Source organism: Coregonus lavaretus (genome assembly GCF_964263955.1).
Source record: "Coregonus lavaretus genome assembly, chromosome: 3".
NCBI classification, from domain to species: domain Eukaryota; kingdom Metazoa; phylum Chordata; class Actinopteri; order Salmoniformes; family Salmonidae; genus Coregonus; species Coregonus lavaretus.
In genome coordinates, this window is record NC_139990.1 from 36,661,206 (window position 1) to 36,927,486 (window position 266,281).

Below are 266,281 nucleotides of genomic sequence, written 5' to 3' on the forward strand. Positions count from 1 at the left end.
TCAAACCAAGATGCTTACCTATTGCAGATTCAGTCTTCCCAGCCTGGTGCAGGTCTACAATTTTGTTTCTGGTGTCCTTTGACAGCTCTTTGGTCTTGGCCATAGTGGAGTTTGGAGTGTGACTGTTTGAGGTTGTGGACAGGTGTCTTTTATACTGATAACAAGTTCAAACAGGTGCCATTAATACAGGTAACGAGTGGAGGACAGGGGAGCCTCTTAAAGAAGACGTTACAGGTCTGTGAGAGCCAGAAATCTTGCTTGTTTGTAGGTGACCAAATACTTATTTTCCACCATAATTTGCAAATAAATTCATTAAAAATCCTACAATGTGATTTTCTGGAAAAAAAATTCTCAATTTGTCTGTCATAGTTGACGTGTACCTATGATGAAAATTACAAGCCTCTCTCATCTTTTTAAGTGGGAGAACTTGCACAATTGGTGGCTGACTAAATTCTTTTTTTCCCCACTGTACATGCAGTTTTGATTAACGTTACCCAAAGCAATAATGTTCTAGTCCAAATGCTGCACACCAAAGACGATCAGTTAATGAACACAATGACCAAGTTGGATGAGAAATCAGTGAAACTCATTGAAGTCGCTGACCAAATGAATGATGTGAGAACTCAGGTGATGAAGATGGAAATATAGATTTCTAAGCAAGCGGAGTCTCTGAATCTCTCGCTCCGTACTCAAGACCTCTACCTGCAAACCATGTCAGATAAGTATGTGGCAACCGCAGCTCGGTACACAAAGGAGTGAAGACGACAGAAGGTTTCAGACTTTGCCTCTCGCAAATGTCCCTCAGTCTTCCCCTCTTGGTCATTCGGCACAGGGTAATATGGTGCCTCCTCTTGGCCCTTCGTCCCACAATTCCCCACAGGATGAAGCCAACCCTCCCTGCGCACTTGACACGGAACGCCTTGACAAACTCTTCAAAAACATTTGCAAACGACACTGAGACGTTCCTTGCAGACATAGAGGACGCCTTGAATGGCTACCCGAACAGTACGGGTGCTGACAGGCTTGATTGACCAGTCCTTTCATGATTTCAAGCCAGCAGTCTCTGTGAATGTCATGCGATACTGTAGCTGAGATTAACTTATCCACAAGCACTGCAGCCGTCTCAGGAATAAAAGCATCGATGTGCAGAGTGTACTCTGCTTCCGATGTTACATTTTCCGCTTTGAGGGGGACTGAAACCCCTTACAATGAAACTAACGACGTCAGTCCTGCTACTGACCCGATGATTCCCACTGGTGAAATACTGTGCCATATCGCAGAAAATATCCTTGTCTCAGTTCGCAGGTACTGGAACGGTCGCCACACACAGACGCTGTGGTGACTGACAGGCCACGACAGCCACTGAGCGTTTTCAAGCACAAACACCAGGAGATTTGGTTGAATGGTTACAGACAATCTACTAACTACGTGGCTGCTGACAACTCGTACAAGGGGTCAGATTTTTTCGTTTTGTACCTCGGACACCAACACCCACCGCTGGAGCGGGGGTCCCAAAACACAAAGGGGGGGAATACAAGCCCAGACCCATGATGAGCCTCGTCGAGGCCGGTGGGGGGGTCGAGACTACGTGTAACACTGTACGAGACCGCCAGAGCAGGAAACAAATCTAGTTGTAAACTTCCCCATGACAACAAAGAGCGGACAAGCCCCTCAACGGGGATAACCTTAGAACACATCTGAGATATCACTGAGGTGTACCACACTGGTCGTAAAATAACTCCAGTGGACTTTCCACCTCCAAAACAAATGGCAACAATAATAATTCCTTGCCATGTGTAGTTTCAACTACAATGCAACTAGTAAAATACTCTAATCATGTTTTCCGGTAGGATAACATTTCAGAATAAATTGGTAGGATAGCTGGTCCCCTTGAGTACCAGTACCAACGCCAGGAACAGTCAGTCCAGCCACAATCAGTAAGAATGTTAGAGACCTAACAAGTCAAATGGCCCTTGACAACAGCAACAGAGGAGTTAGTAATATAATGGCGCCGGAGAAGATGGCTGCCATTTTACAGCCCTCTAACCAATTGTACTATTATGTGTGTTTTTCCGCGTTATTTGTAATTTATTTTGTACATAATGTTTCTGCCATCGCTACGTTCCTGCACCCAATCCAACCAAAGTGTCAGAGCACAAGGGTAACAAGGGTGAAAGCAGGTTCAATGACGACAGAAGCATATGCCAATACTCACTAAAAGCTCTGCTAAGAGAAATAAAGAACCGGAAAGAATTTGATAAACGAACAAAAAAAAAAGACAAGTCACTATGACTAGATGTGGAATTGCTGGACAACAGGTCCGCCAGAGTTAACACCCTTAGCAAGGACGTTAACAATAAAATTACTCCCGCTCTCACTCGAGACCCTATCCAAGACCCGCTCGATCAAGACAAAATGTCACGGCTGTCGGTGAGATGCGGTTGAAGAAGTCAGGTGCAGGACACAGAACTCTCGGACACGTACTTTAATCCGATAATGACCATATGAACTCAGAAATAACTCCACGCAGGGAGGAAATAACCCGCTCACAAATGACATACGTGAAGGGAAAACAATCACACACAATGTTCTGAAGAGGGACAGGGGTAATATAAAGGAAACAATCAAACATAATGACGAACAGGTGTAAACAATACAGACAAAACTAAACAGACACCGATAACATCGAACGGCAGTAACTAGTACTCCGGGGACGACGAACGCCGAAGCCTGCCAGAGCAAGGAGGAGGAGCAGCCTCGGCAGAATCCGTGACAGTACCCCCCCCTTGACGCGCGGCTCCAGCCGTGCGCCGACCCCGGCCTCGGGGACGGCCAGGAGGACGCAGAGCAGGGCGTGTCGGATGACTCCGGTGGAACTCTTTCAACAGGGAGGGATCTAGGATGTCCCTCCTGGGGACCCAGGACCGTTCCTCCGGACCGTACCCCTCCCACTCCACGAGATACTGCAGACCCCCCATCCGACGCCTCGAATCCACGATGGAATGGACTGAGTACGCCGGAGCCCCTTCGATGTCTAGTGGGGGCGGAGGGGCCTCTCGTACCTCATTCTCCTGGAGTGGACCAGCTACCACCGGCCTGAGGAGAGACACATGGAACGAGGGGTTAATGCGATAATTAATAGGCAGCTTTAACCTATAACATACCTCGTTCAATCTCCTCAGGACTTTAAATGGCCCCACAAACCGCCGGCCCAGCTTCCGGCAGGGCAGGTGAAGGGGCAGGTTTCTGGTCGAGAGCCAGACCCGATCTCCCGGTGCATAAACCCTACCCTCACTGCGGTGGCGATCGGCGCTCGCCTTTTGCCGTCAGGCGGCCCGCTGCAGACGGACGTGCGCAGCGTTCCATGTCTCCTCCGAGCGCCGAAACCATTCATCCACCGCAGGAGCCTTGATCTGGCTCTGATGCCAGGGTGCCAGAACCGGCTGATAGCCCAATACACACCGGAAAGGAGTAAGATTAGTGGAGGAGTGACGGAGTTAGTTTTGGGCTATCTCTGCACAGGGAATATACCCCGACCACTCCTCCTGCCGGTCCTGGCAGTAGGACCTCAGAAACCTACCCACATCTTGGTTTACTCTCTCCACCTGCCCATTACTCTCAGGGTGAAAACCCGAGGTAAGGCTGATCGAGGCCCCCAAACGTTCCATAAACGCCCTCCACACTCTAGAGGTGAACTGGGGACCCCGATCAGACACTATATCCTCAGGCACCCCGTAGTGCCGGAAAACGTGAGTAAACAGGGCTTCGGCCGTTTGTAGGGCTGTAGGAAGACCTGGCATAGGGATGAGACGGCAGGCCTTAGAAAACCGATCCACAACGACCAAGATCGTGGTATTCCCCTGGGAGGGGGGAAGGTCCGTGACAAAATCCACCGACAGGTGAGACCACGGCCATTGTGGAACAGGGAGAGGTTGTAACTTCCCTCTGGGCAGGTGTCTAGGCGCCTTACACTGGGCGCACACCGAGCAGGAAGAAACGTAAACCCTCACGTCCCTGGCTAAGGTGGGCCACCAGTACTTCCAACTAAGACAGTGCACCGTCCGACCAATACCAGGATGACCAGAGGAGGGTGACGTGTGAGCCCAATAAATCAGTCGGTCATGGACCTCGAGCGGTACGTACCTCTGTCCCTCTGGACACTCTGGGGGAGAAGGGTCGGTACATAACGCCCGCTCGATTTCCGTGTCGACCTCCCACACCACCGGTGCCACGAGACAAGACTCCGGTAGTATGGGAGTGGGCTCAATGGACCTCTCCTCTGTGTCATATCGTCGGGACAGGGCGTCTGCCTTAACGTTCTGTGACCCTGGGATATACGTGATCTTAAATACAAACCGGGCAAGAAACATGGCCCACCTAGCCTGACGAGGGTTCAGTCTCTTCGCTGCCCGGATGTACTCCAGGTTACGATGGTCAGTCAGAATGAGAAAAGGGTGGTTAGCCCCCTCAAGCCAATGTCTCCACACCTTCAGGGCTTGGACCACAGCTAGCAGCTCCCTGTCCCCCACGTCATAATTGCGTTCCGCCGGACTGAGCTTCTTGGAATAGAAAGCACAGGGGCAGAGTTTTGGAGGCGTGCCCGAGCGCTGAGACAGTATAGCACCGATCCCCGCCTCGGACGCATCCACCTCGACTTGGAACGCCAAAGAGGGATCCGGATGTGCCAGCACCGGAGCTGAGGTGAACAGGTCCTTCAAATGACTAAACGCCCTGTTGGCTGAGATGCTGTCGGTGAGATGCGGTTGAAGAAGTCAGGCGCAGGACACAAAACTCTCGGACACGTACTTTAATCCGATAATGACCATATGAACACAGAAATAACTCCACGCAGGGAGGAAATAACCCGCTCACAAATGACATACGTGAAGGGAAAACAATCACACACAATGTTCTGAAGAGGGACAGGGGTAATATAAGGGAAACAATCAAACATAATGACGAACAGGTGTAAACAATACAGACAAAACTAAACAGACACCGATAACATCGAACGGCAGTAGCTAGTACTCCGGGGACGACGAACGCCGAAGCCTTCCCGAGCAAGGAGGAGGAGCAGCCTCGGCAGAATCCGTGACACACAAGCCCACAAGCTTTGTCTATAGTCTCTGATACAAATGTTGCGTAGAAAAAGGTCAAACACATCGCAAGAGCCAATTCCACTCGAAACCCGATAAGTCAATCTGTTTTCACCATGAACAGAAATGAGACATCACGTCGTTACGAACGACCACTCCACTTTGTGGGGAATATGACCACACAATATCGCTCATCTCTCAAATGTTGTTCAGTGATCTCAAAAGGGCTTTGAACCCAGCTAAACGTTTGTTGAAAACGGATCGATGCGATACACTTCGAGGTTTCACCCAGACTACCTCGCCTCAATGCGACTCATGCTGAAACTACACTTCCAAGACGTATCGCTTGTTCACCCTGTGTATGTTACCAGCCTCGAAAGTGAACCCCTGCTACTCGGCAGGGGCGGTGTGTTCATTAGGGCGATATGGGCGACGCACTGCCAAACGGGAAAAGGAAGGGATTTTTTTTCTAATCAATTATATCACGGCAACAGTAGTTATCAGTGTTCTAATCTAGACGTCTGATCTGCCACTAAATGTCCAATCAGGCTAAAGTCGTGCTTCAAATGGCCCCGCCCCTTTTGGGGCGATTTCAGTCAGGTTGAAAATCACCCAGAAGTGTCTCATAGCCTCTCATGTAAAATCTTTTTTTTTCAAATATCAGAGCTTTCAATACAATCTCTATGGGTTTCTGAGGGCTTGCACTTACGCGCTTTCGTCATACGTAACATAACCATGAACGTAACTAAGAAAAGAGCGGGTAGCAGCGTCAATCAATTCACGTACTACTATCAAGATGGCTAGCGTTCAGTGCAACTCGATTGTCTCTTTGAAAGAAGTTCACATCAAAGACCATTCAAAACGAGCTACTGGAGTGTATGCTAGCGGTCATGAGGGAACATATTGTGGAGGAGGTGAAGTCGGCGAACTTCGTAGCTATCCAAGCTGACGAGACCACGGACGTTTCTACACAGACACAGCTGGTGCTTGTGCTGAGGTACATAGATAGCAACCACAAAATGCAGGAGCGCTTTTTTGAGTTCCTTCCCATCTCGGAATCAACCTCAGTCTCAATCGCCAGTGTGCTTTTGGAGAGACTGAACGGTCTTTTTGCCGACGACGAGAAAGTCAAACTGTGGTGCACTGGCACTGTACCAGGTTCTCATGAGCTACAACCTCCAGGAGACGTTCTCTGAGACTGTGACTCTGTTGAACATCCTCATAACTACTCCCATGACAACAGCTGAAGCTGAGAGATGTTTCTCAACTTTGACACGAGTTAAGACATTCCTGCGAAATTCAATGGGCCAGGAACGTCTGAATGCACTGGCCATGCTTTCCATGGAGAGGGAACTAGTCCTCAGCATGCCTGATTTCAATGAGAAAGTCATTGACCGCTTTGCTGCATTGAAAGAGAGAAGAGAACAGTTTCAGTACAAGTAATGTAGCCTCTCTCTCTCTTTGTCCCTCCCTGTCTGTCTCTTTAACACACACACGCCCAAATCAGTTCACAGTTGATGTTGTTTAAAATAGTTATTTTTCATTTAAAAAAAAGTTTTTTAAAAAAAATAATCTGTTCATGTTCATTTTTACAAATCTATACAATTGGCCAGAATATGGTTGTTCATATTTACAAATCTATACAATTGGCCAGAATATGGTTGTTCATTTTTACAAAGCCATACAGATAACTGTGTTTACCTTTTCTATAAATTATTTTCAAATTCTGTTTTCAGGCAAAATGTCTATCACTGTTCATTTTCACAAATCTATACAAGAGGGCAGAATATGGAAGTCTATAAAAATGTATTATTACCAATAACTTGCATCAATGTTTTCAGTAGCCTCTATCAAAAGCTCCTGCTTGCTTGTTGTGAATTATGCTCAGGTGCACATATTTCCAATTCAACCATGAGGCAAAAAATGTGGTAAAAGCTCTTGTTGATCCTGCAATCTGAACAAATACCAAGATGCTGTATTTTCAGCTGATATTTCATTTGTTTATGGAAATGCATATTGTTTATGCAGTGTTGAGGAATGTGAAAGAACACCCTTGATTATTTTTACTGTGATAACTTATTTTGCTTTTGTAAGCCAACACTTTTGAGATCAGTCAATAAATGCTTCTGGCATTGACTTATATGCTGCCCCTGTCTTCATGTTGTTGCTGGACATATCTTTTTTAAAATGTGTGTAGGTCACCTAAATCATCAGAAAAATTGCCCCCCCTGAGAATTTTTTCAGGAGCCGCCACTGCTACTCGGAGTAGACTTGACAGATCGGTTGATCCCACTGATGGTTTGGAAGACCAACCAAGTGTGGTCACAGGCAACCGTGCCTTCTCCACTGATCATACTGTTGTCTCCTACCGCTGACTGCGACACAGTCATCCACAAAGAGCATCTATCAAAATAACCCTTTTGAAAAAGATGTCTCTAAACTTCTCTGTGAAGCATCTGACCCAAGGAGATATTACGATATCTCGTCACATTCAATCAGCAAACCTGATTGACCAGTCCTTTCATGATTTCAAGCCAGCAGTCTCTGTGAATGTCATGCGATACTGTAGCTGAGATTAACTTATCCACAAGCACTGCAGCCGTCTCAGGAATAAAAGCATCGACGTGCAGAGTGTACTCTGCTTCCGATGTTACATTTTCCGCTTTGAGGGGGACTGAAACCCCTTACAATGAAACTAACGACGTCAGTCCTGCAACTGACCCGATGATTCCCACTGGTGAAATACTGTGCCATATCGCAGAAAATATCCTTGTCTCAGTTCGCAGGTACTGGAACGGTCGCCACACACAGACGCTGTGGTGACTGACAGGCCACGACAGCCACTGAGCGTTTTCAAGCACAAACACCAGGAGATTTGGTTGAATGGTTACAGACAATCTACTAACTACGTGGCTGCTGACAACTCGTACAAAGGGTCAGATCTTTTCGTTTTGTACCTCGGACACCAACACCCACCGTTGGAGCGGGGGTCCCAAAACACAAAGAGGGGGAATATTAGCCCAGACCCATGATGAGCCTCGTCGAGGCCGGTGGGGGGGTCGAGACTACGTGCAACACTGTACGAGACCGCCAGAGCAGGAAACATATCTAGTTGTAAACTTCCCCATGACAACAAAGAGCGGACAAGCCCCTCAACGGGGATAACCTTAGAACACATCTGAGATATCACTGAGGTGTACCACACTGGTCGTAAAATAACTCCAGTGGACTTTCCACCTCCAAAACAAATGGCAACAATAATAATTCCTTGCCATGTGTAGTGCAACTAGTAAAAACTAGTACAATGCAACTAGTAAAATTCTCTAATCATGTTTTCCGGTAGGATAACATTTCAGAATAAATTGGTAGGATAGCTGGTCCCCTTGAGTACCAGTACCAATGCCAGGAACAGTCAGTCCAGCCACAATCAGTAAGAAGGTTAGAGACCTAACAAGTCAAATGGCCCTTGACAACAGCGACAGAGGAGTTAGTAATATAATGGCGCCGGAGAAGATGGCTGCCGTTTTACAGCCCTCTAACCAATTGTACTATTATGTGTGTTTTTCCACGTTATTTGTAATTTATTTTGTACATAATGTTTCTGCCATCGTCTCTTATAACCAAAAAGAGCTTCTGGATATCAGGACAGCGATTACTCACCTCGTATTGGACGAAGATTTTTTCTTCAACGAGGCGGCCGCAAAGGATATCCTACAGACACCCGACAAGGCTCAAATCCCTGTCATTCGCATGAGGAAGAGACATAGATATTGTGGACGTAGGTCGGGGTGCCTTGTAACGATCCGACGGCGAGCGAGTAAACTGCCGCTCCCATCAATCCTATTAGCCAATCTTCAATCATTTGAGAATAAATTGGATGACCTAAGATTACGGTTATCCTACCAATGGGACATTAAAAACTGTAATATCTTATGTTTCACCGAGTCGCAGCTGAATGACGACATGGACAACATACAGCTAGCGGGCTATACTCTACATCGGCAGGATAGAACGGCTGACTCCAGTAAGACAAGGGGTGGCGGTCTGTGTATATTTGTAAACAACAGCTGGTGCACAAAATCAAATACTAAGGAAGTCTCTAGGTTTTGCTCGCCTGAGGTAGAGTATCTTATGATAAGCTGTAGACCACACTATTTACCAAGAGAGTTTTCATCTATATTTTCCATAGCTGTCTATTTACCACCACAAACCAATGCTGGCATTAAGATTGCACTGAATGAGCTGTATAAGGCCATAAGTCAACAGGAAAATGCTCATCCAGAGGCAGCGCTCCTAGTGGCCGGGGACATTAATGCAGGGAAACTTAAATCCATTCTACCTAATTTCTACCAGCATGTTAAATGTGCAACCAGAGGAAAATAAACTTTAGACCACCTTTACTCCACACACAGAGACGCATACAAAGCTCTCCCTCGCCCTCCATTTGGCAAATCTGACCATAACTCTATCCTCCTGATTCCTGCTTATAAGCAAAAACTAAAGCAGGAAGCACCAGTGACTCGGTTAATAAAAAAGTGGTCAGATGACGCAGATGCTAAGCTACAGGACTGTTTTGCTAGCACAGAATGGAACATGTTCCGGGATTCTTCAGATAGCATTGAGGAGTACACCACATCAGTCACTGGCTTCATCAATAAGTGCAACGATGATGTCGTCCCCACAGTGACCATACGTACATACCCCAACCAGAAGCCATGGATTACAGGAAACATCCACACTGAGCTAAAGGGTAGAGCTGCCGCTTTCAAGGAGCGGGACTCTAACCCGGACGCTTATAAGAGATCCCGCTATGCCCTCCGATGAACCATCAAACAGGCAAAGAGTCAAAACAGGACTAAGATTGAATCGTACTACACTGGCTCTGACGCTCGTCGTATGTGGCAGGGCTTGAAAACTATTACAGACTACAAAGGGAAGCACAGCCGCGAGCTGCCCAGTGACACAAGACATCCAGACGAGCTAAACCACTTCTATGCTCGCGTCGAGGCAAGCAACACTGAAGCATGCATGAGAGCACCAGCTGTTCTGGATGACTATGTGATCACGCTCTCCGTAGCCGATGTGAGTAAGACTTTTAAGCAGGTCAACATTCAGAAGGCCGCAGGGCCAGACGATTACCAAGACGTGTACTCCGAGCATGTGCTGACCAACTGGCAAGTGTCTTCACTGACATTTTCAACATGTCCCTGACTGAGTCTGTAATACCAACATGTTTGCTGGGCTCCCTGCCTGTGTCATTAAACCCCTACAACTCATCCAGAATGCCGCAGCCCGTCTGGTGTTCAACCTTCCCAAGTTCTCTCACGTCACCCCCCTCCTCCGCACACTCCACTGGCTTCCAGTTGAAGCTCGCATCTGTTACAAGACCATGGTGCTTGCCTATGGAGCTGTGAGGGGAACGGCACCTCCGTACCTTCAGGCTCTGATCAGTCCCTACACCCAAACGAGGGCATTGCGTTCATCCACCTCTGGCCTGCTGGCTCCCCTTCCTCTGCGGAAGCATAGTTCCCGCTCAGCCCAGTCAAAACTGTCCGTTGCTCTGGCACCCCAATGGTGGAACAAGCTCCCTCACGACGCCAGGACAGCGGAGTCACTCACCACCTTCCGGAGACATTTGAAACCCCACCTCTTTAAGGAATACCTGGGATAGGATAAAGTAATCCTTCTACCCCTCCCTTACCCAAACCCAACCCCCCCCCCAAAAAAAATAATAATAAAATAAATCATTGTAAAGTGTTATCCCACTGGCTATAAGGTGAATGCACCAATTTGTAAGTCGCTCTGGATAAGAGCGTCTGCTAAATGACGTAAATGTAAATGTAATGTTTCAAGCAGACCACCATAGTCCCCGTGCCCAAGGACTCTAAGATAACCTGCCTAAATGACTACCGACCCGTAGCACTGACGTCTGTAGCCATGAAGTGCTTTGAAAGGCTGGTCATGGCTCACATCAACACCATTATCCCAGAAACCCTAGACCCACTCCAATTTGCATACCGCCCCATCAGATCCACAGATGATGCAATCTCTATTGCACTCCACACTGCCCTTTCCCACCTGGACAAGAGGAACACCTACGTGAGAATGCTATTCATTGACTACAGCTCAGCATTCAACACCATAGTGCCCTCAAAGCTCATCACTAAGCTAAGGATCCTGGGACTAAACACCTCCCTTTGCAACTGGATCCTGGACTTCCTGACAGGCCGCCCCCAGGTGGTAAGGATAGTTAACAACACATCTGCCACACTGATCCTCAACACGGGGGCCCCTCAGAGGTGCGTGCTCAGTCCCCTCCTGTACTCCATGTTCAGGCATGACTCCAACACCATCATTAAGTTTGCCAACGACACAACAGTGGTAGGCCTGATCACCAACAACGATGAGACAGCCTATTGGGAGGAGGTCAGAGACCTGGCCATGTGGTGCCAGGATAACAACCTCTCCCTCAACGTGACCAAGACAAAGGAGATGATTGTGGACTACAGGGAAAAAAGGCTGCAGTGGAACAGGTTGAGAGCTTCAAGTTCCTTGGTGTCCACATCACCAACAAACTATCATGGTCCAAACACACCAAGACAGTCGTGAAGAGGGCACGACAAAGCCTATTCCCCCTCAGGAGACTGAAAAGATTTGGCATGGGTCCTCAGATCCTCAAAAAAATTATACAGCTGCACCATCGAGAGCATCCTGACTGGTTGCATCACCGCCTGGTATGGCAACTGCTTGGCCTCCGACCGCAAGGCACTACAGAGGGTAGTGCGTACGGCCCAGTACATCACTGGGGCCAAGCTTCCTGCCATCCAGGACCTCTATACCAGGTGTCAGAGGAAGGCCCTCAAAATTGTCAAAGACTCCAGCCACCCTAGTCATAGACTGTTCTCTCTGCTACCGCACGGCAAGCGGTACCGGAGTGCCAAGTCTAGGTCCAAAAGACCTCAACAGCTTCTACCCCCAAGCCATAAGACTCCTGAACAGCTAATCATGGCTACCCGAACTATTTGCACTGCCCCCCCACCCCATCTTTTTACGCTGCTGCTACTCTGTTAATTATTTATCCATAGTCACTTTAACTCTACCCACATGTACATATTACTTCAACTACCTCAACTAGCCGCTGCCCCCGCACATTGACTCTGCAACGGTACCCCCCTGTATATATAGCCTCCCTACTGTTATTTTATTTTACTTCTGCTTTTTTTTTCTCAACACTTTGTTCTTTTATTCTACTTTTTTATTAAAAATAAATGCACTGTTGGTTAAGGGCTGTAAGTAAGCATTTCACTGTAATGTCTGCACCTGTTGTATTCGGCGCATGTGGCCAATAACATTTGATTTGATTTGATTAGTAGTCACAGATTGTAGTCAAACAGACGCCTCAGAGGTCCTCAACTGGCAGCTTCATTAAATAGTACCCGTAAAACACCAGTCTCAACGTCAACAGTGAAGAGGCGAATCCGGGATGTTGACCTTCTAGGCAGAGTTGCAAAGAAAAAGCCATATCTGAGGTGATCACCTGAACCAAATCTTATTTAACGAGGAAAAGTATAAAAACCACTGCTGTGGTAATCACTATCCTCTTGCAAAAGGACCAGCTGGATGGCAAAAACAGTGCTAATAGTACCTCAAAAGTAATATTAATCAAAAAATAACTATTGACCATGCCAAAAGAGTTGAAAAGGAACATTTTGAGTGAGGAAAATAAGGGTTCAATTCTGGCTTTACTGGCAGAGGGATACAGTGAGCGTCAGGTTGCTTCCATCCTTAAAATTTCAAAGACGGCGGTTCATAAGAACAAGGTCAAGCAGCAGACATTGGGGACAACAAAGCTACAGACCGGCAGAGGGCGAAAATGACTCTACTGACCAGGATGACCACAAACTCATTCGAATGTCACTCAACAACCATAGGATGACATCAAGTGACCTACAAAAAGAATGGCAAACGGCAGCTGGGGTGAAGTGCACGGCGAGGATGGTTCGAAACAGGCTCCTAGGGACAGGGCTGAAGTCGTGCAAAGCTAGAAAAAAGCCCTTCATCAATGAGAAGCAAAGAAAAGCCAGGCTGAGGTTTGCAAAAGACCATAAGGATTGGACCGTAGAGGACTGGAGTAAGGTCATCTTCTCTGATGAGTCCAATTTTCAGCTTTGCCCAACACCTGGTCGTCTAATGGTTAGACGGACACCTGGAGAGGCCTACAAGCCAAGAGGAAGATGGATGGTGACAAGCCATCAAACAAAGCCGAGCTGCTTGAATGTTTGCGCCAGGAGTGGCAGAAAGTCACCCAACATCAATGTGAAAGACTGGTGGAGAGCATGCCAAGACGCACGAAAGCTGTGATTAAAAATCAGGGTTATTCCACCAAATATTGATTTTTGAACTCTTCCTTAGTTAAAACATTAGTATTGTGTTGTTTAAAAATGAACATTATTTTCTTTGCATTATTCGAGGTCTGACAACACTGCATCTTTTTTGTTATTTTGACCAGTTGTCATTTTCTGCAAATAAATGCTCAAAATTACAATATTTTTATTTGGAATTTGGGAGAAATGTTGTCAGTAGTTTTTAGAATAAAACAAAAATGTTATTTTTCCCAAACACATACCTATAAATAGTAAAACCAGAGAAACTGATAATTTTGCAGTGGTCTCTTAAGTTTTTCCACAGCTGTATATATTCTTACAATAATTTTGTTTAGTAATTTAAATTGAACAATTCTAAGTTTTGAATCTGGCATCATTTTGTGTATAAGTTCATAAACCATGTGCCATGGAATCGGAAATCTTTTCCCAACTATTTTGCAATCTACATGGCACAGCTGTCCATTTTTTGGTCCTTAAATGAAACTGGTATACTTTTTTATTAATCACAATTTTCTTAAACCAATTTTGGTCTTTAATGCAGGGCCGACAAACAAGTTCTTTACTTTTTCCCCCTTCCACTTGCTTCTTCCATTTTTGCGGTAATGCTGCCATTAGTTGGTTGTAATTTTGGGTAGAGCAGACATTTCCATATATTTCTGTTAGCTGCATGTGTGACATAACTCCACCAGTCCTATTTATGATATAATTTACAAAGATTATACCTTTTGTTTTTAATTTTATCAAAAAATAATGTTAAAAAAAAATATATATATATAGTATATTTGAGTTTAACCATGTCACGATCGTTGAGTTGACGGGTCAGACCAAGGTGCAGCGTGGTTTGCGAACATGTTTATTAACGAATAAAAACTAACGACAAAACAACAAACCAACGTAACGTGAAGTCCAAGGCTATACACAATACAAGCCTAACACAGGAACAAGATCCCACAAATAAGGTAGGCAAACAGGCTACTTAAGTATGATCCCCAACGAGCGACAGCTGCCTCTGATTGGGAATCAAACCCGGCCAAACATAGAAATACGAATACTAGAATCCTAAACATAGAAATACTAACATAGATTCTCACGCCCTGACCAAACCAACTAAAGATGACGGCCTCTCAAGGCCAGGGCGTGACAGTACCCCCCCCCCCCCCCCCCCCCCCAAAGGTGCGTACTCCGGCCGCACCAACCTGACTCATTAGGGGAGGGTCCGGGTGGGCATTCAGCTTCGGAGGCGGATCCAGCTCCGGGCGTGATGACCTCTCCCTCTCTGCCTCCCCGTTGCGCCCCTGGTCTGGTCTGGACCTCGGCGCGATGCTTCCCCTCTCCTTCCTCTCACGATGCACCAAGCCATGTCTGGACCCTGGTGTGGGAGACCCCGAACCTGGAGAAGGTCTGACGTCTGGGCCTGGATCGGTAATCCCCCCACGATGCACCAAGCCCTGTCTGGACCCCGGTGGAGCGGACTGCTCTGGCTCCGGAGTGGAACCGCTGACCGGAGCTGGACTGGAAACTGGTGGAGCGGACTGCTCTGGCTCCGGAATGGATCCGCTGACCGGGGCTGTATTGGGCACAGGTGGAGCGGACTGCTCTGGCTCCGGAGTGGAGCCGCTGACTGGAGCTGGACTGGACCCTGGTGGAGCGGACTGCTCTGGCTCCGGAGTGGAGCAGCTGACCGGTGCTGGACCAGGCACCGGTGGAACGGGCACGGGCCGTGCCGGACTGGGAACACGCACCACTGGCTTGGTGCGAGGAGCAGGCGGGGCGGGGCCGGACTGGAAACACACACCACTGGTCTGGTGCGAGGAGCAGGAACGGGCCGGGCCGGACTGGAGACACGCACCACAGGTCTGGTGCGAGGAGCAGGAAATGGCCGGGCCGGACTGGGGATGCGCACCACTGGTCTGGTGCGAGGAGCAGGCACGGGCCGTACTGGACTGGGACACGCACCAATGGCTTGGTGCGAGGTGCAGGCACGGGCCGTACTGGACTGGGAACACGCACCACTGGCATGGTGTGTGGAGCAGGGACGGGCCGGGCCGGACTGGGAACACGCACCACTGGCCTGGTGTGGGGAGCAGGTACGGGGCGTACCGGGCTGACGACACGCACCACTGGTTTGGTGCGGGGAGCAGGGATGGGCCATACTGGATTGGGAACACGCACCACTGGCTTGGTGCGGGGAGCAGGCACGGGCCGTACCTGACTGGGAACCGACACTGGAGGTCTACGACTGTACCAGTCCTTTACTCTCCGCACCCAGTCCTCCTCCAGTGAGGACTCCTCCTTGAGCCCCCACGAGTGCAGTGGTCGGGGCTCGATCCCCGACCACCATTTTAGCCCCCCAAAAAAAATGTTTTATTGGGGATGTCTCAAGGGCTTCCTCCTCGGCCAACGCCTTCTGTGTTCCTCTCCTGCCTGGGCCTCCTCCGTCGTCCAGGGTCCTTTTCCTGCCAAAATCTCCTCCCATGTCCAAAAACTCTTCTCCACCTGTGTCCAGGGTGTCTGCTGCTCCTGGGCACGCTGCTTGGTCTGTTTTTGGTGGGATCTTCTGTCACGATCGTTGAGAGACGGGTCAGACCAAGGTGCAGCGTGGTATGCGAACATGTTTATTCATGAACAGGGGCGGCCTGTTCAATAGGGCGATATGGGCGACGCACTGCCAAACGGGAAAAGGAAGGGATTTTTTTTCTAATCAATTATATCACGGCAACAGTAGTTATCAGTGTTGTAATCTATACGTCTGATCTGCCACAGTGCCACACTGCCACTAAATGTCGAATCAGGCTAAAGTCGTGCTTCAAATGGCTCCCCCCCCTTTTGGGGCGATTTCAGTCAGGTTGAAAATCGCCCAGAAGTCTCTCATAGCCTCTAATGTAAAATCTATTTTTTTCAAATTTCAGAGCCTTCAATACAATCTCTATGGGTGTCTGAGGGCTTGCACTTACGCGCTTTCGTCATACGTAACGTAACGTAACCATGAACGTAACTGAGAAAAGAGCGGATTGTGTCTTTGAAATAAGTTCCTTTTTGTCGGCGAACAAATGAAGATAAATTGGCAACGAAACAATTAGGACCTCCCAGACCAAATTTAATAATTCAACAGGTTTCTACTAAAGGCGGAAAGTCCTACACCCGAGGATTTTCCAAAAATTGGTACGAACGGAAAAGTAACATTGCCACTCAACTTGATGAGGGATACAGGCTAGCTGTCCGCCGCCACAACGATGAGGTTAGTGTTGATAATCACAAGTTTACTGGAGAACTGAGACCAAGTAGAGACTTTGGACAGGGTGGATATGGTATAATAAAGGCAGTTTATTCAGAGGTAAAGATATCTGGAATCGCGTGCACGGACCCGTTCGTCAAACTCTTAGGGAGCTATAAATTAAGCCCCATTACTTACCATATCAGATAAGAGAAATTGCTGCAGCTACATATATTTTACATCCTGGCCCTACATAGTTCACTATTTGCATCACTTACCAAAATATTACATGTGGTCATATATGCTTGGAAAGTGGAGATGCCATAGAACGTCAAAAAAGTAAACATTGCTGGAGACACATTGCCGTTTTGGAGAAGACGTCGCGTTTGCTAGCGAAGAGATTTGTTGTGGCAAATGAACTTGGGCTGGGAATTGCCAGGAACCTCACGATAAGATATATGCATCAGCATTGCGAGTCTCATGATTCTATACGTATTGTGATTCGATACTGTGATTTTATTGCGCACCATATGTCTGTTGCAGAGGGATCAGAAAGCCATGAGAACGAGTTTTGATCAGTCATGGAAATAAAAGTGCTGAAAACAAATTGGCTCCCAATGTGAAAAGATTGAGAACAAGCTATGAAGGAACAATAATGGTGTTTTGGTGCAGGTACAGCCAACTAGCGCTAAAATATTGCGATATTGTCAATACAGTATATCGTAAAGTATCACTATGTAACTCGATTTCTTTCACCCCAATCCCTCAAATTAACGGTAAATAACTGAATTGTTTGCCCCACATTTAGCTAAGATGATTAGCTAGCCAGCTAAAATGTTTTATTTAGTTAGCAGTCGCATCTACAATAGTTTACTGTCAATAACATGTCTCCAAAAATGACGTGGTGTCTCCAATTGTGTTGACATTTTACAATTGCGATGCGCATCCATGAGTATCCACTTTCTGTAGCTCAGCTGGTAGAGCATGGCGCTTGTAACGCCAAGGTAGTGGGTTCGATCCCCGGGACCACCCATACACAAAAATGTATGCACGCATGACTGTAAGTCGCTTTGGATAAAAGCGTCTGCTAAATGGCATATTATTATTATTATTATTATTATTATCTGAAGAGAGCCCCGAAACATTGTGTGCAGACATTTTATGCAATAAATGAAGTAGGTTGAATCTAGTAGTTCTGATCTTCTGATTGGTCCTGATGAGTTGGGCGAGGTCCCCTCCAGGCTACTGTCACTGTTGCATTGGCTCTGAGTCGGGTTCTCTGTCTTCAAATGTTCAGCCTAAGAGAGGGGATTTTTGTGTGTGTGTGTGTGTGTGTGTGTGTTTAACAGTGATGATGTGTGTGTGTGTGTGTGTGTGTGTGTGTTTAACAGTGATGAAGTGTGTGTGTGTGTGTTTGTGTGTGTGTGTGTGTGTGTGTCCTCAGAGCAAGAACTCGTGAGTTGGAAGAACTGAGAGGCCTATGGCGTGGGTGTTGTCCTTGGCCACCTGCTGACAAGGCTGACAAGATAGGACCCTTTTGTCCATTGTTATTGGATAGGAACAGAACTTATAACCAGCTCCTGACCTAAATAGATCTTAGCACAACATTTTACTCAACATATCATATTCCATATTCACTATAACAAATATATTTACTACGACATTAGCAAGAACCGCCACATCCTCAGCCGGCTAATCCAGTGTGTGAAGTTTTGCGGTGTGTTTGAGTTAGCTTTGCGAGGCAAAGATGAAACTGAGGGCTCCACCAACCCTGGTAAGCCAACACTTTTGAGATCAGTCAATAAATGCTTCTGGTATTGACTTATATGCTGCCCCTGTCTTCATGTTGTTGCTGGACATATCTTTTTTTTAAATGTGTGTAGGTCACCTAAATCATCAGAAAAATTGCCCCCCCTGAGAATTTTTTCAGGAGCCGCCACTGTTCATGAATAAACACTAACGACAAAACAACAAACCAACGTAACGTGAAGTCCAAGGCTATACACAATACAAGCCTAACACAGGAACAAGATCCCACAACTAAGGTAGGCAAACAGGCTACTTAAGTATGATCCCCAATCAGAGACAACGAGCGACAGCTGCCTCTTATTGGGAATCACACCCGGCCAAACATAGAAATACGAATACTAGAATCCTAAACATAGAATTACTAACAGATTATCACGCCCCTGACCAAACCAAGTAAAGACGACCGGCCTCTCAAGGCCAGGCCATGACAAACCACAATATTTGTTGTATTATTTGTCTTTTCTAGTGGAGTAAATTGGCTTGTTTTAAAAATAGCAATATTTTGGAGATTATTTCATTTTCAAACAACCGAAAGTGAGATGTTGTAATCTGAATAAAGGGAAAAGGGCAGTTCTTGAACATAGGGTGAAACATTCTTACTAGCTTGCTAGAGAACTAGTTCGGATTTAAGTATAACTTTTGTATGACTGACTCCTTTTAGTGAGAGGTCTAATGCTTTAATATTTAATAATTTCTGCTCTCAGAATTCATATTCATTATATAAATAGGCCCTTTTAATTTTGTCTGGCTTGCCATTCAAAATAAAATGCTATATATTTTGCTCATATAATTTTTAAAAACAGGTCGCTAGGTCTAGGCAAGACCATAAGCAAATAGGTAAACTGGGATATGACTAAATCAGGGTGGTTTTTCCACAAATTTTATTTTCCATGGTAGCAAGTTCTTATCTATTTTTTCTAACTTTCTATAAAAATGCATGTATACCGAGTATATCCACATCACCGTCAGACCATTTTATTGGTAAACTACAAGGTAATGTAAATATATATATTTTTTGTTATCCAATACGTAATATAGTACACTTATCATAATTTGGTTGCAATCCAGAGAGGTTAGAAAAAGTATCTAGATCCTCTATGAGGCTGTGGAGGAATCCAAATAGTGGATTTAAAAGAAAAACATGAATCATCAGCGTACAATGACACCTTCGTTTTTAAGCCCTGGTTTTCTAATCTCTTGATATTATTGTTGGATCTGATTTTAACAGCTAACATTTTGATGGCATTAATAAATAGATATGCCGGTAGTGGACAACCTTGTTTTACTCCTCTTGACAGTTTAAACTTTCTGAGAAGAGCCATTATTTACTTTTTTCCACCTAGGGTTACTGTACATACCTTTGACCCATTTTATAAGAGGTTATCCAAAATTGAAATATTCCAGGCATTTATATTTAAACTCCAGTCGTACTTTATCAAAAGCCACAGTGACTAATGAATACCAGGCCTGGTTTCCCAGATTTTTCATAGTGTTTTATTGTTTCCAGTACTTGTCTCCAATGTATCATCCATGTAAAAAAAACTGTCTGATTAGGATGAATAATATCTGACAATACCTTTTTAATTCTATGCGCTATGCATTTTGCTAGAATTTTTGCTTCACAACACTGAAGTGTAAGAGGCCTCCAATGTTTATAATGGACTGGATCTTTATATTTACCACTTGGATCCTGTTTCAGTAATAATGAAATCAGACCTTCATGTTGAGTGTCTGATAATCTACCATTTATATAGGAGTGGTTAAAACATGCTAATAACAGTCCTCTGAATATATCAAAAAAAAGGTTTGGTATACCTGCACTGGTATGGCATCCAGCCCTGGAGTTCTCCCAGACTTAAAGGCTTTAATTGCATTAAGAAGTTATGCCTCCGTAATTTGGCCATCACTTGAGTCTTTCTGTACAGATGTTAATTTTACATTATTAATAGAAAGAAATCCATACAATTAGCTTAGGTTAGAAGAGATGGAGGAGACTGAAACGAAAACATTTCCTTAAAGTACTTTATTTCCTCTTTCAAAATATTGTTTGGTGAATTATGGGTGACTCGGTCATTTGTAACAAGTTTCATTAAATCATTTCTGGTAGCATTTCTATGTTCAAGATTTAAAAAGAGTTTGGTGCATTTTCCCACATATTCCATCCATTTCAAATTATTTTTATATTAAATTAGACTTGATCTTTCTTGAATAAGTTCCTCCATTTCTTTTTGTTTTTCCTCTAACTTATTCTGAGCCTCTATGGTTAATGTTTTATTGCTATATATCTGCACTGTTAGTCTTTCCATTTCCTTTGTTAATATGGACTCTTTTGATCTAAATTGCTTTTGTTTTAGAGATGAGTACTGAATTGTATGGCTTCTAAAGGCACATTTAAAAGTGTCCGTTACAATAAGGGGATCTGCTGTACCTATGTCATGCCTGAAACAAGTTATCATCCTATAGGCTTTGATTACATTTCAATTATCCTCGCACAGGTGGAAATTCTGTAAGAGTAATATACACTACCAGTCAAAAGTTTTAGAACACCTAGTCATTCAAGGGTTTTTCTTTATTGTTACTATTTTCTACATTGTAGAATAATAGTGAAGACATCAAAACTATAAAATAACACATATGGAATCATGTAGTAACCAAAAAAGGGTTAAACAAATCAAAATATATTTGCACTCTATTGGCATTCTCTCCACCAGCTTCACCTGGAATGCTTTTCCAACAGTCTTGAAGGAGTTCCCACATATGCTGAGCACTTGTTGGTGGCTTTTCCTTCATTCTGCGGTCCGACTCATCCCAAACCATCTCAATTTGGTTGAGGTCGGGGGATTGTGGAGGCCAGGTCATCTGATGCAGCGCTCCATCACTCTCCTTCTTGGTAAAATAGCCCTTACACAGCCTGGAGGTGTGTTGGGTCATTGTCCTGTTGAAAAACAAATGATAGTCCCACTAAGCCCAAACCAGATGGTATGGCGTATCGCTGCAGAATGCTGTGGTAGCGATGCTGGTTAAGTGTGCTTTGAATTCTAAATAAATCACAGACAGTGTCACCAGCAAAGCACCCCCACACCATAACACCTCATCCTCCATGCTTTACGGATGGGAAATACACATGCAGAGATCATCCGTTCACCCACACCGCGTCTCACAAAGACACAGCGGTTGGAACCAAAAATCTCCAATTTGGACTCCAGACCAAAGGACACATTTCCTCTGGTCTAATGTCCATTGCTCGTGTTTCTTGGCCCAAGCAAGTCTCTTCTTCTATTTGGTGTCCTTTAGTAGTAGTTTCTTTGCAGCAATTCGACCATGAAGGCCTAATTCACAGAGTCTCCTCTGAACAGTTGATGCTGAGATGTGTCTGTTACTTGAACATTTATTTGGGCTGCAATTTCTGAGGCTGGTAACTCTAATGAACTTATCCTCTGCAACAGAGGTAACTCTTGGTCTTCCATTCATGTGGCGGTCCTCATGAGAGCCAGTTTCATCATAGCTCTTGATTTAAAAAAAATATGTTAAAATGTTTTTTTAAATATATTTGTATTCAAGTTTTACAAGTACAAAGATATTACCATATCCCAACCACCCTCCCTCCCTTCCTCCACACAACACATCCACCCAACCCCCCAGGCCCTTCCCTATCTCTACGCCCTACCTCAGTCCACCCAACTCGATTCCCTTCCGCACAGTTTTGTTGGTGGAGTGTTTGTCCAATGACATAATACACAGATAGATCTGAGAAATGACTGCTTTCTGTCGAGGTAATAGCGTATATGCCATCCGAGGGTTGGCAAGGGGTTGGAGCAGGGAAGCCAGAAAATTGGGAGGAGACACAATGCCTAATTTGAAGGTAACGGAAAAAGTGAGATGGAGGCAAAGTGTATTTAGAGGCCAGGTTGGGAAAACTAGAAAAAAATGCATTTACATACAAGTCTTGGAAGGACGTAATACCTTTCCTTGTACAGTGAGAGAAAGCATTATCTATTAGGGAAGCGGGGAGTAAGTGATTATTGTCAATAGGACCCATAGTAGATGCAGAGGACAATTTAAAATGCAGTCGAAACTAGCACCAAAATTTAAATGTGGAAAGCACTACAGGATTGCGAGTATAGCGAGAGGGGGATGCTGGGAGAGGAGCAGAAATACAATAATGTACCTCTAGTTGGCACCATGGGGTATCTGGAACATGTAACCAGAATGGCAATTTCTGAAAGTTGGCTGCCCAGTAAAATTATAAAAAGTTGGGAACTTACAATCTGCGTACCTTTACTCCCCAGATAAATGTGGTAACAGCCTGATTGATTAAAAAAACACATTGGTGAAAACAATGGGATAGATTGAAATAAATAAAGGAATTTGGGTAAACTGTTAATTTTTTACAAGCGATAGTGGCAAGCTACCCCATCTCTGAAAATCAGTTTTCATTTGCGCAAGAAGGGGAGCAAAGTTTGCAGAAAAAATAGCATGTAATTGATGGGAATTTTAAGTAAACTATAAGATAAACAAAGTTAATCACAACATGACGAACACGGAGCCAGGGTTAAACATGGATACATCTCTGTTGCTAGGCAAGAACTTAATTGGTTCATCTCACTGGTGTAGTTATTGTGTGTGAAATAGGATTGTTTTCTTATTTTTTCATCTGACCTGTCTTCGGGTCAAATTCCTCGCTCCTCCCTAATCCACGGCTGTCCTGCCTTATCAGTGACTGAAACCAGACTGCTGCCCTTTGCCTCTCTCCTCAGGCATAGTCCTGGAACACGGAGCCAGGGTTGAACAGAGTTCAGACTAAACATGGTTGATCACAGCATGAAGGGCGTTTACACTGGGTGAGACAGAGGGAGAAGGCTTGTATATATTTGAGAGATTGATTATGGACCTGCCATGTTTTAAGCCATGTTTAAGTATCGATTGATAGGTTTGGGAATCAATCAAAGGGTCAGAACGGAGTCAGGGAATGGCTCTGTTATTTTTGCATGACGGGGCTTGGTCCCACCACTATTATTTCCAGACATGGATCTAAAAGGGAGGGAAGTCAGATACCGCCATTAATGAAGTGGGCAGAGCGGTCAAGAAGTGAAAACTGGAGACAGTGGTGGAGGATCCAAAGAGGGAGAGATTAAGCTAAAATGTATGTAAAGTGACTATATAAACTGAGAGCTGAGAGGTGGAGAGGAAGATGCTCTGCTATATTGATTGTAATAAAGTATATCTTAATTCTACAAAAACACTTTGTTTGCTTGATAATTTTCTACAACATAATGAATGAGTTACGTTCACGCCAATGTATTTGAAACCAGAGTGGCTAAACTGAAAAGGCAAGTCTGTCTGCTGGAGCTGTAGCGCTGCTGGATTGATTGGGAAACACTCACTTTTCTGGAGATTCAGCTTGTAAACGGAGAAGGAGCCAAACTTCTCCAGAATAGAAAGGATAGAAGGTAAACAGGTTACAGGGTTATTTACATTGAGTAACAAATCATCTGCATATAATGATAACCTATGTACAACTCCTTCCCGTGTTACACCTTGGAAAGAGGAGGATGCCCGTAAAGCTACGGAAAGGGGCTAAATGGCGACGGTAAATAATAAAGGGGACAGTGGGCAGCCCTGGCGTGTCCCACGATCCAGGGAAAAATAATCAGAACGGGTGTAATTGGTACAGACACTGGCCTGCGGAGATGTATACAAGAGATGGATCCATGAGCTACGTTCAAGTGACTTATTATACATAGATAGAAGTAAAGGGGCTAACTTGGTATGGAATTTCTTAAAGAACTCAGTTGGAAACCCATCAGGACCTGGAGCCTTGCTGCTCTGCATTGACTTGATAGACTGAATAACTTCTTTTAGACTGAAATCTGCAGTTTCCGCCTCAACTGTGGGAGTCTCCAGTTCACCCAAAAATGTAGTCATATTGGCAGTATCTGATGGAAAGTCAGACGCATACAGGGAGGAATAGAAAGATTTGAAGGTGTCATTGATCCCCGTAGGGTCAGAAATCCAGCTATTAGAGGAATCTTTAATTTGGGGAATCAGACGGGTAGCAGCACTGTGTTTTAATTGGTGTGCAAGCAGCTACTTGCCATGTTCATAGTAGGTAAAACATGAATGCAATAGTAACCATTCTGCATCTGTAGTGGACAGGAGATTGAATTCAGATTGTAAGATCAAGCATTGCTTATATACAGTGGGGAGAACAAGTATTTGATACACTGCCGAATTTGTAGGTTTTCCTACTTACAAAGCATGTAGAGGTCTGTAATTTTTATCATAGGTACATTTCAACTGTGAGAGACGGAATCCAGAAAATCACATTGTATGATTTTTAAGTAATTAATTTGCATTTTATTGCATGACATAATTATTTGATACATCAGAAAAGCAGAACTTAATATTTGGTACAGAAACCTTTGTTTGCAATTACAGAGATCATACGTTTCCTTTAGGTCTTGACCAGGTTTCACACACTGCAGCAGGGATTTTGGCCCACTCCTCCATACAGACCTTCTCCAGATCCTTCAGGTTTCGGGGCTGTCGCTGGGCAATACGGACTTTCAGCTCCCTCCAAAGATTTTGTATTGGGTTCAGGTCTGGAGACTGGCTAGGCCACTCCAGGACCTTGAGATGCTTCTTACGGAGCCACTCCTTAGTTGCCCTTGCTGTGTGTTTCGGGTCGTTGTCATGCTGGAAGACCCAGCCACGACCCATCTTCAATGCTCTTACTGAGGGAAGGAGGTTGTTGGCCAAGATCTCGCGATACATGGCCCCATCCATCCTCCCCTCAATACGGTGCAGTCGTCCTGTCCCCTTTGCAGAAAAGCATCCCCAAAGAATGATGTTTCCACCTCCATGCTTCACGGTTGGTATGATGTTCTTGGGGTTGTACTCATCCTTCTTCTTCCTCCAAACACGGCGAGTGAAGTTTAGACCAAAAAGCTCGATTTTTGTCTCATCAGACCACATGACCTTCTCCCATTCCTCCTCTGGATCATCCAGATGGTCATTGGCAAACTTCAGACGGGCCTGGACATGCGCTGGCTTGAGCAGGGGGACCTTGCGTGCGCTGCAGGATTTTAATCCATGGCGGCGTAGTGTGTTACTAATAGTTTTCTTTGAGACTGTGGTCCCAGCTCTCTTCAGGTCATTGACCAGGTCCTGCCGTGTAGTTCTGGGCTGATCCCTCACCTTCCTCATGATCATTGATGCCCCACGAGGTGAGATCTTGCATGGAGCCCCAGACCGAGGGTGATTGACCGTCATCTTGAACTTCTTCCATTTTCTAATAATTGCGCCAACAGTTGTTGCCTTCTCACCAAGCTGCTTGCCTATTGTCCTGTAGTCCATCCCAGCCTTGTGCAGGTCTACAATTTTATCCCTGATGTCCTTACACAGCTCTCTGGTCTTGGCCTGTCACGCCCTGGCTCTGGGGACTCTTATATGTTGAGCCAGGGTGTTAGTTTCTATGTTTAGTTTTCCAGGTTTCTGTTCTAGTATGTTGTATGTTCTATGTTCATGGTCTAGTTCGTTGTATTTCTATGTTGGCCAGGGTGGTTCCCAATCAGAGGCAGCTGATTCTCGTTGTCTCTGATTGGGAGCCATACTTAGGCAGCCTGTTTTGCACTTGTCGTTTGTGGGATCTTGTTCCGTTTAGGTTTGTGTTGTATGACCGAGGACTTCACGTTTCGTTTTGTTGTATTGTGCAAAGTACGCATTAAAAGATGTACGCATATCACGCTGCGCCTTGGTCCGTTGCTTACGACGAACGTGACAGAAGATCCCACCATACAAGGACCAAGCAGCGTGTGCAGGAGCAAACGCCGGGTAAGGAGCTGGAGAGGTTGGCGAGCAAAGGGCCATGTTCGCGGGCAAAGGGCCATGGGCTAAAGTTAAAGCCCTGGCGAGAGAGGAGGTACGGCGCCAACAGTGTCGTCGTCGGACAGGCGAGAGGCAACCCCAATAATTTTTTGGGGAGGGGCACACGGCATGGACGACGGGGCTGCTGGAGGCAGCTACAGGGTGAGTTTGTGGACTAGGAGAGGAGGCCACCAGGTTACGGGGGCTATTGGTCAGGAGGGAGAAGGAGAGTGTAGAGGCACGGCGAGAGGAACTGAGTAGGCAACAGAGGGAGCGGAGGTTTATGAGGAAACCCAGTCCCGCTCCTCGCACCAAGCAAGTGGTGTGTGTCACCAGTCCGGTCCGGCCCGTTCCTGATTCCCACACAAGGCCAGTGGTGTGTGTTCCCAGTACGGTCAGGCCCGTTCCTGCTCCCCGCACTAAGTTAGTGGTGCGTGTTCCCAGTACGGCCCAACCCGTCCCTGCTCCCCGCACTAAGTTAGTGGTGCGTGTTCCCAGTCCGGCCCGACCCGTTTCTGCTCCCCGCACTAAGTTAGTGGTGCGTGTTCCCAGTCCGGCCACACCCGTTCTTGCTCCCCGTTCTAAGTTAGTGGTGCGTGTTCCCAGTACGGCCCAACCCATTCCTGCTCCCCGCACTAAGTTAGTGGTGCGTGTTCCCAGTCCGGCCCGACCCGTTCCCCCTCCCCGCATTAAGTTAGTAGTGCGTGTTCGCCAGCCCGGCCTGTTCCTGCCCCTCGCACCAAGCCTGTGGTGCGCGTCGCCAGCCAGGCCCGGCCTGTTCCTGCCCCTCGCACGAAGCCAGTGGTGCGCGTCGCCAGCCCGGTCCGGCCTGTTCCTGCCCCTCGCACCAAGCCTGTGGTGCGCGTCGCCAGCCCGGCCCGGCCTGTTCCTGCTCCTTGCACCAAGCCTGTGGTGCGCGTCGCCAGCCCGGCCCGGCCTGTTCCTGCCCCTCGCACCAAGCCAATGGTGCGCGTCGCCAGCCAGGTCCGGCCTGTTCCTGCTCCCCGCACCAAGCCAGTGGTGCGCGTCGCCAGCCCACTCCGGCCTGTTCCTGCTCCCCGCACCAAGCCTGTGGTGTGTGTCACCAGTCCGGTCCGGCCCGTTCCTGATTCCCACACAAGGCCAGTGGTGTGTGTTCCCAGTACGGTCAGGCCCGTTCCTGCTCCTCGCACTAATTTAGTGGTGCGTGTTCCCAATACGGCCCAACCCGTTCCTGCTCCCCGCATTAAGTTAGTGGTGCGTGGTCGCCAGCCCGGCCTGTTTCTGCCCCTCGCACCAAGCCTGTGGTGCGCGTCGCCAGCCAGGCCCGGCCTGTTCCTGCCCCTCGCACGAAGCCAGTGGTGCGCGTCGTCAGCCCGGTCCGGCCTGTTCCTGCCCCTCGCACCAAGCCTGTGGTGCGCGTCGCCAGCCCGGCCCGGCCTGTTCCTGCTCCTTGCACCAAGCCTGTGGTGCGCGTCGCCAGCCCGGCCCGGCCTGTTCCTGCCCCTCGCACCAAGCCAGTGGTGCGCGTCGCCAGCCCGGTCCGGCCTGTTCCTGCTCCCCGCACCAAGCCAGTGGTGCGCGTCGCCAGCCCACTCCGGCTTGTTCCTGCTCCCCGCACCAAGCCTGTGGTGCGCGTCGTCAGCCCGGTCCGGCCTGTTTCTGCTCCCCGCACCAAGGCAGTGGTGTGCGTCGTCAGCCCGGTCCGGCCCGTTCCTGCTCCCCGCACCAAGACAGTGGTGCGCGTCGTCAGCCCGGTCCGGCCCGTTCCTGCTCCCCCCACCAAACCAGTGGTGCGCGTCGCCAGCCCGGCCCGGCCTGTTCCTGCTCCCCGCACCAAGCCAGTGGTGCGCGTCGTCAGCCCGGTCCGGCCTGTTCCTGCTCCCCGCACCAAGCCAGTGGTGCGCGTCGTCAGTCCGGCACAGCCCGTGCCTGTCCCACCGGTGCCTGGTCAGGTACCGGTCAGCTGCTCCACACCGGAGCCTAAGCAATCCGCTCCACCGATGTCCAGTCCAGCTCCAGCCAGCGGGACCAGACCAGGGGCGCTACGGGGGGGGTAGCTAGAGAGTTGTGGTCACGCCCGGAGCCGGATCCGCCTCCGAGGCGGAATGCCCACCCGGCCCCTCCCCTGTTGGGTTTAGTTGGCGCGGTCGCAGTCTGCGCCTTTGGGGGGGGGGTACTATCACGCCCTGGCTCTGGGGACTCTTATATGTTGAGCCAGGGTGTTAGTTTCTATGTTTAGTTTTCCAGGTTTCTGTTCTAGTATGTTGTATGTTCTATGTTCATGGTCTAGTTCGTTGTATTTCTATGTTGGCCAGGGTGGTTCCCAATCAGAGGCAGCTGATTCTCGATGTCTCTGATTGGGAACCATAATTAGGCAGCCTGTTTTGCACTTGTCGTTTGTGGGATCTTGTTCCGTTTAGGTTTGTGTTGTATGACCGAGGACTTCACGTTTCGTTTTGTTGTATTGTGCAAAGTACGCATTAAAAGATGTACGCATATCACGCTGCGCCTTGGTCCGTTGCTTACGACGAACGTGACATGGCCATTGTGGAGAGGTTGGAGTCTGTTTGATTGAGTGTGTGGACAGGTGTCTTTTATACAGGTAACGAGTTCAAACAGGTGCAGTTAATACAGGTAATGAGTGGAGAACAGGAGGGCTTCTTAAAGAAAAACTAACAGGTCTGTGAGAGCCGGAATTCTTACTGGTTGGTAGGTGATCAAATACCTATGTCATGCAATAAAATGCAAATTAATTACTTAAAAATCATACAATGTGATTTTCTGTATTTTTCTGTTAGATTCCGTCTCTCACAGTTGAAGTGTACCTATGATAAAAATTACAGACCTCTACATGCTTTGTAAGTAGGAAAACCTGCAAAATTGGCAGTGTATCAAATACTTGTTCTCCCCACTGTAGCTCTGGAGATGGCGTCAGGGCATATTGATGGTCTAAGTCAAGAATGGCTTTAGAGAGTTCTTCTAGTTTAGCTTTCCGAGTTTGGTTTAAATGAGAAAAATAATAAATAATTCATCCTCTAACATAGACCTTAAGTGATTCCCATAAGAGAGAATGGGAGGTTGAGCTTGTCTGATTAGAAAAAATAAAATTATCAATAGAGCTGGAGATTCAACGTTTCAAAAGTCTGCATCAGACAGGAGAAGATAATTGAATCTCTAGAGAGGAGTACGAGTTTGTCCTGATAGGACTATGTCGAGGGCTAAAGGTCCATGGTCAGAAATTACAATGGGTAAATATTCAGAAGAGGTGACATTTGGAAGTAACGGATGATCAATAAAGAAATAGTCAATACAAGAAAAACAATGGTGTACATGTGAAAAGAATGAATACTCTCTTGCCTGGGGATTCAGAAATCTCCATGGATCTGTACACCCATTCTGAACCATAAAATCTGAGAAGGACATTGACATAGCAGAAGGAGATGTAGTTCTGGGGTTGGAGCGGTCTAAAGCTGGGCTAATAACACAATTAAGATCACCCTCCACTCCCCTCCCCTCCCACCCAAACCCAAAGTCTCCTTCCCCAGCAAATGGAGACAGCAGGTTGAAGTTTGCGCAGCTTCGGTGCATATGAACAGAAAACCTTCCTATCCTAACGAGTAGTGAAATACATTTGAAAAGGCATTCACAAAACAGTAAAGTAGGTCAACAGATAACCAAAACAATGACAGAAAACCCCATAACAGTAAAACGGAACTGTCCTGACTCAGGGAGTCTTCAATCAGTGCAACACGTACAATGTGTCTTAAGGATGGCCAAATAAGTGTCCCTCGTTATGTTCCCCTGTTGCAAAAAGGGAAAAGGGCAGAGTGTCTGCACGTGTACGAATGATCAAGAGGGCGTAATAAAGTGGTGAAAAGTCCTTCAGTAAGTATCTAGACAAAAAAACAAATAAAGGAAAACTCTGCAAAAGCCTGGAATTGTAGCCATGCATTAACGTACTACGCTAACCATCAAGCCAAAGAAAAATGACCTCCCAAACGTGTAGCTAAATAACAACCACACAAGACAGTTTTATACATTTTTATCGGAGTTCAATAGTGTACTGCTGAGTAGAAAAGGAATGGCAACAGGGGGCAAAAGGCCCTGCCGTAAAAGTCAAAACATACCTTCGACATAGAGGGTAGGCTAGGCTAGGCTATGCATGCTACCTGACAAAAGAGTAGGTCAAAGATACGGCTCAGAAGTGACTGTCGAACCAACACTGGGCGTCCTCGTGGGAGTCGAACTGTAGATTCCCCCCCGGCATGTTCAATGTGGAGACGAGCAGGGAAGCGGACTGAGAATTTCACTTTCTTCTCATGAAGGTTGCGTTTCACATCGATGAATTTAGCTCTTTTCAATGCGACATTCGAGCTGAGGTCAGGAAAGATGAACACCTTGCGTCCGAAGAAGTGTAGCTGGTCTCTGCCCTGCCTCTGGGGGATGCGCTCCTTGTCACGGTAGTAGTGAAAACGGATGATAAACACTCTATGCTTGGAGTTGTCGTCTCCGCCCGCTGGGGAGGGGCCAATGCGGTGGGATCTATCCTGCTTCGGGGGTGCGGGAACGATGGCCGGACCCAGCACCTCCACGAAGAATTCTGACACGAACTTAACTGAGACCCCTCCTTCACGTTTCTCTGGTATACCAACAACCCGAAGATTTCAATGGCGAGAACGGGATTCCAGGTCATCGGTCTTGTCAATCAGCTTTTGGTTTTCGGAGCTCAGACGGGCGACTGTTTCCTCAAGGGCTGCTATGCGGTCACTGTAGTGACACAGGTCATGTTCAAAGCCGTCAATTCGGTTGCCTTGTTCATCTGCAGCGGCTCGGACACCATCCAGGACGGCGGAGAAGGGGGCCAGAGCAGCATCGATGGCAGTTTTGAGCTGAGTGGCAATGGTAGCTGTAATTTCCGAGACCAGAACCATACAGAGGTTCTGAAGATCTGTGGGGAGTGTGACCGCATGAGGCTCTGTAACGGTTGGACTGGAGTCGGCGCCATTTCCACTCACATTTGCCATCGCGGTTGAAACGTTAGTTACAGGTCTTCTGCTCCTAATGCGTAGGAGCCTCGTCCACAAGCTTCTTCTCCACTCACATGCTAAACTGGAAGCCACGCTTGATGTTTCTGCGACTGCACTTCAAGAAACTTTCTTGAAATTTTCCATAAAGTAATGATGGACTGTTGTTTCTCTTTGCTTATTTGAGCTGTTCTTGCATAATATGGACTTGGTCTTTTACCAAATAGGGCTATCTTCCAAGATAAAAACATAATATTAAAAATCAGTAAGTTAGACTAAATATTAGCATTTCATATATTCACAGTTAATAAAATTCAATCTGGATAATAACACAAAACAAATCATAAGGCTAGAGAAATATATCGACAAATATTACAACAACACGCAACACCCAAACATGTCGGAAGATAAATGAGGAGAACCAATCTCCAAGAGAAAACGCGACTCGTCGACTGATACAGATTATTTATGCTTTTCACCACTGGGTCTGGTAAGTGTGGAAAGTGACCTGTTGAAGTCGATAAATGACAAACTGGGCATACTAGAGTTGGTCAGTAAGGATGTAAAGGAGTTGAAAGATAGTCTTGAAATGAGTACCGAAAAAGCTGTGATAATGGAGAAAGAAACCAAAAAATTAAAAGTGACAGTCACTAAGATGGAAATGGATGTTAGGGAACTTAAAAAGGAGAACAACCTTCTGAGAGAAGCCTTACTAGACATCCAAACTAGATCAATGAGAGAAAATCTAGTACTTACGGGTATTCAGGAAAAAGAGGGAGAAGTAACTGAGAATATTGTGAAGGACTTCTTTCTTACAGCGCTGCAGATTCCACTCGAGGCTGTCGATAAAATCCAACTCGAACGTGTACACCGTTTCGGACAAAGAGGACAGAAATACGAGCGTCCAATCGTTGCCAAATTTGCTTTTTTAAAGTTAAAAGCCTAGGTAAAAGACTTGCTGGCACGAAAATAGGCATGAATGATCAGTTTCCGAGGGAGATTGCAGAAAGGCGCAAAGTTCTGTTCCCAATCTTCAAGGAAAATAGATTAAAAGGGAAACGTGTTGCACTCATTGTCGATAAACTGTATATTGACAACCAAATGTTCCGAGACACAAAGATTACTCCATGGCTATTCTAGTTCTAATAGAGGAGTCGAATAATGGAACACCCAATACTAGCCATGATAGGGATTGTAATATTAAAGAACAGGTATAGTATTTTATAAAAGGATAAGACGATATAACAAGAAAAGATAACAATCGGAATAATACATCTTCAAATACAACTAATTAGAACATTGTATTTTTGGCAGGCAATTGTTGTTTTGGCGGACGGTTGTTGTGGTTGGTCCTGTGTTCTCCCTGGCGTCCTTTCCCCCTTGCGGCAGGTGAATCGCAGTGGTTGTTTGTTGAAGTGGTAGTTGCTTGTTAAATATGTAATGTAATACAATGGCAATTCGGGTTATATGTTAAAATCCTACGCATGAATGCCAACATTATTACACACATTAATTGATAATGATGGAAAATAAGATATGCAAGATATTTGAATAGATGTTTTTTAAATAGCTATATAAATATATTGAGGTGAGAGCATTGGAAATGCTTTTGGCGGTTGACCTGCTTCTGTTTTGTGGGTGGCACTATGTGATGTTTTCGATGGATGGGTCCTGGCCCCTCGGGGGCATATGGATCCGGGGGGACAGGGCTGGTATGCTGATCACTGGGATGACAGCCCAACTTGGGATGGGGAGGGGTTTTAGCGGGGGAATTAGTGGAGAACAATTGGAGGGTTATTTAGTAACATTGCAAATATCATGGTATAGCTACAGTGGGGAAAAAAAAGTATTTAGTCAGCCACCAATTGTGCAAGTATTTTCTATTGGTAAATTTACAAACATATATAATGACAAATAGATTTGAAACTTGTATCTCATTATGGTATGTGGTGAAATAAGTATAGCCAGTTATAATTGTAATGGTTTAGCAGATAATAACAAAAGAATAACAATATTTACATGGCTCAAAGAGAAGGAATATAATATCTATTGTTTACAGGAAACCCATTCAACAATTCTTGCGTGGAAAAAGGAATGGGGGGGCGAAATATACTAAGAAACTCAAAAGGGATGATGATATTAATTAACAGTAATTTCGATCGCAATGTACAAATTGTCCAAACAGATACGCAAGGTAGATGGATTATTTTAAATATGTTATTGGACCATAAACAAATATGGCTCATTAACCTTTACGGACCAAATAATGATGATCCACACTTCTTTGAAAATATATATAATAAATTATCGACCTTGCAAGCAATTCAAGACTCTATTATTATGGTGGGAGATTATAATACCGTTTTAAATAGCTCAATGGACCGTAAAGGAAATCACACTATAAACAATCACCCTCATGCGCTTAAGGAAATCGTGAATGTCATGTATACATTAGAACTAGTAGATTTGAGACACCTCCCTCTGCAACTGGATCCTGGACTTCCTGACGGGCCGCCCCCAGGTGGTAAGGGTAGGTAACAACACATCTGCCACACTGATCCTCAACACGGGGGCCCCTCCTGTACTCTCTGTTCACCCATGACTGCATGGCCAGGCACGACTCCAACACCATCATTAAGTTTGCCGACGACACAACAGTGGTAGGCCTGATCACCGACAACGATGAGACAGCCTATAGGGAGGAGGTCAGAGATCTGGCCGTGTGGTGCCAGGACAACAACCTCTCCCTCAACGTGACCAAGACAAAGGAGATGATTGTGGACTACAGGAAAAAAAAGAGGACTGAGCACGCCCCCATTCTCATCGACGGGGCTGTAGTGGAACAGGTTGAGAGCTTCAAGTTCCTTGGTGTCCACATCACCAACGAACTATCATGGTCCAAACACACCAAGACAGTCGTGAAGAGGGCACGACAAAGCCTATTCCCCCTCAGGAGACTAAAAAGATTTGGCATGGGTCCTCAGATCCTCAAAAAATTCTACAGCTGCACCATCGAGAGCATCTTGACTGGTTGCATCACCGCCTGGTATGGCAACTGCTTGGCCTCTGACCGCAAGGCACTACAGAGGGTAGTGCGTACGGCCCAGTACATCACTGGGGCAAAGCTCCCTGCCATCCAGGACCTCTATACCAGGCGGTGTCAGAGGAAGGCCCTCAAAATTGTCAAAGACTCCAGCCACCCTAGTCATAGACTGTTCTCTCTGCTACCGCACGGCAAGCGGTACCGGAGTGCCAAGTCTAGGTCCAAAAGACTTCTCAACAGCTTCTACCCCCAAGCCATAAGACTCCTGAACAGCTAATCATGGCTACCCGGACTATTTGCACTGCCCCCCCACCCCATCCTTTTTACGCTGCTGCTACTCTGTTAAGTATTTATGCATAGTCACTTTAACTCTACCCACATGTACATATTACCTCAACTACCTCAACTAGCCGGTGCCCCCGCACATTGACTATGCAACGGTACCCCCCTGTATATATAGCCTCCCTACTGTCACTTTATTTTACTGTATATATAGCCTCCCTACTGTCACTTTATTTTACTTCTGCTCTTTTTTTCTCAACACTTTTTTGTTGTTGTTTTATTCTTACTTTTTTGTTTAAAATAAATGCACTGTTGGTTAAGGGCTGTAAGTAAGCATTTCACTGTAATGTCTGCACCTGTTGTATTTCGGCGGATGTGACCAATAAAATTTGATTTGATTTGATTTGATTTATGGAGGTTTAATTATCCTGATCTAGTGAGATATACATGGCGGAGACTCAATCAAGCTAGTCGAGGATATTGGAAATTTAATCAAAGCCTATTGGATGATAACTTGTTTTTAACTAAGACAGAGGAATTTATAACAGATTTCTTCTGACATAACATAGGTACAGCAAATCCCCTTATTGTATGGGACACCTTTAAATGTGCCTTTAGAGGCCATGGAATTCAGTTCTCATCTCGAAAACAAAAGCAATTTAGGTCAAAAGAGTCCACACTAACAAAGGAAATAGAAGGTCTAACAGAACAGATAGATAGCAATAAAAACTGTAACATAGAGGCTCAGAATAAATTAGAGGAAAAACAAAAAGAAATGGAGAAACTTATTCAAGAAAGATCAAGTGTAATATATTATAAAAATAAAGCAAACAGGATGGAATATGGGGAAAAATGCACCAAATTATTTTATAATCTTCAACATAGGAATGCTACCAAAAATAATTTATTGAAACTGGTTACAAATGATGGAGTCACCCATGATTCACCAAATTATATTTTGAAGGAGGAAACAAAGTACTTTAAGCATATGTTTTCGTTTCAGTCGCCTCCATCTCCTCTAACTGAAGCAAATTGTAGATATGTTTTTCTATTGATAATGTAAAATTAACAGCCATACAGAAAGACTCATGTGAAGGTGAAATTACAGAGGAGGAACTTCTGGATGCAGTTAAAGACTTTAAGTCCGGGAAAACTCCAGGATTGGATGGAATACCAGTCGAGGTATACCAAACCTAGCGCATAGAATTAAAAAGGTATTGTCGGACATTCATTCTAATCAGACAGGTTTTTTACATGGGCGATACATTGGAGATAATACTGTATAAAGCAAGTACTGGAAACAATAGAATACTATGAAAAATCCGGGAAGCCAGGCCTACTATCAATAGCAGACTTCTAAAAGGCATTTGATAAAGTACGACTGGGGTTTATATATAAATGCCTGGAGCATTTCAAAATTACAACCAAATAATTGCAGCATTACTGCAAAAATTGAAGAGGAAAGTGGAAGGAGGAAAAAGTAAGGAACTTGTCTGTCGGCCTTGCATTAAAGAACATAATTGGTTAAATAAAGTTTACCAGTTTCATTTAAGGACCAAAAGATTGACAGCCGTCCCATATAGATTGCAAAATAGTTGGGAAGAGATTTTTGACGTACCCATTCCATGTCATAGTGTTTATGAACTGATACGCATAACGACGCCGGATTCAAAACTTAGAATTTTTCAATTTAAATTATTATATAAAATTCTTGCTACCAATAGAATGTTATTTGTATGGGGGACACAATCTTATATATATATATATACAGTGTATATATACAGTGAGGGAAAAAAGTATTTGATCCCCTGCTGATTTTGTACGTTTGCCCACTGACAAAGACATGATCAGTCTATTATTTTAATGGTAGGTTTATTTGAACAGTGAAAGACAGAATAACAACAAAAAAATCCAGCCTTGTGTAGGTCTACAATCTTGTCCCTGACATCCTTGGAGAGCTCTTTGGTCTTGGCCATGGTGGAGAGTTTGGAATCTGATTGATTGATTGCTTCTGTGGACAGGTGTCTTTTATACAGGTAACAAACTGAGATTAGGAGCACTCCCTTTAAGAGTGTGCTCCTAATCTCAGCTCGTTACCTGTATAAAAGACACCTGGGAGCCAGAAATCTTTCTGATTGAGAGGGGGTCAAATACTTATTTCCCTCATTAAAATGCAAATCAATTTATAACATTTTTGACATGCGTTTTTCTGGATTTGTTTGTTGATATTCTGTCTCTCACTGTTCAAATAAACCTACCGTTAAAATTATAGACTGATTATGTCTTTGTCAGTGGGCAAACGTACAAAATCAGCAGGGGATCAAATACTTTTTTCCCTCACTGTATATATATATATATATATATATATATATATATATATATATATATATGCGAGAAATAAATAAAAACATATGGGGGATTGGAAGTGATGCAGACAATTACATTGATGGAAGTTACAATCTATCTGCAATATTAAATCTGATCTACCCCCTAAAGAAAAGAAAAAAATAAGAAACAAATTAACTTTTAAGAAGGCACACCTGTTAATTGAAATGCATTTCAGGTGACTATCTCATGAAGCTGGCTGAGAGAATGCCAAAAGTGTGCAAAGCTGTCATCAAGGCAAAGGGTGGCTATTTGAAGAATCTCAAATATAAAATATATTTTGATTTCTTTCACACTTTTTTGGTTACTACATGATTCCATATGTGTTATTTCATAGTTTTGATGTCTTCACTATTATTTTACAATGTAGAAAATAGTACAAATAAATAAAAACACTTGAATGAGTAGGTGTTCTAAAACTTTTGACCGGTAGTGTATATGCCAATTATTTGATGGTCCGACCGCATTCTGTCCCTTATCAACACTTTAAAAAAACGTTTGGTGCCAGAGAGAATGACATAAGAAAGTAGTCACGACCACTAGCTTGATTGAGCCTCCTCCATGCATATCTCACTAGGTCGGGATATTTAAGCCTCCATATATCCACTAGATCCAGTATATCCGTGATTTCCTTAAGTGCATGAGGGTGATAGTTTGTAGTGTGATTTCCTTTACGGTCCATAAAGGTATATAAAACCGTATTATAATCTCCCACCATAATAATAGAGTCTTGTATTGCTTGTAGGGTTGCAAAATTATTATATATATTTTCAAAAAAGCGTGGATCATCATTATTTGGACCGTAAAGGTTAATGAGCCATATCTGTTTATGGTCCAATAACATATTTAAAATCATCTACCTTGAGGATCTGTTTGGACAATTTGCACATTCGGTTCAAAATTATTGTTAATTAATATCATCACCTCTTTTGAATTTCTTTGCCCATGGGATAAATATATTTAGCCCCCCCAGTCCTTTTTGCATACAACTTCATCTAAAATTGTGGAATGAGTTTCCTGTAAACAATAGATATTATTTTCCTTCTCTTTTAGCCAGGTAAATACTGATCGACTTTTTTTATTATCTGCTAAGCCATTACAATTATAACTGGCTATACTTATTTCACCATTTACCATAATGAGATACAAGTTTCAAATCTATTTATCATAATAAATGTTTGTAAAGTCACCATTAAAAAGTACCATAGTGATTGAGTGTCCATACCATGATATTTGCATTGCTACTAAGTAAACCTCCAATTGTTCCCCACTATTCCACCCGCTAAAACCCGTCCCCATCCCAAGTTGAGTTGTCATCCCAGTGAACGGCAGACCACCCCAGTCCCCCCAGATCCCAGTGCTCCTGAGAGACCGTGACCCATCCGAAAAGAGCACACAGTGCTACCCACAGAACAGAAGCAAATCAACCACCAAAAGCAGGTGATCAAAAGCAGGTTCTTTGAAAATGCATTGCATTCTACAGACAATAACACACATTACAAGTTTGAACTGTGATTTATTGGTGATGCTTATTCCTATGCTCAATGATGCAAAATAGCAAAGCCTGCTGGTGAAACACTTGACCTACATAGCCTACACAGTACAGCCGGATTGGAACAGCTCACAACCATCTGGATCATGTAGTTCCCTACCCCATCTGGAACAAGGAGTTCCCGTACCCCATCACCATTTATTGTAGTGTAGCGTCGCCTGCTGGTGAAAGTTAACATTTGTCTGTTTGTGCATAATAGTGTACTTTTAGTTACGACAAGGCTGTGGTCTAAATGATCCATTATAAGAAAAAAATATATGAAAATAGGAAGACTGAAAAATCTAGCAAAGTACCTAGACCTACTTAGGCCTGATGACAAAGTAGGGTACACAAAGTACATTTTGACTGATGCCAATGATATGTTCACCTATGGTCCCGTGTGGCTCGGTTGGTAGAGCATGGCACTTACAACGCCAGCGTTGTGGGTTTGATTCCCATGGGGGACCAGTACGAACGAATATGAAAATGTATGCACTCACTACTGTAAGTCACTCTCGATAAGAGCGTCTGCTAAATGACTAAAATGTAACTATGGCTAGAGGTTTACTTCCAAACGTTAATAAGACCTCTGTGTTGATGTATCAAATAAAACAAGTGAGGTGGGCGATATGGACATTTAATTAGTCAATCGGACAATGACAAAGCCACCTTACCAGGTGAAAACAAAAAAAACACGCCTCCCGTATTCCAAGGACCAGTGTATGAAGACCATGACCTCAACAAAACAAGATCGAGTATAGTATACATTTTTAAAAACATTCCTGTGAGATAATAAAGCCTAGGAGGATGCAAAGATGATGATGGTAAAGTCCCATGGGCCACACCCTCTCATTCAATGCCATGCTAATTGGCCACATGGTGGTGCAATAACAAACGATTGAAAATGCTAACTTTGAAAGCTCACACCCCTCGCGCTGATTTATAGCATCTATGGACCAAGGACTCTCAACGCAATATTTTTCAGGCCAGCATCTAAAAAACATGGCCGCTACTGACCAATAAACATTCACATTGACGTGGTCTGGCACATAAATTCATATTTATCAGACAAGGAGAAATATGTTTCTATTGATGTCTTCGCCCAAGATATTAGTGACCATTGCCCAGTTGTTTGTGTTGGAGATGTGAGAATACAAAAATCCATGCCTTGTGTTATCACAAAGAGGAACTTAAAAAACTTCAGTGAACAGACATGGCAGCTCTGCTTCTAGCTCCTAAGCAACTTCGCAGTACATCGTTTTTTTGTGTTATTTCTTACATTATTAGCCCAGAACGTTTTTTGTGTTATTACATACAGCCGGAAAGAATGTTTGGATATCAAAGCGGCGATAACTCTCCATCATTACAACCAGAAATACGACTTTCCTGAATTGTATACTTTGTTCGTACCCCCCAGGGCTATTGAATGGATCCCAGAGGCTGCTCCAAGATGCCGCTGGCGGAGAAGAGGTATTCGGAGTGGACTTCTAGTCCGGCTCAGGAGGCGTGCACACCATCCACCGCTTCCGAGTATACTACTCGCTAATGTTCAGTCCCTGGACAATAACGTAGATGAGCTCAGGGCGAGGATCTCCTTCTAGAAAGACATCAGGGACCGAAAAACATACTATGTTTCACGGAATCATGGCTCTCTCCGGATATACTGTCACCGTCCATACAGCCATCTGGGTTCTCAGTACATCGTGCAGACAGGAAAAAATAACTCTCCAGGAAGAAGAAAGGCGGTGGTGTATGTTTCATGATTAACTACTCATGGTGTGATTGTGATAACGTGCATTAACTAAAGTCATTTTGTTCACCCGACCTAGAATACCTCACAATCAAATGCCGACTGTATTACCTCCCAAGATAATTATCTTTGGTTATATCCACAGCCGTGTATATTCCCCCTCAAGCCGATACCACGACAGCCCTCAAGGCACATTAACATGGACTTTGTGCTCAGGATATCTGGAAACCACATATCCTGAGCCCGTATTTATTGTAGCTGGGGATTTTAACAAAGTAAATTTGAGGAAAACACTACTGAAGTTCTATCAACACATTGCATTTAGTACTCGCGCTTCAAAAACTCTCTACCATTGTTACTCCCCCTTCTGGGATGGCTACAATGCCCTCCCCCGCCCTCCCTTTGGCAAATCAGATCACAACTTTATTTTGCTCCTCCCTTCCTATAGGCAGAAACTCAAACAGGAAGTACCCGTGCTAAGGTCTATTCAACGCTGGTCTGACCAATCGGAATCCATGCTTCAAGATTGTTTTGATTACACGGACTGGGATATGTTCTGGGTTGCCTCTGAGAATAACATTGACGAATACACTGAAATGGTGACTGAGTTTATCAGGAAGTGTATAGGTGATGTTGTGCCTACTGTGACTATTAAAACCTACCCAAACCAAAAACCGTGGATAGATGGCAGCATTTCGCGCAAAACTGAAAACGTGAACCACCGCATTTAACCACGGCAAGGTGACTGGGAATATGGTCAAATACAAATAGTGTAGTGATTCCCTCCGTAAGGCAATCAAACAGGCAAAATGTCAGTACAGAGACAAAGTGGAGTCGCAATTCAAAGGCTCAGACATGAGACGTATGTGGCAGGGTCTACAGACAATCATGGATTACAAAGGGAAAACCAACCACGTCGCAGACACCGACGTCTTGATCCCGGACAAGCTAAACATCTTCTTCGCCTGCTTTGAAGATGACACAGTGCCACCGACGCGGCCCGCTCCCAAGGACTGTGGGCTCTCATTCTCTGTGGCTGACGTCAGTAAGACATTTAAGTGTGTTAACCCTCACAAGGCTGACGGCGCAGACGGCATCCCTAGCCATGTACTCTGAGCATGCACAGTATTTACAGTATTTACAGACATATTCGGTCTCTCCCTATCCCAGTCTGCTGTCCCCACATGCTTCAAGATGTCCAACATTGTTCCTGTACCCAAGAAAGCAAAGGTAACTGCAATAAATGACTATCACCCCGTAGCACTCACTTCTGTTATCATGAAGTGCTTTGAGGTCAGTACAGGTTTATCAAAGCTGTGACCAAGAGACTGAAAAACAGCTTCTATCTCAAGGTCATCAGACTGTTAAATAGCCATCACTAGCCGGCTACCACCATCACTAGCCGGCTACCCCATAATGACAAAGCAAAAACAGGTTTTTAGACATTTTTGCTAAGTTGTTAAAAATAAAAAACAGAAATATCACATTTACATAAGTATTTAGACCTTTACTAAGTACTTTGTTGAAGAACCTTCGGCAGCAATTACAGCCTTGCGTCTTCTTGGGCATGATGCTACAAGCTTGGCACACCTGTATTTGGGGAGTTTCTCCCATTCTTCTCTGCAGATCCTCTCAAGCTCTGTGAGGTTGGATGGGGAGCGTCGCTGCACAGCTATTTTCAGGTCTCTCCAGAGATGTTAGATTGGGTTCAAATCCGGGCTCTGGCTGGGCCTCTCAAGGACATCCAGAGACTTGTCCCGAAGCCACTCCTGCATTGTCTTGGCTGTGTGGTTAGGGTCGTTGTCCAGTTGGAAGGTGAACCTTGGCCCCAGTCTGAGGTCCTGAGCGCTCTGGAGCAGGTTTTCATCAAGGATCTCTCTGTACTTTGTGCCATTCATCTTTCCCTCGATCCTGACTAGTCTCCCAGTCCCTGCCGCTGAAAATCATCCCCACAGCATGATGCTGCCACCACCATCCTTCACCGTAGGGATGGTGTCAGGTTTCCTACAGACGTGACGCTTGGCATTCAGGCCAAAGTTTTCAATCTTGGTTTCATCAGACCAGACAATCTTGTTTCTCATGGTCTGAGAGTCCTTTAGGTGCCTTTAGGCAAACTCCAAGTGGGCTGTCATGTGTATTTTACTGAGGAATGGCTTCCGTCTGGCCACTCTACCATAAAGGCCTGATTGGTTGAGTGCTGCAGAGATGGTTGTCCTTCTGGAAGATTCTCCCATCTCCACAGAGGTACTCTGGAGCTCTGTCAGAGTGACCATCGGGTTCTCCCTGACCAAGGCCCTTCTCCCCCGATTGCTCATTTTGGCCAGGCGGCCATCTCAAGGAAGAGTCTTGGTGGTTCCAAACTTCTTCCATTTAAGAATAATGGAGGCCACTGTGTTCTTGGGGACCTTCAAAGCTGCAGAAATTGTTTGGTACCCTTACCCAGATTTGTGCCTCGACACAATCCTGTGTCGGAGCTCTACGGACAATTCCTTCGACCTCATGGCTTGGTTTTTTCCTCTGGTATGCACTGTCAACTGAGGGACCTTATATAGACAGGTGTCTGCCTTTCCAAATCATGTTCAATCAATTGAATTTACCACAGGTGGAGTCCAATCAAGTTGTAGAAACATCTCATGGATGACCAATAGAAACAGGATGCTCCTGTGCTCAATTTAGAGTCTCATAGCAAAGGGTCTAAATTCTTAAGTAAATAATCTATTTCTGTTTTTAATTTTTTATACATTTGCAAAGATTTCTAAAAACCTGTTTTTGCTTCGTCATTATGGGGTATTGTGTGTAGATTGATGAGAAAAAAATACTTAATCAATTTTAGAACAAGCCTGTAATATAACAAAATGTGGAAAAGGTCAAGGGGTCTGAATACTTTCCGAAAGCATAGACAAGGAATCGCTGGTCAATTTAATAATGGAACGCTGGTCACTTTAATAATGTTTATATACTGCGTTACTCATTTCATATGTATATACTGTATTCTACTGTATTTTAGTCAATGCCACTCAGGCATTGTGAATTGTTATATACTACTGCACGGTTGGAGCTAGGAACACAAGCATTTCACTACACCTGCAATAACATCTGCTAAATATGTGTATGTGACCAATACAATTTGATTTTATTTTACATTATTATAATTTTTTGTGATCTTGATTGTATTTCAGCTATCTCTGAACCTGATTCAGCTTTTAACCTTTTTTCAAATGTATTCAATACTATTGTGGATAATCATGATCCCTTAAAAAACTAAGGGTTAAAGGTAGGTCGAATGCCTTGTACACTCCGGAATTATCAGAAGTCATTCATAGAAGAGATGATGCTTGGGTAAAGGCCAGGAACACAGGCGTAGGCCAGGACTGGCAACCTTTTAAGCAACTGAGGAATCATTGTGTAAGACAAATCAGAAAGGCTAAATCTGATTATTATGTGACCTCTCTTTCGGATTGTAATGGGAACCTGGCTAAATTCTGGAAAACGGTCAAATCCCTGAAGGGTTCTACTTCCTCTTCTCTGCCACAACAAATTAATTCAGGCCTCATTACGGAAAAAAATGCCATCATTGATGAATTTAATCACCATTTTATTTCAGCAGGCTAGCTCTTTGAAATAACTTATTCACAATGATACTGGGCTGGATGCTGATAGGGGAAACTTGCTGAATAATCAGAGAAATTATAGTCAAAGCTTTTCTTTTAGCCTATTTTCAGAAAAAGAATTCCTGGATTCTTTGATAGCAATAGACAACTAGAAATACACAGGGGCAGACCAATTGGATCCCGGTCTGCTTAAGTATACAGCGGCCATCATAGTTGGCTCAATAACCCACATTTGTAATTTAACATTGTTATCAGGAAATGTTCCAAAAGTATGGAAATCATCTCTTGTGCTCTTAATAATTATCAACCCATTTCAAGGCTTCTTTGTCTAGCTAAGATTCTTGAATCCTTGGTAAATATACAACTTTGCTCTTTTTTTATCTGAGAAATGTATTTTGATTTTACACCAATTAGGGTTTAGGCCTGGGCATAGGACTGTTTTTAATTATCTTGTCAATGCTTTATACACTAAAATGGAATGTGCTGCTATGTTTGTGGACCTGTCAAAAGCTTTTGATACTGTTGATTATGCTATTTTATTGAATAAATTGCCCTCGATAGGCCTGAGGTCTGACGCCTATTCATGGTTTCATGGTGGTCCCTGCACGCACCCCACACCTGGAGTTCCAGGTCTCAGGCAGCCTCTGGAACTGCCGTTCTGCTGCCACAAAGCTGACTTCATCCCAGCCTATGCTAACCTCCAGTCCCTCGACTTCCTGGCGCTGACGGAAACATGGATTACCACTGAAAACACTGCTACTCCTACTGCTCTCTCCTCGTCTGACCATGTGTTCTCGCATACCCCGAGAGCATCTGGTCAGAGGGGTGGTGGCACAGGAATCCTCATCTCTCCCAAGTGGACATTCTCAATTATTCCCCTAACCCATCTGTCTATCTCCTCATTTGAATTCCATGCTGTCACAGTCACTAGCCCATTTAAGCTTAATATCCTTGTCATCTATCGCCCTCCAGGTTCCCTTGGAGAGTTCATCTATGAGCTTGACGCCTTGATAAGTTCCTTTCCTGAGGATGGCTCACCCCTCACAGTTTTGGGGGATTTCAACCTCCCTACGTCTACATTTGACTCATTTCTCTCTGCCTCCTTCTTTCCACTCCTCTCCTCCTTTGACCTCACCCTCTCACCGTCCCCCCCTACTCACAAGGCAGGCAATACGCTTGACCTCATCTTTACTAGATGCTGCTCTTCTACTAATCTCACTGCAACTCCCCTCCATGTCTCCGACCACTACTTTGTTTCCTTTTCTCTCTCGCTCTCCTCCAACACTACTCACTCTGCCCCTACACAGATGGTAATGCGCTGCCGCAACCTTCGCTCTCTCTCTCCCACTACTCTCTCCTCTTCCATCCTATCATCTCTTCCCTCTGCTCAATCCTTCTCCCTCCAATCTCCTGATTCTGCCTCCTCAACCCTCCTCTCCTCCCTTTCTGCATCCTTTGACTCTCTGTGTCCCCTATCCTCCCGGCCGGCTCGGTCCTCCCCTCCAGCTCCGTGGCTTGATGACTCATTGCGAGCTCACAGAACAGAGCTCCGGGCAGCGGAGCGGAAATGGAAGAAAACTAAACTCCCTGCCGACCTGGCATCTTTTCACTCCCTCCTCTCTACATTTTCTTCATCTGTTTCTGCTGCTAAGGCCACTTTCTACCACTCTAAATTCCAAGCATCTGCCTCTAACCCTAGGAAGCTCTTTGCCACATTCTCCTCCCTGCTGAATCCTCCCCCCCCCCCCCCCCCCCCTCCTCTCTCTCTGTGGATGACTTCGTCAACCACTTTGAAAAGAAGGTTGACGACATCCGATCCTCATTTGTTAAGTCTAATGACACTGCTGGTCCTACTCACACTGCCCTACCCTATGCTTTGACTTCTTTCTCCCCTCTCTCTCCAGATAAAATCCTGCGACTTGTGACTGCAGGCCGCCCAACAACCTGCCCGCTTGACCCCATACCCTCCTCTCTTCTCCAGACCATCTCCGGTGACCTTCTCCCCTACCTCACCTCGCTGATCAACTCATCCTTGACCGCTGGCTATGTCCCTTCCGTCTTCAAGAGAGCGAGAGTTGCACCCCTTCTCAAAAAACCAACACTCGATCCCACTGATGTCAACAACTACAGACCAGTATCCCTTCTTTCTTTTCTTTCCAAAACTATTGAGCGTGCCGTCTTTAGCCAACTCTCTTGCTATCTCTCTCAGAATTACCTTCTTGATCCAAACCAGTCAGGTTTCAGGACTGGTCATTCAACTGAGACTGCTCTTCTCTGTGTCACGGAGGCTCTCCGCACTGCTAAAGCTAACTCTCTCTCCTCTGCTCTTGTCCTTCTAGACCTGTCTGCTGCCTTTGATACTGTGAACCATCAGATCCTCCTCTCCACCCTCTCCGAGCTGGGCATCTCCGGCGCGGCTCACTCCTGGATTGCGTCCTACCTGACCGGTCGCTCCTACCAAGTGGCGTGGCGAGAAGCTGTCTCCGCACCACGTGCTCTCACCACTGGTGTCCCCCAGGGCTCAGTTCTAGGCCCTCTCCTATTCTCCCTATACACCAAGTCACTTGGCTCTGTCATATCCTCACATGGCCTCTCCTATCATTGCTACGCTGACGATACACAACTAATCTTCTCCTTTCCCCCTTCTGATAACCAGGTGGCGAATCGCATCTCTGCATGTCTGGCAGACATATCAGTATGGATGACGGATCACCACCTCAAGCTGAACCCTGGCAAGACGGAGCTGCTCTTCCTCCCGGGGAAGGACTGCCCGTTCCATGATCTCGCCATCACGGTTGACAACTCCGTTGTGTCCTCCTCCCAGAGTGCGAAGAGCCTTGGCGTGACCCTGGACAACACCCTGTCGTTCTCCGCTAACATCAAGGCGGTGACCCGATCCTGCAGGTTCATGCTCTACAACATTCGGAGAGTACGACCCTGCCTTACACAGGAAGCGGCACAGGTCCTAATCCAGGCACTTGTCATCTCCCGTCTGGATTACTGCAACTCGCTGTTGGCTGGCCTCCCTGCCTGTGCCATTAAACCCCTACAACTCATCCAGAATACCGCAGCCCGTCTGGTGTTCAACCTTCCCAAGTTCTCTCACGTCACCCCGCTCCTCCGCACACTCCACTGGCTTCCAGTTGAAGCTCGCATCCGTTACAAGACCATGGTGCTTGCCTATGGAGCAGTGAGGGGAACGGCACCTCCGTACCTTCAGCCTCTGATCAGTCCCTACACCCAAACGAGGGCATTGCGTTCATCCACCTCTGGCCTGCTGGCTCCCCTTCCTCTGCGGAAGCATAGTTCCCGCTCAGCCCAGTCAAAACTGTTCGCTGCTCTGGCACCCCAATGGTGGAACAAGCTCCCTCACGACGCCAGGACAGCGGAGTCACTCACCACCTTCCGGAGACATTTGAAACCCCACCTCTTTAAGGAATACCACTGGCTATAGGGTGAATGCACCAATTTGTAAGTCGCTCTGGATAAAAGCGTCTGCTAAATGACGTAAATGTGCCCTTGAGCAAGGCACTTAACCCTAATTGCTCCTGTAAGTCGCTCTGGATAAGAGCGTCTGCTAAATGACTAAAATGTAAAATGTAAATGTAATTATCTTAGTGACAGAACTCAGGCCATCGTGATTGATGGGGTTAAGTCTGAATTTCTTGAAGTGCATAAAGATGTACCACAGGGTCAATTTTGGGACCAGTTCTCTTCACTATTTATATAAACACCATTTGTCAATCTGTTAAAAATTGTCAACTTCATCTGTGGTCCTCTGTAGCTCAGCTGGTAGAGCACGGCAAATGTAACGCCAAGGTAGTGGGTTCGATCCCTGGGACCACCCATACACAAAAAAAAAAAAAAAAAAAAAATGTATGCACGCATGACTGTAAGTCGCTTTGGATAAAAGCGTCTGCTAAATGGCATATTATATTATTATTATATATATTATTATATCTATATGTGGATGATACTATTATGTATGCTATTGCCGTGACTGTAGATCTGGCTGTGTCAAAACTACAGTCAGATTTTATAGCCATGCAGGAATCCCTTGCTGATTTAAAACTTGTGCTTAACACGGGCAAAACGAAACACGTTGTTTTCAAACTCTCTTAAGAAAGTTTGTTTATGTTCAATAATTAGATGGTTCTCCAATTGAACGTGTTCCCGCATATAAATACTTGCTTTTGGATTGATCTGGATTTGACGTTTAAAAAACATATAGATGAGCTTGTTAAGAAGCTAAGATTTAAAGTTGGCTTTTTCTAAGCAGTAGGAAGCAGATTATTCAGTCAACCTTTTTATCTGTTCTTGATTATGGTGATATTATTTATCAAAGTGCAGCTGGTACTACTCTTAAACCTTTGGATGCCATCTACCATAGTACACTTCATTTAGTTACAGGTGACAGTTTTGATACTCATCACTGCATCCTGTGTCAAAAGGTTGGCTGGACTTCACTAAAGACCCGTAGAGCTCTACATTACTCTCTATTTGTTTACAAGGCCCTACTTCATAAACCTCCGTCTTATCTAACATTGCTGTTGAAATATGGACACCTAAGTTGCCTAACCCGTTCACAGGATTGGTTAACTCTTGAGGTTCCTAGGGTTTCCACCGACCTAGGTAAATCTGCTTTTAGTTTTAAAGCACCGTATTGCTGGAACAAAATGTAATGTAATCTTAATGTTCTGGTGCCATTCGGGCAGTTTAGAGTATTGATTGGGGACATATTTGTGGAGGAATGTAATTTGATTTGACATTTTACTTGTGCTTCCCATGACTGTGTTTTTGCATTTTAATGTGTATATGTGACCGACCGGCTCGATTAGGTCTTATGTAGTAACATTTGAAATTGTGTTTTTTACATTGGATAAAGTAGAGACTCAGAGCTACAAAATGGTATGTCATACACTACAGTTGAGGAACAGTGGGAAAGTTATTCTGCTTTGAAAGTTGATCAACTTGTAACCCCACTTTTGAGAAAATGGCCCTTGAATGTTTTGGTACACCTACTGGAGAGCTCTTCTTTGTCTACACCCATTCAGCATAGTTCACACCCTCTTAAGCCTTATCCCCACCCATATCTTTAAGAATTCACATGTGAAGCCATGTGCTAAACAGTGTGAGTACGGTAGTGTACTAAACAACCAAAGATTTCAAGACTATAGCTGGTTTATGCTACGTCTATCAACATGTCTGTAGACAGTTGTCGCAGTGAACATTCTATTGCCGTCCGACATCAAACTTGTCGTTGTCGTTATGAAAAAGTATAAACACAAACAAGACAGGCTGCATGACATCAGCAACCAAAATAGCATAACTGGTTTATTTTAACACCAATATACCCATCCGTTTAAAAATGAATTTAGTATATGTCTAAACTAAAAGCAACTTTCTAAACAATGTTTTGGTTCGTTTCTAGCTTGTTAGCTAGCTAGCTAATGTTAAGTTACTTGGCTAGCCAGTTCAAATAATGACCATGTCATAGCTGACAATGTCTTAACTTTAGCACATTTTATTCATTATTACAGGAAGATAAACTCACAACAAGATCATTATTTACAAGTTAATGGCAAGCTAATTACAGAAAATTGCTTACGGTTGTGAGTGTGAAAATAAAAGCAGGGCATTCTACCGGATAACTTTAGAACTTGGACACTGTCTCGTTGGCCTAACGCTATACCCTAATCTGACTTAGTTGCAGGTAATGTTGTTCTTCACATTACTGTCTCTGGTAAACACACACTATATCAAATAAAATCAAAGTTTATTTGTCACATGCACAGCATACAGAAGATTTAAATGTACGTTGAAATCGTTACTTGCATAGTGGAGTCTTTTGTTTAGACATGTAGCTAGCTAAACAATGAACCATAATCCCAACTCATACCATTACTACCATGCATGAATCTGCAGGTAGCTAAAGCTAAGCAACTAGGTTCAATGTTAGCTAGCAAGCTAACATTAGGCTATAACTAACAATGCAAATGGATTTCTGAGATACGAATAATATTACATTTTTACATTTACATTTTTAGTCATTTAGCAGACGCTCTTATCCAGAGCGACTTACAGTTAGTGAATACATTTTTTTAAATTATTTTTTTATACTGGCTCCACATGGGAAACGAACCCACAACCCTGGCGTTGCAAACGCCATGCTCTATCAACTGAGCTACATCCCTGCCGGCCATTCCCTCCCCTACCCTGGACGACGCTGGGCCAATTGTGCGCCGCCCATGAGTCTCCCGGTCGCGGCCGGCTGCGACAGAGCCTGGATTCGAACCAGGATCTCTAGTAGCACAGTTAGCACTGCGATGCAGTGCCTTAGACCACTGCGCCACTCAGGAGCGCCACCACTGCGCCATTACTACACAGATCAGACATGTAACTTTAGCTAGCGAGCCAGCCAGCTAACGTTAGCTAGCTATCTAACAGTACAATTTAACTTGCAATAAAAATGACTGTGACAAAACTAGAAACTTATAATATCTGAAAATGTAGCTAGCTAGATTATTTTACCCTTAAGAATGGATGAACGCTTCTCTCTGTCACTGATGCCATGGTTGCCCTTAGTTTGAAGATGTAATCCGGAGACTGTGTGTTCTCTTTTCGACTTCCTCTGCATTATTTGCAATCAAACGCCAGAATTTTCTCCATCTCCTTAGCTATCATACTCTGCTTCCACTGGGCATTCCACTAATTTCAAAACTCTGTCAACTTCTTCCGTGACAACAACACTGTTGATCGCCATTTCAGAATGTCTGGTTCAATTAAAATGTTTTTACATAAATCTGGGATTTCCTCATTGTCTGATTTATTTTCAGAGTCAGAGAGAGTCACCATCGCACGATTGTCCTCCAGAAAGTGGAGAGCATTAGCAATACTTTTGCAGTTCTTCGTGATATCTTTAAAAAAAAGCCACGTTGGAAAGGATTACCTACACATACTGAGCAGCTCATGTTATAAACAGAAGCATGCTACATGGCAGACCACTCCGAACTCATCTCTCGGCATGTCCAGCCCATCCATTATCTCAGCCAATCATTGCTAGCGGGAAGGTTCCTGGCTTTTTCCGTGGCTAAACCAACTAGGCTCGTAATTTAACAATTTTATTCGTATTTACAGATGGAATACAAGTTTGTTATTAAGACACATGAAAGTTCACATGTTCCAGAAGGTGTTTCTGCCAAAAAATGTGATTTTTATTTTTTTATGTTTAAGTTCAAATGCCTCTCCTGTCAAATAAAATAAAATAAAGCCATATTTTATTTGTCACATACACGTTTTTAGCAGATAGTTATAGTTATAGCGGGTGTAGCGAAATGCTTGTGCTTCTAGCTCCGACAGTGCAGTAATATCTAACAATTTCACAACATATACCCAATACACACAAAAGGAATGGGATTTAAGAATATATACATATATGGACAAGCAATGACAGAGCGGCATGGACTAAAATACAGTAGAATATTATAGAATAGAATGAGTAGTGCAAGATATGTAAACATTATTAAAGTGACTAGTGTCCATTCTTAAAGTGGCCAGTGATTTCAATAGGCATCAGCAGCCTCTAATGTGCTAGTGATGGCTATTTAACAGTCTGATGGCCTTGAGATAGAAGCTGTTTTTCATTCTCTCGGTCCCAGCTTTGATGCACCTGTACTGACCTCGCCTTCTGGATGATAGCGGGGTGAACAGGTAGTGGCTCGGGTGGTTGATGTCCTTGATGTTCTTTTTGGCCTTCCTGTGACATCGGGTGTTGTATGTGTCTTGGAGGGCGGGTAGGTTAACCCCGGTAATGCGTTCAGCAGACCTCACCACCCTCTGGGGAGCCCTGCGGTTGTGGGCGGTGCAGTTGCCGTACCAGGCGGTGATACAGCCCGACAGGATGCTCTCAATTGTGCATCTGTAAAAGTTTGTGAGGGTTTTAGGTACTAAGCCGAATTATGAAGAGGCTCTGTTGTGCCTTCTTCACCACACTGTCTGCATTGGTGGACCATTTCAGTTTGTCGGTGATGTGTACGCCAAGGAACTTGAAGCTTTCCACCTTCTCCACTGCGGTCTCGTAGATGTGGATAGGGGGGTGCACCCTCTGCTGTTTCCTGAAGTCCACGATCATCTCCTTTGTTTTGTTGATGTTGAGTGAGAGGTTATTTTCCTGGCACCACACTCCCAGAGCCCTCACCTCCTCCCTGTAGGCGGTCTCGTCATTGTTGGTAATCAAGCCTACTACTGTTGTGTCGTCTGCAAACTTGATGATTGAGTTGGAGGCGTGCTTGGCCACGCAGTCATGGGTGAACAGGGAGTACAGGAGGAGGCTGAGCATGCACCCTTGTGGATCAGCGAAGTGGAGATGTTGTTTCCTACCTTCACCACCTGGGGGAGGCCCGTCAGGAAGTCCAGGAACCAGTTGCACAGGGCGGGGTTCAGACCCAGGGCCTTGAGCTTAATGATGAGCTTGGAGGGTACTATGGTGTTGAATGCTGAGCTATAGTCAATTAACATAATTCTTACATAGGTATTCCTCTTGTCCAGATGGTATAGGGCAGTGTGCAGTGTGATGGCGATTGCATCGTCTGTGGATCTATTGGGGCGGTAAGCAAATTGAAGTGGGTCTGGGTGACAGGTAAGGTAGTAGGGTGACAGGTAAGGTAGTGATATGATCCTTGACTAGTCTCTCAAAGCACTTCATGATGACAGAGGTGAGTGCTACAGGGCGATAGTCATTTAGTTCAGTTACCTTTGCTTTCTTGGGTACAGGAACAATGGTGGCCATCTTGAAGCATGTGGGAACAGCAGACTGGGAAAGGGAGAGATTGAATATGTCCATAAACACACCAGCCAGCTGGTCTGCGCACGCTCTGAGGACGCGGCTAGGGATTCCGTCTGGGCCGGCAGCCTTGCGGGGGTTAACATGTTTAAATGTCTTAATCACGTCGGCCATGGAGAAGGAGAGTCCGCAGTCCTTGGTAGTGGGCCTCGTCAGTGGAACTGTGTTATCCTCAAAGCGGGCGAAGAAGGTGTTTAGCTTGTCTTGAAGCGAGACGTCGGTGTCCGCGACATGGTTGGTTTTCTTTTTGTAGTCCGTGATTGTCTGTAGACCCTGCCACATACGTCTCGTGTCTGAGCCGTTGAATTGCGACTCCACTTTCTCTCTATACTGATGTTTTGCCAGTTTAATTGCCTTGTGGAATGAGTAGCTACACTGTTTATATTCTGCCATATTACCAGTCACCTTGCCATGGTTGAATGCTGTGGTTCGCGCTTTTAGATTTGCGAGTTTGCTGCCATCTATCCACGGTTTCTGGTTAGGTAAGGTTTTAATGGTCACAGTGGGCACAACATCACCTATACACTTCCTGATAAACTCAGACACCGTTTCAGTGTATTCGTGTAAATTAATTTCGGAAGCTACCTGGAACATATCCCAGTCCGCGTGATCAAAACAATCTTGAAGCGTTGATTCCGAATTGTCAGACCAGCGTTGAATAGTCCTTAGCACGGGTACTTCCTGTTTGAGTTTCTGCCTATAGCAAGGGAGAAGCAAAATGGAGTCCTGGTCAGATTTGCCGAAAGGAGGGCGGGGGAGGGCCTTATAACCATCCCGGAAGTTTGAATAGCAATGGTCGAGGATTTTAGCAGCGCGAGTACAACAGTTGATATGTCAATACGGAAAATGTCAATAACATTGAACATTTCTTCAAGTGCAGTCGCAAAAACCAACAAGTGCTATGATGAAACTGGCTCTCATGAGGACCACCACAGGAATTGAAGACCTAGGGTTACCTCTGCTGCAGAGGATAAGGTCATTAGAGTTACCAGCCTCAGAAATTGCAGCCCAAATAAATGCTTCACAGAGTTCAAGTAACAGACAAATCTCAACATCAACTGTTCAGAGGGGACTGTGTGAATCAGGCCTTCATGGTCGAATTGCTGCAAAGAAACCACTACTAAAGGACACCAATAAGAAGAAGAGACCTGCTTGGGCCAAGAAACACGAGCAATGGACATTAGACAGGTGGAAATTTGTCCTCTGGTCTGGAGTCCAAATTTGAGATTTTTTGTTCCAATGGTGTGGGTGAACGGATTATCCCCGCATGTGTATTTCCCACCATAAATCATGGAGGAGGAGGTGTTATGGTGTGGGGGTGCTTTGCTGGTGACACTGTCTGTGATTTATTTAGAATTCAAGGCACACTGAACCAGCATGGCTACCACAGCATTCTACAGCGATATGCCATCCCATCTGGTTTGGGCTTAGTGGGACTATCATTTGTTTTTCAACAGGACAATAATCCAACACACCTCCAGGCTGTGTAAGGGCTATTTTACCAAGAAGGAGAGTGATGGAGTGCTGCATCAGATCACCTGGCCTCCACAATCCCATGACCTCAACCAAATTGAGATGGTTTGGGATGAGTCGGACCGCGGAGTGAAGGAAAAGCAGCCAACAAATGCTCAGCATATGTGGGAACTCCTTCAAGACTGTTGGAAAAGCATTCCAGGTGAAGCTGGTTGAGAGAATGCCAAGAGTGTGCAAAGCTGTCATCAAGGCAAAGGGTGGCTATTTGAAGAATCTCTCATCTCAAATATATTTTGATTTGTTTAACACTTTTTTGTTTACTACATGATTCCATATGTGTTATTTCATAGTTTTGATGTCTTTACTGTTATTCTACCATGTAAAAAATAGTAAAAATAAAGAAAAACCCTTGAATGAGTTGGTGTGTCTAAACTTTTGACTGGTAGTGTATGTCACAGGATGCTCCTTGCCCCCTCAAATCTCAGACAGCATGGCCCCAAGGCCCACCTGTGAGGCATCGGTATGGACCACAAAGGGCTCCTGGACGTTGGGGGTGACGAGTACCGGTTCCACCCAAAACAAATCCTGGTCCACCAATTTCTTCCAAGTGATGTTGTGGGGCAGGTGTTGTCTGGTCATGTCATGGAGAGGGGCAGCAGTCGTGAGAATCTGGGGACTAAACCGTTGATAATACCCCACCAACCCATAGAAAGTTTTTACCTGCTTCTTTATGGTGAGCTTAGGCCAGGTTGAAATAGCCTCCACCTTTAGCTGCTGAGGTTTGACACTCCCCCAGCCAATCATGTAGCCCAGATATTCAGCCTCTAGGCCTGCATTTTCTCTCGTAGGGCCCTCAAGACTGCGTCCAGCCGTGCTAATTGGGTGGTCCATTCTGAACTATGAATGACTATGTCATCCAGGTAGGCTGCTGTAAACTCACGGTGTGGTCGCAGGATCCGGTCCATCATGCGTTGGCAGGTGGCCGGAGCTCCGTGCACCCCGAACAGAAGGACCAGATAGTGGAATAGTCCCTCTGGGGTGGAGAAGGCCATTTTTCTTTGGCGGCTTCTGTCAGGGGTATGTGCCAGTACCCCTTGGTCAGATCTAATGTGGCGATAAAGCGGGCAGGCCCTAATCTCTCGGTTAGTTTGTCTACTCTGGGCACGGGGTAAGCATCAAACTTTGAAATCTCTTTTAACTTCCGGATGTCATTACAGAACCGAGTGCTACCATCGGGTTTGGGCAATAGTATAATGGGGCTAGTCCAAGAACTGTGGGATTCTTCAATGATGTCTAGTTCTAACATCATCCTCACCTCCTCTCGGATGGTCTCTCTTTTAGCCTCTGGGATGCGGTATGGCCTTAATCTCACCTTCTTACCAGGTTCCGTGACGATGTCGTGCTGGGCCACTGTGGTGCTTCCTGGTATCTCTGAGAAGACATCCAGGTTTTGGCTGATCAGCTCCTGGAGATCCTGTCGTTGGCTGGGGCCAAGCTGGGGACCCATCGGCACCTCTGGGAGCCTTGGGGAGAGGGGTACACCAGATAGGGCAGTCACTCTCTACCGGGAAGGGGCATGCCACTGCTTTAGCATGTACACGTGATATAACTGGGTAGGTTTGCGTCTCCCCAGTTGCTTTACTTTGTAGTTCACCGCATTCACAGTTCCTGTGCCTTGGCACGGGCGCTGGTGGCACGTAGTGGGATGGCATCAGAGTAGCGGGTGGCGTAGTCCATGATTACCAAGATGTACCTATGTCCTCAATTGGACTTGGGCAGAGGTCCCACTATGTACATGGCAATCCTCTGAAAAGGGGTCTCGATTATTGGTAAAGGGATTAAGGAATTTTGATAGATTACCTTTGGGGCTGTTTTCTGGCATTCCTCGCACTGCCGGCAGTAATCCTGGACAGCCCTCTTCACTTCAGGCCAGTAGAACCGAGCCAGGATCCGATCATGTGTTTTCTCCACTCCTAGGTGTGCTCCAAGCAAATGTGAGTGTGCTATGTATAGGAATTTGGAGATTTGGGCACTAAGAGTTGTTCTACCATTTCATCTCCCGCTTTCACAACCCAATAAAATAGATTATTTTTTGACCGCAAAATGTGGAAAGGAACGATCACTCACCCCCTCTACTGGTTTTCCACCGACAGCTCTTACACTCGTCCTCACCTGCTCCAGGGTGGGATCGGTGAGTTGGGCGGTGCCAAACTATCCCGGGGAGGTTCCCTTTCCCTCCTCCTCAATGGGAAACTCAGAAAATTCTTCATCTCGGTCGGTGCCTGGGGGAGCCAAGGAGGGGATCGGCTGGGGCCTCCACAGAGTCTGAGGAGGTGGGCGGGGAAGCGGCGGCACAGGCTGGTATGATGCTTCTACGTCGGGGAACCATTCTCCTTTTCCCCGAAGCTGATCTCCTAGGGGCTGTGGCCCCTCTGCTCCAGAATCTCTGGAAAATCGGGCAGTCCCGGCCCACTAGGACATCTACTGGCAATTTCTGTACTACCCCTACAATCACAAAGCTACCTTGAGGGGTTTGCACTACCACACTGCAGGTGGGGTAACTTTTCGTGTCTCCATGTATACAAGCCACTGTTATGGGCGGCCCTAAGGGGTCGGCGGCAAATTGAGTCTTGATGAGAGTGACCATACTACCTGTGTCCAACAAGGCGGCCACATCCTGACTGCCTATGTTGATGGGGATCTGGGGGGCTGCAGTTGCTTCGTGGGCCCAGCAGGTTGTGAGGTAGCCGCAACTTCTGGTGGTCTTCTCTGCGGAACTGGCCATCAGCATGGACTCATCGTTTCCTGGGCAGCTCCAGGCCAGGGGTCCCTCCTGGCCACAGGTGTAACACCTTCTCTGGTCCCCGCTAACTAGCGGCCGCTGCCTCTGGGGTGATCTGGGTTCAGTAATAGGAGGCCGTCTTGAAGCAGGGTTCAACTAGGCATATCCCTTTCCACCACGCGTTGGTTCGGCCTTGACTTAAGGCCTACTGGGCTCTGGCCTACTGCTTTGCAACATCTCTGCAGTAACCTGGTGATTTTCGAATAAAGCGATCAGGGCGTCAACTGATGGGGGTCAGCATGGCACTTTGCGTCTTTGGGGAGGCCCCGGATACATTTGTCCATTACCAGTCGATCTATTGCTGATGGCCCGTCCCCCATGGTAAGCCAACTTCTAGTTTGTCTAACCAGCTCGGCAATTTGAGGTCTTACCGGGGAGTGGCCATCACAGGCCCAGGAGTGGAACCGTTGGGCCTGGGTTGGTAGGTTGTGCCCATAATGGGCCAGATGGCAGTTTTCAGAGCAGCATAGTTGTCGACTTCCACCAGTGCAAAGTCCCTACAGGCCCTCTGGGCTTCTCCAGTCAGAAAGGGGGCCACTTTGCCAGCCCAGTTCTCCTTGGGCCCTCGCTCTCTCTCAGCGGTGTGCTCAAATATCTCTAGATAAGCTTCAATGCGGGAGACAGCGGGAGACCGTTCTGCGGTGCTCAAACAAAAGTTGTTCTTTAATAAAGGTTGTGGGGAACGGGAAGGAGAGAAATACAACTGAAAGGCCTCTCAGGTAACGGGTGGGTCACTCTGTGTCCGGCGAGGAGGCTCCTCGGACCACCTGTGTTAATGAACAAACAAAAAAGAGAGAGAGAGCGATGAGTCCGGGGTTTCAATACTTGCTCGAGTATGGGTCCTCTTCCTTTGGGGGCAAAGAAAAGGAAGAGAGAGAGACAGGTGAGTCAAACATTGCCTAGTATCTTATTTGCTGTCTGATCAAGGTGCTTATCATACTCACTCCGGTTCTTCTGAGGTCTAGGCGTACGCTCAGCCTGTCTGCTCAAGCGCCCTACTTATACCCATTTGGGATCAATTCCAGGTGCCAATTGGTTGCAGTACCTAGACTGGGTAGTATTGGTGTTGACTCACCAGCCCCAGTTGGTGCCTGTAGAGCTGTACATGGTGATGACTCACCTTGGCCTCTCTAGCCCTCTGGAGCTGACCAAGGTCCTGCTCCTTCCTTTGTAGCTCCCTGCTGGCGCCCGGGTTGCCACAACATGCATGCAAGATAGCGTAGCAGTGCGGTCGTGTTCTCTTGTGTGTCCATGTAAATAGCCAGTTTTTTGTATTTTTTTGTGTGTATTTTACGTATATATTTCCATATCACACTTTTCATCCTTCTACTAAATATACTTTCCTGCAACCAGCCTCACTCAATGTGGAACGGATTCTATTATTTACTCACCTTTATCTAGAATCTCCAGTTGAAACTAGCCAGCCAGCTAACTAGCTAACTAGCTACTTGCTATTAGCCACCGTTAGCGGTTTTCACCCAGAACATCAGATTTTCTGCCAGAATAACTGAATCACTGGATCTTAACACCAGATCTAGCTAGCTGCAACCGAATGGATGTTGCTGTAGGCTAATCACCACTGCCCCCGTAGCACCAGTTAGCCTTGAGCTAGCCCTGGCTATCTACCTCTCTGTCTACCGGACAGGAGTACATTTACATTTACATTTTAGTCATTTAGCAGACGCTCTTATCCAGAGCGACTTACAGTTAGTGCATACATTATTATTTTTCATACCCCCTGTGGGAATCGAACCCACAACCCTGGCGTTGCAAACGCCATGCTCTACCAACTGAGCTACATCCCTGCCGGCCATTCCCTCCCCTACCCTGGACGACGCTGGGCCAATTGCGCGCCGGCCCATGGGTCTCCCGGTCGCGGTCGGCTACGACAGAGCCTGGATTCGAACCAGGATCTCTAGTGGCACAGCTAGCACTGCGATGCAGTGCCTTAGACCACTGCGCCACTCGGGAGAACCAGCTAACTAGCTACTTGCTATTAGCCACCGTTAGCGGCTTTTTCTTTTTCTCCATTGTCCGTGGCCTGCACTACCTACCAGCCAGCTCTAGCCTGGACTATTATCGGCCAGTCTGCACTGTCTGCACAGCAAGTTTTTTGCCGGAATCACTGAATCACTGGACCTTTAACACTGGATAATCGCAACTAGCTAGCTGCAACCAAATTAACGTTGTTGTTGACTAATCAGCCTTGAGCTAGCCTTGAGTCAAGCACATCTCCCGGCTATCTACCTCTCTGTCAACCGGATGGGACCTCCTAGAGTCGACACGGAGCCCTGCCGATCCATCACGACTGGTATGCCGACGTAATCGTCTGTGGTTTCAACAGGTTTCCCGTTGCGACGACCACGAAGATCCATCTGCTAGCCCCGGCCCGCCTGCACACGCAAACTACAACAGTGCTTCCTGCTCGCTGTGCTGAAGCACCAATTTGAACTGCTCTCGGACTCACATATTGCTGTTCACTGGACCTTATGATCACACAGCTGATGCCTGCTGGACTGTTCCTTTACACGGTACCCTGTCCTGTTTATTCTGTTTAGCCTCAGCCCAAACTTTAACGCCATTACCAGTTGTTGTCTTAGCTCTCTCTAATAACACCTGTGATTGCTTTATGCCTCTCTCCCTTGTCAATATGCCTTGCCTATTGCTGTTCCATTTAGTTCTTATTATACAATTTCACTGTAGAACCCCAAGTCCCTCTCAAACTGCCTCAAATAGTTCCTATGTTCCACCCCCCATATACGCCGAGACCGGCTCAATCGGTGCCTCCAGTGATGCTATCTCTTTCATTGTTACCCAACGCTTAGGTTTACCTCCACTGTACTCATATCCTTCCATATCCTTGTCTGTACATAATGCCCTGAATCTTTTCTACAACGCCTGGAAATCTGCCCCCTTTATTCTCTGTACCCAACGCACTAGAAGAACAGTTCTTAAAGCCTTTAGCCGTATCCTTATTCTAGTCCTCCTCTGTTCCTCTGGTGATGTAGAGGCTAACCCAGGCCCTGCAGCCCCCAGTATCACTCCTACTCCCCAGGAGCTATCATTTGTTGACTTCTGTAACCGTAAAAGCCTTGGTTTTCTGCACGTTAACATCAGAAGCCTCCTTCCTAAGTTTTAGTTATTCACTGCGTTAGCACACTCCGCCAACCTTGATGTTCTAGCAGTGTCTGAATCCTGGCTTAGGAAGGCCACCAAAAATTCTGACATTTCCATCCCCAACTACAATATTTTCCATCTAGATAGAACTGCCAAAGGGGGTGGAGTTGCAATCTACTGTAGAGATAGCCTGCAGAGCTCTATCATACTATCCAGGTCTGTGCCCAAACAGTTTGAGCTTCTACTTCTAAAAATCCACCTTTCCAGAAATAAGTCTCTCACTGTTGCTGCTTGCTACAGACACCCCTCAGCCCCCAGCTGTGCCCTGGACACCATATGTTAATTGATTGCCCCCCATTTATCCTCAGAGTCCGTACTGCTTGGTGACCTAAATTGGGATATCGGAGGGCCTGTTGTCTGGACTTATGGCAGTCTCTATGGGGGTGCCACAGGGTTCAATTCTTGGGCCGACTCTTTTCTCCGTGTATATCAATGATGTCGCTCTTGCTGCTGGTGACTCTCAGATCCACCTCTACGCAGATGACACCATTTTGTATACATCTGGCCCTTCATTGGACACTATGTTAACAAACCTCCAAACGAGCTTCAATGCCATACAACACTCCTTCAGTAGCCTCCAACTGCTCTTAAACACTAGTAAAACTAAATGCATGCTCTTCAATCGAACGCTGCTGGCACCCGCCCACCCGACTAGAATCACTACTCTCGACGGGTCTGACCTAGAGTATGTGGACAACTACAAATACCTAGGTGTCTGGTTAGACTGTAAACTCTCCTTCCAGACTCACATGAAGAATCTCCAATCCAAAGTTAAATCTAGAATCGGCTTCCTATTTCGCAACAAAGCCTCCTTCACTCATGCTGCCAAACATGCCCTCGTAAAACTGACTATCCTACCTATCCTTGACTTCGGCGATGTCATTTACAAAATAGCCTCCAACACTATACTCAGCAAATTGGATGTAGTCTATTACAGTGCCATCCGTTTTGTCACCAAAGCCCCATATACCACCCACCACTGTGACCTGTACGCTCTTGTTGGCTGGTCCTCACTACATATTCGTCGCCAAACCCACTGGCTCCAGGCAATCTATAAATCACTGCTAGGCAAATCCCCGCCTTATCTTAGTTCATTGGTCACCATAGCAACACCCACCCGTAGTATGCGCTCCAGCAGGTATATCTCACTGGTCATCTCCAAAGCCAACACCTCCTTTGGCCGCCATTCCTTCCAGTTCTCTGCTGCCAATGACTGGAACGAATTGCAAAAATCTCTGAAGCTGGAGACTCTTATCTCCCTCACTAACTTTAAGCATCAGTTGTCAGAGCACCTTACCTATCACTGCACCTGTACACAGCCCATCTGAAATTAGCCCACCCAACTACCTCATCCCCATATTGTTATTTATTTTGCTCATTTGCACCCCAGTATCTCTATTTGCACATCATCTCTTGCACATCTATCATTCCAGTGTTAATACTAATTGTAATTATTTTGCATTATAGCCTATTTATTGCCTTACCTCCATAACTTGCTACATTTGCACACACTGTACATATATTTTCTGTTTCTGTTTTTGACTTTATGTTTTGTTTTACCCCATATGTAACTCTGTGTTGTTGTTTTTATCGCACTGCTTTGCTTTATCGTGGCCAGGTCGCAGTTGTAAATGAGAACTTGTTCTCAACTGGCTTACCTGGTTAAATAAAGGTGAAATATAAAAATAAAAAATAAAATAAAATACGCACACAAGCGCTGGCACACGCATACTTCACACAAGTATATTGTAATATTGTTGTATGGTGGTATTATACATTTTGTATTGTAGATATGTGGTGATGTAATAATGTTATATTATGTACTGTTTTTGTTTTATATGTATTGTAAGTGCCTTAATGTGTTTGGACCCCAGGAAGAGTCAGCAGTTAATGGGGATCCCTAATAAATACAAATACAAATAATGTGGTTATTCTGTAAGGGTAGGATTTATTTATTTATTATTACCATTATTATTCTTTATTTATTTATTCAGGGAAAACCCATTGAGACCATGTTTTCATTCCCACGGGTGCCCTGATCACAACAATACAACAACCAATAAATACAATGTAAAACAAAACAGCAGTCAATACAAAACACAACATTTATGAAAAACAGTTACAGTCCTCAGCTACTAGGTTCTCATCAAGTATGGATCACTCAAAAATGTATTATGTTACATCATGGAGAATGAACGGCCTGGTGTCTCCAGAAGCACTATGACAAGGACATCAAAGGTGTTAAGATGGACTGGTGTTTCCTTAGCAGCCTGTGCTGTAATACCATAAAACAGCTTTTCTTTGACATGGACCTAGTCGACTATTCTGTATGATGAGAAATAGATTACAGAGGGACATTGACAAGTAAGAAAGATTTGTGTTGTGTGATTTCTTCATTGTCGTTGACTGACCTTATGTGAGCAGTTTCCACTGTTTCAATATTGATCATACTGTAACTCACCATATAACATGGCTTTGATCAATAGTAATAAAGTTCTAACAAACTCACTGCTTAGTATCCAAATATTAGGTTATAGTCTTTCTATTATAAAATACAAATACTGTCATTTAGACCTGTGTAATGCCTCTGAGTCTAGAGTCCAATTCTACTGCTGGCTGCATGAATAGTCTAGTCTCCAGTTTTTTAATGGATAGAGCTGTGGTGGGTCTGTCTACCTGATACTGAATTTTCCATATCCATAAGACAGCAATCCATGCTTTAGTTTTGTTTACCTGGCCACTGTCTTTTAAATGCTAACTTTTTAGCATCCCAATAAAGCCCAGATACTGTATAAGCATTTTTCCCATTTTATGTCAAAACCAAAGCATGGATTGCTGCCTTACCTTGTCCAAAGACTGCTTACAGGGTATGGAAACCAAAATGTAAATGAGTTATTTGGGTGTACTATCCCTTTAATAGTCTAGTCCCCTCAAAATCAACTCTGGACCTCGAAGCCAGTTCCACTCCTTTTCTTAATTGTTCCCCTCTAATCAGGGACTGATTTAGACCTGGGACACCAGGTGGGTGCAATTAATTATCAGGTAGAATAGAAAACCAGCAGGCTCCGGATCTCGTAGGGTAAGAGTTGAATACCGGTAGTCCACCCAATACAACATTTTCCATATCTGTAACGGGACCTGATTAATCCAGTTCCTTGGGGAGGTCTACTTATTCTAGATGAAGGCTCTCTCCTGTGTGTGTGTGTGTGTGTGTGTGTGTGTGTGTGTGTGTGTGTGTCTGTGTGTGTGTGTGTGTGTGTGTGTGTGTGTGTGTGTGTGTGTGTGTGTGTGTGTGTGTGTGTGTGTCGGAACAGAACCATTAGAATCTTGAAATTTAGAGTGATATAAAGTGGCTTTAGCAGCGGATACAGAGGAAGAGAAGATTGAGAGGAGTGAGTGAAAGGATGATAGGTCTTCAGGAAGTTTAGTTTTCCTGGAGGGGGGTTGAAGTGAAATTAGTAGGCGAACAACCTCTAGTAAAGATGAGATCAAGCGTATTGCCTGCCTCGTGAGTTGGAGGGGATTGGGAAAGGGTGAGGTTAAAAAAGGCAAGGAGGGGAAAGAGAGATTTGGAAAGAAGTTTATCGAAAGCAGACGTCGGGCGGTTGAAATTGCCTAATAAGAAAAGCAGTGAGCCATCGTCAGGAAATTAGCTTATCAAGGTGTTCATTGAGGAACTTTCCAAGGGCACCTGGTGGGTGATAGATGACAACAATGTTAAGCTTGAGTGGAAAAGTGACAGTGACAGCATGGAATTCAAATGAGGAGATGGACAGGTGAGAGAGAGACTTTGTAATACATTTTGTACGACACTTTATAATGCTTCTGTAAATTACATGTTTGTAAAACACCCATATCTTGTGGTACATGACATGTGGCAAAAACTAACTTATTTTTTTTGCTAAAACGTATTTAGTGTTCTTGCTTGATATTTCAGGTCATATATATTGAAATCTGCACTGTAGGCTGAGGAGGTGAAATGCATAAAAGTATAAAATGCCATTGGGCCATTCAACCCTTACTAAGCTTAATGGAATGGTCAGACTGCAGAACATTGTTGAATTTATTTCTTCCATTTCCTTCAACATAAATTACTTCGCATTTTGAAATAGCCAAAAGCCCCCTGTAGATATTAGTGTGCATAGAAGTGATGTCCAAGTGATAGATTCATTATGAATGACTAATTATTACACCTTGAAACTGTGTATAATGTGTTAGAAATGTGTGAGTGTAGGACCAGTAAAGGCTATGGCATTGAGCCACTATTTAGCAATGTGAGTAAGAGTTAGGCCAGACAACAAAGGACAAGGAGAACTGTCTACAGACAACTGAGAAACTAAGATGAAGAGGCCTCCCAATTTAGGGAGGGGAGAAACTGTTATGAAAACATGGTGCAGAATATTGTGAGAACGGCAAAAACTGAGTAATGCAGGGAGTAGGCTATGTGTGTGTGTGTGTGTGTGTGTATGTATGTGTGTATGCATGTGTGTAAATGTGTGTGTGTGTGAACTGATGGTCAGGAGAGCAGTTTTAGAGTGGAAAACTACAGCCCGCCTACAGAGGGGAGGGATTTTTTTGTATGACGTATGAGTATAAAAGATGGACTCTGAAATTGTGATGGCAGAATTCTCAATGAATAAATATCTCTGACTATGCAGACCGGGACTCTGTCCGTTACTTAAATCCCAAAAGACTTACAACCTTTTGGGAGACGCACAGAGACACTGAAATAGTTTGTTAAATAATTCACGTAACATCAAGTCAGTCTTAAGTAACGTTGGTATGCAGATATTATTTGATAACTCTTCTTCTATCAATTCAATATATAATTCAATATACACCCACTAGGTGGTGATGTAACATCATGTGTGTATTTTGAGGTTGCATACTTGAGGTAGGAGAGACTGTAGATATACATCACAAAGGAAATTGTGCCTGAGATTTAAATTTAAATTTCCACAACACATAAAGTAAAAATATCAAACATTTTGATGAATTTCATTCCGAACACAGGCATGCATAGCAACACATTTTGACAATGTATTTTTTGACATTGGAATGATCACATCACCCAAACTTCATGGTCAATACTCATAAACATTTACCAGGGCTTGATGATAAACACTTTTTACTAAGATCGATAGGGCTGGCCAGATCATCTTGAGCTATGGCGTTGCACTTAGATATCAGAGCTGATTTAGTGACAGGGAGATTAGCCTCTGGATGCTTCGGAACCATGCCAAGAAACATATTGTAACCGGGGTGAAACTGGTTACCATATATCTTCCCTGGGTCATGGTACATGCCTCGTCCTCCAATGGGTGCTATCCCAAAGTAATGTGGATGATGACAAATGGGACACCTCTGTTGTTCGTGGTTGGGAACATTCATTTCTAAGTTCTTCCTCCGTTTCCGCGTAAGCACCATTCTCTGGGTTGCGGGCAGTTTGTTTCCATGCACTCGTTTCATTGGCGGGTCATGACGCGTGGCGCAGTAATACTGCTTGTGAACCATGTAGGTCTCGGTATGACTGAAGGTGATCTTACAGGGCTCGCACGTCGTCTTGTTAGGGTCTAAGATGTCTGTCTCGGGACGCGTTTGGGACGTTTTGGGACGTGTCACATCTCCCTCTATAGAGGGGTTCTCATCTGAAGTGGTGGGGGTGGAGCGGTTCTTCACGCTATCTGGGAACTCAGCATGTACCTGTGCCTTCCCCTCCCCAACGTCCAGTCCTGACAGGTTCATGCGGGGGGACATGAGATAACTGTTGTGGTCAGATAGATGACCATGACCCATCATGTTCAGGCTGCCCAACCCACCCAAACCCCCACATTTAGGGCTCCCTGTATCAGCCGCTTTGTCCAGGACACCGGTGTAATCATGTGGCTTGGCCATGTGCTGCCAACGGCTAATACAGTAGTCCTTTTTATGAACTAAGTAGTTTATCGAAAGTGATATTGCATTCGAAACACGTGGCCCCTTTGGGGACAAGGGTGCTGTACATGACATGAGGGGGGTAGTTGTTAGTATCTCCATACCTCAGTCTACGGTGGACCAGCTCGGACATCTTAGCCAGGATCTTCGAGGCCTGGGGGGCGGCTGTTATGTCGTGTGAGAAGGGGAAATGGGGTAAGAATGGCCCCATGGGGAAAGCAGCGGGGCCCATGCAGTTCTGGATGGGCGAGGTTGCCTGGCGAGGGCTGGAGGGTTCCGATTTGACACTGGTGTAGGAGAAACTAGCCCTGCTCCCAGAGTTAGGATCAGCATCCACAAGGGAAGTCTCCATCTTCTCCAGCTCCGCATTGGGACAAGTCCTGGTGTCAAGGCTGCTACCCAGAATTTGCCTCAGAAGGAGCTCCTTTTCCTGCTCCACAATGGCCTGATGGGGGCTCCTCTCCACGCTGCTGCCTTCCTGGGAGAGCACACTGTCTCGACCTGCCTGGGACCGTGCTGTCTGAGTGGGCTGTGGCTGTGTCCGTGATTCTCCCGGTGCTTGTCCAGTTCCCTGGGGGAGGTGAAGCTGAAGTGGCAGTGGGAGCACTGGTAGCTTGTCTGAGACAGGTGGGAGAGAATGTGCTGCTGGAGGCTGGGGAGGGAGTCCACTGTGTAGTCACAGACTGTACATTTCATACTACCCCTGCCAGTGGACACCGCCTCCTCCATCTTAACACCTGGGGAGAAGATTACAAAGACAAAAAAGTATTTGATCCCCTGCTGATTTTGTACATTTGCCCACTGACAAAGAAATGATCAATCTATAATTGTAATGGTAGGTTAATTTGAACAGTGAGAGACAGAATAACAACAACAAAATCCAGAAAACCACATGTCAAAAATGTTATAAATTGATTTGCATTTTAATGAGGGAAAAAGTATTTGACCCCCTCTCAATCAGAAAGATTTCTGGCTCCCAGGTGTCTTTTATACAGGTAACGAGCTGAGATTAGGAGCACACTCTTAAAGGGAGTGCTCCTAATCTCAGCTTGTTACCTGTATAAAAGACACCTGTCCACAGAAGCAATCAATCAATCAGATTCCAAACTCTCCACCATGGCCAAGACCAAAGAGCTCTCCAAGGATGTCAGGGACAAGATTGTAGACCTACACAAGGCTGGAATGAGCTACAAGACCATCGCCAAGCAACTTGGTGAGAAGGTGACAACAGTTGGTGCGATTATTCGCAAATGGAAGAAACACAAAATAACTGTCAATCTCCCTCGGCCTGGGGCTCCATGCAAGATCTCACCTCGTGGAGTTGTAATGATCATGAGAATGGTGAGGAATCAGCCCAGAACTACACGGGAGGATCTTGTCAATGATCTCAAGGCAGCTGGGACAATAATCACCAAGAAAACAATTGGTAACACACTAAGCCGTGAAGGACTGAAATCCTGCAGCGCCCGCAAGGTCCCCCTGCTCAAGAAAGCACATATACATGCCTGTCTGAAGTTTGCCAATGAACATCTGAATGATTCAGAGGAGAACTGGGTGAAAGTGTTGTGATCAGATGAGACCAAAATCGAGCTCTTTGGCATCAACTCAACTCACCGTGTTTGGAGGAGGAGGATTGCTGGCTATGACCCCAAGAACACCATCCCCACTGTCAAACATGGAGGTGGAAACATTATGCTTTGGGGGTGTTTTTCTGCTAAGGGGACAGGACAACTTCACCGCATCAAAGGGACGATGGACGGGGCCATGTACCATCAAATCTTGGGTGAGAACCTCCTTCCCTCAGCCAGGGCATTGAAAATGGGTCGTGGATGGGTATTCCAGCATGACAATGACCCAAAACACACGGCCAAGGCAACAAAGGAGTGGCTCAAGAAGAAGCACATTAAGGTCCTGGAGTGGCCTAGCCAGTCTCCAGACCTTAATCCCATAGAAAATCTGTGGAGGGAGCTGAAGGTTCGAGTTGCCAAACGTCAGCCTCGAAACCTTAATGACTTGGAGAAGATCTGCATAAGAGGAGTGGGACAAAATCCCTCCTGAGATGTGTGCAAACCTGGTGGCCAACTACAAGAAACGTCTGACCTCTATGATTGCCAACAAGGGTTTTGCCACCAAGTACTAAGTCATGTTTTGCAGAGGGGTCAAATACTTATTTCCCTCATTAAAATGCTAATCAATTTATAACATTTTTGACATGCGTTTTCTGGATTTCTTTGTTGTTATTCTGTCTCTCACTGTTCAAATAAACCTACCATTAAAATTATAGACTGATCATTTCTTTGTCAGTGGGCAAACCTACAAAATCAGCAGGGGATCAAATACTTTTTTCCCTCACTGTATACAGTGCCTTGCAAAAATATTCATCCCCCTTGAAGTTGTTCCTATTTTGTTGCATTACAACCTCTAATTTAAATGGATTTTTATTTGGATTTCAAGTAATAGACATACACAAAATTGTCCACATTTGTGAAGTGAAATTTAAAAAATAACTTGTTTCAAAAACAGAAAAGTGGTGCCTGCATATGTATTCACCCCCTTTGCTATGAAGCCCCTAAATAAGATCTGGTGGAACCAATTACCTTCAGAAGTAACATAATTAGTTAAATAAAGTCCACCTGTGTGTAATCTAAATGTCACATGATCTGTCACATGATCTCCGTATATATTCACCTGTTCTGAAAGGCCTCAGAGTCTGCAACACCAATAAGCAAGGGGCACCACCAAGCAAGCGGCACCATGAAGACCAAGGAGCTCTCCAAACAGTTCAGGGACAAAGTTGTGGAGAAGTACAGATCAGGGTTGGGTTAAAAAAAAATATCAGAAACTTTGAAAATCCCACGGAGCACCATTAAATCCATTATTAAAAAATGGAAAGAATGTGGCACCACAACAAACCTGCCAAGAGAGGGCCGCCCACCAAAACTCACGGACCAGGCAAGGAGGGCATTAATCAGAGAGGCAACAAAGAGACCAAAGATAACCCTGAAGGAGCTGCAAAGCTCCACAGCGGAGATTGGAGTATCTGTCCATAGGATCACTTTAAGCTGTACACTCCACAGAGCTGGGCTTTATGGAAGAGTGGCCAGAAAAAAGCCATTGCTTAAAGAAAAAAATAAGCAAACACGTTTGGTGTTCACCAAAAGGCATGTGGGAGACTCCCCAAACATATGGAAGAAGGTACTCTGGTCAGATGAGACTAAAATGTAGCTTTTTGGCCATCAAGGAAAACGCTATGTCTGGCCCAAACCCAACACCTCTCATCACCCCGAGAACACCATCCCTGTGGGGATGTTTTTCATCGGCAGGGACTGGGAAACTGGTCAGAATTGAAGGAATGATGGATGGCGCTAAATACAGGGAAATTCTTGAGGGAAACCTGTTTCAGTCTTCCAGTATTTTGAGACTGGGAAGGAGGTTCACCTTCCAGCAGGACAATGACCCTAAGCATACTGCTAAAGCAACACTTGAGTGGCCTAGTCAAAGCCCAGACCTCAATCCAATTGAGAATCTATGGTATGACTTAAATATTGCTGTACACCAGCAGAACCCATCCAACTTGAAGGAGCTGGAGCAGTTTTGCCTTGAAGAATGGGCAAAATTCCCAGTGGCTAGATGTGCCAAGCTTATAGAGACATACCCCAAGAGTATGCTGCAAAAGGTGGCTCTACAAAGTATTGACTCTGGGGGGGGGGGGGGGGGTTGTTTGTTTCACAAGAAAAATTATTATATATCCATTTTAATTACAGGTTGTAAGGCAAACAAAATAGGAAAAATGCCAAGGGGGGTGAATACTTTCGCAAGCCACAGTGTCTTCAGAAATGTTCACACCCCTTGACTTTTTTTCACATTTTGTTGTGCTACAAGTTCTTGAACATTATTCTTTAAAAGATTCTTCAAGGTCTATCAAGTTGGTCGTTGATCATTGCTATATCCATTTTCAAGTCTTGCCATAGATTTTAAATCAGATTGAAGTCAAAACTGTAACTAGGCCACTCTGGAACATTCAATGTCGTCTTGGTAAGCAACTCCAGTGTATATTTGGCCTTGAGTTTTAGGCTATTGTACTGCTGAAAGGTGCATTTGTCTCTCAGTGTCTGTTGGAAAGCAGACTGAATCAGGTTTTAAACTAGGATTTTGCCTGTGCTTAGCTCTTTTCTGTTTATTTTATCCTAAAAAACTCCATAGTCCTTGCCGATGGCAAGCATACATGATGCAGCCACAACCATGCTTGAAAATATGAAGAGTGGTACTCAGTGATGTGTTGTGTTGGATTTGCCCCAAACATAACACTTTGTATTCAGGACATGAAGTTCATTTCTTTGCAAATTTTTTTGCAGTTTTACTTTAGTGCCTTATTGCAAACAGGATCCATGTTTTGGAATATTTTTATTATGTACAGGCTTCCTTCTTTTCACTCTGTCAATTAGGTTAGTATTGTGGAGTAACTACAATGTTGTTGATCCATCCTCAGTTTTGTCCTACCATAGCCATTAAACTCTGTAACTGTTTTAAAGCCACCATCGGCCTCATGGTGAAGTCCTTGAGAGGTTTCCTTCCTCTCCGGCAACTGAGTTAGGAAGGACACCTGTATCTTTGTAGTGACTGGGTATATTGATACACCATCCAAAGTGTAATTAATTCACCATGCTTAAGGATATTCAATGTCTGCTTTTTTTACCCATCTACCAATAGGTGCCCTTCTTTGTGAGGCATTGGAAAACCTCCCTGGTCTTTGTGGTTGAATCTGTGTTTGAAAATCACTGCTCGATTGAGGGACCACCCTCAGACTCAGGAAGATGTAAAACTTTCCTTTTTATTCTATGAAATGTATTTGCCCATATAAAGTCTGTTATGAACGAGAATACTTTTTTATTTGAATGTCTTCGGTGGGGTCATTGGTATTACCAAAAATAAATACAAAAACTTTGGCAGCAATGCATTGTTATAGTCACGGGAGACAAATTCACCTGGGAGACTATTGTCCTGCTGAAAGGTGAATTTGTGTCAGAACGCTGCGTGTGGATGTGGTGCAGGGAATCAAGCGCAGGAACAAGGGTGTTCGTCAACAGACTTTAGTATATCCAAAACAGGAATGAGTCGCCAACCCAACCGGGTGGCACGAACAATTACGCACAACAACAACAGTGCGAAAACAAGAAAAAAGCGCACGCAGTGCGAACTCTCAAAATACACGATATGAGAGAGGAAACTCCTCAATGGCAACAGCTGACAATAATAATCACACATAACACCTGACCCAACACACGATAACTAAATAGGAAACAAAATCAAACACTAACAAGGGACAGGTGTACAACCAGACAAAACCAAACAAACATGAAACATCGAACGGTGGTAGCTAGTACTCCGGGGACGACGACCGCCGAAGCCTGCCCGAACAAGGAGAAGGAGCAGCCTCGGCCGAAACCGTGACAGTACCCCCCCCTTGACGCGCGGCTCCAGCCTGGCCTCGGGGACGACCAGGACGACGCGGAGCAGGGCGCGTAGGATGACCCCGATGGAACTCGGTCAGCAGGGACAGGTCTAATATGTCCCTCCTCGGCACCCAGCACCGCTCCTCCAGGCCGTACCCCTCCCACTCCACGAGATATTGGAGACCCCCCATCCGGCGTCTCGAATCAAGGATGGACCTCACAGTGTACGCCGGAGCCCCCTCGATGTCCAACGGGGGCGGAGGAATCTCCTCTATCTCATAATCCTGGAGTGGACCAGCTACCACCGGCCTGAGGAGAGACACATGAAACGAGGGGTTAATATTCCTGTAATCCATAGGCAATTCTAACCTGTAACACACCTCGTTCAACCTCCTCAGGACTTTAAATGGCCCCACAAACCGCCGACCCAGCTTCCGGCAGGGCAGGCGGAGGGGCAGGTTTCTGGTCGAGAGCCAGACTCGATCTCCAGGTGCGTACACAGGCCCCTCACTGCGGTGGAGATCGGCGCTCGTCTTATGCCGACGGATGGCCCGCTGCAGATGAACGTGGGCAGCATTCCACGTCTCCTCCGAGCGCCGCACCCACTCATCCACCGCAGGGGCCTCGATCTGGCTCTCGTGCCAAGGTGCCAGAACCGGCTGGTACCCTAACACACACTGGAAAGGGGTTAGTTGGGTGGAGGAGTGGCGGAGAGAGTTCTGCGCCATCTCGGCCCACGGAACGTATCTCGCCCACTCCTCCGGCCGGTCCTGGCAATAAGACCTCAGAAACCTCCCCACATCCTGGTTGACACGTTCAACCTGCCCATTACTCTCCGGGTGGTAACCCGAGGTAAGGCTCACCGAAACCCCCAACCGTTCCATAAACGCTCTCCACACTCTGGAGGTGAACTGGGGGCCTCGATCAGACACTATATCCTCGGGTACCCCGTAATGCCGGAAGACATGGGTAAACAGAGCCTCAGCGGTCTGTAAGGCAGTAGGTAGACCCGGCATGGGTAGGAGACGACAGGCCTTCGAGAACCGATCCACAACGACCAGGATGGTAGTATTCCCCTGTGAGAGGGGAAGGTCTGTAACAAAATCCACCGAGAGGTGGGACCAGGGTCGTTATGGAATGGGCAGGGGTTGTAGCTTACCCCTGGGCAAATGTCTGGGCGCCTTACACTGGGCACACACCGAACAGGAGGAGACATAAATCCTCACATCCCTGGCTAACGTTGGCCACCAGTACTTAGTGCTAAGGCAGTGAACTGTCCGGCCGATACCTGGATGTCCAGAGGAGGGGGACGTATGAGCCCAATAAATGAGGCGATCGCGTACCTCGAGCGGAACGTACGTCCGACCCACAGGACACTGGGGAGGACTTGGGTCGGTGCGTAACGCCCGCTCGATCTCGGCATCGACCTCCCATACCACCGGTGCAACCAGACAAGACTTCGGTAGTATGGGAGTGGGCTCAACGGACCTCTCCTCCGTGTCATATCGCCGAGACAGGGCATCTGCCTTCCCGTTCTGGGACCCAGGGATGTAAGTGATTTTAAACACAAACCGGGCTAGAAACATAGTCCAGCGGGCCTGGCGAGGATTCAGTCTCCTAGCTGCCCGGATGTATTCCAGGTTACGGTGGTCAGTTAGAATGAGGAAAGGGTGTTGAGCCCCCTCAAGCCAATGCCTCCACACCTTTAGGGCCTGTACCACGGCTAACAGCTCCCTGTCCCCTACGTCATAATTCCGCTCCGCCGGACTGAGCTTCTTAGAATAAAAAGCACAGGGGCGGAGTTTAGGTGGTGTGCCAGACCGTTGTGAGAGAACGGCCCCAATACCAGCCTCGGACGCGTCTACCTCTACCTGGAAAGGTAAAGCGGGATCCGGATGCGCCAACACCGGCGCTGAGGTAAACAGGTCCTTCAGTCTCCCAAAAGCCCTGTCCGCCTCAGCTGACCACTGCAAGCGCACCGGACCCCCCTTCAACAGAGACGTAATGGGAGCTGCCACCTGTCCAAAACCCCGGATAAACCTCCGGTAATAATTCGCAAAGCCCAAGAACTGTTGCACCTCTTTCACAGTGGTTGGGGTTTGCCAATTACGCACAGCTGACACCCGGTCAACCTCCATCTTCACCCCTGACGCAGACAATTGATAACCCAAAAAGGAGACCGGCTTCTGAAAGAACAGACATTTCTCTGCCTTGACATATAGGTCATGCTCCAACAGCCTCCTCAACACTCAGCGCACCAGGGCTACATGCTAAGCTCGGGTAGAACTGTACACCAGAATATCGTCTATGTACACGACTACTCCCTGCCCCTGCATGTCCCGGAAAATCTCATCTACAAAGGATTGGAAGACTGAGGGAGCATTCATTAACCCATATGGCATGACGAGATACTCGTAATGACCGGAGGTCGTGCTAAATGCTGTCTTCCATTCATCGCCCTCTCTAATGCGCACCAAGTTATATGCGCTCCTAAGATCCAATTTTGTGAAGAACTGAGCACCGTGTAATGACTCCGTCATAGTCGCAATCAGAGGAAGTGGATAGCTGTACTTCACTGTGATCTGATTGAGACCGCGGTAATCAATACACGGGCGCAGACCTCCATCTTTTTTCTTCACAAAAAAGAAGCTTGAGGAAGCGGGTGAAGTGGAGGCCCGTATGTATCCCTGTCTCAGAGACTCGGCGATGTAAGTTTCCATTGCCTTCTTCTCCTCTTGGGACAAGGGATACACATGGCTCCGCGGGAGGGCTGCTCCTGACTGGAGATCTATCGCACAATCCCCCTGTCTATGAGGCGGCAGCTGCGCCGCCCTAGTCTTACTGAACACCAGTTTCAAATCCTCATACTCAGGGGGAATCTGCAGTGCTGGCATTAGATTCGGACTCTCCACCGAGGTCGCCCCTATGGAAACACCCAGACACAGCCCCACACACTGAGCAGACCACCCTGTAAGAGCTTTCTCTCGCCACGAAATAGTAGGGTCATGGGTAATTAACCAGGGAAGCCCCAGCACCACCGGATACGCAGGAGAGTCAATCAGATAGAGCTGAATCGTCTCCTCATGACCCCCCTGCGTCACCATCTTAAGAGGCGCTGTGACCTCCCTAATCAACCCAGATCCTAACGGACGGCTATCTAAGGCATGTACAGGGAAAGGCTTATCCACGGGATGGAGGGGAATCCCTAACTTTACACAGAACTGGCGATCTACAAAATTCCCAGCTGCGCCTGAATCTACCAGCGCCTTATGCTGGGAACGAGGTGCAACATGTGGAAAACAAACAGGCAAGGTTAGGTGAACGACAGAAAGCTCTGGGTAAGTAGGGCGCCTACTCACCTGGGAGGACTCCCCAATGCCTGGCCTGACCTCACCTCCACCAGGGGACCCTCCCCAACACCTAGCCGCGGTGTGCCCTCCACGGCCACAGTTGGTGCAGGGAACGGCCCCCCTCGGGTTCCTACTCCTCCGTTCCCTAGCGCCAGCACCTCCGAGCTCCATAGGGCTCGGCTCGGAGGTGCTGGAAGGTGGAATGGGCAACCCCCACCCGGGACGTCCACGGGTAGCGAGCAGGGTGTCCAGCCGAATGGCCATGTTGACCAGTTGGTCAAACGACAACGTGGTATCCCTGCACGCCAACTCTCTCTGGACGTCCTCCCGGAGGCTGCAGCGGAAGTGGTCTATGAGGGCCCGCTCATTCCACCCTGCATCTGCCGCTAGAGTCCGGAACTCCAACGCAAAAGCCTGTGCGCTCCTCATCCCCTGTCGGAGGTAGAACAGACGCTCCCCCGCCGCCTTCCCCTCCGGTGGATGGTCAAACACGGCACGGAAGCGGCGGGAGAACTCCGCATAGGTAACAGTAGCGGCGTCTATTCTCCTCCATTCGGCGTTGGCCCACTCCAACGTCTTGCCGGTGAGACAGGAGATGAGGGCGGAGACGCTCTCGTGTCCCGAGGGAGCCGGGTGTACGGTGGCGAGGTAGAGCTCCACTTGCAGCAAGAACCCTTGACACCCGGCAGCGGAGCCGTCGTACGCCCTCGGGAGGGAGAGCCGAATCCCGCTGGGTTCCGGAAGGGGGACAGGAGGACTGACCGATGGGGATGGTCCGGTAGGTGGGGGCGTGGGTACTCCGCTGGTCTCCCATCGGTGGAGAGTGTTCATCACCTGATCCAGGGCGTGACCGATCTGGTTGATCCTGTCCTCTTGCCCACGAAGACGGTCTTCCATAATGTCCGTTGGCGCGGCTGCTACTGCTGATTCCATAGTGTGATGTGTGATTCTGTCAGAACGCTGCGTGTGGATGTGGTGCAGGGAATCAAGCGCAGGAACAAGGGTGTTCGTCAACAGACTTTAGTATATCCAAAACAGGAATGAGTCGCCAACCCAACCGGGTGGCACGAACAATTACGCACAACAACAACAGTGCGAAAACAAGAAAAAAGCGCATGCAGTGCGAACTCTCAAAATACACGACATGAGAGAGGAAACTCCTCAATGGCAACAGCTGACAATAATAATCACACATAACACCTGACCCAACACACGATAACTAAATAGGAAACAAAATCAAACACTAACAAGGGACAGGTGTACAACCAGACAAAACCAAACAAACATGAAACATCGAACGGTGGTAGCTAGTACTCCGGGGACGAAGACCGCCGAAGCCTGCCCGAACAAGGAGAAGGAGCAGCCTCGGCCGAAACCGTGACAATTTGTCTCCCAGTCTCTATAACAATGGCATTGCTGCCAAAGTTTTTGTAGTTTTTGTATTTATTTACCTATTACACTGGAGTGCTTATTAAGATGGGACATTGAATGTTGCTGAGTGGCCAAGTTAGAGTTTTGACTTGAAAATCTACAGTGGGGAAAAAAAGTATTTAGTCAGCCACCAATTGTGCAAGTTCTCCCACTTAAAAAGATGAGATAGGCCTGTAATTTTCATCATAGGTACACGTCAACTATGACAGACAAAATGAGAAAAAAAATTCCAGAAAATCACATTGTAGGATTTTTTATGAATTTATTTGCAAATTATGGTGGAAAATAAGTATTTGGTCAATAACAAAAGTTTCTCAATACTTTGTTATATACCCTTTGTTGGCAATGACACAGGTCAAACGTTTTCTGTAAGTCTTCACAAGGTTTTCACACACTGTTGCTGGTATTTTGGCCCATTCCTCCATGCAGATCTCCTCTAGAGCAGTGATGTTTTGGGGCTTTCAACTCCCTCCAAAGATTTTCTATGGGGTTGAGATCTGGAGACTGGCCCGGCCACTCCAGGACCTTGAAATGCTTCTTACGAAGCCACTCCTTTGTTGCCCGGGCGGTGTGTTTGGGATCATTGTCATGCTGAAAGACCCAGCCAAGTTTCATCTTCAATGCCCTTGCTGATGGAAGGAGGTTTTCACTCAAAATCTCACGATACATGGCCCCATTCATTCTTTCCTTTACACTGATCAGTCGTCCTGGTCCCTTTGCTTAAAAACAGCCCCAAAGCATGATGTTTCCACCCCCATGCTTCACAGTAGGTATGGTGTTCTTTGGATGCAACTCAGCATTATTTGTCCTCCAAACACGAAGAGTTGAGTTTTTACCATAAAGTTATATTTTGGTTTCATCTGACCATATGACATTCTCCCAATCCTCTTCTGGATCATCCAAATGCACTCTAGCAAACTTCAGACGGGCCTGGACATGTACTGGCTTAAGCAGGGGGACACGTCTGGCACTGCAGGATTTGAGTCCCTGGCGGCGTAATGTGTTACTGATGGTAGGCTTTGTTACTTTGGTCCCAGCTCTCTGCAGGTCATTCACTAGGTCCCCCCGTGTGGTTCTGGGATTTTTGCTCACCGTTCTTGTGATCATTTTGACCCCACGGGGTGAGATCTTGCGTGGAGCCCCAGATCTAGGGAGATTATCAGTGGTCTTGTATGTCTTCCATTTCCTAATAATTGCTCCCACAGTTGATTTCTTCAAACCAAGCTGCTTACCTATTGCATATTCAGTCTTCCCAGCCTGGTGCAGGTCTACAATTTTGTTTCTGGTGTCCTTTGACAGCTCTTTGGTCTTGGCCATAGTGGAGTTTGGAGTATGACTATTTGAGGTTGTGGACAGGTGTCTTTTATACTGATAACAAGTTCAAACAGGTGCCATTAATACAGGTAACGAGTGGAGGACAGAGGAGCCTCTTAAATAATAAGTTACAGGTCTGTGAGAGCCAGAAATATTGCTTGTTTGTAGGTGACCAAATAGTTATTTTCCACCATAATTTGCAAATAAATTCATTAAAAATCCTACAATGTGATTTTCTGGATATTTTTTTCTCAATTTGTCTGTCATAGGTGACGTGTACCTATGATGAAAATTACAGGCCTCTCTCATCTTTTTAAGTGTGAGAACTTGCACAATTGGTGGCTGACTAAATCCTTTTTTCCCCCACTGTATAATCACAGTTTTGACAGTACAACACGGAGCTACTCCCTACACATGCGTCCTATCGGTACGCGCATGCGCCTCCTAAGTTATTCTAAAGACTGGGTGTGAATACTTTCTGAAGGCACTGTATCTAAACTCTTAGAAAAAATACACATAATGTACCTTCAGAGGTACACATAATGATCTCACATGGTACTGTTCAGTACCTTTTAGGGTACATGTGCAGATGAAGAGTACAGTGGTATATATTTGCACAAACAATATTTTGAATATAAAGGTACAATAATCACTCTCACTCTCAAAAAAAGGGATACGGTGTGAAAATACATTTCCATTTCCCGGGTACAAAAGTATTTTTGTCCCGTCAATACCCTCAATACCTACCTAAAAGGAACTAACAGCTTTGTCACTGGGTTGGTACCCTAAAAAGGCACATTTGTACCATAACCATTATCATATTTCCAAGGTAGACTTTTTAAAATTGTTTTTAATATCTGTGCTTATGCTACACAAAGATCAATAGCATACATTTTCTAAACTAAACCAATCAGTTAGTTAGATTTTTTGCACCCGTTACTGAAATTGAGCATGATCGATCAGAAGGAGTAGAGAAACCTACCTTTTATAAAGTCCAACAGGCTTTACTTGCAATACCTGATGGTATTTGTATGAAGCTGGATATCATAACAAAGCCACAGCTACCTGATTTAACCCATAGCCCTTCAGTAGATGGGTTACATCAATCTGTCAGGATTCCAGCTCTGTTGTGACGCTCCATTTTTTTTGAGACGTGATGAAAGGATCAGCTTGGCTGGGTGAAGGTTTAGAATACATGTTAGATGAGAATTTACAGCATTGACTTTAGTCTGACCCTTTGGCTTTGAGAAAAAGCCATTTGCTGCAGTGTTGGAGGGATTGGGCTTTAAAATGTGTCCAATCTGTCCTAATAGGACCCTATAAAACACCTACGGAATCATGGAATCCAGACATTTTAAAACGGAATTCTACAATATTCAAAAATGTATTGAACTTGGGAATCAACTAAATGTATTGAAAATGAATTAATTTGCCCAAGTTTAACAGAAGAGATGAATAGAATGCATCAGTGATTTGTATTTCCTGCAACTTTCTGAAGAGGCAGGGAGAATGCCTCTGTGTATGTGCAGTGCGTGTCTACCACTTTGTGTAGCCTTTAGCGATGATGCTAATGAAAACAGTCTTCTGGTAGTTGTTGTAAAGGCTTCCCCAAAAACCTTCTCAATTAAATGTTAACTGCAAAGTAGCCTATGCTTACCTGGCAGAATGATATCATGAATATTTTCATCAGCCCATTGGGTATTTGTTTTGCAAACTCTAACATCACATGCGCTATAAAAACCTACCTAAACAACAGCCTCTTGCTAGGTGCGCAATTTAATTACCTAAACAAAGGGGCTGAATACTTACACAACGTCTATTTTAGTTATGAATGTTTTATTTATAAAAATATTGATTATTGACAAAAAATGACAATTATATCTATTTGAATCCCGCTCTGTAACACACAATGTGAAGAAATCCAATGTCTGAATAGTTTTGCAAGGCACTGTAGAACATCCAATTTTATTGTAAAAAACAAACAAACTCGACAGCGGAAACGGAATTAGGCAAAAATAAGTGATTTTATACCCCCCACCCCCACATGGGCACAATAACTGTCCATGTCTGATCACACCCTTCTTGTTGGTGGAGAGCACATTATACAGTTTTAAAACGTATTTCCTGCAATTCTATACGTTTTGCCACTGGGTGAAGATATTATTTTGTTGCCATTTTGAAGCTAATTTCCTGCGATTCTACATATTTTGCAGTGTGTGTGTGTGTGTGTGTGTTCATGTGATATCTGAGTGACTCAAACATTACAACAAAATCTATGGTTGACCGCGCGCCTCCCCCGTCGACCGCACGCCTTCCCCGGCCACCGCGCCCCTCCCCAGGTGACTACGCTCCACAGTTTGGGAACCACTGACCTACTCTACACTCCAGACAGTTCACTACTTCAGCTATTATTAGACAGACTGACAGGGAGTGCATCTGAAATGGCACCCTATTCACTATATAGTACTGGTCATAAGTAGTGTACTACATAGTGAATAGGGTGCCATTTCAGACCCAGTCAGGGACTTAGCTGTAATTCTTCTACCCATATTGTCCTGTGATGTACAGTAGGCTTACTTGTTGCCTGGTATATGGAAATACATCCTCTTTCCCTGGACAGATTGTGAGCGCCAGAGCCTGTTATTCAGACTAACACTGTTCTGAGGACTGCCCCTGGCCTGTTATTCAGACTAACAATGTTCTGAGGACTGCCCTGCCCCCTGGCCTGTTATTCAGACTAACACTGTTCTGAGGACTGCCCCGCCCCCTGGCCTGTTATTCAGACTAACACTGTTCTGAGAACTGCCCTGCCCCCTGGCCTGTGGGTGGATGTTGTTTTTAGTGATCAAGCACCGGTGTGGAGTGGCACCATGGCTGCATCCCAGACTCCTCCCTTCTCCCCATTGGTCCCTGGTACAAATAGAGAATAGTGCCACACCCTCTCCTCTCCTCTGTTCCAGCAGTGGTCTTCACCTGCTTCTGTTCTCATCAATGTGGTTTATGACAAACTCCCTGACTTGTTGTTTTCAGCTTGTTACTCTAGTTCATTCACACTGTTGTCCTTACTTTTCACTTGATCTTCCGCATCCCCCGTGTGTTCTCTCTGGAATAACAGAGCAGCAGGCCTCTGCCCTGTCATCCATCCATGGTGTCTCTGATTCAGTATGAGAGCTGAAATCTGTCACTCCATCAAAAAGGGCATCTCTCATTTGGCTCTTTGTCCAAATCTTCCAGAGAAGCCATGCAAGGCTGGGGATAACGTGTCCATGTTGTGTTTGTAGCAGCACAGTCAGAATTATTCTCTGAGTCCAGTGAAGACCAATAATCCACTACAGTGGCTGGTTTCTTAGAAATACTTTGTCTTGCCCTTTCTGAAATCATCTCACACCCCCCCCCCCCCCCCCTCTACAGGTGGTCCTGAAGATGATCAGGCATTACCAGGAGGAGGGTCAGGGCAGTCAGGTGGTTCAGGGTGTACTACTGGGCCTGGTTGTGGAGGACCAGCTAGAGATCACCAACTGTTTCCCCTTATCTCAACACACCGAGGACGACGCTGACTTTGATGAAGGTACATGGTCTAGAAAACCTCGTGTTTGTGCTTTGAATTGGTAACCTACTGCTCTTCTTAGTGTGTGTGTGCTCTGAATGTTCAAGTGTTTCTCAGTATATCTCCTGTCTGTCAGGTCTGTGTGTCAGTCAGTACCTCATCAGAGAGCATTCCTCTGACCGGAGCCCCTGCTGCTTCACCTGACTGACAGCGTAGTCTGACTATAGGAAGGGAGAAGTCTCCAATTGTGGCTCTCACTAACAAGCTACTGTCCTGAATTCTGGGAAATACCAAAGCATGAAAGGTTGCTTAAGGTCGTTAGTATCGGGGTAAGGATGTATTGAAGGTAGTGAGTCAATTAAAGGTATGTCTGTAGTTGTGAATGTAGAACAGTGACCCTGAGATATCTGGTAGGGCTGTCTAAGGAGTAATGGCTGTGTGGTAGTGACTACTAGTGAGTGTATAGCAGTGATCCAGAGGTATCTGGTAGGATTTGGTCTCTGCCACTCCCCTTAGTTAATAAGGCCCCTATGGAGTTCCCCTGCAGCAGACCCCGGGAAACCCTGTGTCAATATTCTGATATCGTCTTAGCTAAATATGCTTCCACTAAGACATACTGGTACACTACAGACCAAATAGTTTGACATACTATTAAGGTGTTTTCATACTTGGTCCTTTCAGACAATTTTTGTGAACTCAGTGCGGTTCGCTTATTTTTTGTGTGCAGTGTGAACACTCCAAAGGAACTCCGACCCCTCAAAAGAGCCCCCAAAGCAAACTGAACTGAAACCATCTCGAGAGGTGGTCTGAGTTCGGTTTGCTTGAATTCCGTGATCCGGTTCCCTTTTTTAGGGCAATGTGAACACAAAACCCCAGGTTTGCTTGTCGTTATTCCCGCACCACACACTAGACTACTGCAACACCGTTTCCCCTGCCATAACCCCTCACACTAGACTACTGCCATAACCCCTCACACTAGACTACTGCAACACTGTTTCCCCTGACATAACCCCTCACACTAGACTACTGCAACACCGTTTCCCCTGCCATAACCCCTCACACTAGACTACTGCAACACTGTTTCCCCTGACATAACCCCTCACACTAAACTACTGCAACACCGTTTCCCCTGCCATAACCCCTCACACTAGACTACTGCCATAGCCCCTCACACTAGACTACTGCAACACTGTTTCCCCTGACATAACCCCTCACACCAGACTACTGCAACACTGTTTCCCCTGCCATTACCCCTCACACTAGACTACTGCAACACTCTTTCCCCTGACATAACCCCTCACACTAGACTACTGCCATAACTCCTCACATTAGACTACTGCAACACCGTTTCCCCAGACATAACCCCTCACACTAGACAACTGCCATAACACCTCACACTAGACTACTGCAACACTGTTTCCCCTGCCATAACCCCTCACACTAGACACACTAGACTACCGCAACACTGTTTCCCATGCCACAACCCCTCACACTAGACTACTGCAACACTGTTTCCCCTGTCATAACCGCTCACACTAGACTTCTGCAACACTGTTTCCCCTGACATAACCCCTCACAGTAGACTACTGCAACACTGTTTCCCCTGCCATAACAACTCACACTAGACTACTGCAACACTGTTTTCCCTGACATAACCCCCCACACTTGACTACTGCAACATTGTTTACCCTGACATAACCCCTCACACTAAACTAATGCAACACTGTTTCCCCTGTCATCACCCCTCACACTAGACTATTGCAACACTGTTTCCCTTGACATAACCCCTCACACTAGACTACTGCAACACTGTGTCCCCTGCCATAACCCCTCACACTAGACTACTGCAACACCGTTTCCCCAGACATAACCCCTCACACTAGACACACTAGACTACCGCAAAACTGTTTCCCATGCCACAACCCCTCACGCTAGACTACTGCAACACTATTTCCCCTGTCATAACCGCTCACACTAGACTACTGCAACACTGTTTCCCCTGCCATAACCCCTCACACTAGACACACTAGACTACCGCAAAACTGTTTCCCATGCCACAACCCCTCACGCTAGACTACTGCAACACTATTTCCCCTGTCATAACCGCTCACACTAGACTACTGCAACACTGTTTCCCCTGACATAACCCCTCACAGTAGACTACTGCAACACTGTTTCCCCTGCCATAACCCCTCACACTAGACTACTGCAACACTGTTTCCCCTGCCATAACCCCTCACACTAGACTACTGCAACACTGTTTCCCCTGACATAACCCCTCACACTAGACTACTGCCATAACCCCTCACATTAGACTACTGCAACACCGTTTTCCCAGACATAACCCCTCACACTAGACAACTGCCATAACACCTCACACTAGACTACTGCAACACTGTTTCCCCTGCCATAACAACTCACACTAGACTACTGCAACACTGTTTCCCCTGACATAACCCCTCACACTAGACTACTGCAACACCGTTTCCCCTGCCATAACCCCTCACACTAGACTACTGCCATAGCCCCTCACACTAGACTACTGCAACACTGTTTCCCCTGACATAACCCCTCACACCAGACTACTGCAACACTGTTTCCCCTGCCATTACCCCTCACACTAGACTACTGCAACACTCTTTCCCCTGACATAACCCCTCACACTAGACTACTGCCATAACTCCTCACATTAGACTACTGCAACACCGTTTCCCCAGACATAACCCCTCACACTAGACAACTGCCATAACACCTCACACTAGACTACTGCAACACTGTTTCCCCTGCCATAACCCCTCACACTAGACACACTAGACTACCGCAACACTGTTTCCCATGCCACAACCCCTCACACTAGACTACTGCAACACTGTTTCCCCTGTCATAACCGCTCACACTAGACTTCTGCAACACTGTTTCCCCTGACATAACCCCTCACAGTAGACTACTGCAACACTGTTTCCCCTGCCATAACAACTCACACTAGACTACTGCAACACTGTTTTCCCTGACATAACCCCCCACACTTGACTACTGCAACATTGTTTACCCTGACATAACCCCTCACACTAAACTAATGCAACACTGTTTCCCCTGTCATCACCCCTCACACTAGACTATTGCAACACTGTTTCCCTTGACATAACCCCTCACACTAGACTACTGCAACACTGTGTCCCCTGCCATAACCCCTCACACTAGACTACTGCAACACCGTTTCCCCAGACATAACCCCTCACACTAGACACACTAGACTACCGCAAAACTGTTTCCCATGCCACAACCCCTCACGCTAGACTACTGCAACACTATTTCCCCTGTCATAACCGCTCACACTAGACTACTGCAACACTGTTTCCCCTGCCATAACCCCTCACACTAGACACACTAGACTACCGCAAAACTGTTTCCCATGCCACAACCCCTCACGCTAGACTACTGCAACACTATTTCCCCTGTCATAACCGCTCACACTAGACTACTGCAACACTGTTTCCCCTGACATAACCCCTCACAGTAGACTACTGCAACACTGTTTCCCCTGCCATAACCCCTCACACTAGACTACTGCAACACTGTTTCCCCTGCCATAACCCCTCACACTAGACTACTGCAACACTGTTTCCCCTGACATAACCCCTCACACTAGACTACTGCCATAACCCCTCACATTAGACTACTGCAACACCGTTTTCCCAGACATAACCCCTCACACTAGACAACTGCCATAACACCTCACACTAGACTACTGCAACACTGTTTCCCCTGCCATAACAACTCACACTAGACTACTGCAACACTGTTTTCCCTGACCTAACCCCTCACACTTGACTACTGCAACATGGTTTCCCCTGACATAACCCCTCACACTAAACTAATGCAACACTGTTTCCCCTGTCATAACCCCTCACACTAGACTACTGCAACACTGTTTCCCCTGCCATAACCCCTCACACTAGACTACTGCAACACCGTTTCCCCAGACATAACCCCTCACACTAGACAACTGCTATAACACTTCACACTAGACTATTGCCATAACCCCTCACACTAGACTACTGCCATAACCCCTCACACTAGACTACTGCAACACCGTTTCCCCTGACATAACCCCTCACAGTAGACTACTGCAAAACTGTTTCCCCTGCCATAACCCCTCACACTAGACTACTGCAACACTGTTTCCACTGACATAACCCCTCACACTAGACTACTGCCATAACCCCTCACACTAGACTACTGCAACACCGTTTCCCCATACATAACCCCTCACACTAGACTACTGCAACAATGTTTCCCCTGCCATAACCCCTCACACTAGACTACTGCAAAACTGTTTCCCATGACATAACCCCTCACATTAGACTCCTGCATCACTGTTTCCCCTGACATAACCCCTCACACTAGACTACTGCAACACTGTTTCACCTGACATAACCCCTCACACTAGACTACTGCCATAACCCCTCACACTAGACTACTGCAAAACTGTTTCCCATGACATAACCCCTCACATTAGACTCCTGCATCACTGTTTCCCCTGACATAACCCCTCACACTAGACTACTGCAACACTGTTTCACCTGACATAACCCCTCACACTAGACTACTGCAACACTATTTCCCCTGCCATAACCCCTCACACTAGACTACTGCAACACTATTTCCCCTGCCATAACCCCTCACACTAGACTACAGCAACACGGTTTCCCCTGTCATAACCCCTCACACTAGACTAATGCAACACTGTTTCCCCTGACATAACCCCTCACATTAGACTCCTGCATCACTGTTTCCCTTGACATAACCCCTCACACTAGACTACTGCAACACTGTTTCCCCTGACATAACCCCTCACACTAGACTACTGCCATAACCACTCACACTAGACTACTGCAACACCGTTTCCCCAGACATAACCCCTCACACTAGACTACTGCCATAACCCCTCACACTAGACTACTGCAACACTGTTTCCCCTGCCATAACCCCTCACACTAGACTACTGCCATAACCTTTCACACTAGACTACTGCTACACTGTATCCCCTGACATAACCCCTCACACTAGACTACTGCAACACCGTTTCCCCTGACATAACCCCTCACAGTAGACTACTGCAACACTGTTTCCCCTGCCATAACCCCTCACACTAGACTACTGCAACACTGTTACCCCTGACATAACCCCTCACACTAGACTACTGCCATAACCCCTCACACTAGACTACTGCAACACCGTTTCCCCAGACATAACCCCTCACACTAGACTACTGCAACAATGTTTAACCCTGCCAAAACTCCTCACACTAGACTACTTCAATACTGTTTCCCCTTCCATAATCCCTCACACTAGACTACTGCAACATTGTTTTCCCTGCCATTTCCCCTCACACTAGACTACTGCCATAACCCCTCACACTAGATTACTGCAACACTGTTTCCACTGCCATAACCCCTCAAACTACATTACTGGAACACTGTTTCCCCTGACATAACCCCTCACACTAGACTACTGCAACACTGTTTCCCCTGCCATATCCCCTCACACTAGACTACATCAACACGGTTTCCCCTGACATAACCCCTCACACTAGACTACTGCAACACCGTTTCCCCTGACATAACCCCTCACAGTAGACTACTGCAACACTGTTTCCCCTGCCATAACCCCTCACACTAGACTACTGCAACACTGTTTCCCCTGACATAACCCCTCACACTAGACTACTGCCATAACCCCTCACACTAGACTACTGCAACACCGTTTCCCCAGACATAACCCCTCACACTAGACTACTGCAACAATGTTTAACCCTGCCAAAACTCCTCACACTAGACTACTTCAATACTGTTTCCCCTTCCATAATCCCTCACACTAGACTACTGCAACATTGTTTTCCCTGCCATTTCCCCTCACACTAGACTACTGCCATAACCCCTCACACTAGATTACTGCAACACTGTTTCCACTGCCATAACCCCTCAAACTACATTACTGGAACACTGTTTCCCCTGACATAACCCCTCACACTAGACTACTGCAACACTGTTTCCCCTGCCATATCCCCTCACACTAGACTACATCAACATGGTTTCCCCTGACATAACCCCTCACACTAGACTACAGCAACACTGTTTCCCCTGACATAACCCCTCACACTAGACTACTGCATTACTGTTTCCCCTGACATAACCCCTCACACTACACTACTGCAACACTGTTTCCCCTGACATAACCCCTCACACTAGACTACTGCAAAATTGTTTCCCCTGCCATAACCCCTCACATTAGACTACTGCAACACTGTTTCCCTTGACATAACCCCTCACCTTAGACTACTGCAACACTGTTTCCCCTGCCATAACCCCTCACACTAGACTACTGCCATAACCCCTCACACTAGACTACTGCCATAACCCCACACTAGACTACTGCAACACTGTTTCCCCTGCCATAACCCCTCACAATAGACTACTGCCATAACCCTTCACACTAGACTACTTTTACACTGTTTCCCCTGACATAACCCCTCAAATTAGACTACTGCATTACTGTTTCCCCTGACATAACCTATCACACTAGACTACTGCAGCATTGTTTCCCCTGACATAACCACTCACACTAGACTACTGCAACACTGTTTCCCCTGCCATAACCCCTCACACTAGACTACTGCAACACTGTTTCCCCTGACATAACCCCTCACACTAGACTACTGCCATAACCCCTCACACTAGACTACTGCAACACCGTTTCCCCAGACATAACCCCTCACACTAGACTACTGCAACAATGTTTAACCCTGCCAAAACTCCTCACACTAGACTACTTCAATACTGTTTCCCCTTCCATAATCCCTCACACTAGACTACTGCAACATTGTTTTCCCTGCCATTTCCCCTCACACTAGACTACTGCCATAACCCCTCACACTAGATTACTGCAACACTGTTTCCACTGCCATAACCCCTCAAACTACATTACTGGAACACTGTTTCCCCTGACATAACCCCTCATACTAGACTACTGCAACACTGTTTCCCCTGCCATATCCCCTCACACTAGACTACATCAACACGGTTTCCCCTGACATAACCCCTCACACTAGACTACAGCAACACTGTTTCCCCTGACATAACCCCTCACACTAGACTACTGCATTACTGTTTCCCCTGACATAACCCCTCACACTACACTACTGCAACACTGTTTCCCCTGACATAACCCCTCACACTAGACTACTGCAAAATTGTTTCCCCTGCCATAACCCCTCACATTAGACTACTGCAACACTGTTTCCCTTGACATAACCCCTCACCTTAGACTACTGGAACACTGTTTCCCCTGCCATAACCCCTCACACTAGACTACTGCCATAACCCCTCACACTAGACTACTGCCATAACCCCACACTAGACTACTGCAACACTGTTTCCCCTGCCATAACCCCTCACAATAGACTACTGCCATAACCCTTCACACTAGACTACTTTTACACTGTTTCCCCTGACATAACCCCTCAAATTAGACTACTGCATTACTGTTTCCCCTGACATAACCTATCACACTAGACTACTGCAGCATTGTTTCCCCTGACATAACCACTCACACTAGACTACTGCAACACTGTTTCCCCTGCCATAACCCCTCACACTAGACTACTGCCATAACCCCTCACACTAGACTACTGCAACACCGTTTCCCCAGACATAACCCCTCACACTAGACTACTGCAACAATGTTTCCCCTGCCATAACCCCTCACACTAGACTACTGCAAAACTGTTTCCCCTGACATAACCCCTCACACTAGACTACTGCATTACTGTTTCCCCTGACATAACCTATCACACTAGACTACTGCAGCATTGTTTCCCCTGACATAACCACTCACACTAGACTACTGCAACACTGTTTCCCCTGCCATAACCCCTCACACTAGACTACTGCCATAACCCCTCACACTAGACTACTGCAAAACTGTTTCCCCTGACATAACCCCTCACATTAGACTCCTGCATCACTGTTTCCCCTGACATAACCCCTCACACTAGACTACTGCAACACTGTTTCACCTGACATAACCCCTCACACTAGACTACTGCAACACTGTTTCCCCTGACATAACCCCTCACACTAGACTACTGCAAAACTGTTTCCCCTGACATAACCCCTCACATTAGACTCCTGCATCACTGTTTCCCCTGACATAACCCCTCACACTAGACTACTGCAACACTGTTTCACCTGACATAACCCCTCACACTAAACTAATGCAACACTGTTTCCCCTGCCATAACCCCTCACACTAGACTACAGCAACACGGTTTCCCCTGTCATAACCCCTCACACTAGACTACTGCAACACTGTTTCCGCTGACATAACCCCTCACACTAGACTACTGCATTACTGTTTCCCCTGCCATAACCCCTCACACTAGACTACTGCAACACTGTTTCCCTTGACATAACCCCTCACACTAGACTACTGCAAAATTGTTTCCCCTGCCATAACCCCTCACACTAGACTACTGCAACACTGTTTCCCCTGACATAACCCCTCACACTACACTACTGCAACACTGTTTCCCCTGCCATAACCCCTCACACTAGACTACTGGAACACCGTTTCCCCTGACATAACCTCTCACACTAGACTACTGCAACACTGTTTCCCTTGTCATAACCCCTCACACTAGACTACTGCAACACTGTTTCCCCTGCCATAACCCCTCACACTAGACTACTGCCATAACCCCTCACACTAGACTACTGCCATAACCCCACACTAGACTACTGCAACACTGTTTCCCCTGCCATAACCCCTCACAATAGACTACTGCCATAACCCTTCACACTAGACTACTTTGACACTGTTTCCCCTGACATAACCCCTCACACTAGACTACAGCAACACGGTTTCCCCTGTCATAACCCCTCACACTAGACTACTGCAACACTGTTTCCGCTGACATAACCCCTCACACTAGACTACTGCAACACTGTTTCCCCTGCCATAACCCCTCACACTAGACTACTGCAACACTGTTTCCCCTGACATAACCCCTCACACTAGACTACTGCCATAACTCCTCAAACTAGACTACTGCAAAACCGTTTCCCCAGACATAACCCCTCACACTAGACTACTGCCATAACCCCTCACACTAGACTACTGCAACACCGTTTCCCCTGACATAACCCCTCACATTAGACTACTGCAACACTGTTTCCCCTGCCATAACCCCTCACACTAGACTACTGCAACACTGTTTTCCCTGACATAACCCCTCACACTTGACTACTGCAACATTGTTTCCCCTGACATAACCACTCACACTAAACTAATTCAACACTGTTTCCCCTGCCATAACCCCTCACGCTAGACTACAGCAACACGGTTTCCCCTGTCATAACCCCTCACACTAGACTACTGCAACACTGTTTCCCCTGACATAACCCCTCACACTAGACTACTGCAACACTGTTTCCCCTGACAAAACCCCTCACACTAGACTACTGCAACACTGTTTCCCCTGACATAACCCCTCACACTAGACTACTGCCATAACCCCTCACACTAGACTACTGCAACACCGTTTCCCCAGACATAACCCCTCACACTAGACTACTGCCATAACCCCTCACACTAGACTACTGCAACACTGTTTCCCCTGCCATAACTCCTAACACTAGACTACTGAAACACTGTTTCCCCTACCATAACCCTTCACACTAGACTACTGCAACACTGTTTCCCCTGACATAACCCCTCACACTAGACTACTGCCATAACCCCTCACACTAGACTACTGCAACACCGTTTCCCCAGACATAACCCCTCACACTAGACTACTGCCATAACCCCTCACACTAGACTACCGCAACACTGTTTCCCATGCCACAACCCCTCACACTAGACTACTGAAACACTGTTTCCCCTACCATAACCCTTCACACTAGACTACAGCAACACGGTTTCCCCTGTCATAACCCCTCACACTAGACTACTGCAACACTGTTTCCCCTGACATAACCCCTCACAGTAGACTACTGCAACACTGTTACCCCTGCAATAACCCCTCACACTAGACTACTGCAACACTGTTTCCCCTGACATAACCCCTCACACTAGACTACTGCCATAACCCCTCACACTAGACCACTGCAACACCGTTTCCCCAGACATAACCCCTCACACTAGACTACTGCAACAATGTTTCCCCTGCCATAACCCCTCACACTAGACTACTGCAAAACTCTTTCCCCTGCTATAACCCCTCACACTAGACTACTGCAAAACTGTTTCCCCTGACATAACCCCTCACATTAGACTCCTGCATCACTGTTTCCCCTGACATAACCCCTCACACTAGACTACTGCAACACTGTTTCACCTGACATAACCCCTCACCTTAGACTACTGCAACACTGTTTCCCCTGCCATAACCCCTCACACTAGACTACTGCAACACTGTTTCCCCTGACATAACCCCTCACACTGGACTTCTGCAGCACCATTTCCCCAGACATAACCCCTCACACTAGACTACTGCAACACTGTTTCCCCGGTCATAACCCCTCACACTAGTCTACTGCAACACTGTTTCCCCTGACATAACCCCTCACACTAGACTACTGCAACACTGTTTCCCCTGCCATAACCCCTCACACTAGACTACTGCAACACTGTTTCCCCTGACATAACCCCTCACACTAGACTACTGCCATAACTCCTCAAACTAGACTACTGCAAAATCGTTTCCCCAGACATAACCCCTCACACTAGACTACTGCCATAACCCCTCACACTAGACTACTGCAACACCGTTTCCCCTGACATAACCCCTCACATTAGACTACTGCAACACTGTTTCCCCTGCCATAACCCCTCACACTAGACTACTGCAACACTGTTTTCCCTGACATAACCCCTCACACTTGACTACTGCAACACTGTTTCCCCTGACATAACCCCTCACACTGGACTTCTGCAGCACCATTTCCCCAGACATAACCCCTCACACTAGACTACTGCAACACTGTTTCCCCGGTCATAACCCCTCACACTAGACTACTGCAACACTGTTTCCCCTGACATAACCCCTCACACTAGACTACTGCAACACTGTTTCCCCTGCCATAACCCCTCACACTAGACTACTGCAACACTGTTTCCCCTGACATAACCCCTCTCACTAGACTACTGCCATAACTCCTCAAACTAGACTACTGCAAAACCGTTTCCCCAGACATAACCCCTCACACTAGACTACTGCCATAACCCCTCACACTAGACTACTGCAACACCGTTTCCCCTGCCATAACCCTTCACACTAGACTACTTTGACACTGTTTCCCCTGACATAACCCCTCACACTAGACTACAGCAACACGGTTTCCCCTGTCATAACCCCTCACACTAGACTACTGCAACACTGTTTCCGCTGACATAACCCCTCACACTAGACTACTGCAACACTGTTTCCCCTGCCATAACCCCTCACACTAGACTACTGCAACACTGTTTCCCCTGACATAACCCCTCACACTAGACTACTGCCATAACTCCTCAAACTAGACTACTGCAAAACCGTTTCCCCAGACATAACCCCTCACACTAGACTACTGCCATAACCCCTCACACTAGACTACTGCAACACCGTTTCCCCTGACATAACCCCTCACATTAGACTACTGCAACACTGTTTCCCCTGCCATAACCCCTCACACTAGACTACTGCAACACTGTTTTCCCTGACATAACCCCTCACACTTGACTACTGCAACATTGTTTCCCCTGACATAACCACTCACACTAAACTAATTCAACACTGTTTCCCCTGCCATAACCCCTCACGCTAGACTACAGCAACACGGTTTCCCCTGTCATAACCCCTCACACTAGACTACTGCAACACTGTTTCCCCTGACATAACCCCTCACACTAGACTACTGCAACACTGTTTCCCCTGACATAACCCCTCACACTAGACTACTGCAACACTGTTTCCCCTGACATAACCCCTCACACTAGACTACTGCCATAACCCCTCACACTAGACTACTGCAACACCGTTTCCCCAGACATAACCCCTCACACTAGACTACTGCCATAACCCCTCACACTAGACTACTGCAACACTGTTTCCCCTGCCATAACTCCTAACACTAGACTACTGAAACACTGTTTCCCCTACCATAACCCTTCACACTAGACTACTGCAACACTGTTTCCCCTGACATAACCCCTCACACTAGACTACTGCCATAACCCCTCACACTAGACTACTGCAACACCGTTTCCCCAGACATAACCCCTCACACTAGACTACTGCCATAACCCCTCACACTAGACTACCACAACACTGTTTCCCATGCCACAACCCCTCACACTAGTCTACTGAAACACTGTTTCCCCTACCATAACCCTTCACACTAGACTACAGCAACACGGTTTCCCCTGTCATAACCCCTCACACTAGACTACTGCAACACTGTTTCCCCTGACATAACCCCTCACAGTAGACTACTGCAACACTGTTACCCCTGCAATAACCCCTCACACTAGACTACTGCAACACTGTTTCCCCTGACATAACCCCTCACACTAGACTACTGCCATAACCCCTCACACTAGACCACTGCAACACCGTTTCCCCAGACATAACCCCTCACACTAGACTACTGCAACAATGTTTCCCCTGCCATAACCCCTCACACTAGACTACTGCAAAACTCTTTCCCCTGCTATAACCCCTCACACTAGACTACTGCAAAACTGTTTCCCCTGACATAACCCCTCACATTAGACTCCTGCATCACTGTTTCCCCTGACATAACCCCTCACACTAGACTACTGCAACACTGTTTCACCTGACATAACCCCTCACCTTAGACTACTGCAACACTGTTTCCCCTGCCATAACCCCTCACACTAGACTACTGCAACACTGTTTCCCCTGACATAACCCCTCACACTGGACTTCTGCAGCACCATTTCCCCAGACATAACCCCTCACACTAGACTACTGCAACACTGTTTCCCCGGTCATAACCCCTCACACTAGACTACTGCAACACTGTTTCCCCTGACATAACCCCTCACACTAGACTACTGCAACACTGTTTCCCCTGCCATAACCCCTCACACTAGACTACTGCAACACTGTTTCCCCTGACATAACCCCTCACACTAGACTACTGCCATAACTCCTCAAACTAGACTACTGCAAAACCGTTTCCCCAGACATAACCCCTCACACTAGACTACTGCCATAACCCCTCACACTAGACTACTGCAACACCGTTTCCCCTGACATAACCCCTCACATTAGACTACTGCAACACTGTTTCCCCTGCCATAACCCCTCACACTAGACTACTGCAACACTGTTTTCCCTGACATAACCCCTCACACTTGACTACTGCAACACTGTTTCCCCTGACATAACCCCTCACACTGGACTTCTGCAGCACCATTTCCCCAGACATAACCCCTCACACTAGACTACTGCAACACTGTTTCCCCGGTCATAACCCCTCACACTAGACTACTGCAACACTGTTTCCCCTGACATAACCCCTCACACTAGACTACTGCAACACTGTTTCCCCTGCCATAACCCCTCACACTAGACTACTGCAACACTGTTTCCCCTGACATAACCCCTCTCACTAGACTACTGCCATAACTCCTCAAACTAGACTACTGCAAAACCGTTTCCCCAGACATAACCCCTCACACTAGACTACTGCCATAACCCCTCACACTAGACTACTGCAACACCGTTTCCCCTGACATAACCCCTCACACTAAACTAATTCAACACTGTTTCCCCTGCCATAACCCCTTACGCTAGACTACAGCAACACGGTTTCCCCTGTCATAACCCCTCACACTAGACTACTGCAACACTGTTTCCCCTGACATAACCCCTCACACTAGACTACTGCAACACTGTTTCCCCTGCCATAACCCCTCACACTAGACTACTGCAACACTGTTTCCCCTGACATAACCCCTCACACTAGACTACTGCCATAACCCCTCACACTAGACTACTGCAACACCGTTTCCCCAGACATAACCCCTCACACTAGACTACTGCCATAACCCCTCACACTAGACTACTGCAACACCGTTTCCCCTGACATAACCCCTCACATTAGACTACTGCAACACTGTTTCCCCTGCCATAACCCCTCACACTAGACTACTGCAACACTGTTTTCCCTGACATAACCCCTCACACTTGACTACTGCAACATTGTTTCCCCTGACATAACCACTCACACTAAACTAATTCAACACTGTTTCCCCTGCCATAACCCCTCACGCTAGACTACAGCAACACGGTTTCCCCTGTCATAACCCCTCACACTAGACTACTGCAACACTGTTTCCCCTGACATAACCCCTCACACTAGACTACTGCAACACTGTTTCCCCTGACATAACCCCTCACACTAGACTACTGCAACACTGTTTCCCCTGACATAACCCCTCACACTAGACTACTGCCATAACCCCTCACACTAGACTACTGCAACACCGTTTCCCCAGACATAACCCCTCACACTAGACTACTGCCATAACCCCTCACACTAGACTACTGCAACACTGTTTCCCCTGCCATAACTCCTAACACTAGACACACTAGACTACCGCAACACTGTTTCCCATGCCACAACCCCTCACACTAGACTACTGAAACACTGTTTCCCCTACCATAACCCTTCACACTAGACTACAGCAACACGGTTTCCCCTGTCATAACCTCTCACACTAGACTACTGCAACACTGTTTCCCCTGACATAACCCCTCACAGTAGACTACTGCAACACTGTTACCCCTGCAATAACCCCTCACACTAGACTACTGCAACACTGTTTCCCCTGACATAACCCCTCACACTAGACTACTGCCATAACCCCTCACACTAGACCACTGCAACACCGTTTCCCCAGACATAACCCCTCACACTAGACTACTGCAACAATGTTTCCCCTGCCATAACCCCTCACACTAGACTACTGCAAAACTCTTTCCCCTGCTATAACCCCTCACACTAGACTACTGCAAAACTGTTTCCCCTGACATAACCCCTCACATTAGACTCCTGCATCACTGTTTCCCCTGACATAACCCCTCACACTAGACTACTGCAACACTGTTTCACCTGACATAACCCCTCACCTTAGACTACTGCAACACTGTTTCCCCTGCCATAACCCCTCACACTAGACTACTGCAACACTGTTTCCCCTGACATAACCCCTCACACTGGACTTCTGCAGCACCATTTCCCCAGACATAACCCCTCACACTAGACTACTGCAACACTGTTTCCCCGGTCATAACCCCTCACACTAGACTACTGCAACACTGTTTCCCCTGACATAACCCCTCACACTAGACTACTGCAACACTGTTTCCCCTGCCATAACCCCTCACACTAGACTACTGCAACACTGTTTCCCCTGACATAACCCCTCACACTAGACTACTGCCATAACTCCTCAAACTAGACTACTGCAAAACCGTTTCCCCAGACATAACCCCTCACACTAGACTACTGCCATAACCCCTCACACTAGACTACTGCAACACCGTTTCCCCTGACATAACCCCTCACATTAGACTACTGCAACACTGTTTCCCCTGCCATAACCCCTCACACTAGACTACTGCAACACTGTTTTCCCTGACATAACCCCTCACACTTGACTACTGCAACACTGTTTCCCCTGACATAACCCCTCACACTGGACTTCTGCAGCACCATTTCCCCAGACATAACCCCTCACACTAGACTACTGCAACACTGTTTCCCCGGTCATAACCCCTCACACTAGACTACTGCAACACTGTTTCCCCTGACATAACCCCTCACACTAGACTACTGCAACACTGTTTCCCCTGCCATAACCCCTCACACTAGACTACTGCAACACTGTTTCCCCTGACATAACCCCTCTCACTAGACTACTGCCATAACTCCTCAAACTAGACTACTGCAAAACCGTTTCCCCAGACATAACCCCTCACACTAGACTACTGCCATAACCCCTCACACTAGACTACTGCAACACCGTTTCCCCTGACATAACCCCTCACACTAAACTAATTCAACACTGTTTCCCCTGCCATAACCCCTTACGCTAGACTACAGCAACACGGTTTCCCCTGTCATAACCCCTCACACTAGACTACTGCAACAATGTTTCCCCTGACATAACCCCTCACACTAGACTACTGCAACACTGTTTCCCCTGCCATAACCCCTCACACTAGACTACTGCAACACTGTTTCCCCTGACATAACCCCTCACACTAGACTACTGCCATAACCCCTCACACTAGACTACTGCAACACCGTTTCCCCAGACATAACCCCTCACACTAGACTACTGCCATAACCCCTCACACTAGACTACTGCAACACTGTTTCCCCTGCCATAACCCCTAAAACTAGACACACTAGACTACCGCAACACTGTTTCCCATGCCACAACCCCTCACACTAGACTACTGAAGCACTGTTTCCCCTGCCATAACCCTTCACACTAGACTACAGCAACATGGTTTCCCCTGTCATAACCCCTCACACTAGACTACTGCAACACTGTTTCCCCTGACATAACCCCTCACAGTAGACTACTGCAACACTGTTTCCCCTGCCATAACCCCTCACACTAGACTACTGCAACACTGTTTCCCCTGACATAACCCCTCAAACTAGACTACTGCCATAACCCCTCACACTAGACCACTGCAACACCGTTTCCCCAGACATAACCCCTCACACTAGACTACTGCAACACTGTTTCCCCTGCCATAACCCCTCACACTGGACTTCTGCAGCACCATTTCCCCAGACATAACCCCTCACACTAGACTACTGCAACACTGTTTCCCCGGACATAACCCCTCACACTAGACTACTGCAACACTGTTTCACCTGACATAACCCCTCACACTAGACTACTGCAACACTATTTCCCCTGCCATAACCCCTCACACTAGACTACTGCAACACTGTTTTCCCTGACATAACCCCTCACACTTGACTACTGCAACATTGTTTCCCCTGACATAACCCCTCACACTAAACTAATGCAACACTGTTTCCCCTGCCATAACCCCTCACACTAGACTACAGCAACACAGTTTCCCCTGTCATAACCCCTCACACTAGAGTACTGCAACACTGTTTCCCCTGACATAACCCCTCACAATAGACTCCTGCATCACTGTTTCCCTTGACATAACCCCTCACACTAGACTACTGCCATAACCCCTCACACTAGACTACTGCAACACCGTTTCCCCAGACATAACCCCTCACACTAGACTACTGCAACAATGTTTCCCCTGCCATAACCCCTCACACTAGACTACTTCAAAACTGTTTCCCCTGACATAACCCCTCACATTAGACTCCTGCATCACTGTTTCCCCTGACATAACCCCTCACACTAGACTACTGCAACACTGTTTCACCTGACATAACCCCTCACACTAGACTACTGCAACACTGTTTCCCCTGACATAACCCCTCACACTAAACTAATGCAACACTGTTTCCCCTGCCATAACCCCTCACACTAGACTACAGCAACACGGTTACCCCTGTCATAACCCCTCACACTAGACTACTGCAACACTGTTTCCCCTGACATAACCCCTCACACTAGACTACTGCAACACTGTTTCCCCTGCCATAACCCCTCACACTAGACTACTGCAACACTGTTTCCCCTGACATAACCCCTCACACTAGACTACTGCCATAACTCCTCACACTAGACTACTGCAACACCGTTTCCCCAGACATAACCCCTCACACTAGACTACTGCCATAACCCCTCACACTAGACTACTGCAACACCGTTTCCCCTGACATAACCCCTCACATTAGACTACTGCAACACTGTTTCCCCTGCCATAACCCCTCACACTAGACTACTGCAACACTGTTTTCCCTGACATAACCCCTCATACTTGACTACTGCAACATTGTTTCCCCTGACATAACCCCTCACACTAAACTAATTCAACACTGTTTCCCCTGCCATAACACTTCAAACTAGACTACAGCAACACGGTTTCCCCTGTCATAACCCCTCACACTAGACTACTGCAACACTGTTTCCCCTGACATAACCCCTCACACTAGACTACTGCAACACTGTTTCCCCTGCCATAACCCCTCACACTAGACTACTGCAACACTGTTTTCCCTGACATAACCCCTCACACTAGACTACTGCCATAACCCCTCACACTAGACTACTGCAACACCGTTTCCCCAGACATAACCCCTCACACTAGACTACTGCCATAACCCCTCAAACTAGACTACTGCAACACTGTTTCCCCTGCCATAACCCCTAACACTAGACACACTAGACTACCGCAACACTGTTTCCCATGCCACAACCCGTCACACTAGACTACTGAAACACTGTTTCCCCTGCCATAACCCTTCACACTAGACTACAGCAACACGGTTTCCCCTGTCATAACCCCTCACAGTAGACTACTGCAACACTGTTTCCCCTGCCATAACCCCTCACACTAGACTACTGCAACACTGTTTCCCCTGACATAACCCCTCACACTAGACTACTGCCATAACCCCTCACACTAGACCACTGCAACACCGTTTCCCCAGACATAACCCCTCACACTAGACTACTGCAACAATGTTTCCCCTGCCATAACCCCTCACACTAGACTACTGCAAAACTCTTTCCCCTGCCATAACCCCTCACACTAGACTACTGCAAAACTGTTTCCCTTGACATAACCCCTCACATTAGACTCCTGCATCACTGTTTCCCCTGACATAACCCCTCACACTAGACTACTGCAACAATGTTTCCCCTGCCATAACCCCTCACACTAGACTACTGCAAAACTCTTTCCCCTGCCATAACCCCTCACACTAGACTACTGCAAAACTGTTTCCCCTGACATAACCCCTCACATTAGACTCCTGCATCACTGTTTCCCCTGACATAACCCCTCACACTAGACTACTGCAACACTGTTTCACCTGACATAACCCCTCACCTTAGACTACTGCAACACTGTTTCCCCTGCCATAACCCCTCACACTAGACTACTGCAACACTGTTTCCCCTGACATAACCCCTCACACTGGACTTCTGCAGCACCATTTCCCCAGACATAACCCCTCACACTAGACTACTGCAACACTGTTTCCCCGGACATAACCCCTCACACTAGACTACTGCAACACTGTTTCCCCTGCCATAACCCCTCACACTAGACTACTGCAACACTATTTCCCCTGCCATAACCCCTCACACTAGACTACTGCAACACTGTTTTCCCTGACATAACCCCTCACACTTGACTACTGCAACATTGTTTCCCCTGACATAACCCCTCACACTAAACTAATGCAACACTGTTTCCCCTGCCATAACCCCTCACACTAGACTACTGCAACACTATTTCCCCTGCCATAACCCCTCACACTAGACTACTGCAACACTGTTTTCCCTGACATAACCCCTCACACTTGACTACTGCAACACTGTTTCCCCTGACATAACCCCTCACACTAGACTACTGCCATAACCCCTCACAATAGACCACTGCAACACCGTTTCCCCAGACATAACCCCTCACACTAGACTACTGCAACAATGTTTCCCCTGCCATAACCCCTCACACTAGACTACTGCAAAACTCTTTCCCCTGCCATAACCCCTCACACTAGACTACTGCAAAACTGTTTCCCTTGACATAACCCCTCACACTAGACTACTGCAACACTGTTTCACCTGACATAACCCCTCACCTTAGACTACTGCAACACTGTTTCCCCTGCCATAACCCCTCACACTAGACTACTGCAACACTGTTTCCCCTGACATAACCCCTCACACTTGACTACTGCAACACTGTTTCCCCTGACATAACCCCTCACACTAAACTACTTCAACACTGTTTCCCCTGCCATAACCCCTCACAAAAGACTACTGGAACACTGTTTCCCCTGACATAACCTCTCACACTAGACTACTGCAACACTGTTTCCCCTGACATAACCCCTCACACTAGACTACTGCAACACTGTTTCCCCTGCCATAACCCCTCACACTAGACTACTGCCATAACCCCTCACACTAGATTACTGCCAATACACCTCACACTAGACTACTGCAAAACTGTTTCCCCTGCCATAACCCCTCACACTGGACTTCTGCAACACTGTTTCCCCAGACATAACCCCTCACACTAGACTACTGCAACACTGTTTCCCCGGACATAACCCCTCACACTAGACTACTGCAACACTGTTTCACCTGACATAACCCCTCACACTAGACTACTGCAACACTATTTCCCCTGCCATAACCCCTCACACTAGACTACTGCAACACTGTTTTCCCTGACATAACCCCTCACACTTAACTACTGCAACATTGTTTCCCCTGACATAACCCCTCACACTAAACTAATACAACACTGTTTCCCCTGCCATAACCCCTCACACTAGACTACAGCAACACGGTTTCCCCTGTCATAACCCCTCACACTAGACTACTGCAACACTCTTTCCCCTGACATAACCCCTCACATTAGACTCCTGCATCACTGTTTCCCTTGACATAACCCCTCACACTAGACTACTGCGACACTGTTTCCCCTGACATAACCCCTCACACTAGACTACTGCCATAACCCCTCACACTAGACTACTGCAACACCGTTTCCCCAGACATAACCCCTCACACTAGACTACTGCCATATCCCCTCACACTAGACTACTGCAACACTGTTTCCCCTGCCATAACCCCTCACACTAGACTACTGCCATAACCCCTCACAGTAGACTACTGCAACACTGTTTCCCCTGCCATAACCCCTCACACTTGACTACTGCAACACTGTTTCCCCTGACATAACCCCTCACACTAGACTACTGCCATAACCCCTCACACTAGACCACTGCAACACCGTTTCCCCAGACATAACCCCTCACACTAGACTACTGCAACAATGTTTCCCCTGCCATAACCCCTCACACTAGACTACTGCAAAACTCTTTCCCCTGCCATAACCCCTCACACTAGACTACTGCAAAACTGTTTCCCTTGACATAACCCCTCACACTAGACTACTGCAACACTGTTTCACCTGACATAACCCCTCACCTTAGACTACTGCAACACTGTTTCCCCTGCCATAACCCCTCACACTAGACTACTGCAACACTGTTTCCCCTGACATAACCCCTCACACTTGACTACTGCAACACTGTTTCCCCTGACATAACCCCTCACACTAAACTACTTCAACACTGTTTCCCCTGCCATAACCCCTCACAAAAGACTACTGGAACACTGTTTCCCCTGACATAACCTCTCACACTAGACTACTGCAACACTGTTTCCCCTGACATAACCCCTCACACTAGACTACTGCAACACTGTTTCCCCTGCCATAACCCCTCACACTAGACTACTGCCATAACCCCTCACACTAGATTACTGCCAATACACCTCACACTAGACTACTGCAAAACTGTTTCCCCTGCCATAACCCCTCACACTGGACTTCTGCAACACTGTTTCCCCAGACATAACCCCTCACACTAGACTACTGCAACACTGTTTCCCCGGACATAACCCCTCACACTAGACTACTGCAACACTGTTTCACCTGACATAACCCCTCACACTAGACTACTGCAACACTATTTCCCCTGCCATAACCCCTCACACTAGACTACTGCAACACTGTTTTCCCTGACATAACCCCTCACACTTAACTACTGCAACATTGTTTCCCCTGACATAACCCCTCACACTAAACTAATACAACACTGTTTCCCCTGCCATAACCCCTCACACTAGACTACAGCAACACGGTTTCCCCTGTCATAACCCCTCACACTAGACTACTGCAACACTCTTTCCCCTGACATAACCCCTCACATTAGACTCCTGCATCACTGTTTCCCTTGACATAACCCCTCACACTAGACTACTGCGACACTGTTTCCCCTGACATAACCCCTCACACTAGACTACTGCCATAACCCCTCACACTAGACTACTGCAACACCGTTTCCCCAGACATAACCCCTCACACTAGACTACTGCCATATCCCCTCACACTAGACTACTGCAACACTGTTTCCCCTGCCATAACCCCTCACACTAGACTACTGCCATAACCCCTCACAGTAGACTACTGCAACACTGTTTCCCCTGCCATAACCCCTCACACTAGACTACTGCAACACTGTTTCCCCTGACATAACCCCTCACACTAGACTACTGCCATAACCCCTCACACTAGACTACTGCAACACCGTTTCCCCAGACATAACCCCTCACACTAGACTACTGCAACAATGTTTCCCCTGCCATAACCCCTCACACTAGACTACTTCAATACTGTTTCCCCTGTGTTACGGATACAGGTATCCTGTGTTTTTGTGTGTTTCTCTCCTTCTGCCCTAATCACAGGTGTCCTGTATGTTCCTGATTGGTGGTCGTTGAGGTGTCTGCTGATTGGACCAATCAGTGAACATTCCTGTGCATTGCACCACCTGTTACTCGTTTTTTCAATCACACATCCCATTATATAAAAACCAGTCACTTGTGTTTGTTGAGAGAGAGACTATTTCTGTATGTGAGTATGGACACTGTGGTGTCCTGTTTTTGTTTACTCACTAAGTTGCCGGTTACTCTGGTTGGTAATTTTGTTAGACCACTGTTTTGTATGTGAGTAATGGATACTGTGATGTCCTGTGTTTAGAGTACTCATTAATTTGTTGGTTACTCTGTTTGGTAACTATTGTGTGTTTCTGGGAAAAGGGGAGTTTGAGCTAGCTGCCCTTGGGCATACATTTCCCGTAGAAAGAACTGTCTATAAACACTAGTTAGACCTGAGCGGACCACCCACTGTATTTTTGTATGGTAGCAGTAGCCTAGCGGTTCTTGAGGCAGGCAAGATCAGTTTAGGGGTGTTTTACACTATTGTTTCATTTCTTGGGTCCTGCTCAGCCCTTTTTCCCAAACCTTTACCGTGTGTTCTGAAATAAACCATTTGTGTTTGACGGTAGTTCATGGTTGTTGTGTCATATTTCGTTCTCACTGTTCCATGCCACACTTATAATTTGTATGAATTATGTTACGGGTCTCATGTCCATCACCCTAGACGTTTAAAGCCACGGGGTTCGTAACATAAAGTGGGGGCTCGTCCGGGATTTATCCCATGCTACTCATGCAAATTAGTAAGTGTCTGGTTCAGTGTTGTGCTTGGCAGCTGTCCTACCTGTTTTTTTTTGTGTTCAGTAGTCGACGGCTCGTGTTGCTAGTAGGATGGCTACTTTTGAGTTGGATGCATTTTTGGAAAACCCTACGTGGGAGGTTTTTGAGAATTGCCGTAGAGTGGATCTACAGGTTTTGGCTGACCACTTTTCTGTACCCATACCGAGGGGTTTAGTGAAAGCAGAAGTTAGGGAAGTAGTGCTAGCGATATTGTTGAGCGAGCGAGTGCTTGAGTTACCGCCGCCTGAGTCTGCTGCTCCTGTAGGGGAGGTGGTGGCTGTTCCTGTAAGCCCATCAGTGTCTGAGGACGAGGCTAAGGCTCCGGCCACATTGCCCCGTTATGACCCACTCTCCCCACTGACTGACAGTGATGCCAGGATGGATGTCCGCTTGACACGGCTCCAAATGGAGGCGGAAGAGCGGGCACAAATCAGGCTAGACAAACTGGAGACGCGTAAGATGGAACTGGAGACGTGTAGGCTTGATCAAGAACTGGAGACGCGTAAGATGGAACTGGAGATGCGTAAAATGGAACTAGAGGCAGAAACAGCGAGGTTAGTCTCTGCTAATACTATGCCTGCTAGTGAGCCATCCTCACCAGCTGTGTCATCTGCTACGTTTGATATTAGTAGGCAGATCACCTTGGTACCTGTGTTCAGGGAGTCAGAGGTTGATTCCTATTTCAGTGTGTTTGAACGGATAGCGGTAGCATTGAAATGGCCCGAAGAGGTTTGGTGCCTATTACTTCAGTGTAAACTAACAGGTAAAGCCCAAGAGGTTCTGGCAGCGCTACCTCTTGAAGACAGTTTGAATTATGAAGTGGTCAAAGCTACTGTTCTTCGTGCTTATGAGCTTGTTCCTGAGGCATATCGACAGAGATTTAGGTCTCATAAAAAGTATCCTACTCAGACTTATGTGGAGTTTGCTAGAGACAAAGGAAATCTGTTTGACAAATGGCACAGTGCTAGTAAGGTAACTGATTTTAACTCTCTACGGGAGTTAATCTTGTTAGAAGAGTTTAAAAATGTCTTACCGGAACGCATTGTGGTTTATCTGAACGAACAGAAAGTATCCTCACTGTCGGAAGCGTCTGTATTGGCAGACGAGTTTGTGTTGACGCATAAGAGCGTGTTTTCGGCTCGTACGGAGAGCAGGGCTGCGGAGTTGCTAACTTTTAGTCCTAGTCGACCAGCAGTACATCCAGCACGCCCAAAAGATGTGCGTCACTGTTTCTATTGTCATAAGGTGGGACATATGGTTAATGATTGCTTTCTGCTAAAACGCAAACCGGGGATGCCTCAGCACGCCAGGCCGCCAACGGGTGTTGGGCTGATTCGTACGGTTGTGGGGCCGGAATCAAGACAGAGGCCTCATAGTGAATGTGGTTTGAAAGTCCCTGTCCCAGATCACAGTTATGAACCGTTCATTTTTGAGGGGTTTGTTTCTATATCAGATGACGAAGCGTCTCAGCGTCCAGTTAGAATCCTCAGAGATACTGGTGCGGCGCAGTCGTTCATACTAGCTGATGTGTTGCCCTTGTCTAATAATACATATTGTGGTTCCAGTGTGTTAGTACAAGGAATTGAAATGGGATTTGTCCCAGTGCCATTGCACTTTGTGAACGTACACTCTGAGATAGTCAGTGGATTGTTCAGAGTTGGCGTACGTCCTATGTTGCCAGTAAAAGGTGTGACATTTATAATGGGCAACGATATTGCCGGAGGAAAGGTGACACCCGTATTGGATAAAAGTGACCAGTCTCTCTCCGAGGAGCGGGCACAGGGTTATCCAGATGTGTTCCCCGCTTGTGCTGTCACACGTGCTCAAGCACGACAAGTGGGTGAAGTGATAGATTTGTCGAACACGATTCTATTCAGAGAGTGTGACCCAGAGGATAGTTCGGGTGCTACCTCTGGTAAGCTGGTGCAGTCTGACCTACAGCCCAGAGAAAGGAAGAAGGTCTCAGCTATAAATGCATTTCCCGCACCTACCACCAGAAGAGAGCTACGCCGTTTTTTAGGGATGGTTGGCTACTACCGTAGTTTCTGTAAAAATTTATCTGCGGTAGTTGCTCCATTAACGGATTTGCTCAGTCCGGCGAGAAAATTTGTATGGTCTGAAGATTGTTGTACTGCTTTCAACACTGCTAAAGCACTCTTATGTAGTACTCCTGTTCTTGCTGCGCCAGATTTTGAACGACCGTTTAAACTGGAGGTAGATGCAAGTGCCAGAGGTGCTGGTGCTGTTCTACTGCAGCAGGGCCAGAGTGGAGTGGACCATCCTGTCTGTTATTTTTCACGGAAATTTAACAAATGTCAGACAAACTATTCCACCATTGAACAAGAAGCTCTAGCTTTGTTGTTAGCTCTGCAATACTTTGAAGTTTATGTTGGTTCCAGTGCACTACCAGTGTTAGTGTATACTGACCATAACCCCTTAGTTTTTCTCCACCGGATGTACAACCAGAACCAACGCCTTATGCGTTGGGCACTTGTCATGCAAAATTATAATTTGGAGATCCGCCACAAAAAGGGGTTGGATAATGTGTTGGCAGATGTTTTGTCTCGTGTGTAGTGATCTAGGTTTTTTTTTTGTTATCCCGGCAGGATGATTATTGAATTTTGGGTGTTGTGATGGTACGTGTGTCGCAAACCATTGTGGTTTGCTCTTTTAAGGGTGGGAGTGTTACGGATACAGGTATCCTGTGTTTTTGTGTGTTTCTCTCCTTCTGCCCTAATCACAGGTGTCCTGTATGTTCCTGATTGGTGGTCGTTGAGGTGTCTGCTGATTGGACCAATCAGTGAACATTCCTGTGCATTGCACCACCTGTTACTCGTTTTTTCAATCACACATCCCATTATATAAAAACCAGTCACTTGTGTTTGTTGAGAGAGCGAGACTATTTCCGTATGTGAGTATGGACACTGTGGTGTCCTGTTTTTGTTTACTCACTAAGTTGCCGGTTACTCTGGTTGGTAATTTTGTTAGACCACTGTTTTGTATGTGAGTAATGGATACTGTGATGTCCTGTGTTTAGAGTACTCATTAATTTGTTGGTTACTCTGTTTGGTAACTATTGTGTGTTTCTGGGAAAAGGGGAGTTTGAGCTAGCTGCCCTTGGGCATACATTTCCCGTAGAAAGAACTGTCTATAAACACTAGTTAGACCTGAGCGGACCACCCACTGTATTTTTGTATGGTAGCAGTAGCCTAGCGGTTCTTGAGGCAGGCAAGATCAGTTTAGGAGTGTTTTACACTATTGTTTCATTTCTTGGGTCCTGCTCAGCCCTTTTTCCCAAACCTTTACCGTGTGTTCTGAAATAAACCATTTGTGTTTGACGGTAGTTCATGGTTGTTGTGTCATATTTCGTTCTCACTGTTCCATGCCATTATGTTACGGGTCTCATGTCCATCACCCTAGACGTTTAAAGCCACGGGGTTCGTAACACCTGCCATAACCCCTCACACTATACTACTGCAACATTGTTTTCCCTGCCATTTCCCCTCACACTAGACTACTGCCATAACCCCTCACACTAGATTACTGCAACACTGTTTCCAATGCCATAACCCCTTAAACTAGACTCCTGGAACACTGTTTCCCCTGACATAACCCCTCACACTAGACTACTGCAACACTGTTTCCCCTGATATATCCCCTCAAACTAGACTACTGCAACACTGTTTTCCCTGACATAACCCCTCACACTAGACTACTGCAACACTGTTTCCCCTGCCATAACCCCTCACACTAGACTACAGCAACACTGTTTCCCCTGACATAACCCCTCACACTAGACTACTGCAACACTGTTTTCCCTGACATAACCCCTCACACTAGACTACTGCAACACTGTTTTCCCTGCCATAACCCCTCACACTAGACTACAGCAACACTGTTTCCCCTGACATAACCCCTCACACTAGACTACTGCATTACTGTTTCCCCTGACATAACCCCTCACACTACACTACTGCAACACTGTTTCCCCTGACATAACCCCTCACACTAGACTACTGCAAAATGGTTTCCCCTGCCATAACCCCTCACACTAGACTACTGCAACACTGTTTCCCCTGACATAACCCCTCACATTACACTACTGCAACACTGTTTCCCCTGCCATAACCCCTCACACTAGACTACTGGAACACTGTTTCCCCTGACATAACCTCTCACACTAGACTACTGCAACACTGTTTCCCTTGACATAACCCCTCACACTAGACTACTGCAACACTGTTTCCCCTGCCATAACCCCTCACACTAGACTACTACCATAACCCCTCACACTAGACTACTGCCTTAACCCCACACTAGACTACTGCAACACTGTTTCCCCTGCAATAACCCCTCACACTAGACTACTGCCATAACCCTTCACACTAGACTACTGTTACACTGTTTCCCCTGACATAACCCTCACACTAGACTACTGCATTACTGTTTCCCCTGCCATAACCCCTCACACTAGACTACTGCCATAACCCCTCACAATAGACTACGGCAACATTGTTTCCCCTGACATAACCCCTCACACTAGACTACTGCAACACTGTTTCCCCTGCCATAACCCCTCACACTAGACTACTGCCATAACCCCTCACAATAGACTACTGCAACACCGTTTCCCCTGACATAACCCCTCACAGTAGACTACTGCAACACTGTTTCCCCTGCCATAACCCCTCACACTAGACTACTGCAACACTGTTTCCCCTGACATAACCCCTCACACTAGACTACTGCCATAACCCCTCACACTAGACTACTGCAACAATGTTTCCCCTGCCATAACCCCTCACACTAGACTACTGCAACACTGTTTCCCCTGACATAACCCCTCACACTAGACTACTGCAACACTGTTTCCCCTGGCATAACCCCTCACACTAGACTACTGCAACACTGTTTCCACTGACATAACCCCTCACACTAGACTACTGCAACACTGTTTCCCCTGCCATAACCCCTCACACTAGACTACTGCAACACTGTTTCCCCTGACATAACCCCTCACACTAGACTACTGAACACTGTTTCCCCTGACATAACCCCTCACACTAAACTAATGCAACACTGTTTCCCCTGCCATAACCCCTCACACTAGACTACAGCAACACGGTTTCCCCTGTCATAACCCCTCACACTAGACTAATTCAACACTGTTTCCCCTGACATAACCCCTCACACTAGACTACTGCAACACTGTTTCCCCTGCCATAATCCCTCACACTAGACTACTGCAACACTGTTTCCCCTGACATAACCCCTCACACTAGACTACTGCCATAACCCCTCACACTAGACTACTGCAACACCGTTTCCCCAGACATAACCCCTCACACTAGACTACTGCCATAACCCCTCACACTAGACTACTGCAACACAGTTTCCCCTGACATAACCCTTCACAGTAGACTACTACAACACTGTTTCCCCTCCCATAACCCCTCACACTAGACTACTGCAACACTGTTTTCCCTGACATAACCCCTCACACTTGACTACTGCAACATTGTTTCCCCTGACATAACCCCTCACACTAAACTAATTCAACACTGTTTCCCCTGCCATAACCCCTCACACTAGACTACTGCAACACTGTTTCCCCTGACATAACCCCTCACACTAGACTACTGCCATAACCCCTCACACTAGACTACTGCAACACTGTTTCCCCAGACATAACCCCTCACACTAGACTACTGCCATAACCCCTCACACTAGACTACTGTAACACTGTTTCCCCTGCCATAACCCCTAACACTAGACACACTAGACTACCGCAACACTGTTTCCCATGCCACAACCCCTCACACTAGACTACTGAAGCACTGTTTCCCCTGCCATAACCCTTCACACTAGACTACAGCAACACAGTTTCCCCTGACATAACCCCTCACAGTAGACTACTACAACACTGTTTCCCCTGCCATAACCCCTCACACTAGACTACTGCAACACTGTTTTCCCTGACATAACCCCTCACACTTGACTACTGCAACATTGTTTCCCCTGACATAACCCCTCACACTAAACTAATTCAACACTGTTTCCCCTGCCATAACCCCTCACACTAGACTACTGCAACACTGTTTCCACTGACATAACCCCTCACACTAGACTACTGCCATAACCCCTCACACTAGACTACTGCAACACTGTTTCCCCAGACATAACCCCTCACACTAGACTACTGCCATAACCCCTCACACTAGACTACTGTAACACTGTTTCCCCTGCCATAACCCCTAACACTAGACACACTAGACTACCGCAACACTGTTTCCCATGCCACAACCCCTCACACTAGACTACTGAAGCACTGTTTCCCCTGCCATAACCCTTCACACTAGACTACAGCAACACGGTTTCCCCTGTCATAACCCCTCACACTAGACTACTGCAACACAGTTTCCCCTGACATAACCCCTCACAGTAGACTACTACAACACTGTTTCCCCTGCCATAACCCCTCACACTAGACTACTGCAACACTGTTTTCCCTGACATAACCCCTCACACTTGACTACTGCAACATTGTTTCCCCTGACATAACCCCTCACACTAAACTAATTCAACACTGTTTCCCCTGCCATAACCCCTCACACTAGACTACTGCAACACTGTTTCCCCTGACATAACTCCTCACACTAGACTACTGCCATAACCCCTCACACTAGTCTACTGCAACACCGTTTCCCCAGACATAACCCCTCACACTAGACTACTGCCATAACCCCTCACACTAGACTACTGTAACACTGTTTCCCCTGCCATAACCCCTAACACTAGACACACTAGACTACCGCAACACTGTTTCCCATGCCACACCCCCTCACACTAGACTACTGAAACACTGTTTCCCCTGCCATAACCCTTCACACTAGACTACAGCAACATGGTTTCCCCTGTCATAACCCCTCACACTAGACTACTGCAACACTGTTTCCCCTGACATAACCCCTCACAGTAGACTACTGCAACACTGTTTCCCCTGCCATAACCCCTCACACTAGACTACTGCAACACTGTTTCCCCTGACATAACCCCTCACACTAGACTACTGCCATAACTCCTCACACTAGACCACTGCAACACCGTTTCCCCAGACATAACCCCTCACACTAGACTACTGAAACACTGTTTCCCCTGCCATAACCCTTCACACTAGACTACAGCAACACGGTTTCCCCTGTCATAACCCCTCACACTAGACTACTGCAACACTGTTTCCCCTGACATAACCCCTCACAGTAGACTACTGCAACACTGTTTCCCCTGCCATAACCCCTCACACTAGACTACTGCAACACTGTTTCCCCTGACATAACCCCTCACACTAGACTACTGCCATAACTCCTCACACTAGACCACTGCAACACCGTTTCCCCAGACATAACCCCTCACACTAGACTACTGCAACAATGTTTCCCCTGCCATAACCCCTCACACTAGACTACTGCAAAACTCTTTCCCCTGCCATAACCCCTCACACTAGACAACTGCAACACTGTTTCCCCTGACATAACAACTCACATCAGACTCCTGCATCACTGTTTCCCCTGACATAACCCCTCACACTAGACTACTGCAACACTGTTTCACCTGACATAACCCCTCACCTTAGACTACTGCAACACTGTGTCCCCTGCCATAACCCCTCAAACTAGACAACTGCAACACTGTTTCCCCTGACATAACCCCTCACAATTGACTACTGCAACACTGTTTCCCCTGACATAACCCCTCACACTAAACTACTGCAACACTGTTTCCCCTGCCATAACCCCTCACACAAGACTACTGGAACACTGTTTCCCCTGACATAACCTCTCACACTAGACTACTGCAACACTGTTTCCCCTGACATAACCCCTCACACTAGACTACTGCAACACTGTTTCCCCTGACATAACCCCTCACACTAGACTACTGCAACACTGTTTCCCCTGACATAACCCCTCACACTAGACTACTGCAACACTGTTTCCACTGACATAACCCCTCACACTAGACTACTGCAACACTGTTTCCCCTGCCATAACCCCTCACACTAGACTACTGCAACACTGTTTCCCCTGACATAACCCCTCACACTAGACTACTGCAACACTGTTTCCCCTGGCATAACCCCTCACACTAGACTAATACAACACTGTTTCCCCTGCTATAACACCTCACACTAGACTACTGGAACACTGTTTCCCCTGACATAACCCCTCACACTAGACTACTGCAACACTGTTTCCCCTGACAGAACCCCTCACACTGGACTACTGCAATACTGTTTCCTCTGCCATAAGACCTCACACTAGACTACTGCCATAACCCCTCACACTAGACTACTGCAACACTGTTTCCCCTGCCATAACCCCTCACACTAGACTACTGCCATAACCCTTCACACTAGACTACTGCTACACTGTTTTCCCTGACATAACCCCACACACTAGACTACTGCAACACTGTTTCCCCTGACATAACCCTCCACACTAGACTACTGCAACACTGTTTCCCCTGACATAACCCCTCACACTAGACTACTGCAATACTGTTTCCCCTGCCATAACCCCTCACACTAGACTACTGCCATAAGCCCTCACACTAGACTACTGCCATAACCCCTCACACTAGACTACTGCAACACTGTTTCCCCTGCCATAACCCCTCACACTAGACTACTGCCATAACCCTTCACACTAGACTACTGCTACACTGTTTCCCCTGACATAACCCCTCACACTAGACTACTGCAACACTGTTTCCCCTGCCATAACCCCTTACACTAGACTACAGCAACACTGTTTTCCCTGACATAACCCCACACACTAGACTACTGCAACACTGTTTCCCCTGACATAACCCCTCACACTAGACTACTGCAATACTGTTTCCCCTGCCATAACCCCTCACACTAGACTACTGCCATAACCCCTCACACTAGACTACTGCCATAACCCCTCACACTAGACTACTGCAACACTGTTTCCCATGCCATAACCCCTCACACTAGACTACTGCCATAACCCTTCACTTTAGACTACTGCTACACTGTTTCCCCTTCCATAACCCCTCACACTAGACTACTGCAACACTGTTTCCCCTGCCATAACCCCTCACACTAGACTACAGATTCACTGTTCCCACTGACATAACCCCTCACACTAGACTACTGCAACACTGTTTCCCCTGACATAACCCCTCACACTAGACTACTGCAACACTGTTTCCCCCACCATGCTGCATCAGACAGGTGATCATGCTTCATCGATGTAGCCACCATCCTGCATCAGACAGGGGACCATGCTTCAGCCATGAAGCCACCATGCTGCATCAGACAGGTGACCGTGCTTCAGCCATTTAGCCACCATGCTGCATCAGACAGGTGACCGTGCTTCAGCCATGTAGCCACCATGCTGCATCAGACAGGTGATCATGCTTCAGCCATGGAGCCACCATGCTTCATCAGACAGGTGATCATGCTTCAGTGATGTAGCCACCATGCTGCATCAGACAGGTGTCCATGCTTCAGCAATGGAGCCACCATGCTTCAGCCATGGAGCCACCATGCTGCATCAGACAGGTGACAATTCTTCAGCCATGTAGCCACCATGCTTCAGCCATGGAGCCACCATGCTGCATCAGACAGGTGACCATGCTTCAGCCATGGAGCCACCATGCTTCAGCCATGGAGTCACCATACTGCATCAGACAGGTGACCATTCTTCAGCCATGGAGCCACCATGCTTCAGCCATGGAGCCACCATGCTGCATCAGACAGGTGACAATTCTTCAGCTATGGAGCCACCATGCTTCATCCATGTAGCTACTATGCTGCATCAGACCGGTGATCAAGCTTATTGCTAAAATGGCACACCTGCCGGATGGTATGGACCATGTACAGGCCCTAAAGGTATTGCTTTTCATCAATATGTAATTGGGGCCATTTCTGGAGGGGAATATTACATTGTAAACAGTTTAATAAGTTAAGGCTATATGTCATCATTGAGAGGGGATCAGTGTAAATATCAGATGTTATGGTTGGCTATAATATAAGGTACTTGTTCAGACTTTGAAACATGAGATCACCCACGATTGAAATTCTGCGTGCATAACTTGCTTTCCTGTGAGCTTGACATTGGCCATTTAATTTTCTAATTTGGGCCTGTAGTTTTCACTTGGTGCTGGCCTGGTGTGCAACTGGCTAATTGACCTTTTAATGTCAAGCCCTGGATGGGTACCCAGGCTGACCACCTTCCATGTTTGAAGACATTTATTTTCATTGTTAGAGCGGCCACTTGAGTATCTGGTAAATCTAATGGATCATCTGTGGTCACACGATAACTGTTTAATCTGTTTGAGATGTGGATTCCCTCTTGTCGTTTTAGCAGGGACATCTCTCTCTCTGCCTAGGCAGCGTCACACAGTAAACACACACACTGCCTAGGCATAAACACACAGAAAACACACACAGCAGGTTCCTGCTCAAACACTGGTTCAATCTCACAAGAAAGACCTTCATTAGTAACACCCCCTATCCTTCCGTTAGTGGCCTGGTCACCTTCAATAGTAAAGCCCCCTATCCTTCCATTAGTGGCCTGGTCACTTTCAATAGTAATGCCCCCCCCCCCCCCCTATCCTTCCATTATTGGCCTGGTCATCTTCAATAGTAACGCCCCCTATCCTTCCATTAGTGGCCTGGTCACCTTCAATAGTAAAGCCCCCTATCCTTCCATTAGTGGCCTGGTCACCTTCAATAGTAATGCCCCCCCTATCCTTCCATTGGTGGCCTGGTCACCTTTAATAGTAAAGCCCCCTATCCTTCCATTGGTGGCCTGGTCACCTTTAATAGTAAAGCCCCCTATCCTTCCATTAGTGGCCTGGTCACCTTCAATAGTAACGCCCCCCATCCTTCCATTAGTGGCCTGGTCACCTTCAATAGTAAAGCCCCCTATCCTTCCTTTAGTTGCCTGGTCACTTTCAATAGTTATGCCCCCCCCCCTATCCTTCCATTATTGGCCTGGTCATCTTCAATAGTAACGCCCCCTATCTTTCCATTAGTGGCCTGGTCATCTTCAATAGTAAAGCCCCCTATCCTTCCATTAGTGGCCTGGTCACCTTCAATAGTAATGCCCCCCCATCCTTCCGTTAGTGGCCTGGTCATCTTCAATAGTAATGCCCCCCCTATCCTTCCATTGGTGGCCTGGTCACCTTTAATAGTAAAGCCCCCTATCCTTCCATTGGTGGCCTGGTCACCTTTAATAGTAAAGCCCCCTATCCTTCCATTAGTGGCCTGGTCACCTTCAATAGTAATGCCCCCCCATCCTTCCGTTAGTGGCCTGGTCACCTTGATTACATTTTAGTCATTTAGCAGACGCTCTTATCCAGAGCGACTTACAGTTAGTGAGTGCATACATTATTTTTTATTTTTTCATACTGGCCCCCCGTGGGAATCGAACCTTTCAACCCTGGCGTTGCAAACACCATGCTCTACCAACTGAGCTACATGCCTTAGACCACTGCGCCACTCGGGAGGTAATATAGTAATGCCCCCCCTATCCTTCCATTAGTGGCCTGGTCACCTTCAATAGTAATGCCACCCCTATCTTTCCATTAGTGGCCTGGTCATCTTCAATAGGAAAGCCCCCCCCCCCTATCCTTCCATTAGTGGCCTGGTCACCTTCAATAGAAATGCCCCCCCTATCCTTCCATTCGTGGCCTGGTCACCTTCAATAGTAATGCCCCCCTATCCTTCCATTAGTGGCCTGGTCACCTTCAATAGTAATGCCCCCCCTATCTTTCCATTAGTGGCCTGGTCATCTTCAATAGTAAAGCCCCCCCCTATCTTTCCATTAGTGGCCTGGTCATCTTCAATAGTAAAGCCCCCTATCCTTCCATTAGCGGTCACCGTATATGTGATCTAGTCTGAGAGCGGAGCAGCACCTGTTCCATGGACAGGACTGTGGATGTGTCCCAAATGGCACTCTATTCCCTATATAGGTGCACTACTTTTGACCAGAGCGCTATGGGTTTCCCAATGGGCGCTGGTCAAAAGTAGTGCACCAAATGGGGAATAGGGTGTCATTTGGGACACAATGTGTATTCAGACAGAATACACCCTCTGTATAATCTCCTAGATTTATATTGTTTAACAGTTAAAGACGTGAAGGGACTGGGCTCAGATAGATAGATGGATACTGGTCCTCAGAATCAGGATCACGGTTGCACGTTCCTGGCAACTTTACCCTGACGTAAAGCACAGGACATTCAGCAGCTCCTGAAGGACAATGGAAGGAAATAAAAAAGCTTCTTTATTGTAGCGGGATATAGTGGGACTGGGGAGAAAGAGAGACTGGGGGAGGGAGAGAGACTGGGGGAGGGAGAGAGACTGGGGGAGGGAGAGGGAGATCTGACTCTAAACAACCAAGTCACATGGAATTCTTAAGGAAGTCTCCTGCAGTTGGAACCCAGCCAGGGAACCCAGTTCCACCCAACCAACCCTCTCTGTCCTCTCTACAGATGTTTAATTAAGGAACTGAAATATTTTAACCAGATTTGAGCAAAAGAGAGAGAGAGGGGTAGATGGAAAGCGAGGGAGAAAGAGGAAAATGGTGAGATGGAGGGAACAGGCAAGGAGAAATATCCTGTTGGGATTACGTTTTATAAAGCAGACCACTTAATTTGCCAAATGAATGCATTTATATGACCAAATCTAGTTTACGGCACTGCAGTGACACCATCCCAAAACAAGGGGAATATTTATTTGGAGGAGCAGTAATTATGGAGGAGGATGGAGAGCAATACTAAGCCATCCCAAAACAAGGGGAATATTTATTTGGTGTAGCAGTAATTATGGAGGAGGATGGAAAGCAATACTAAGCCATCCCAAAACAAGGGGAATGTTTATTTGGGGTAGCAGTAATTATGGAGGAGGATGGAGAGCAATACTAAGCCATCCCAAAACAAGGGGAATATTTATTTGGTGTAGCAGTAATTATGGAGGAGGATGGAAAGCAATACTAAGCCATCCCAAAACAAGGGGAATGTTTATTTGGGGTAGCAGTAATTATGGAGGAGGATGGAGAGCAATACTAAGCCATCCCAAAACAAGGGGAATATTTATTTGGGGTAGCAGTAATTATGGAGGAGGATGGAAAGCAATACTAAGCCATTCCAAAACAAGGGGAATATTTATTTGGGGTAGCAGTAATTATGGAGGAGTATGGAGAGCAATACTAAATGGAGGAACCCTGCTCTTATGGCTCAGAGCGGAGGAGAGGAGCCCCATCTCCTCTGTAGCCCTTAACACAGAAGGCCCATCTACTGTTCCCCAGAGTAGAAGATGTGGTCGGGACAGCTTCATCACTGGGCGGCAGGTAGCTTAGTGGGTAAGAGCGTTGTGCCAGTAACCGAAAGGTCGCTGGTTCTAATCCCCGAGTCGACTAGGTGAAAAATCTGTCGATGTGCCCTTAAGCAAGGCACTTAACCCTAATTGCTCATGTAAGTCGCTCTGGATAAGACGTCTGCGAAATGACTAAAATTATAACACCATCCCCACAGGACTAATTGTGCCTGTATTGATGAAGAGTGAACACTACATAGCATGGATTCAGAGTTCTGGATCAAGTTGTTTATAATAAGAGGAGGAACACTGCTATCTCCTATGTCCCTGACTAATACCATGCCTTCAGCTTATAGGAGACGTCTGTCTGGAGTCATCAAGATGGCAGGCAGAGGCAGGACTGATTTTGTGTGTGTATTGAACTGCACAGCATTTGATACAATGTTCTATCTAGCCTCTACACCAATACAGTATAATGTGTGGGTTCTATCTAGCCTCTACACCATTACAGTATAATGTGTGGGTTCTATCTACCCTCTACACCATTACAGTATAATGTGTGGGTTCTATCTAGCCTCTACACCACTACAGTATAATGTGGGGTTTTATATAGCCTCTACACCATTACAGTATAATGTGTGGGTTCTATCTAGCCTCTACAGTATAATGTGTGGGTTCTATCTAGCCTCTACACCTCTATAGTATAATGTGTGGGTTCTATCTAGCCTCTACACCACTACAGTATAATGTGGGGTTCTATATAGCCTGTACACCATTACAGTATAATGTGTGGGTTCTATCTAGCCTCTACACCGCTACAGTATAATGTGTGGGTTCTATCTAGCCTCTACACCACTACTGTATAATGTGTGGGTTCTATCTAGTTTCTACACCACTACAGTATAATGTGTTGGTTCTATCTAGCCTCTACACCATTACAGTATAATGTGTGGGTTCTATCTACCTTCTAAACCATTACAGTATAATGTCTGGGTTCTATCTAGCCTCTACACCACTACAGTATAATGTGGGGTTCTATATAGCCTCTACACCACTACAGTATAATGTGTGGGTTCTATCTAGTCTCGACACCACTACAGTATAATGTGTGGGTTCTATCTAGCCTCTACACCACTACAGTATAATGTGTGGTTTCTATCTAGTCTCTACACCACTACAGTATAATGTGTGGGTTCTATCTAGCATCTACACCATTACAGTATATTTGTGTGGGTTCTATCTAGCCTCTACACCACTACAGTATAATGTGTGGGTTCTTTCTAGCCTCTAAACCACTACAGTATAATTTGTGGGTTCTATCTAGCCTTTACACCACTACAGTATAATATGTGGGTTCTATCTAGCTTCTACAGTATAATGTGTGGGTTCTATCTAGGCTCTACACCACTACAGTATAATGTGTGGGTTCTATCTAGCCTCTACACCACTACAGTATAATGTGGGGTTCTATATAGCCTCTACACCATTACAGTATAATATGTGGGTTCTATCTAGCCTCTACACCGCTACAGTATAATGTGTGGGTTCTATCTAGCCTCTACACCACTACGGTATAATGTGTGGGTTATATCTAGTTTCTACACCACTACAGTATAATGTGTGGGTTCTATCTAGCCTCTACACCATTACAGTATAATGTGTGGGTTCTATCTAGCCTCTACACCACTACATTTACATTTACGTCATTTAGCAGACGCTCTTATCCAGAGCGACTTACAAATAGGTGCATTCACCCTATAGCCAGTGGGATAACCACTTTACAATATCTTTTTTTTTTTTTAAATTTATTTTTTTATTTTATTTTTTTTATTTTTTTTAGGGGGGGGGGGGGGTAGAAGGATTACTTTATCCTATCCCAGGTATTCCTTAAAGAGGTGGGGTTTCAAATGTATCCGGAAGGTGGTGAGTGACTCCGCTGTCCTGGCGTCGTGAGGGAGCTTGTTCCACCATTGGGGTGCCAGAGCAGCGAACAGTTTTGACTGGGCTGAGCGGGAACTATGCTTCCGCAGAGGAAGGGGAGCCAGCAGGCCAGAGGTGGATGAACGCAATGCCCTCGTTTGGATGTAGGGACTGATCAGAGCCTGAAGGTACAGAGGTGCCGATCCCCTCACAGCTCCATAGGCAAGCACCATGGTCTTGTAACAGATGCGAGCTTCAACTGGAAGCCAGTGGAGTGTGCGGAGGAGCGGGGTGACGTGAGAGAACTTGGGAAGGTTGAACACCAGACGGGCTGCGGCATTCTGGATGAGTTGTAGGGGTTTAATGGCACAGGCAGGGAGCCCAGCCAACAGCGAGTTGCAGTAATCCAGACGGGAGATGACAAGTGCCTGGATTAGGACCTGTGCCGCTTCCTGTGTAAGGCAGGGTCCTACTCTCCGAATGTTGTAGAGCATGAACCTGCAGGATCGGGTCACCGCCTTGATGTTAGCGGAGAACGACAGGGTGTTGTCCAGGGTCACGCCAAGGCTCTTCGCACTCTGGGTGGAGGACACAATGGAGTTGTCAACCGTGATGGCGAGATCATGGAACGGGCAGTCCTTCCCCGGGAGGAAGAGCAGCTCCGTCTTGCCAAGGTTCACTACAGTATAATGTGGGGTTCTATCTACCCTCTACACCATTACAGTATAATGTGTGGTTTCTATCTAGCCTCTACACCACTACAGTATAATGTGGGGTTCTATATAGCCTCTACACCATTACAGTATAATGTGTGGGTTCTATCTAGCCTCTACGCCGCTACAGTAAAATGTTTGGGTTCTATCTAGCCTCTACATCACTACGGTATAATGTGTGGGTTCTATCTAGTTTCTACACCACTACAGTATAATGTGTGGGTTCTATCTACCCTCTACACCATTACAGTATAATGTGTGGGTTCTATCTACCCTCTACACCATTACAGTATAATGTCTGGGTTCTATCTAGCCTCTACACCACTACAGTATAATGTGGGGTTCTATCTAGTCTCGACACCACTACAGTATAATGTGTGGGTTCTATCTAGCCTCTACACCACTACAGTATAATGTGTGGTTTCTATCTAGTCTCTACACCACTACAGTATAATGTGTGGGTTCTATCTAGCATCTACACCATTACAGTATATTTGTGTGGGTTCTATCTAGCCTCTACACCACTACAGTATAATGTGTGGGTTCTTTCTAGCCTCTAAACCACTACAGTATAATTTGTGGGTTCTATCTAGCCTTTACACCACTACAGTATAATGTGTGGGTTCTATCTAGCTTCTACAGTATAATGTGTGGGTTCTATCTAGGCTCTACACCACTACAGTATAATGTGTGGGTTCTATCTAGCCTCTACACCATTACAGTATAATATGTGGGTTCTATCTAGCCTCTACACCGCTCCAGTATAATGTGTGGGTTCTATCTAGCCTCTACACCACTACGGTATAATGTGTGGGTTCTATCTAGTTTCTACACCACTACAGTATAATGTGTGGGTTCTTTCTAGCCTCTAAACCACTACAGTATAATTTGTGGGTTCTATCTAGCCTTTACACCACTACAGTATAATGTGTGGGTTCTATCTAGCTTCTACAGTATAATGTGTGGGTTCTATCTAGGCTCTACACCACTACAGTATAATGTGTGGGTTCTATCTAGCCTCTACACCATTACAGTATAATATATGGGTTCTATCTAGCCTCTACACCGCTACAGTATAATGTGTGGGTTCTATCTAGCCTCTACACCACTACGGTATAATGTGTGGGTTCTATCTAGTTTCTACACCACTACAGTATGTGTGGGTTCTATCTACCCTCTACACCATTACAGTATAATGTGTGGGTTCTATCTAGCCTCTACACCACTACAGTATAATGTGGGGTTCTATATAGCCTCTACACCATTACAGTATAATGTGTGGGTTCTATCTAGCCTCTACACCACTACAGTATAATGTGTGGGTTCTATCTAGCCTCTACACCACTACGGTATAATGTGTGGGTTCTATCTAGTTTCTACACCACTACAGTATAATATGTGGGTTCTATCTAGCCTCTACACCATTACGATAGAATGTGTGGGTTCTAACTAGCCTCTACACCATTACAGTATAGTGCGTGGGTTCTATCTAGCCTCTACACCATGACAGTATAATGTGTGGGTTCTATCTACCCTCTACACCATTACAGTATAATGTGTGGGTTCTATCTAGCCTCTACACCACTACAGTATAATGTGGGGTTCTATATAGCCTCTACACCATTACAGTATAATGTGTGGGTTCTATCTAGCCTCTACAGTATAATGTGTGGGTTCTATCTAGCCTCTACACCGCTACAGTATAATGTGTGCGTTCTATCTTGCCTCTACACCACTACAGTATAATGTGTGGGTTCTATCTAGTTTCTACACCATTACAGTATAATGTGTGGGTTCTATCTAGCCTCTACACCACTACAGTATAATGTGGGGTTCTATATAGCCTCTACACCATTACAGTATAATGTGTGGGTTCTATCTAGCCTCTACACCACTACAGTATAATGTGTGGGTTCTATCTAGCCTCTACACCACTACGGTATAATGTGTGGGTTCTATCTAGTTTCTACACCACTACAGTATAATATGTGGGTTCTATATAGCCTCTACACCATTACGATAGAATGTGTGGGTTCTAACTAGCCTCTACACCATTACAGTATAGTGCGTGGGTTCTATCTAGCCTCTACACCATGACAGTATAATGTGTGGGTTCTATCTACCCTCTACACCATTACAGTATAATGTGTGGGTTCTATCTAGCCTCTACACCACTACAGTATAATGTGGGGTTCTATATAGCCTCTACACCATTACAGTATAATGTGTGGGTTCTATCTAGCCTCTACAGTATAATGTGTGGGTTCTATCTAGCCTCTACACCGCTACAGTATAATGTGTGTGTTCTATCTTGCCTCTACACCACTACAGTATAATGTTTGGGTTCTATCTAGTTTCTACACCACTACAGTATAATGTGTGGGTTCTATCTTGCCTCTACACCATTACAGTATAATGTGTGGGTTCTATCTAGCCTCTACACCATTACAGTATAATTTGTGGGTTCTATCTAGCCTCTACACCATTACAGTATAATATTTGGGTTCTATCTAGCCTCTTCACCATTACAGTATAATGTGTGGGTTCTATCTAGCCTCTACACCCATACAGTATAATGTGTGGGTTCTATCTATTCTCTACACCACTACAGTATAATGTATGGGTTCTATCTAGCCTCTACACCGCTACAGTATAATGTGTGGGTTCTATCTAGCTTCTACAGTATAATGTGTGGGTTCTATCTAGTCTCTACACCACTACAGTATAATATGTGGGTTCTATCTAGCCTCTACACCATTACAGTATAATGTGTGGGTTCTATCTAGCCTCTACATCATTACAGTATAATGTGTGGGTTCTATCTAGCATCTACACCATTACAGTATAATGTCTGGGTTCTATCTAGCCTCTACACCACTACAATATATTGTGTGGGTTCTATCTAGCCTCTACAGTATAATGTGTGGGTTCTATCTAGCCTCTACACCACTACAGTATAATGTGTGGGTTCTATCTAGCCTCTACACCACTACAGTATAATGTGTGGGTTCTATCTAGCCTCTACACAAATACAGTATAATGTGTGGGTTCTATCTAGCCTCTACTCCATTACAGTATAATGTATTGGTTCTATCTAGCCTCTACACCATTACAGTATAATGTGTGGGTTCTATCTAGCCTCTACACCATTAGAGTATAATGTGTGGGTTCTATCTAGTCTCTACACCACTACAGTATAATGTGTGGGTTCTATCTAGCCTCTACACCATTACAGTATAATGTGTGGGTTCTATCTAGCCTCTACAGCATTACAGTATAATGTGTGGGTTCTATCTAGCCTCTACACCACTACAATATTTTGTGTGGGTTCTATCTAGCCTCTACAGTATAATGTGTGGGTTCTATCTAGCCTCTACACCACTACAGTATAATGTTTGGGTTCTATCTAGCCTCTACAGTATAATGTGTGGGTTCTATCTAGCCTCTACACCACTACAGTATAATGAGTGGGTTCTATCTAGCCTCTACACCAATACAGTATAATGTGTGGGTTCTATCTAGCCTCTACTCCATTACAGTATAATGTATGGGTTCTATCTAGCCTCTACACCATTACAGTATAATGTGTGGGTTCTATCTAGCCTCTACACCATTACAGTATAATGTGTGGGTTCTATCTAGCCTCTACACCACTACAGTATAATGTGGGGTTCTACATAGCCTCTACACCATTACAGTATAATGTGTGGGTTCTATCTAGCCTCTACAGTATAATGTTTGGGTTCTATCTAGCCTCTACACCACTATAGTATAATGTGTGGGTTTTATCTAGCCTCTACAGTATAATGTGTGGGTTCTATCTAGCCTCTACACCACTACAGTATAATGTGTGGGTTCTGTCTAGCCTCTACAGTATAATGTGTGGGTTCTATCTAGCCTCTACACCACTACAGTATAATGTGTGGGTTCTATCTAGCCTCTACAGTATAATGTGTGGGTTCTATCTAGTCTCTACACCACTACAGTATAACGTGTGGGTTCTATCTAGCCTCTACAGTATAATGTGTGGGTTCTATCTAGCCTCTACACCTCTACAGTATAATGTGTGGGTTCTATCTAGCCTCTACACCACTACAGTATAATATGTGGGTTCTATCTAGCCTCTGAACCAATGCAGTATAATGTGTGGGTTCTATCTAGCCTCTACACCACTACAATATAATGTGTGGGTTCTATCTAGCCTCTACACCACTACAGTATAATATGTGGGTTCTATCTAGCCTCTGAACCAATGCAGTATAATGTGTGGGTTCTATCTAGCCTCTACACCACTACAATATAATGTGTTGGTTCTATCTAGTCTGTACACCACTACAGTATAATGTGTGGGTTCTATCTAGCCTCTACTCCATTACAGTATAATGTGTGGGTTCTATATTTCCTCTACACCATTACAGTATAATGTGTGGGTTCTATATTTCCTCTACACCATTACAGTATAATGTGTGGGTTCTATCTAGCCTCTACGGTATAATGTTTGGGTTCTATCTAGCCTCTACACCACTACAGTATAATGTGTGGGTTCTATCTAGCCTCTACACCATTACAGTATAATGTGTGGGATCTATCTAGCATCTACACCATTACAGTATAATGTCTGGGTTCTATCTAGCCTCTACAACATTACAGTATAATGTGTGGGTTCTATCTAGCCTCTACTCCATTACAGTATAATGTGTGGGTTCTATCTTTCCTCTACACCATTACAGTATAATGTGTGGGTTCTTTCTAGCCTCTACACCATTACAGTATAATGTCTGGGTTCTATTAGCCTCTACACCATTACAGTATAATGTCTGGGTTCTATTAGCCTCTACACCATTACAGTATAATTTGTCGGTTCTATCTAGCCTCTATAGCATTACAGTATAATGTGTGGGTTCTATCTAGTCTCTACACCACTACAGTATAATGTGTGGGTTCTATCTAGCCTCTACACCATTACAGTATAATGTATGGGTTCTACACCATTACAGTATAATGTTACAGTATAATGTGTGGGTTCTTTCTAGCCTCTAAACCATTACAGTATAAAGTTTGGGTTCTATCTAGCCTCTACACCATTACAGTATAATGTGTGGGTTCTATCTAGCCTCTACACCATTACAGTATAATGTGTCGGTTCTATCTAGCCTCTACACCATTACAGTATAATGAGTCGGTTCTATCTAGCCTCTACACCAGTACAGTATAATGTGTGGGTTCTATCTAGACTCTACAGTATAATATATGGGTTCTATCTAGCCTCTACACCATTACAGTATAATGTGTGGATTCTATCTAGCCTCTACACCATTACAGTATAATTTGTGGGTTCTATCTAGCCTCTACACCCTTACAGTATAATGTTTGGGTTCTATCTAGCCTCTTCACCATTACAGTATAATTTGTGGGTTCTATCTAGCCTCTACACCACTACAGTATAATGTGTGGGTTCTATCTAGCCTCTACAGTATAATGTGTGGGTTCTATCTAGTCTCTACACCACTACAGTATAACGTGTGGGTTCTATCTAGCCTCTACAGTATAATGTGTGGGTTCTATCTAGCCTCTACACCTCTACAGTATAATGTGTGGGTTCTATCTAGCCTCTACACCACTACAGTATAATATGTGGGTTCTATCTAGCCTCTGAACCAATGCAGTATAATGTGTGGGTTCTATCTAGCCTCTACACCACTACAATATAATGTGTGGGTTCTATCTAGCCTCTACACCACTACAGTATAATATGTGGGTTCTATCTAGCCTCTGAACCAATGCAGTATAATGTGTGGGTTCTATCTAGCCTCTACACCACTACAATATAATGTGTTGGTTCTATCTAGTCTGTACACCACTACAGTATAATGTGTGGGTTCTATCTAGCCTCTACTCCATTACAGTATAATGTGTGGGTTCTATATTTCCTCTACACCATTACAGTATAATGTGTGGGTTCTATATTTCCTCTACACCATTACAGTATAATGTGTGGGTTCTATCTAGCCTCTACGGTATAATGTTTGGGTTCTATCTAGCCTCTACACCACTACAGTATAATGTGTGGGTTCTATCTAGCCTCTACACCATTACAGTATAATGTGTGGGATCTATCTAGCATCTACACCATTACAGTATAATGTCTGGGTTCTATCTAGCCTCTACAACATTACAGTATAATGTGTGGGTTCTATCTAGCCTCTACTCCATTACAGTATAATGTGTGGGTTCTATCTTTCCTCTACACCATTACAGTATAATGTGTGGGTTCTTTCTAGCCTCTACACCATTACAGTATAATGTCTGGGTTCTATTAGCCTCTACACCATTACAGTATAATGTCTGGGTTCTATTAGCCTCTACACCATTACAGTATAATTTGTCGGTTCTATCTAGCCTCTATAGCATTACAGTATAATGTGTGGGTTCTATCTAGTCTCTACACCACTACAGTATAATGTGTGGGTTCTATCTAGCCTCTACACCATTACAGTATAATGTATGGGTTCTACACCATTACAGTATAATGTTACAGTATAATGTGTGGGTTCTTTCTAGCCTCTAAACCATTACAGTATAAAGTTTGGGTTCTATCTAGCCTCTACACCATTACAGTATAATGTGTGGGTTCTATCTAGCCTCTACACCATTACAGTATAATGTGTCGGTTCTATCTAGCCTCTACACCATTACAGTATAATGAGTCGGTTCTATCTAGCCTCTACACCAGTACAGTATAATGTGTGGGTTCTATCTAGACTCTACAGTATAATATATGGGTTCTATCTAGCCTCTACACCATTACAGTATAATGTGTGGATTCTATCTAGCCTCTACACCATTACAGTATAATTTGTGGGTTCTATCTAGCCTCTACACCCTTACAGTATAATGTTTGGGTTCTATCTAGCCTCTTCACCATTACAGTATAATGTGTGGGTTCTATCTAGCCTCTACAATACTACAGTATAATGTGTGGGTTATATCTATTCTCTACACCACTACAGTATAATGTGTGGGTTCTATATAGCCTCTACACCACTACAGTATAATGTGTGGTTTCTATCTAGCCTCTACACCACTACAGTATAATGTGTGGGTTCTATCTAGCATCTACACCATTACAGTATAATGTGTGGTTTCTATCTAGCCTCTACACCACTACAGTATAATGTGTGGGTTCTATCTAGCCTCTACACCACTACAATATAATTTGTGGGTTCTATCTAGCCTCTACACCACTACAGTATAATGTGTGGGTTTTATCTAGCCTCTACGGTATAATGTGTGGGTTCTATGTAGCCTCTACACCACTACAGTATAATGTGAAGGTTCAGTGTAGTTGACCACTATAACCCAGGACAGACGAGTCTGGCAGGGAAACATGAATACTAACTGAATGTAACCTGCTTGATTAGATCACTGCTGACTGCTGGTTCACAGGTTTGCCCTCTCCCTCCATCTCTCTCTCCCTCTGCAGCGGTAATTGTAGAGCTGGAGGCACACACACCTCTCTCTCTGTCTCTTTTCGGGTTTTTTTATTGAAGTCAAGGGATTCGTTTGTTCAGCCATCATCTCTTCCAACTGTTCTACCCATTCTCTCTCTCTCTCTCTCTCTCTCTCTCTCTCTCTCTCGCTCCCCCTCCATTCTGCATCCTTTGACTCTCTATGTCCCCTATCCTCCCGGCCGGCTCAGTCCTCCCCTCCAGCTCTGTGGATTGATGACTCATTGCGAGCTCACAGAACAGAGCTCTGGGCAGCTGAGCGGAAATGGAAGAAAACTAGACTCCCTGCGGACCTGGCATCTTTTCACTCCCTCCTCTCTACATTTTCTTCATCTGTTTCTGCTGCTAAGGCCACTTTCTACCACTCTAAATTCCAAGCATCTGCCTCTAACCCTAGGAAGCTCTTTGCCACATTCTCCTCCCTGCTGAATCCCCCCCCTCCTCCCTCTCTGTGGATGACTTCGTCAACCATTTTGAAAAGAAGGTTGACGACATCCGATCCTCGTTTGTTAAGTCAAATGACACTGCTGGTCCTGCTCACACTGCCCTACCCTATGCTTTGACTTCTTTCTCCCCTCTCTCTCCAGATAAAATCTTGCGACTTGTGACGGCAGGCCGCCCAACAACCTGCCCGCTTGACCCTATCCCCTCCTCTCTTCTCCAGACCATCTCCGGTGGCGTGGCGAGAAGCTGTCTCCGCACCACGTGCTCTCACCACTGGTGTCCCCCAGGGCTCAGTTCTAGGCCGTCTCCTATTCTCGCTATACACCAAGTCACTTGGCTCTGTCATATCCTCACATGGCCTCTCCTATCATTGCTACGCTGACGACACACAACTAATCTTCTCCTTTCCCCCTTCTGATAACCAGGTGGCGAATCGCATCTCTGCATGTCTGGCAGACATATCAGTATGGATGACGGATCACCACCTCAAGCTGAACCTTGGCAAGACGGAGCTGCTCTTCCTCCCGGGGAAGGACTGCCTGTTCCATGATCTCGCCATCACGGTTGACAACTCCGTTGTGTCCTCCTTCCAGAGTGCGAAGAGCCTTGGCGTGACCCTGGACAACACCCTGTCGTTCTCCGCTAACATCAAGGCGGTGACCCGATCCTGTAGGTTCATGCTCTACAACATTCGGAGAGTACGACCCTGCCTTACACAGGAAGCGGCACAGGTCCTAATCCAGGCACTTGTCATCTCCCGTCTGGATTACTGCAACTCGCTGTTGGCTGGGCTCCCTGCCTGTGCCATTAAACCCCTACAACTCATCCAGAATGCCGCAGCCCGTCTGGTGTTCAACCTTCCCAAGTTCTCTCACGTCACCCCGCTCCTCCGCACACTCCACTGGCTTCCAGTTGAAGCTCGCATCTGCTACAAGACCATGGTGCTTGCCTACGGACCTGTGAGGGGAACGGCACCTCCGTACCTTCAGGCTCTGATCAGTCCCTACACCCAAACGAGGGCATTGCGTTCATCCACCTCTGGCCTGCTGGCTCCCCTACCTCTGCGGAAGCATAGTTCCCGCTCAGTCCAGTCAAAACTGTTCGCTGCTCTGGCACCCCAATGGTGGAACAAGCTCCCTCACGACGCCAGGACAGCGGAGTCACTCACCACCTTCCTGAGACATTTGAAGCCCCACCTCTTTAAGGAATACCTGGGATAGGATAAAGTAATCCTTCTACCCCCCCCCCTTACCCCAACCCACCCCCAACCCCCCAAAAAAACAAAAATATTTAAAAAATGTAAAAACATTTAAAAAAAACAACACAAATTTAAAAAATTGTAAAGTGGTTATAGCCACTGGCTATAAGGTGAATGCACCTATTTGTAAGTCGCTCTGGATACGAGCGTCTGCTAAATGACGTAAATGTAAATGTAAATATGTATTAACTCTTACCATCATTCTCTTTTCCTAATGTATCTTCCTTCCAGAGTTATCCATCCAATACATCATTTATACATTATTGATTCAGTCTTGTTTCCTCTCTCTGAGCTTTACTAATTAAAATAATTTGGCCGTGTCCTTCTAAAGAATTCAACTTGAGAAAGAAACTGCTATTATGTGTTGGAATGTCCATATCGGTCCCAAGCCAGCCAGACCTGGGTTCAAATACTATTTGAAATAATTTCAAATACTTTAGCTGTGCTTTATTGAGCAGGCCTGGCGCCATGGTGAAAATAGAATAGTTGCTGAACTGGGAACCTCGCCTTTCTGACTCTCCAGGCAGGCTCTAGCAAAAGCAAAAAGTATTTGAAAGATTACGAATAGTATTTGAACCCAGGTCTGCTGGCTTGCTCCTCCTTGCTTGAAATGTAATCCATAAATCAGGTGTCTGCTGGGCCGTTGTGTATGCTGTGCTGCTTGCCACGGTGTGTGTGTGTGCCGCGCTGTATGCCTGCCATTTAGCAGCGTCACTTCCTGTTTTATTCATTCCTCTGTCTGGGTGGAGAATGTACCCTTCAGCCCCTCTGTCTGGATGGAGAATGTACCCTTCAGCCCCTCTGTCTGGGTGGGTGGAGAATGTAACCTTCCTCTATCCCCTCTGTCTGGGTGGGTGGAGAATGTACCCTTCCTATATCCCCTCTGTCTGGGTGGGTGGAGAATGCACCCTTCCTATATCCCCTCTGTCTGTCTGGGTGGGTGGAGAATGTAACCTTCCTATATCCCCTCTGTCTGGGTGGGTGGAGAATGTACCCTTCCTATATCCCCTCTGTCTGGGTGGGTGGAGAATGCACCCTTCCTATATCCCCTCTGTCTGTCTGGGTGGGTGGAGAATGTAACCTAATACCTAATACATATTAACATTAGGACATTTCTAAAGAAAGAAGGAATTATTTGGAGGTATTTCTCTCCATCTATGCGTGTCTTTACTCACTCAGGCGTCTAACTTTCCCTTTCAGGTTTTTTCAATGTCACTTTCTGAACATTTGTTGCTTATTATAAAGACATGGTTTGAGAATATAGCTATACTGTTGTCAATGGTCTATGTGGCGTTGAATACCTAGAAGTATGACAATTATAATGAAATGCAGAATTATCGAAGTATTTCTCTTTCTCTGCTTGTCTTTAGACTCAGGTAGTCGTCTGTGTCGCACCACCTTTCCATTTTAATCTTTTCACTTGAATGAGAATCACATAGCATGTAACTACCTCCTCCCAGGCCTCATTATAGAGAAAAGGCTTTTAAAGTAACAATTACCCATAGTCCTCTCTGCTCTCCGAAGGAATGCTATTGAAGACACTTCCATCACCTCTCTCCGTGTGTGTGTCCACCGACAACTTCCCAGAATGAATGGCATTCACCTGCTCCATACGTACGGTATGATGATGATTTGAATAGACTGACAGTCTTAACTATTAGTTGTGTTTTAAATATATCCCTAGACCACCACACACCACCACCATCATCATCATCATCAAGGTGTCTCATTCATATGCAGCAACCTGATGTTATACTGGGGAATGAAGAACATAATCAACAACCGGATGTTATACTGGGGAATGAAGAACAACCTGATGTTATACTGGGGAGTGAAGAACAACCTGATGGTATACTGGGGACTGAAGAACAGAATCAACAACCTGATGTTATACTGGGGGAATGAAGAACAGAATCAATAACCTGATGTTATACTGGGGGAATGAAGAACAACCTGATGTTATACAGGGGAATGAAGAACAACCTGATGTTATACTGGGGAATGAAGAACAACCTGATGTTATATTGGGGAATGAAGAACATAATCAACAACCGGATGTTATACTGGGGAATGAAGAACAACCTGATGTTATACTGGGAAATGAAGAACAAAATCAACAACCTGATGTTATACTGGGGGAGTGAAGAACAACCTGATGGTATACTGGGGACTGAAGAACAGAATCAACAACCTGATGTTATACTGGGGAATGAAGAACAACCTGATGTTATACTGGGGAATGAAGAACAGAATCAACAACCTGATGTTATACTGGGGATGTGAAGAACAACCTGATGGTATACTGGGGGAATGAAGAACAACCTGATGTTATACTGGGGAATGAAGAACAACCTGATGTTATACTGGGGGAATGAAGAACAGAATCAACAACCTGATGATATAATGGGGAAGGAAGAACAGAATCAACAACCTGATGTTATACTGGGGAATGAAAAACAACCTGATGTTATACTGGGGACTGAAGAACAGAATCAACAACCTGATGTTGTACTGGGGGAGTGAAGAACAACCTGATGTTATACTGGGGACTAAAGATCAACCTGATGTTTTACTGGGGACTGAAGAACAGAATCAACAACCTGATGTTATACTGGGGACTGAAGAACAGAATCAACAACCTGATGTTATACTGGAGGAATGAAGAACAGAATCAACAACCTGATGTTATACTGGGGAATGAAAAACAGAATCAACAACCTGATGTTATACTGGGGGAATGAAGAACAACCTGATGTTATACTGGGGAGTGAAGAACAACCTGATGGTATACTGGGGACTGAAGAACAGAATCAACAACCTGATGTTATACTGGGGGAATGAAGAACAGAATCAATAACCTGATGTTATACTGGGGGAATGAAGAACAACCTGATGTTATACAGGGGAATGAAGAACAACCTGATGTTATACTGGGGAATGAAGAACAACCTGATGTTATATTGGGGAATGAAGAACATAATCAACAACCGGATGTTATACTGGGGAATGAAGAACAACCTGATGTTATACTGGGAAATGAAGAACAAAATCAACAACCTGATGTTATACTGGGGGAGTGAATAACAACCTGATGGTATACTGGGGACTGAAGAACAGAATCAACAACCTGATGTTATACTGGGGAATGAAGAACAACCTGATGGTATACTGGGGAATGAAGAACAACCTGATGTTATACTGGGGAATGAAGAACAGAATCAACAACCTGATGTTATACTGGGGATGTGAAGAACAACCTGATGGTATACTGGGGGAATGAAGAACAACCTGATGTTATACTGGGGAATGAAGAACAACCTGATGTTATACTGGGGGAATGAAGAACAGAATCAACAACCTGATGATATAATGGGGAAGGAAGAACAGAATCAACAACCTGATGTTAAACTGGGGAATGAAAAACAACCTGATGTTATACTGGGGACTGAAGAACAGAATCAACAACCTGATGTTGTACTGGGGGAGTGAAGAACAACCTGATGTTATACTGGGGACTAAAGATCAACCTGATGTTTTACTGGGGACTGAAGAACAGAATCAACAACCTGATGTTATACTGGGGACTGAAGAACAGAATCAACAACCTGATGTTATACTGGAGGAATGAAGAACAGAATCAACAACCTGATGTTATACTGGGGAATGAAAAACAGAATCAACAACCTGATGTTATACTGGGGGAATGAAGAACAACCTGATGTTATACTGGGGAATGAAGAAGAGAATCAACAACCTGATGTTATACTGGGGAATGAAGAACAGAATCAACAACCTGATGCTATACTGGGGAATGAAGAACAGCCTGATGTTATACTGAGGAATGAAGAACAGAATCAATAACCTGATATTATACTGGGGAATGAAGAACAACCTGATATTATACTGCGGGAGTGAAGAACAGAATCAACAACCTGATGTTATACTGGGGAATGAAGAACAACCTGATGTTATACTGGGGAATGAAGAACAGAATCAACAACCTGATGTTATACTGGGGGAGTGAAGAACAACCTGATGGTATACTGGGGACTGAAGAACAGAATCAATAACCTCATGTTATACTGGGGGATTGAAGAACAACCTGATGTTATACTGGGGAATGAAGAATATAATCAACAACCTGATGTTATACTGGGGGAATGAAGAACAGAATCAACAACCTGATGTTATACTGTGGAATGAAGAACAACCTGATGTTATACTGGGGAATGAAGAACAGAATCAACAACCTGATGTTATACTGGGGAATGAAGAACAGAATCAACAACATGATGTTATACTGGGGGAATGAAGAACAACCTGATGTTATACTGGGGAATGAAGAACAACCTGATGTTATACTGGGGAATGAAGAACAACCTGATGTTATACTGGGGAATGAAGAACAACCTGATGTTATACTGGGGAATGAAGAACAACCTGAAGTTATACTGGGGGAATGGAGAACAACCTGATGTTATACTGGGGAATGAAGAACAACCTGATATTATACTGGGGAATGAAGAACAGAATCAACAACCTGATGCTATACTGGGGAATGAAGAACAGCCTGATGTTATACTGAGGAATGAAGAACAGAATCAACAACCTGATGTTATACTGGGGGAGTGAAGAACAACCTGATGGTATACTGGGGACTGAAGAACAGAATCAATAACCTCATGTTATACTGGGGGATTGAAGAACAACCTGATGTTATACTGGGGAATGAAGAACAACCTGATGTTATACTGGGGAATGAAGAATATAATCAACAACCTGATGTTATACTGGGGGAATGAAGAACAGAATCAACAACCTGATGTTATACTGGGGAATGAAGAACAGAATCAACAACCTGATGTTATACTGGGGAATTAAAAACAACCTGATGTTATACTGGGGACTGAAGAACAGAATCAACAACCTGATGTTGTACTGGGGGAGTGAAGAACAACCTGATGTTATACAGGGGACTGAAGATCAACCTGATGTTATACTGGGGAATTAAGAACAGAATCAACAACCTGATGTTATACTGGGGACTGAAGAACAGAATCAACTACCTGATGTTATACTGGGGAATGAAGAACAGAATCAACAACCTGATGTTATACTGGGGAATGAAAAACAACCTGATGTTATACTGGGGACTGAAGATCAACCTGATGTTATACTGGGGAATGAAGAACAGAATCAACAACCTGATATTATACTGGGGAATGAAGAACAGAATCAACAACCTGATGCTATACTGGGGAATGAAGAACAACCTGATGTTATACTGGGGAATGAAGAACAGAATCAACAACCTCTGCAGCATCAAAAAAGTTGCTTTGTGAGAAGATTTTAACCATTGACGGTGCAAACCAATGTTCACAGTTAGTTGTTGTTATGTGAATGTCAGCTGAAAAGTACTTAGGGCCTGGGCTTGTCTCCAAGTCAGAGCAGGTCCACCGGAGCCATGGCCCAGTGACACACTGGTGCCGGCCTGTGGAGATAGAAAAGTCTGAGCCTTTTGGGTAGAACACCATTGGAAATCCTCGGGGGAATTCCTCAGTGGAAATGCACCCTTGGAGAACCTCCATGGTATTTAACGAGGCTCTGTCTGTATTGCTGTAAGGCTTAGAGATCCTCCCTGGTATTTAACCAGGTTCTGTCTCTGTAAGGCTTTGGGTCCCTAGCTGCTCTGCTGTCCTTGTTGAACTGACATGCTGACACTCCATCTGGCTGGCTGCTTTGTCTGCCTCAACAATGGCCTGGGTCTGCCAGGGTCTGGGGGCTGTGTGACGGAGGCTAGCGTGGGGTGGGTGGGCGCCAAGGCCAGCGCCTCTTCTAAATGTGCTCAACTATCTATCCCATAGTCTGCTTTAAGCCAGCCTGTAGTCATGGGTGTTCAACAGAAGTCTTCCTCCTTCTCCTTCCCTCTCTTGTCTCCCTCATGTAGCCTAGCTCTCTCTCCACTTCCTCCTCCTCCTCCTCCTCCTTCCCTCTCGTCTCCCTCATGTAGCCTAGCTCTCTCTCCACTTCCTCCTCCTCCTCCTCCTTCCCTCTCGTCTCCCTCATGTAGCCTAGCTCTCTCTCCTCTTCCTCCTCCTCCTTCCCTCTCGTCTCCCTCATGTAGCCTAGCTCTCTCTCCTCTTCCTCCTCCTCCTTCCCTATCTTGTCTCCCTCATCAGTTTAACTGCTGATAAGGCCAGAGCAACCAGCCACTGAAACCTGATCCTTTGAGGGACTCTAGTCTGTAGAGAGCCAGTAAAAAGATGTGCTTTACAATTGAGTTATTCCTTTTGACAGGGAATCACAATGCCTTTTAAAAAGCACAAGGTCTTATCGTCAAGGGAGGAATTATGATATTTCTCTCTGTCTGTCTCGCGCTCTCTCAGAAGTAACAAGTAATGGTAGACCTACCAATTTAGTTAGTGATTTTACTGATATCAATTTTGTTCATGAATTAAGTGATGAGAAAACGTGTACCAAATTGGCCAAAAATCTGTAATGGAATTACTGCAATTTAATTGGCTACAATGGGAAATCTGGAGGTCAAACCAAGAGTGTTAAAACAGTCTAGACAATCTCGCTCTCGCTCATATATTTAAGGACTTTATTGGCATGGGAAATGTACGTTAACATTGCCAAAGCAAGTGAAGTAGATAATAAATATTAACAGTAAACATTACACTCAGAGGTTCCAAAAGAATAAAGACATTTCAAATGTCATATTATATATATATATATATATATATATATATATATATATACAGTGTTGTAACAATGTACAAATGGGAAAATAAATAAATATGTGTTGTATTTACAATAGTGTATGTTCTTCACTGGTTTACATCTCTCTCTCTCTTACTGACACCTACCCATTAACTCCCTCTCTTTCCATTTACTGGAACCAGTATCTAGGCTTGGGCGATATACGGAGGTATTTGGAACCAGTATCTAGGATTGGGCGATATATACAGGGGTATTTGGAACCAGTATCTAGGCTTGGGCGATATACAGGGGTATTTGGAACCAGTATCTAGGCTTGGGCGATATACGGAGGTATTTGGAACCAGTATCTAGGCTTGGGCGATATATACAGGGGTATTTGGAACCAGTATCTAGGCTTGGGCGATATACATGGGTATTTGGAACCAGTATCTAGGCTTGGCGATATACAGGGGTATTTGGAACCAGTATCTAGGCTTGGGTGATATACAGGTATTTGGAACCAGCATCTAGGCTTGGGCGATATACGGATGTATTTGGAACCAGTATCTAGGCTTGGGCGATATACAGGGGTATTTGGAACCAGTATCTAGGCTTGGGTGATATACAGAGGTATTTGGAACCAGTATCTAGGCTTGGGCGATATACGGAGGTATTTGGAACCAGTATCTAGGCTTGGGCGATATACAGGGGTATTTGGAAATAGCCAAGGGGTTGTTTTTCAGTACCGTTGAAACTATTTCTTACGTTTTAGTGTTTGTAGCTACTTTAAGTAAATACCTGCTGTCAACTTGTGCAATACGTTAGGAGATAAAGCAGATTGCGTTCTTCATTTCACCCGTCACATTATTTTACATTATGAATATTACCGTAGTTCCCCAGAACAGTTGAGTCAGTCTCGTGTTTGTTTGTAAATAGCACAACGGGAGAAAGCGGGAGCAGGTGAGTCCAGCTGTGTATTGACAGGGATCGTGTTTTATATTGAAGTTTTTTTTTGCTTCAATAGAGTAATCAGGGGTGTGCAACTATAGTTTTCCTTCACAGAAAATCCATTAGTGCAACAAAGTCGGCAGAAAATAGCTTCATTTTCATCAGATGACAACAGAAGTGCACCGCCATTTGTCTGGCATCCACACAAGTAAATGAGCTTACGATGAAAAAACTATTTTGTTTTGCAAAAAACGACGCATAGCCATCATATTTCTAATGTTTATCATAGAAAGAATGTACCCGGCTACATTTCCTAATGTTTTCCTTAAAGTTAATCGTAAATTTTACCTAAAAGTAAGCTGGCTACACAGAGAACAGTAGCTACAGATCAGTGAGGCTGTCTGCTGATAGAACGCAACTGAAGCATGAAATTAGTCTGATGCCGAGCAGAAATTACCAGAAGAAGCATTTTACATCTGCGTTTACAAAACCTGGCAAGATAGATGTTCTGTGTAGAGGAGGGGAGTGGGGGACTGGTTGGGGGATATAGGTTCTGTGTAGAGGAGGGGAGTGGGGGACTGGTTGGGGGATAGATGTTCTGTGTAGAGGAGGAGAGTGGGGGACTGGTTGGGGGATAGATGTTCTGTGTAAAGGAGGGGAGTAGGGGACTGGTTGGGGGATAGATGTTCTGTGTAGAGGGGAGTGGGGGACTGGTTGGGGGATATATGTTCTGTGTAGAGGGGGGGACTTGGGGACTGGTTGGGGGATAGATGTTCTGTGTAGAGGAGGGGAGTGGGGGACTGGTTGGGGGAAGATGTTCTGTGTAGAGGAGGGGAGTGGTGGACTGGTTGGGGGATAGATGTTCTGTGTAGAGGGAGTGGGGGACTGGTTGGGGGATAGATGTTCTGTGTAGAGGAGGGGAGTGGGAGACTGGTTGGGGGATAGATGCTCTGTGTAGAGGAGGGGAGTGGGAGACTGGTTGGGGGATAGATGTTCTGTGTAGAGGAGGGGAGTGGGGGACTGGTTGGGGGATAGATGTTCTGTGTAGAGGAGGGGAGTGGGGGACTGGTTGGGGGATAGATGTTCTGTGTAGAGGAGGGGAGTGGGGGACTGGTTGGGGGATATATGTTTTGTGTAGAGGAGGGGAGTGGGGGACTGGTTGGGGGATAGATGTTCTGTGTAGAGGAGGGGAGTGGGGGACTGGTTGGGGGATAGATGTTCTGTGTAGAGGAGGGGAGTGGGGGACTGGTTGGGGGATAGATGTTCTGTGTAGAGGAGGGGAGTAGGGGACTGGTTGGGGGATAGATGTTCTGTGTAGAGGAGGGGAGTGGGGGACTGGTTGGGGGATAGATGTTCTGTGTATAGGAGGGGAGTGGGGGACTGGTTGGGGGATAGATGTTCTGTGTAGAGGGGAGTGGGGAACTGGTTGGGGGATAGATGTTCTGTGTAGAGGAGGGGAGTGGGGGACTGGTTGGGGGATAGATGTTCTGTGTAGAGGGGAGTGGGGGACTGGTTGGGGAATAGATGTTCTGTGTAGAGGAGGGGAGTGGGGGACTGGTTGGGGGATAGATGTTCTGTGTAGAGGAGGGGAGTGGGGGACTGGTTGGGGGATAGATGTTCTGTGTAGAGGGGAGTGGGGAACTGGTTGGGGGATAGATGTTCTGTGTAGAGGAGGGGAGTGGGGGACTGGTTGGGGGATAGATGGTCTGTGTAGAGGAGGGGAGTGGGGGACTGGTTGGGGGATAGATGTTCTGTGTAGAGGGGAGTGGGGGACTGGTTGGGGGATAGATGTTCTGTGTAGAGGAGGGGAGTGGGGGACTGGTTGGGGATAGATGTTCTGTGTAGAGGGGGGGAGTGGGGGACTGGTTCGGGGATAGATGTTCTGTGTAGAGGAGGGGACACAGATGTTCTGTGTAGAGGAGGAGAGTGGGGGACTGGTTGGGGGTCCAGAATGAGTGTTGGGGGGTAAGTAGGCAACAGCTGGCCAATGAGACACGGATTAATCAGTCTCGGTGCCTACCTCAGTGCCATTTCTCACTCTCTCACTCTCACATCTCTCTCACTCTCCTGCCTGCCCACTGTTACTTAATAGTCAGACTGGTGTGTGTCTGGCTCTGGCTGCGTCCTCTGATTGACTGGGATGGGACAAACACTCACACTCTGAGTGAAGTGTAAATTTGCTGTCTGTCCTAGTTAACCTCCCAGTGACCCCGGTCTTCCTCTCTGTCAGTGGGAGGCCAGGGGACCAGCGGTGAGGAATATGGCTGATTCAGGTGTGTCCCCAGCAGAGAGGGAGATGGTTGATTCAGTCTTCTCATGTATTTATAACCCACCTGATGGATAGATAAAGTAAAAATGACTCATTTCTTTCCATCCTCTCTCCCCTCCTCTCTCTCTCCCTCCCTCCCCTCTCTCTCTCCACCTCCCCTTCTCACCCACACCCTCTCTCCTCTCCTCCTTTAGTCCAATACCAGATGGAGATGATGCGTTCTCTACGTCATGTGAACATTGACCATCTTCATGTGGGCTGGTACCAGTCAACCTATTATGGATCATTTGTCAGCCGGGCCCTGCTAGACTCTCAGTTCAGCTACCAGCACGCCATCGAGGAGTCTGTCGTGCTCATTTACGGTAAGTCAACCATCTGTCTAACACACACACCTCTGACACACACACACACCTCTGACACACACACACCTCTGAAACACACACACACACACAGAGAGACACAAACACACACAGAGACACACACACACACACACACACACACACAGAGACGCACACACACACAGTACTGACACACACAGCTGACATATTCAACCTGACACATGCACACACACACACACACACACACACACACACACACACACACACACACACAGAGACGCACACACAGTCCTGACACACATAGCTGACATATCCACCCTGACACACACGATACTCCTGTCTATGCTGTTAAGGTGCAGCAAGGTGTTAGTGATACTGCTGTCTCCGCTGTTAAGATGCAGCAATGTGTAAGTGATACTGCTGTCTCTGCTGTTAAAAGATGCAACAAGGTGTTAGTGATACTGCTGTTAAGGTGCAGCAAGGTGTTAGTGATTCTGCTGTCTCTGCTGTTAAGATGCAGCAAGGTGTTAGTGATACTGCTGTCTCTGCTGTTAAGATGCAACAAGGTGTTAGTGATACTGCTGTTAAGGTGCAGCAAGGTGTTAGTGATTCTGCTGTCTCTGCTGTTAAGGTGCAGCAAGGGGTTAGTGGTTCTGCTGTCTCTGCTGTTAAGGTGCAGCAAGGTGTTAGTGATTCTGCTGTTAAGGTACAGCAAGGTGTTAGTGATTCTGCTGTTAAGGTACAGCAAGGTGTTAGTGATTCTGCTGTTAAGGTGCAGCAAGGTGTTAGTGATTCTGCTGTCTCTGCTGTTAAGGTGCAGCAAGGTGTTAGTGATTATGCTGTCTCTGCTCTTAAAGTGCAGCAAGGTGTTAGTGTTTCTGCTGTTAAGGTACAGCAAGGTGTTAGTGATACTGATGTCTCTGCTGTTAAGGTGCAGCAAGGTGTTAGTAATACTGCTGTCTCTGCTGTTAAGATGCAGCAAGGTGTTAGTGATGTTGCTGTCTCTGCTGTTAAGGTGCAGCAAGGTGTTAGTGTTTCTGCTGTTAAGGTACAGCAAGGTGTTAGTGAAACTGCTGTCTCTGCTGTTAAGATGCGGCAAGGTGTTAGTGATACTGCTGTCTCTGCTGTTAAGGTGCAGCAAGGTGTTAGTGATTCTGCTGTCTCTGCTCTTAAAGTGCAGCAAGGTGTTAGTGATTCTGCTGTTAAGGTGCAGCAAGGTGTTAGTGATTCTGCTGTCTCTGCTGTTAAGGTGCAGCAAGGTGTTAGTGATGTTGCTGTCTCTGCTGTTAAGGTACAGCAAGGTGTTAGTGATTCTGCTGTTAAGGTGCAGCAAGGTGTTAGTGATTCTGCTGTCTCTGCTGTTAAGGTGCAGCAAGGTGTTAGTAATACTGCTGTCTCTGCTGTTAAGATGCAGCAAGGTGTTAGTGATACTGCTGTCTCTGCTGTTAAGATGCAGCAAGGTGTTAGTGATGTTGCTGTCTCTGCTGTTAAGGTGCAGCAAGGTGTTAGTGATTCTGCTGTTAAGGTACAGCAAGGTGTTAGTGATTCTGCTGTCTCTGCTGTTAAGGTGCAGCAAGGTGTTAGTAATACTGCTGTCTCTGCTGTTAAGATGCAGCAAGGTCTTAGTGATACTGCTGTCTCTGCTGTTAAGATGCAGCAAGGTGTTAGTGATGTTGCTGTCTCTGCTGTTAAGGTGCAGCAAGGTGTTAGTGATTCTGCTGTTAAGGTACAGCAAGGTGTTAGTGATTCTGCTGTTAAGGTGCAGCAAGGTGTTAGTGATTCTGCTGTCTCTGCTGTTAAGGTGCAGCAAGGTGTTAGTGATTCTGCTGTCTCTGCTCTTAAAGTGCAGCAAGGTGTTAGTGTTTCTGCTGTTAAGGTACAGCAAGGTGTTAGTGATTCTGCTGTCTCTGCTGTTAAGATGCAGCAAGGTGTTAGTGATTCTGCTGTCTCTGCTGTTACGGTGCAGCAAGGTGTTAGTGATGTTGCTGTCTCTGTTGTTAAGGTGCAGCAAGGTGTTAGTGGAACTGCTGTCTCTGCTGTTAAGGTGCAGCAAGGTGTTAGTGATTCTGCTGTCTCTGCTGTTAAGGTGCAGCAAGGTGTTAGTGATACTGCTGTTAAGATGCAGCAAGGTGTTAGTGATACTGCTGTCTCTGCTGTTAAGGTGCAGCAAGGTGTTAGTGATTCTGCTGTTAAGGTGCAGCAATGTGTTAGTGATACTGCTGTTAAGGTACAGCAAGGTGTTAGTGATACTGCTGTCTCTGCTGTTAAGGTGCAGCAAGGTGTTAGTTATTCTGCTGTCTCTGCTGTTAAGATGCAGCAAGGTGTTAGTGATACTGCTGTCTCTGCTGTTAAGATGCAGCAAGGTGTTAGTGATACTGCTGTCTCTGCTGTTAAGATGCAGCAAGGTGTTAGTGATACTGCTGTCTCTGCTGTTAACGTGCAGCAAGGTGTTAGTGATTCTGCTGTTAAGGTGCAGCAAGGTGTTAGTGATTCTGCTGTTAAGGTGCAGCAAGGTGTTAGTGATACTGCTGTCTCTTCTGTTAAGGTGCAGCAAGGTGTTAGTGATTCTGCTGTCTCTGCTGTTAAGGTGCATCAAGGTGTTAGTGATTCTGCTGTTAAGATGCAGCAAGGTGTTACTGATTCTGCTGTTAAGGTGCAGCAAGGTGTTGGTGATACTGCTGTTAAGGTGCATCAAGGTGTTAGTGATTCTGCTGTTAAGATGCAGCAAGGTGTTACTGATTCTGCTGTTAAGGTGCAGCAAGGTGTTGGTGATACTGCTGTTAAGGTGCATCAAGGTGTTAGTGATTCTGCTGTTAAGGTGCAGCAAGGTGTTAGTGATTCTGCTGTCTCTGCTGTTAAGGTGCAGCAAGGTGTTAGTGATTCTGCTGTTAAGGTACAGCAAGGTGTTAGTGATACTGCTCTCTCTGCTGTTAATGTGCAACAAGGTGTTAGTGCTTCTGCTGTTAAGGTGCAGCAAGGTTTTGGTAATACTGCTGTCTCTGCTGTTAAGGTGCAGCAATATGTTAGTGATACTGCTGTCTCTGCTGTTAAGATGCAGCAAGGTGTTAGTGATACTGCTGTCTCTGCTGTTAAGGTGCAGCAAGGTGTTGGTGATACTGCTGTCTCTGCTGTTAAGGTGCAGCAATGTGTTAGTGATACTGCTTTCTCTGGTGTTAAGATGCAGCAAGATGTTAGTGATTCTGCTGTTAAGGTGCAGCAAGGTGTTAGTGAAACTGCTGTTAAGGTGCAGCAAGGTGTTAGTTATTCTGCTGTCTCTGCTGTTAAGGTGCAGCAAGGTGTTAGTGATACTGCTGTCTCTGCTGTTAAGGTGCAGCAAGGTGTTAGTGATTCTGCTGTTAAGGTACAGCAAGGTGTTAGTGATACTGCTCTCTCTGCTGTTAATGTGCAACAAGGTGTTAGTGCTTCTGCTGTTAAGGTGCAGCAAGGTTTTGGTAATACTGCTGTCTCTGCTGTTAAGGTGCAGCAATATGTTAGTGATACTGCTGTCTCTGCTGTTAAGATGCAGCAAGGTGTTAGTGATACTGCTGTCTCTGCTGTTAAGATGCAGCAAGGTGTTAATGATACTGCTGTCTTTGCTGTTAAGATGCAGCAAGGTGTTTGTGATACTGCTGTCTCTGCTGTTAAGGTGCAGCAAGGTTTTAGTGTTACTGCTGTTAAGGTGCAGCAAGGTGTTGGTGATTCTGCTGTTAAGGTGCAGCAATGTGTTAGTGATACTGCTTTCTCTGGTGTTAAGATGCAGCAAAATGTTAGTGATTCTGCTGTTAAGGTGCAGCAAGGTGTTAGTGAAACTGCTGTTAAGGTGCAGCAAGGTGTTAGTGATACTGCTGTCTCTGCTGTTAAGATGCAGCAAGGTGTTAGTGATACTGCTGTTAAGGTGCTGTAAGGTGTTAGTGATTCTGCTGTTAAGGTGCAGCAAGGTGTTAGTGATTCTGCTGTCTATGCTGTTAAGGTGCAGCAAGGTGTTAGTGATACTGCTGTCTTTGCTGTTAAGATGCACAAGGTGTTGGTGATACTGCTGTCTCTGCTGTTAAGGTGCAGCAAGGTGTTAGTGATACTGCTGTCTCTGCTGTTAAGGTGCAGCAAGGTATTAGTGATTCTGCTGTTAAGGTGCAGCAAGGTGTTGGTGATACTGCTGTCTCTGTTGTTAAGGTGTAACAATGTGTTAGTGATACTGCTGTCTCTGCTGTTAAGATGCAGCAAGGTGTTAGTGATACTGCTGTCTCCGCTGTTAAGGTGCAGCGAGGTGTTAGTGAAACTGCTGTTAAGGTGCAGCAAGGTGTTAGTGATTCTGCTGTAAAGGTGCAGCAAGGTGTTAGTTATACTGCTGTTAAGGTGCATCAAGGTGTTAGTGATTCTGCTGTTAAGGTACAGCAGGGTGTTGTGTTTCTCTTTAGTATCCTATACGTTGTGTTTCTCTCCTCTCTAGATCCTATACGTTGTTTCTCTCCTCTCCCTAGATCCTGTACGTTGTGTTTCTCTCCTCTCTAGATCCTATGTTGTCTCTCTCCTCTCTCTAGATCCTATACATTGTGTTCCTCTCTCCTCTCTCTAGATCCTATACGTTGTGTTTCTCTCCTCTCTCTAGATCATATACATTGTTTCTCTCCTCTCTCTAGATCCTATACGTTGTGTTTCTCTCCTCTCTCTAGATCCTATACGTTGTGTTTTCTCCTCTCTCTCGATCCTATACGTTGTGTTTCTCTCCTCTCTCTGGATCCTATACGTTGTGTTTCTCTTTAGAATCATATACGTTGTTTCTCTTCTCTCTCTAGATCTTATACGTTGTTTCTCTCCTCTCTAGATCCTATACGTTGTGTTTCTCTCCTCTCTCTAGATCCTATACGTTGTCTTTCTCTCCTCTCTCTAGTTCCTATTCGTTGTTTCTCTCCTCTCTCTAGATCCTATATGTTGTTTCTCTCCTCTCTAGATCCTATACGTTGTTTCTCTCCTCTCTCTAGATCCTATATGCTGTTCCTCTCCTCTCTCTAGATCATATTCGTTGTGTTTCTCTCCTCTCTAGATCCTACACGTTGTTTCTCTCCTCTCTCTCGATCCTATAAGTTGTGTTTCTCTCCTCTCTCTGGATCCTATACGTTGTGTTTCTCTTTAGAATCATATACGTTGTTTCTCTCCTCTCTAGATTCTATACGTTGATTCTCTCCTCTCTAGATCCTATATGTGTTGTTTCTCTCCTCTCTAGGTCCTATACGTTGTTTCTCTTCTCTCTAGATCCTATATGTTGTGTTTCTCTCCTCTCTCTAGATCCTATACGTTGTGTTTCTCTCCTCTCTAGATCCTACATGTTGTTTCTCTCCTCTCTCTAGATTCTATACGGTTTTTCTCTCCTCTCTCTTGATCCTATATGTTGTGTTTTGTCTCCTTCTCTAGATCCTATACATTGTGTTTCTCTTTAGAATTCTATATGTTTTTCTCTCCTCTCTCTAGATCTTATACATTGTTTCCCTCCTCTCTAGACCCTATACGATGTGTTTCTCTCCTCTCTCTAGATCCTATACGTTGTGTTTCTCTCCTCTCTCTAGATTCTATACGTTGTGTTTCTCTCCTCTCTCTAGATCCTATACATTGTTTCTCTGCTCTTCTGGATCCTATACGTTGTTTATTTCCTCTCTATAGATCCTATATGTTGTGTTTCACTCCTCTCTCTAGATCCTATACGTTGATTCTCTCCTCTCTCTAGATCCAATACGTTGTTTTTCTCTCCTCTCTCTAGATCCTATATCTGTTGTTTCTCTCCTTTCTCTAGGTCCTATACGTTGTGTTTCTCTCCTCTCTCTAGATCCTATACGTTGTTTCTCTCCTTTCTCTAGATCCTATACGTTGTATTTTTCTCTACTCTCTCTAGATCCTATACGTTGTTTCTCTCCTCTCTAGATTATATATGTTGCTTCTCTCCTCTCTAGATCCTTTATGTTGTGTTTCTCTCCTCTCTAGATCCTACATGTTGTTTCTCTCCTCTCTCTAGATTCTATACGGTTTTTCTCTCCTCTCTCTAGATCCTATACGTTGTTTTCTCTCCTCTCTCTAGATCCTATACGTTGTGTTTCTCTCCTCTCTCTAGATCCTATACGTTGTGTTTCTCTCCTCTCTCTCGATCCTATACATTGTGTTTCTCTCCTCTCTCTGGATCCTATACGTTGTGTTTCTCTTTAGAATCATATACGTTGTTTCTCTTCTCTCTCTAGATCTTATACGTTGTTTCTCTCCTCTCTAGATCCTATACGTTGTGTTTCTCTCCTCTGTCTAGATTCTATACGTTGTCTTTCTCTCCTCTCTCTAGATCCTATACGTTGTTTCTCTTCTCTCTAGATCCTATACGTTGTTTCTCTCCTCTCTCTAGATCCTATATGCTGTTCCTCTCCTCTCTCTAGATCATATTCGTTGTGTTTCTCTCCTCTCTAGATCCTACACATTGTTTCTCTCCTCTCTCTCGATCCTATACGTTGTGTTTCTCTTTAGAATCATATACGTTGTTTCTCTCCTCTCTCTAGATCCTATACGTTGTTTTTCTCTCCTCTCTCTAGATCATATATCTGTTGTTTCTCTCCTCTCTATAGGTCCTATACGTTGTGTTTCTCTCCTCTCTCTAGATCCTATACGTTGTTTCTCTCCTTTCTCTAGATCCTATACATTGTGTTTTTTTCTACTCTCTCTAGATCCTATACGTTGTTTCTCTCCTCTCTAGATTCTATACGTTGCTTCTCTCCTCTCTAGATCCTATATGTGTTGTTTCTCTCCTCTCTAGGTCCTATACGTTGTTTCTCTCCTCTCTAGATCCTATACGTTGTGTTTCTCTCCTCTCTCTAGATCCTATACGTTGTTCCTCTCCTCTCTCTAGATCCTATACGTTGTGTTTCTCTCCTCTCTCTACATTCTATACGTGTCACGCTCGTTATAATGAGTGGACCAAGGCGCAGCGTGATAAGCGTACATTATTTATTAAGTACACCACAACATGAACAAAAACAATAAACGATACGTGAAGTCCTCGGTCATACACAAACCTACACGGAACAAGATCCCACGAATCACAAGTGCACAAAAGGCTGCCTAAGTATGGTTCCCAATCAGAGACAACAAGCAACAGCTGATTCTCGTTGCCTCTGATTGAGAACCACCCCGGCCAACATATAAACACATAACCTAGAACAGAACATAGGAAACGAAACATAGACACTACACAAAGAAACTAAAACCCTGGCTCAACATACAAGAGTCCCCAGAGCCAGGGCGTGACAATACGTTGTTTCTCTCCTCTCTCTAGATCTTATACGTTGTGTTTCTCTCCTCTCTCTAGATCCTATATGTTGTGTTTCTCTCCTCTCTCTAGATCCTATATGTTGTGTTTCTCTCCTCTCTAGATCCTATACGTTGTTTCTCTCCTCTCTAGATCCTATACGTTGTGTTTCTCTCCTCTCTCTAGATCCTATACGTTGTTTCTCTCCTCTCTAGATCCTATACGTTGTGTTTCTCTCCTCTCTAGATCCTATACGTTGTTTCTCTCCTCTCTTTAGATCCTATACATTGTTTCTTTCCTCTCTCTAGATCCTATATGTTATTTCTCTCCTCTCTCTAGATCGTATACGTTGTGTTTCTCTTTAGAATCCTATACATTGTTTCTCTCCTCTCTCTAGATCCTATACGTTGTGTTTCTCTCTTCTCTCTAGATCCTGTACGTTTGTGTATCTCTCCTCTCTCTAGATTCTATACATTGTTTCTCTCCTCTCTCTAGATCCTAAACGTTGTTTCTCTCCTCTCTAGATCCTATACATTGTGTTTCTTTCCTCTCTCTAGATCCTTTATGTTGTGTTTCTCTCCTCTCCCTAGATCCTATACGTTGTTTCTCTCCTCTCTAGATCCTATACATTGTGTTTCTCTCCTCTCTCTAGATCCTATACGTTGTGTTTCTCTCCTCTCTCTAGATCCTATACGTTGTGTTTCTCTCCTCTCTCTAGATCCTATACGTTGTGTTTCTCTCCTCTCTCTTGATCCTATATGTTGTGTTTCTCTCCTTCTCTAGATCCTATACATTGTGTTTCTCTTTAGAATCCTATACGTTGTTTCTCTCCTCTGTCTAGATCTTATACGTTGTTTCCCTCCTCTTTAGATCCTATACGATGTGTTTCTCTCCTCTCTCTAGATCTTATACGTTGTTTCCCTCCTCTCTAGATCCTATACGATGTGTTTCTCTCCTCTCTCTAGATCCTTTACGTTGTGTTTCTCTCCTCTCTCTAGATCCTATACGTTGTGTTTCTCTCCTCTCTCTAGATCCTATATGTTGTTTCTCTCCTCTCTAGATCCTACACGTTGTGTTTCTCTCCTCTCTCTAGATCCTATACGTTGTGTTTCTCTCCTCTCTCTCGATCCTATACATTGTGTTTCTCTCCTCTCTCTGGATCCTATACGTTGTGTTTCTCTTTAGAATCATATACGTTGTTTCTCTTCTCTCTCTAGATCTTATACGTTGTTTCTCTCCTCTCTAGATCCTATACGTTGTGTTTCTCTCCTCTGTCTAGATTCTATACGTTGTCTTTCTCTCCTCTCTCTAGATCCTATACGTTGTTTCTCTTCTCTCTAGATCCTATACGTTGTTTCTCTCCTCTCTCTAGATCCTATATGCTGTTCCTCTCCTCTCTCTAGATCATATTCGTTGTGTTTCTCTCCTCTCTAGATCCTACACATTGTTTCTCTCCTCTCTCTCGATCCTATACGTTGTGTTTCTCTTTAGAATCATATACGTTGTTTCTCTCCTCTCTCTAGATCCTATACGTTGTTTTTCTCTCCTCTCTCTAGATCATATATCTGTTGTTTCTCTCCTCTCTCTAGGTCCTATACGTTGTGTTTCTCTCCTCTCTCTAGATCCTATACGTTGTTTCTCTCCTTTCTCTAGATCCTATACATTGTGTTTTTTTCTACTCTCTCTAGATCCTATACGTTGTTTCTCTCCTCTCTAGATTCTATACGTTGCTTCTCTCCTCTCTAGATCCTATATGTGTTGTTTCTCTCCTCTCTAGGTCCTATACGTTGTTTCTCTCCTCTCTAGATCCTATACGTTGTGTTTCTCTCCTCTCTCTAGATCCTATACGTTGTTCCTCTCCTCTCTCTAGATCCTATACGTTGTGTTTCTCTCCTCTCTCTACATTCTATACGTGTCACGCTCGTTATAATGAGTGGACCAAGGCGCAGCGTGATAAGCGTACATTATTTATTAAGTACACCACAACATGAACAAAAACAATAAACGATACGTGAAGTCCTCGGTCATACACAAACCTACACGGAACAAGATCCCACGAATCACAAGTGCACAAAAGGCTGCCTAAGTATGGTTCCCAATCAGAGACAACAAGCAACAGCTGATTCTCGTTGCCTCTGATTGAGAACCACCCCGGCCAACATATAAACACATAACCTAGAACAGAACATAGGAAACGAAACATAGACACTACACAAAGAAACTAAAACCCTGGCTCAACATACAAGAGTCCCCAGAGCCAGGGCGTGACAATACGTTGTTTCTCTCCTCTCTCTAGATCTTATACGTTGTGTTTCTCTCCTCTCTCTAGATCCTATATGTTGTGTTTCTCTCCTCTCTCTAGATCCTATATGTTGTGTTTCTCTCCTCTCTAGATCCTATACGTTGTTTCTCTCCTCTCTAGATCCTATACGTTGTGTTTCTCTCCTCTCTCTAGATCCTATACGTTGTTTCTCTCCTCTCTAGATCCTATACGTTGTGTTTCTCTCCTCTCTAGATCCTATACGTTGTTTCTCTCCTCTCTTTAGATCCTATACATTGTTTCTTTCCTCTCTCTAGATCCTATATGTTATTTCTCTCCTCTCTCTAGATCGTATACGTTGTGTTTCTCTTTAGAATCCTATACATTGTTTCTCTCCTCTCTCTAGATCCTATACGTTGTGTTTCTCTCTTCTCTCTAGATCCTGTACGTTTGTGTATCTCTCCTCTCTCTAGATTCTATACATTGTTTCTCTCCTCTCTCTAGATCCTAAACGTTGTTTCTCTCCTCTCTAGATCCTATACATTGTGTTTCTTTCCTCTCTCTAGATCCTTTATGTTGTGTTTCTCTCCTCTCCCTAGATCCTATACGTTGTTTCTCTCCTCTCTAGATCCTATACATTGTGTTTCTCTCCTCTCTCTAGATCCTATACGTTGTGTTTCTCTCCTCTCTCTAGATCCTATACGTTGTGTTTCTCTCCTCTCTCTAGATCCTATACGTTGTGTTTCTCTCCTCTCTCTTGATCCTATATGTTGTGTTTCTCTCCTTCTCTAGATCCTATACATTGTGTTTCTCTTTAGAATCCTATACGTTGTTTCTCTCCTCTGTCTAGATCTTATACGTTGTTTCCCTCCTCTTTAGATCCTATACGATGTGTTTCTCTCCTCTCTCTAGATCTTATACGTTGTTTCCCTCCTCTCTAGATCCTATACGATGTGTTTCTCTCCTCTCTCTAGATCCTTTACGTTGTGTTTCTCTCCTCTCTCTAGATCCTATACGTTGTGTTTCTCTCCTCTCTCTAGATCCTATATGTTGTTTCTCTCCTCTCTAGATCCTACACGTTGTATTTCTCTCCTCTCCCTAGATCCTATACGTTGTTTCTCTCCTCTCTAGATCCTATACGTTGTGTTTCTCTCCTCTCTCTAGATCCTATACGTTGTGTTTCTCTCCTCTCTCTAGATCCTATACGTTGTTTCTCTCCTTTCTCTAGATCCTATACATTGTGTTTTTTTCTACTCTCTCTAGATCCTATACGTAGTTTCTCTCCTCTCTAGATTCTATACGTTGCTTCTCTCCTCTCTAGATCCTATATGTGTTGTTTCTCTCCTCTCTAGGTCCTATACGTTGTTTCTCTCCTCTCTAGATCCTATACGTTGTGTTTCTCTCCTCTCTCTAGATCCTATACGTTGTTCCTCTCCTCTCTCTAGATCCTATACGTTGTGTTTCTCTCCTCTCTCTACATTCTATACGTGTCACGCTCGTTATAATGAGTGGACCAAGGCGCAGCGTGATAAGCGTACATTATTTATTAAGTACACCACAACATGAACAAAAACAATAAACGATACGTGAAGTCCTCGGTCATACACAAACCTACACGGAACAAGATCCCACGAATCACAAGTGCACAAAAGGCTGCCTAAGTATGGTTCCCAATCAGAGACAACAAGCAACAGCTGATTCTCGTTGCCTCTGATTGAGAACCACCCCGGCCAACATATAAACACATAACCTAGAACAGAACATAGGAAACGAAACATAGACACTACACAAAGAAACTAAAACCCTGGCTCAACATACAAGAGTCCCCAGAGCCAGGGCGTGACAATACGTTGTTTCTCTCCTCTCTCTAGATCTTATACGTTGTGTTTCTCTCCTCTCTCTAGATCCTATATGTTGTGTTTCTCTCCTCTCTCTAGATCCTATATGTTGTGTTTCTCTCCTCTCTAGATCCTATACGTTGTTTCTCTCCTCTCTAGATCCTATACGTTGTGTTTCTCTCCTCTCTCTAGATCCTATACGTTGTGTTTCTCTCCTCTCTCTAGATCCTATATGTTGTTTCTCTCCTCTCTAGATCCTACACGTTGTATTTCTCTCCTCTCCCTAGATCCTATACGTTGTTTCTCTCCTCTCTAGATCCTATACGTTGTGTTTCTCTCCTCTCTCTAGATCCTATACGTTGTGTTTCTCTCCTCTCTCTAGATCCTATACGTTGTTTCTCTCCTTTCTCTAGATCCTATACATTGTGTTTTTTTCTACTCTCTCTAGATCCTATACGTAGTTTCTCTCCTCTCTAGATTCTATACGTTGCTTCTCTCCTCTCTAGATCCTATATGTGTTGTTTCTCTCCTCTCTAGGTCCTATACGTTGTTTCTCTCCTCTCTAGATCCTATACGTTGTGTTTCTCTCCTCTCTCTAGATCCTATACGTTGTTCCTCTCCTCTCTCTAGATCCTATACGTTGTGTTTCTCTCCTCTCTCTACATTCTATACGTGTCACGCTCGTTATAATGAGTGGACCAAGGCGCAGCGTGATAAGCGTACATTATTTATTAAGTACACCACAACATGAACAAAAACAATAAACGATACGTGAAGTCCTCGGTCATACACAAACCTACACGGAACAAGATCCCACGAATCACAAGTGCACAAAAGGCTGCCTAAGTATGGTTCCCAATCAGAGACAACAAGCAACAGCTGATTCTCGTTGCCTCTGATTGAGAACCACCCCGGCCAACATATAAACACATAACCTAGAACAGAACATAGGAAACGAAACATAGACACTACACAAAGAAACTAAAACCCTGGCTCAACATACAAGAGTCCCCAGAGCCAGGGCGTGACAATACGTTGTTTCTCTCCTCTCTCTAGATCTTATACGTTGTGTTTCTCTCCTCTCTCTAGATCCTATATGTTGTGTTTCTCTCCTCTCTCTAGATCCTATATGTTGTGTTTCTCTCCTCTCTAGATCCTATACGTTGTTTCTCTCCTCTCTAGATCCTATACGTTGTGTTTCTCTCCTCTCTCTAGATCCTATACGTTGTTTCTCTCCTCTCTAGATCCTATACGTTGTGTTTCTCTCCTCTCTAGATCCTATACGTTGTTTCTCTCCTCTCTTTAGATCCTATACATTGTTTCTTTCCTCTCTCTAGATCCTATATGTTATTTCTCTCCTCTCTCTAGATCGTATACGTTGTGTTTCTCTTTAGAATCCTATACATTGTTTCTTTCCTCTCTCTAGATCCTATATGTTATTTCTCTCCTCTCTCTAGATCCTATACGTTGTGTTTCTCTCTTCTCTCTAGATCCTGTACGTTTGTGTATCTCTCCTCTCTCTAGATTCTATACATTGTTTCTCTCCTCTCTCTAGATCCTAAACGTTGTTTCTCTCCTCTCTAGATCCTATACATTGTGTTTCTCTCCTCTCTCTAGATCCTTTATGTTGTGTTTCTCTCCTCTCCCTAGATCCTATACGTTGTTTCTCTCCTCTCTAGATCCTATACATTGTGTTTCTCTCCTCTCTCTAGATCCTATACGTTGTGTTTCTCTCCTCTCTCTAGATCCTATACGTTGTGTTTCTCTCCTCTCTCTAGATCCTATACGTTGTGTTTCTCTCCTCTCTCTTGATCCTATATGTTGTGTTTCTCTCCTTCTCTAGATCCTATACATTGTGTTTCTCTTTAGAATCCTATACGTTGTTTCTCTCCTCTGTCTAGATCTTATACGTTGTTTCCCTCCTCTTTAGATCCTATACGATGTGTTTCTCTCCTCTCTCTAGATCTTATACGTTGTTTCCCTCCTCTCTAGATCCTATACGATGTGTTTCTCTCCTCTCTCTAGATCCTTTACGTTGTGTTTCTCTCCTCTCTCTAGATCCTATACGTTGTGTTTCTCTCCTCTCTCTAGATCCTATATGTTGTTTCTCTCCTCTCTAGATCCTACACGTTGTATTTCTCTCCTCTCCCTAGATCCTATACGTTGTGTTTCTCTCCTCTCTCTAGATCCTTTATGTTGTGTTTCTCTCCTCTCTAGATCCTATACATTGTGTTTCTCTCCTCTCTCTAGATCCTATACGTTGTGTTTCTCTCCTCTCTCTCGATCCTATACGTTGTGTTTCTCTCCTCTCTCTAGATCCTATACGTTGTGTTTCTCTCCTCTCTCTTGATCCTATATGTTGTGTTTCTCTCCTTCTCTAGATCCTATACATTGTGTTTCTCTTTAGAATCCTATACGTTGTTTCTCTCCTCTGTCTAGATCTTATACGTTGTTTCCCTCCTCTTTAGATCCTATACGATGTGTTTCTCTCCTCTCTCTAGATCCTATATGTTGTTTCTCTCCTCTCTAGATCCTACACGTTGTATTTCTCTCCTCTCCCTAGATCCTATACGTTGTTTCTCTCCTCTCTAGATCCTATACGTTGTGTTTCTCTCCTCTCTCTAGATCCTATACGTTGTTTCTCTCCTCTCTCTAGATCCTATACGTTGTTTCTCTCCTTTCTCTAGATCCTATACATTGTTTTTTTTCTACTCTCTCTAGATCCTATACGTTGTTTCTCTCCTCTCTAGATTCTATACGTTGCTTCTCTCCTCTCTAGATCCTATATGTGTTGTTTCTCTCCTCTCTAGGTCCTATACGTTGTTTCTCTCCTCTCTAGATCCTATACGTTGTGTTTCTCTCCTCTCTCTAGATCCTATACGTTGTTCCTCTCCTCTCTCTAGATCCTATACGTTGTGTTTCTCTCCTCTCTCTACATTCTATACGTGTCACGCTCGTTATAATGAGTGGACCAAGGCGCAGCGTGATAAGCGTACATTATTTATTAAGTACACCACAACATGAACAAAAACAATAAACGATACGTGAAGTCCTCGGTCATACACAAACCTACACGGAACAAGATCCCACGAATCACAAGTGCACAAAAGGCTGCCTAAGTATGGTTCCCAATCAGAGACAACAAGCAACAGCTGATTCTCGTTGCCTCTGATTGAGAACCACCCCGGCCAACATATAAACACATAACCTAGAACAGAACATAGGAAACGAAACATAGACACTACACAAAGAAACTAAAACCCTGGCTCAACATACAAGAGTCCCCAGAGCCAGGGCGTGACAATACGTTGTTTCTCTCCTCTCTCTAGATCTTATACGTTGTGTTTCTCTCCTCTCTCTAGATCCTATATGTTGTGTTTCTCTCCTCTCTCTAGATCCTATATGTTGTGTTTCTCTCCTCTCTAGATCCTATACGTTGTTTCTCTCCTCTCTAGATCCTATACGTTGTGTTTCTCTCCTCTCTCTAGATCCTATACGTTGTTTCTCTCCTCTCTAGATCCTATACGTTGTGTTTCTCTCCTCTCTAGATCCTATACGTTGTTTCTCTCCTCTCTTTAGATCCTATACATTGTTTCTTTCCTCTCTCTAGATCCTATATGTTATTTCTCTCCTCTCTCTAGATCGTATACGTTGTGTTTCTCTTTAGAATCCTATACATTGTTTCTTTCCTCTCTCTAGATCCTATATGTTATTTCTCTCCTCTCTCTAGATCCTATACGTTGTGTTTCTCTCTTCTCTCTAGATCCTGTACGTTTGTGTATCTCTCCTCTCTCTAGATCCTAAACGTTGTTTCTCTCCTCTCTAGATCCTATACATTGTGTTTCTCTCCTCTCTCTAGATCCTTTATGTTGTGTTTCTCTCCTCTCCCTAGATCCTATACGTTGTTTCTCTCCTCTCTAGATCCTATACATTGTGTTTCTCTCCTCTCTCTAGATCCTATACGTTGTGTTTCTCTCCTCTCTCTAGATCCTATACGTTGTGTTTCTCTCCTCTCTCTAGATCCTATACGTTGTGTTTCTCTCCTCTCTCTTGATCCTATATGTTGTGTTTCTCTCCTCTCTCTTGATCCTATATGTTGTGTTTCTCTCCTTCTCTAGATCCTATACATTGTGTTTCTCTTTAGAATCCTATACGTTGTTTCTCTCCTCTGTCTAGATCTTATACGTTGTTTCCCTCCTCTTTAGATCCTATACAATGTGTTTCTCTCCTCTCTCTAGATCTTATACGTTGTTTCCCTCCTCTCTAGATCCTATACGATGTGTTTCTCTCCTCTCTCTAGATCCTTTACGTTGTGTTTCTCTCCTCTCTCTAGATCCTATACGTTGTGTTTCTCTCCTCTCTCTAGATCCTATATGTTGTTTCTCTCCTCTCTAGATCCTACATGTTGTATTTCTCTCCTCTCCCTAGATCCTATACATTGTTTCTCTCCTCTCTAGATCCTATACGTTGTGTTTCTCTCCTCTCTCTAGATCCTATACGTTGTGTTTCTCTCCTCTCTCTAGATCCTATACGTTGTGTTTCTCTCCTCTCTCTAGATCCTATATGTTGTTTCTCTCCTCTCTAGATCCTACACGTTGTATTTCTCTCCTCTCTCTAGATCCTATACATTGTTTCTCTGCTCTTCTGGATCCTATACGTTGTTTATTTCCTCTCTATAGATCCTATATGTTGTGTTTCACTCCTCTCTCTAGATCCTATACGTTGATTCTCTCCTCTCTCTAGATCCTATACGTTGTTTTTCTCTCCTCTCTCTAGATCCTATATCTGTTGTATCTCTCCTCTCTCTCTAGGTCCTATACGTTGTGTTTCTCTCCTCTCTCTAGATCCTATACGTTGTTTCTCTCCTTTCTCTAGATCCTATACGTTGTGTTTTTCTCTACTCTCTCTAGATCCTATACGTTGTTTCTCTCCTCTCTAGATTATATACGTTGCTTCTCTCCTCTCTAGATCCTATATGTGTTGTTTCTCTCTTCTCTCTAGATCCTGTACGTTTGTGTATCTCTCCTCTCTCTAGATCCTATACGTTGTGTTGCTCTCCTCTCTCTAGATCCTATACGTTGTGTTTCTCTCCTCTCTCTAGATCCTATACGTTGTGTTTCTCTCCTCTCTCTTGATCCTATATGTTGTGTTTCTCTCCTTCTCTAGATCCTATACATTGTGTTTCTCTTTAGAATCCTATACGTTGTTTCTCTCCTCTGTCTAGATCTTATACGTTGTTTCCCTCCTCTTTAGATCCTATACGATGTGTTTCTGTCCTCTCTCTAGATCTTATACGTTGTTTCCCTCCTCTCTAGATCCTATACGATGTGTTTCTCTCCTCTCTCTAGATCCTATACGTTGTGTTTCTCTCTTCTCTCTAGATCCTACACGTTGTATTTCTCTCCTCTCTCTAGATCCTATACATTGTTTCTCTGCTCTTCTGGATCCTATACGTTGTTTATTTCCTCTCTATAGATCCTATATGTTGTGTTTCTCTCCTCTCTCTAGATCCTATACGTTGTTTTTCTCTCCTCTCTCTAGATCCTATATCTGTTGTTTCTCTCCTCTCTCTCTAGGTCCTATACGTTGTGTTTCTCTCCTCTCTCTAGATCCTATACGTTGTTTCTCTCCTTTCTCTAGATCCTATACGTTGTGTTTTTCTCTACTCTCTCTAGATCCTATACGTTGTTTCTCTCCTCTCTAGATTCTATACGTTGCTTCTCTCCTCTCTAGATCCTATATGTGTTGTTTCTCTCCTCTCTAGGTCCTATACGTTGTTTCTCTCCTCTCTAGATCCTATATGTTGTGTTTCTCTCCTCTCTCTAGATCCTATACGTTGTTTCTCTCCTCTCTCTAGATCCTATACGTTGTGTTTCTCTCCTCTCTAGATCCAACATGTTGTTTCTCTCCTCTCTCTAGATTCTATACGTTGTTTCTCTCCTCTCTCTAGATCCTATACGTTGTTTTCTCTCCTCTCTCTAGATCCTATACGTTGTGTTTCTCTCCTCTCTCTAGATCCTATATCTGTTGTTTCTCTCCTCTCTCTCTAGGTCCTATACGTTGTGTTTCTCTCCTCTCTCTAGATCATATACGTTGTTTCTCTCCTTTCTCTAGATCCTATACGTTGTGTTTTTCTCTACTCTCTCTAGATCCTATACGTTGTTTCTCTCCTCTCTAGATTCTATACGTTGCTTCTCTCCTCTCTAGATCCTATATGTGTTGTTTCTCTCCTCTCTAGGTCCTATACGTTGTTTCTCTCCTCTCTAGATCCTATACGTTGTGTTTCTCTCCTCTCTAGATCCTACATGTTGTTTCTCTCCTCTCTCTAGATTCTATACGTTGTTTCTCTCCTCTCTCTAGATCCTATACGTTGTTTTCTCTCCTCTCTCTAGATCCTATACGTTGTGTTTCACTCCTCTCTCTAGATCCTATACGTTGTATTTCTCTTTAGAATCATATACGTTGTTTCTCTTCTCTCTCTAGATCTTATACGTTGTTTCTCTCCTCTCTAGATCCTATACGTTGTTTCTCTCCTCTCTAGATCCTATACGTTGTTTCTCTCCTCTCTCTAGATCCTATATGTTGTTCCTCTCCTCTCTCTAGATCACATTCGTTGTGTTTCTCTCCTCTCTAGATCCTATACGTTGTGTTTCTCTCCTCTCTCTAGATCCTATACGTTGTGTTTCTCTCCTCTCTCTTGATCCTATATGTTGTGTTTCTCTCCTTCTCTAGATCCTATACATTGTGTTTATCTTTAGAATCCTATACGTTGTTTCTCTCCTCTGTCTAGATCTTATACGTTGTTTCCCTCCTCTTTAGATCCTATACGATGTGTTTCTCTCCTCTCTCTAGATCTTATACGTTGTTTCCCTCCTCTCTAGATCCTATACGTTGTGTTTCTCTCCTCTCTCTAGATCCTATACGTTGTGTTTCTCTCCTCTCTCTAGATCCTATACGTTGTGTTTCTCTCCTCTCTCTAGATCCTATATGTTGTTTCTCTCCTCTCTAGATCCTACACGTTGTATTTCTCTCCTCTCTCTAGATCCTATACATTGTTTCTCTGCTCTTCTGGATCCTATACGTTGTTTATTTCCTCTCTCTAGATCCTATATGTTGTGTTTCACTCCTCTCTCTAGATCCTATACGTTGATTCTCTCCTCTCTCTAGATCCTATACGTTGTTTTTCTCTCCTCTCTCTAGATCCTATATCTGTTGTTTCTCTCCTCTCTCTCTAGGTCCTATACGTTGTGTTTCTCTCCTCTCTCTAGATCCTATACGTTGTTTCTCTCCTTTCTCTAGATCCTATACGTTGTGTTTTTCTCTACTCTCTCTAGATCCTATACGTTGTTTCTCTCCTCTCTAGATTCTATATGTTGCTTCTCTCCTCTCTAGATCCTATATGTGTTGTTTCTCTCCTCTCTAGGTCCTATACGTTGTTCCTCTCCTCTCTAGATCCTATATGTTGTGTTTCTCTCCTCTCTTTAGATCCTATACGTTGTTTCTCTCCTCTCTCTAGATCCTATACGTTGTGTTTCTCTCCTCTCTAGATCCTACATGTTGTTTCTCTCCTCTCTCTAGATTCTATACGTTGTTTCTCTCCTCTCTCTAGATCCTATACGTTGTTTTCTCTCCTCTCTCTAGATCCTATACGTTGTGTTTCTCTCCTCTCTCTAGATCCTATACGTTGTTTTCTCTCCTCTCTCTAGATCCTATACGTTGTGTTTCACTCCTCTCTCTAGATCCTATACGTTGTATTTCTCTTTAGAATCATATACGTTGTTTCTCTTCTCTCTCTAGATCTTATACGTTGTTTCTCTCCTCTCTAGATCCTATACGTTGTTTCTCTCCTCTCTAGATCCTATACGTTGTTTCTCTCCTCTCTCTAGATCCTATATGTTGTTCCTCTCCTCTCTCTAGATCACATTCGTTGTGTTTCTCTCCTCTCTAGATCCTATACGTTGTGTTTCTCTCCTCTCTCTAGATCCTATACGTTGTGTTTCTCTCCTCTCTCTTGATCCTATATGTTGTGTTTCTCTCCTTCTCTAGATCCTATACATTGTGTTTATCTTTAGAATCCTATACGTTGTTTCTCTCCTCTGTCTAGATCTTATACGTTGTTTCCCTCCTCTTTAGATCCTATACGATGTGTTTCTCTCCTCTCTCTAGATCTTATACGTTGTTTCCCTCCTCTCTAGATCCTATACGTTGTGTTTCTCTCCTCTCTCTAGATCCTATACGTTGTGTTTCTCTCCTCTCTCTAGATCCTATATGTTGTTTCTCTCCTCTCTAGATCCTACACGTTGTATTTCTCTCCTCTCTCTAGATCCTATACATTGTTTCTCTGCTCTTCTGGATCCTATACGTTGTTTATTTCCTCTCTATAGATCCTATATGTTGTGTTTCACTCCTCTCTCTAGATCCTATACGTTGATTCTCTCCTCTCTCTAGATCCTATACGTTGTTTTTCTCTCCTCTCTCTAGATCCTATATCTGTTGTTTCTCTCCTCTCTCTCTAGGTCCTATACGTTGTGTTTCTCTCCTCTCTCTAGATCCTATACGTTGTTTCTCTCCTTTCTCTAGATCCTATACGTTGTGTTTTTCTCTACTCTCTCTAGATCCTATACGTTGTTTCTCTCCTCTCTAGATTCTATACGTTGCTTCTCTCCTCTCTAGATCATATATGTGTTGTTTCTCTCCTCTCTAGGTCCTATACGTTGTTTCTCTCCTCTCTAGATCCTATATGTTGTGTTTCTCTCCTCTCTCTAGATCCTATACGTTGTTTCTCTCCTCTCTCTAGATCCTATACGTGTGTTTCTCTCCTCTCTAGATCCTACATGTTGTTTCTCTCCTCTCTCTAGATTCTATACGTTGTTTCTCTCCTCTCTCTAGATCCTATACGTTGTTTTCTCTCCTCTCTCTAGATCCTATACTTTGTGTTTCTCTCCTCTCTCTAGATCATATACGTTGTTTTCTTTCCTCTCTCTAGATCCTATACGTTGTGTTTCACTCCTCTCTCTAGATCCTATACGTTGTATTTCTCTTTAGAATCATATACGTTGTTTCTCTTCTCTCTCTAGATCTTATACGTTGTTTCTCTCCTCTCTAGATCCTATACGTTGTTTCTCTCCTCTAGATCCTATACGTTGTTTCTCTCCTCTCTCTAGATCCTATATGTTGTTCCTCTCCTCTCTCTAGATCACATTCGTTGTGTTTCTCTCCTCTCTAGATCCTACACGTTGTTTCTCTCCTCTCTCTAGATTCTATAGGTTGTTTCTCTCCTCTCTCTAGATCCTATATGTTGTGTTTCTCTCCTCTCTCTAGATCCTATACGTTGTGTTTCTCTCCTCTCTCTGGATCCTATACGTTGTGTTTCTCTTTAGAATTATATACGTTGTTTCTCTCCTCTCTCTAGATCCTATACGTCGTTTTTCTCTCCTCTCTCTAGATCATATATCTGTTGTTTCTCTCCTCTCTCTAGGTCCTATACGTTGTGTTTCTCTCCTCTCTCTAGATCCTATACGTTGTTTCTCTCCTTTCTCTAGATCCTATACGTTGTGTTTTTTCTACTCTCTCTAGATCATATATCTGTTGTTTCTCTCCTCTCTAGATTCTATACATTGCTTCTCTCCTCTCTAGATCCTATATGTGTTGTTTCTCTCCTCTCTAGGTCCTATTCGTTGTTTCTCTCCTATCTAGATCCTATACATTGTGTTTCTCTCCTCTCTCTAGATCCTATACGTTGTGTTTCTCTCCTCTCTAGATCCTACATGTTGTTTATCTCCTTTCTCTAGATTCTATAAGTTGTTTCACTCCTCTCTCTAGATCCTATACGTTGTGTTTCTCTCCTCTCTCTAGATCCTATACGTTGTGTTTCTCTCCTCTCTCTAGATCCTATATGTTGTTTCTCTCCTCTCTAGATCCTACACGTTGTATTTCTCTCCTCTCTCTAGATCCTATACATTGTTTCTCTGCTCTTCTGGATCCTATACGTTGTTTATTTCCTCTCTATAGATCCTATATGTTGTGTTTCACTCCTCTCTCTAGATCCTATACGTTGATTCTCTCCTCTCTCTAGATCCTATACGTTGTTTTTCTCTCCTCTCTCTAGATCCTATATCTGTTGTATCTCTCCTCTCTCTCTAGGTCCTATACGTTGTGTTTCTCTCCTCTCTCTAGATCCTATACGTTGTTTCTCTCCTTTCTCTAGATCCTATACGTTGTGTTTTTCTCTACTCTCTCTAGATCCTATACGTTGTTTCTCTCCTCTCTAGATTATATACGTTGCTTCTCTCCTCTCTAGATCCTATATGTGTTGTTTCTCTCTTCTCTCTAGATCCTGTACGTTTGTGTATCTCTCCTCTCTCTAGATCCTATACGTTGTGTTGCTCTCCTCTCTCTAGATCCTATACGTTGTGTTTCTCTCCTCTCTCTAGATCCTATACGTTGTGTTTCTCTCCTCTCTCTTGATCCTATATGTTGTGTTTCTCTCCTTCTCTAGATCCTATACATTGTGTTTCTCTTTAGAATCCTATACGTTGTTTCTCTCCTCTGTCTAGATCTTATACGTTGTTTCCCTCCTCTTTAGATCCTATACGATGTGTTTCTGTCCTCTCTCTAGATCTTATACGTTGTTTCCCTCCTCTCTAGATCCTATACGATGTGTTTCTCTCCTCTCTCTAGATCCTATACGTTGTGTTTCTCTCTTCTCTCTAGATCCTACACGTTGTATTTCTCTCCTCTCTCTAGATCCTATACATTGTTTCTCTGCTCTTCTGGATCCTATACGTTGTTTATTTCCTCTCTATAGATCCTATATGTTGTGTTTCTCTCCTCTCTCTAGATCCTATACGTTGTTTTTCTCTCCTCTCTCTAGATCCTATATCTGTTGTTTCTCTCCTCTCTCTCTAGGTCCTATACGTTGTGTTTCTCTCCTCTCTCTAGATCCTATACGTTGTTTCTCTCCTTTCTCTAGATCCTATACGTTGTGTTTTTCTCTACTCTCTCTAGATCCTATACGTTGTTTCTCTCCTCTCTAGATTCTATACGTTGCTTCTCTCCTCTCTAGATCCTATATGTGTTGTTTCTCTCCTCTCTAGGTCCTATACGTTGTTTCTCTCCTCTCTAGATCCTATATGTTGTGTTTCTCTCCTCTCTCTAGATCCTATACGTTGTTTCTCTCCTCTCTCTAGATCCTATACGTTGTGTTTCTCTCCTCTCTAGATCCAACATGTTGTTTCTCTCCTCTCTCTAGATTCTATACGTTGTTTCTCTCCTCTCTCTAGATCCTATACGTTGTTTTCTCTCCTCTCTCTAGATCCTATACGTTGTGTTTCTCTCCTCTCTCTAGATCCTATATCTGTTGTTTCTCTCCTCTCTCTCTAGGTCCTATACGTTGTGTTTCTCTCCTCTCTCTAGATCATATACGTTGTTTCTCTCCTTTCTCTAGATCCTATACGTTGTGTTTTTCTCTACTCTCTCTAGATCCTATACGTTGTTTCTCTCCTCTCTAGATTCTATACGTTGCTTCTCTCCTCTCTAGATCCTATATGTGTTGTTTCTCTCCTCTCTAGGTCCTATACGTTGTTTCTCTCCTCTCTAGATCCTATACGTTGTGTTTCTCTCCTCTCTAGATCCTACATGTTGTTTCTCTCCTCTCTCTAGATTCTATACGTTGTTTCTCTCCTCTCTCTAGATCCTATACGTTGTTTTCTCTCCTCTCTCTAGATCCTATACGTTGTGTTTCACTCCTCTCTCTAGATCCTATACGTTGTATTTCTCTTTAGAATCATATACGTTGTTTCTCTTCTCTCTCTAGATCTTATACGTTGTTTCTCTCCTCTCTAGATCCTATACGTTGTTTCTCTCCTCTCTAGATCCTATACGTTGTTTCTCTCCTCTCTCTAGATCCTATATGTTGTTCCTCTCCTCTCTCTAGATCACATTCGTTGTGTTTCTCTCCTCTCTAGATCCTATACGTTGTGTTTCTCTCCTCTCTCTAGATCCTATACGTTGTGTTTCTCTCCTCTCTCTTGATCCTATATGTTGTGTTTCTCTCCTTCTCTAGATCCTATACATTGTGTTTATCTTTAGAATCCTATACGTTGTTTCTCTCCTCTGTCTAGATCTTATACGTTGTTTCCCTCCTCTTTAGATCCTATACGATGTGTTTCTCTCCTCTCTCTAGATCTTATACGTTGTTTCCCTCCTCTCTAGATCCTATACGTTGTGTTTCTCTCCTCTCTCTAGATCCTATACGTTGTGTTTCTCTCCTCTCTCTAGATCCTATACGTTGTGTTTCTCTCCTCTCTCTAGATCCTATATGTTGTTTCTCTCCTCTCTAGATCCTACACGTTGTATTTCTCTCCTCTCTCTAGATCCTATACATTGTTTCTCTGCTCTTCTGGATCCTATACGTTGTTTATTTCCTCTCTCTAGATCCTATATGTTGTGTTTCACTCCTCTCTCTAGATCCTATACGTTGATTCTCTCCTCTCTCTAGATCCTATACGTTGTTTTTCTCTCCTCTCTCTAGATCCTATATCTGTTGTTTCTCTCCTCTCTCTCTAGGTCCTATACGTTGTGTTTCTCTCCTCTCTCTAGATCCTATACGTTGTTTCTCTCCTTTCTCTAGATCCTATACGTTGTGTTTTTCTCTACTCTCTCTAGATCCTATACGTTGTTTCTCTCCTCTCTAGATTCTATATGTTGCTTCTCTCCTCTCTAGATCCTATATGTGTTGTTTCTCTCCTCTCTAGGTCCTATACGTTGTTCCTCTCCTCTCTAGATCCTATATGTTGTGTTTCTCTCCTCTCTTTAGATCCTATACGTTGTTTCTCTCCTCTCTCTAGATCCTATACGTTGTGTTTCTCTCCTCTCTAGATCCTACATGTTGTTTCTCTCCTCTCTCTAGATTCTATACGTTGTTTCTCTCCTCTCTCTAGATCCTATACGTTGTTTTCTCTCCTCTCTCTAGATCCTATACGTTGTGTTTCTCTCCTCTCTCTAGATCCTATACGTTGTTTTCTCTCCTCTCTCTAGATCCTATACGTTGTGTTTCACTCCTCTCTCTAGATCCTATACGTTGTATTTCTCTTTAGAATCATATACGTTGTTTCTCTTCTCTCTCTAGATCTTATACGTTGTTTCTCTCCTCTCTAGATCCTATACGTTGTTTCTCTCCTCTCTAGATCCTATACGTTGTTTCTCTCCTCTCTCTAGATCCTATATGTTGTTCCTCTCCTCTCTCTAGATCACATTCGTTGTGTTTCTCTCCTCTCTAGATCCTATACGTTGTGTTTCTCTCCTCTCTCTAGATCCTATACGTTGTGTTTCTCTCCTCTCTCTTGATCCTATATGTTGTGTTTCTCTCCTTCTCTAGATCCTATACATTGTGTTTATCTTTAGAATCCTATACGTTGTTTCTCTCCTCTGTCTAGATCTTATACGTTGTTTCCCTCCTCTTTAGATCCTATACGATGTGTTTCTCTCCTCTCTCTAGATCTTATACGTTGTTTCCCTCCTCTCTAGATCCTATACGATGTGTTTCTCTCCTCTCTCTAGATCCTATACGTTGTGTTTCTCTCCTCTCTCTAGATCCTATACGTTGTGTTTCTCTCCTCTCTCTAGATCCTATATGTTGTTTCTCTCCTCTCTAGATCCTACACGTTGTATTTCTCTCCTCTCTCTAGATCCTATACATTGTTTCTCTGCTCTTCTGGATCCTATACGTTGTTTATTTCCTCTCTATAGATCCTATATGTTGTGTTTCACTCCTCTCTCTAGATCCTATACGTTGATTCTCTCCTCTCTCTAGATCCTATACGTTGTTTTTCTCTCCTCTCTCTAGATCCTATATCTGTTGTTTCTCTCCTCTCTCTCTAGGTCCTATACGTTGTGTTTCTCTCCTCTCTCTAGATCCTATACGTTGTTTCTCTCCTTTCTCTAGATCCTATACGTTGTGTTTTTCTCTACTCTCTCTAGATCCTATACGTTGTTTCTCTCCTCTCTAGATTCTATACGTTGCTTCTCTCCTCTCTAGATCATATATGTGTTGTTTCTCTCCTCTCTAGGTCCTATACGTTGTTTCTCTCCTCTCTAGATCCTATATGTTGTGTTTCTCTCCTCTCTCTAGATCCTATACGTTGTTTCTCTCCTCTCTCTAGATCCTATACGTGTGTTTCTCTCCTCTCTAGATCCTACATGTTGTTTCTCTCCTCTCTCTAGATTCTATACGTTGTTTCTCTCCTCTCTCTAGATCCTATACGTTGTTTTCTCTCCTCTCTCTAGATCCTATACTTTGTGTTTCTCTCCTCTCTCTAGATCATATACGTTGTTTTCTTTCCTCTCTCTAGATCCTATACGTTGTGTTTCACTCCTCTCTCTAGATCCTATACGTTGTATTTCTCTTTAGAATCATATACGTTGTTTCTCTTCTCTCTCTAGATCTTATACGTTGTTTCTCTCCTCTCTAGATCCTATACGTTGTTTCTCTCCTCTAGATCCTATACGTTGTTTCTCTCCTCTCTCTAGATCCTATATGTTGTTCCTCTCCTCTCTCTAGATCACATTCGTTGTGTTTCTCTCCTCTCTAGATCCTACACGTTGTTTCTCTCCTCTCTCTAGATTCTATAGGTTGTTTCTCTCCTCTCTCTAGATCCTATATGTTGTGTTTCTCTCCTCTCTCTAGATCCTATACGTTGTGTTTCTCTCCTCTCTCTGGATCCTATACGTTGTGTTTCTCTTTAGAATTATATACGTTGTTTCTCTCCTCTCTCTAGATCCTATACGTCGTTTTTCTCTCCTCTCTCTAGATCATATATCTGTTGTTTCTCTCCTCTCTCTAGGTCCTATACGTTGTGTTTCTCTCCTCTCTCTAGATCCTATACGTTGTTTCTCTCCTTTCTCTAGATCCTATACGTTGTGTTTTTTCTACTCTCTCTAGATCATATATCTGTTGTTTCTCTCCTCTCTAGATTCTATACATTGCTTCTCTCCTCTCTAGATCCTATATGTGTTGTTTCTCTCCTCTCTAGGTCCTATTCGTTGTTTCTCTCCTATCTAGATCCTATACATTGTGTTTCTCTCCTCTCTCTAGATCCTATACGTTGTGTTTCTCTCCTCTCTAGATCCTACATGTTGTTTATCTCCTTTCTCTAGATTCTATAAGTTGTTTCACTCCTCTCTCTAGATCCTATACGTTGTGTTTCTCTCCTCTCTCTAGATCCTATACGTTGTGTTTCTCTCCTCTCTCTAGATCCTATACGTTGTGTTTTTCTCCTCTCTCTCGATCCTATACGTTGTGTTTCTCTCCTCTCTCTGGATCCTATACATTGTGTTTCTCTTTAGAATCATATATGTTGTTTCTCTTCTCTCTCTAGATCTTATACGTTGTTTCTCTCCTCTCTAGATCCTATACGTTGTGTTTCTCTCCTCTCTCTAGATCCTATACGTTGTGTTTCTCTCTTCTCTCTAGATCAGGGGTGTCAAACGTACGGCCCGCGGGCCGGATCAGGCCCGCAAACGGGTTTAATCCGGCCCGCGAGATGATTTTGAAAAAATAAAAATAATTTTTTTTTATTTTTATTTTTTTATTTTTTGTACAGTATAAAAATGCGCTGCAATTTTTCAATAAAATAAACTGCTGTTCCAATTGCGTCCACTGGATGGCGCAATAGCAATTGTGTTAAGCAAGCAAACTGTTTATACCGGGGCAGAGCAAGTAGGTCAAGCACGTGCAGCCAATGAGCTACTTTGTTTTGCCCGCGATATTTATTACGGCTTCTACTTTTAACATTATGTGCTTTGGCACCCTCATTGCCCCAATATGTCTCTGTCAAAAAAGAGAAAAGTGGACGCAGAGTGCAGAGTGTTCCAAGAAAAATGGTCATCCTATTTATTCACGGAATTGAATGGGAAAGCTGTATGTTTGGTGTGTTCAGAGCATGTTGCAGTGCTGAAAGAATATAACCTTCGTCGCCACTATGTGAGTCTTCATGCCGACAAATATGACAACTTTCAAGGACAGCGGAGATGAGAGAAGGTGAATGAACTGTTGGCGGGTCTGAAGAAACAGCAGTCTGTGTTTACTCACAGCCGAGACATCAGTGACGCTGCAGTGAAAGCTAGCTACCTCATTGCTAATGAAATCGCAGTGGCTTCAAAACCATTTAGTGAGGGTGAATTTGTAAAAACATGCATGATGAAGGCAGCGGAGATTGTGTGCCCTGAAAAGCGGCAGGCTTTTGCAAATATCAGCCTGACAAGAAACACAGTTGCAGACAGGATTTCCGATCTTTCAGTGGATTTGGACAGCCAGTTGAAGCTAAAAGTAAAGTCATTTATTGCGTTTTCGGTTGCAATTGATGAAAGCACGGACATTACAGATGTTGCACAACTGGCCATTTTCATCCGCGGAGTTGATGACACATTGACCGTCACCGAGGAGTTTGTGGAGTTGGTGCCGATGACAGATACAACGACAGCAGCTGATATTTTTACCGCACTCGTCGGCGCGCTGGACAGGGTCGGAGTGGACTGGTCCCGCGCTATCAGCCTGGCTACAGATGGTGCGCCCTCAATGATCGGGAAAAAACCAGGCGTTGTGACAAAGTTCAGAGAGAAAGTGCAATCTGCAAATGGAGGACGTGTTTTTTTGACTTTTCACTGTATTTTGCACCAGGAGGCTTTGTGTTGCAAGTCATTAAAGATGGATAACGTCATGAAGGTGGTCATCCAAACTGTTAATTTCATCCGATCCAGAAGCCTGAATCACCGTCAGTTTGACAGCCTTCTCAGAGAGAAAGACCACATCTATGGCCTGCCATACCACACTGAGGTAAGATGGTTAAGCCGAGGTGCTGTGCTGAGGCGTTTCTTTGATTTACGAGAAGAAATTGAACAGTTCATGGAAGAAAAGGGCAAACCAGTGTTAGAATTTCATTCCGCAAAATGGATGCCGGACCTTGCATTTATGGTGGATGTTACAGAGCACCTGAATAACTTGAACAAACAGCTGCAAGGGCGCAACAAAGTTGTCACGCAGTATTATGACAGCATACGTTCTTTCAAGTTGAAGCTGTCATTGTGGGAGATGCAACTTGCCGGTGGTGATGCAGCTCACTTCCCCTGTCTGAAAAATGTGTGCACGACCCAACATGTGGCAGACATGAAGCGGTTCAAAGATAAAATAACGGGACTGTTACGGGAGTTTGAGCAACGCTTTCAGATTTATGTTTTGATGTTGATGTGCTATTGTTTTTAATTGTTTTTATTTTATTTGTATATTTAACCTATTCTTGACTCTGTGGTTCTTGCACTTGTTTGGGGAACAGGATTTCATTATTTTTATCTACATTTCTGCCTGAGAAATGACACCCTGATATAGTTCTGTGATCTGTGAAACAGTTCTGTTAATCACTGAGGCATTGTGTGTTTGTGTGTTCTTTTTCTTTAGAATTTTCAAATAAACTTGACGTGTTTTATGATTAATAGTGATGTTGTGCTTGTACTATTTTGGACACACTGTCCTCAGGCTCCAGCTTTATGTTGTATGTTGATCGTATTAAAACAAAGAAAACAATCTGAAGTTGTTGTTTTTAAGTTATATATACCATGATTTTTCCGGTCCGGCCCACTTGGGAATAGATTTTCCTCCATGTGGCCCCTGAGCTAAAATGAGTTTGACACCCCTGCTCTAGATCCTATACTTTGTTTCTCTCCTCTCTCTAGATCCTATACGTTGTTTCTCTCCTCTCTAGATCCTATACGTTGTTTCTCTCCTCTCTAGATCTTATGTTGTTTCTCTCTTCTCTCTAGATCCTATATGTTGTTCCTCTCCTCTCTCTAGATCATATTTGTTGTGTTTCTCTCCTCTCTAGATCCTATACGTTGTCTTTCTCTCCTCTCTCTAGATCCTATACGTTGTTTCTCTCCTCTCTCTAGATCCTATACGTTGTTTCTCTCCTCTCTAGATCCTATACGTTGTTTCTCTCCTCTCTCTAGATCCATATTTGTTGTGTTCCTCTCCTCTCTAGATCCTACACGTTGTTTCTCTCCTCTCTCTAGATTCTATAGGTTGTTTCTTTCCTCTCTAGATCCTATATGTTGTGTTTCTCTCCTCTCTCTAGATCCTATACGTTGTGTTTCTCTCCTCTCTCTAGATCCTATACGTTGTGTTTCTCTCCTCTCTCTCGATCATATACGTTGTGTTTCTCTCCTCTCTCTGGATCCTATACGTTGTGTTTCTCTTTAGAATCATATACATAGTTTCTCTCCTCTCTCTAGATCCTATAGGTTGTTTTTCTCTCCTCTCTCTAGATCCTATATCTGTTGTTTCTCTCCTCTCTCTAGGTCCTATACGTTGTGTTTTTCTCTCCTCTCTCTAGATCCTATACGTTGTTTCTCTCCTCTCTAGATCCTATATGTGTTGTTTCTCTCCTCTTTAGGTCCTATACGTTGTTTCTCTCCTCTCTAGATCCTATATATTGTGTTTCTCTCCTCTCTCTAGATCCTATACGTTGTGTTTCTCTCCTCTCTAGATCCTACATGATGTTTCTCTCCTCTCTCTAGATTCTATACGGTGTTTCTCTCCTCTCTCTAGATCCTATACGTTGTTTTCTCTCCTCTCTCTAGATCCTATACGTTGTGTTTCTCTCCTCTCTAGATCCTATACGTTGTGTTTCTCTCCTCTCTCTCGATCCTATACGTTTTGTTTCTCTCCTCTCTCTGGATCCTATACGTTGTGTTTCTCTTTAGAATCATATACATTGTTTCTCTCCTCTCTCTAGATCCTATATATGTTGTTTCTCTCCTCTCTCTAGATCCTATACGTTGTTTCTCTCCTCTCTCTAGATCCTATACGTTGTTTCTCTCCTCTCTAGATCCTATATGTGTTGTTTCTCTCCTCTCTAGGTCCTATACGTTGTTTCTCTCCTCTCTAGATCCTATATATTGTGTTTCTCTCCTCTCTCTAGATCCTATACGTTGTTTCTCTCCTCTCTCTAGATCCTATACGTTGTGTTTCTCTCCTCTCTAGATCCTACTTGATGTTTCTCTCCTCTCTCTAGATTCTATACGTTGTTTCTCTCCTCTCTCTAGATCCTATACGTTGTTTCTCTCCTCTCTAGATCCTATATGTGTTGTTTCTCTCCTCTCTAGGTCCTATACGTTGTTTCTCTCCTCTCTAGATCCTATATATTGTGTTTCTCTCCTCTCTCTAGATCCTATACGTTGTTTCTCTCCTCTCTCTAGATCCTATACGTTGTGTTTCTCTCCTCTCTAGATCCTACTTGATGTTTATCTCCTCTCTCTAGATTCTATACGTTGTTTCTCTCCTCTCTCTAGATCCTATACGTTGTTTTCTCTCCTCTCTCTAGATCCTATACGTTGTGTTTCTCTCCTCTCTCTAGATCCTATACGTTGTGTTTCTCTCCTCTCTCTCGATCCTATACGTTGTGTTTCTCTCCTCTCTCTGGATCCTATACGTTGTATTTCTCTTTAGAATCATATACGTTGTTTCTCTTCTCTCTCTAGATCTTATACGTTGTTTCTCTCCTCTCTAGATCCTATACGTTGTGTTTCTCTCCTCTCTCTAGATCCTATACGTTGTCTTTCTCTCCTCTCTCTAGATCCTATACGTTGTTTCTCTCCTCTCTCTAGATCCTATACGTTGTTTCTCTCCTCTCTAGATCCTATGCGTTGTTTCTCTCCTCTCTCTAGATCATATTCGTTGTGTTTCTCTCCTCTCTAGATCCTACACGTTGTTTCTCTCCTCTCTCTAGATCCTATATGTTGTGTTTCTCTCCTCTCTCTAGATCCTATACGTTGTGTTTCTCTCCTCTCTCTAGATCATATACATTGTGTTTCTCTCCTCTCTCTGGATCCTATACGTTGTGTTTCTCTCCTCTCTCTGGATCCTATACGTTGTGTTTCTCTTTAGAATCATATACGTTGTTTCTCTCCTCTCTCTAGATCCTATACGTTGTTTTTCTCTCCTCTCTCTAGATCCTATATGTTGTGTTTCTCTCTCCTCTCTCTAGATCCTATATGTTGTGTTTCCTTCCTCTCTCTAGATCCTAAACGTTGTGTATGTGTTAAGTCTTATTTTGTGGTGTTCCGAAATGTAAGCGAACCACTAAATAGAATGTTAAAGACCTTTTGTTTTAATCTTAACATCTGTTTCTCTTTTCCTCTCTCTCTCTCTCTCTCTCTCTCTCTCTCTCTCTCTCTCTCTCTCTCTCTCTCTCTCTCTCTCTCTCTCTCTCTCTCTCTCTCTCTCTCTCTCTCTCTCTCTCTCTCTCTCTCTCTCTCTCTCTCTCTCTCTCTCTCTCTCATATTCTCTCTCTTTCTCTCTCGCTCTCTGTCTCTCTCTGAGTCTCTGTCTCTCTCTCTCTCTCCCCCCTCCCCCACTATATCCCATTAAGACAGCCCAGGGCTCCCTGTCCCTGAAGGCTTACAGGTTAACACCCAAACTGATGGAGATCTGCAAGGAGAAGGACTTCTCAGCTGAGGGGTGAGCCCAGGCACCACACACAGAGAGAAAGACACACACACACACACACACGGTAGGGAGATTCACAGTGGCACACTGCGACTGAGACACACACACACAGTCACCAGGCTCCACTTCAGAAGCGGGATGAGAATTGCCAAAAGCCATCAATACCACACACCACACAGACAACACAGATATACATACACACACACACACACACACACACACACACACACACACACACATACCACATAGACACACACAGAGGCACAAATACCAACTGCATCTTTTCCGATAAGAATTCAGCATCAATGCTATGCTTTTGAAACTCCCTTCAAAAGATTCAAATGCATGATGTTATTTTCCCCATGGGCAAGGAGAGCCTCATCAGAAGCTGTTAGTGATGTGATGATACTGGTTTATTACTAGTGTGTGTTGGGGCTGCCAAACAACTGTACTACAGTGTTTATCCACTGCCTGGCTGGCTTTGACCCTCAGGCTGCTGGCCATTGATTTTAAATTGCATCTGAATAATGCGTAATGAGAGCCATTTGAAAAATATCTGAGTTCCCACAATCTGAGTTTATAAAAAGGAATCACAGCAGACTGGTATTAAATTGATCAGAAAATAACAGCTTTAGGATTTTAAAATAAACTCAGCAAAAAAAGAAACAACCCTGTCTTTCAAAGATAATTATACACACACACACACCCTCTTACCTAACCACCCACACACACACACCCACCCCTACCTACCTACCTACCTACCTACCTACCTCTTCAGTGTCTCTCAATACGCTACTGATTGAAAGGCCAGGAGGACAATATCACCCCTATTGAAGACTCATTTCACCACCATTATTATGGGGAGAATCGGAATAATATATTATTTCAAAGAAGTGCTTCAGTTTTCCATGATGGTGTCTTTCATGTGGCGGTATTTGATGTTTTATAAGCTGGTGTTTTGTGATCTTTAAATGAAAGTCAGGAAGAGAGACTGGCACTACTTCCTGTTGAATTGTCTCTACCTTCAGATTACCACGACTGCTGTCAACAGGGTCCAGCCTTATAAACGCACATGGCAAATTTAGTACATTAAACTCATTTTTTTCAGAGCTGGCAATCAAATCGAATTGAATCAAACTTAATTGAATGTAATTGACTTTGAATTGAACTGAACGGGTTATTTTCTCTCCCCAGATTGAAGAAGGCCATGATTGGTTTTGAGCACATGTTTGAGGAGGTTCCCATCGTGATCAAGAACTCCCATCTGATCAACGTTCTGATGTGGGAGCTAGAGGAGAAGTCAACTGTGGCCGACAAACACGAGCTGCTCAACCTCTCTAGCAGGTACGTGACTTGGTGCTGGAGCCGTCTATCCTAGTGCCCTAGAAGGTAGGGGGTAGGAGCTAGGGGTTGATGTGGGAGCTAGAGAAGTCTACTCTTCTTGACAAACACGAGCTGCTCAACCTCTCCAGCCGGTCAGTACAGAGCTGTGTGAACCTCAACCTCTCCAGCCGGTCAGTACAGAGCTGTCTGAACCTCAACCTCTCCAGCAGGTCAGTACAGAGCTGCAGTGGCGGCTCCTGAAAAAATTCTCAGGAGGGGCAATTTTTCTGATGATTTAGGTGACCTACACACATTTTAAAAAAGATATGTCCAGCAACAACATGAAGACAGGGGCAGCATATAAGTCAATACCAGAAGCATTTATTGACTGATCTGGGGAGATGGATTCCAGTTTCTGTGACAGATTATAAATAATCTCTGATGCCTTTGTTATATTAGCTTTTGGTTGAATGTACTGTCGTAGTAAATATATAATGTTATAGCTTGGTCTGACTAAAATCTTGTGCATGACCCATTTTGTGTTGGGCGTTTGTTTTCAATCAATGCTGTTCCTATCCTATAACAATGGACAAAAGAGTCCTATCTTGTCAGCCTTGTCAGCAGGTGGCCAAGGACAACACCCACGCCATAGGTCTCTCAGTTCTTCCAACTCACGAGTTCTTGCTCTGAGGACACACACACACACACACACACACACACACACACACACATCATCATCACTGATAACACACACACACACACACACATCATCACTGTTAAACACACACACACACACACACAAAAATCCCCTCTCTTTAGGCTGAACATTTGAAGACAGAGAACCCGACTCAGAGCCAATGCAACAGTGGAGGGGACCTCGCCCAACTCATCAGGACCAATCAGAAGATCAGAACTACTAGATTCAACCTACATCATTTATTGTATAAAATGTCTGCACACAATGTTTTCGGGGCTCTCTTCAGATAGCTCCCTAAGAGTTTGACGAACGAGTCCGTGCACGCGATTCCAGATATCTTTACCTCTGAATAAACTGCCTTTATTATACCATATCCACCCTGTCCAAAGTCTCTACTTGGTCTCAGTTCTCCAGTAAACTTGTGATTATCAACAGTACACAACGGTAACAAACAATTGGGGGAACTCACGGGGCAGATAGTAAGGTCGCAGTGACACAGAAAGCAGTTCAATGTCGGGGGTACAGAGTCGCTCTCTTACCAGGATCGATTTTCCCTGTGACTGTCAGATCGCGGTCCGCTCTGACCAGGGTGAAGCCGGCCGGCTCCACTTCTCTGTTCGGGACTCTGTCATCCAGCCAAGTCTCCCAGCTGTATTGGATTCCGCTGCCAGCAGCGTTTTCATTATTTAGTCCGTTCGTAGCGGGTATGTACACGATCAACAAGATCAGTCCAAAACCCACCACTGGAAATCCATGGTTGGCAGAATGTTTGTAAACTAAGTGTACAAATTAAAAACATAAAATAACGGCACTAAGTGTACAAATTAAAAACATAAGATAACGCCACACTGCAGGTCGCAACAGAGACGCTGCTAGCCGCTATTTTCTTAGTTACGTTCATGGTTACGTCACGTATGACGAAAGCGCGTAAGTGCAAGCCCACAGACACCCATAGAGATTGTATTGAAAGCTTTGAAATTTGAAAAAAATAGATTTTACATGGGAGTCTATGACAGACTTCTGGGCGATTTTCAACATGACTGAAATCGCCCCAAAAACGGGCGGGGCCATTTGAAGCACGACTTTGTCACACTCTGGCTATGGACTCGTGTTGTTGTGCCAGGGTGTGTTTGTTTCGGTGTGTTTTCGTTTTCTATGTTGGGTAGTCTAGTTGTGCTTTTTCTATGTGTACCTGAGTGACTCCCAATCGGAGGTAACGAGTGTCAGCTGTCGGCTCGTTATCTCTGATTGGGAGCCATATTTAAACTGTCGGTTTTCCTTTGTGTTTTGTGGGTTATTGTTTCCGTGTTGCTGTTAGTCTGTATCAGTATTTGAACTTCACGTATCGTCATTTGTTGTTTTCTTCGGGGTTGCTTTAAATAATAAAGTCATCATGTTCACTCGTAACGCTGCGCATTGGTCCGCTCCTTCAGACGATCGTGACAGAATAACCCACCTTAACCAGACCAAGCAGCGTGTTCAGGAGCCATCGCTGGCAGATCGCCGTGGAAACCTCGACTGGATCAAGCAGCGGGACGAGGAGAGAGGATGGACGTGGCAGGAGATGATTGCGAGTCTGGCAAGAGGGAGAGAGGCCTGGGCCACGGGGAGGAGAGACCCCCAGGAAATTTTTAGGGGGGGGCTCACGACGTCGGGGCAGCAGGTGTACGGGTTAGAGTGGTGCAAAGCGTTGGCAGAGAGGGCCGCCAGGTTAGGGGGGCCACTGGGCACAGAGGAGAGGGAAAGTGTGGAGGCACGGCGAGAGGTACTGGGATGTGTTACCAGTCCGGTCCGGCCCGTTCCTGATCCCTGCGTGGAGCCAGTGGTGTGTGTCCCCAGTACGGTTCGGCCTGTTCCTGCCATTCCCACCAAGGCAGTGGTGTGCGTCGCCAGCCCAGCCCGACCTGTTCCTGCCACTCGCACCAAACCTACGGTGTGCGTCGCCAGCCCAGCCCGGCCTGTTCCTGCTCCACGTACGAAGCCTACGGTGTGCGTCGCCAGCCCAGCCCGGCCTGTTCCTGCTCCACGTACGAAGCCTACGGTGTGCGTCGCCAGCCCGGTCCGGCCTGTTCCTGCCACCCGCACCAAGTGTACGGTGCGCGTCGCCAGCCCGACCCGGCCTGTTCCGGCCACTCGCACCAAACCTACGGTGCGCGTCGCCAGCCCGGTCCGGCCTGTTCCGGCCACTCGCACCAAGCCAAGGGTGCGAGTCGTCAGCCTGGTCCAGCCCGTTCCTGCTACTCGCACCAAGCCAGGGGTACGAGTCGTCGGCCTGGTCCAGCCCGTTCCTGCTACTCGCACCAAGCCAAGGGTGCGAGTCGTCAGCCTGGTTCAGCTCGTCCCTGCTACTCGCACCAAGCCTAGGGTGCGAGCCGTCAGCCTGGTCCAGCCCGTTCCTGCTACTCGCACCAAGCCAAGGGTGCGAATCGTCAGCCTGGTTCAGCTCGTCCCTGCTACTCGCACCAAGTCTGTGGTGCGTTTCGTCAGCCCTGTCCGGCCCGGTCCCGCTCTCCGCACCAAGTCAAGGGTGCGCTTCGTCAGCCCGGTCCGGCCCGTTCCTGCTCCCCGCGCCAAGGCAGTGGTGCGCGTCGTCAGCCTGGTAAGGCCCGTTCGTCCTCCACGCACCAAGCCAGGGGCGCGTGTCGTCAGTCCGGCTCCGGCCAGCGGGGCTAGACAGGACCAGGGGTACTTTGGGGGGTTGGAGAGGAGGTGGGGATCAAGCCCGGAGCCGGAGCCGCCGCCGAGGAGGATTGCCCACCCAACCCTCCCTTGTTTGCTCGTAGTTAGGCGCGGTCGCAGTCCGCGCCTTTAGGGGGGGGTACTGTCACACTCTGGCTATGGACTCGTGTTGTTGTGCCAGGGTGTGTTTGTTTCGGTGTGTTTTCGTTTTCTATGTTGGGTAGTCTAGTTGTGCTTTTTCTATGTGTACCTGAGTGACTCCCAATCGGAGGTAACGAGTGTCAGCTGTAGGCTCGTTATCTCTGATTGGGAGCCATATTTAAACTGTCGGTTTTCCTTTGTGTTTTGTGGGTTATTGTTTCCGTGTTGCTGTTAGTCTGTATCAGTATTTGAACTTCACGTATCGTCATTTGTTGTTTTCTTCGGGGTTGCTTTAAATAATAAAGTCATCATGTTCACTCGTAACGCTGCGCATTGGTCCGCTCCTTCAGACGATCGTGACAGACTTTAGCCTGATTTGACATTTAGTGGCAGTCAGATCAGATTAGAACACTGATAACTACTGTTGCCGTGATATAATTGATTAGAAAAAAAATCCCTTCCTTTTCCCGTTTGGCAGTGCGTCGCCCATATCGCCCTATTGAACACACCGCCCCTGCAGAGCTGTCTGAACCTCAACCTCTCCAGCAGGTCAGTACAGAGCTGTCGGAACATTGTGTTCGTCATACTTTTATTGTCCAGCAGGTCAGTGGTGGCACTGTCTAGTTCTAGGAAATATGTAGGGATTAGTGTCTAGGGGTTAATTATGAAGTCTACGTGAACGTTGTTTCTGTCAGTGTCTTATTGTCCAGCAGGTAAAGGCGTGGTCCTGTGCTCTGGCTGTCTATACTGTCTATTATCTAACCAACCATGTCCGTCTTAGTCCACTTCTGAATCCTAAATTGACCCAAAGTCCCTACACTCAACCCCCCTACACTCAAATCTTTTCCACAAGCACATGGAGTAGCCAGCCAAATATAAAAAATAGCCAGCCAGGCTTTTTACCGAACAAGCTCTATTTTGGTGCCCTCTGGTACATTCTAATGCCTTGATTCCATGTGAAATACACAGCTAAATTATTGAATACTTTTGAGTTTACTTCCCAGATTGGAAACAATATTTGTGGTATTGTGTCTACAATTAAAATGACTGAAAATGTATGAATTCGGTGTATTGTTAGTAGTTTTGGATATCGCCTAGGACTATTTGATCAGGACTATTTTCAAAGTAAGAACATAAAAAAAAGGTTTAACATTTAACCGTGTCTTCTCAAGGTTAATTACTTTACTGCAAGATATGAATTGCCACAATTATGTTTGTTCTTCAAATATGTATTTTATAAAAACAGAACAATTATGTTAAAGATAAATTAAAGGTAACATTTTAAATCAAACACATTTTTGAAATGACAAAATGGGTCTCTAAAATACACAGAACAGATGCTGAAGTATGTTCTGGGTCCATACAGTGGCTTGCGAAAGTATTCACCCCCCTTGGCATTTTTCCTATTTTGTTGCCTTACAACCTGGAAATAAAATTGATTTTTGGGGAGTTTGTATCATTTGATTTACACAACATGCCTACCACTTTGAAGATGCTAAATATTTTTTTATTGTGAAACAAACAACCAGCTTTTGCAGCAATTACAGCTGCAAGTCTCTTTGGGTATGTCTCTATAAGCTTGGCACATCTAGCCACTGGGATTTTTACCCATTCTTCAAGGCAAAACTGCTCCAACTCCTTTAAGTTGGATGGGTTCCGCTGGTGTACAGCCATCTTTAAGTCATACCACAGATTCTCAATTGCATTGAGGTCTGGGCTTTGACTAGGCCATTCCAAGACATTTAAATGTTTCCCCTTAAACCACTCGAGTGTTGCTTTAGCACTATGCTTAGGGTCATTGTCCTGCTGGAAGGTGAAGCTCCGTCCCAGTCTCAAATCTCTGGAAGAATGAAACAGGTTTCCCTCAAGAATTTCCCTGTATTTAGCGCCATCCATCATTCCTTCAATTCTGACCAGTTTCCCAGTCCCTGCCGATGAAAAACATCCCCACAGCATGATGCTGCCACCACCATGCTTCACAGTGGGGATGGTGTTCTCGGGGTGATGAGAGGTGTTGGGTTTGCGCTAGACATAGTGTTTTCCTTGATGGCCAAAAAGCTCAATTTTAGTCTCATCTGACCAGAGTACCTTCTTCCATATGTTTGGGGAATCTCCCACATGCCTTTTGGCGAACACCAAACGTGTTTGCCTATTTTTTTCTTTAAGCAATGGCTTTTTTTCTGGCCACTCTTCCGTAAAGCCCAGCTCTGTGGAGTGTACGGCTTAAAGTGGTCCTATGGATAGATACTCCAATCTCCGCTGTGGAGCTTTGCAGCTCCTTCAGGGTTATCTTTGGTCTCTTTGTTGCCTCTCTGATTAATGCCCTCCTTGCCTGGTCTGTGAGTTTTGGTGGGCGGCCCTCTCTTGGCAGGTTTGGTGTGGTGCCATATTCTTTTAATTTTTTAATAATGGATTTAATGGTGCTCTGTGGGATGTTCAAAGTTTCAGATATTTTTTTATAACCCAACCCTGATCTGTACTTCTCCACAACTTTGTCCCTGACCTGTTTAGAGAGCTCCTTGGTCTTCATGGTGCCGCTTGCTTGGTGGTGCCCCTTGCTTAGTGGTGTTGCAGACTCTGGGGCCTTTCAGAACAGGTGTATATATACTGAGATCATGTGACAGATCATGTGACACTTAGATAGCACACAGATGGACTTTATTTAACTAATTATGTGACTTCTGAAGGTAATTGGTTGCACCAGATCTTATTTAGGGGCTTCATAGCAAAAGGGGTGAATACATATGCACGCACCACTTTTCCGTTATTTATTTTTTAGAATTTTTTGAAACAAGTTTTTCATTTTTTTTTTCACTTCACAAATTTGGACTATTTTGTGTATGTCCATTACATGAAATCCAAATAAAAATCTATTTAAATTACAGGTTGTAATGCAACAAAAGGGGAAAAACGCCAAGGGGGATGAATACTTTTGCAAGGCACTGTATGTGTTAAGAGAAGTTAAATTACTGAAAGAATTTCAACACGTGTTTGCAACTCTGTGAATTGCAGTATGTCATTTATTCAAAAAAATACTTGTTTAGCAACTGACCCACAGATTTCTTCTTAAAGAATCATGTAAGTCTGCTGACTTCCACAAGCTTCAAGCTTCCTTTTTAAGAGGCATTTTCTCAGCTATCTGTAATACAGGTATGATTGAAGAATAAAGCAGATGTTAACATGGGCTTTGCTACACAGAAAACAGCAGTTGACTGTTCCATTTTCAAAAGTTAGACTAAAATATTTTAAAAGCTAATGATACTTTTATGATATTCTCAAAGACATTGATATATAGGCCTTTTGATTTAATCAGTTTTATTTTATCATATTTTGGATTAGAGCGAAGCTCTCTTCACTAGGCCTACGTATTGTTCCTGCAGTGAGAGGATTCACGATCTTTATCGAATGTTTTCATAATTTATCTGCAGATAATCGCCAAAAAGCCTACCAGCAGTGGCGGCTCCTGAAAAAATTCTCAGGAGGGGCAATTTTTCTGATGATTTAGGTGACCTACACACGTGCACGAGTCCGTGCACGCGATTCCAGATATCTTTACCTCTGAATAAACTGCCTTTATTATACCATATCCACCCTGTCCAAAGTCTCTACTTGGTCTCAGTTCTCCAGTAAACTTGTGATTATCAACAGTACACAACGGTAACAAACAATTGGGGGAACTCACGGGGCAGATAGTAACCACTTAAAAGGAAGCGATTCCCAAACCTTCCATAACAAAGCCATCACCTACAGAGAGATGAACTTGGAGAAGAGTCCCCTAAGTAAGCTTGTCCTGGGCCTCTGTTCACAAACACAAACAGACCCCACACAGCCCCAGGACAACAACAACAACAACAACAACAACAACACAATTAGACCCAACCAAATCATGAGAAAACAAAAAGAGAATTACTTGACACATTGGAAAGAACAAACAAAAAAACAGAGCAAACTAGAATGCTATTTGGCCCTAAACAGAGAGTACACAGTGGCAGAATACCTGACCACTGTGACTGACCCAAACTTAATGAAAGCTTTGACTATGTACAGACTCAGTGACCATAGCCTTGCTATTGAGAAAGGCCGCCGTAGGCAGACCTGGCTCTCAAGAGAAGACAGGCTATGTGCACACTGCCCACAAAATGAGGTGGAAACTGAGCTGCACTTCCTAACCTCCTGCCAAATGTATGACCATATTAGAGACACATATTTCCCTCAGATTACAGCGATCCACAAAGAATTCGAAAACAAACCCAATTTTGATAAACTCCCTTATCTACTGGGTGAAAAACCACAGTGTGCCATCACAGCTGCAAGATTTGTGACCTGTTGCCACAAGAAAAGGGCAACCAGTGAAGAACAAACACCATTGTAAATACAACCCATATTTATGTTTATTTATTTTCCCATTTGTACTTTAACTATTTGCACATTGTAACAACACTGTATATATACATAATATGACATTTGAAATGTCTTTATTCTTTTGAAACTTCTGAGTGTAATGTTTACTGTTAATATTTATTGTTTATTTCACTTTTGTTTACTATCTACTTCCCTTGCTTTGGCAATGTTAACACACGTTTCCCATGCCAATAAAGCCCTTAAATTGAATTGAATTGATAGTAAGGTCGCAATGACACAGAAAGCAGTTCAATGTCGGGGTACAGAGTCGCTCTCTTACCAGGATCGCGGTCCGCTCTGACCAGGGTGAAGGTGGCCGGCTCCACTTCTCTGTCCGGGACTCATCCAGCCAAGTCTCCCAGCTGTATTGGGATTCAGCTGCCAGCAGCGTTTTCATTATTTAGTCCGTTCGTAGCGGGTATGTACACGATCAACAAGATCAGTCCAAAACCAACCACTGGAAATCCATGGTTGGCAGAATGTTTGTAAACTAAGTCTACAAATTAAAAACATAAAATAACGCCGCACTGCAGGTCGCAACAGAGACGCTTCTAGCCGCCATTGTCTTAGTTACGTTCAACGTTACGTCACGTATGACGAAAGCGCGTAAGTGCAAGCCCACAGACACCCATAGAGAATGTATTGAAAGCTTTGAAATGTGAAAAAAATAGATTTTACATGACAGGCTATGAGAGACTTCTGGGCGATTTTCAACTTGACTGAAATCGCCCCAAAAACGGGCGGGGCCATTTGAAGCACGACTTTAGCCTGATTTGACATTTAGTGGCTGGCAGATCAGACGTGAACACTGATAACTGCTGTTGCCGTGATATAATTGATTAGAAAAAAAATCCCTTCCTTTTCCCGTTTGGCAGTGCGTCGCCCATATCGCCCTATTGAACAAGCCGTCCCTGCCTACCAGTAAGCAAATTATGGAGCCAAATGAACGTCGCTCTCACGGATGCAATTCGGTAGGCTACTGACCAGTCACTCACTTTAAGTCCTGACGGACTTCATATGGAAAATACAAACACGATCTTTAGTTGACTGTCCCGTTGCGATTTCATGAACATATATATACTGTAACTACGTTGTATGATTTATGAATGGCAAGGATATATGAGATCGACTTTATTCAGTCAGTTCGAAACCTTTTAATAAACTAGTCAAGCGTGCTGTTCATCAATCAAAGCACTGTAAACAGCATAACGCCAACGCTTCATAACGCCAACGCTTCGCGGCTGCACATGAAACACGTGGAAGAAAATAAATGAATGATCCAGAAAAACAATAAGAGGATTTAGACTAATCGTCACCACATTATATGAGATGTGCAAATTCACTGAGACGATGGAGAGTCTTGCTCTCTCCCTCAGTGTGAAGAAATCTGACCAACCACAGAGCACCCAGGTACTGAGAGGCGGGACAGGCGGCAGTCTGTCAAACCAGCAGTGTTTCCCTGTCATCGCTCACTTTGTGGCGACAGGCGCCTGTCCTGTCAATAGATCGCTGGAAGATGCACATCGTTCATTCTAGCGGGAGAGGGCTCGGCAGACTTTTTTTCTGGCTAGCGAATTGAAAAGTAGCCTAGTTAAATTAAGTGTAAAAAATAGAAGGCTGAAAATGCGTCTGTAATCGGCTGTTTAGCCGACAGCTGGCGCTTATGGAAAACACTGACACTACCCCCTGAACACTACACACTACCCCCAGAACACTACACACTACCCCCTGATCACTACCCCCTGATCACTTTGTAGATAAACTACCAACCATGTTTGTTTTAGTCCACTTAGTGAACCCCTAATGGACCACTTCCCTGCCCCCTACTCCTAGGCACTTCTGTGTTTTTAAAAAGCTATTTCCCCTCACTACTCCCTCTCTAACTGTGATAATGGCGATTCCCCTGAGGTGCTTTGATCCATTTAGAGCAGCCTACGTCCCAAATGGCACCCTGTTCCCTATATAGCGCACTACTTTTGACCAGAGAGACCTATATAGGGAATAGGGTGCCATTTGGAACAAATGCTCGGTATATACTTCATTATTGATTGACAGTGGTCCCTCATTAAACATGCAGAAGACCGAGTGCGTTATGAACAATGGTCTCCCCCTGTCATGTTCATGTTAAAGTGTTCAACTGGGGAACATGACAAGGGTTGTGTCCCAAATCACAACCTATTCCCCATAGGGCTCTGGTCAAAAAGTAGTGCACTATATAGGGGATAGGATACCTTGGAACAGAATCTAATCTCATGTGTTGTCTATCTCCCCTAAGTAACCACCTGGAGAATGTAATATCATGTCCCTCAGTAACCACCTGGAGAATGTAATATCATGTGTTGTCTATCTCCCCTCAGTAACCACCTGGATAATGTAACCTCATGTGTTGTCTATCTCCCCTCAGTAACCACCTGGAGAATGTAATCTCATGTGTTGTCTATCTCCCCTCAGTAACCACCTGGAGAATGTAATCTCATGTGTTGTCCATCTCCCCTCAGTAACCATCTAGAGAATGTAATCTCATGTGTTGTCCATCTCCCCTCAGTAACCACCTGGAGAATGTAATCTCATGTGTTGTCCATCTCCCCTCAGTAACCACCTGGAGAATGTAATCTCATGTGTTGTCCATCTCCCCTCAGTAACCATTTAGAGAATGTAATCTCATGTGTTGTCCATCTCCCCTCAGTAACCACCTGGAGAATGTAATCTCATGTGTTGTCCATCTCCCCTCAGTAACCACCTGGAGAATGTAATCTCATGTGTTGTCCATCTCCCCTCAGTAACCACCTGGAGAAGTCTCTTCAGCTCCTGATGGACAGAGTGGATGATATGAGTCAGGACATCGTCAAGTACAACACCTACAGCCGTAACCTCAGCAAGCAGCAGCAGCAGAAACACCAGGTAACACACACACACACACACTCACACACTCACACACTCTTACACTCTCACACACTCACACACTCACACACTCACACTCTCACACTCTCACACTCTCACACTCTCACACTCTCACACTCGCAGACACACACATTATTCTCTCTGTTACCATGATAATAATAATATGCCATTTAGCAGACGCTTTTATCCAAAGCGACTTACAGTCGTGCGTGCATACATTTTTTTGTGTATGGGTGGTCCCGGGGATTGAACCCACTACCTTGGCGTTACAAGCGCCGTGCTCTACCAGCTGAGCTACAGAGGACCACCATGATGAGAATGTAATCAACACATTGTAGTTGATAATGAGACAATATACCTCCTGCAGTGATTCTATTAGAGGGGCGTCCACAGGGAGTCCTCTCCTTTCATCCTCTTCTCCTCCAGAGAGGTAGAGAGGGAGAGAGGGAGAGAGGGAGGGTGAATGAAAGGAGAGGGAGCCACTAACATCACCTCTAAACTTCTCCTGCTGTTACTTCCATGATCCATCATGTTCTCCTAGCTCCCCCCTCTCCCCAGCCTCTCAGCCGAACCACCCTAACAAGGCCTTCTGTGAAATGGCACCCTGTTCCCTATGTAGTGCACTACTTTTGACCGGGACTATTGAGTTTTGATCAAAAGTAGTGCTCTATTTAGGAGATGGGCTGTCATTTGGGACTCACACTGACTGTCCTGCAGGGAAGCTGCTGGCCAAATCCACTATACCAGGGAGGCAGAGGCTTGGTACTATATAATATAACTGTTGATTTATCCACTATACCAGGGAGACGGAGGCTTGGTACTATATAATATAACTTTTGATTTATCCACTATACCAGGGAGACAGAGGCTTGGTCCCAATATAGGAGTGGCTGGAGCATGGAATGGTGCCTTTTGTGATGGAGCATTAAACACCAGTTTGCATTTCTCATATCAACCTAGAAGACATTTCTCATATCAACCTAGAAGTCATTTCTCATATCAACCTAGAAGACATTTCTCATATCAACCTAGAAGATATTTCTCATATCAACCTAGAATACATTTCTCATAGCAACCTAGAAGTCATTTCTCATAGCAACCTAGAAGTCATTTCTCATAGCAACCTAGAAGTCATTTCTCATATACACTGAAGAAAAATATAAAGGCAACATGTCAAGTGAATATTCCAGAAATTGTCCATATGCACAAAAATTGTATTTCTCTAAAATGTTGTGCACAAATTTGTTTACATCCCAGTTAGTGAGTATTTCTCCTTTGCCAAGATAATCCATCCACCTGACATGTGTGGCATATAAAGAAGCTAATTAAATAGTATGATCATTACACAGGTGCACCTTGTGCTGGGATCAGTAAAAGGCCACTCTAAAATGTGCAGTTTTGTCCCATAACACAATGCCACTGATGTCTCAAGATAAGGGAGCGTGCAATTGGCATGCTGACTGCAGGAATGTCCACCAGAGCTGTTGCTTGAGAATTGAATGTTAATTTCTCTACCATAATCAAAATTTGGCAGTATGTCCAACTGGCCTCACATCCGCAAATCACGTGTAACCACGTCAGCCCAGGACCTCCAAATCCCGCTTCTTCTCCTGTGGAATCGTAGAAGACTAGCCACCCGGACAGCTGATGAAACTGAGGAGTGTTTCTGTCTGTAATGAATCCCTTTTATGGGGAAAAACGTATTCTGATTGGCTGGGCTTGGCTCCCCAATGGGTGGGCCTGGCTCCCAAGTCGGTGGGCCTATGCCCAGTCATGTGAAATCCATAGATTAGGGCCTAATGAATTTATTTCAATTGACTGATTTCCTTATATGAACTGTAACTCGGTAAAATCTTTGAAATTATGTATCAACCTAGAAGTCATTGCTCATATCAACCTAGAAGTCATTTCTCATGTCAAGCTAGAAGTCATTTCTCATATCAACCTAGAAGTCATTTCTCATATCAACCTAGAAGTCATTTCTCATATGTCAACCTAGTTATACATGAATATTGTGATGTTAGTTTCTGGCAGGCTTGACAGGCTTTGAATGTGTATCCAGGTACATCTACACCCCACCACCAACCTGTGTCCTCTGCTCTGCCTCCCCAAATTAAAAAGGCTTTTTGGTTCTGACACGCAGCACATCACTGATTTACACTGTCGTATACCAACACAAATCACTCCATCCCTGTCTGTCAGATTTTATAGCTGTTCTCTCTCTCTCTCTCTCTCACTCACTCACTCACTCACTCACTCACTCACTCACTCACTCACTCACTCACTCACTCACTCACTCACTCACTCACTCACTCACTCACTCACTCATACCCAGCGGCACCAGCAGGAGAATGCTTAGAGACAGACCAGAGAAGATGTCACCAAGATGTTCAAACCTCCCCAGCCCCCTCCTCGCATGGACACTTCCTCATCGCAGGCACACACACACTCCACTTTGTAGAAACGCACCCACATACCCTCCCTCCTCCTAGCAGGTACCTATCCCCTCCTCTGTTCTGTTCTCTCCCTGGTAGGTATCTACCCCCTCCTCTGTTCTGTTCTCTCCCTGGTAGGTATCTATTCCCTCCTCTGTTCTATTCTCTCCCTGGTAGGTATCTACCCCCTCCTCTGTTCTGTTCTCTCCCTGGTAGGTATCTATTCCCTCCTCTGTTCTGTTCTCTGCCTGGTAGATATCTATCCCCTCCTCTGTTCTGTTCTCTCCCCGGTAGGTATCTATCCCCTCCCCTCCTCTGTTCTGTTCTCTCCCCGGTAGGTATCTATCCCCTCCTCTGTTCTGTTCCTTCCCTGGTAGGTATCTATCCCCTCCTCTGTTCTGTTCTCTCCCTGGTAGGTATCTATCCCCTCTGTTCTGTTCTCTCCCTGGTAGGTATCTATCCCCTCCTCTGTTCTGTTCCCTAATCTCTCCATTATGTTAGAGTTCCATTCATCTTTATAGACTTCATCTAACATCCCTGCCTGCCTGCTGTCTCTCTGATGGTTGGTTACTTCCCAAATGGCACCCTATTCACTTTATAGTGCACTACTTTTGACCAGGGTCCATAGGGAAACCTGTGTGTGTGACTTGTGTTCTTGACTGTGTGTGTATGACTTGTTCTTGACTGTGTGTGTGTGTGTGAAGCGCTGCAGGAGATGAACAGTAATTACCAGTCAGCTCCTGAACTTGTGTAATTGAAAACAAACCCTCTCTTCATAATTCAGTTTTCTTTAGACCTTGACAGGAACTCTGATTGGCACAGTTTGGAAATATTCATTTACTAAGTTTAGTGTTCTTGGATGGTAGGCTGACGCGTTGTCTGTACCTGCACTTAGTAGACGTGTTGTTTTATTGGCATGGCACTTTGGATATCTAGTCTTGTTCAAGTAACTTGGTGTATAAAGACAATTGATTGTCTGACTGGAGTGTCAATAAATACTTTCTGCTCAGCAAATCATGGTGATTTCAAATCGGCATTGGTTCTGACATCAATAATGGCTTTTCATTTCATTAGTTTATGTCAAGTAAAAACTCTGCTGCTGTATAATGTGTCATTTATGAGTCAGTCTGAGTCTACCAGCCATGATAGCAACAATACAATCTGAAGCCTTATTGAATTCAGCCATGATAGTAACAATACAATCTGAAGCCTTATTGAATTCAGCCATGATAGTAACAATACAATTTGAAGCCTTATTGAATTCAGCCATGATAATAACAATACAATCTGATGCCTTATTGAATTCAGCCATGATAGTAATAATACAATCTGAAGCCTTATTGAATTCAGCTATGATGGTAACAATACAATCTGAAGCCTTATTGAATTCAGCAATGATAGTAACAATACAATCTGAAGCCTTATTGAATTCAGCCATGATAGTAAGAATACAATCTGAAGCCTTATTGAATTCAGCCATGATAGTAACAATACAATCTGATGCCTTATTGAATTCAGCCATGATAGCAACAATACAATCTGAAGCCTTATTGAATTCAGCCATGATAGTAACAATACAATCTGAAGCCTTATTGAATTCAGCCATGATAGTAACAATACAATCTGATGCCTTATTGAATTCATCACAAACTTCAGTGTACTGTTTTCCAAAATGTTGAAATATGAATACATTCTTCTGAGTAGCATAGACCGTGTGAAATCCATTATTATTCCCTACTGGATGCTCCATATTTTGACTGTTTAGTGTGTTTGCAAGGTGACAGGGTTTAGTGTGTGTATGCAAGGTGACAGGGTTTAGTATGTGTCTCCAAGGTGACAGGGTTTAGTGTGTGTATGCAAGGTGACAGGGTTTAGTGTGTGTATGCAAGGTGACAGGGTTTAGTGTGTGTATGCAAGGTGACAGGGTTTAGTGTGTGTATGCAAGGTGACAGGGTTTAGTGTGTGTATGCAAGGAGACAGGGTTTAGTGTGTGTTTGCAAGGTGACAGGGTTTAGAGCAGGAGTTCCTAAACGTTTTTGTCCCACAACCCCATTTTGATATCTGAAAATATTCACGACCCAACCATGTGAAAAAATTATGTAATATCATCCCCCCAAAAAAGAGGTAAAAAACACATTCTTGACTGCACTTCCCCTGAAAGCACATTCCTTTTCCAATTATCTTTTACCACTCCACTGACAACTTTTATCTCTCTGTATAGTTGAGATGAACATCATATAGACTAGCTGTTTACGGTTAGCCTCATCCCAGATCAGGGGCCGGACATATCATCCATATCAGAGTTGGAGTGCTGTACTAGGAACAGTTTAGCCTTTTAGAACATAATTGATAAGATTATATGGACAGTGGAAAACCTGATCCTAGATCAGCACTTGTACTCTTGAGATGCTTGATACAGCCTGTTTGTGCTGTGTAGCCAACTCCTGTCGTCGTTGTCACGACAACACAAACAGGTCTGGGACCAGGCTAAGCAGAATGATTCCTTAGATAGACTACCCTTTTCAAAGAGCACCTACTATATTTGTCTTTCTTCTAAGTAGAATGAGGGTTGGCTGAGCAAACAGGGCATCCCTGTCCCAAGCAGTAGGGCAATAGGCTATTTAATTAGCTAAGGGATTTCTCTATCTCTCTCTCTCCCTCTATCTCCCTCCTCTCTCTCCCACTTCTCTCTCGCTGGAGCAGGAGCTCAATAGGTCAGAGGGATATTAGTTTGGTGTCATTTAATCAGAGAGTGAAGCCTGTATAGTTTGGTATCATTTAATCAAAGAGTGAAGCCTGTATAGTTTGGTGTCATTTAATCAGAGATTAAAGCCTGTATAGTTTGGTGTCATTTTAATCAGAGAGTAAAGCCTGTATAGTTTGGTGTCATTTAATCAGAGAGTAAACCCTGTATAGCTGTAACCTGTAGTAATCTATCACATCAGTGTTGAAACACAAGCTCTTTAACCAATTCACCCGCAGATCATCCTGTCAGTGGTAATAGAGAATCACATGGCTGAATCAAATTAAACCAGGGGTAGCCTACGTCCTGAATGGCTCACTACTCCATTTATAGTGCACTACTTTTGACCAGGGCCCATGGGGAGGATCTGAGAATGGGTGAAAGTGCTTGTGGGTCCTGGTCTAAAGTAGTGCCCTATAAAGTATATATATATAAAGTAGTGCCCTATAAATGGAATAGGGTGCCATTTGGGATCAAAATGAAGAGTTATCTCGCTTTGGCTCAATTCCAGGATACTTTCTACTCTTTTTTTTTTTTCTCGCCGTCTTCCTGGATATTACTATGGTAACTGGATGGCTGTAGAAGATGTCAAGTATCTCGATCTGGTGGGAAAACGAATCTGGCAAATCCTCAAAACAGGACTGGAAAATACAATATTGTTTTATATTTGGAAGGTTTGGATGCTGATTTGTGAATAGGCAATATATTAAATAAACAACTAATTAAAATGTACCAAAACTTAAATGAGAGGAATTACATCCATCAGCTTTTGTTAATTTCTTAGTTGATTGATGTATCCTACTGTTGTAACCTCTGTAGCCTACTGCTTTCTGATTCATTACAATGTAGGCCTATTCTCATTCTCTCTCTCACTGTAAATGCACTATTGACTGTATCATGGGAGTCCTGCACCTCTGCATCTCTCTCTGCATCTCTTCTAATGGTTCAGGAGCTTCTATACCACAGCATTCAATTGACTGTTATCATGGGAGTCCTCCATTCAATTGACTGTTATCATGGGAGTCCTCCATTTAACTGACTGTTATCATGGGAGTCCTCCATTCAATTGACTGTTATCATGCGAGTCCTCCATTCAATTGACTGTTATCATGCGAGTCCTCCATTCAATTGACTTATCATGGGAATCCTCCATTCAATTGACTGTTATCATGGGAGTCCTCCATTCAATTGACTGTTATCATGCGATTCCTCCATTAAGTTAACTGTTATCATGCGAATCCCTCATTCAATTAACTGTTATCATGCGAGTCCTCCATTCAATTGACTGTTATCATGGGAGTCCTGCACCTCTGCATCTCTTCTAATGGTTCTGGAGCTTCTATACCACTGGCATTCAATTGACTGTTATCATGGGACCCTCCATTATATTGACTGTTATCATGGGAGTCCTTCATTCAATTGACTGTTATCATGCGAGTCCTCCATTCAATTGACTGTTAACATGCGAGTCCTCCATTCAATTGACTGTTATTATGCGTGTCCTCCATTCAATTGACTGTTATCATGGGAGTCCTCCATTCAATTGACTGTTATCATGGGTGTCCTCCATTCAATTGACTGTTATCATGCAAGTCCTCCATTCAATTGACTGTTATCGTGGGAGTCCTCCATTCAATTGACTGTTATCATGCGAGTCCTCCATTCAATTGACTGTTAATTTACTGTTATCATGCGAGTCCTCCATTCAATTGACTTATCATGGGAGTCCTCCATTCAATTGACCGTTGTCATGGGAGTCCTCCATTCAATTGACTGTTATCATGGGAATCCTCCATTCAATTGACTGTTATCATGGGAGTCCTCCATCTATTTGACTGTTATCATGGGAGTCCTCCATTTAATTGACTGTTATCATGGGAGTCCTCAATTTAATTGACTATTATCATGGGAGTCCTCCATTTAATTGACTGTTATCATGGGAGTCCTCCATTAAATTGACTGTTTTCATGCGAGTCCTCCATTAAATTGACTGTAATTGTGCGAGTCCTCCATTCAATTGACTGTTAGCGTGCGAGTCCTCCATTTAATTGACTGTTATTGTGCGAGTCCTCCATTTAATTGACTGTTATCGTGGGAGTCCTCCATTTAATTGACTGTTATCATGGGAGTCCTCCATTTCATTGACTGTTACCATGCGAGCCCTCCATTCAATTGACTGTTATCATGCGAGTCCTCCATTCAATTGACTGTTATCATAAGAGTCCTCCAATCAATTGACTGTTATCATAAGAGTCCTCCATTCAATGTACTGTTATCATAAGAGTCATCCATTCAATGTACTGTTATCATAAGAGTCATCCATTCAATTGACTGTTATCATGGGAGTCCTCAATTTAATTGACTGTTACCATGCGAGTCCTCCATTCAGTTGACTGGTTATCATGGGAGTCCTCCATTCAATTGACTGTTATCATGGGAGTCCTCCATTTAATGGACTGTTATCATGTGAGTCCTCCTTTCAGTGGACTGTTATCATGCGAGTCCTCCTTTCAGTGGACTGTTATCATGCGAGTCCTCCATTCAATTGACTGTTATCATGCGAGTCCTCCATTCAATTGACTGTAATCGTGCGAGTCCTCCATTCAATTGACTGTTATCGTGCGAGTCCTCCATTTAATTGACTGTTATTGTGCGAGTCCTCCATTTAATTGACTGTTATCGTGGGAGTCCTCCATTTAATTGACTGTTATCATGGGAGTCCTCCATTTCATTGACTGTTACCATGCGAGCCCTCCATTCAATTGACTGTTATCATGCGAGTCCTCCATTCAATTGACTGTTATCATAAGAGTCCTCCAATCAATTTACTGTTATCATAAGAGTCCTCCATTCAATGTACTGTTATCATAAGAGTCATCCATTCAATGTACTGTTATCATAAGAGTCATCCATTCAATTGACTGTTATCATGGGAGTCCTCAATTTAATTGACTGTTACCATGCGAGTCCTCCATTCAGTTGACTGGTTATCATAAGAGTCCTCCATTCAATTGACTGTTATCATAAGAGTCCTCCAATCAATTGACTGTTATCATAAGAGTCCTCCATTCAATGTACTGTTATCATAAGAGTCATCCATTCAATGTACTGTTATCATAAGAGTCATCCATTCAATTGACTGTTATCATGGGAGTCCTCAATTTAATTGACTGTTACCATGCGAGTCCTCCATTCAATTGACTGTTATCATGGGAGTCCTCCATTTAATGGACTGTTATCATGTGAGTCCTCCTTTCAGTGGACTGTTATCATGCGAGTCCTCCTTTCAGTGGACTGTTATCATGTGAGTCCTCCATTCAATTGACTGTTATCATGCGAGTCCTCCATTCAATTGACTGTAATCGTGCGAGTCCTCCATTCAATTGACTGTTATCGTGCGAGTCCTACATTTAATTGACTGTTAGCGTGCGAGTCCTACATTTAATTAACTGTTATTGTGCGAGTCCTACATTTAATTGACTGTTATCATGAGTCCTCAATTTAATTGACTGTCATTGTGCGAGTCCTCCATTTAATTGACTTAACGTGCGAGTCCTCCATTTAATTGACTGTTATCGTGGGAGTCCTACATTTATGAAAACGTATTTTCCCCCTTTCTAATTTTCTCTACTTTTACATATTTTTGATAATGAATGTTATCAGATCTTCAACTAAAACCTAATATTAGATAAAGGGAACATAAGTGAACAAATAACACAACAATTACATATTTATTTCATAAACAAAGTTATGCAACACCCAATTCCTCTGTTATCGTGCGAGTCCTACATTTAATTGACTGTTATTGTGCGAGTCCTCCATTTAATTGACTGTTATCGTGGGAGTCCTCCATTTAATTGACTGTTATCATGGGAGTCCTCCATTTCATTGACTGTTACCATGCGAGCCCTCCATTCAATTGACTGTTATCATGCGAGTCCTCCATTCAATTGACTGTTATCATAAGAGTCCTCCAATCAATTGACTGTTATCATAAGAGTCCTCCATTCAATGTACTGTTATCATAAGAGTCATCCATTCAATGTACTGTTATCATAAGAGTCATCCATTCAATTGACTGTTATCATGGGAGTCCTCAATTTAATTGACTGTTACCATGCGAGTCCTCCATTCAATTGACTGTTATCATGGGAGTCCTCCATTTAATGGACTGTTATCATGTGAGTCCTCCTTTCAGTGGACTGTTATCATGCGAGTCCTCCTTTCAGTGGACTGTTATCATGCGAGTCCTCCATTCAATTGACTGTTATCATGCGAGTCCTCCATTCAATTGACTGTAATCGTGCGAGTCCTCCATTCAATTGACTGTTATCGTGCGAGTCCTACATTTAATTGACTGTTAGCGTGCGAGTCCTACATTTAATTAACTGTTATTGTGCGAGTCCTACATTTAATTGACTGTTATCATGAGTCCTCAATTTAATTGACTGTCATTGTGCGAGTCCTCCATTTAATTGACTTAACGTGCGAGTCCTCCATTTAATTGACTGTTATCGTGGGAGTCCTACATTTATGAAAACGTATTTTCCCCCTTTCTAATTTTCTCTACTTTTACATATTTTTGATAATGAATGTTATCAGATCTTCAACTAAAACCTAATATTAGATAAAGGGAACATAAGTGAACAAATAACACAACAATTACATATTTATTTCATAAACAAAGTTATGCAACACCCAATTCCTCTGTTATCGTGCGAGTCCTACATTTAATTGACTGTTATTGTGCGAGTCCTACATTTAATTGACTGTTATCATGAGAGTCCTCAATTTAATTGACTGTTATTGTGCGAGTCCTCCATTTAATTGACTTCACGTGCGAGTCTTCCATTTGATTGACTGTTATCGTGGGAGTCTTCCATTTAATTGACTGTTATCATGGGAGTCCTCCATTTAATGAACTGTTATAATGGGAGTCCTCCATTTAATTGAGTGTGATCATGGGAGTCCTCCATTCAATTGACTGTTAGCGTGCGAGTCCTCCATTTAATTGACTGTTATCGTGCGAGTCCTCAATTTAATTGACTGTTATTGTGCGAGTCCTCCATTTAATTGACTTAACGTGCGAGTCCTCCATTTAATTGACTGTTATCGTGCGAGTCCTCCATTTGATTGACTGTTATTGTGCGAGTCCTCCATTTAATTGACTTATCGTGGGAGTCCTCCATTTAATTGACTGTTATCATGGGAGTCCTATATTCAATTGACTGTTATCATGGGGTCCTCCATTCAATTGACTGTTATCATGGGAGTCCTCCATTTAATTGACTGTTATCATGGGAGTCCTCCATTTAATTGACTGTTATCATGGGAGTCCTCCATTTAATTGACTGTGATCATGGGAGGCCTCCATTCAATTGACTGTTATCATGGGAGTCCTCCATTTAATTGACTGTTATCATGGGAGTCCTCCATTTAATTGACTGTGATCATGGGAGGCCTCCATTCAATTGACTGTTATCATGGGAGTCCTCCATTTAATTGACTGTTATCATGGGAGTCCTCCATTTAATTGACTGTTATCATGGGAGTCCTCCATTTAATTGACTGTGATCATGGGAGGCCTCCATTCAATTGACTGTTATCATGGGAGTCCTCCATTAAATTGACTGTTGTCATGCGTGTCCTCCATTAAATTGACTGTTGTCATGGGAGTCCTCCATTTAATTGCATTGTTTGTATTACTCGTTCTCCCTGGTTGACAAATAAAATGTACGCTTATCACGCTGCGCCTTGGTCCGTGTCTTCAGTCGACGATCGTGACAACCGTATTCCATATATACAGTTGAAGTCTGAAGTTTACATCCACCTTAGCCAACTACATTTAAACTCAGTTTTTCACAATTCGTGACATTTAATCCTAGTAAAATTCCCTGTTTTAGGTCAGTTAGGATCACCACTTTATTTTAAGAATGTGAAACGTCATAATAATAGTAGATAGAATGATTTATTTCAGGTTTTATTTCTTTCATCACATTCCCAGTGGGTCAGAAGTTTACATACACTCAATTTTGGTAGTATTGCCTTTAAATTGTTTAACTTGGGTAAAATGTGTCGGGTAGCCTTCCACAAACTTCCCACAATAAGTTGGGTGAATTTTTGCCCATTCCTCCTGACAGAGCTGGTGTAACTGAGTCAGGTTTGTTGGCCTCCTTGCGCGCACACGCTTTTTCAGTTCTACCAACACATTTTCTATAGGATTGAGGTCAGGGCTTTGTGATGGCCACTCCAATACCTTGACTTTGTTGTCCTTAAGCCATTTTGCTACAACTTTGGAAGTATGCTTGGGGTCATTGTCCATTTGGAAGGACCCATTTGCAACCAAGTTTTAACTTCCTGACTAATGTCTTGAGATGTTGCTTCAATATATCCACATAATTTTCCTTCCTCATGATGCCATCTATTTTGTGAAATTCACTAGTCCCTCCTGCAGCAAAGCACCCCCACAGCATGATGCTGCCACCACCATGCTTCACGGTTGGGATGGTGTTCTTCGGTTTTGCAAGCAACCCTCTTTTTTTTCCAAACATAACGATGGTCATTATGGCCAAACAGTTCTATTTTTGTTTCATCAGACAAGAGGACATTTCTCCAAAAAGTATGATCTTTGTCCCCATGTGCAGTTGCAAACCGTAGTCTGGCTTTTTTACGGCCATTTTGGAGCATTGGCTTCTTCCTTGCTGAGCGGCCTTTCAGGTTATGTCGATATAGGACTTGTTTTATTGTGGATATAGATACTTTCGTACCCGTTTCCTCCAGCATCTTCACAAGGTCCTTTGCTGTTGTTCTGGGATTGATTTGCACTTTTCGCACCAAAGTACGTTCGTCTCTAGGAGACAGAACGCGTCTCCTTCCTGAGCGGGATGACGGCTTCGTGGTCCCATGGTGTTTATACTTGCGTACTATTGTTTGTACAGATGAACGTGGTACCTTCAGGCATTTGGAAATTGCTGCCAAGGATGAACCAGACTTGTGGAGGGCTCCAATTTTTTTCCTGAGGTCTTGGCTGATTTCTTTTGATTTTCCCATGACGTCAAGCAAAAAGGCACTGAGTTTGAAGGTAGGCCTTGAAATACATCCACAGGTACACCTCCAATTGACTCAAATTATGTCAATTAGCCTATCAGAAGCTTCTAAAGCCATGACATAATTTTTTCGAATTTTCCAAGCTGTTTAAAGGCGCCGTCAACTTAGTGTATGTAAACTTCTGACCCACTGGAATTGTGATACAGTGAATTATAAGTGAAATAATCTGTCTGTAAACAATTGTTGGAAAAATTACTTGGGTCATGCACAAAGTAGATGTCCTAACCGACTTGCCAAAACTATAGTTTGTTAACAAGAAATTTGTGAAGTGGTTGAAAAATGAGTTTTAATGACTCCAACCTAAGTGTATGTAAACTTCCGACTTCAACTGTATATTCCCTATTGGGCTCTGGTCAAAAGTATTGCACTATATAGGGAATGGTATGCCAATTGGGACTCATGTATATAAACACCTAATCCTCTCTCCACAGCAGGGCCTCCACCACCAACCATGATGATTGTTTTCAATACAACAAACCATTTTAACTGAGTCTTCACCAAACCCCTGCTGAGTAAAAACATGAACTATGATGCGTGCATCTGCTCACACACTTTATGTCCATGGATCTACCTGTTGGGAGAGTGTGACATAGCTTATATAGCAGACCATGAGACACTGTCACACTTTCCTGCATGCCTATTAAACAACAGAGTATTAAGACAAACATGTTTTATATAAAAACTAAATCTACAGAGCAGGATTAGGATGTTTAAAACATTAAGAACACCTTCCTAATATTGAGTTTCACCCCTTCTGCCCTCAGAACAGCCTCAATTCGTCGGGGCAAGGTGACAGGGTGTCGAAAGCGTTCCACAGGGATGCTGGCCCATGTTGACTCCAATCCTTTGCACAGTTGTGTCAAGTTGACTGCATGTCCTTTGGGTGGTGGACCATTCTTGATACACACGGAAAACTGTTTAGCGTGAAAAACCCAGCAGTGTTGCAGTTCTTGACACAAAACGGTGCGCCTGGCACCTATTACAATACCCCGTTCAAAGACACTTAAATATTTTGTCTTGCCCATTCACCCTCTGAATGGCACACATACACAATCCATGTCTCAATTGTCTCAAGGCTTAAAAATCCTTCTTTAACCTGTCTCCTCCCCTTCATCTACACTGATTGAAGTGGATTTAACAAGTGACATCAATAAGGGATCATATCTTTCACCTGGATTCACCTGGTCAGTCTTTCATGTTCTTAATGTTTTGTCCAGTCAGTGAATATGTGTATAATGCCTCCTGCTGTATTCAATTATCTACCTGTTATTGAGCGACAGAGTATAAGCTCATACGAACCACACAAAACCACTTTTTGTCGGTGTTGATTATTGATGCCATTTTAATATCATGTTTAACTGTAGGCTATGCCCTTATCTACCTGTAATTGGGAGAGTCAGTGTGATGGAGATAAAGCCTAAGCTTATAGCATCCATAACAGGCTTTTATTTGGTGCATGATATGATCACCTGTAGCTAAATGATTTAGAGAAAATCATCTCGTAGGCTGGGTCTGAAATGGCACCCATAGTGGTCTAAAGCAGTACACTATATAGTGCATAGGGTGCCATTTCAGACACAGCCGTACTCTAACTCCATCTCCAACCTCCAGTCAGAGAGAACCAGTCCAGTCCAAGGCCAGCTCAATTGGACATTTTCTCAAAGTGTCAGCGTTTTCACAGCTCTTACCTCAGGCTTGCAGGAATAAATTCTCACATAATTCTCTGATCTGAAATTGGCCATCTCCCATATGTCCTTCACTTCAGGACCTCTGGTAGTGCATATAGTAATGGACGTGTGTTTGTATGTGCTTGTAGTAATGGACGTGGGGGTGTGTATAGTGATGGGGGTGTGTATAGTAATGAGGGTGTGTATAGTAATGGGGGTGTGTATAGTAATGAGGGTGTGTATAGTAATGAGGGTGTGTATAGTGATGGGGGTGTGTATAGTAATGAGGGTGTGTATAGTAATGGGGGTGTGTATAGTAATGAGGGTGTGTATAGTAATGTGGGTGTGTATAGTAATGAGGGTGTGTATAGTAATGAGGGTGTGTATAGTAATGAGGGTGTGTATAGTAATGGGGGTGTGTATAGTAATTACATTTTACATTTTAGTCATTTAGCAGACGCTCTTATCCAGAGCGACTTACAGTTAGTGAATACATATTTTTTTATACTGGCCCCCCGTGGGAATTGAACCCACAACCCTGGTGTTGCAAACGCTATGCTCTATCAACTGAGCTACATCCCTGCCGGCCATTCCCTCCCCTACCCTGGACGACGCTCGGCCAATTGTGCGCCGCCCATGAGTCTCCCGGTCGCGGCCGGCTGCGACAGAGCCTGGATTCGAACCAGGATCTCTAGTGGCACAGTTAGCACTGCGATGCAGTGCCTTAGACCACTGCGCCACTCAGGAGTGTAATGGGGGTGTGTATAGTAATGAGGGTGTGTATAGTAATGGGGGTGTGTATAGTAATGGGGGTGTGTATAGTGATGGGGGTGTGTATAGTAATGAGGGTGTGTATAGTAATGAGGGTGTGTATAGTAATGGGGGGGTGTATAGTAATGAGGGTGTGTATAGTAATGGGGGTGTGTAAAGTGATGGGGGTGTGTATAGTGATGGGGGTGTGTATAGTAATGAGGGTGTGTATAGTGATGGGGGTGTGTATAGTGATGGGGGTGTGTATAGTGATGGGGGTGTGTATAGTAATGAGGGTGTGTATAGTAATGGGGGTGTGTATAGTAATGGGGGTGTGTATAGTAATACACAGAATTGGTCTGGAGCTGATTTGTAAATGTCAAGGTCCATGGAGAGATTTTTCCTGCAGTGTTTCTGTCCTTATATCGTGGAGTAGTTCCATGTAGAGAATGTATGCTATGTGGTGATGCTCATGCCTTCTGAAACTGAATATATTGTAATGATATGATAATTATTAGTCAGGATTTCCATGATTCATAAATTTGTTATGTCCAATTTTTTTCAGTGGAAATGAAAGGTTTATAAACCATTGCTGGTCTCATGTCAAACAGTCTTCAACATCACACCACACTGAACATGATATGTCAGACTTCACACACTGTACACTCTCGTGCAAGGCTACTTACAGTGAGGGAAAAAAGTATTTGATCCCCTGCTGATTTTGTACGTTTGCCCATTGACAAAGACATGATCAGTCTATAATTTTAATGGTAGGTTTATTTGAACAGTGAGAGACAGAATAACAACCAAAAAAATCCAGAAAAATGCATCTCAAAAATGTTATAAATTAATTTGCGTTTGAATGAGGGAAATAAGTATTTAGTCGTTTAGGAATGGTGATTGTGCTCTCTGTCTCTGTCTCTCTCTTTGTTTCTCTCTCCATCTCTGTTAAACCTCTATATAAGGTTGGGGTGGTGCTGATGACAGTATACACTTCTATATACCTTCCTTCCCCAACCATAGTTTACGAGATGTTTCAATTTTGTAGGATATTTGCCAAGAAGAGTACACTAAATCCTTTCTGGATCCAGGCAGCTTAGAAATACTTATTTTGTACTGGAGGAGAAATCTAGATGGCCCAGGGGGTGGACTGGTGGTGCAGATGAAAATCTATACTCTCTATCCACTGATCTGAACCAGTTATTTCCCCGGCACCTACTGTCATTTAGCTGCCTGGCTGAGTGAGTGAGTGAATCTGCATCCCAAATGGCACCATATTCCCTACATAGTGCACTACTTTTGACCAGAGCATATAGGGAATAGGGTGCCATTTGGGACGCATCCTGAGTGAATTCCTGCCCAGGCGCTGACCTATTCTTTCCCTGGCAGCCAGCCAGGCAGGCTACTGCAGGCAGTGGGTGAATAGTGGTGGTTCAGTCTATAGAGACAGTGGGTGAAAAGTGGTGGTTCAGTCTATAGAGACAGTGGGTGAATAGTGGTGGTTCAGTCTATAGACTCAGTGGCTGAATAGTGGTGGTTCAGTCTATAGAGTCAGTGAGTAGATAGTGGTGGTTCAGTCTATAGAGGCAGTGGGTGAATAGTGGTGGTTCAGTCTATAGAGGCATTGGGGGAATAGTGGTGGTTCAGTCTATAGAGGCAGTGGGTGATTCGTGGTGGTTCAGTCTATAGAGACAGTGGGTGAATAGTGGTGGTTCAGTCTATAGAGACAGTGCGTGAATAGTGGTGGTTCAGTCTATAGAGACAGTGGGTGAATAGTGGTGGTTCAGTCTATATAGACAGTGGGTGATTTGTGGTGGTTCAGTCTATAGAGACAGTGGGTGATTCGTGGTGGTTCAGTCTATAGAGACAGTGGGTGAATAGCGTGGTTCAGTCTATAGAGACAGTGGGTGATTAGTGGTGGTTCAGTCTATAGAGAGTGTGGGTGAATAGTGGTGGTTCAGTCTATAGAGGCAGTGGGTGAATAGTGGTGGTTCAGTCTATAGAGACAGTGGGTGAATAGTGGTGGTTCAGTCTATAGAGACAGTGGGTGAATAGTGGTAGTTCAGTCTATAGAGACAGTGGGTGAATAGTGGTGGTTCAGTCTAGAGTCAGTGGGTGAATAGTGGTGGTTCAGTCTATAGAGACAGTGGGTGAATAGTGGTGGTTCAGTTTATAGAGTCAGTGGGTGAATAGTGGTGGTTCAGTCTATAGAGACAGTGGGTGAATAGTGGTGGTTCAGTCTATAGAGACAGTGGGTGATTCGGGGTGGTTCAGTCTATAGAGACAGTGGGTGAATAGTGGTAGTTCAGTCTATAGAGACAGTGGGTGAATAGTGGTGGTTCAGTCTAGAGTCAGTGGGTGAATAGTGGTGGTTCGAGTCTATAGAGACAGTGGGTGAATAGTAGTGGTTCAGTCTATAGAGACAGTGGGTGAATAGTGGTGGTTCAGTCTATAGATACAGTGGATGAATAGTGGTGGTTCAGTCTATAGAGACAGTGGGTGATTCGGGGTGGTTCAGTCTATAGAGACAGTGGGTGAATAGTGGTAGTTCAGTCTATAGAGACAGTGGGTGAATAGTGGTGGTTCAGTCTATAGAAAGAGTGGATGAATAGGGGTGGTTCAGTCTATAGGTAGTGGGAGAATAGTGGTGGTGCAGTCTATGGAGACAGTGGGTGAATAGTAGTGGTTCAGTCTATAGAGACTGTGGGTGAATAGTGGTGGTTCAGTCTATAGAGACAGTGGTTGAATAGTGGTGTTTCAGTCTATAGAGGCAGTGGGTGATTAGTGGAGGTTCAGTCTATAGAGACAGTGGGTGAATAGTGGTGGTCCAGTCTATAGAGACAGTGGGTGAATAGTGGTGGTCCAGTCTATAGAGACAGTGGGTGAATAGTGGTAGTTCAGTCTATAGAGACAGTGGGTGAATAGTGGTGGTTCAGTCTAGAGTCAGTGGGTGAATAGTGGTGGTTCAGTCTATAGAGACAGTGGGTGAATAGTGGTGGTTCAGTTTATAGAGTCAGTGGGTGAATAGTGGTGGTTCAGTCTATAGAGACAGTGGGTGAATAGTGGTGGTTCAGTCTATAGAGACAGTGGGTGATTTGGGGTGGTTCAGTCTATAGAGACAGTGGATGAATAGTGGTAGTTCAGTCTATAGAGACAGTGGGTGAATAGTGGTGGTTCAGTCTAGAGTCAGTGGGTGAATAGTGGTGGTTCGAGTCTATAGAGACAGTGGGTGAATAGTAGTGGTTCAGTCTATAGAGACAGTGCGTGAATAGTGGTGGTTCAGTCTATAGATACAGTGGATGAATAGTGGTGGTTCAGTCTATAGAGACAGTGGGTGATTCGGGGTGGTTCAGTCTATAGAGACAGTGGGTGAATAGTGGTAGTTCAGTCTATAGAGACAGTGGTTGAATAGTGGTGGTTCAGTCTATAGAAAGAGTGGATGAATAGGGGTGGTTCAGTCTATAGGTAGTGGGAGAATAGTGGTGGTGCAGTCTATGGAGACAGTGGGTGAATAGTAGTGGTTCAGTCTATAGAGACTGTGGGTGAATAGTGGTGGTTCAGTCTATAGAGACAGTGGTTGAATAGTGGTGTTTCAGTCTATAGAGGCAGTGGGTGATTAGTGGAGGTTCAGTCTATAGAGACAGTGGGTGAATAGTGGTGGTCCAGTCTATAGAGACAGTGGGTGAAAAGTGGTGGTCCAGTCTATAGAGACAGTGGGTGATTAGTGGTGGTCCAGTCTATAGACACAGTGGGTGAATAGTGGTGGTGCAGTTTATAGAGGCAATGGTTGATTCGTGGTGGTTCAGTCGATAGAGAGAGTGGGTGAATAGTGCTGGTTCAGTCTATAGAAACAGTGGGTGATTAGTGGTGGTTCAGTCTATAGAGACAGTGGGAGAATAGTGGTGGTGCAGTCTGTAGAGACAGTGGGTGAATAGTGGTAGTTCAGTCTATAGAGTCAGTGGGTGAATAGTGGTGGTTCAGTCTATAGAGACAATGGGTGAATAGTAGTGGTTCAGTCTATAGAGACAGTGGGTGAATAGTGGTGGTTCAGTCTATAGATACAGTGGATGAATAGAGGTGGTTCAGTCTAGAGGTAGTGGGTGAAGAGTGGTGGTGCAGTCTATGGGAGACAGTGGGTGAATAGTGGTGGTTCAGTCAATAGAGACGGTGGGTGAATAGTGGTGGTTCAGTCTATAGAGACAGTGGTTGAATAGTGGTGTTTCAGTCTATTGAGGCAGTGGGTGAATAGTGGTGGTTCAGTCTATAGAGACAGTGGGTGAACAGTGGTGGTTCAGTCTATAGAGAAAGTGGGTGAATAGTTGTGGTTCAGTCTATAGAGATAGTGGGTGAATAGTGGTGGTTCAGTCTATAGAGGTAGTGGGTGAATAGTGGTGGTTCAGTCTATAGAGACTGGGTGAATAGTGGTGGTGCAGTCTATAGAGACAGTGGGTAAATAGTGGTGGTTCAGTCTATAGAGACAGTGGGTGATTTGTGGTTGTTCAGTCTATAGAGACAGTGGGTGATTAATGGTGGTTCAGTCTATAGAGATAGTGGGTGAATAGTGGTGGTTCAGTCTATAGAGACAGTGGGTGGATAGCGGTGGTTCAGTCTATAGAGACAGTGGGTAAATAGTGGTGGTTCATTCTATAGAGACAGTTGGTGAATAGTGGTGGTTCAGTCTATATCAGGAAGCACAGAGCTCTTCATAATTTTATTTTCTTGAGTCATCAAACTATCCAATAATTAAAGTTAATCAATCCCAATAAACAAATTAAACATTTGCTTCTTAAAAATGTGCTCCTTAAATTAAATCAAACATAATTACAGTGGGGGAAAAAAGTATTTAGTCAGCCACCAATTGTGCAAGTTCTCCCACTTAAAAAGATGAGAGAGGCCTGTAATTTTCATCATAGGTACACGTCAACTATGACAGACAAAATGAGAAAAAAAAAATGATTTTTAATTAATTAATTTGCAAATTATGGTGGAAAATAAGTATTTGGTCAATAACAAAAGTTTCTCAATACTTTGTTATATACCCTTTGTTGGCAATGACACAGGTCAAACGTTTTCTGTAAGTCTTCACAAGGTTTTCACACACTGTTGCTGGTATTTTGGCCCATTCCTCCATGCAGATCTCCTCTAGAGCAGTGACGTTTTGGGGCTGTAGCTGGGCAACATGGACTTTCAACTCCCTCCAAAGATTTTCTATGGGGTTGAGATCTGGAGACTGGCTAGGCCACTCCAGGACCTTGAAATGCTTCTTACGAAGCCACTCCTTCGTTGCCCGGGAGGTGTGTTTGGGATCATTGTCATGCTAAAAGACCCAGCCACGTTTCATCTTCAATGCCCTTGCTGATGGAAGGAGGTTTTCACTCAAAATCTCACGATACATGGCCCCATTCATTCTTTCCTTTACACGGATCAGTCGTCCTGGTCCCTTTGCAGAAAAACAGCCCCAAAGCATGATGTTTCCAACCCCATGCTTCACAGTAGGTATGGTGTTCTTTGGATGCAACTCAGCATTCTTTGTCCTCCAAACACGACGAGTTGAGTTTTTACCAAAAGGTTATATTTTGGTTTCATCTGACCATTTGACATTCTCCCAATCCTCTTCTGGATCATCCAAATGCACTCTAGCAAACTTCAGATGGGCCTGGACATATACTGGCTTAAGCAGAGGGACACGTCTGGCACTGCAGGATTTGAGTCCCTGGCGGCGTAGTGTGTTACTGATGGTAGGCTTTGTTACTTTGGTCCCAGCTCTCTGCAGGTCATTCACTAGGTCCCCCCGTGTGGTTCTGGGATTTTTGCTCACCGTTCTTGTGATCATTTTGACCCCACGGGGTGAGATCTTGCGTGGAGCCCCAGATCGAGGGAGATTCATCAGTGGTCTTGTATGTCTTCCATTTCCTAATAATTGCTCCCACAGTTGATTTCTTCAAACCAAGCTGCTTACCTATTGCAGATTCAGACTTCCCAGCCTGGTGCAGGTCTACAATATTGTTTCTGGTGTCCTTTGACAGCTCTTTGGTCTTGGCCATAGTGGAGTTTGGAGTGTGACTGTTTGAGGTTGTGGACAGGTGTCTTTTATACTGATAACAAGTTCAAACAGGTGCCATTAATACAGGTAACGAGTGGAGGACAGAGGAGCCTCTTAAAGAAGAAATTACAGGTCTTTGAAAGCCAGAAATCTTGCTTGTTTGTAGGTGACCAAATACCTATTTTCCACCATTATTTGCAAATAAATTCATTAAAAATCCTACAATGTGATTTTCTGGATTTTTTTTCTCACAATTTGTCTGTCATAGTTGACGTGTACCTATGATGAAAATTACAGGCCTCTCTCATCTTTTTAAGTGGGAGAACTTGCACAATTGTCGGCTGACTAAATACTTTTTTCCCCCACTGTATAACATACTTGGTTTGTTTCAATAGTTTTTGTGCTTCCCAAAAGATACCCTATTCCCTTTATAGTGCACTACTACTGGTGAAATGTAATACACTATTTAGGGTGCCATTTGGGACAGAACCTTGTATTAGCTTTTCATGGTTTGTTTAATTGGTTTGGTTGACTTTTAGAATGCTTATTAGCCCTTATCGGTTAATGCCTTCCTTGTGGTTCTCTTAATTGATGTTGTTGTTCATTATTCTGGCTTCCCTGGGCTACTCTGCTATCTGATGCAAGCAGAGCCTCTATTTAACTGGGACACAATCTGCGTCAGTAGTACCAGGAATGATCTGTGTGTGTGTGTGTGTGTTTTGTGTGTTATCATAGTGAGCTTCGATGAGGAACAGAGCCATTTTAAAGATGCATTGAGGGAGTTTATGATTGTGTCTCAAATGGCACCCTATTCCCTATATAGTGCATTACTTTTGATCAGAGCACTATAGGCCCTAGTCAAAAGTAGTGTTCTATGTAGGTAATAGGGTGCCATTTGAGATGCATATTTTGAACAATTATTATGATTAGCTACACTGGGAAGAGAGATCTACACACACATTTTGTTTACATCCCTGTTAGTGAGCCTTTATCCTCTACCAAGATAATCCATCCACCTGACAGCTGTGTCATATCAAGAAGCTGATTAAACAGCATGATCATTACACAGTTGCGCCTTGTGCTGGGGACAATAAAAGGCCACTCTAAAATGTGATGTCTCAAGTTTTGAGGAAGTGTGCAATTGGCATGCTGGCTGCAGGAATGTCCACCAGAGCTGTTGCCAGAGAATTGAATGTTGATTTCTCTACCTTAAGAGAATTTGGCAGTACGTCCAACCGGCCTCACAACCGCAGACCACGTGTAACCACGCCAGCCCAGGACCTCCACATCCGGCTTCTTCAACTGCATGATTGTCGGCTGATGAAACTTTGGAGTATTTCTCTCTGTAATAAAGCCCTTTTGTGGGGAAAAACACATTCTGATTGGCTGGGCCTGACTTCCCAGTGGGTGGGCCTGGCTGCCAAGTGGGTGGGCTTATGCCCTCCAAGGCCCACCCATGGCTGCACCCCTGCCCAGTCATGTGAAATCCATAGATTAGGGCCTAATGCATTTCTTTCAATTGACTGATTTCCTTCTATGAACTCTAGTGTAACTAGGTAAAATTGTGGAAATTGTTGCATGTTGGGTTCAGGATACATAAACATGCATGAATGATTCATTTCATTCACCCAAATCAGAGGAAATTAATTACATGGAAAGTTTCACAATTATATTTGAAGCCATTTGATACACAGATAAAGAAGATAACCATGTTGAAATGTAACAAAAAGGGTAACACTTTGTTTTAAGTGTCTGTAATAAACCATTTATAAATGGTCTTCACCATTTTACTAATCAATACTCCCACGTTAATAAACCATTTACTAATCATTAGTAAAGTATTTTTGCTGTCCCTAATCTACTTATAATTTATAAATACTTTATACATGTTTTGAGTCACATTGCCATTGGTAGACATTCCTGCAGTACCTGGAATAAGTACACAACACAGGATGTTTAAGGAAATATATATGCATATGTGAATAACTAGCTGACTAACATTTACAGATATGTGAGTAATGATTAACATGCGGTGAGCAAACGGTTTGTAAATGCCTTATAAATGGTTTATTATGGACCCTTAAAATAAAGTGCTTGGTGTAATAACTGTGTGCTGTAGGCGAGTCGGACCAGACCTGATGCAGGGAGGTTGAAGTTAGCTGCTGCTAGCTAGCCAAGGGCTGAGAGAGACCATAGCCCAGGGCCAAGCTGAAATACTAATCTATAAAGACAGTTAATGCACCAGTATGCATTAACAAAACAGCTATGCAACCTTTTAGAGTTTCACAGGTTCTGATTCTGATATTGATGACTAAGTAAATCATTTTAATCAGAAAAAACGAACAATATCAGGAAGCTGTGAGCATAAAATGGTCTATTTAATTTATCTATTTTTCAAGCAAACTTCAGAGAAAAGAGATTTGAGCAAGTATAAATTAATTACCTTTCTTTCTCAACAGCTTACTCTGTGTCCAGAACATGTCCAGATACATAGTGTTTTAGTACAGTGAGTGTAAAAAGTATTTGATCCCCTGCTGATTTTTAACGGTTGCCCACTGAAAAAGAAATGATCAGTCTATAATTTTAATGGTAGGTTTATTTGAACAGTGAGAGACAGAATAACAACAAAAAAATCCAGAAAAACGCATGTTTTTGAATGGAAGACACTAAATAATCTTATATAATGTCACAAGCAATACAAGCTAACTCTTCTAGGTAGTGTACAATACTGTATATATGCCTATACATTCAGTCCATTTCACAGAGCTATAGGTTGTAGGATATCGTGTGGAGAAGGTTTGTGCTCATCAGGTCTCACCACATACTTATTGTAAAATACCATTTGCTCTCTTTGGCTTACCTGGCTAATTAAAAGTTTAGAAGAACTAACTCTGAAGTAAAACGTCAGAGTGCACTTACATTTCTGCATCTTATTCTGAACCAGACATTTAATGACTTATCTATGTCAAAACTATAAATATTATATTGTTCTCTAGAGGTGTTAGACTGTGGGAACACGAACAAACAAACCAACTCCTGTCTGACAACAGGCAGTACAGTCACCACGGTCTGGCTTTATTGGACAGTACCGTTATCTTGGCTTACAGTACTCTAGATTTTTCTGAAGACTTATGTGTGAATCCTAACCTCCACTCAGGTAAAGTGTCTAACTTCCATCTGAGTGTCTCATTTTAAGTGTCGGCTGACAACAGGCCAGACCAGCCTGCTAGCCTTCTATTGTATCACCTCAGCCAGACCAGCCTGCTAGCCTTCTATTGTATCACCTCAGCCAGACCAGCCTGCTAGCCTTCTATTGTATCACCTCAGCCAGACCAGCCTGCTAGCCTTCTATTGTATCAGCCAGACCAGCCTGCTAGCCTTCTATTGTATCAGCCAGACCAGCCTGCTAGCCTTCTATTGTATCAGCCAGACCAGCCTGCTATCCTTCTATTATATCACCTCAGCCAGACCACCATATTGGGTGAGTTAGGAGGGAACACAGAGACACAGAAGATAAGACTATCCAAAATGGCACCCTATTCCCTATATAGGGCACTACTCATCTCCCTCGTCTCCCCCCCCCCCCTTCTCCCCTCACTCCCGTCTCCCTTCACTCCCATATCCCCTCGTCTCCCCCATCCCCTCTGCCTGCTGCTCTCTGTCCAGTAAAACGTTTTAACTTAAATGTATCATGTCCCATTGTATTAGTCATTTTTTGGGGTGTGGGTGGGGGGGGTGGGTAGATCAGCTTAATATTGCAGATAGATTGTAACTTCCATCAATGTAATTGTCTGCATCACTTCCAATCCCCCATCTTTTATATATATATATATATATATACATATATACATACATACACATATACACACACACACACATACATACAGTACATACATACATACATACATACATACATACATATACATATCCTTTCAAAAAATATATATATTCTCCTTTATTACTTTCCAACCCCGCCACCCTTTCCCCACTTGGAGTAAACTAGTGAACAACAACACCTAGGCCTCTACTTCCAGCCCATACCCACTATCTACATTCTATGGACACAGTCAATTTTACAGTAATTACATTTTGTTTGTTCTTTCTCCTGAACTTCTTCTACTCTCAACCTCTCCGATCATTTTCATGATGTCCATCCGGTTTGCTTCTATATGCCATATCTTTCTAACTGTGCTCCTTCACAAAAGCTCCCAACCTACAACCCATACACTTATTATGGACACAGCGTGCCTACATTATTAGTTATCTTGTTATTGTTTGTTGTTAGTTGTTATTAGTCCCATCCTTCAATTCCATTCAACACCTCCCATCTATCTTTTAACACCATCCATATAGGATTTCTATTTGCCATATATATTTCAACTGTACTGTGATGTCTTACAAAAGTTCTGAACCTTTCTATTCTCATTGTTTCTACAGATTGTGAATTGAAAATAAAATGTTTTGCTAATAGTATTATTATGTTATTGATCGATTGACTATGACTTTTCAGATCACCCAGTAGTGCTATCTGCAGGGTTAGCTCCAGGTAAATATTGCAATCCTTTAGCCATTCCTGGACCTGTGTCCAAAAACAAGCTACAAATGGACAGTACCAAAACAAATGATCTAATGATTCTGTCTCTTCGCAGCAAAATCTGCAGAGCTGGGAAAATTGTATCCCCCATATAAATAATATTGTATTGGTAGCAAGAATTTTATATAATAATTTTTAAATTGAAAGATTCTAAGTTTTGAATCCGGTGTCGTTTTGCGTATCAGTTCATAAACACTATGCCATGGGATCGGTACGTCAAAAATCTCTTCCCAACTATTTTGCAATCTATATGGGACGGCTGTCAATCCTTTGGTCCTTAAATGAAACTGATAAACTTTTTTATTTATCACAGTTTTCCTTAACCAATTATGTCCTTTAATGCAAGGCCAACAGACAAGTTCCTTACTTTCTCCTCCTTCCACTTTCCTCTTCCATTTTTGCGGTAAGGCTACAATTATTTGGTTGTAATTTTGGGTAGAGCAGACATTTCCATATGTTTTTGTTAGCTGCATGTGCGACATAACTCCACCAGTCCTACCGATGATATCATTTACAAGATTATACCTTTTTTAAATATTTTGTAAAAAAAAAAAGGTTTTTTGTCAATTAGTATATTTGAGTTTAACCACAGTCTTAGTCATCCTTCACCTTGTGAGGCTCCTCAGGCGACAGCTAAGGCCAAGATCCAAGTAGCGCTGTTTCCTTTCTTCTGTTCTTCCCCTCTTCCTTCATCCCTCCTTTCCTATTTGTTCTTCTTTCCTGGTTCTTGGGTATAATAAGGTTTGTCCTCATTGGTGTAAAGCTGTTTGTATACAGTGCCTTGCAAAAGTATTCATTCCCCTTGGCGTTTTTCCAATTTTGTTGCATTACAACCTGTAATTTAAATGGATTTTTATTTGGATTTCATGTAATTGGCATACACAAAATAGTCCAAATTGGTGAAGTGAAATGAAAAAAATTACTTGTTTCAAAAAATGTGAACAAATAAATAACGTAAAAGTGGTGCGTGCATATGTATTCACCACCTTTGCTATGAAGTCCCTAAATAAGATCTGGTGCAACCAAATATCTTCAGAAGTCACATAATTAGTTAAATAAAGTCCACCTAGATGTGCCAAGCGTATAGAGACATACCCCAAGAGACTTTGCATCTTCAAAGTGGTAGGCATGTTGTGTAAATCAAATGATACAAACCCCCCCAAAAAATCAATTTTAATTCCAGGTTGTAAGGCAACAAAATAGGATGCCAAGGGGGGTGAATACTTTCGCAAGCTACTGTACATGACTGTTTGCCTAATTTCTTCACTGCTTTAATAGTAATGATTTTCCTGGTTATTCGGTATAAGGTTTGTCATACTCGTGTAAATCTGTTTGTGTGTACAACCTTTAGCTTACATTTTTGGGGGAGTGCTTTAGGAGTTAAGATGCATAGCTCACAGAGATAGATCTCAATCAATCGCTCTACAAATTGATCAGGGAGTCTCTGTAATGTCATGCAGGTCTGCTGCTATAACCAGTGGCGGCTCCTGAAAAAATTCTCAGGGGGGGCAATTTTTCTGATGATTTAGGTGACCTACACACATTTTAAAAAAGATATGTCCAGCAACAACATGAAGACAGGGGCAGCATATAAGTCAATACTGATATACACATTACTTGCTTCAAAAAGGCCTCATGGTTGAATTGGAAATATGTGCACCTGAGCATAATTCACAGCAAGCAAGCAGGAGCTTTTGATAGAAGCTACTGAAAACATTGATGCAAGTTATTGGTAATAAGAAATTTTTATAGACTTCCACTTCCATAGTGATAGACATTTTGCCTGAAAACAGAATTTGAAAATAATTTCTAGAAAAGGTAAACACAGCTATCTGTATGGCTTTGTAAAAATGAACAACCATATTCTGGCCAATTGTATAGATTTGTAAATATGAACAACCATATTCTGGCCAATTGTATAGATTTGTAAAAATGAACATGAACAGATTTATTTTTTATTTTTACTTTTTTTTAAATGAAAAATAACTATTTTAAACAACATCAACTGTGAACTGATTTGGGCGTGTGTGTGTTAAAGAGACAGACAGGGAGGGACAAAGAGAGAGAGAGGCTACATTACTTGTACTGAAACTGTTCTAGCTTGCTGCATGATCAAATTCAGCTGATGCGCATAGCAATGCACGTAATGGGCATTCTTGAAATGCTCACGCACATTTTGCTGCACACCAGCCTTCTCTCCCCTCATCACACTGGCTCCATCGTAAGCTTGCGCAATGAGTTTGACTTTCTCGTCGTCGGCAAAAAGACCGTTCAGTCTCTCCAAAAGCACACTGGCGATTGAGACAGGTTGATTCCGAGATGGGAAGGAACTCAAAAAAGCGCTCCTGCACTTTGTGGTTGCTATCTATGTACCTCAGCACAAGCACCAGCTGTGTCTGTGTAGAAACGTCCGTGGTCTCGTCAGCTTGGATAGCTACGAAGTTCGCCGACTTCACCTCCTCCACAATATGTTCCCTCATGACCGCTAGCATACACTCCAGTAGCTAGTTTTGAATGGTCTTTGATGTGCCCTTGAAAACTTTAGCATTTTTAAGATGGTCATCAAACACCTCATCTAATTGTGCCACAAAGTTGACAAGTCCAAGAAAAATACCAGGGTTGGTGGAGCCCTCAGTTTCATCTTTGCCTCGCAAAGCTAGCCATCTTGACAGTAGTACGTGAATTGATTGACGCTGCTACCCGCTCTTTTCTTAGTTATGTTCATGGTTAAATGTCAGGTATCTAAGGCTTCAGTACAAAGCATTAGCCTCCGCCAACTAACCGTGAGGAGGAGAGGAGTCAGGAGTCTGGTTGGCCTGAAGGTGTAGAGCCTGTAGCTAGCCTAGCAGAATCCACAGAGACTGTCCTGTAACTAGCCTAGCAGTATCCACAGAGACCGTCCTGTAGCTAGCCTAGCAGTATCCACAGAGACCATCCTGTAGCTAGCCTAGCAGTATCCACAGAGACCGTCCTGTAGCTAGCCTAGCAGAATCCACAGAGACCGTCCTGTAGCTAGCCTAGCAGTATCCACAGAGACCATCCTGTAGCTAGCCTAGCAGTATCCACAGAGACCGTCCTGTAGCTAGCCTAGCAGAATCCACAGAGACCGTCCTGTAGCTAGCCTAGCAGAATCCACAGAGACCGTCCTGTAGCTAGCCTAGCAGAATCCACAGAGACCGTCCTGTAGCTAGCCTAGCAGTATCCACAGAGACCATCCTGTAGCTAGCCTAGCAGAATCCACAGAGACCGTCCTGTAGCTAGCCTAGCAGTATCCACAGAGACTGTCCTGTAACTAGCCTAGCAGAATCCACAGAGACCGTCCTGTAGCTAGCCTAGCAGAATCCACAGAGACCGTCCTGTAGCTAGCCTAGCAGAATCCACAGAGACCGTCCTGTAGCTAGCCTAGCAGTATCCACAGAGACCGTCCTGTAGCTAGCCTAGCAGTGGCTAAGGTCCCAAATGACACCCTGTTCCTTTTATAGTGCACTACTGTTGACCAGGGCAACAAAGGGCTCTGGTCAAACGTAGTGCACTATAAAGGGAACAGGGTGTCATTTGGAAGACATCCACCAGTGTCTACAGACATCAGCCTGTGTGGAGCACAGCAGTGTCCACACAACCACAGTCACTATCTTAGATATGGAGGGATAGAAGCAGGTGGATTGGGAGGAGAGGAGATAGTGGGTCCACCTGCTCTATCTGGTAGTCCAGGGATAGACCAGCGGGAAAACGGGTTGTAATTACGTCATTTCCGCCAGTTCTTCCTGCCGGGAATGCCCTAGAGCCGTAGGAAGTCTAAAGTATACTGCACTGTGGATCTGTCCCTACAGCATCAACGTGGTCTCAGGGCAATTCGTATTATTCTGTATGTAAATCTGTGAAACTCCATTTACATTTTTTTTTTACATTTTTTTGTCATTTAGCAGACGCTCTTATCCAGAGCGACTTACAGTTAGTGAGTGCATACATTATTTTTACTTTTTTTATACTGTCCCCCCGTGGGAAACGAACCCACAACCCTGGCGTTGCAAACGCCATGCTCTACCAACTGAGCAACATCCCTGCCGCTGGGCCAATTGTGCGCCGCCCCATGGGTCTCCCGGTCACGGCCGGCTACGACAGAGCCTGGATTCGAACCAGGATCTCTAGTGGCACAGCTAGCACTGCAATGCAGTGCCTTAGACCACTGCACCACTCGGGAGGTTTAGTAAGATATGTTATGTTACGCTAGGTTACATTATGAATAGAATAGCGGTCATACAATATCATATGAATTTGAGAACGTATAGTATCATACGTCTTACCCGGTTGTACAATAGCATACGGATTGGATGATGTAACCTATCATACATCTTGGAGGACGTATAGTATGGCATGTCTTTATCTGAGACCAGATTGCTTGTTGCGCTGTAACAACAAAGGAGAATTACGGGGATAATTTACGTTAGCGGTTAGGGGAATTGGTTACGTTTAGAATGAGGGTTAGGGGGAAAAAAATGCTACAGTTGTCCCTGACGTGACTCGAAAATACAACCTTTGGATTGCTAGACTGTTGCGGATTACTCCCGTCCTCCCGACCAACCTCTCTACTTTATTTTCTGTCTCAAGTAACTAGACCATTAGTAGGTATCATACATCTTGGAGGTGATCAGAAATACCTAAAGTATATTTAATTTGGCTCTTAGGCCAGGCTGACAGTATGTGACCACATAATTTCACTCTAGCTGACTCTAGTTCCCTCTAGCTCATACGTATCTGTCCCTGGACCATACAGTATATCCCCTCTCCCTCGTCTCCTCTCCTTTGTCCCCCCCCTTGTCTCCCCTCTCCCTCGTCCGTCCCCCCTCGTCTCCCCTCTCCCTTGTCTCCCCTCTCCCTCGTCTGTAGATATACTGTATGGAGGTCCAGGGACAGAGCCCTAGATTTATAGACATCCCTGGGCCTAGAGGTAGGTAAAGAGACTCAGGCATACTGAACTGTGGATCAGTTCCCAAGTGACCTGCAGTACACCACCAAGTCACTTCACTATCTTCCTCTACCTCATCAGTTTCCCTCAGGGGTGGGTCCTCTGTGATTGGCTATGATGAGCATGGTTTGGTCCTATACAGGAACCTTTGTGAGGCTCAGCGATGATGATCCATCAGTTGATACATATCTTAGGTATTGTATTTTTTTTTTTTATTGTTTTTTACTGGTCAATGTGTACCAGTATGGTTATTGATTCCAGTGCATTCTTCTCTTAAGTTCGTTGATTTCTGGTCCGGTATTCATAAAGCGTCTCAGAGTTGGAGAAGTACTGATCTAGGATCAGTTTTGCCGTTTCTCACTCTCCCCCTCTCTCTCATCGTTCACCCTTTGGCTTTATTTAATAAAAATATCATTGCCTTTTTTTCAAAAGTACGTTTTTGTTCAATAAAATGTGTTATTCTGACATTTCAGGTTGGGTGAGCAAGGAGAAATGCTTTCTATATTGACTCATAACTTTGACTCTTTGTTCTACCTTGCATTGATCTTTCATAGTGTTACTATAGACTTTACTTTGCTTGTATTATATGGTAGATCTATTGAGATATACAGTCTGTTAAAATGTATGTCTCTCATTTTGAAGGATCTCTTCTAGTCAATAATTCTGACTCTTGATAAAAAGCAGCAGATTCCAGGACAGGAGAGAAGTGACCTTGGTGCACTGTGTTACAGAATCCAGGAGGACAGGAGAGAAGTGACCTTGATGCACTCTGTTACAGAATCCAGGAGGACAGGAGAGAAGTGACATTGGTGCACTGTGTTACAGAATCCAGGAGGACAGGAGAGAATTGACCTTTGCAGTGGCGATTTTGGCCTATAGATCTTGGTGGGGGAAACTCCCATTTTTTTTGGGGGGGGGGGGGGGGATGCCAGCGAAGCCACTACACAACACTAAACAATACATTAATTGCACTGTAACGGTGACAAACGGTGCCCACAAACTGTTAGGGCCTACATAAAGCTGTCCCAACAGCAGAGTCCCAGCAGCAGTCCCAACACCTTACCACTGCTACACCTGGCTATCAGCGGAGCCTTGTCTGGCAGCGAAGCAGTTCATTCAGCCTCATTTACTGCCTTTTAAAAAAACATAGCTGATATGGCTGACTTGCTTAAACAACTGTGGTTCTACTGACATGTACAAACTAATTGACATGTACAAACTATAGCATAAGGGGAAGACATTAATGAGTGAGCTAGGACGGACGGAGTCAATATACACTATTTGTTCAGCACGTTGTCCCCACAGTGACCGTACGTACATACCCCAACCAGAAGCCATGGATTACAGGCAACATCCGCACAGAGCTAAAGTGTAGAGCTGCCGCTTTCAAGGAGCGGACCCACTCCAATTTGCATACCGCCCCAACAGATCCACAGATTACGCTCTATTGCACTCAACACTGCCTTTTCCCACCTGGACAAAAGGAACACCTACATGAGAATGTTGTTCATTGACTACAGCTCAGCGTTCAACACCATAGTGCCCTCAAAGCTCATCACTAAGCTATGGACCCTGGGACTGAACACCTCCCTCTGCAACTGGATCCTGGACTTCCTGACGGGCCGCCCCCAGGTGGTAAGGGTAGGCAACAACACATCTGCCACGCTGATCCTCAACACGGGGGCCCCTCAGGGGTGCAGGCTTAGTCCCCTCCTGTACTCCCTGTTCACCCATGACTGCGTGGCCAGGCACGACTCCAACACCATCATTAAGTTTGCCGACGACACAACGGTGGTAGGCCTGATCACCAAAAATGATGAGACAGCCTATAGGGAGGAGGTCAGAGACCTGGAAGTGTGGTGCCGGGACAAAAAACCTCTCCCTCAATGTGATCAAGACAAAGGAGATGATTGTGGACTACAGGAAAAAGAAGAGGACCGAGCACATCGACGGGGCTGTAGTGGAGCAGGTTGAGAGCTTCAAGTTCCTTGGTGTCCACATCACCAACAAACTATCATGGTCCAAACACACAAAGACAGTCGTGAAGAGGGCACGACAATGCCTATTCCCCCTCAGGATACTGAAAAGATTTGGCATGGGTCCTCAGATCCTCAGAAATTTCTACAGCTGCACCATTGAGAGCATCCTGACTGGTTGCATCACCGCCTGGTATGGCAACTGCTCTGCCTCCGACCGCAAGGCGCTATAGAGGGTAGTGTGTACGGCCCAGTACATCACTGGGGCCAAGCTTCCTGCCATCCAGGACCTCTATACAAGGCGGTGTCAGAGGAAGGCCCTAAAAATTGCCAAAGACTCCAGCCACCCTAGTCATACACTGTTCTCTCTGCTACCGCACTGCAAGCGGTATCGGAGCGCCAAGTCTAGGTCCAAAAGGCTTCTTAACAGCTTCTACCCCCAAGCCATAAGACTGCTGAACATAGTAACTTTACCCCTACCTACATGTACACTGCCAGTCAAAGGTTTTAGAACCTTTTTCTTTATTTTTACTATTTTCTGCATTGTAGAATAATAGTGAAGAAATCAAAACTATGAAATAACACATATGGAATCATGTAGTAACCAAAAAAGTGTTAAATAAATCAAAATATATTTTATATTTGAGATTCTTCAAATAGCCACCCTTTGCCTTGATGACAGCTTTGAACACGCTTGGCATTCTCTCAACCAGCTTCATGAGGTAGTCACCTGGAATGCGTTTCAATTAACAGGTGTGCCTTCTTAAAAGTTAATTTGTGGAATTATACAGAAGATAGCCCTATTTGATAAAAGACCAAGTCCATAGTATTGCAAGAACAGCTCAAATAAGCAAAGAGAAACGACAGTCCATCATTACTTTAAGACATGAAGGTCAGTCAATACGGAACATTTCAAGAACTTTGACAGTTTCTTCAAGTGCAGTCGCAAAAACCATCAAGCGCTATGATGAAACGGGCTGTCATGAGGACCGCCACAGTAATGGAAGACCCAGAGTTACCTCTGCTGCAGAGGATAAGTTAATTAGAGTTACCAGCCTCAGAAATTGCAGGCCAAATAAATGCATCAAAGAGTTCAAGTAACAGACACATCTCAACATCAACTGTTCAGAGGAGACTGTGTGAATCAGGCCTTCATGGTCGAATTGCTGCAAAAAAACCACTACTAAATGACACCAATAAGAAGAAGAGACTTGCTTGGGCCAATAAACATGAGCGATGGACATTAGACCGGTGGAAATGTGTCATTTGGTCTGGAGTCCAAATTGGAGATTTTTGGTTCCAACTGCTGTATCTTTGTGAGACGCGGTGTGGGTGAACGGATGATCTCCGCATGTGTTTTTCCCACCGTAAAGCATGGAGGAGGAGGTGTTATGGTGTGGGGGTGCTTTGCTGGTGACACTGTCTGTGATTTATTTAGAATTCAAGGCACACTTAACCAGCATGGCTACCACAGCATTCTGCAGCAATACGCCATCCCATCTGGTTTGGGCTTAGTGGGACTATCATTTATTTTTCAACAGGACAATGACCCAACACACCTCCAGGCTGTGTAAGGGCTATTTTACCAGGAAGGAGAGCGATGGAGTGCTGCATCAGATGACCTGGCCTCCACAATCCCCCGACCTCAACCCAATTGAGTTGGTTTGGTATGAGTCGGACCGTAGAGTGAAGGAAAAGCAGCCAACAAGTGCTCAACATATGTGGGAACTCCTTCAAGACTGTTGGAAAAGCATTCCAGGTGAAGCTGGTTGAGAGAATGCCAAGAGTGTGCAAAACTGTCATCAAGGCAAAGGGTGGCTATTTGAAGAACCTTAAAGGTTCTTAAAGGTTAAAGGTGGAGAGTTTGGAATCTGATTGATTGATTGCTTCTGTGGACAGGTGTCTTTTATACAGGTAACAAGCTGAGATTAGGAGCACTCCCTTTAAGAGTATGCTCCTAATCTCAGCTCGTTACCTGTATAAAAGACACCTGGGAGCCAGAAATCTTTCTGATTGAGAGGGGGTCAAATACTTATTTCCCTCATTAAAATGCAAATCAATTTATAACAGGAAGGTGGCGCGGCGGTCCTTCTTGTGGGCAAAGTGATCCTTCTTGTGGGCTCTAGAAAGAGGCCCGAAATCCCTACTTGGAATTCAGAGTTGGAGGACTGTTCAAAATTATTTTCTGTATTTTCCCAGTCTGAGCTAGTTTTATTAGAGTTTGTTGACACACTGCTCGCCTAACCCGGAAGCCAGCTGCACCAATGTGTCGGAGGAAACACTGTCGAACTGACGACCAAAGTCTACCGACCGGCCCGCCACAAGGAATCGCTAGAGCACGATGAGACAAGGACATCCCTGCCGGCCAAACCCTCCCCTAACCTGGACAACGCTGGTTCAATTGTGCTCCGTCCCATGGGTCTCCCGGTCACGGCCGGCTGTGACACAGCCTGGGATTGAATCCAGGGCTGCAGTGGCGCCTTAGCACTCATTGCTGAATATGCAATTTCGTACTTGTTGTGTAATGTTTATGTCAAATGGCCGATGAGCACCGATACGTTTTATCTATAATTTTTCTTCATATGACAAGGATTGAAAAGGATTTGCCAGTAGATTGCCGACTTGATGCATGATGATGACTGCTTGCTAGCTAAGATTTTGAAAGTATGATGTTAACATGATCAGTCCAATCAAAGCTAAGGTAGATATAACGTGATTTAACGTCATTTTATCTGTGGCCAATGACCTTGAGCCTTCGTGGATGGGCACTTCTAATGTAAGTCTATGGCAGCACCCAAGGGGCTTGAATTTTCGGTGTTGTGGTATTGTAGTGTCCCCATGAGTGACAGAACACTGAGCCAATCACGGCGCAACTAGAGAACATTACCAACCCCTACACTCTGTATTTTCCGCTGGCTGCCCCACCACCAAAAAAATAAAATATCCAGAAAATCACATTGTAGGATTTTTAATGAATTTATTTGCAAATTATGGTGGAAAATAAGTATTTGTTCACCTACAAACAAGCAAGATTTCTGGCTCTCACAGACCTGTAACTTCTTCCTTAAGAGGCTCCTCTGTCCTCCACTCGTTACCTGTATCAATGGCACCTGTTTGAACTTGTTATCAGTATAAAAGACCTGTCCACAACCTCAAACATTCACACTCCAAACTCCACTATGGCCAAGACCAAAGAGCTGTCAAAGGACACCAGAAACAAAATTGTAGACCTGCACCAGGCTGGGAAGACTGAATCTGCAATAGGTAAGCAGCTTGGTTTGAAGAAATGAACTGTGGGAACAATTATTAGGAAATGGAAGACATACAAGACCACTGATAATCTCCCTCGATCTGGGGCTCCACTCAAGATCTCAGGAAAACATTAGGATAGCAGACAGCATAGTAAAACATTAGGATAGCAGGCAGCATAGTAAAACATTAGGATAAAAGGCAGCGTAGTAAAACATCTGGATAGCAGGAGGCATACTAAAACATTAGGATAGCAGTTGCTAACATCTGGATATGCTTACTGCTATCCAGATGTTTTTCTATGCTACCTGCTATCCTAATGTTTTACAATGCTGCCTGCTATCCAGATGTTTTACTATGCTGTCTGGTTTCCTAATGTTTTACTATGCTACCTGCTATCCTAATATTTTACTATGCTGCTTGCTATCCAGAAGTTTTACTATGCTGCCTGCTATCCAGATGTGTTACTATGCTGCCTGCTATCCAGATGTTTTACTATGCTGCCTACTATCCTAATGTTTTACTATCCTGCCTGATATCCAGATGTTTTACTCTGCTGCCAGCTATCCATATGTTTTACTATTCTGCCTGCTTTCCTAATGTTTTACTCTGCTGCTTGCTATCCAGATGTTTTACTATGCTGCCTGCTATCCTAATGTTTTACTATGCTGCTTGCTATCCTAAAGTTTTATTATGCTGCCTGCTATCCTAATGTTTTACTATGCTGCCTGCTATCCTAACGTTTTACTATACTGCCTGCTATCCAGATGTTTTACTATGCAACCTACTATCCTAATGTTTTACTATGCTAACTGCTACCCTAATGTTTTACTATACTGCCTGCTATCCAGATGTTTTACTATGCAACCTGCTATCCTAAGGGTTTACTATGCTACCTGCTATCTAGATGTGTTCCTATGCTGCCTGCTATCCAGATGTTTTACTATGCTACCTACTATCCAAATTTTTTACTATGCTGCCTGCTATCATAATGTTTTACTATGCTGCCTGCTATCCAGATGTTTTACTATGCTGCCTGCTATCCTAATGTTTTACTATGCTACCTGCTATCCAGATGTTTTACTATGCTGCCTGCTATCCTAATGTTTTACTATGCTGCCTGCTATCCAGATGTTTTACTATACTGCATGCTATCCAGATGTTTTACTATGCTGCCTGCTATCCTAATGTTTTACTATGCTGCCTGCTATCCTAATGTTTTACTATGCTGCCTGCTATCCACATGTTTTACTATGATTCCTGCTATCCTAATGTTTTACTATACTACCTGCTATCCAAATGTTTTACTATGCTGCCTGCTATCCTAATGTTTTACTATGCTGCCTGCTATCCAGATGTTTTACTATGCCACCTGCTAACCTAATGTTTTACTATGCTGCCTGCTATCCTAATGTTTTACTATGCTGCCTGCTTTCCTAATGTTTACTATGCTGCATGCTATCCAGATGTTTTACTATGCTGCCTGCTATCCTAATGTTTTACTATACTACCTGCTATCCAAATGTTTTACTATGCTGCCTGCTATCCTAATGTTTTACTATGATTCCTGCTATCCTAATGTTTTACTATAATACCTGCTATCCAGATGTTTTACTATAATACCTGCTATCCAGATGTTTTACTATGCTGTCTGCTATCCATATGTGTTACTATGCTGCCTGCTATCCAGATGTTTTACTATGCTGCCTGCTCTCCTAATGTTTTACTATCCTGCCTGATATCCAGATGTTTTACTATGCTGCCTGCTATCCATATGTTTTACTATGCTGCCTGCTATCCTAATGTTTTACTATGCTCCCTGCTATCCTAATGTTTTACTATGCTGCCTGCTATCCAGATGTTTTACTATGCTGCCTGCTATCCTAATGTTTTACTATGCTGCCTGCCTTCCAGAAGTTTTACTATGCTGCCTGCTATCCAGATGTTTTACTATGCTACCTACTATCCTAATTTTTTACTATGCTGCCTGCTATCATAATGTTTTACTATGCTGCCTGCTATCCAGATGTTTTACTATGCTGCCTGCTATCCTAATGTTTTACTATGCTACCTGCTATCCAGATGTTTTACTATGCTGCCTGCTATCCTAATGTTTTACTATGCTGCCTGCTATCCAGATGTTTTACTACACTGCATGCTATCCAGATGTTTTACTATGCTGCCTGCTATCCTAATGTTTTACTATGCTGCCTGCTATCCTAATGTTTTACAATGCTGCCTGCTATCCAGATGTTTTACTATGATTCCTGCTATCCTAATGTTTTACTATACTACCTGCTCTCCAGATGTTTTACTATGCTGCCTGCTATCCAGATGTTATACTATGCTGCCTGCTATCCAGATGTTTTACTATAATACCTGCTATCCAGATGTTTTACTATAATACCTGCTATCCAGATGTTTTACTATGCTGTCTGCTATCCAGATGTGTTACTATGCTGCCTGCTATCCAGATGTTTTACTATGCTGCCTGCTCTCCTAATGTTTTACTATCCTGCCTGATATCCAGATGTTTTACTATGCTGCCTGCTATCCATATGTTTTACTATGCTGCCTGCTATCCTAATGTTTTACTATGCTCCCTGCTATCCTAATGTTTTACTATGCTGCCTGCTATCCAGATGTTTTACTATGCTGCCTGCTATCCTAATGTTTTACTATACTGCCTGCTATCCATAAGTTTTACTATGCTGCCTGCTATCCAGATGTGTTACTATGCTGCCTGCTATCCAGATGTTTTACTATGCTGCCTACTATCCTAATGTTTTACTATCCTGCCTGATATCCAGATGTTTTACTATACTGCCTGATATCCAGATGTTTTACTATTTTGCCTGCTTTCCTAATGTTTTACTATGCTGACTTCTATCCTAATGTTTTACTATGCTGCCTGCTTTCCTAATGTTTTACTATACTGCCTGCTATCCAGATGTTTTACTATGCAACCTGCTAACCTAATGTTTTACTATCCTGCCTGCTATCCTAAGGGTTTACTTTGCTACCTGCTATCTAGATGTTTTCCTATGCTGCCTGCTATCCAGATGTTTTACTATGCTACCTGCTATCCAACTTTTTAATATGCTGCCTGCTATCGTAATGTTTTACTATGCTACCTGCTATCCAGATGTTTTACTATGCTGCCTGCTATCCAGATGTTTACTATACCATCTGATATCCAGATGTTTTACTATGCTGCCTGCTATCCAGATGTTTTACTATGCTAACTGCTATCCTAATGTTTTACTATGCTACCTGCTATCCAGATGTTTTACTATGCTGCCTGCTATCCTAATGTTGTACTATGCTGCCTGCTATCCAGATGTTTTACTATACTGCATGCTACCCAGATGTTTTACTATGCTGCCTGCTATCCTAATGTTTTACTATGCTGCCTGCTATCCTAATGTTTTACTATGCTACCTGCTATCCAGATGTTTTACTATGCTACCTGCTATCCTAATGTTTTACTATGCTGCCTGCTGTCCTAATGTTTTACTATGCTGCCTGCTATCCAGATGTTTTACTATGCTACCTGATATCTAGATGTTTTACTATGCTGCCTGCTATCCATATGTTTTACTATGCTGCCTGCTACCCTAATGTTTTACTATGCTACCTGCTATCCTAATGTTTTACTATGCTGCCTGCTACCCTAATGTTTTACTATCACCTGCTATCCTAATGTTTTACTATGCTGTCTGCTATCCTAATGTTTTACTATGCTGCCTGCTATCCAGATGTTTTACTATGTTGCCTGCTATCCAGATGTTTTAGTATGCTGCCTGCTATCCAGATGTTTTACTGTGCTACCTGCTATCCTAATGTTTTACTATGCTGCCTGCTATCCAGATGTTTTACTATGCTGCCTGCTATCCTAAAATGTACTATGCTGCCTGCTATCCTAATGTTTTACTATGTTGCCTGCTATCCTAATGTTTTACTATGCTGCCTGATTTCCTAATGTTTTACTATGCTGCCTGCTATCCTAATGTTTTACTATACTGCCTGCTATCCAGATATTTTACTATTCTTCCTGCTATCCTAATGTTTTACTATGCTGCCTGCTATCCTAATGTTTTACTACGCTGCCTGCTATCCAGATGTTTTACTATGCTGCCTGCTATCCAGATGTTTTACTATTCTGCCTGCTATCCAGATGTTTTACTATGCTTCCTGCTATCCAGATGTTTTACTATGCTGCCTGCTATCCTAATGTTTTACTATGCTGACTGCTATCCTAATGTTTTACTATGCTGCCTGCTATCCAGATGTTTTTCTATGCTGCCTGCTATCCTAATGTTTTACAATGCTGCCTGCTATCCTAATGTTTTACTATGGTGCCTGCTATCCATATGTTTTACTATGATGCCTGCTATCCTAATGTTTTACTATGATGCCTGCTATCGTAATGTTTTACTATGATGCTTGCTATCCTAATGTTTTACTATGATGCCTGCTATCCTAATGTTTTACTTTGATGCCTGCTATCCAGATGTTTTACTATGCTGCCTGCTATCCAGATGTTTTACTATACTGCCTGCTATCCAGATGTTTTACTATGCTGCCTGCTATCCTAATATTTTACTATGCTGCCTGCTATCCTAATGTTTTACTATGCTACCTACTATCCTTATGTTTTACTATGCTGCCTGCTATTTTAATGTTTTACTATGCTGCCTGCTATCCAAATGTTTTACTATGCTGCCTGCTATCCAGATATTTTACTATTCTTCCTGCTATCCTAATGTTTTACTATGCTGCCTGCTATCCTAATGTTTTACTACGCTGCCTGCTATCCAGATGTTTTACTATGCTGTCTGCTATCCAGATGTTTTACTATTCTGCCTGCTATCCAGATGTTTTACTATGCTTCCTGCTATCCAGATGTTTTACTATGCTGCCTGCTATCCTAATGTTTTACTATGCTGACTGCTATCCTAATGTTTTACTATGCTGCCTGCTATCCAGATGTTTTTCTATGCTGCCTGCTATCCTAATGTTTTACAATGCTGCCTGCTATCCTAATGTTTTACTATGGTGCCTGCTATCCATATGTTTTACTATGATGCCTGCTATCCTAATGTTTTACTATGATGCCTGCTATCGTAATGTTTTACTATGATGCTTGCTATCCTAATGTTTTACTATGATGCCTGCTATCCTAATGTTTTACTTTGATGCCTGCTATCCAGATGTTTTACTATGCTGCCTGCTATCCAGATGTTTTACTATACTGCCTGCTATCCAGATGTTTTACTATGCTGCCTGCTATCCTAATATTTTACTATGCTGCCTGCTATCCTAATGTTTTACTATGCTGCCTGCTATCCAAATGTTTTACTATGCTGCCTGCTATCCAGATATTTTACTATTCTTCCTGCTATCCTAATGTTTTACTATGCTGCCTGCTATCCTAATGTTTTACTACGCTGCCTGCTATCCAGATGTTTTACTATGCTGTCTGCTATCCAGATGTTTTACTATTCTGCCTGCTATCCAGATGTTTTACTATGCTTCCTGCTATCCAGATGTTTTACTATGCTGCCTGCTATCCTAATGTTTTACTATGCTGACTGCTATCCTAATGTTTTACTATGCTGCCTGCTATCCAGATGTTTTTCTATGCTGCCTGCTATCCTAATGTTTTACAATGCTGCCTGCTATCCTAATGTTTTACTATGGTGCCTGCTATCCATATGTTTTACTATGATGCCTGCTATCCTAATGTTTTACTATGATGCCTGCTATCGTAATGTTTTACTATGATGCTTGCTATCCTAATGTTTTACTATGATGCCTGCTATCCTAATGTTTTACTTTGATGCCTGCTATCCAGATGTTTTACTATGCTGCCTGCTATCCAGATGTTTTACTATACTGCCTGCTATCCAGATGTTTTACTATGCTGCCTGCTATCCTAATATTTTACTATGCTGCCTGCTATCCTAATGTTTTACTATGCTACCTACTATCCTTATGTTTTACTATGCTGCCTGCTATTTTAATGTTTTACTATGCTGCCTGCTATCCAAATGTTTTACTATACTGCCTGCTATCCTAATGTTTTACTATGCTACCTGCTCACCTAATGTTTTACTATGCTGTCTGCTATCCAGATGTTTTACTATGCTGCCTGCTATCCAGATGTTTTACTATGCTGCCTGCTATCCAGATGTTTTACTATGCTTCCTGCTATCCAGATGTTTTACTATGCTGCCTGCTATCCTAATGTTTACTATGCTGCCTGCTATCCAGATGTTTTACTATGCTGCCTGCAATCCAGATTTTTTACTATGCTGCCTGCTATCCAGATGTTTTACTATGCTGCCTGCTATCCAGATGTTTTACTATGCTACCTTCTATCCTAATGTTTTACTATGCTGCTTGCTATCCAGATTTTTTACCATGCTGCCTGCTATCCAAGATTAGCCGTGGTCCTCTGTAGCTCAGCTGGTAGAGCACGGTGCTTGTAACGCTAAGGTAGTGGGTTCGATCCTCGGGACCACCCATACACAAAAATAATTTATGCACGCATGACTGTAAGTTGCTTTGGATAAAAACGTCTGCTAAATGGTATTATTATTATTATAGACTCAAGCTGTTTAATAACACCAGTGTTTATTTTAGCTCTTGAGTGATGTGTCTTGTGTTGTTATATAATTGCTGTCATCAATTTGCTCTACAGGAGATGTCTGCATGTTCACTCTAATCAAAAACTCAATATAAATAATCAGTTGTGATTTTTGAATTCACTTAAGGAATATATTACAAATTACCTAAAATAACACCCTTTGTCTCTGAAAGGAATGATATTTATATGTGTGTGTGTGTGTGTGTGTGTGTGTGTGTGTGTGTGTGTGTGTGTGTGTGTGTGCGTGTGCGTGTACCTACTGAATGATTCAGTCGTGTGTGAGTGAAGGAAGGTCGATAAATCTCCTCCCAGCTGAGACATGTTGCTCACGGAGATCATCCCTGATGTCATGGTCTATTTCCTGGGTGAACATGAGGAACCCCAGCTGTCATCCCTGATGTCATGGTCTATTTCCTGGGTTAACATGAGGAACCCCAGCTGTCATCCCTGATGTTCTGGTGCATGTCCTGGGTTAACATGAGGAACCCCAGCTGTCATCCCTGATGTCATGGTGCATGTCATGGGTTAACATGAGGAACCCCAGCTGTCATCCCTGATGTCATGGTGCATGTCCTGGGTTAACATGAGGAACCCCAGCTGTCATCCCTGATGTCATGTTGCATGTCCTGGGTTAACATGAGGAACCCCAGCTGTCATCCCTGATGTGATCATGACTCCTTTATTAACAGGTGATCAGTACAACGTGTCATGACTCCTTTATTAACAGGTGTACAGTCCAATGTGTCATGACTCCTTTGTTAACAGGTGATCAGTCCAATGTGTCATGACTCCTTTATTAACAGGTGATCAGTCCAACGTGTCATGACTCCTTTATTAACAGGTGATCAGTCCAATGTGTCATGACTCCTTTATTAATGGCGGCGGAGGGGATGGCTGCCGTTTTCTGGACTCTTAACCGTGTTATTTTGTGTATTTTTTCGCATTGTTTGCAACTTATTTTGTACATAATGTTGCTGCTACCGTCTCTTTGACCGAAAAGAGCTTCTGGACATCAGAACAGGGAATACTCATCTTGAACTGGACAAATTATTTTTCTTTAATGAGACGGACGAGAGGGATTTGCTCCAGACACCTGACAGGGCCCTCATCCCCGTCATTTGCAATAGAAAGAAAATGAGATATCACGGAAGGAGATCTGGGTGCTTGGTAAGGAGCCGGCGACGAGTGGCTAATCTGCCTTTGCCATCGATACTATTGGCCAACTTACAATCGCTTGATAATAAAGTGGACTAACTACAGGCACGTATATCCTACCAACGGGACATTAAAAACTGTAATATCTTATGTTTCACTGAGTCGTGGCTGAACGAAGACACTGTATCGGCAGGATAGAACAGCAGCCTCTGGTAAGACAAGGGGTGGCTGTCTATGTATATTTGAAAACAACAGCTGGTGCACGATATCTAAGGAAGTCTCAAGGTTTTGCTCGCCTGAGGTAGAGTATCTCATGATCAGCTGTAGACCACACTATCTACCAAGAGAGTTTTCATCTATATTCTTCGTAGCTGTCTATTTACCTCCACAAACTGATGCTGGCACTAAGACCGCATTCAATGAACTGTATACGGCCATAAGCAAACAGGAAAACGCTAATCCAGAGGTGGCGCCCCTAGTGGCCAGGGACTTTAATGCAGGGAAATTTAAATCAGTTTTACCTCATTTCTACCAGCATGTTAATTGTGCAACCAGAGGGAAAAAAACTCTAGGCCACCTTTACTCCACACACAGAGACGCGTACAAAGCTCTCCCTCACCCTCCATTTGGCAAATCTGACCATAATTCTATCCACCTGATTCCTGCTTATAAGCAAAACTAAAGCAGGAAGCACCAGTGACTCGGTCAATAAAAAAGTGGTCAGATGAAGCAGATGCTAAACTACAGGACTGTTTTGTTAGCACAGACTGGAATATGTTCCGGGATTCTTTTGATGGCATTGAGGAGTACACCACATCAGTCACTGGCTTCATCAATAAGTGCTTCGATGACGTCGTCCCCACAGTGACTGTATGTACATACCCCAACCAGAAGCCATGGATTACAGGCAACATCCGCACTGAGCTAAAGGGTAGAGCTTCCGCTTTCAAGGAGCGGGACTCTAACCCGGAAGCTTCTAAGAAATCCCGCTATGCCCTCCGATGAACCATCAAACAGGCAAAGCGTCAATACAGGACTAAGTAAGACCTTTAAACAGGTCAACATTCACAAGGCTGCAGGGCCAGACGGATTACCAGGACGTGTACTCCGAGCATGCGCTGACCAACTGGCAAGTGTCTTCACTGACATTTTCTGAGTCTGTAATACCAACATGTTTCAAGCAGACCATCATAGTCCCTGTGCCCAAGAACACTAAGATAACCTGCCTAAATGACTACTGACCTGTAGCACTCATGTCAGTAGCCATGAAGTGCTTTGAAAGGCTGGTCATGGCTCACATCAACACCATTATCCCAGATACCCTAGACCCACTCCAATTTGCATATCGCCACAACAGATCCACAGATGTTGCAATCTCTATTGCGTTCCACACTGCCCCTTCACACCTGGACAAAGGGAACACCTATGTGAGAATGCTATTCATTGACTACAGCTCAGCGTTCAACACAATAGTGCCCTCAAATCTCATCACTAAACTAAGGACCATGGAACTAAACACCTCCCTCTGCAACTGGATCCTGGACTTCCTGACGGGCCGCCCCCAAGTGGTAAGGGTAGGTAACAACACATCCACCATGATGATCCTCAACACGGGGGCTCCTCAGGGGTGCGTGCTCAGTCCCCTCCTGTACTCCCTGTTCACTCATGACTGCATGGCCAGGCACCATCATTAAGTTTGCCGATGACACAACAGTGGTAGGCCTGATCACCGACAACGACGAGACAGCCTACAGGAAGGAGGTCAGAGACCTGGCCTTGTGGTGCCAGGATAACAACCTCTCCCTCAACGTGATCAAGACAAATGAAATGATTGTGGACTACAGGAAAAAGAAGAGGACCGAGCACGCCCCCATTCTCAATGACGGGGCTGTAGTGGAGCAGGTTGAGAGCTTCAAGTTCCTCGGTGTCCACATCACCAACAAACTAACATGGTCCAAGCACACCAAGACAGTCGTGAAGAGGGCAAGACAAAACCTATTCCCCCTAAGGAGACTGAAAAGATTTGGCATGGGTCCTCAGATCCTCAAAAGGTTCTACAGCTGCACAATCGAGAGCATCCTTACTGGTTGCATCACTCCCTGGTATGGCAACTGCTCGGCCTCTGACTGCAAGAGGGTAGTGCGTACGGCCCAGTACATCACTGGGGCCAAGCTTCCTGCCATCCATGACCTCTATACGAGGCGGTGTCAGAGGAAGGCCCTAAAAATTGTCAAAAAACTCCAGCCACCCTAGTCATAGACTGTTCTCTCTGCTACCGCACGGCAAGCGGTACTGGAGCGCCAAGTCTAGGTCCAAGAGGCTTCTAAACAGCTTTTACCCCCAAGCCTTAAGACTCCTGAACATCTAATCAAATGACTACCCAGACTATTTGCACTGCCCCCTTTACGCTGCTGCTACTCTCTGTTTATTATCTATGCATAGTCACTTTAATAACTCTTCCTACATGTACATATTACCTCAATTACCTCGACTAACCGGTGCCCCCGCACATTTAATTGGTACCGGTACCCCCTGTATATAGCCTCGCCATTGTTATTTTTACTGCTGCTGTTTAATTATTTATTACTTTTATTTCGTATTATTTTATATTGTATTTTTTTGTGTGATTTTTTTTGGTATTCTTTCTTAAAACTGCATTGTTGTTTAAGGGCTTGTAAGTAAGCATTTCAGTGTAAGGTCTACACCTGTTGGATTCGGCGCATGTGACAAATGAAATTTGATTTGATTTGATCAGTCCAATCACACTGTAGCACTGTGAAGCACTGTCAGCATAGGCTGACGGGTTATCTCTGTGTGTGTGTGTGTGTGTGTGTGTGTGTGTGTGTGTGTGTGTGTGTGTGTGTGTGTATGTGTGTGTGTGTATGTGTGTGAGTGTATTTGTGTGTATGTGTGTGCGTAGGTGGATGGGTAACCTGGGCTCCAGGCAGAACTCCACTCATAGTGATGATTCATTATTACTGCACAGAGTTGAACACACACACACACACACACACTCACACACACACACACACACACACACACACACACACACACACACACACACACTCTCTCTCTCTCTGTCCATTATTACACTACATGGTTTAATACAGACAGTGGCTCTGTCCTCTTCATGTCAATTATCTCCTAACAAGTGTTCACTCTGAGGTCATTAACCAGACCTGTGTGTGTCTTAACCAGACTTGCTGAACCTCAAAGGATGCGTCCCTAATGGCACCTTATTCTCTATATAGTGCACTACTTCTGACCAGGGCCCATAGGGTGTAGGGAGTAGGGTTCCATTTGGGACGCGACCCTGCTACTCTCCAACAGACAGGTGTAGAGGAGGTGGGGAGTGTGAACTGACTCTAAAGAAGTCATAATTCTCTGTAGTTCAGAGGGACATGTAAGACTAGAGCTTAGCCGGGTCTCAGATCTGTTTCAACTCCTTGGCAAGACAGCACAAACAGATCTGGGTCCAAGCAAGTAAGATATATTTTATAGCCTGTGTTTACGGAGGAGGTGTGATTCATTGACTCTAAGTCATCATTCACCTTAGTTCCATCAGAGGGACATGTGACACATCAGTCTTTTTTTTCTTAACCTCTGATTTGACCAACACTTTAGGCAGAAGGCAGAGATCAGTAGGTCTTCCTCTGAGACCGTGTCCACTTGCATTGGAGAGGGTTCTTCTTTAAGTTTCTTCCTTGTAGGGAGTTTTTTCCTGGCCACTTCTGCATTGCTTACCGTTTGTGGTTTAGGCCGGGTATCTGTAAAGCGCTTTGTGACAACGGATTGTGTAAAAAGGGCTTCATAAAATACATTTGATTGATTGATTGCTATCCTGCCCAGTGAGCCACAGCGTGTTCCGTGCAAAGATTGGCGTCACCAGCAGTGTCCTTCAGTAGATTGACCAGACGGACTGGACTTGAGATTCTAGCTGACTCTCTCTCTCTCTCTCTCTCTCTCTCTCTCTCTCTCTCTCTCTCTCTCTCTCTCTCTCTCTCTCTCTCTCTCTCTCTCTCACCGTACTTCCGTTATTTGACGTCTTAATGTAAATCTTGGTCATCATCATTCTTTGATGGGCGGACATGTTTGACCATCAGTTTATGTGTTCTTACAGGTTTTAAAAGATCACACTAGCTCTCAGGATCAACCAGATTAGCCCATGAAATTGGGAATCAACACAATGCATAGTTGATAATTATGCTAACTATGCTAATGATGCTTATCACAGTGTTAATTGTGTGATTTACATAATTATCAACGATACATTGTTTCTATTGAGAGAGAGAGATGTTGTCTTATGTTTCCATTGCTGTGTTAGATTGAACGGTGTTGTAAAACCATGTCCTTGTCTTCAGTGTCAGGAAGTTATAGACAGCAGCTGCGGTGTTTTAGAACTAAGGCAGAGTACAGGTAAGTGTCAAAAATGGTACCCTAGTCCCTCTATAGTGCAACTTCTTTTGACTAGAGACAGGGCTATAGGGACTCGGGTGCCATTTGGGACGCAGTGCAGGTTAGTGCCAAAATCATGTTCTCTATTGTTTACCTTGTCTGTTGTTTCAACAGTGTACTTTGTCAGGTTGTAAAACTCAACCTCTGTCTGACTACAGGAGCTGGGTGTTGAGGTCTTATAGCTATATTATGACTCGTTTATGTGTTTTGAAAAGAAAATGCCCGGATAGAAATAAACTGATCTGCGTCCTAAATGGCACCCTATTCCCTAAATAGTGCACTATCAGGTCCCTCTGGTCAAAAGTAGTGCACTATATAGGGAATAGGCTGCCATTTGGGATGCAGTCCAGGATTGGAAGTTCTTATATTATTAGTTGTTTATGTGTTTTGAAAAGAATGTGACTGGATATAAATTAACTGGATTGTCATCAAATCAAATCAAATTTTATTTGTCACATACACGTGTTTAGCAGATGTTATTGCGAGTATAGCGAAATGCTTGTATGGATGGTTAAGCAGGGAGAGGAAGGGGACTGGATTGTTATGGATGGTTAAGTAGGGAGAGAAGGGAGAGGAAGGGAACTGGATTGTAATGGATGGTTAAGAAAAGAGAGAAGAGAGAGGAAGGTAACTGGATTGTAATGGATGGTTAAGTAGAGAGAGAAGGGAGAGGAAGGGAACTGGATTGTTATGAATGGTTAAGTAGAGAGAGAAGAGAGAGGAAGGGAACTGGATTGTAATGGATGGTTAACTATGGAGAGAAGGGAGAGGAAGGGAACTGGATTGTAATGGATGGTTAAGTAGAGAGAGAAGGGAGAGGAAGGGAACTGGATTGTAATGGATGGTTAAGTAGAGAGAGAAGAGAGAGGAAGGGAACTGGATTGTAATGGATGGTTAAGTAGGAAGAGAAGAGAGAGGAAGGGAACTGGATTGTTATGGATGGTTAAGTAGAGAGAGAAGAGAGAGGAAGGGAACTGGATTGTAATGGATGGTTAAGTATGGAGAGAAGGGAGAGGAAGGGAACTGGATTGTAATGGATGGTTAAGTAGAGAGAGAAGGGAGAGGAAGGGAACTGGATTGTAATGGATGGTTAAGTAGAGAGAGAAGAGAGAGGAAGGGAACTGGATTGTAATGGATGGTTAAGTTGAGAGAGAAGAGAGAGGAAGGGAACTGGATTGTTATGGATGGTTAAGTAGAGAGAGAAGGGAGAGGAAGGGAACTGGATTGTTATGGATGGTTAAGTAGATAGAGAAGGGAGAGGAAGGGAACTGGATTGCAATGGATGGTTAAGTAGAGAGAGAAGGGAGAGGAAGGGAACTGGATTGTTATGGATGGTTAAGTAGATAGAGAAGGGAACTGGATTGTAATGGATGGTTAAGTAGGGAGAGAAGAGAGAGGAAGGGAACTGGATTGTTATGGATGGTTAAGTAGATAGAGAAGGGAGAGGAAGGGAACTGGATTGTAATGGATGGTTAAGTAGGGAGAGAAGAGAGAGGAAGGGAACTGGATTGTTATGGATGGTTAAGTAGAGAGAGAATGGCGAGGAAGGGAACTGGATTGTTATGGATGGGTAAGTAGATAGAGAAGGGAGAGGACGGGAACTGGATTGTAATGGATGGTTAAGTAGAGAGAGAAGGGAGAGGAAGGGAACTGGATTGTAATGGATGGTTAAGTAGCGAGAGAAGAGAGAGGAATGAACAGTTCCCTGACAGATCCAGTTGTGAGAACAGATAGTGTCTGCCAGACAGAGGAGATGGTGTGGTGTGTGTGGCTTCCTCTCAGACAGGTATATCATCTGTATAACGTCACACAGGATTACCAAGGGATATAGCATAGTCATCTTAATCTCAATCTGATACAGTAGCTATGGTCAATTCAATGATTTGTGCCATAATTAAGCTATTATTTCATTACAGCAGTGGTCTGGTAATAGTTTAGGAAGAGATTATATGCTATGGGTTGGACACTAATAACTAACTAATAGGGTTTGAGTTTTTACTTGACACTATGGCTGTGTTTACACAGGCAGCCCAATTCTGATGTTTTTGCCCATTTATTGGCAAAAGAGCTGATCTGATTGATCGTAAGACCAATAGTGAAAAAAGGATCTGTATTGTGCTGCCTGTGTAAACGCAGCCTATGTAGCAGTTTGCATGGTTTAGATTCCTTCCTATGGAATACCTCTTCCCTATTTAAACCATTAGACATTGTATTACTATAACCAGGTTTCCATCTAACATTTTTATGCGAGTAAAGTACATGTTGCATTTCAAACCACCTTCGTAAGTGGTTTGAAACCAGATAGAAATCAGATTCCTGACCATGCGACGTATGTCTGAACAGTCAAATCTGATTTATTTGCCACTCAAGTGTTTTTTAGACTGTTATTTGGCATATCTTGTTGCTTGCTAGCTACTCTGTTGACAAGAACATGTGGTAGCTAACTAGCTTGTTAATTGTTTACAAACAAATGAGTGAATGTGCAAGAAAGCAAAACAACTACCTAGCTAGCTAGTTGACTGCTGTGGCTAGCTAGCTAGTTGACTGCTGTGGCTAGCTAGCTAATTGACTGCTGTGGCTAGCTAGCTAGTTGACTGCTGTGGCTAGCCAAAAAGGACATGTTTTGAAAGTTGGATCATTTTATCCTTTTGAGGCTTTAAAACTTTTCTTACACTATGATTTGGAACATTCAAAGCAACTGAGAAACGTCCATGGCAGGCATTGTTGTCACCTTAGCTTGCTACATAACTTATGAGTGATAGGAAGCACCACCACCAATCAGCCAACACCACTGTGTGCACTCACCCGTCATTACTATGACAACTAGCGTAGCCATGACAGCAAATTACTGCTGTCTGAACACACATCTGATTTGGCAACTTGTAACTTGCTGTTTGACAGTCAGTATTCCAAAAAAGGATTTAAAAAACTAAACTGATTCGAGCATTAAGGCCTGCAGTGTGAACAAGGCTTAATTGTATTTGCTGCATAATTGCAAGGACTGAACTACAGACAGCTGAATGAAAGCTGCATATGTAGGCATCATTCTTAATTGTGTGAAATAGCAGTATTGTAAATTACTCAAAATATCATCATATAAATAATGTGTTTTCTAAAACGCCCTTGCAGCTTAGTTCCATACGCTTACAACCCAGCATCATCACCTGATGATAATGGTTAGCATCCCCTAGGGGCCCTAGACAAAAAGGGAATAGTGTGCCATTTTGGACATAGCCTATCTCTGAGGAAAAGGTGTACTGGGCTTAACTGCTTAACACTAACGAGCAGCAGCTGGCTTGAGGTGCAGCTGTTTTAGTCAGCCAGAGTAGACAGCAACTCTTAGATCCCAACAACACAGCCTTGTAGTCTTGAAGCTATTTACACACCACATTTACTGACTGTTTACCATGGAGGAACTATAATAATAATAGGGCATTTAGCAGACGCTCTTATCCAGAGTAATTAGGGTTAAGTGCCTTGCTCAAGATTTTTCACCTAGTCGGCTCAGGGATTAGAACCAGCAACCTTTCGGTTACTGGCACAACGCTCTTAACCACTAAGCTACCTGCCACTAAGCTAACTAACTCCTAATGAAGAAGGTTTGGTCTTTTCACCGAATAGTTGAATTAAGTGGATATGGTTTAGAGTACTGATTTGATTATAAATGAGCCACAAGACTTGGTTAGATTGGTTAGAATTTTGGTGTTTTAGGCCCATGACAAAACTGTTAACTGTGAATATTCCTCATCTAAACACCATCATTATACTACTACCAACAGTGGTGGAAAAAGTACGTAATTGTCATACTTGAGTAAAAGTAAAGATACCTTAATAGAAAATGAAAGTCACCCAGTAAAATACTGAGTAAAAGTATTTTGTTTTAAATATACTTAAGTATCAAAAGTAAATGTAATTGCTAAAATATACTTAATTTTCTAAAGTAAAAGTATAAATAATTTCATATTCCTTATATTGAGCAATCCAGACGGCACCATTTTCTTGTTTTTATTTATTTACAGATAGCCAGGGGCACACTTCAACACTCAGACATAATTTACAAATGAAGCGTTTGTGTTTAGTGAGTCCGCCAGATCATAGGCAGTAGGGATGACCAGGGTTGTTCTCTTGATAAGTGTGGGAAATTGTCACACCCTGGCTCTGGGACTCTATATGTTGAGCCAGGGTGTGTTCACTCTATGTGTTTTATTTCTATGTTGGGGGTTCTAGTTGTTCTGTTTCTATGTTGGCCTGAGTGACTCCCAATCAGAGGCAACGAGTGTCAGCTGTGGCTGGTTGTCTCTGATTGGGAGCCATATTTAAACTGTCTGTTTTTCCCTTTGTGTTTGTGGGTTCTTGTTCCGTGTTGGTCTATGTTACCTAGGACGTTACGAGTCGTTTGTTGTTTTGTTCATTGTCAGTATTTATCACTAAAGGTAAATAAACATGTTCGTTCATCACGCTGCGCCTTGGTCCTCCTCTGTATACGACGATCGTGACAGAAGAACCCACCATACAAGGACCAAGCAGCGTGTCCAGGAGCAGGCAGACTGGACATGGGAGGAAGCGCCGGGAAAGGAGATGGAGAGGCTGGCGATGGCCCAGGTGGGCAAATCGTGGTCCTGGGAGGACATGCTCGGGGGCAAAGGGCCATGGGCTAGGATTAAGGCCCTGGCGAGAGAGGAGCAGCGGCGTCAGCAGTGTCATCGTCGGACGGACGAGAGGCAACCCCCAAAAAAATTTAGGGGGGGGCACACGGCATGGGCGTCTGGGCAGCAGGAGGCTGCCACAGGGCGATTTGGAGAGGAGGCCACCGGGTTTTGGGGGCCAGAAGGCAGGTTGGCGGAGCCTGGATGGAGAGCAGAGCCAACTCCCCGTACTCAGGCATGGCAGCATGAGACTGGGCAGGTTCCGCGGTATGCGGAGCTGCGCACTGTGCCACGAGTGGTCCGGCATAGTCCGGTACGTCCTGTGCGAGCACCCATGCACGTGTTGTGCGAAGGTGGGCATGCAGCCAGGACGGAGTGTGCCGGCTCAGCGCTCGTGGCCTCCAGTGCCTCTCCTCGGTCACGGATATCCTGCGCCAGTGTCATGTGCTGTTATGCCAGTACGGGTACACAGCCCTGTACGTCCTGTGCTGATGCCTCACACAGAGTGTGTGAAGGTAGGCATTCAGCCAGGACGGGTTGTGGCAGCTCTTCACTCCAGGTCTCCTATCCGTCTCCACAGCCCGGTCCGGCCTGTCCCTGCTCCTCGCACCAAGCCTACGGTGTGCGTCGCCAGCCCGGTCCGGCCTGTCCCTGCTCCTCGCACCAAGCCTACGGTGTGCGTCGCCAGCCCTGTCCGGCCTGTCCCTGCTCCTCGCACCAAGCCTACGGTGTGCGTCGCCAGCCCGGTCCGGCCTGTCCCTGCTCCTCGCACCAAGCCTACGGTGTGCGTCGCCAGCCCGGTCCGGCCTGTCCCTGCTCCTCGCACCAAGCCTACGGTGTGCGTCGCCAGCCCGGTCCGGCCTGTCCCTGCTCCTCGCACCAAGCCTACGGTGTGCGTCGCCAGTCCGGTCCGGCCTGTCCCTGCTCCACGCACCAGGCCAGGGGTGCGCATCGTCAGCCCGGTCCGGCCCGTTGCTGCTCCACGCACCAAGCCAGGGGTGCGCATCGTCAGCCCGGTCCGGCCCGTTCCTACTCCACGCACCAAGCCAGGGGTGCGCATCGTCAGCCCGGTCCGGCCCGTTCTTACTCCACGCACCAAGCCAGGGGTGCGCATCGTCAGCCCGGTCCGGCCCGTTCCTACTCCACGCACCAAGCCAGGGGTGCGCATCGTCCGCCCGGTCCGGCCCGTTCCTACTCCACGCACCAAGCCAGGGGTGCGCGTCATCAGTCCCGCACAACCCGTGCCTGGGTCACCGGTGCTTGGTAAGGTACCGGTCAACTGCTCCACTACGGAGCTGAAGCTAACCGCTCCTGCTAAGTCCAGTTCAGCTCCAGCCAGCGGGGCCAGACCGGACCAGGGGCGCTATGGGGGGTTTATTGGAGGGTGGTGGGCAAGACCGGAGCCAGAACCGCCGCCGAGGAGGAATGCCCACCCAGCCCTCCCCTGTTTTGCTCTAGTTGAGGCGCGGTCGCAGTCCGCGCCTTTAGGGGGGGGTACTGTCACACCCTGGCTCTGGGACTCAATATGTTGAGCCAGGGTGTGTTCATTCTATGTGTTTTATTTCTATGTTGGGGGTTCTAGTTGTTCTGTTTCTATGTTGGCCTGAGTGACTCCCAATCAGAGGCAACGAGTGTCAGCTGTGGCTGGTTGTCTCTGATTGGGAGCCATATTTAAACTGTCTGTTTTTCCCTTTGTGTTTGTGGGTTCTTGTTCCGTGTTGGTCTATGTTACCTAGGACGTTATGAGTCGTTTGTTGTTTTGTTCATTGTCAGTATTTATCACTAAAGGTAAATAAACATGTTCGTTCATCACGCTGCGCCTTGGTCCTCCTCTGTATACGACGATCGTGACAGAAATTGACAATTTTCTGTCGTGCCTAGCATTCAAAATGTTATGAGTACTTTTGGGTGTCAGGATGAATGTATGGAGTAAAAAGTACATTATTTTCTTTAGGAATGTAGTGAAGTAAAAGTAAAAGTTGTCAAAAATATAAATAGTAAAGTACAGATACCCAAAAAAACTACTTAAGTAGTACTTTCAAGTATTTTTACATAAGTATTTTACACCACTGACTACCAACTCTAGGAAGTGATGGTAACAGTATCATTGAATCTGTTTAATTTACAGTAGATTGAAATGAACATGTTCCATTGTATTTACATTGAATAAATTGCGACTAATTTTCCATCTCTTTCTATATCAATCAATCAATCAATGAAATGTATTTATAAAGCCCATTTTACATCAGCAGATGTCACAAAGTGCTAAACAGAAACCCAGCCTAAAACCCCAAACAGCAAGCAATGCAGATGTAGAAGCACAGTGGCTAGGAAAAACTCCCTAGAAAGGCGGAAACATAGGAAGAAACCTAGAGAGGAACCAGGCTCTGAGGGGTGGCAAGTTCTCTTCTGGCTGTGCCGGGTGGAGATTATAACAGTACATGGCCATTAAGACCAGATTTTTCTCCAAGATGTTCAAACGTTCATAGATGACCAGCAGGGTCAAATAATAATCACAGTGGTTGTAGAGGTTGCAACAGGTCAGTACATCAGGAGTAAATGTCACTTCGATTTTCATAGCTGAGCATTTAGAGGTTGAAATAACAGGTGCGATAGAGAAAGAGAGTTGAAAACAGCAGGTCCGGGACAAGCTAGCACGTCCGATGAACAGGTGAGGGTTCCATAGCCACAGGCAGAACAGTTGAAACTGGAGCAGCAGCACGACCAGGTGGACTGGGGACAGCCAGGAGTCATCAGGCCAGGTCGTCCTGAGGCATGGTCCTAGGGCTCAGGTCCTCCGGGAGGGGAGGGAGAGCGGGAGAGAGAGAGAGTTAGAGGGAGCATACTTAAACTCACACAGGACACCGGATAAGACAGGAGAATAACACCAGATATAACAGACTGACCCTAGCCCCCCGGCACATAGACCATTGCAGCATAGATACTGGAGGCTGAGAGACACTGTGGCCCCGTCCGACGATACCCCCGGACAAGGCCAAACAGGCAGGATATAACCCCATCCACTTTGCCAAAGCACAGCCCCCACGCCACCAGAGGGATGTCAACAGACCACCAACCTACTACCCTGAGACAAGGCTGAGTATAGCCCACAAAGATCTCCTCCACTGCACGAGCTCGAGGAGGCGACAATCTGATCTAAATGAATCCCTGTTTGGGGATATTTGAGGTTAGACTCATTTTATCCCTGAGCTCTGAACTGAATAGCTCTGACCAGAATGGCAGATAATCCATATAGGCTCTGGTCATAAGAAGTGCACTACTTAGGGAATAGGAACAGAGATATTCTCTAACTGCCCTTGGCTCTGTGCCAGCTTCTGAAGGCCTTCTGAGACTTCCCATTGGTCAGAGAGGTCAAGGTACTTCAGTAGATTGGCCTAGAGGACTGGACTTGGAGATAGTAGCTCCCCCCCCCCCCCCCTCTCTCTCTCTCTCTCTCCCCCCCCCCCCCCCCCCCCTTCTCTCTCTTTGAGCCGGCAGCCGTTTGGGATGTGGGCTCTGTGTTAGCCAGAGGGGCAAGGGAATAACTCAGTCCTCAGTGTAAGAGGACTGGGACTCATTCATTTGGATGGAGTCAGAGAGGACAGTCCCCCTCAGACTCATTCATTTGGATGGAGTCAGAGGGGACAGTCCCCCTCAGACTCATTCATTTGGATGGAGTCAGAGAGGACAGTCCCCCTCAGACTCATTCATTTGGATTGAGTCAGATAGGACAATCCCCCTCAGACTCATTCATTTGGATGGAGTCAGATAGGACAATCCCCCCCAGACTCATTCATTTGTAAGCCACAGGAACTCTCCAAGCTACACAGAGAAAGAGAGCCTGGCTGTCTGTCTCCTCTGTTGGTGTGCGTGTGTGTGTGTATGCGTGCATATGCTTGTGTGTGTGTGTGTGTGTGTGTGGGTCAAAAGTAGTGCACTACACAGGGAATAGGGTGCCATTTGGGATGCAAACCACACTTCAGAGAGGCAGACAGTCTGGCTGTCTGTCTCTGCTCAGGTCCTCTTAGACCAGCTGAGAGCCTGGCTGTCTGTCTCTGCTCAGGTCCTCATAGACCAGCTGAGAGCCTGGCTGTCTGTCTCTGCTCAGGTCCTCATAGACCAGCTGAGAGCCTGGCTGTCTGTCTCTGCTCACGTCCTCTTAGACCAGCTGAGAGCCTGGCTGTCTGTCTCTGCTCAGCTCCTCTTAGACCAGCTGAGAGCCTGGCTGTCTGTCTCTGCTCAGGTCCTCATAGACCAGCTGAGAGCCTGGCTGTCTGTCTCTGCTCACGTCCTCTTAGACCAGCTGAGAGCCTGGCTGTCTGTCTCTGCTCAGCTCCTCTTAGACCAGCTGAGAGCCTGTGTGACAGAGTAGCTAAACAGCTACACCACTCCCTTCACTTTCCTCTAGTGGAGGAGGGAAAACAGCCACTCTTAAAATAACAACAACAACAAGAGTAAATCATTGATTGAGATATTCATCTATCATCTAATTTGTCTTGAAAGGTTACTCACAGTGGGAACATGCAAATTATTTATTGATTGGCTCCAATTTGGTGATTAAACACAGTCTGAGCAAATTTCGAACACCAGAACGTTCAGATTTTAGTACTCTGTGTCATTTGTAAGCCTTATTCAGATGCAATTCAATCAAGCCCTGCAATCAATATGCTGCAGCACACACACTCACATTTGAATGTCTTCCAGCAACCAGAGACAATTATGTAATCGTTCCTTTTGATTAAAATTGCTGCACTGTGCTGCAATTTCATACTTATCGCGAATATGATAAAACAACAAAAGCAACCAGTTGGTTGGTTTCTATGGAATGGCTGAGACTGGAACCAGGAAGGAATGTTGGACTGATGTTACCTGAATAGGGTCCAGTATACACCTGAGCTGGTTGTGTCCAGTAGTCTGAGGCCTGAAGGGCTAGAAGGGCACCATGCATTGTTATGAAGGCTTGTGTCTGTGTGGTCATCAGATATGCAGCCCATCTAGGGTCAGCACATACCGCAGGCTACTGTTAATGCATGCTAGCCCCCCTAGAAGTAGAGAGGAGAGATAGAGGACAGTCTGACTGCTAGACCTCCCTGGGCCATGGTTAGTCCACATTCCTGACTGTTTTACTACCATAGAGAACCTATAATTCAATATTCCTATAATGTAATGTTTTATAAATGTAATTCTATGGTTACTACTATCTTTATTATTACCACCTTGGTTTGTTGGCTACAGTAGGCTTCTCTAAATCTGGTCATGGATTTATCCAACATTTTACCTGTAGGCTTCTCTAAATCTGGTCATGGATTTATCCAACATTTTGCCTGTAGGCTTCTCTAAATCTGGTCATGGATTTATCCAACATTTTGCCTGTAGGCTTCTCTAAATCTGGTCATGGATTTATCCAACATTTTGCCTGTAGGCTTCTCTAAATCTGGTCATGGATTTATCCAACATTTTGCCTCTAGGCTTCTCTAAATCTGGTCATGGATTTATCCAACATTTTGCCTGTAGGCTTCTCTAAATCTGGTCATGGATTTATCCAACATTTTGCCTGTAGGCTTATCTAGATTTATTATTATTATATATTTTTTTTCATTTAGCAGACGCTCTTATCCAGAGCGACTTACATGAGCAATTAGGGTTAAGTGCCTTGCTCAAGGGCACATTGACAGATTTTTCACCTAGTCGGCTCGGGGATTAGAACCAGCGACCTTTCGGTTACTGGCACAACGCTCTTAACCACTAAGCTACCTGCCGCCCCGGTCATAGATGTATCCAACATATTGCCTGTTGCATTTTTCCACATGGTTGTGTCCCACATTCTTTGAAGTACAGTACCAGTCAAAAGTTTGGACACACCTACTCATTCCAGGGTTTTTCTTTATTTTTTACTATTTTCTATACTGTAGAATAATAGTGAAGACATCAGAACTATGAAATAACACATATGGAATCGTGTAGTAACCAAAAAAAGTGTTAAACAAAACAAAAATATATTTTATATTTGAGATTCTTCAAATAGCCACCCTTTGCCTTGATGACAGCTTTGCACACTCTTGGCATTCTCTCAACCAGCTTCATGAGGTAGTCACCTGGAAGGCATTTCATTTAACAGGTGTGCCTTCTTAAAAGTTAATTTGTGGAATTTCTTTCCTTCTTAATGCTTTTGAGTCAATCAGTTGTGTTGTGACAAGGTAGGGGGGTATACAGAAGATAGCCCTATTTGGTAAAATACCAAGTTCATATTATGGCAAGAATAGCTCAAATAAGCAAAGAGAAATGAGAGTCCATCATTACTTTAAGACATGAAGGTCAGTCAATACGGAAATGTTCAAGAACTTTGAAAGTTTCTTCAAGTGCAGTCGCAAAAACCTGTGCTGCAGAGGATAAGTTCATTAGAGTTACCAGCCTCAGAAATTGCTGCCTAAATAAATGCTTCAAAGAGTTCAATTAACAGACACATCTCAACATCAACTGTTCAGAGGGGACTGTGTGAATCAGGCTTTCATGGTCAAATTGCTGCAAAGAAACCCCTACTAAAGGACACCAATAAGAAGAAGAGACCTGCTAGGGCCAAGAAACATGAGCAATGGACATTAGACCAGTGGAAATTTGTCCTTTGGTCTGCAGTCCAAATTGGAGATCTTTGGTCTTTGTGAGACGCGGTGTGGGTGAACGGATGGCTATTTTACCAAGAAGGAGAGTGATGGAGTGCTGCATCAGATGACCTGGCCTCCACAATCCCCCGACCTCAACCCAATTGAGATGGTTTGGGATGAGTTGGACCGCAGAGTGAAGGAAAAGCAGACAACAAGTGCTCAGCATATGTGGGAACTCCTTCAAGACATTTGGAAAAGCATTCCAGGTGAAGCTGGTTCAGGGAATGCCAAGAGTGTGCAAAGCTGTCATCAAGGCAAAGGGTGGCTATTTGAAGAATCTCAAATATAAAACATATTTTGATTTGTTTAACATTTTTTGGGTTACTACATGATTCCATATGTATTATTTCATAGTTTTGATGTCTTCACTATTATTCTACAATGTAGAAAATAGTAAAAATAAAGAAAAACCCTTGAATGAGTAGGTGTGTCCAAACTTTTGACTGGTAGTGTCCGTCTGTATGTTATGTCGCTTGAGCTGGAATCACTAGAACGCTCACCTCCAGAAAGTAATTGTCTGTGTAGAACCTGTGAAGTGTCACAAATGGCACCCTAATCCCTAAATAGAGCGCTATGGGTCCTGGTCAAAAGTAGTGCACTACATAGGGAATAGGGTGCCATTTGGGACACAGACTGGCTTCTCACCTGAGTATTTTACTGATGTATTGAAACATAAAGAGCTCTCAGTAAAAGGTTTCTGGTTATTAAGTTAAAATTGTGTCTGTTCAAAGTGTTGGTGACCCAGAGTGTCAGTCATCTCTAACATGCATTAGGTAAATCTTTCCTCGGTGCGTTGGCTTCCCTGCTCCCCGCTGCTCTCTCTATCCCTGCTCCCCGCTGCTCTCTCTATCCCTGCTCCCCACTGCTCTCTCCCACATATTTTCAGCCTCCATCTTTCCCTCTCTCTCTCTCTCTCTCTCTCTCTGTCTCTCTTTCACTCTTTCTTTGTCTTTCTCACTCTCTGACGCTCTCTCACTCTCTCCTCTCTTGCTCTCTCTCTCTCCCTCAGTCTCCCTCCCTCTCCCCATCTCTGTCCCTCCCTCCCCCCTCTCTCTCTCTCTCTCTCTCCCTCACTCTCCCTCCCTCTCCCCATTTCTCTCCCTCCCCCTCTGTTTCTCTCTCTCATGTTTCTTTCCACCTCAGAGAGGAAACAGAAAGACTCAGGAGTGTTCAATACCAAACTGTCTGACCACAAGCATCACAAAACACCTTGGAGGAAGAAGAGAGGCTCATCATCCATATGGATGGATATGGATCAAGGGACATAACATGACATGTGGATGGATACGGATGAAGGGACATAACATGACATGTGGATGGATGGATGGATATGGATGAAGGAACATAACATGACATGTGGATGGATGGATGGATATGGATGAAGGGACATAACATGACATGTGGATGGATGGATGGATATGGATGAAGGGACATAACATGACATGTGGATGGATGGATGGATATGGATGAAGGGACATAACATGACATGTGGATGGATGGGTGGATATGGATGAAGGGACATAACGTGACATGTGGATGGATGGGTGGATATGGATGAAGGGACATAACATGACATGTGGATGGATGGATGGATATGGATGAAGGGACATAACATGACATGTGGATGGATGGGTGGATATGTATGAAGGGACATAACATGACATATGGATGAAGGGACATAACAAGACATGTGGATGGATGGATGGATATGGATGAAGGAACATAACATGACATGTGGATGGATGGATGGATATGGATGAAGGGCCATAACATGACATGTGGATGGATGGGTGGATATGGATGAAGGGACATAACGTGACATGTGGATGGATGTGTGGATATGGATGAAGGGACATAACATGACATGTGGATGGATGGATGGATATGGATGAAGGGACATAACATGATATGTGGATGGATGGATGGATGGATATGGATGAAGGGACATAACATGACATGTGGATGGATGGGTGGATATGTATGAAGGGACATAACATGACATGTGGATGGATGGATATGGATGAAGGGACATGACATGTGGATGGATGGATGGATATGGATGAAGGGACATAACATGACATGTGGACGGATGGATATGGATGAAGGGACATAACATGACATGTGTATGGATGGGTGGATATGGAGGAAGGGACATAACATGACATGTGGATGGATGGATATGGATGAAGGGACATGACATGTGGATGGATGGATGGATATGGATGAAGGGACATAACATGACATGTGGACGGATGGATATGGATGAAGGGACATAACATGACATGTGTATGGATGGGTGGATATGGAGGAAGGGACATAACATGACATGTAGATGGATGGATGGATATGGATGAAGGGACATAACAAGACATGTGGATAGATGGATATGGATGAAGGGACATAACATGACATGTGGATGGATGGATGGATATGGATGAAGGGACATAACATGACATGTGGATGGATGGGTGGGTGGATATGGATGAAGGGACATAACATGACATGTGGATGGATGGGTGGGTGGATATGGATGAAGGGACATAACATGACATGTGGATGGATGGGTGGATATGGATGAAGGGACATAACATTACATGTGGATGGATGGGTGGATATGGATGAAGGGACATAACATGATATGTGGATGGATGGATGGATGTGGATGAAGGGACATAACATGACATGTGGATGGATGGGTGGATATGGATGAAGGGACATAACGTGACATGTGGATGGATGGGTGGATATGGATGAAGGGACATAACATGACATGTGGATGGATATGGATGAAGGGACATAACATGACATGTGGATGGATGGATGGATATGGATGAAGGAACATAACATGACATGTGGATGGATGGATGGATATGGATGAAGGGACATAACATGACATGTGGATGGATGGGTGGATATGGATGAAGGGACATAACGTGACATGTGGATGGATGGGTGGATATGGATGAAGGGACATAACATGACATGTGGATGGATGGATGGATATGGATGAAGGGACATAACATGATATGTGGATGGATGGATGGATGGATATGGATGAAGGGACATAACATGACATGTGGATGGATGGGTGGATATGTATGAAGGGACATAACATGACATGTGGATGGATGGATATGGATGAAGGGACATGACATGTGGATGGATGGATGGATATGGATGAAGGGACATAACATGACATGTGGACGGATGGATATGGATGAAGGGACATAACATGACATGTGTATGGATGGGTGGATATGGAGGAAGGGACATAACATGACATGTGGATGGATGGATATGGATGAAGGGACATGACATGTGGATGGATGGATGGATATGGATGAAGGGACATAACATGACATGTGGACGGATGGATATGGATGAAGGGACATAACATGACATGTGTATGGATGGGTGGATATGGAGGAAGGGACATAACATGACATGTAGATGGATGGATGGATATGGATGAAGGGACATAACAAGACATGTGGATAGATGGATATGGATGAAGGGACATAACATGACATGTGGATGGATGGATATGGATGAAGGGACATAACATGACATGTGGATGGATGGGTGGGTGGATATGGATGAAGGGACATAACATGACATGTGGATGGATGGGTGGATATGGATGAAGGGACATAACATTACATGTGGATGGATGGGTGGATATGGATGAAGGGACATAACATGATATGTGGATGGATGGATGGATGTGGATGAAGGGACATAACATGACATGTGGATGGATGGGTGGATATGAATGAAGGGACATAACATGATATGTGGATGGATGGATGGATGGATGGATATGAATGATGGGAAATAACATGACATGTGGATGGATAGATATGGATGAAGGGACATAACATGATATATGGATGGATGGGTGGATATGAATGAAGGGACATAACATGATATATGGATGGATGGGTGGATATGAATGAAGGGACATAACATGACATGTGGATGGATGGATGGATATGGATGAAGGGACATAACATGATATATGGATTGATGGATGGATATGAATGAAGGGACATAACATGATATATGGATTGATGGGTGGATGTGAATGAAAGGACATAACATGATATATGGATTGATGGGTGGATATTTAATGAAGGGACATAACATGATATGTGGATGGATGGGTGGATATGGATATGGATGAAGGGACATAACATGACATGTGCATGGATGGATGGATATGAATGAAGGGACAGAACATGATATATGGATGGATGGGTGGGTGGGTATGAATGAAGGGACATAACATGATATATGGATGGATATGAATGAAGGGATATAACGTGATATATGGATGGGTGGGTGGATATGAATGAAGGGACATAACATGATATATGGATGGATGGATGGATGGATGGATATGACTGAAGGGACATAACATGATATATGGATGGATGGGTGGATATGAATGAAGGGACATAACATCACATGTGGACGGATGGATATGGATGAAGGGACATAACATGACATGTGTATGGATGGGTGGATATGGAGGAAGGGACATAACATGACATGTAGATGGATGGATGGATATGGATGAAGGGACATAACATGACATGTGGATGGATGATATGGATGAAGGGACATAACATGACATGTGGATGGATGGGTGGGTGGATATGGATGAAGGGACATAACATGAGATGTGGATGGATGGGTGGGTGGATATGGATGAAGGGACATAACATGACATGTGGATGGATGGGTGGGTGGATATGGATGAAGGGACATAACATTACATGTGGATGGATGGGTGGATATGGATGAAGGGACATAACATGATATGTGGATGGATGGATGGATGTGGATGAAGGGACATAACATGACATGTGGATGGATGGGTGGATATGAATGAAGGGACATAACATGATATGTGGATGGATGGATGGATGGATGGATGGATGGATGGATGGATGGATATGAATGATGGGAAATAACATGACATGTGGATGGATGGATGGATGGATATGGATGAAGGGACATAACATGATATATGGATGGATGGGTGGATATGAATGAAGGGACATAACATGATATATGGATGGATGGGTGGATATGAATGAAGGGACATAACATGACATGTGGATGGATGGATGGATATGGATGAAGGGACATACCATGATATATGGATTGATGGATGGATATGAATGAAGGGACATAACATGATATATGGATTGATGGGTGGATGTGAATGAAAGGACATAACATGATATATGGATTGATGGGTGGATATTTAATGAAGGGACATAACATGATATGTGGATGGATGGGTGGATATGGATATGGATGAAGGGACATAACATGACATGTGCATGGATGGATGGATATGAATGAAGGGACATAACATGATATATGGATGGATGGGTGGGTGGGTATGAATGAAGGGACATAACGTGATATATGGATGGATATGAATGAAGGGATATAACGTGATATATGGATGGGTGGGTGGATATGAATGAAGGGACATAACATGATATATGGATGGATGGATGGATGGATATGACTGAAGGGACATAACATAATATATGGATGGATGGGTGGATATGAATGAAGGGACATAACATGCTGGTCTTTATCTATGGGTTGAGGAGGGACCAGGGACGTCATAGGTACTGTAAAAACGTCTAGCTGGAGCTGGTCTGAGCGGTCGGCTGTAAATGCCGCTAGTACTTAAAGCTGACGGTTAAAAGGATACTTGGCGATTTTGGCTATGAGGCCCTTTATCTACTTCCCCAGAGTCAGATGAACTGGTGGACACCATGTTTATGTCTCTGTGTCCAGTATGAAGGACGTTAGAGGTTGTTGCTGTCACGGATTCAGCCGAGGCTGCCCCTCCTCCTTGCTCGGGCAGGCTTCGGCGTTCGTCGTCACCGGAGTACTAGCTGCCACCGATCTATGTTTCTGTGTTTTACTTGTTTTGTCTTTATTGTACACACCTGGTTCCCAATATGTTCATGATTTATTCCCTATTTAACCCTCTGGCTCCCGTTGTGTGCGTGTTTGTTCTATGTTTGGTGTCGTCGACTGGTGAGCGGGATTTGTCCTCCCTGCGTGGAGATTATGTTCATTTATTTTCATGAGTAAAGTACGTTGTCTACAAGCTCTGTGTTCTGCGCCTGACTCCGTCCTACCGCTAAACACTGAAGCCTGACAGTTGCGCATGGAGAATGGGACATAACACGTGGGGCTTTTGTTAGTGGCTGAGGAGGTACGTCATAGGTGGATATGAAGGAAGGAAGTCAAGGAACTTAACGTGGGGCTTTTATCAATGGGCTGGTTGACTCAGACGGGGCGATAATGAATAGAAATTAAATGGATGGGCCGTGCAACCTATAATAAGCATTAATATGAGGTTAGATTCATCCAGCATGAGTCACATAGACCACAGAAACCATAGCTCTGACAGAACCTCAGGAATGAAACGAAAAAAGAGAAATAAAAGAACGAATAATGCAAGATGCATCAGTGAGATATCTATGTGTGTTTTCATCAGAGAGAGAGAGAGAGAGAGAGAGAGAGAGAGAGATGCATCAGTGAGATATCTACAGTATGTGTGTTTCATCAGAGAGAGCGAGAGAGACTGTAATAGTGAAGGTGTAAACTTGGTAGTAGAAAGCCTAAACAGTATATTTGACCTCTCAGCTTCCATATCAAATCTAAACATTTCAAGCAGAAAACCTAAGAAAATTAACAACAATGACAAATGGTTTGATGAAGAATGCAAAAACCTAAGAAAGAAATTGAGAAACCTATCCAACCAAAAACATAGAGACCCAAAAAACCTGAGCCCACGCTTTCACTATGGTGAATCACTAAAACAATACAGAAATACACTATGGAAAAAGAAGGAACAGCACGCCAGAAATCAGCTCAATGTAATTGAAGAATCCATTGAATCTTAGCACTTCTGGGAAAATTGGAAAACACTAAACAAATAACAACACGAAGAGTTATCTATCCAAAATGGAGATGTATGGATAAACCACTTCTCCAATATTTTTGGCTCTATAACAAAGAACAAAGAACAAACAGCAAAAACATATACATGATCAATTACGAATCTTAGAATCAGCCATTAAAGACTACCAGAACCCACTGGATTCTCCAATTACATTGAATGAACTACAGGACAAAATACAAACCCTCCAACCCCAAAAGGTGTTGTTGTATCCTCAATGAAATGATAAAATATACAGACCACAAATTCCAATTGGCTGTACTTAAACTCTTTAACATCATCCTCAGCTCTGGCACCTTCCCCAATATTTGGAACCAAGGACTGATCACCCCAATCCACAAAAGTGTAGACAAATTGACCCCAATAAATACCGTGTGATATGCGTCAACAATAACCTTGGGAAAATCCTCTGCATTATCTTTAACAGATGACTCATACATTTCCTCTTTAACATCATCCTCAGCTCTGGCACCTTCCCCAATATTTGGAACCAAGGACTGATCACCCCAATCCACAAAAGTGTAGACAAATTGACCCCAATAAATACTGTGTGATATGCATCAACAACAACCTTGGGAAAATCCTCTGCATTATCTTTAGCAGATGACTCATACATTTCCTCAGTGAAAACAATGTACTGAGGAAATGTCAAATTGGTTTTTACCAAAATACCGTACGACAGACCAAGTATTCACCCTGCACACCCTAATTGACAAAAAAACGAACCAAAACAAAGGCAAAGTCTTCTCATGCTTTGTTGATTTCAAAAAAGCTTTAGACTCAATTTGCCATGAGGGTCTGCTATTCAAATTGATGGAAAGCGGTGTTGAGGGAAAAACATAAAACATAATAAAATCCATGTACACAAACAACAAGTGTGTAGTTAAAATGGGCAAAAAACACACATTTCTTTCCACAGGGCCGTGGGGTGAGACAGGGATGCAGCTTAAGCTCCACCCTCTTCAACATATATATCAACAAATTGGTGAGGGTACTAGAACAGTCTGCAGCACTCGGCCTCACCCTTCTAGAATCTGAAGTAAAATGTCTACTGTTTGCTGATGATCTGGTGCTTCTGTCCCCAACCAAGGAGGGCCAACAGCAGCACCTAGATTGTCATGACTTCCTCCGAGGCTGCCTCCTCTCCTTGTTCGGGCAGGCTTCGGCGTTCGTCGTCTAGGCCTTCTAGCCACTGCCGCTCCTCATCTCATCTTTCCATTTGTTTTGTCTTGTTTATTACACACACCTGGTTCATATCCCCTCATCAGTACCTGTATAAGTATTCCCTCTGCCCCCCATGTCTTTGTGTGTGATTGTTTATTGTGAGGTTAGTGAAGCTCGGTGGAGCTCCTTGTATTTTGTATCGCCAGGGTTATTTCCCAGTGTGCCTTGTTGGTTTCAGTGCACCTGTTTTGTGCACTGGACTGTTGTCACGCTTTATTACGTAACTCTGTATTCCGGAATAAATCCTGTATTCTGTGATTTACCCTCCTGCGCCTGACTCCTTCAAATCACCCATCACAAGATCTTCTGCACAGATTCTGTCAGACCTGGGCCTTGACAGTAAAGCTCTGTAAGACACAAATAATGGTGTTCCAAAAAAGGTCAATTTGCCAGGAACACAAATGTAAATTCCATCTAGACACCGTTGCCTTAGAGAATAAAAAAAACTATACCTACCTCAGCCTAAACATCAGCACCACAGGTAACTTCCACAAAGCTGTGAATGATCTGAGAGACACAGCAAGAAGGGCCTTCTACGCCATCAAAAATAACATAAAATTCGACATCCCAATTAGGATCTGGCTAAAAATACTTGAATCAGTTATAGAACCCATTGCCCTTTATGGTTGTGAGGTCTGGGTTCCGCTCACCAACCAAGAATTCACAAAATGGGACAAACACCAAATTGAGACTCTGCATGCAGAATTCTGAAAAAACATAAAACAGCAAATAATACATGCAGAGCAGGATTAGGCTGATATCCGCTAATTATCAAAATCCAGAAAAGAGCCGTTAATATCTACAACCACCTAAAAGGAAGTGATTCCCAAACCTTCCATAACAAAGCCATCACCTACAGAGAGATTAACCTAGAGAAGAGTCCCCTAAGCAAGCTGGTCCTGGGGCTCTGTTCACAAACACAAACAGACCCCACAGAGCCCCAGGGCAACAACACAATTAGACCCAACCAAATCATGAGAAAACAAAAAGATAATTACTTGACACATTGAAAAGAATTTACCAAAAACAGAGCAAACTGGAATGCTATTTGGCCCTAAACAGAGAGTACACAGTGGCAGAATACCTGACCACTGTGACTGACCCAAAATTAAGAAAGCTTTGACTATGTACAGACTCAGTGAGCATGGCCTTGCTATTGAGAAAGGCCGCCGTAGGCAGACCTGGCTCTCAAGAGAAGACAGGTTATGTGCACACTGCCAACAAAATGAGGTGGAAACTGAGCTGCACTTCCTAACCTCCTGCCAAATGTATGACCATATTAGAGACACGTATTTCCCTCAGATTACAGAGATCCACAAAGAATTAAAAAACAAACCCAATTTTGATGAACTCCCATATCTATTGGGTGAAATACCTCAGTGTGCCATCACAGCCGCAATATGTGTGACCTGTTGCCACAAGAAAAGGGCAACCAGTGAAGAACAAACACCATTGTAAATACAACCCATATTTATGTTTATTTATTTTCCCATTTGAACTTTAACTATTTGCACATTGTTACAACACTGTATATAGACATAATATGACAGGAGAAATGTCTTTATTCTTTTGGAACTTTTGTGAGTGTAATGTTTACTGTTCATATTTATTGTTTATTTCACCTTTGTGTATTATCTATTTCACTTGCCTTGGCAATGTTAGCATATGTTTCCCATGCCAATAAAGCCCGTTGAATTTAATAGAGAAAGAGAGAGAGAGAGAGAGAAAGAAAAGAGAGAGAGAGAGAGAGACAGAGAGAGAGAGAGAGAGAGAGAGAGAGCGACAGAGAGAGAGAGAGAGAGAGAGAGAGAGAGAGAGAGAGAGAGAGAGAGAGAGAGAGAGAGATTATCCACAGTTAAAGCTGGAGCCAAGACCACCCCGTGGTGCAGACAGAGAACCACAGGTTACAGCAGATTACTGACAGACAGGAGAGAACCACAGGCTCCAGCAGATTTCTGACAGACAGGAGAGAACCACATGCTACATCAGATTACTGACAGACAGGAGAAAACCACAGGCTACAGCAGATTACTGACAGACAGGAGAGAACCACAGGTTACATCAGATTACTGACAGACAGGAGAGAACCACAGGCTCCAGCAGATGACTGACAGTCCGGACCAGGGACCAGGTCAGAACCAGACCTACTGTAGGGCAAGCCTGCAAATTCCACCTCCATTCTCCCCTCCCAGGGTGCAGCCTACCCCCTCTATCCCCCCTACAGGCCTGCTCTGGCTCCCTCCAGGCAGACACAAGCTCCCATGACCCCCCTGGATAACAAATATATCCATCCCTCACAGGCACATGTAGGCCCTCGCACACACAAACACGCACACACTGACACGCACACAAGCATCTCCCTCCCTCTCCCTCTCCCTCTCCCTCCCTCTCTCTCTCGCTCTCTCTCTCTCTCTCTCTCTCTCTCTCTCTCTCTCTCTCTCTCTCTCTCTCTCTCTCTCTCTCTCTCTCTCTCTCTCTCTCTCTCTCCCTCCCTCCCTCCCTGTCTCCATACCCCCCACCTCTCTCTCTCGTTCTCTCTCTCTCTCTCTCCCTCCCTGTCTCTATACCCCCACTCTCTCTCTGTCTCTCTCTCTCCCTCCCTGTCTCCATACCCCCCCCCCCCCCCTCTCTCTCTCTGTCTCTCTCTCTCTCCTGGCTAATCAGATATGTGGTCATGGGGATTAACACTAGCTCTGGAGCACACTACAGCAGACTATAGCAGACTCTACAGCAGACTACAGCACACTACTGAAGACTACAGCAGACTACAGAAGACTACAGCACACTACAGCACACTACTGAAGACTACAGCAGACTACAGCATACTACAGCAGACTATTCAGACTACAGCACACTATAGCAGACTACAGCAGACTACAGCACACTACAGCACACTACAGCAGAATACAGCAGACAGACTGCCCTGTAGCTAACAAGAGGCTTTAACTGCGAGGCAGAGGAGACCAGAAGGAGGCCAGTTGTTCATCAACAGGCAGGGAGTCAGGCCAGTTGTTATCAACAGGCAGGGAGTCAGGCCAGTTGTTATCAACAGGCAGGGAGTCAGGCCAGTTGTTAATTAATCAACAGGCAGGGAGTCAGGCCAGTTGTTATCAACAGGCAGGGAGTCAGACCAGTTGTTATCAACAGGCAGGGAGTCAGGCCAGTTGTTATCAACAGGCAGGGAGTCAGGCCAGTTGTTAATTAATCAACAGGCAGGGAGTCAGGCCAGTTGTTATCAACAGGCAGGGAGTCAGACCAGTTGTTATCAACAGGCAGGGAGTCACGCCAGTTGTTATCAACAGGCAGGGAGTCAGGCCAGTTGTTATCAACAGGCAGGGAGTCAGGCCAGTTGAGCAGCACCAACATGTTCTCTTGAGCCCTCTCATGGATCATGGTGGCTGGTAAAGTCATGGCTTGTGTCACAAATCATGCCCTGTTCCCTATTTAGTGCACTACTTTTGCCCAGGGTAGTGCCCTATTAGGAACAGCCAGCTCTGTTCCTTTACCTTTCCTCATGATGGGAGTCAGGCCAGTAGAAACAGGTTGGGCACTCTGCCTAAACTTCCTAAACGGGAAAACATCATGGCCAAGCGCCAACTAGCTGGAACCTTCTATTAGAGGGATCTATCAGTGCTGAATAGCTGGAACCAGGACCTTCTATTAGAGGGATCTATCAGTGCTGAATAGCTGGAACCAGGGCCTTCTGTTAGAGGGATCTATCCGTGCTGAATAGCTGGAACCAGGGCCTTCTGTTAGAGGGATATATCGGTGCTGAATAGCTGGAACCAGGACCTTCTATTAGAGGGATCTATCAGTGCTGAATAGCTGTAACCAGGGTCTTCTATTAGAGGGATCTATCAGTGCTGAATAGCTGGAACCAGGACCTTCTATTAGAGGGATCTATCGGTGCTGAATAGTGTTCACTTCCTACTCTCCAAGGCACCGTCAGTGTGAGTTCAGTCCCATGGACACTACTCACTCTCTGTGAGTTCAGCACCATGGACAGTACTCACTCTCTGTGAGTTCAGTACCATGGACACTACTCACTCTCTGTGAGTTCAGTACCATGGACACTACTCACTCTCTGTGAGTTCAGTACCATGGACACTACTCACTCTCTGTGAGTTCAGTACCATGGACACTACTCACTCTCTGTGAGTTCAGTCCCATGGACACTACTCACTCTCTGTGAGTTCAGCACCATGGACACTACTCACTCTCTGTGAGTTCAGTACCATGGACACTACTCACTCTCTGTGAGTTCAGTACTATGGACAGTACCCAGTATCTGTGAGTTCAACACCATGGACAGTACCCAGTCTCTGTGAGTTCAACACCATGGACAGTAGCCAGTCTCTATGAGTTCAGTCCCATGGACAGTACCCAGTCTCTGTGAGTTCAACACCATAGACAGTACCCAGTCTCTGTGAGTTCAACACCATGGACAGTACCCAGTCTCTGTGAGTTCAACACCATGGACAGTACCCAGTCACTGCCGCTGCTTTATCGTAACGCCTTCCTCTTCCCCATTACTCCTATCACAGAGCTTTAGTGATTAATATATTACCTTTTATATCATATTAACCTGGATGGACTCCCTCCCGGCTGACTTTATGGTAATAATAAAAGTTAACATATTTTCAGGCGCAGGAGTCAAGATTCAAGGCCTTAATGTCGTGAATATCGTCATTCCCCTCTACTCAACATCTCTTCTGGATATATGACATTATTTATTTCCTTTATGCGACACAAAAACTCACAATGCAAATATGTACAAAACGTATTTCAGCAGATTTCGTGCATTTTTGTGTGGCTTAATTCATGTACAAAAATACACACATTTTTGTGCAACGTAATTCGTAGGAAAGTACACACATTTTTGTGCGACATCATTCATAAGTTATTGGAGCAATGCATTTTGGGCAATGGTGTTCTACACTTCCTTTTTTTGTGTCCCACATTTATTTATATAAAAATACAAAGGTGTTAACAATCCAATATTGTTAATCAACCAGTTTGTCACTGAAATACTTATAATATAATAGTAGCCTTACATAAAAAAATTTAAAAAAAGATGAATGCCAATGCTGTTTTCTATGCTTGTTTTCGCTTAATACTTTGGGATACTGGTGCTATGTCGGATTTTATGAGGGTTGCCAGATTGGAGTTAAAAGCTGTATTTGTCTGTTTTTTTTTGTGTGGCATCGATTAAGTTATTTGATTGGGGAATGGGGATACATTTTCATGATGGGAAATTAATTCATCAATAAATGACAGAAGACCTGCAAAAACAATCTGTTTGGTTTAAGTTCACCTGGTGCAAGGGCATGGTATTTGCAACTATAACGAGTCTGGTCTATGATCAATTAAGCCATATCAGTGCAGTTAAACAGGTTAATGTAAAATGATGAATTATGTTGGCTTACACTTATAAGGCCGTTTCATGATGATTATTACGGTCATGTAAATAATGTTTTTTTTTTTTTCTTCATTTAGCAGACGTTCTTATCCAGAGTGACTTATAGGAGCAATTAGGGTTAAGTGCCTTGCTCAAGGGCACATCGGCAGATTTCACCTAGTCTGCTCTGGGATTTGAACCAGCAACTTTTCGGTTACTGGCCCAACCTCTTAACCCTCCTGTTATGTTGTGGGTCAATTTGACCCGTTTCCACTTTTGCGTTGTCTAAAATACTAGTTAACCACTCTTTTTCGCCATGAAATTACATGACTTTTCCTCATTTAGGGTCATGAACCTAACTGCAAAATGTGGACACACTGATGTGTTGTGGAATGTCTGTGTACATTTTGTATACAAACATGATGTTGTGGGTCATTTTGACCCGGAGGCTTTCATGTGTATATATATTTGCACAGGTGCAAAACAAAAAAGTGTCTTTGATGTATTTTGTTTTGACTGGTCCTGGTTGCACTTTTAGAATTGTGTTTGGGTTAAAAAGGGCTTTCCCAAGCTTCTCCTCAGTGTGAGAGCAGCAGGTCCCTGACACAGACACTCAAAAATGAGCTCCAAAAGATTTTCAATCAATGAAGTCTTATCACAAATTCTGGACTGTGACAGTGAAAAAGAAGAAGAGGTTTCAGAGACAGAGGATATTTCAGAGATAGAGGACAATGCTGTTGATGATCCAGATTTTGTCTTCATTGAAGAGGATTCAGAGGAGGAGTCTGCCGTACCATCCCCTACATCAGATGAGAGACAGAGCATGCAACAAGCATCATCAAGAGAAGAGAAGACATGGAAGTCTAAAGATGGTCATATTGAATGGTCACCGTCACCACAACGAGGTCAAGGTAGACTCTCAGCTTCCAATGTAATAAAAATGGTTCCAGGACCTACACGATTTGCTGTCACTCGAGTCCATGACATACAATCAGCTTTTGAGCTCTTTTTACCCCAAGCAATAGAGAAGATTGTTCTGGACATGACCAACTTGGAGGGGAGCCGTGTGTTTCAAGAGAACTGGAAGCCACTGGATCGGATTGACTTGCATGCATACATTGGATTGCTCATATTAGCTGGAGTCTACCGGTCAAACGGAGAAGCAACGGCCAGCCTGTGGAATGAAGAGAATGGAAGGCCAATATTTCGGGCAACAATGTCTCTACAAGAATTCCACATAATTTCTCGGGTGATTCGCTTTGATAACCGTGATACCAGACCGGGTCGACGTGAAAGAGACAAACTAGCTGCAATCAGAGATGTATGGGATAAATGGGTGGAAATTCTACCGTTACTGTACAATCCCAGTCCTCATGTTACAGTTGATGAACGCCTTGTTCCATTCAGAGGACGTTGTCCCTTCAGACAGTATATGCCAAACAAGCCTGCAAAATATGGCATCAAAATATGGGCAGCATGTGATGCCACATCAAGCTATGCATGGAATATGCAAGTTTACACTGGGAAGCCACCCGGCGGAGTGCCTGAGAAAAACCAGGGGATGCGGGTGGTGCTGGACATGAGTGAAGGGCTGCAAGGTCATAACATCACGTGTGACAACTTCTTCACATCCTACCGCCTTGGTGTTGAACTACAGAAGAGAAAGCTGACCATGGTTGGAACAATCAGAAAAAACAAACCTGAACTTCCCAGTGAGCTTCTGAAAATGCAGGGCAGAACTGTGCATTCCTCTAAATTTGCTTTCTCTGAAAATGCAACTGTTGTTTCATACTGCCCAAAGAAGAACAAGAATGTTCTTGTAATGAGCACAATGCACAAAGATGCATCGCTGAGTGCAAGAGAGGACATCAAGCCACAAATAATACTGGACTACAATTCCACCAAAGGAGGAGTTGACAATTTGGATAAAGTCACAGCAACATATAGTTGTCAGCGCATGACTGCCCGCTGGCCTTTGGTGATTTTCTACAACATTGTGGATGTGTCTGCTTACAATGCCTATGTCCTGTGGACTGAAATCAACCAGCAATGGAATGGTGGCAAATTGTACCGACGCCGGCTTTTCCTAGAGGAGCTCGGCAAAGCTCTCATCACTCCCAAGATCCAGAGGAGAGTCCGGCCTCCTCGGTCGACAGCAGCTGCATCTGCCGTCCAGAAAATTCAAGCTGGACCATCAACACATGCCTCCAATCAACCAGAAATGGATCCAGTGGATACAGGCAGTGGCAAGAAACGGAAAAGATGCCAGCTCTGCCCCCCTCGACAAGACAGTAAAACAAGCACCACTTGTGTAGAATGCAATAAATACATCTGCAGAAAGCACACAAACACATTGTGTTCAACATGTAGAGAGAAAGACTGAAGGGATAATATGGACCAATAGGGGGGGAAAAAACCTACTTGGGGAAACTGAAAAATCTTGTTTGTGAGAAAGGAAATATGTTTAACAAATAGTTCTTAAATATTGTTTAAAAAAAATAAAAAGTATTGTATTTCTTCTTTCTGAAATGTCTGATAAGACAAAATAAAGTTGTTTCTGTTTTTACTTAATTCTTTGACTGTCTTGAGTGTGTTTAAACTGTGCGGGTCAATTTGACCCGTAACATAATGGATGTCATTTTTTTCCAGCAAAGCACAAGGGTTAACCTCTAGGCTCCTACCCAGCCCATGTTACATACAGTACTTGGGCTATTGTAACAAGGCATATGCCAGCATTGTAGGCCTGCTGCCTCTGCCCAGAGGACTACCAGGCTGTCATGGCAACGGCTGTTATAGCTCACTCTGCAACGTACGAGCCCTGGTCAGAGTCCCTGTTGCATCTTTCACTTTCTTCCGCTACATTGGTGGCAGCATTGGGATCACGTCCAGCTCACGTCTAGTTGTGTGATCTAGTGGTGGCAAGCGTTCTGTTTTTCAACATTGTGTTGGGTGTAATTACATTGATATATCTAGTGAACAATGGATAAGCAACAATGGGCGTCACGGATAGAAGTAGTCACTACAGGTGTGATTAAGCCTTACATCAAAGTTGCCTGAAGCTGAATGGAAAGTGCTGTGCCCAGTTATTCAGAAGAAAACCCTCTGTGACTGACTAATTTAAACAAGTAAACTTACCAGTGTGGACCCAAAACAAACACATTCTACACATTTACAAACTACCTGTTTAAAGTGTTATTACAACCATGGTATTATTTTGTTACTGAAGCTTATATATCAAATAACCTGACAATGATCCACATCATATGGGTAGACAAATAATGTAAGTGTGTTATGCAGCAAAACACAACAATCCTTTTTTTTTAATGCAAACCAGTAATATGAATCACTGTTGATCCATCCTGTTCTGATCCATCCTGTTCTTTCCCAATCCTGAAGGACAAAGCTAGGCCCCTCTTGGTTCTCATTGGCGAAGACTGAACTCAAGTTAGGGGTTGTATGTCAGACTCTCCTGTACCACTTTGCCCAACATGTTATACCCCAGAGGTTGTAAATAAACCCTTTTTAAGGTGATACAACTTGTATCATTATTATAGGGCTGTGAAACCAATAGCCGAATGGCTTCAGACTCAGCATTTCTCATTGGAAATTGCTGCTGACGTTGAACATAGCTTAGGGTATTTAATTCATTTCAGACTCTCCTATTGCACTATTCCTAACATCTGAGCATTTCTCACCATTTATTTACGGAGGGCAATTTTCGTTTTATAACAGGTAGTGTCCATTTATTTACAGTAGCGTGTTGATTAATTATTGCTTTCCTCAGTGCAATTGTGCGCCGCCTCATGGGTCTCTCAGTCACGGCTGGCTGTAACACAGCCCGGGATTGAACTCGGATCTGTAGTGACGCCTCAAGCACTGCGATGCAGTGCCTTAAACCGCTGCGCCACTCGGGAGGCCAAACTACAAATATTTAACCAGTTAAAGATAATGAATACATGACAACTAGATACAAATATTTTATTAAAAATCATTAATACAAAAGTCAAGAGTTGGCTATAACATGAGTACAAACAAAGTGAGTGTGTGTATATGTGTGTAAGTGTTTGTGTGGGTGTGTGTGTGTGTTATGGTGTGTATTATAATTTCCCATCATAAAATGTATCCCCATTCCCCAATAAAATACCTTAATCGATACAATAAAATAAAATAATAAAAAGACATCTGTATTTTTTCTCAAATTTTCTTCATAATGCATTTAATTCAAGGCTTCACTTTTTCGTGTACATTACACCACGGAATATGAAATGCGTTATGAAGAAAATCGTGTAGGCCTACTGTTGCCTACATGGAAAAAGGGCCTTTCGGACAAAAAGTGCACCAGTATCCCAAAGTATTAAGTGAAAACAAGCATACAAAACAGTATTGGCATTATTATTCTTTTTTTAAGACAACATAAGGCTACTATTATATTATAATTATTTCGGTGACAACCTGGTTGATTAACAAAATTGGGTTGTTAACATGTTATTGTTTTATACAAATAAATGTGGGAAACAAAAAAAAAGGCAGTGTAGAACACCATTGCCCATCATGCATTGTCTAATAACTTCCAAAGGTTGTTCCGAAGTTTGCCCCCCCAAAATATATTTTCCTATGAATGAAGTTGCACAAAAATGTGTGTATTTTCCTACGAATTAAGTCGCACAACAATTTGTGTCTTTTCACAGAAATTAAGTCACACAAAAATGCAAAACAATGCACAAAATCTGCTGAAATACTTTCTTTTTTAAAAACATATTTCCACGAATTGAGTGTGAGATTGTGTTGCAAAAAGTATAGCCGAGCATGTACTCACCAATAATTCTGATTCACTTAGTGTGATTCACTTATAGCTTTTCAGGCTACCAAAACGTTAAATTAACACTTTATATGCATCAGACTGACAGACTTTTCTCCCAGAATGTAATAGAAATAGGCTTCCCCTCACAACAAATGGTGCGATAGTTTGGTGTGCTGTTTGAGTTAGTTTATTTAGGTCACACACACATTCACTCCCTGTTTAAAGTGACTACTAAACCTGCAGAGGGCAGAAGAGCCCTGCCTCATGCAGTTCAGCATTAGTTACAAAAGCATCTCGTCTTTGCGTTGCAAATGTGATTCCCATCAGCGCCAATAAATGCTAGTTCTGCTGTTGCCTAGCAGGCGGGTTTGTTTCTTCAGCTTTTTAGGATGAGATGCAGTCAAGTCTTTATATCCAGCTGCCCCAAACAACAAGCTGTCATCTTCACACATCTCTTTCTCTTATTGGTTTATAAACGTGTGCTTGTATTGGGTTTTCTACTTAGGTAACGATTTATTCAGCAGCTTGCAAATGCATGAAATATTTTTTAGAGTCTAGAGTCGAGTTCAATGGCCCGATTGATACGGCAGCATTCTAAAGCACAGCTATCAATCGCGGAGGGTTGAGCAGAGCAGAGCCAGAGCAGAGCAGAGAGGCAGCGAGGTGGAGGGAGATATAGCGACAGACAAGAACACACCAGAGATTATACTTGATGCCCCTCTCGGCGAGATGGTTGAGTCCTCGTCAAGGTTGCTGCCGCTGCTGCGCTATCCTCAAATTCACTGTTCACTTTTAGCTGCGTTCTCAGCGTCAGACATAGATCGACGGATTTCTGTCTCTGGCTGAAAAGGAATACTTACCAACCTAAATACATGTTTAGTTGTAAATATGAAGGCTGTGTATAGAGACGGATACTACGCGGGGTCTATCGAACTATCTGACATGATCAATAGAAGATGCGTTAAATGCGGCGGGAAAGACTTTGTTCCATCTAGAACCATGAGGATTAGAACTGGAATTATATTTTGGAATCTCATATTTTCAATGATGTTCTCGTGTGTGAAAGGTACGTCATTGCTGTATTTCTTATTGTTCTGCTTTATTTTTGGTCCGGGAGAAAATCGATGTAGCTTTATGGACGTGCGCGGAAAATGCAAGGTGTTTAGGATGGATTGCCAGGGAGGCATTTTTATTTGCCTGCGCTCAATGCAGGCTTTGAGTGGAGTCTCAATAGATATTCTTGCAGTAAACTCATCCGAATAGCCTACGTGAGCTGCTTTGGTTAGTAACTCGTGGATTGTGACTGACTGAGTAACGACCATGCACTGCAACTTTGTATTATAATATATCACGAGATTTTATTAACTTACAATAACCTACTTTTACATGATGGGTCATTTTGTGCTCTTTTTTTACGGTGTTTTAGTCTTGTGAATCTTGTGAATTTCATTCTGAAACGCTGGTTGAGTACCTTTACGGGGCCATATAGTAGGCTAATTTACAACAATGTGGAACCGATGTATCGAATGTTTGTCGCGGACTTGCCAGAGCGTCCAGGTAGAGGACTTTAGGTCGGCTGTTTAGTGTTCTAATAGTTACGCTGCTGTGGGGCTACCACTTAGTGAATACACAATATTATCAAATTAGAGAACGAATTGATGTATCATTATTATGAAAAACAACAACTTTGAGACTATCTAGTACCTAATAGGGGAATTGTCTTGTGATGTAGGGCCCGTGTAGCTCAGTTGGTAGAGCATGGCGCTTGCAACGCCAGGGTTGTGGGTTCGTTTCCCACGGGGGACCAGTATGAAAAAAAAACTGTAAGTCGCTCTGGATAAGAGCGTCTGCTAAATGACAAAAATGTAATACAAAAAAGCAATGTCACAGCCTACGGTGTATTGCGGTGGTAGGCTACAGATTAACATGTTGTATTTGGAGCCAGGAAAAGCAGCCTATTTAAACGAGACTCTCTCGACATCTGCTATTTGACTGAGAACCCCATTTCATGTCACATCGGTAAATGTGATTTTACCCACTTTTGGAAAAACCACCTTGGTTTTCCACCTCAACTAATTGTTGCGCATAGGCATATAGTACGACCGCAAATGTTGGATGATATATTCGATTTTCTATAATATGCTTATTATAACGGAATGAATTAAGATCAAGGGCAAGCTAATTGCCCCTCCATGTGTATCCATGATACTTCATCATGCTGCATATGCGTTATGTCTACAACATCATTATCTATAATGTGTCCAGTTACATCACTCTTTCACTCCTTACTAACTTCTAGAGCTGATGACATATTCTCCTCGCCAACCCCGCAGCTACTCCATATACTCTGAGATGCGTTGTAATCCTGATATAGTATAATGCAGATACCAGTGTACATGTGGATTCCCCCTGCAGTCATTCTGCTGTCTGTCTAATGGGGGTGGATGAATGTGTTGCCTGCATCTATTTTTATTTTTTATTTTTTATTTTTTTTATTATTATTTTTTTTTTAATCTATCAGGGTTTCATCACCACCCACATTGGAAAGACAAGAGAGAGAAGGTGAAGTGAGAGGAGACTTGAAACAGCCCTTCGGCTCCTGGATTGACACTTGATGCAGATTTGGTGATGCATGACTGCATTACCTAGAGGGGTCTGTCTGACTGCTTCAGACTGGAGAGCACCTAGGTTTAGGAAGATAGCCCAGCTAGCACGAAGCCCAGGGCAGGCCAGGCCACCCATATCCATCTCTGCTGGGATGCCTTCTCTCTCTCTCTCTCTCTCTCTCTCTCTCTCTCTCTCTCTCTCTCTCTCTCTCTCTCTCTCTCTCTCTCTCTCTCTCTCTCTCTCTCTCTCTCTCTCTCTCTCTCTCTCTCTCTCTCTCTCTCTCTCTCTCTCTCTCTCTCTCTCTCTCTCTCTCTCTCTCTCTCTCTCTCTCTGTGGTCTCTCTCAGTTCCTCCCTGAGCTCCAGCAAATAATTACCAGTAATCTGAGAGTGGGTTAATCTACGCAGTGATAGAGAGGGAGGGAGAGAGACGGAGGGAGATAGAGAGAGAGTGGGGGGGAAATAGAGAAATTGTCACGAAGACTTGTAGCTAGCTAGCTGTAGTGTGATTATGTAAACCAGGGCTGTCTGTAATTATACATTATCTGCAGGGTGAGAAGGCATTATCCTGCCCCACAGCTTCTCCATCTTTCTATTGGCTGTAGAACCATCTCTACTCCCTTCACACCATGTTGTAGAGCCATTTCTACTCCCTTCACACCATGTTGTAGAGCCATCTCTACTCCCTTCACACCATGTTGTAGAGCCATCTCTACTCCCTTCACACCATGTTGTAGAACCATCTCTACTCCCTTCACACCATGTTGTAGAGCCATCTCTACTCCCTTCACACCATGTTGTAGAGCCATCTCTACTCCCTTCACACCATGTTGTAGAGCCATCTCTACTCCCTTCACACCATGTTGTAGAACCATCTCTACTCCCTTCACACCATGTTGTAGAACCATCTCTACTCCCTTCACACCATGTTGTAGAACCATCTCTACTCCCTTCACACCATGTTGTAGAACCATCTCTACTCCCTTCACACTATGTTGTAGAATAATCTCTACTCCCTTCACACTGGCTCCATGGTGGATCTAAACGCTGTTGCACACAGTCAGGACAGGAGGTTATTATCTCTCTCTTTCTCTCAATTCAAATCAATTCATTTAAATTTAAGTGGGCTTTATTGGCGTGGGGAACATATGTTTACATTACCAAAGCAAGTGAAATAAACAATAATCCAAAATGAAATAAACAATCAGAAATTCTAAACAGTGTTGCATGCAGTCAGGACTGGAGGTGAGGTGTTGGATGGATAGTGGAATACAGAACAATAGCTCAGCTGCTATTATTCTCTGTGATGGATCTCAGCTCTTTGGGATCAGCCAGAAACTAAGTTTAGATAATGGGATCCAGCCTGAAACTCAGTTTAGATAATGTAATTGGGGAGATAAACAGAAAAGGGCCATTTGTAAACAGCCACTGGATCTGGCTGGCTGATACGGATTTGTAATGTTGGAAACAAAGTGTTAAGGAGGAAACTAACGTTAGCAAATTAAAATTAAATCAAACTGTAGTTAAAGGGTATTTAAATAGAACAATTGTAATTGAGATGCAATAAACAAACCTGTAGATTAAAGTTTGAGAATAATCATTCACACCTACACAGATTAATAATCATTCACACCTACACAGATTAATAATCATTCATACCCACAACGATTTTTCTGAACAACAGTTTGACTTGTTGATAGTTAATAAAACATAACACATCTCACTCATCTCAGCTAGCAAAAACAGGCACATTACATAAGATAATATTGCTAATATTTTCTGTTATGAAAAAGTAAATGCACAAATAGCTCTTTCCTAAATCCTATACTCATTAAGTGGGTTGTTGGTCCACAAAACCCCACACCGCTTTTAGCTAGCTGGCTGCTACTGCTGTGTCCTCAGTAGATGGATCATTGATTGTTTAATGAAACATCTCATTGTGAAGAATCATAGGTGTTATATTTGGACTATTGTCAACTTGTCCTGAGGTGTTATATTTTGACTATTGTCAACGTGTCCTGAGG

General features: G+C 44.4%; 1 protein-coding gene and 2 pseudogenes across 3 annotated transcripts in view; 2 read left to right on the forward strand and 1 right to left on the reverse strand.

Moving 5' to 3' along the window:
• Window positions 1-56,558: 56,558 nt before the first annotated feature.
• On the reverse strand, window positions 56,559-78,334 carry LOC311107224 (zinc finger protein ZFPM2-like; annotated as a pseudogene). Its single transcript has 4 exons — window positions 78,319-78,334; window positions 65,417-66,982; window positions 57,506-57,740; window positions 56,559-57,189 (listed from the first exon to the last, which is right to left on the reverse strand). The product of its transcript is annotated as a zinc finger protein ZFPM2-like (transcript).
• A 2,329-nt stretch (window positions 78,335-80,663) lies between these two features.
• LOC311107235 (eukaryotic translation initiation factor 3 subunit H-like) lies at window positions 80,664-240,939 on the forward strand (annotated as a pseudogene). Its single transcript has 9 exons — window positions 80,664-80,706; window positions 80,909-80,955; window positions 81,205-81,361; window positions 139,973-140,140; window positions 171,900-171,999; window positions 173,182-173,331; window positions 184,009-184,129; window positions 186,465-186,566; window positions 240,631-240,939. The product of its transcript is annotated as a eukaryotic translation initiation factor 3 subunit H-like (transcript).
• A 21,601-nt stretch (window positions 240,940-262,540) lies between these two features.
• The window catches only part of LOC311126986 (CUB and sushi domain-containing protein 3-like), a gene marked incomplete at both ends in the record, with an annotated part of 648,334 nt that continues 644,593 nt past the window's right edge, over window positions 262,541-266,281 (forward strand). Inside the window, one exon of the mRNA XM_084158716.1 lies at window positions 262,541-262,718. Within this exon, the coding sequence (XP_084014842.1) occupies window positions 262,541-262,718 (178 nt within the window). The remainder of the gene's footprint in view (window positions 262,719-266,281) is intronic.